General features: G+C 40.6%; 4 protein-coding genes and 2 long non-coding RNA genes across 8 annotated transcripts; 3 read left to right on the top strand and 3 right to left on the bottom strand.

Moving 5' to 3' along the window:
* Positions 1–22,328: 22,328 nt before the first annotated feature.
* LOC111569584 (uncharacterized) lies at positions 22,329–161,374 on the bottom strand. Its single transcript, XR_002746223.3, has 3 exons — positions 161,059–161,374; positions 151,660–151,875; positions 22,329–25,168 (listed from the first exon to the last, which is right to left on the bottom strand). It is a non-coding gene; the product is annotated as an uncharacterized LOC111569584 (long non-coding RNA).
* On the top strand, positions 61,169–65,572 carry zfp36l1a (zinc finger protein 36, C3H type-like 1a). The gene is made up of 2 exons (XM_023271784.3): positions 61,169–61,375; positions 62,284–65,572. The coding sequence occupies exons 1-2, from the start codon at positions 61,175–61,177 to the stop codon at positions 63,349–63,351; spliced, it is 1,269 nt and encodes a 422-aa protein (XP_023127552.2). The 5' UTR covers positions 61,169–61,174; the 3' UTR covers positions 63,352–65,572.
* Positions 161,375–162,022: 648 nt separating the features above from the next.
* tmem229b (transmembrane protein 229B) lies at positions 162,023–185,678 on the bottom strand. The gene is made up of 2 exons (XM_035949096.2): positions 185,539–185,678; positions 162,023–166,337 (listed from the first exon to the last, which is right to left on the bottom strand). The coding sequence occupies exon 2, from the start codon at positions 166,280–166,282 to the stop codon at positions 165,686–165,688; it is 597 nt and encodes a 198-aa protein (XP_035804989.1). The 5' UTR covers positions 166,283–166,337; positions 185,539–185,678; the 3' UTR covers positions 162,023–165,685.
* On the top strand, positions 181,879–187,018 carry LOC129347756 (uncharacterized). Its single transcript, XR_008600007.1, has 2 exons — positions 181,879–183,214; positions 185,545–187,018. It is a non-coding gene; the product is annotated as an uncharacterized LOC129347756 (long non-coding RNA).
* Positions 187,019–191,558: 4,540 nt separating this feature from the next.
* mta1 (metastasis associated 1) lies at positions 191,559–239,532 on the bottom strand. Of its 2 annotated transcripts, none has more exons than XM_035949084.2 (18): positions 239,376–239,532; positions 227,618–227,685; positions 224,344–224,437; positions 210,495–210,621; positions 208,265–208,328; positions 207,806–207,923; positions 206,420–206,522; positions 205,325–205,424; positions 204,674–204,862; positions 202,819–202,893; positions 202,477–202,535; positions 202,010–202,146; positions 200,788–200,939; positions 199,591–199,780; positions 199,292–199,381; positions 198,106–198,261; positions 195,512–195,661; positions 191,559–192,442 (listed from the first exon to the last, which is right to left on the bottom strand). In XM_035949084.2, exons 1-17 carry the CDS (start codon positions 239,401–239,403, stop codon positions 195,552–195,554), a joined length of 1,860 nt encoding a protein of 619 aa, XP_035804977.1. In that variant the 5' UTR covers positions 239,404–239,532; the 3' UTR covers positions 191,559–192,442; positions 195,512–195,551. The 2 variants fall into 2 exon arrangements, with proteins under 2 accessions (XP_035804977.1, XP_035804973.1); XM_035949080.2 differs by having other exon boundaries at positions 191,559–192,445.
* Positions 239,533–254,664: 15,132 nt separating this feature from the next.
* On the top strand, positions 254,665–282,494 carry crip2 (cysteine-rich protein 2). 2 transcript variants are annotated; one of them, XM_023271574.3, is made up of 8 exons: positions 254,665–254,825; positions 270,825–270,919; positions 276,315–276,372; positions 277,354–277,485; positions 278,084–278,155; positions 278,286–278,380; positions 280,671–280,728; positions 281,026–282,494. In XM_023271574.3, the coding sequence occupies exons 1-8, from the start codon at positions 254,783–254,785 to the stop codon at positions 281,091–281,093; spliced, it is 621 nt and encodes a 206-aa protein (XP_023127342.1). In that variant the 5' UTR covers positions 254,665–254,782; the 3' UTR covers positions 281,094–282,494. The 2 variants fall into 2 exon arrangements, with proteins under 2 accessions (XP_023127342.1, XP_023127351.1); XM_023271583.3 differs by having other exon boundaries at positions 254,666–254,825; positions 278,087–278,155.
* Positions 282,495–288,358: the final 5,864 nt, after the last annotated feature.

Genomic DNA, 288,358 nt, shown 5'->3' on the forward strand with positions numbered 1-288,358 from the left:
CATAAGTTTCTCACATGTTTTGTGTGGTAAAAATCCTGATTTGTAAAGTACATGTAGTGGAGTAAAAAGCACAGTATTGCCTATTTGTAGAGTACTTGAGTAAATATACTTAGTTAGATTCCACCATTGCTGCTTGGTGTACTGAACCAGGGTTAGCTTATAGCTAATTTTTCATGTGGCACACATTCGCACACACACTGCACTTACAAGTATATGAAAGACAAGTTAAGAGCAAAGCAAAACCAATAAAAAAAATCTTTCAACGTATCAAAGGAAAAAGTGAAAACTCTGTGTTTTATATGTGAACTGTAAATATGATCTACCATATGGTAATAAAAGTCATATGGACCATTGTTCATTTCTTAAATTTGTCTTTCAAGGTTTTATATATATATGAAGACAATAATAAACATCTGGTTGAAGTTAGACAATAACAAACAAAAGAACCTAACAGTAATCAAATCATTCTCTCATGGTAAAGTCAGATGTTTTGTTGACCCATCCAGCCTCTCTGACCTCCCTGCATTGAGTGTGACGTTTTATAACAACATCACACAAAGTCTTCTTTCTTCTGATCTTAAGTGCGATAATATCACTTTTTTTTTTGGGGGGGGGGGGGGGGCATTTAACCCTTCAAACTGTTTCAGATGCTTTAGATGATCCTGTTCCCTGGGACGTTTGTCATCTTCCTAAGCAATTTGTGTTAAATCAGTTACAAACTTAAAAGCAGAATTGTTTTCGCCTCCAGCCACACATAGCTGCACATTCAGTGGTGTTATGCTGCTGAGTTTGATGTTATTTTCGTCCTGCACCCAGAAAACCACTAATCATCTTAATCTGTCTGACTAATCAATGTCAGTATTATCAGCAAAGCACTGGAGGAACCTCATGTTTGAAAAACTGCCACAAATGGATTTCTTTCTTTTTGAAAATTGTCAATTGATAGCATGGCTATCTGACATTGCTCAGGACTTCTTGTGCATCTTATATAAACGTCTTTTGATGATTTATCGCTCAGGGCGGCACTTCCAAGAGAAAATATATCATCCAGCTGTCAAACACGGCAGCGCTGTTAATGACCAAATGTTCTGCTCCAGAGTCTTTGATGGATATAACAATAGAGTAAATAACTCCAGACTTGAAACAAACAGCTCTCCTTCTGCTGCACCCCTCCTCCAGTTCTCAGAAAACGCTTGCGGTTTTCTTCTGACAAAACTATCACCAACCTCCCAGCAACAGATGCCACCATCGCTGGAACACACTGACACAGTCGATTTGTCCAGTCTCGTTAGTTTTCCGTCTTCAATCTACTTTTAACTAGTTCCAAACCCCCCCAAGCCACCGCCTCATTCGCCACATCGCTGCATAGCACAATTAGAGTGGATCTGAAAAGGGGTTGTTGAACAGTCACACGTGACAGAAAGCGTCCTTCAAGAACGAGCTCCGGAAGGGAGTGGAAGGGGGGCACAAAGGTCGAGACCTCGGTATCGGCTTCTTGGTGGGGGTGAGCATCTCGAAAAAAGAAAGGGACGAGACAATTGAGCACTCTCTCCCTGCTCTCAGCCCCAGCAGCCTCCACCCGCTCTGCACCCCCAGCAACGCCACATCCCATTGACCAACGGACACTCTGATCAAAGGGGAATTCCAGCTCTCCGTCGCTTGCTGTCCCCCTATCTCGGCGAACTCAGTCAACTGGAGCGAAGGATGGAGGACACACTGGTTATTCAGTTCCCGGTGTACTGATTAGGACACAATGGAGCCCCATGCTGTGTCAGTTATGTGTCTGTGTGTTAAAGCATCCTCTACTGCCCTACACGCAGACACGCACTCCAGCGTTCATCGACACACACACAGCACACAACCAGAGCCACCTCACTCCGAGACCGTGACCCGATAGCAGGTGGTATGACGGCAACAATTGCTTGGGTCTGGCTGGAATCTGTCCTCGGCCGGCTGTGGAGACGCCGGCCAACGGCAAGGCTCGCCTCAAGACGTGGTGGCGAGGAGAAAAGAAGTCAAACTGGGAGAAGGACTGGTGGACTTTTGTGCATAGTCATGGGGACAAGAGAAAGAGACATCAAATGCATCAAGGAGTGAATCATAGAGATAAACATCTTAATAGTGTATAAAGTGACTTACAGACAGCACAGAGTTGAACAATTAGCACTTAAAAATGCTATTTACAATGCACTTTATCATCAAAAACTTCTGATGTGTTGAATTTCTTCGCTTTCAACTGCTATTCAGGGTACGTTTACCTGAAATTTTTGACATGAATGCATGAAAAAGTAGATATAATGCTGCAACTGAAGCTTTTGCTGTTGGTTTGTAGTATGTATTAGTAAAATATATGAACAAATGTTTCTATCGTGACTACCCTGCATGTTGAGGACAGGTATAGAGGCTTCAAAAAAAAGTTCAGTTTATATAAAGAATTTAAACAATTGGTGCCAGAAATGATCCTATTTTTCCCTTTGTGAAGAGCAAACTCCAAAAACACAATATCCTACATTTGATGCAACTTGACCGCACCTTTTAATGTTGTTCAGTGTCCGCAAGTCCAGTTTTTCCTTTAAGGTCTCCTTGGTTATTTTCCCAAACATGCCAAAACTCAAGAGCCACATTGTGCAACTGTTTCTCCAGTCAGATTGTTAGAAATTTTTGACATAAAGGTATGAAGATATGTTGCTGCAACTGGTGTTTTTGCAGTTGGTTCATAGTAAGTATTAGTAAAATGGATGCCTGAAAAAAGTTGATACTTTGATCAGTTTATAGAAAGAATATTAAAAACTGGTGCTAGGAACACCCAAGTTTATGTCCCATTGTAAATGTCAAACTCAAAAAATAGAAGATCCTACATTTGATGCAACTTGATTGTACCTTTTGACACTGTTCAGTGTCCACACCTCCAGTGTGCATCAAAAGTTTTTCCTTTAATGTCTCTTTGGTCATTTTCCCTATCATAATAAAACTGCAGAGCCACATTGTGCAAGTATTTTTCTGATCAGATTCATTTTTATTTGAAATTGTTATGCTTTTTATTGCTGTTGGCGTATAATAAATATTAGTAAAAATGGAAATATTTGGCATAACATTAAAATGAAAAATGACTAAAGTTTTAACTGTGACCACTCTGCATGTTGAGGGTAGGTATACACGTCTCAAAAAAAAAGTTGCGTGTCAGTTTGTAAAAAAAAATTTTAGTGCCAGAAAGGCACAACTTTTTGTCCACGTCTACAGATGAAACTCAAAAAAAAACCAAGATCCTGCATTTGATGCAGCTCGATTACAACTTTTGATATTGTCCACGTGCCCAGTTTGCATCGACAGTTTTCCCTTTAAGGTCCCCTTGGTTATTTTCCCGAACATGACAAAACTCAAGAGCCACATTGTGCAACTGTTTTTCCCATCAGATTCCCCATGACTAGAATTTAATGTGCAAAATCTGTGGAGTTCCCCGAGTGACAAGTTACTGGAAGAACAAGGAAGGAGAACAAGTATGGGTTCTGCTGGTGCTGTCACTGTCAGTGCTATGCACAGTAATATGAGCGTTGTGCCAAATTATGTCCGGTTATGATATTTATTGCAACTTAAAGCCCAAAAAGCTGTGATAAGTTTCATTTTTCTCCCCTGGATGGCTGTCATAATACACCACTTTGAACCATAAAAACTCTGAAACACATGTAGTCTCTTATCTGCCACTTCTTCGTTGTTACAAGTGCTGTTGTATCTGCCATGCTAACACATATCCCCCTCCAAGTTCCTCTGACTTCCTCTCTGGGATTTGCGCCATCTGAAGTGTGCCTGTACAGTTTTCGTGCTGCATTAACCGCACATTTTCCACACCGACCGAGACTAATGCAAAGAACAGGACAAGGTGGGGCTGTCGTGTGTGCTCCATGTTCACAGGGATTTGATGACACAATCTCGTATTTAGTCGTCATCTACTTTTCAGGCATGCCGATGAATTATTGGCTTGCAGACCTAAAGCATGATTGTTTTTGCTGTAAATACTAATTCTGTGTAATACATTTGGTTCATTAGTCCATTTCCAGTGTTGTTTTTGACTTTTTTTTTCTATCTAGTATCATGTTAGAATGTATATTACTTTAAAAAAAAATAATTTAAAATATGAAACAGCAATGAAACACATGCTGCATATTTGTTTTTTCTTTATGACTGATGTTTGATGATTCTACCAGTGCTCCTGTGCAGAATTATTGAGCATTTTAATCACGAAATGAGATCAATTGAGCCACATTGTATCCACCAACGTAGTTCCTCAGACCTGGGAGCAAAGCATCAGTACACTCACTGGAGTCCGATGAGGAAACACACAACACAAAAGGTCAGCTGATCAGATAGGAAGTTTCTAGACAACATTGTAGCCTCATTACCTAAAATAGCTTTATCTGAAATGGTGCATGTCCAAAACGCTGATAACAGTCCTTGATTTCACTGGAAAACTACAGTTGTGGTTGAAGTATGTGCCAGGAGTATTTTTGGTAAAAATATTAGGTGCAATTTCCTCCAAAGAAGTTTGGCTAACTTCTTGTTTCTTGCCCTGTTGATGCTGAGTAATGTCGCGAGGTTGCTAGTAATTAAGCCTCTGAACACAAAACAGTTTCTGGGCGCCTTCTGCTTCCTGTCACTCATTTTCCCTGCAGGATGAAACCTCTACGGAAACCTCACAACTATGACTAGAAGTACAGAGAACTCAAAAGTGTCTTCTGTGCAGCATGACGCATTTAAATGTCAGAAAACATTAAAGCACAATATTTTTCCATGTGCCCACAGGTGTTACCAGTACTGGACAAAAATTGGGTCTCCACATGCTCTAAATATTTTAACATTTACATTTTAACAACCCGTAAAAACAAAATGCTTTCCACACTACATTCAATTCCAATTCAATTTGGTTAATTTAAATAGCGCCAATTCATAACATATATCATGTTATAGCTTATATAGCTTATATAACTTAGCAAAGTGAAGACCTTACAAATTTTGAACAGGCAACCCAACAATGCAAAGTTTTCTTTGGATTCCATATGAGCAACTAGACCAACCCTAAAGAACATAATTGACCATGCTGAATGTACCTTCCAACAATCTGCTGAAAACTTGCCCTACTTTGTACTGTTTCTCAGCCATGCTTCAGTTAGTTTTGTTTGTTTTTTTATTCTCAGTCTCTCTAAGTTATTTCTCTCCTATCTGCTCAGTGTAAACACTGCCTGCAGTTCAGCCAAAAAGTCCCAGAATTTTTGTCACATGGTTGTTGGTCGCAGCAGAGTTAGTCATTGTTTCTCAGTTGCAACCAGGAGTGCAGAAGCTTTTCTTCTTTATAGGAATTTAGGCAAACGGTTAGTTTTTTGGCAAATTTGTATATGAAACACATAGAATAAAGTTATTTCAATGAAATATGCACTACCAGTGATAAGTTTGGACACACCTTCTCATTCAAGGCTATTTATTTATTTGTATTAGTTTCTACATTGTAGATAAAAAAACTGAAGATTAACACTTTTTTTGTTTACAATATAAGTCCAAATGCATTCTTTTATAGTTTTGATGTCTTCAGTATTAATCTACAATGTAGAAAATAATTAAATAAAAACCACTGAATGAGAAGGTGTGTCCAAACTTTTGACTGGTAGTGTAGGTTTATAATATAGCTTTAACTAGGTTTAAATGGTCAGTTTTCCTCACAGAAAAAGTACTGTCTGAAAGCAGAAAAATATAATGATTCTTTCATTTTTTATTGTTAAGTTTCTGGCTGTAAAATGGTGTGATTTGGGCGATTTTTGAAAAATGAAATCCCCGACTAAATGATTTTCAATGTGCAACGTTATTAACAGCAAAGAAAGTCAAAGTTTTTAAGATGAAAACCTACTTTAGATCATCCAAACTTTAACTATCATTTCAAGTTAACCTTCAACAGCAAACTTGTACTCAGTTAGCACAAACCTTAAAACAGAATGTCAGTTTGGGCCTTAGGGTGCACTCTTTTATTTTGTACTTAAATACAGATGAGAGTTGTCGAAAACGTCAGGTTTAGTGGTTTAGTTAATGGTGAGGTCAGTAGTGCTAAAAACCCCCACACTCATGTCAGTCATAGGAAAGATAAACGCTTCACTACGTGCTAGAACACCGATCTGCGCACCAGATGTGACGAACGCAGGAACAGGGAAGGTTCGGCTGGGAAGATTTAGTTATGCAAGGCCGGGCCGCCACACAGGGCAGCCAGTGTCTCCCTCCTGCTAGGGCCGGAGTTTCCTCTCACCACCTGATTCAGCATCCCACATCTGCCCTGAATTAGCATGCTAACGGACGTGCCCAAACCCCTGGAGCCAGCCAACGAGGGGCCGAGGCAAACAGATCCCCATGACACACAGACTAATGCAGCCAGACGGACGGCCCACAGGAACGCCTCACATGTTCCACAGAGGGAATGCAAAACATCCTGCGCTCAGCAGCACCTCAGCAGTACAGTGCACATCTGGGCGGCAGATGTGCCGTCAGCAGAAAAGAGATGCTGTACGGTTCTGCATGCCTGCTCGGATGCTTGTGTGTATGAGCGACTGTGTGTATCCATATTTACACAGAGCACACATTCGTTGTTTTTTTTCTTCACATTTTTATATACAGACTGTGCACACGTGTCTATGTATATAACCAAATGGGCCGTAGCAGCAGCAGCAGCAGCAGAGGCTTTGTGGGTGGAAAGAGAGAAAGATCAGAGGCGTAACGTCGCAGGAGTAAATACAATCAGCCATTGAGAGCCGGGTTCTGTTTAGAAAGGCGTGGAGGCTCGACATCTATGAAGGCAGAGGAGTTGCTTCAGGTCAGTGGAAGACAAACACACAGATGGACGCAGATGTTCTGACCACTACGTAAACTCTTTCTGAAAACAAAAAAGGAAGGGAAAAAAGGGAGGAGAAAGTCACAGAAACTTCTATAAATAAATACAAATGCCTAATAAAACGCAGGTCCACCGTGTGTCTTCACAAGCTTTGAAATATGCATGATGTAATACTGAGGGGAAGGAAAGGAAAGTCGCCCATTTGTGGAAATCTGGTGCCTGAGAAGGCCACAGAGGGCATCTTACTTCACTCAGGAGTTTGTTGTGTAACATTATGAAAGCAGATCAACATTTGCACCATCAGATTCAACTGCATGTCCAAAGAAAACAGCAGGATCTGATAAGTCATGACTCATCCCATGACAAAACATGGTTGTCAATGGCATCATTGTCAACATGGTCTGTTGTTGGCTGAAGAGTACGTTTGTTCTTCAAATGTACACTCATCAGTATGTAATACGGAGGCAGTGAGGACAAATCAGACCCTTTCATTTGCCCTTATTTGTGCTCCTTGCGTCATTTTTATGTGTACTTTTCCTGCACCGAATACTGGTTTTAAAAAGTAAGTAAGTAAGATTACATTTTTCTGTATAAGATGTCTGAGCATATTGCAGGGTAATTTGTGCTGTGCTAATGTTACTACTTTTGGTTTATGGTGCATTGAAATTACACATTTAACCATTTAGATGGCTTTCTATTTACAATTATTGCTACAACTTTGTCCGTTAACGCACAGAAAGGTTGACCTGTCTTTTGACACAGTAAAATGTGAAAATGAATCACTGATGTCAAACAAAATCCTGAACAAGTAGACCAATTTTATAAATATAAAATAACTGGACTATTACTAGGGTAAATTCAGGGTATTTGCAGGTCTGGAAAGTTCCTAAAAAGCAATGAATGTGGAGCAGAGTTAAAGTCCCCTCGCTAGTCATTGATTAAACTTCTAAATATTCATCTCTCTGTATCAAAGATACATATTTAGAAGCTTTCTTTCAAGAGAATAATCTCTTCCTGCCTTAAAATAGATGAATTAGATGTAAATCCATATTGTTGCGTCCTCGGGGATGTGTACATCTATGAAGTTGACGCCTTAATTTTTGAGACTTTGATACACTGTAGTTACACTGTCAAAAAAAAAAACCCAGCAATGCCATTGACTCCTTATTTCACACTTAATGTGTCTTCCAGCATGTATAGAACACCATATCTACATATTACCAAGGCAAAAAAAAAAAAAAAAAAAAATTCCATCTGAAGGGATCTTTAAGTTTCCTTTAAAGGTGTAATAGTTCATTAAAAGGTCTTAAAGTTAATCTTCAACCAAATATAGATCTCGTCATCCTTCCTTTAGGCAGAAATGTTGGTTATAAAATGTTTTGTATCCTAAAGTGGGCTGTCGGTAGATGGTATAGACTGAAAAACTAAAGCATGGTGGTTTTGGCAGTAGATTGTGCTGCAGAAATCTTTTTCAGCCTTGTATAAACGCTGTCACTACTGCTTGATAATCTCATAATGATGCAGTTGTTTTAATGAATGAATCATTAGTTAATCCCTATTTTCTCTCATGATTACTCAGGTCCAAGCTACGATAAGCTAACTAATTAGAGCATTAGTAATTAATGGTATATACGGCTGGCTTTCCATCCTACTGTCATACTTTGACCAGTAGCATTTTGAAGAAGGAAACAAACTATGTACTAAATGCTATATAAAAAGTGATTTAAAAGTTTTAAGTTTAACTTCATGGACCCAGCAGATATCCTGAATTAAAACATGCAGTAAATACATGATGGAATAAAAGATTTAGTTTCACATTCTGTTACTATGTGTCATGTGTTGTATTGTTCCACATGTAAAAACTCAATTAAAGCGTATCAAAATAGTTAAAGCTATATTTATACTGCATTTGAGTTAGCGGACAGGATCTGAAAGGGTAACAAGGGTCAACCAAGACGCATCGTATAATAGAACAATCATGTAAGGAGGTGATGTTCCAAGAGGTGAGACTTCTTGCTCAGGTCATGTGTTAGCACTCAGAAATAGCAAACAAGGCCTTCAACAGCCTTTCTGCTGTGATTTGCACTTCTCAGCCACGGTGCTGTATTGTTCCCGTCCACTAGGTGTCACTTGTGTTCTGCATCTGTGCAGGTTGAGAACTGAGATTCCCTCTGTTTAAATGACGTTTTCAGATCTCTGCTTGAGTCTGACTCTCATGACCTCAAACAAAACACATGTAATGGACAGAAAAAGCAACCAAGCTGTCTCCTTTGTGACTATATCAAACAATAAATGGAAATTTTACACTATAATGCGATGTTATCTGTCTCTAGCCTTTCCAGGAACAGATATAAGGACAACATATACAGCAAAAACCACACACAGCACAAAAAAGGCCTCATACACACCAACAAACATCCTCACAAGCATATACACGTATATGCTCAGTATCACACGCCTTAAGTGCTTTCCTATGCATTTACAGGATCATATTTCTCAATGAATGCTGTAAGATGCCTGAGGCTTATTTCCTGGCACGAATCAAACATCTGTAGGTCTCCTGAATGACTGGAAATAGCTTCAGCTGAAACCACAGCAGAATGCAGCTCGGCAGGTGAACTTTCCTGGCATTGTTGTTGTTGTTGTTGTCCTGAAGTCTCATCAGGCTACTGTTTCCCTTCCTCTATTTCCCCCAGAGGAAGACACTGGGCAGTGTTTAAGGAGTCCTGCGGGACACACCGATGAGGGCAAGGTAAACACATTGAGGGGAGGCAGTAAAAGAACAAGAGAGCCGTCACAAAGTGAGTCAGCTTATTCCACAAACAGAAGCAGGAACAGTTCAGAGGCTAAAAAGCAGTCACTTATGTAGTGGCATTTTAAATTCAAGGATACTGAAGAAGGTCATCGTGATCTAATATTCTGTATTTGACCAAGAAAAAGACCACTTTATAGATTAAACAAACAAGATGATGACAATAATAAACTTTAGAGGTGCTGGTACGCACATTTTGTCGGTCTTTGATAGAGCAAGCTTGCTATTTTTGTGCTAAGCTAATATAATCAGTTATGAGTGTAGCTTCCCAATTAACCTTCTTAACCCCCAAAGCTGCTGGCGGGTTTTAGAGGAATGTTTCAAAATCGAAAAAATTACACCATTTATCAGTGTCAGAAACTATAAAAACACAAGGAAATTCAACTTTTCGACTGCTCTTGCACTACTTACCTAGAACGTGCGTTTAATCGGAAAGCTTAGCCGAATTCAAGCAAATAATTCAATTTTTCTGTAAAAAACAAAAAAAGAAGAAAAAATTCTGCATTCCGAGCCACAACCGTGAAGCTATGATTGATCTAGCTATGATTAACGGTCACAAGAGGAAAATTCACCAACCTTTTAACAGTGCTCGGTTGAACTACAGGCTGTGTTTACTCAGAACAGAGCAGTAAACATGGAAACAAATAAAAAATGTAAGAAGTAATATGTATGTATTGAAATACAGACAGTATGTAAAGTTACCAAGTTTTTTTTTTGTTTGTTTTTTGTTTTTGTTTTTTACAGTTTTGGTAACAACTATGGGCCTTTGGAAAAATGTTGCACGTCGATTTCAGGCTTTTTCAAATTTCTTTTAACCAACTTTTCCTTCTTCTTTTTTTCTGATTTATGGCATTATACCTTTGTAATGTTTCAGAAGAGACATTTTTGAGTTCTCTTTAGTTCTAGTCATGGTTGTACTGTTTCCATAGAGGTGCAGAACTTTGTATTGCAGTACAAAATAGTTAGCAAAAATATGACTGGAGCCAAAAAAAGATCCACAAATAAAGCTGCAAACGACGACATGTCACTATTTGCAGTTGTGTTTTTGACCACCTGATGAATTTAAGTCCAACATTAACCAGTTTTTTAGCTCTGTTTTTGGTCTCCACCAGTTCCTGGAATAAATGTGTGGCCCTTCAGCTGCTAAATGCTCTACTATGTTAACAAGGAAATAACTTTGCCTGCCATTAGGTGCTGGTTAGGTACTGCTGCGGACCACAAAACCAAACCAAATGAGCTGAGCAATGCCTAAATGTTGGGTTTATAGTCATTAAATCCATTGTTATTATAAAAACACTGATAAATGTAGATTTCACAGAGAAGTCAGACAGCACTAGAATGTTGAACTATCCCTTTAAACAAACCGATGGACAAAAACAACACGGTGAAAAATGTTTATCTGCGAGTCAAACACCATTTTGCTTTAGAGGTTTAATGAGTAAAATGAGGTGGAGAAAGACAGCATGACTCAAAGCGGGGAGGGAAAATAAATGGTGTGATGAAGACACTCAGGCCTTTCATAGCTCGCTTCACTTACTGACCGCATCGCTCTAACTGATTAAGGAACCCCTGCAGAGTGTGTAGCGTGTGTTCTTGTCCCTTTATGTGTCTATGTAAGTGTGTTATGAGTGCTCATCACTTGAAGAAAGTAAAGTTATCTCCCAGTGTGTGGTTAACACCTCTATGGGCCGGTTTAATCTCTCCTCTCCCTCTTTTCTTCTCACCTCTCCTGCTGCTGAATGAAAGAGTAAGTGGGCTCAGGTTGTAATTACAGTAATGAATGATTTTGCTCTACCTTTCCGCCCATGTAACTTGTTTTTTGATCCCTCCTCTCCCCCCACCCACTTTCTTTCTTTTTTTTTCCCCCTCTCTGAAGCCCCTTTCACCCCTCCCTGTTCCACTGGATGTGGGCCGGCTGCTCAGGCCTCTTTGTTTTTGGTAAGGAGATCCCCTGTTTATGTGGAGGTGGGTGTCCCTGGGTGTTCTTTTTTAACCACATTTCTTTGATCTGCTCCTCCTACTCTAGCCTGGAGTGTGTTGGAGTGTGTGAGGTGGTGCGTGTAGTTATGATAAGTGCACCAGTCTGAAAAAAAAAAGAGAGCTAGACTGTCTTGAAATGTGCATTTGAGGGTCTTTATGCTTGTGTCCTGTAATGTAAGTGCAGCATGCAAGCGGTTTCAGTGGCTTCAGGAGTGAGTAATAATGTGTAGGTGTAATAATGTTTTATTATTATGTATACATTTCATGCTCTAAATCCTTAACATCAAATTTCCCTCTTTCTTTGCCTTTAGTTAGCTCCTATGTGGACAAAACAGACTAAAACTTAAAGCTGCATTATTCAGTATATTCATATCAACAATAGTTCACATATATAATGTCAAAGTTTATGCTAAAAGTCCACAGAAACTGACTAAAGGACCTAATGAAATCATGCATTACAAGTATATTTTAGCACATAGTGACCTATGCGACCTTTCTTACACTGTTCTTTCTACACATGCCATTTCTTTTCAACCTACTTTGCATATTCAGTATTGTTCACCTCAGTTTATATGAGCAGATCTTAACTTTTTTTGCACCAGAAATATACAGTTCTTTTTCTTGTGCAGTACGTTTTTGCAGTGTTGTTGTATATTCACATTTGTTACCTTGGTATATATGAGCAGATACAAGTTATGAATGCATCTGAATGGATGTATTCTGTAAATAATTGAATTACGACACAAGAAAGCGACACAGAAAACTAAGAATCTCTCTGCACTGATAGCTTGTTATTGCAACATGTGACAATAAATCCTCTAAATCCCTGAAAATTACTGTGCACTTCCTCTAACTTCTACACAGCAGATTTTCTTTTCTGTTTTCGGGCCTGCTAGTTGCATGTGTTGGTTTAGTCTCGCTAATCTCATCAGTGCGGTTTCCAGACGCAGCAACCAGCCACTAAACTTTAGTCAACTGATAATGTTAGCAACTAGCCGGTAACATGCTAGGGAGTAAAATATTTTCCTCACAGTCTGGGCTGGAGCAACACAGGAAGGCAAATATTGGACTTAGATTAATAAATTTGTTGGCTTAATGGGTGATAATAAAACTAATTTTGTGTTTACAGCTCGATGTGCTGTGGAAACGGGAACATATAGGTCTTCAGAATGAAGTTACATCTTATCATTGACTAATTTCCTCCCCAGCTTCCCTGTTTTCAAATTCATGTCAGATGCTGAAAATCACAGCTGTGCAAATCATCGTTTATTCAGCTGATTCAGCAAACTAAAGCGTTGCGATAAGCTGAGCGTTTGTGTACTTTGCATTTGGAGAAGTAAAACCGTACATTTAGCAAGTCTGCACCACGAATGCAATCAAAAGTCCCTCCGTGGAGGGAACTACCTGACATATTTGAAAACAGAAGTTGCACAAAAACATCTTGTGTTTTGTAGCAATAACTTCAGACTTTTATGTCTTCCTAAAACACTTTACTTAAAAAAAAGAAGAAGATGAGATCAGATTGAGTTAACAGGGTTGTGGTCTAATACTTTACACCGATGTCTTGTCTGGCCTTTCACCCTCACATCTCCTCACTCGCCGGGTCACAGCTGGACCGATCCTGCAGGCGTGTGGAGCGTTTGCCTGTCAGACGGAGCCAGTCCTGGGATCACAGGGCTGCAGATCCTTCCCTGCCTCCCCGGCCCTCCTAAAATTCACCCCGAGCGAAAACAGCGGAGAGGTGGGAGGGAAAAATGATACGAAACCCGGAGTCGCTGACCCCTGGTTCCACAGGCGGTTCACAGAGAGTTGAGTCAGAGGTGCAGGACAGCTAGTTAATTCCCCCCTTCCTCAGCGGGCTCCAGTGTGAGCTTGCATATGGTATTATCCTCTACAATTACAGTACATGAAATACAACTAGAAAAAAAGCGGAAATCCTTTTTAAATTAGGGTGAAGTCAACTTTCGATCCAAACTGGACAGCTGTTACTGTTCCAAGGCATTATATGTTAACTCTTTTGTTTGCCCTAAAGGGAAAATAATTCAATGCATTACATGGGTGTTGTTTTAAAGAGGCGTCGATAGTGTATTTATGCCTAAAAACCTTCTCAACTTCCCACATTGTGCACCTACTTCTGTTTGGAATTAAAAGTTGCCACCAGTTTCATAATAGCTATGGCTGTATGGCTTCTGGGTGAACGAGGTCTCACTTGCAAAACAAAACGATTCATTTTCTCAAGAAATTATAGGGTTTCAAACATTAATTTCACTTCCTCTAATGTGTGTTTTGACAGCATTTTCAAAATTCTCAAGTGGTTTATTGGCCTCAAACATTGGCGTGGGTTTCATGTGAAAATTGCAGGGGTTGGATACATCAAGCAGGGGTCTGGGGGTCTGTTCGAACACTACATCTCCTCCATTCTGGTGAGTTTTCTGCTTCAATTTATGCTGGAAATGTCTTTATTTATGTAAAGGAAAACACCATATTCAAGCACCAGGTGACATTTCCAAATATAATAGGGTATATATGGATAGGACTATGCTTTGCACGATGGATTCTGTGGTTGTAAGAGCTCATAATTCAAATCTGCAAGTATGAAAAAAACCTCAGAGCTGTCTGAGGCACTGTTTTGTCTATTTGCAAAATTATAGCTACACTTCTTTCGTGTTTTTATTCAACAAATGCATGTGTTGAGGGGGAGATGTCCCCTGCACTTCATTTAAATCTACACCTACTCTCACATACAAGCACAGCAGCAATCAAAGCACATCTTAGTCAGTTGTTGTTCCCTCAGCTTTACCCAGAATCCTTCCCACTGCCCTGATTTAGATTATCTGGTTCTAAAAAAAAAAAAAAACTGACCAAATATCGTGGGTGGTAAACCCACTAACGTATTATGAGAACTGGATACCAGACTTTAAGATGGCAGCCGTTCATTCAAACGAAAGCTGCTCCGCCACCGTATGAGCTAATAAAAGCTAGCATTACAGAGCTAGTAAATAAAGTTTTGGATGTATGGAAAACGTCTCTTATTAAACCTGTATTTTAAAAAGGGCACCTCAGCATGGTGTCACGATGTCTTTGCTTGGCCAAATATCAAAGAAAACGGGGCTTATAGACAACAAAATGTCAAAATTCCTTTACACTCTGGATTTCCTTCGTTTTTTACTGTAATATAATGCTGGGTCAGTTGAGACATCAGCCTAGAAGCACCTATATTTGTGCACATGTCTGCGCACGTCAGCACTTTTGTGTACAGAACATTCTGTTACTGCTTGGATGAGCCAGACCATGTCAAAAAAAATGACATAACCTTTATCTTAGGAGAGCAAAACACAAACATATGTCACTGCGGAGGATGGAGGGAGTGAACCGTGAGAGCAGGGATCCATCGGCCCACACCAGCCTTGTCAATACGAGTGACAGGGTTTTAAATGAAACACCCCAGTTAATGGAGGGAGTGTTTCTAAATAGGATGGCAAGCTGGTAAGCAGGAATGTGAAAACACAAGCGAAACTCAAGGGTGAGACTGTTAAACAGCAAATAACGGGACTCCCACCTCATGTCACCTCTGTAACCTTCGCAAAGCCTCCATCCTTCGTCCCCTCAGCCCACTTATCCCATCCTCAGCTCCCCCAGCCGAGCTTCACAGCAGCCCAGGGAGAGGCATGTAAATCTGGCCCCCTTTGAGCGAGCAACAGGCTCCGGAGAAAATAAATCTGCCAAGGTTCACGGCGAGTTCAGCCAAGCCACTGCTCGAGGCTTTTCTCTCTCTTCCTCCTTCTCTCTCTCTCTCTCTCACAAACTGTGGCTGTCTCTGTCAATGCATCTTTCTTTCCATCTCCATCATTCTCTTTCTGTCTAATTTCCCCCCTTCGTCGCCGCTCTGCTCTCTCTTCTGTGCCCAAACCTCATCACAGATTTGCGAATGTCACAGACAGACAAAACTACAGTGATGTCATTGTTCTGATAACAACCTTGGGGAGGAAGACGGACAGTCCCCTCACATGTGTTGTGTCTGCTCGGGTTTGGTCAAGTGTCTCATTCAATCTGGTTTCTGGTATAACGCATCGCTATAGGCCGCATTTCTGAACTGCAGATCGGAAACCAGTTGGTTCCCTATAGTGGGAGCCACATGACAAGAATGATCATGTTTCAGCAAGTTGCACCGAAAGGACATGATAATAAAAGTTTGCATTTAGTGGGTTAAGAGGACTGCTTTGATATTTCAGAAAACAGGATCTGTATTTGATCTTATTTCCACAGCAGCTGTTACACACTTATGCATGTATCAGTCAGGATTGGATGTCCAAAGTAACAGCGGAGCAGCTGCTAAAGCTGTCTGTGACACCTCTGTAGTAAAAAAAATAATTATGGATTATTCCTTAGCTATAAAATAGAACTTGTTCCTTAACAAAGAATGTAAAAATACTTCTGTCAATCTGTATAATATTTCATCCTTTGCATTTACAGCGTTAAAGTTCCAGTGTGCAGGATTTAGTGGCATCTAGCAGTAATGGTAAGTGTCCCCATAGGCATTTTTACATGCAAGGGATCATGCCTCGTTTTCCAACACTGAACACTTGAAGGGCGTACAATTTGGCAGAGTGCCGACTGACAACTGTTCTTTAACAGGAATCAACACAGGCCAGGCAAACACTGGCTACATCTGATTGGACGATGCTCTTGGATTTCAAACCGGATCAACACGTTGACTCACGTGGAAACCTTCTCTTTTATTACTAAAACAGTTTGGCAAATCTGTGAGACAAGCTACAAAGCTGCCGAATATGTTCTCATTTTAGATTAGCAACGGTTAGTTTGAAAGTATTTTGAACTTTTTTTGAGGCGTCAGATCACATTGGACGCTCCTTGTTTGTAGAAAGTAGCAACTTTATTTAAATGAGGAGCGAGAAATGCAATGTCCCGTCTCACAAAGCACAGACAAAGAATGGAAAGCACTGAAGTGACGTACCATAAAGCTGTGGATTGCAAGTAACTGAACATCCCTCCCTCAGTGCTCCCTTTCCAAACATGTAGGAAAACCTGTGGTGGCTGCCAATTTAATGTAAAAACATAAAAGGACTCCTCTAGAGCTAGTGTTTGGTTTGTCCATTCTGGACTGTAGAAACATGACCTCCCTGTGTAGATGTGAAAGGCTAAAGCTGGGCTCACATTACAGGACTTTCTGCTCGATTTACCCACATTTCACAGCTCCCAACAACTGACAAAGAAGCCCCTTTTGAATTGAAGTTCAGGCTGGATTATTTGATAATGTGAGGTGTTAACAGATCCAGTTTCTCTCCTACTAAACTACTCCCAGACCCATCAGGGCAACCCCAATAAAATTATACAGTCTGACATGCATGAGTAAAATCGGGATAGGCACAATTATTCTGGAAATGCCTGCCTGTTGCGAAACAGCGCTAAACATTCTGGCCCTTGAAGCTAACATTAGCTACACATATTTAAACTGACAGTCACCTATAACTCTTGCTGAAGAATGAAATGGAGTTCAAAATAGACTGCTGTGATAGGGCCTACAGCCCTGGTACATGTGATATGTACTCTAGCAGGTGAGATATCCAGGTGCCCAAACACATACAGTGCTTTTATACTCTGAATAATTATATAGGAGTTATTTTTTAACCTCTTTTTGGTTGTGCTTAAGCACAAAAGCAACTTAGATAAGTGAAAGATCAGGGCTTGGGTTGAAATAGAGGGCCGTCTTTGTCATTGTTACAATAACGAACACAAAATTAATGTTATGGAATGGTCATGGTACAAAGTAATGTGGACTATCAATTCTAAACGGATCTCTTGAGGTAAAGTTCAATGTTTTGTTGGCTCATCTATCCTCCCCGACCTCCTCCTTATTCACACTTAGTGGCTTCATAACAACATCACCTTGGTTCACCCTATTTTACTGTAACAATAACCATGATAAGGCAGTTGAACAAATGAGTATTAGGGTTATGACATCTTTTAGCAAAATATTACCCAGATTAGACAATGCGATCATCTTATCTTAACACTAAATGACAACACTGTTCGAGCTGAAACAAAAACTGAAGCACAAAATATACAGCTGTCAATAACATATAAAAAGCACTGATACAATTTGGTGTTGTACTGAAACACATTTTTTATAATTGCAAAGCAATGCAGACAGAGGTAAGGGGCAGTTTTAAAAGGTTTTTATACCTTTATGATGTCTTGTGTCTTCACTTCAGTCTGATATGGGAAAAAGTAGAAGATTTACTACTTACTACTTGTGATACAACTTGTGGTGATCACAAAGGGTTAAAATGTGTTGACTGTCTGTTTATGAACTCTTGGACAGCATTTCTTTCATGCTTAACAAAGCTAAATCACTCCGGTAAGCTAACAAATGCATCATCTAAATGTGCCTCAAGTCCAAAATTAACAAGTTGCAAATGAAAATCTGTGACTCATTTAACGATTTCAATCCTTTTGTCCTCACAGAGATATCATCTTTGAGCGAGTGGGTGCTGTTTACTGTAGTCAACGTCTCACTGGTGGATCATGTCAGGCAGCTCTGTGTTGACATTGCTGAAACCTCTCTTCTGATGCAGCTGTTTATCAGAAATGGACAGATAGTTTTTAAAAGAGAGAGGAGGAGGAGGTCTGGCCACTGAGTACTTCCAGACCTCTAATGAACGAAGATGGATGTGAGGACACAGTGTCCGCTCTGACCCTATAAACTTTGACCTCTGACACAACATAGCACCGGGGTCGACGTGCAGCTTAAAAAAAAAAAAACGGGAACTTCGTCCAGAGAAGACAGCTTTATTTTCATGGGGTAATTACATGACATAGTTCCGATGCATTTTGCAGTTTGCCACTGGAAGAAGTGTTTTCACACCATAAACCAGCTGAAATTGTGGAAAATATCAGCTTGAAGTAAACAAGCAGGAAAACAAAGGCCTCATTGTAGCTTCTAGGCTCTTTCCGATATATAACGAGAGACGCTAACCACGCATGCGCACCATATGTCCAAATAACACTGATATATAATACGCTTCATCACTTCAAATCACTGCTCCCCTGCTTATGTTTCCACGACAAATTGTGTGAGTAATAGTAGGTAACCCCTCTTTGTCTGTCATTAACCGACCCATCTCCTTATCTCCGGGTCTTAGACAAACCCCAATCCTCTGATATTATTGATGTCTCCCTTGACAAGTGTTAAGGACGCCTCAAAGTAATGTGCAGCTCATTCAGCAGGGCCTCGTCCTTAATCTCTGACCAAGAAGAGGGAGGACTCTCGGTTTATACAGGGAGTGGTGGGAGTATTAGATTACACTAAGACTGTAATTGTAAGGCCCCTTTTGGCTGATAAATAGAGGGGAATGCTAACAAATAGGAATGCATCTACGGTCATGCACACATATGCATGCGCCCATACTAATATACAGTGCTGCAGGTATAAAGGATGCAGGATTAGGAATATGAATGTTTAGGTGACTAAGATTCCTTAAGATTTTGCAGCTCTGTCCTCTTTTTGGCTGAAAGTATTGTTTAATTTTGGTTTATTTTCCCCAGTGGTACCATTAATTTGTCAAAACTGGACACAGGAATCACACACAGATCAAAACAAACACACCGAGACCCTTCAGAGGAAGTGGTCTGGACACATGGTGGGAACAAGATCCAACCTCACCTCTGCAAATATAAGCAAATGGCTCCTGTAGCCAGATGCACTTTGCACACTGGGATGCAGAAGAGTAAAATCAACAGCTGAGATGCATTAGCAGCGAAGTATTTTGCTCTCTTGAGATTTGGGCTGATCAGATCTGGTTAAAAACAACACTGTTCCTACTTTCTACTTTCACTTTTTACACATTGAATCAGTGAGAAGAGTTAACATTCTCATACAGCTGTTAATAATGGATTAGTTTTTGCAAAGAAACTGAACTAAGGGGAAAACACAGTGAGTTCACCAGGTCATTCCTGGATTAAGGAGAGTTTTTCTTCTTCTTTTTTTTTTTTTTTACAGATCATGACATATTTGCAGCTGAAACAGAGAGAAGTAGGACAACATTAGTTTAACACCCACACATTAAGCTCACTAATGTCAGAGATGATAAATGCTTGCTTTGATTAAGTGATTTGATTTTTATTAGCTGAACCATTAATGCTTCAGTTGTTCTCAAAAGGAACCTTTATTCATCCGTTGGTGCAGTTGTGCATTAAAGTGACAAAATGAACTATAACTGACAATTATCTTACACCTGAAATTTATACAAAAATCAGCTAACGCATAATTTTTTAGTTCTGGGATGATTTAAGCAGAAAGGCAAACTAAATCTGCACCTATTGTAGGTATGCATGAACACAAAACCCTCATGTAACCTTTTATGGTTGCAAAAGAAAAGATGTCTCACACATAATCAACTTGACAACGCAAAAGAACAAAATGAAAGGAGTCTATGATGTCCATTAGTGGAAATCAAAGAGAGTGCAGTCAGAGACAACACTGATCTGAGTGCTGCAGAATCACCAAAGCCACAGGGGTTGGACATGACATAACAAACACAACCAAACGGGCTTGATCCAATCCTCTTCAAACAACCACTAATTTCATGTTGCATATTTGAGCATGAATGCCCAACTGTGTTTGCACTGTGTGCACTCTGACCCCTGTCCCTCATCCCTATCACCCCCTCCTCATCCCTCCATGCTCAGCCCAGCTCAGGCCAGCCCACTCAACAGGACAAACTGCAGGTCTCCTAATCAGCTCATTTAGAGCAGATCAATGGCACTGATGACAAGAGCCTAAACGGAGACTGTGGACCAAATGAGGGTCGAACAAAACAGCCTTCTTAAACGATGGCCTCGGAGCAAATAACCCCCCGGGTGAGGGGGTCAGGAGGTTGGTGACCTGGGTGGGTGCAGTGGTGGAGGTGTCCGACCGGGCCTGAGAGGGGGGTTTTGAGTCCCTGGTGTCCCTGCTGGTGGGCCAGCTGAACAAACAGCTGGGAACAAGGCCCGACTTCAGCACGCAGAGACACAGAGCTCTAGCCATGCGAGCGCAGTTTCAGGCCAGACCAGGCCAGACTTTAGACCCAGGACATCATGAGGACAGTGAGTTGCTTTCTTCTCTGGAGAAAAGGCCACGTCTGATCAGTGCACACAGCAGAACACAACACATGCACATGCAAAGAAATGTATGCACATATCTTCACTCACGCATGCAGTGTTTACACATAGACATTCACACAGCATCTCTGCACAAACTGCACAAATTCACACAGGCTCACTCCGTCTCTAATCTGTAATACAAAAGGCCTGTGTCTGTTTGGCTTCTGCTCAAAATAACACTCCTCTATCTCCAAGCAATTGATCTACACTCGTCTGTTCCTCCACAGGACATCCACTGTTTCTCCTGATTTTTACTGCTCTCTGGCAAGTCCTAAAAATCTGACCCTGATGACACCCACCCCAGTGGTAGCTGCATTCCAGAAACTATTCCATATCTGCTCTGCGTGTTTCAAAATGCACGTTCTTTTGCAACACCGATTATGTAAAAGCTTGGAGCTCAGACAGCTGGAAATAGCTGAAAAGATGCTGGCTATGGTTATTACAGGCCTGGGAAAGCAAGAGTAAAACTACAGAAAGTGATAGAGGTTGTCCAGATAAAACCCTCCATCCTGCCCTTCTCTGATGCCAAACCAAACACAGATGAGCCTCGATCAGCTCTGCTCAACCTGAGTCGGATTCCCAATTGTACGCGCTCCAGTTCTGGCAAAACAGGGTCACCGCAAGATATAAAGAGGTTTGCCGGTAAAATACACACACACACACACACACACACACACACACACACACACACACACACACACACACACACACACATTTGTGCACACAGACAGCCTTGTTTGGGGCAGCAGGGGGCACAAGCTCTGATAATGAGTGGCACACATGAAAGGGTGGCTCCTCCCGAGAAAACAAACTTTACCAGTGGAGCCGTTGTTAGCAAGCTGACCTCTGAGCCTCTCAGTGGGCACACTGTCCCCCAATGAATCCCCTCTGACAGACTGTCACTCATCTCAACTGTCTCCGTCAGCCAATCGAGGCCCGGCGTAGGCCAACCTCTGGGAAAACCCCGCCCACTGAGGGGACTTGAAGAATTTGGTGAGAAGCCATGTTTAGACGGCAGAGGAAAAATGTTGCTCTGCGGTTATTACTGAAGTGCGAAGATAAGACTGATGACTCTTAGTAATAAATAACCCAAGATAAACATATTTAGTCAGCAAAGTAATTATTGGATTATATGATTTATACTCTGTAATTTAAAATAACTTTTCTCATTCCGACCTTAAAGGGACCGGTTTGTGCAAACTGCAAAAACAAAAATTTCTCAGTGACTATTTGTGGCCCTCAAGACAGTTTCAATTTGTTTACCAAAGTTTGGATCTTTTGACATATTCATCTGCTGAGAGATCTGTCACTGCGCAATACAAGTTTTGTTTGTGGCGCTCAAAGCATGGAACAAAAGTTCTGGATCATATACACAATCTTTGAGTAATTTTGGAAGGTTTTAGGAGGTTCAAAAAGTTGTCAACGTGGTATTCTGCCTTTCTTTGTCTTGTTATAACTTAGAATATTTTCTAGTAAAGCTGCTGCGATTAGTTGGTATAATCAACAACACTGATGCAGAAAATGTGTTGGCATGTTATATTTATATTATATTTTAAGCCGTTGCATATCTATTTTTAAAATGCTTCTGAAGTGCTTACATTTAGTGTATAGAATGTTATTCTTTCAGATCACATCATAATTGCTGCATCGGTGCATTCTCTCCTACTCTCTGTGCTCACATATGCTGCGTTTTACGCCAGTCAAATTCCAAATGAAGCTGTCCTCAATTACATATTTTTCTGTTTTTGTTGTCAGACAAGTGAACAAGTATGAAATAGTCACACAACACAGTCACTTAAGACTTCCTGTTAACCAGAGGCCATTTCCAAACAGCTGCATTGATAAAATCCTGATACAAAACACACAACAAAGTCAAAGACAACAGTTGTCCTGTGAATTCAGCTATACTTTCATAGGATTAGAAACTACAGCTGGTCAGACAAAAGGTTCACAATAAGGACAAGTGGAGTTGCTTCATGCATGTAAAATATCCATTGGTCCATGTTGCACTTTGTTTAATATACAGGCAGAACTTTTTCCCTTTATTAAAAGGGTTTAAAGAAGCTTTTTTTGGTGGCACACTACTGACAAATAATCAGCTCTGTTTTATATCTATTATTATGATGTTGGAGTTGCAGATATACTTTGTCAGGATAGAAGAAGTTTAAATGACAAGGTAATTTTTTTTGGATGAAAAATTAATCACTCTACGAACTAATAGAAAAATAGCTGCTAGTGGCAGCCCTAATTTAGGTATATTAAGTATATTCCAAAAACAAGTGGAATTGTTAATCAGTTCTCACGTTTTTATGCGTTTTAAACCTGCAGTAATTGTATTTGGGTGTTTTTTGCCCACACAGAAGCAGCAAAAACAAAGTGTAGCCCCAACACTGACCTATTATCACCTTGTAAAGATGACTAAGCAAACATGTTCACAAACAGTTGCCTAGCAAACATCTAGTGGACAGAAGCAACACCATTTTGGAACTTTGTTTCCAAGTCCAGTACCCACTTTTCCTTTAGTTCTATTTTGCCTTTTCACTTATTCTTACGGAAAATATGGGGCTCTTTAGCTGCTAAAGGATTCACTATGTTCACCAGCGAGTTTTGTTGTCTTCCATTTGATGCTTAAATCTGTGATCCAAAACAATAAGCTGAAAGATGAGTTCTCTATTGATTCTTCACCCCAAACAATGCGATGTTGACCAACTTTTTCAACACTCAACACTAACTGACGTAGTATTAATTAACCTCTACTAATGAAAGAGATGCAACTAAAACTAAGACAACTAAGTGGGTGAACTAATCATTTATGTCTTCACCTCATATAAAATTCAAGTGTGTCATTATCAATGTGTGTTAAACAAAAAGATGCAGGTAAAAACAAACACTATGAGGCACCAACTACGCCAGTGAAACACACACGTATAAACACTACAAAAACCAGAGATATTCCCCGAGGAGCTACGGGCAGGAATCTGTTCGGTGTCAGAGCTCTCTGTACCACTCCACATTGTGAGCAGACAAAGGACAGGGAGTGGGGATGACGGCATGGAGGTTCACTCCTGCTGACTGCGTCTCCAGTTTCAGGTCCTCTCAGGACGTCCGTGGGCGTGCTGCGTAGGAGGAGAAGGTGCTCGATTGTGAGCTAAGATGGGAGGAGGGTGTTCGCCCTGGGCACTGCATGCAGGGTTTTCACATGTCAGAAACACCAGTTTTGAACATCCGTGTGGATTTCAAGGCACGCGGCGCCAGCGTCCCTTTCCTCCCCAACACCACACTCGTCTTCTCTGTTGCCTGTCATCACCTCTGTGCCTCAGAGATGGATGACAGAATCCATGTGTCAGTAAGATTTCTGTCTTTGGTCACTAAAAAAAATCAGCTGTTATTTGACTGTGAGAGTTAAATGCCTGTACTAACATTAGCATATCTCATATAATTAATAATAAAGCACAAATTCAAGACATAGTGTCAGTGAGGCCTGAAAAGCAGAGCCACAGTGTGAAAGGCATTATCCAGATTTAAGTAGATAACAGCTTTATTTTCCTCCTGCTCTGTATACACTGTCTGCATATCAAAGCAGTTCATAGTTTCCAAACTATATGGTAAAGTAACTGGTTTTCATTTCTTGACCGTTAGTTTCTTCACCTCCCAAACACACCAACAAAAAAAGATGATCTGAGACCTTCAAGGAATTCATCTCAGAGTCTGTTTAATGCAAAGAGATGTAAGTTTTCCTGTCAAAACTACTGTATGTCGACGAGCTGCTGCAGACAACTGTCTGCTCCAACAGGTTCCGGCTGAGCTCTATATGACCTCTAATTTCCCTTTCCACGAGTGGGGACTTCCTTCATTTCACAACAAGTCCTCTTGTGCATGACTCCTCTGTCTTCAATCAGTGCACCAAAACATGCTCTATTGGTGAGCCACGGATCTCTGATTCAGTTGTGAGAGCGAGCACCTAATCTGTGCCGCATGGATGAGAAAACTGAGAGGATTAAAAGGGAAATCATTTTCTCCATGGCTGCTGAAACCAAAGCAGGTTTTGCTGCGGTGAAGAAGATCTCAGCACTGATGGTAGATAGGCTTTTTTTGTGTGTCTGCCTCCCATTGTCTTGTTACCTTATAAATCTTCTGTGCCGACACCTGATACCTGATATTGTGGCCCATTTGTCACCCATGTTTACGTCTGCGATGTGGAGTGCTATCGGGATGGGATACTCCCCGCCCCCGGGTGCTGCTGGGTTAGGTGACACTGTGAGCCAGCTGGGGGGTCAACATCAGGGTGGAGTAGTGCAGGGATAGGCCAGAGAAGTTACCCGTCTGAGCTGTCCTCAGGAAACACAGGTCTTGTCATGTCCCAGAGAGAAAAGAGAAAGATTTAGAGTGAGTTAATGAGTGACTAACATAGTGAATGAGCCACAATAAGTAAGGAAAATGCATTTTTAAAGGGACAGCTTGCCAAAAACATAGAAAAATAAAATCTTTTCTGGCATTTAGGCATGCCGATAGGTGTGGTTTTAATTCACTTAAATCTTTCTCTAAGATATCTGTCTTTACTTTAATACAATGCATGGGATTTTAATAGTGTTAGTGGACTCCATTAGTGGAGTTCTTGGTTTGCCAAACAACATCTGGGATTGTCAGTTGCTGAAATAATTGATATTGTCATTTTTCTTGGGAACACAGTCAGTCACCAGTATTTGTATGATTCAATGCACTAAGACTAACGAGTTTTCACAAAGCGGCCGAGGAGGCAGTGTGATGCAGCCAGGGGAAGTAACTTCAGGTGTGGTTAGGTGCAGTTATTCCAGCACAAGGTACGATCTAAAAGTTCAGGGACTGTGCCAACAAATTTTAAAAACTGTACCTAGTGTAAATTTGGCTGCCATCTTCATCAGGGTAGTCGTGTTGTGAAATGCAATGACTCCTCAAAGCCCCTTTATGTAAGCATGTCAATTACCATCTGTAATGGGCGCTGAGTCTTCTAAACTGTGCCAAAACAAAGACACATCAATCTGAATTGTGTTTGGGGGACCCGGAACAAGTCACAGGGAACCAAATATAGCAAGTAGGGCACAACGATTGTGTTGTCGGGGCACAAAAAGCAGCGCATTTTTACCACACTTCAAGTGGGTGCACAGCACATTGGCGCACCAACATGCCATCACACCACAATTCAGGCCATTTGTACCAAGTGTTCATCCTCAGATGTCCTCCTGGAGGTGCACAGTGTGCATGAATGTTGCAGAGAACCACAAGCATGCTCACTTGTGGCGCTCCTGATCTGATGTGCCATGTCCAGTTTAAGGAAATGTGTGGTCCTGAATTGTGAAAACTGCTGTTTCTTTTCTTGGCGGTCGCTGCCGACCCACCTCTCATCACCACCGTTAGTACTCGACATAAAGGTTGGTTCATTCAGGGTTGCCGACTGACACTAAATGTATTTTTTTCTTCTCTGTTCCAGTTTGTGGCCAATGGAGAAATCACAAACAGTGGTCACAAAAACATGAGTAACACAGGTCCAGTTTACAGCACGGTGTCACATTGTATCCTGACCAATATCACGTTGTCACCTCGTGAAAGCTGACGCTTGCACATGTTGCACATCCGTGACCATGACAACCGCTGTGCACATGCACCATGAACACTCCTGTATGAACTTTTAATTCTTAGCATATCAATATTATACATTTGATCAGCTAATGTCAGTCAAGAGGTTCCAAAGGAAAACTGTTCATTACCCCAAATATATGGACAAGTTTTAGGGAAGAAGTTGCAGCGCTATGACAACCATTTGTTGACTTGTGCCACCAAAAGTTGCACTTTGGGCACAGCATGCTAGGATGTATGTCCGTCTGGTCAATAGAATCGAAGCATCGTTGTTGTTGAGGCACGGGCAACAAACTGGTAACTTCTTGTCTGAAAATGATGAAGTAACGTCGTCCCGTGGGAATTTTTGAAAACTCCACCTATTTTAGTCTTTGCTCTATGACTCCACCCGAACAGTGCACATCACATCCTGTCTGAAAAAGTCTGAACAAGATCTTCTAGGATTTTTTTAATTGAGTGATGGATGTAGCGAACACTTAACTCACATGAATGACAATGACTTCTTTTCTTGTGTTTACCTTCAGACAGCATGAAACATGTCCAATATCAACCAAAGTGAAAGAATAATTGCAACTTCTTCGGGTGTAAACCATTTCTGAAGGCTTCCCTCCATTTTTCTCAGATGGATTGTTTATTTCTACTTCATGTGGTTGGCAAACAACTGGTTTTGTGTATGGATTCTTCTACTCTGTTTATTACAGTCATGCGTAACACAACCTGCTGAGGAGTTTATAGTTTATTCGCGCCAAAACAGTTTATTAGTTTTTGCTACAGTTTAAAAGTTTGTTTCATATTCGCTTGACAATTATGAGGGAACATGGCTACTGTGATTGACAAGCTACACAGTATTGCAAGTAAACTTTCCCAACAGGATCAGTGTAACAGTGCTTTCTATTCTTAGAAACAGATGGCAGTTTTACAATCAAGACTGTCCTTCATTTAGACCAATATGGTACATTTTCTTAGCACTTTGGATCAGTCAACCTGACTACAAAATAATGACCCTATCTCAGATTTGTAATGTACAATCTGCATATCCTTGTTTATTCAGCAGCCTCGACACCACCCCTCCACTCTGTCTTTTGCACTCCATCCAGTTCTGAACACAATGACTCTCAATGCCAGCGCATCGGTAAATAGTCGCAGCCTCTCTAGCATAAAGAAAATAGCCGAGCAGGGAGAAGAAAAGAAAGAATGGAGGAGGCAGGGGAGCAAGAAAAGAAGCGGAGCAAAGAAAAGATTAGGCTCTGGTGAAGTAAAACTTTTCCAAAGCTGCCTCGGATTTTGGCAGAGGGCCAGCGAGGGGAGACAATGCAACGCTGTGCAGATCCAGGGATCTATAGACGCTCACTGGAGCATTGGGCTATTGGGAAGAAGTGAAAACGAGGGGGGCCTAAGCCCAGAGGACGTGATGGGGCCAGTAGAGGAGCATGGTTGAATTGGTGCAGCGAGGACAACAGAGCAGTCACAATGTATAGAAAATATTGACCTGACATTCTCGATCAGGGCACATATAGGGGTCTTACTGCAATGTATGTCCCCCTGCCACACTCCCATTTCTCAACTCTTACAGCCGAGCAAACCCTCCCATCACTGACCCTCCATATCCCCCGTTCAAGCCTCGCTGTGGCAGCACCTGCTCTGTGTCAGAACGGAGATGAGGGGGCCAAACAATATACCACAAACAGTCTGTCAAAGGGTCCGTCTCAGGGCATCCCCCGGGCCTTTTAATAAGCAAGGACAAGAGAGAATAACAACTGATTTTCGTCCCCTGCCCCCCTCCACCCCACCCTCCTCACATTGTATTCTGTCCTGGAGCCCTCTCTTCACTTCATTACATTTTCATTCATTTCAATCAGTGTTTCATTTCCTTTCTCTCCTCTCTCTGCCCTCTTGGCGGTATGAGGAGGGTCAAGGCTGGTAGAACAAAAAAAGAAAAAGTGAAAGAAACAGAAGAGAAATGAGGAAGAGGAGGAGGAGAAGGATGAAGAGCGCGAGAGGAGAGGTGCACCGTACAAGATCAAAGCCTTGGTCCCATTGTGAGGACTGCACAATGACGTACAGCATAGAGAACACTCAGACAGAAACCCCCCATCACTGCCTAAGACCCCTCCTCATCTCCTGGAAGCCAACTGACAACATTACTCAGAGGAGGAATGAGTACGACTGTATACAGTAAAGTTATTTCAGATTCAGTTATAAGTACACACACAGTAGGTCCAAGAATTCCCTTCACTGACCCCATGATGAACTAGGAATCAATTTTAACAGCTTTCTTATTCTTTAAACTAGTATTTGTATAAGATATTGTTCCCTGAGGGCCGCTATAAATAACTCCCACTGCTAGTAGCCAAAACATGCTGTAGGCAATGTAAAGCCAGTCTAACAATAAGAACAAAAAACCTTTTCATGGATTTTATGAATGTATTGTATCCTCGTGACATCAAGGCAAACTGCACACACCGCTGTCAGATTCTTTATTATCATAATCCACTAATGGAAACTTAAATATAAGAAATATCCAAATAAAAAAAAGCTTAGACCTGCATTAATCAGTTTTCTTTTGGTCACTTGGTGGCAGCAGAACAAACACTGGTTTTAAAAAGTGTTGTCACAAACTTATTTCTGACTACCGTACAAATAAATATAAACCCAAATTTCGATTGTTAAGCTCTGTGTCATATTTTGCTCATCGCCACCAGCACCAAAGTTCAGCAACAAGCTGCTATCTTTCTTGGCCTGATGTTTGCTGTTTTTCTGCTGCAAAAGTTGCTTGCTGCAGCTGGACAAAAAAAAAAAGGTCAACAGCCGAAAGTCGGTCCACAACAAAAAGCTGACAAATGCTAAGATATTTGTAGCATTCTGTGACATCTATTTGTCAAGCACTTAGTATGATCCATTGTCACAATCAAATTATTGATTACTGCAGTTCTGAGGTCGGAGAAAGATCATGGTCTTGCTTAAATATTTAAAAAGCCTGTGCTGACATTAAGAACAACACAATGAGCTTTCGAATATTTATTCAAAATCATCATCTTCACCCTATTTTTGTAGTGTAAATATTTAAAGACTACAGTGTGGGGGAGTGTTCACAATGCACGCCCAACCATTCATATGACTGTCACATTGCCTAGATACAAAATAAAGTGAATCTGTTGTATAAATTTTTTTTTTTTTTTGGGGGGGGGACTTGCCAGGGGACAATTTCCAATGCTTCTTTAGTGAGAATAAACAAGCAGAAAACCATGAAGCAGGAAAAAAATATACCCAGCAGTCAGTTTGTTTATATAATTAACAGTAATATGAGTGCTATTAGTTTATTTCACCCAATAATAACAATAGATAAAGGAAAATTTTAATTGAAAAAGCCTAAAATCACATGAAAAAACACAACTTCCTCAAAAAACAGCTTTATTAGTACATTATGTAATTAAAAACGCTTGTCTAAGATGAGACCTTTACAGGGGTTCAGGTCTTTTTATTTCTCTCTCTCAGTCGCATGAGTTGTGGTGAAAGTGTAACCACAATGTAGAGCAAAGCACTAACGTGACATACAATATCCGGCTTCACACAAGCTGCATATGGGGCCGCCCCCTTGTATATCAGATGCTAAAACACATAAACCATAGTGTCGAGGCTTATATACGCTTAATATAAAAAAGTCCCCAAACATCCCCCGCAGAGGAGTTGTTGGTGGTCGGGGTTGTGCTCTTACCAGTGAATGACCGTGGGGCAGAGCTCTACATTCACAACATAAGAACAAACCACTTCTCAGTAACTTTTAAACATCTCGCACCTTTTAGGACACTAGTTTTTTGTATTTACTTTTCAGTGTTTCAAGTGTACTTGTGGTTATTGCCTCCTTCTTAGTTCCTCTTTTTCTGAGTGAACTCCTCTTCCTACCTTCCTCCTCCTGCCCATCTCCCCCCTTTCTTGCCCTCCCTCTCTAAGCCTGTGGGGCTTATCTGTGGGGATGAGGGAGAGAGGAGAATGGGGAAGACAAGCACTTTCATGGCTGAGTTGGAAGCTATTAGCCCCCTGTGTGCTCAGCCCTGTTCTACCTCCTCTCAGTATTAATCTGCAGTGACAGCTTCACTGTTTACCAAATCCACCCAGGATCCTGGGGGATGACTGGCTGCCGCCACTCTGCTCCATTAACCTCTGACCTCCAGCGTTACGGCACCAGAGCCAGGCCCAGGGCTCGGGGTTAGCCAGCCTGAGCAACCGGTTGGACACCTGTCTGATGTCCAAGACAGAACTCCTTTCAAACTGAGATAATCTGTGCACAAAAGATGGATCTCAGCTGTGCTTTAAAAAGGATGGTGTCAATTAGAGCTCATTTTTCTTGTGTCTACTCATAGGTTACTTTTGCATTAAGAAGCTAAAGAAAAGTTGCGAGGAGATTTTTATTACAGGTGATAAACAGTGAGAGGAGAACCACAAATTGCATACATTAAAGAAAAAAAAACACCTTGGCTGCAGGCTGCAACTTAAACTTTGAAATCTTCTGCTTGAAATCAAGTCCTGACCAACAAGCAGCACATAAACCCCCATAAAACTGCAAACTGTTTACACCTCCATTTTTGCCAGATTTTGTTACCTTTGTTCAGAGCCTAGCTAGGAATTTCCACTTGTTTCCAGTCTTTATGCTAAGCTAAGCTAGTCGTGCCTAGCTCCACTTTTGTTAGAATGGTATCAACGTTATCATGAATCTCTCTGCAAGAAAGCAAACAGTCTTATAAACAGTATGAGAAGAACTACAAAGTGCACAAACGAATGTGAAAATGCAGATTTCAGCTATTAAAAAGCTAAAACAGAACTCCAACTTAAACTCTGACTGGGGCCAGTAAGTTCTTGGAGTGTTCTGCCTGAAATCTGATTCTGGTCTAGAAGTACCACATAAACCTTACATAAAACTGCAAACTTCAGTTTTTGTCAGATTTTGTTGTCTTTGAACAGATCCTGCCTAGCAGTTTCCACCTGTTTCCAGCCTTTCTGCTAAGCTAAGCTAATCAGTGCCCAGCTCCACTTGTGATGGAGTGGTATCAATGTTCCAATGAATCTCTCTGCAAGAAAGAAAACAATATTTTAAACTAACAATGAGAGGGCAACCACAAAATGCTTACACTTATGTAAAAAAAACCCAATGTCTATTTTTAAAAAAAAAGCTAAAGTGAAACTGCAACTTAAACTCTGACTGGAACCAATAAGTTCGTGGAGTTTTCTGCTTGAAATTTGGGCCAAGCACATAAATCCCACATAAAACTGAAAATTGGCATTTTCACACTTCAGTTTTTGTCACATCTTTGTACACAGCCTGGCTAGGAGTTTCTACCTGTTTCTAGTCGTTATGCTAGGCTAAGCTAATCAGCTCCTAGCTCCACTTACATATTTACTCTACAAGCATTAGAGTTTTATCAATATTCTGATGAAACACTGCAAGAAGAAAGCAAACAATCTCCTAAACTATTGAAATGTTAATAATCAGTTAAAGTAACGGTTCAAATGATTTCCTCAAGTCTGAGAATGTTCTGCTGACCAAGAAGGAACTTTGTTAGATCCAACTTTGTTAGATGCTGAGTCTGCTGTGAAATAAAGATCATTTGAAAGACTTTGGCATCACTTGGCTACTGAGACCAACTAGAATCCCAAAAGAGCTGCAGTGAGGCTGCAGTGCTGCTCCTTCTTTTGATTATATCCATCCACGTGTCTTCTGATCCATTTCCCAGACTGACTGCTGCATGTGAGGAGTATTCCACTTTTTCTTTTGAAGTATCTGTTACAATCAATCTCTCCCTCGACATCAGTCTTCGGCGCTGCTAAAGTTGATCTTAAGAGTCTTTCATGTGCGTTACAACATGCACTAGATAGTAGCTAAAGTTAGCTAATGATAGCTGACTTCACAAAGATGTAGCTGACATTAACAAATCAAGACATTTTGACTGCTATAATTAAGCATGCCATTGTAAAAGTGAAACAAAAACACATTGTACTGCAACTGAAAACATTTGTTTCCAGCATGCGGGCCTTCCCCTTGTCTCTGACAGGTCTCCTAATGATAATGTCTGAAACGAAACGTTACTTTCCGAAAAAAATCTAGTGAAATTTCTTGAGGAATTGCCACTTGTCACTGTTTAGTCTAAAAAGGCACATCTCAGTTAGCTTCCTAAATGAGGAATGAGTTTCTACATGAGGGATTTCTGTGTTTAGTTGTACGATGTTGTGCTCTGCTGTTTGGTTTGAAGTGGAAATACAACAAATCAGGATTTAGGAACATTAGCAGCAGAAGTTAATGACAGTTGAAGGCTCGTTTTTCATGTTGCCAGACCTTGGTTAATCAAATTTGATTAAAAACTCACAGATGCATGTTTTGCTTTTGGGCGTTAAACCCTTTTGTTGCACATATTACCTAAAGGCATGAACATGAATATGAAATGTTACTGAGAAATAGTTCAGTCAAGTTAGTCAGGCTGGATTTGGGTTAAAAATCATTAGCAATAAAATCCTCCTGACTCGGACATTCTTACATTTGCCAGAAAATATATTCTGCCAAAAGCTAAATTTGAGGTTGTAGCTGTTTATTTTAGTAGCGCCGCAAACCTAACTTTACCAAAAGATCCCTGTGAAGCTGCTCCTTTTACTTGCAGGCAGATGGCATTTTAGAACAGATAACAGCACTGTGTTGTTCCTCACCGCAGGTTCTTGTAAAACACAAGAGCTCTGACTAAGTCGCCCTAGTAGACCTTATAGTGTTTACCTTGTGGTTTTGCACGAGTTCACTACGGACAAAACGGGGCCTCCGGACAACTGACTAAGCAGCAGTTCAACAGCGTCACACCACAGTGTTGATGCAAAGCTCTAGTGTTTGTGCTTGGGTGAATCTGGAGCACTTCTGCTCTCAGCAAAGTAAGTAAGTGTGTTAAGGTTCAGTTGAAGAAAAACAATTATGAAAATAGATGAGCAAGTGAAGTGTAAGTAAAGGATACAGTTATTCTTTCTATTGTTTATTATTCTCTGACAAGATTTGGTTTGCACAGAACAAGGACTGACGTAGATGACATTCAGAGTTGTGCTTTCATTGTGCTGTTTGAAATATACCAGATTTCTGAGAATTATTCATTCAGAAACGTTAAAAATAGCATGCGATCAACAGCTCAACTAATCTAAAGAAACTAGTTTCAGAGCTAACATGGAGGCACCACATGCTGATGTTGCAGATCTGTGAGTGTGCTCAAAGTCACGGCGTACAGTCATTCTGCACACAGACACACACAGACACACACAGACACACACAGACACACACACAGACACACAGACACACAGACACACACACACACACACACACACACACACACACACACACACACACACACACACACACACACACACACACACACATTTCCCAGCAGTGTGTCAACCTGTTGCACAGAAACACCACCGAGGAGACTCATATGCACTCGCATGTAGACAAAGACACACACACACACCCACACACACTCCTAAAGCCAAGCCAAACACACTCAGTCTTCTGACCAGACATGAGGAGTGACAAAGCACCAGGTCCTTCCATCAGCAGCCTGCAGACTGACTCCCCCTCCCCATGTGACCTCTGACCCTGATGACAACACACTGTCATCACCGTCACTCCTGGTAGGTAAACACTGCATCCTACAAAAACTAGCAGACACACAGGACCGGCGTACTGAAGCTGTGTGTCTTTGTGTTCATGTATGCTCACTTTTATGTGTTGGTTTGTCCTCTACCCTGCTTTTTTTTTTTTTTTTAAATCGCCATCCGGTTTTATCTCCTCTGCCCTTTAAATAACCGATCCCTAAATCCAGCCCACCTGCAGGCATGACCAAAACCAACGCGCTTCGATTTTTCTGCTGAATGTTCAGGAAAAAAAGCAAGGTTTAGGGCACACAAGTGTTGCCAAAAGGAGAAATATTTACCCAGAGTGACGCAAGCAGTGCCCTGCTATTGAACCGCTCTCAGCTATATTTAGAAGTTCCTCGCCACCAGACCAAAGTGCTGTACTCATCAAGATAACATGAAAGACATAAAATGAATCTTCTTAAGAGCCCCTGACCCGCTAGGAGTTAACCCTCCCGTAGCCTCATGAAGACCAGGCCGCTCCAAGCCAACAACGCTAACAGCACAGTCTCTTTTTTTTAACCTCATAAACTCACCTTATCATTAAAGGCACTGGATGTAATCGCTGCGCAAACGTACGACTACAAATCGCACACGCCATGTCAGCTGCTTTCCACAGATCATACACAAATGTTTATGGGTTTTTTCCACAAATTAAACAAATAAAGAGAGGGGGTTGGGGTGGGGTTTGGGTTGGGGAGAAGGGGGGGATTGTAGGGTTGGGGAGGTGGAGGGTTGAGCGAGGCTTTTTGGATGTTGTGCGAGCCAGAGCCTGGAGCCAGCCAAGGGCTCCTCCTCTCCCAGGAGAACCGCCACGCCACGGCCAGCTGGAAACCATTGACAGGAGTTTGGGGTTAGTGAGCAAGAGAGGAGAGGGGCTTGACGGAGGAGATCACGGGGCCTTTGCCTCGTCTTGATGAATCCCAAGTTTTCTTGCAACCAAAGTAAGACCAGAAACCGAGGCGGAGAAGTACAAGCATGTGTCATGTACAGTATTTTCATGCTGGGAGTATGTGTGACAGAAAGAAAGAGAAAGAAAAAAAAACAGCCGTGTTTAAACATCGTGAGTCATCAGCTGCGTTTCCCGAAAGAGGCCTAAAGAAATGAAAAAAATAACTGGATTTTTTCCCCACCTCCAGAAGGGATGTGTCGTTCATTCATGAAAATGTAAAGTTTATATCACGTCCAGTGAAAAGAAAGCGAAAAAAAAAAATCTGCTCAAGTGTTTATGACATTTATCATTAAACCACGAAAACAAACTCTGTAGACGAGTAGGATGCACATCTGATTCATCTCCTGCTTGACACTGGTGAAATATCTGCTTTATTGCCATTTCTGCAAAAAAAATCTAACAGGAAAGTTGTTTTTGAAACTTCTCAACACTCAATTCTTGATGGGTGTGTGGGCGTGCTCTTATGCTTTCAGTTTATCTTTGACATTTTTAAAGTTTGCATCACTGCTCGACCTTGCCTCAAACTTTGCAGAAGTGATGCGGAAACATGACATAACACAAGGCAAAAAGACAGAAAGAAAGAGACGAACCACCAGCCAGAGTATGAAGACATCGAGGTTTTACACAAAACATGACACAAACATCCTCCATCTGTACCACTTCAAACCAAACACCACAGCAGGACATAACACAGCGAACAGCACGCAGCTTTATCCAGTCAACTCTGTGATTACTACATAAACAAAAGAAAACTGCACAACATCTTCTCCCATGACATCACTCCGTTGCCTTTGCCATGTGCTTGAACAACACCAGTGAACAAATCATGCTAGTGAATCACCAGTTTTCTCGACTAGAACCAAACAGGCCTTTAAATGGAGAGAGCAGGACAGACATAAATACAAATGCAAAAGATAAGATTTCATTCAAACCGACTTGTTCCTTCCTCAAACGCCTCTTTTTATACGCCGGGTGTTAAAAGCGCAGACACGAATAAGTCAGCCATGATGAAACTTTGTGATATACCGAATTCTAAATTCAAGCATGAAGTATTTCATTTTCTCCTTGATCTCCCCTCCTCTGTGCGCACATGTGGAAAGTCTATTTTTATCGCTTTACCTGCAGCCGGGCCATGTGGACAGCTGGTTTCCATTTCCATTGGTTGAAAACAGAAGAAGAACATGGCAACCCTACCCCGAGATAATAGTCTGTTAAAGCCTCCAGCAGTAGCCGTATGTCTTGAGATTCTCATCAAGTTAAACTACCGAAGCTTTGAAACTTCATTCTGAACTGTGTTTTAATGTGGAGCATCCCAGTGAGCATTTGAACATAGGGAAAATGTTTTGACAAAGGGTCACTGGTGAAAATGGCGGGTTCAAAAGTGAGAGGGTTTTTTTTTTCTTTTTACAGACTATTTGTGGAGTTTCACATTTAGACCACATTTCACGAGGATTTGCAAAAGCGAAAATGTTCATCCCCCAAGATTTGAGCAGGGATTGTACCCACAACCTTGCTAATGCTAACCAGCTGTTGCAGAGAAGAATAAACACCATAGCCCTATAGTACTTCTATTGGAAAGGCCGAGGGCATGTTCTCCATTTGGAGTGGTTGACAGTGCAACACGTAAGTACCTGTTCATGCACATTGCACATTTTTGACATTTTATATGAAATATTAATTGAAATTGCATCTTCATGTAGACCACATTTCCCTTACCAGTGCATTATTGCTGCTAATTTGATTTGAAACACTGCTTCTTATGTCTTTAACATTTACTGCCTACTGACTGGCAGCACTTTTTTAATCTATATGTTGCTGTTTACTGATATGCACTAAAACAAGAAGTTCTTGAAAAACTTACTTCTGCTTCTATTATCGAAACAATTTAAGACCCACTAAAGCCAAGGTCAAGCCTTTTACCTTGTTAACATGTCCATAATTGTGGTGTTTTTATATTCTAGAAGATAGATAATTAACAAAATTAAGCAGTCAAAGCCATAGCTGGGCATTTCCCCCTTAATACTGCAGCTGAACAACAAACTCAAAAACACAGATTCATACTTCCTGGGTTTCATATGTCACTAATCTAAAGAACCAATCCTGGTGCAGTGTGGGGATTTCTGTAATATTGTTCTTCGGCAGAATCAATTTCAGGTTCAAACATGTGTGGCTGAATGATTATTGATATTATCGCTTTCCATTGTGTAGTGTAGAGTAGTTTTACGGTAATCAAACAGAGCTGTAGGTGAGCTGGTGTGCTCGAGCTGCTGTGAGAGGACAAAGAAGTAGGGACTACGTAAACCCACGACTTGTGGCACATTAAAGTTGTAACTGCACTTTAACTGGTTGAAAAGAGTTTTTAAAAAAGCCTCAGATGTTCAGCAACTTCACCAACTTGTCAACTAGAAATCCACATTGTAATCCCAATTGGTGCTCGCAAGAATGTATGACTTGGTGCACAACTGGTTCAAATAGTATGTGGCCCTTTATAAATACATTTACATATATAATACACAATTCTGTCTCCCAATAATTCCATTCTATAGCAATGAAACTGCATTCTTATTCACGTTTTGAAAGGAAAACTAAATGAATTTAGTATTCTCCCAGTGAAATGTAAGACTGTGATGTCTCCCAGGTTTCCGGTTTTAAAAGAGCCTCAAAGGAGGAAGGAGAAATAAGTCAGAAACAGAAATATGGCCAAGAAACTGGGTTTTGTGTTCTCTGTGGGACCATCATTCTCCGACTTAAGTTTCACTTTGATTCTGTGTTTGATTTCGGTTTTCGTTTGCTGTTTGGTCGGGTTAAAACACCAACAGTATATGGTTATGCTTAAGTAAATGTCACAGTTTGGATTGAAATGTGTTCCTTTTGCAGCATATTTGACAAGTTTCTCCTTCAATATGAGGGTTACCAGGGTGATGAGTTCCAACTTATTTAATATATGATTAATTGGCTGGAAAGGAACAGCAGTAAAGTATATTTCTGATACATCACAAACAGAAATGATGTGTGTGAACATATGCTTCCCTCAAAACATATTTGAAAATGCAGTTTACTTGTATAAGAATGTATTTTTTGGGAGGCAGGGCTGTAATACAATGAATAGGCTACACCTAACTTCAACATGTACATTCTAAATGAAGAAAAATCATAAAGATTTAATGCTTGCATTAGTCTTCAAGACAAATGTGAAAGTGTAACTATTTATTTAAATCACAATCAATGAAAATTAGCAATGTGTTGGTCAAGTTAAAGCCACTAACCGCTTTAAATTTCATTACATGTAGCAGCATGTGTTGCATTATTCATTAGTACTGCTTAGGTTTGCTCTTATTCCTTTCTCAAATTTGGCTGACAGTGAAAGATTACATCGCTTTAAGAAACTAATTCTCCTTTTTGTCGTCTACAAAATTATAACTGCATCTGTTTCTTAAGCCAACATGCAACACAATGAAATGTCTGTTGTTTCCATCCATCCTTGTTCTTTTTCAGGAAGACATTTAATTCCTGAGCTCTCAAGACACGCTAATCCCAAGCGGAGCACACACAGCTAGCAAATGATTACAAGAATATGATCACAGTGTTTGGGTTTCCTTCAGTCATGCCCCTGGGATGGTGGTCACAGCTTGGTGGGAGTCTAGTCATATTTTAATTCCAACTGGCTTCCTCTCGTAGAGCTGATTAGAAAGTCTGTTGTCCATTACAGATGTTTTTTTTGTTGTTTTTTTGAGGGGAAAACAAAGTGAGGTTCCATCTGACTATTTTTGGCTTGCGCATACACATAAATCATCTCTTCGTGTCAGACTACAATGTAGGTGCACGTGAGTAGGTTGTACGTGCACCTGAAACGAGACACTGCAAGTAGAAAAACACCCAACAGCAATGACATGGAAAGTAATGAGGAAGCTTGTCACGTTTTCCAGAGTTATTGAGTAAAGAAATTCAAACTGCTTCATCACCAGCATCTATTCAGAGCAGTGCACTCGGTTAGTAATGCTAGACGTCCAAAAAGCTCACCTGCATGACATCAGCAGTTATCACAACAGGCGATTACTTAAGGAGCTCAGAGGAACTGTGCTGCTTTTCTCTTTGATCTGTTCTTGGCAAAAGACTTAAGAAGACAAAGGGTGAGAGGATATCAGATGGACAGGCAAGAGGAGTTACTGTCACATCCTAAGTATCAAGGATATCCCCGGGATCAGAGGTGCAGTAATCATCATCTGCTGCCCTCCTCCGAGCGGCAGATGAAGACACCGGGGGAGTTTCCTCCTGGACTTTCGTTTTGCCTAACTTGGTCATGGAGGCCTACACCACCGGCACCCTTGAGAGATTTGAGGCTTAGCGAGGGATAAAGACAAAGAACACACCTCAGCGGTGAGGAAAACATCTGGGCCAGGGTGTCAGCTCCGTCAGGGGTCCTGCACCGCTTCACGTAAAACCCTCATTCCTTTATATAACCGTTAAATCACTGACGGATGTGAGAGGATAACAGCGGGAGGCTGGGAAAGAAAGGAGAGCAAGATGAAGTCAGGAAAGAGAAACAAACCGGAAGGTGCAAGGTGTTTTCTTTTCAGCATCACTAGTCGAAGCGCGGATAATGACGCAAGGTTTTATAAAAGGCAGATGTTGCCTTAAAATCACTAATATGCCCTGTTATGACGTACGTCTCCATGTGTTTGTGCTTCGTGATTATAACATGTACAGACTGTGAGAGCTTCTAATTCAGTGCCGTCCTCTTCCAAAAGTTACTCATCTAGCACTTTTTGAGTGCATGTGAAAAACATTTTAACACTCAAAGGTATCCAAGCTTGTGCAACATGCAAAAATGAGCTCCATATTTTGCTCACAGTCACGGATTCTGACTAAGAAAAGACCTTACACTTGTTTTTTTTTTTTTTTATCACCAGTCACACCATAAACCCACTCACACGAGATTAAATACCAATAAAGAAGGCTGAGAAATAACTATAAACTTTTTGAAAATGTGACATTTTTTTTTGACAGACTTGAGGTTATTTCAGTTGAACCGTAATGATAAATGCAGGAACTGACAAGAGAGAAAAGAGAAACAATGAACCTTTAATGAGACTAATATTCGGCTTCCTGTGTAGTCCCTGAACTCAGTCTACTGTCTTGAGTTTAACTCTGCATATCGTGACTTTGTTTCCTTGGCTGAGCCAATTCAGCCCTTTTAAAATCGAGCGAGTCATGAGCTGTGTCCAGAGGCGTGCAGCCCGCCGCTAGAACCTGAAGTGCAGCACGTATGGAGGAAACTGCTCCAGTTGGAGAAATCGGATCCATCTATGGGGAATATCCCAAAATAAACCCCTCTGTTCTCCCATATCAGGCCTTGTATAAATAAGATAGCACTGCAGGCACACTGCACCATGGGAATTAGCCAATCCAGTCCTGTAAACATCAGCCAATGACTTCTGGCAGGCTGGCCGGCTCTCAGGAGGGGAGGTTCTGCGCTGGAATTCATAAATAAATCACTTTTCTGGGAGGATTATGTGTCCACTGTTCCCGTCCTCCTTGCACTGCCCCCCTCAAAATAAACAGGGCCAAGCAGAAATAGCAGAGTTTAAGCACCACTACAGGAAATTATCTCGGCTTCGTGCTATAATTTGGGGACATTATTTTCATAGCATTTGCATTTTAGTAAGGCTTTTTTCAGACCATGTTACACAACCCCCCTCCACTCCCCTCGACGTCGGCTGACTGTACATTCCTACTAATGTGAGTATAAATAAATACCACAACAGAATAAAGAATCCTCTGACTTAAAATTTGATAAGAAGCACATTCACTTTCCCCAATTCTCCAAATAGTTTCCAGCTCAACACTGAGGTCAAGTGACCTTAAGCGATGCTGCTTGTTTTCCTATCCAGTGGTTGTTTTGGGGGACTGTTTGTGCCATTAACAGGTTCCCAGAGGAAGTAATGCAACACTATTTAAACCTACTTGGCCTGGCCCTGGCCCAGCTTTCATGTAATCACCTCCTTAGACAAACACGGGGCCAACTGACAGATGTAGTGGAAATGAAAGAGTTGGAATTCAGCCATGATCATGACCTTTTTGATAACATAAAGAATGTGTAAGAAAATAGTAGAAATAATCAATGGTTCAGGGCCAAAATACATTTCTGACCTGCTGCTGCTGCTACGTGATGAACCATCCCGACCTCTCAGGTCATCGGGACAGGTCTGCAAAGTTTAAACAAAGCACAAAGAGGCAGGTTTTTTAGTTTTTAAGCAGCTTAATATGTAACAAACTCCTGCTTTAACTCTCAGATCTTTTAAATCAAGACTAAAGACTTTATTGTTTGCATCTCTGCTTTTGTTTCAACCAAATCAGAGGCTTCTGAATATCTTAAACTGCAATGCAACTTTTACTTTTCATTTACAACTCTTTTAATTGTGTTGAAATGTCATTTTATGTCACTTCGTGTTCTCTTTACTCTTTGTGTCGATTCTTTTTCGGTTTCATGTCAAGCAATTGAATTGTTGTTAAAATGTGCTATACAAACCAACTTTATATTTTTTGTCCTAACAGGCCAAAATTTGGTTGAAGACAGAGTGTTTTTATTAGACTACATATAACTGATGTTAAATCAATATTTCTCTGATTAGATTTTACAAGTAGCTAGTATTTGAACTGCATAAAAAGATGGACATAGCCTCGGGGTCTGCAAAAAGAAGTTCTATTTTCAATTTATTTGGATTGGAAATACCTGTATGTCAAAATAAATGTTAGAAAAATTTTTTTGAAATCTAAAATGGAAAATGAAATGTACTTATACTGATGATTTGTGGCTGATTCTGACTTATCATCTTGCTTTAAGTTGACATGGTGACTTCGGTAGCAAGCAGTTGCCTGTTGACTCCTCCACAGCATTAATTTAGAGTCACGTTTGCCCAGTTTTCACCCTCCTTTTGCTCTAGTTTGGTCCATGCCAACTCCCAAGCAAAATATCTGGCTCTTCAGCTGCTGGAAGCCGACTAGCATGTTTTCCAGCTTGTCGCTAACATTGTCTGTCTGCTGTCTGGTGCTTCTTTAGACAACAACACTGATGAAAGCAGCGAGTGTGAATCAAAACAGTGAAGTTGCGGGCCAGAACATCATAGCTGAAACTCCCCATGGAAATGTTGATTACAGCTGATCTAAACTCTGGTCTTAGACAGAATAAAGTTTGGTTCCCAGTGCTGAGTCTTCCTGGTCTTATGGTAAACACAAGGGACACTCAGAGCTGCCACAGCTCTGACATGTTGCAGAACAAGAAACTCTCCAACTGAATTAACAAAGTTCAACTGAAGATACTAGGACATCATGGAAATGGTAATGAAGCATTAAAAGTGCTTCACTAACTAACAGTGGGGGGATTTTCCGAACAGAGGAGGCTGTTGTTGTTGTTGTTCTTTACTGCCGCTGACTTATTCTTGTGTGGGCATGAATGGGTTAAACAGCTAAGCGGCGAGACGCTTCATGACTTCAGATGTACACAGATGCATCAAAGAGTGGAGCGCTTCTCGCCTCCTCTGCATGTTCCATACAGTCGGTGGCGCAACTTTTATTCATACAGTACAAGGCGTAGAAAAGCCTTGTGAGTGGGACGGATGCCTGCAAAAGGAGACACACAGATCAACCCCCAACATCCTGTTCAATACAGTCTGCACAGGTGCTGCAACACCCAAAACGCAGCCTGACACACGTGTTAAACGTGACAGTTATGGGTCAGGAAATGAAGTTCAATTCTAACGTCTGTTCAGTGGTTGCTAAGTGAAAAAACTTGGATTATTATAGCTATGAAATAACATGACCACACTTTCTGTGGTCCTGTGACAAGTAGGTCTGGGGAAAGTAAGGGGGCTTCCTCTTTCCTACATCAATAAGATAAGAAGGAAATGACATAAGTTCCTGCGCAGCAGTGGCACGAGGCTGAGACGGAGCGCTGCATGTGTTATGTTCACAGAAAAAAACTGACACTTGGCTGACGTGAGCTCGTTCAAATATAAAATGATATCTGATCCTCATTTTTATCAGTCATTCCTTATCATGAACCTTAATTTAATGTACTTTCCCAATGCTTTGCTGAAAATTCTTGTACTTGGTGTAAAATTTTGGCTTTCATACTAAAACAAATGGCTTTAACTGTGTGAGAATGCAAACCAGGTCGTGTGGAGGCGACCATTTCTAACCTACAGTCTTGTAGTCAGAACGTGATGAATGCAGATAAAAAATATCCTACAGCAACCTCCGTGAACTTCAACTGTGGGTCCAGGGAGTTTTGGAAAGAGTTATTCACTTGAATTTTATCAGATCTGTCAATATTCCGAAACAACTGGAGAGTTTATCATGGGAGACAGCACTGGGTGACTCATAACCTGATTTTTAGCTTGATAGTATGAGTCCTTATTATTCATTCTGACAGTAACACAGGATCTCTCTCATTTTGGAATGAAACTCAACAGCATGACTTTTATTTTGTGGTTTTTGCCAGAACACAAATTTAAGAGCATACAGCCGGAGGAGATAACCATGAATAAAACGTGACCCGAGAAAGCACATCACAGCAACAAGTGTGACCATGGCCAAAGAGGACACATTGAGCAACACTGTTTGTAAACTGAACCCTGAACTGGCGACTGCCGGGTTCACGGCGTGAGTCACAGCCTGTGGTGTCGCCAGGGTTTAGCAGCTCGGTAAACATGGTAACCAACTGCCAAAAAGGAGAAAGTGCCCTGGAAAGTACCCAAGACGCTGCGCTGTGTGCATGCGGGGGGAAATCATCTTCGAGCCCAATCAGTTGATAAGACGTGACACTCTTCGGTTCACACTTAATCTGTGTACGATGAGGAAGGAATCAGAGATCAGAAAGTTATGGCAAGAAGCTGCATGCTGGTGGTTTTTTGTCTCGGTGTGTCACAAGACGACATACGAGACTGAAAGAAAAAGAGAAAATGTGCAGCAGTGAAAGGAAACAAATGAGAAACTCAGAAAAGAGACTGAAACTCCATGAAAAAGATCTATTTTGTCAGTCTGCGTTACATCACTAGTCAACAATATGACCTTTAATTCAGCATGAGCCTTCACCAATCGGAGGGGGATTTTAAAAACCCAGACATGGTCTCACCTTTTGTTCTGTGGGCGACACAGTAATGACTCATAGAGGGCATTTTCTTCTAAATCAAGCGAGACGAGGGTCATCATGCCATCCTAGTTCTAGATATTGGACCAGAGGGGCCGCATGAAGACAGAGTTGACGCACTATCAAAGTCAAAAGTCCACAGTTTGAACTCGTTCCACTTCGCACTTGGCTCCAATTCAGAGAGGCTACAGGCCACTTGCTCAGTCTGATAAACAAGTCCTGGATACAGAAACAGGCCGACTGAGAGCGAGCCGAGGTGAATGTGTTGGGCTCACACGCAGAAAAGTTCCATTTGAACAACATGATTTCTTAAACACTGACAAGTAAGTGCTTAATTTCTTCAGTTGGAGTTTATTTTTTTAATAACTGGAAAGTTGCAGGCCTTAAAAACGGAGCTGGCATCTCACTTTACTGTCCTTGCCAGTCCATTCATTTTCCACTTCTACCTCTAGGAAGGTTTCAAATTTTAAAAGGTGCGCTCACACAGGAAAAGTGATCAAATTTAGTGACACCAAAATGTCAAGTGTTGTTGATGAGAGTTGTACCTCTGCAGAACCTGCAGGTTCAAAACAAGCTGTGAATGATGGTGACATAGTTCTGCTACAAATTAAAGCACTGACTTTAAGCTGAATTTGAAAAGGCATTCTAAAGTCAGAGGACTTGATCTATAAAGCATATGACACCCTCAGTCTTTAGAACATTGTTAAGGATTAGGAAATGATCAACCCAAACTCTAACTGCAATTACTAACTTGGAAATGCAAGCATTTACCCGGGTTGCAAATAGCCTTAACATGTGCCATTTAATTTGTGCTAATTTAACAGCTTTCCCCTATAATTAGCTTCAAAGTTGGTAAAATGATCTTAATCTTCACTGTCTGATCGCACCAGGTTAAACTAAGAGAAAAACTCACATTCAAACTTTATAGAAAGTTTTCCTTTGATATATTTTTGCACCACATTTTCAGTCAAAAACATAAAAAGCCAAAGACTTTTTATGAAGAAGTTGAAGTATACTAGAGAGTCTAAATTCAGCCTGACATATTTGGGACTTTAAAGCTTCAATGTTTTCTGAAACTTTCTGTTCCTTGTTGTGTTTACAATCTATAGCTAGTGATTTTGGGGGTTATTCTCACCTGCAGGGGGTGCTGTCTCACAAAATTTATGTTCCTACATAACTAAATGGCATTCTGAAATACATTTTGAGGGCGATGTATTTTCTCCCAAATTATGTTTCTTCTGAACATGTCACATATGTGTTTCTAGCCCACACATCTTTGCGACTGATTACATTGCTTCCCAACTGTCGCTCCTTTTCACGAAACCAATTATAAAATAGATGGGGTGGCAATCGTCACCGTGGTAACCCAGAAAATGGAGAAAAAACTTCAAACATGGCATTTAAATTCAAACCATGATATTTTCCTAAACCTAACCACACAGTTTTGTTGCCTAAACCTAACCAAACAGTGAGAGAAAGCAAGACTTAAGAAAAATGGTCCCACACAGCACACAAATGAGACACCGCTCAACGTCTTCATGCACATTTTGTGGCTCCTATTTCAAACCGTCGCCTTACTGGAAGACAAAACACTTCTTTCAAAACACTGACAATGCAGTTTTTGCTGTATAGGTATGTAGTTTCTGTGAGACACCTGAGATACCTGAATACTTGAAATGACAGTAAGTACCTCATTACCACAGGCTTTTTACACCTCATCATTTCAAAAGCATCTTTAGGTTTGTGGGTATTTTAAAGCTTTCAAGGGCAGTTTATTGTTCTGCTGATTTCTGCGCCTGTCCTGATTGCACAACCTCGCATTTCAACAAGACGTGAGCGCAGGAAGTGGGCAGAAAGGGGAGTTCTGTTAGAGCTAAAATAGCTTGTCAAACACCAAGATGCATTGCTCTGAAGTTTTAGGCTTGGGTGCGTCCTCTATTGTGCTTCAGTACATGATATATTTTTAAAAACAAAACCAGGTGAGGAGAACCAGCTCTCCGGATAAAACTGGAGGCTACAGTGCAAGCGCAGCGCCTTATGCAACCGACGAGGTAATTATTCTAACCCACTTAGGAAAGAAAGAGATCAGTGTGGTGGCTGCAAAGTTCATTAGCCAGTGACACTATTTCTTGGAAGTCTCGAGGGTGCTGTCTGTGTCAGAGGCATGTTGGCTTTGACGTGAAAAGTCGGCACTCCAACTTCGAGGAGGTCACCTCTTTAACAGCCATGAATCACCAAAAAAATCAACAAGCCAAGTTGTTCCCACTGGAGCCTTTTTCCATCAAACCACACCGAGGGTCACATAAAGTATGTGGCATGTCATTGTGCGCCGTACGAGGGAGTGCGCGCTAAGAGATAGGTCATAAAAATACCTCACCTCAGTATATGAGCCTTAATACCTTAACCTACTTCAGGAAACGTCTGTGTAATAATTCACTTGGATTTATTTTTGTTTTCAAGCCACCGGTGTTTTATGATTGAAACTGTCGTCGTCGTCGTCATCATTGAGATTCGGAGTGTTTTATCTCCTTTTGGGTGCGACGAGTTCATGAATTTGACCTACAACTGGTGTTGACATTAGAGGATAATGGACGCACTTAGCATAGCAGAACCTCACATACAGTATAGTGGAAGGAAGATGTAGCGTATGACAGCAGACTAAACATAAACACACCAGGAGTTTACATTGAGAGACGAGGGGCTGCAGCAACACTGGCATGGCTGGTAGCAGCAGCGTTAGCATGGTTACACATGAGCTGCAAATCAGAAATAATACTTTTTCTGCTCTTTATATACATAGAAGGGATTGTGCACATTTTTTAGGGACAAAGTCTACTGAAGAGCTTCTGCTTTGTCATTCTTCACTGCAGAGGTCCCAGGAGCAGCAGGAAGACAGGAAGCTCCACCCTGGCCCCCTTCCATCCTTCTATAACCTGGCTCAGACAGCAGCCAGGCCAAGTCAAGGCCACTAATCAGCTCCCTCCTTTTAACTCTTATCATGCATGCAAGAAGACCTCATTACACAAACACACCTTCTTTTTTTTTAAACGCATGATCCTTCACAGATACTTTTTTTACACAACTATTCAGCCGTGGTGATGCATGCAGAGGAAATAAATTAGCTCCATGAAAACTCAATACCAGCTTCTCCTCTCTCTGCTTCTAACTTCTTCCAAAACCCAAGTACTCCCACTCCTTCCCCCCCTTCCCTATTCCCCCCCCCCCCCCCCCCCCCCCCCCCCCCCCATCCTCCTGACTCCCCCCTTCATCTTCTGGGCTCTCTCACTGACAGCTGGCTCTGATTATGGCTGTGAAAAATGGGGCAGTCACGCCAGCAATTCCCCCCCTCCAGCATTCCTACAGCATGACTCCGCACTTTCTCCCTACTGGTGCTAGGCCTTTCTTCGCCTCAGCCTTTCTTCGCCTCACCCTCCCTCTGCATCCCTCCGCTTCACTCTGTCTTTCTTCAGCTGTCTTTGTTTCTTTTCTCGTTGTTTTGCGCTTTAAATGCTGCATGCTAGCGAAAAAGAAGGAGGCGAAGTTTATGCAAGCAGCTGTTTTTGTGACGGGGAGGGGCATTTGAGTCCCGCGTAATGGATGTTTTAGAAAAGCGATGGTTCGATAATGGAGGAAAAAAATGATTGGGAGATTATATTTAAGTTAGCCGTACGACAAAGACAGATGGAAGAGATATTGAGGCAGCGCAGTCCACGGCTTCTTCACATATGGAGCACGGTTTAAAAAACACTACGAGCCCGCACAAGAGCAAACACACTCCATCACTGCCTCATGCTATGACGTTTATGGTACATTACATGACTATATAATGATTGCAGCATGTCCGAAAGCACATTGTTTTGTCAGATTTTTCCATATGTTCTTATTTGTCTAATCAGTAAAAGAGCAAAACCGCTCCGCTGTTGGCACGAGCATTCACTGTGAACGCCGGTTGGGTTTCGTTACACGATTTGGCTCCGCTGAAGCAATTCAGACAATAAAAGCTGCTGTTTTAGCACATCAGTCCACACCTGTGCGAGTCTGCCAAACTTTCCACCTTGGTTGCGTCCACTCGCTCCTGCCTGATATACTGGAAAATAGGAGACTTGCCCAGAATTCATAACAGAATCTTGACGCCATGAAACTTAAAATAGTTGGCCAGGAGTTCGCTTTCTTCAATATGAAAAATGATCAGGGGATTAGTAGAGTTTCACAATCAAACTATAAACCTAAATGCTGCAGCTGAATAGTAGAGTTCACTACAACATGCAATGAAACTTTTACCACATCTGCACGGTCCTCTGTATGAAGATCCCCGATACCATTGCCAGCAGGAGATGGGGATGTGATTACATGACAGATTGACTGGTGGTTGCGCAAGCTACTTCATCACTGCAAATGTCACGGTGTTAAGTGGAGCGTTTGTTTGCTTAGACGTGCGTTATGAGGACAGGTAATAAATTCAGGTCAGTCCTTTGTTGAAAGCTTCATCCTACTGTAAGCACAAGATCAGATATGAGCTGGCTACAGACAGTACAACAATGCCATTCCTAATTTTAGTCAGACAAGTTCTATTTGCCTCAAGTAACAACTTCAAGCTACAAGCCAAAAATATAGGTTCAGACAGCTTAGTGTGTCCACAAAATATATGAATGAAGAGCTAACAGTATTTTTTACAACCTCTACTGTATCTCTTGCATCTGAAACACAGACTATATATAAAAGATGGACTTAACTTGGTCTGAAAAGCAAAGCCAACGCAAAAATGACTTAAACCTGCATTCTTACTAACAGCCAGCAGGTGCAACTCATCTGGTTGCAACAACAAGGTCAGATTGTGTAGAAAAAAAAGAAAATATGACCTTACTTCTCACTTGATTTGCTTCCTCAGTTAACATTTTTCTAAGGAGTTTATGGTCTTAATAGCTTGTTTCAAGACTCTTTGAATACAAAATGATCTTCATTTTGTATATTGTGGTACTATTTGGAGTAAAATGGATGATAAAGCAGGGTGTTTTTTAGGTCTGGGCAAATGTATGATTAACAAGAAGCCAACATATGGGAGTGTGTAGTGTCCTCCAGTTCTCAGTCATCTAGTCTTTGCTTGTCACCTCTGGCTTCTAAAGACCAACATAACAACCAAGATGAAGACACTAGGCTTCAAATCGATAGTTTACAAACCAGTGAGTGACATGTGATGATTAAGACAACAAAAATCCATTCAGGTAAGTCTATTGTTGAAAGTTTTGCTTTAATGCAGCAAAATTAGATATTAACTTAAACTCTGTCTTTAAAGCTACCGTAGGCAGAAATCTGAAGGAGGCAAACCAAACAATAAAACCCCAACTAAACACAAAAAAATGCTAGAATTTAAAAAAAAAAACCAAAAAAAAAACGGTCCTTCCCCTGCAACCCATCATTGCAAAACTAGCCAAGCTAAAATTAGCATCGATTTCTGGCTTTAAATGGGGTTCAAACCACACTCTCCTCAATGAAAGTCGTCTGTCTATTTCATTGCACCACCACTACACCCAGTGCTGGCCAGTGCCAACTTTGTAGCTCTTTATGCGGTCACCTGATCTGGGTGAAAAGCCCTGTGATCGGGTATGATACTTTCTAAAGTCTGTAAATCAAACCAAAAGGTGGTGAAGAAGTCTGGTTTTCTCTCAGAACACCTGAATTACTGCTAAAAGGCAAGTATAGAACATCTGCCCAGTGATAACAAAAAAATTGCCTACCACAGCTTTAAACTATTCAATAATTACAACCATAAATGAATAAAGCAAACTTAAAATCCACCAAAAATGCTGACAGAAAGACCAACGAACTACAAACCCTTGTGCTGGAAGTTCATCCTAAACCAAATCTATCAGCAAATGCATTTTAAAAAACTTTACTGTCTCTGTTTTACTGTCTAACTCTGCCTTTAAAAAACTCAATCCACTGCTAATTTTAGCCAGATTAGATTAAAGCGAGCAAAGTAGGTTATTAGATTTAATCTAGGTATTGTTCAAAGCTTAGCCAAAAATCCACTAAGTGCAGACAAAGTTTTGAAAAACAGCAAGTGAATTAAATGTCCTTGAGCTAGCAGTAGTTTTCCTACACCATCCACCATATCGCCTCCATCTGAAATACCTTGATAATCCCTGTTTTGCTGTCTAAGAGGGAGTGGAGAGGGTTGTTACAGCATGATCAGAGCACTGCAGAGGCCAGCAGATGCCTTGTGTCAGGTTGCATAAACAAGATGGAACACTTTCATCCATCATGCTGCTGAACTGGGATCTTTAGGCCCTCTTATCCGGCTCAAGACATCTTGTTGAAGCAAAGACATTTTCAGGGCACCGACCTTGATGTTACCTTAGTGGATATAAATCACGGCTGAATACTGAGCTCTGCAAATACCCACTCTCTGTTTCTCTGCCTCTGACCCAAGGAAAGGATTTCAAAATTATTGTTTCACAACTGTTCATCCGCTAATCGTGTCAAAGTATTTAACTCTTATTAAGTCAGAGAATTCTGATGATAGCCGTGGACAGCTTTAAACTCAAATGTCAACAATGTGATGGTGATTCATAGCAGTGTCAAGCTCATATCCTGTGTTTGGGGGCTGTCAAATGAAAACAACAAATCGATTAAAGCACTCAGTCAAAATCAGACAGAAGTCACAGCCATAACAAGTCACACTTTTGAGCTTCATCTTCAGGTGCGTTATTAGTCTAATGTCACATTTTGGTAATGAAAGCATCAGAGGCGCAAATTATACGTCAATGTTGATGTCACTGCACAATATGAGAGTTTGTAGGTGCGAAATGTTAATGTGGATATGGTGATAATTTTCTGTGGTACTTTCATTGTGTGGCAATCTCTCGAGTGAGTCATGCAGTGAGAAAGTTACCCACAGTGGAAGCTCCAGTACTGTACTCCACCAAGGTCCCACCTACACTCTCTCCACAGCTGCACACTTACCTCTGCTCCTAACCTGCTAACTCTGCTCCGGCTGTCTTTCCATTCACACAGCAAGCCTAACAGACTACACTAAAGCCAGATTGTTTATAACTTCAGCGAGTGCAGATGATTAAAGCAAGTCAAGGTGAACTCCCAAGATGCCTGGAATCAGCTGTGCAGGCCAAGACTGTGGTTTTTATTGAAATAAGGAAAATGACTGAGGTCACCATATTAAAGATATTAACAGGTTTCCCCCCTGTAGGGACGCTGCTCATGTGGAAATCATTTCAATCTCCTCTTCATATTATCTTTGATTTTATTGGAACATGCCTTCTGCGAGTTGCTGTTGTCAGAAGATCTGAATTTGCGTTTCGGGTAGAAATTGACCGTTTCCTCATGTTAGGTAGGTGTGGACGAGCCAGCAATGACAGCAGAGTATAAATAAAAAATCTTGAAAAAAAAGACAGCATAATTAGCATCAAAAGCTCATTTTGTTACTGTAGAGTTTTATTAACCTTGGATCTAACCGACTGTAGCTGGTGTGACATGGTCTTTAATCAAACAGAAGAAAAGGGCAGCGCTCTGATGCATCTGTCTGCCTGGTAAAGTACTTACAGCTCTCTATTAAAATAAGTAAACTTAAAAATGAAGATTAGATTTTAATGGTGAAGTAGGTACATGCAGAGTGGAGAGTTTGGACTGTTTTCTCTCCGAACATTTGAGTAAGAGGGCTTCAGTGGAGTAGACGCTGTTAATAGACAGTTGGAAAGTTTCGATGAGGAGAAAGGGGGATTGTTTGGGTGTTCTTTGGCGGCGGTTTCGTCGTATAGTAGCACTGGTAATGGTATGAAGGTGGGGGCTGTCGGCTTGAGATTTTTGGTAAATGTGCCATTATTTACGAGAGGGGTGGGCTGAGGGGGACAATAAACTTTCATTTCTGGGAAAGCTATTCCATTTTACTAGACTTTGTAGGACCTATAAGAGTACGAGGCACGAAAAAAAGAGGCAAACCAGAAAGTATTTAACAAGGGCAAAAAGTATTTCCATATTCAGCTGTCACACAACACAGCAATAATGTGCGTACTCCCCCTGGGTTGACAGAGTCACGTGGGCTGCCATTTGGGTCTGATGCGACACTATTAGTGCTTACTGGAAACATACACAAGCAGGGCTGTGTGTGTTTCAGAGGGGATGCTAACGACATTAAACTGCTCACAAAAGCTAAAACCGAACTCGGTGCATAATTCATACCAGTTTGTACTCGTTAAAGCGCTGAATCACAAACAGGCAAACTTGCTGACACACATGTTACTGGTCAAACTACAATAAACATCTGTCTTGACAAGTAATTCAGCCGCATATTCGGGCTACGGAGCTCAGAGTTCATAAATCAAGAGAAAATCTAAGCCAATGGGGTGAAGTAATTCCACTTGTTCCCAATTATGTTTCTTTTGTTTGAGAAATTCTTCGAGAAATTAGTGTCTGTACCTTGAAATGAGATGTATAATCCGTCAGTAGCATGAACAATATGGCATTTGTTTTTCATTATTCTTGAAGAAAAGTGGATGTGACCATTTTTCGGGCCCAGAAATGGGAAAACTGTCAAGATAGTAGAGCTTAACATTAACTTCCCCCAGACCTGGACCTGTTGATGCCTCCACACTCTGACACACAGAGAGCTGGACCCCTATGCGGTGTATGGCGGCAGGACAATCCCCTTTGTCCTGTTGGATGAAAGTGGCTGGAGCCCAGGAACTGCTCTGGACTGCATGTTAGGCCCTGGCAGCAGAAAATTATAGCTTTGGCCAGGAAAGTCAACCAAATGGGCTGATTCTTCTCATTCAGCCCAAAGGACTCCACACAGCTGCACTTTCTTTCACTGCCAGGGAAGAAGACAGTCTGAAAGAGGGAGAGGAGAAAGAGAGGTGGAGAGGGGAACAGTTGGGGGCAGTTGGACTGGACAAGCCTCAAAGACCCAGAGGGTTGTTTTCTTTGCGAAAAAACAGGAGAAAAAAGCAGCAGTTTAGACTCATCTTGGACATCAAACTCTATTTTGAGGCTGTGTGGCGTTTGGACTGCGGACAATCACAAAATCCATCAGAGTTGTTTTCTTTGAGTGATTGGGAACGTTTTCTTTTTTTTTTTGCTAAATTACAATCAAAGAGGTAAGATGGTGATGTGTTCTGGCCCCTCTGAGAACATTAAATGCTGTTTGAGTCTATGTTCCTCTGAGGAAATCTCTCTGCCATAGGCTCCTTGATCTTTATCCACATAGCTTGAGTTGTGCTCATTTCCTCATCGTTTTCCATTAAAGTGAGAGCGGATATACTTCACAAACTCATGTGACTCCAAGAGTCACGGCAGGTCATGGAGAAGAAAAGAGCAGACGCTACAAGAACTTTTCATCTCAGGAGGACAGCCAAAGGTGCAGTTTAACAGATGAATAATCTGTTGAGCCTCAAACACCTGTGGATCTCCAGATAGCAACCTATTTACCAGCGCAGATTTCACCACTACTCCCACCTACGGTTTGTTGAGGTACACTATGATCTCCTCACAAAGCTATGGAGGCCCTGGGACCTGAAGATAATACAGCGAAAGAAAACACGTGAATAGTTAAAACACAAGCATACATAGAAAGCTTCTTCACCTGCTTCCATAACATTTTTATGTGCATTTTGAAGTACTGCTCTAAAAACTGTCAGTGGAACTGGAGAAATTTGAAAAAACATCCTCCTTTGTAGAACAATCTCTACGCCAGCTTGAGATGGTTTTTGAAATCATGCCTATAATAACAGACGGAAACAGGTTTTTTGAATAAATTCTGACTTAGAGAACATCTAAACTTTCATTGTCTTAACTTCCGGACAGCATGAAATATGTCAAATGCCAGCTAACATGACAGAATAATCACAACTTGTCTGACTCCTTGAAAAAACAATTCCTGAGAACTTTTCTCCATTTTTCACTCCTCAGTGCCCAGAGTTCAGTTAGTTTTTTCTTCAAAGGTTTGGCAAAATACTGGTTTTGTTTCCAGCTTCTTCTACTGTATTTATTATAGCTATGTAGACTATATCGCCACTGTCTGACAAAACTGCTCCATCTAGTTAATTCACTCCGAAGTAGCTAACAGAAATAACTCCCCTTTACTTGGCAACAGTTCAAACGTTTGCATCAATTTCACTTAGCAAATATATGGAAACACAGTTAATGACCGAGTGATTAATTCCTCAATGGATGCGGTTTCCAATGTGGGAACAAAAGTAAACATACACAATTAAACATACACAGTCAATAGTCCACGATATAGTAAAGACATGGCAGACATCCAATACCAGTGACAATAAATGTGTATAATGTCGTACAAAGCAGGTAGAAGGAACACAGTACAGCAATAACCAGCAAACACTTCTACACAGAACCAACCTGTGCTAAGAGTTATATATAAGAAATGACTGCATTCATAAACACATAAGAGCACACATAAAAAAAAAAAATGGCTGCAGATATAGAAAACACAAGTAAACACAGACATCACAACCAAATACAGAAACAAGCTACAAATATGGAAAACACAACCCATAAACAGGCTGATGGCAATGGGCCATTTATCCATTTGTGGCATGAGAAAGCTGAAATTGAAACGGTTAGCTCTTTTCATGGGTTGTTAGCTTTCTGTATTTGATATATTTGGAAGATTAGCTGGTGCTTTTCTCTTTCGGGAATCCATTATTTATTGTGTTATTTGTTGTTTTTTCCATTTGCATCTGCTTGCTGGTGTTGCGTGTTGAGCTCTCAAGCATTAACAAGACGTTTACTACCAACATGGAACATAATAACAGAAAAAACAAATCTCAACCCTTGAAACCCAATAGTCACGTCCTGCAGAGCACTCTGCATATAGCTATAATTTGTAGCATTCTACAGGCTCTAAAAAGGTTCAAATTAGAGTCACAGTAACAACAAAAGCGCAGTTTTTCACAATAAATCGTTGAACGCCTACAACAACAAGGAATGTGACATCGGCATATGCCCCGGGTCGACTGAGGACGGCTCACAATCAAGTGATCCTGTTCTCACAGCTCATCTAATGAAAACCACGCCGCCATGCAGTCACACGTAGCCAAAAGCTAAATTCCAAATGCCCATTTAGCGATAGGTGAACAGAGAGTGTCCTCGTCGGCAGCATCTGGACAAATATCAATAAGTGCCGAGAAAACACATCCAGTTCAATAAATCTTGGGTATAAAGTGTGAGAAAAGTGGGCAGGGTCGCACAGGCGGTTAGCTTTGTGTATTGTCCAGCGCTGGACACATGGACTGTGTAATTCTAGTCCAGGAGTGACCACACAGAGCCGGTTGTGAGGTCTGGGAGCGCCACAGAATCGAGACAGATGGGACAAGGGCAGGATTTTTTGGTGAGAGAATGCTTTCCACTGTTCCAACAGCTATACAAAGCCCATTGATTTTTTTTGCTCCGCGTTGAGTGAGGAGCTGAGGAATATCTTGTTTCAGCGTCCGCCGCATGGTCATGACACCTGGACCGGGGTCAGGTCTGTGCGGTCCCCAGCGGAGGCATCCTGAGCCTGGGGAACAACTGGACACAAGGACCAGATTCCTCTCTGGGTCTCTAAGTGTGTCTGCATATCATCTGGCATCTCTGCGGCATGATCGTGCAGCATTATGTACCATATAGCTGCGGTTTTCATCTCATTTCTACAGCTTGATGGCTTTGACCTCGGCTTCATCCACTGCGACCCCTGATGTGTGAATGGAAAACCAAATTGTCCTCAGGAAATGTGGGTCAGGAAGCTGCCCTCCGTCCTAAATACACTCCTGCTCTAGAGATTTTCATGTCAGTCGAGAATTGGACAGTAAATCTTCTTTAAACGCTGACCCCTCACTCGCTTGTTTTGTAGCTATTTTTGCGACCTCGCCTTTAACCAAGAGCGTCATTATTCTTCTTCTGCTCCGCTTGCAAACTGGCACCAAGGCAGCCGCAGACTCTCATTTCCAAGATGGTGTTTGTTTTGAACTTCAGTCATGATTGTAATGCTGTGACGTGTCGGAGCTATCCAAATGAGCCAAGGCTCACATTGATGCTGCATCCCACCCAGTGTGACACGAAGGGCAGTGGAAGTGGAGTGGATGGGCACATTGGACCGATCCATGGGAACAACATCAGCAAGAGCAGCTGGCGGTTCACCACTAACAATGCTGTGGCTACTCTTATGGACAATTAATCGCTGCTAGTTCTTATTTTCCTCCTTCCCTCAATCTTTCTCTCTCCCCAAACTCTCTTCGTCTGAGGCTAGTTTCGATGACCACAGCCCTCCCATATGAATTTGGCAAACATACCATGAGACATGAAAGGAAGCAATCATAGTGTCCTGGCTGTCAAAGCTTATACAGACGAGGAGCGGATCGCACAAATTGGGATGTGGGGAAGGGAATGTATACAGAGACGAGAAGCCCACGCGTTGTCACGGCGAACACGGGCTGACACATGACAACATATTCGAGAAATCAAACCCTTTCTGGCTCGAACTCGGCTATCCTTGGCCGCTGATTGCTCAACAATCAGCAGGCTGATTAGCTGACCTGTCAGTGTTTCGAAAGATGTGCTCACATGCTGGTAAAAAAAATAGGAAGTTATGGCAGTCTTAAGTAATCTATGGCTTTTAATAGGAGTTGAAACACCAGATTGTAATCCTGCAATACATCATGCTGGCAGTGGTGAAAAATACATTTACTCAAGTGTAAGTCTTGTAGTTGAGTACAAATTTGAAGTCATTTCAGTCTTTCCATTTGTATTTTGTATTTTTTGCTCCACTGCCCTTCTTTCACAGCGTAATATTAAAGATATACTAACTTATTAAACATAAAATAATGTGCAGGTTATAAACATATCTTATATTTAATAAGTTAGTATATCTTTAATATTGTGCAGTGAAACAAGGGCAGTGGAGCAAAAAGTATAAAATACAAATGGAAATACTGACACTTGAGTGAATGTACTTTTCACCACTGCCAGCATGATATATTCCAAGAATATGGATGCTGCGCTATAAGTAGCAGAAAGTACCTTCACTTAAATCCAGATTAAATGGTAAAATCTACTTCAAGTACATCCATTATCCATCCATTATCTATAAACCGCTTAATCCTCACTAGGGTCATGGGGGGGGCTGGAGTCTATCCCAGCTGACTCAGGTGAAGGCAGGGGACACCCTAGACAGGTCACCAGTCTGTCGCAGGGCTACATATACAGACAAACAAGCACTCTCACATTCACACCTACGGGCAATTTAGAATAATCAATTAACCTCAGCATATTTTTGGACTGTGGGAGGAAGCCGGAGTACCCGGAGAAAACCCACGCATGCACAGGGAGAACATGCAAACTCCATGCAGAAAGATCCCAGGAAAGCCGGGACACGAACCAGGGATCTTCTCGCTGCAAGGCGAAAGTGCTAACCACTACACCACTGTGCAGCCCTACTTCAAGTACATTTAGTCAAATGTGATTCAGATTTGTTTTTCCTGGCAGCAAAGTTTTTGTGTCCGTAATTGCAATGCTACTGGCATTTATCAAAGTTTCCATTCCAATAATTGACACTAATATTCATATTTTCACTGCAGCATTCAAGGTTCAGAAGGAATTTCTACTGAAGAGGAGATGTTCCACTTGCAGCTGGTTGTACAGTAACAGCCTTCAGTGCTAAAGAATTGAAAATGTGTGGGGAGGAACCGTTTCTTCCAAAACAGATACTTGCACTGGAAAATTAACTTTAAAAGTCAGAAATCTCACTAAGTGGAAACCCTCTCAGCGACTGGTATTCATCAACAACACTATCAATCCCCCAGAATACACATTATGTACCAGGCGGCAGTAAAAAATACTACTTATTCCTCCTTTAAGACGTCGTTTAATGAGCTTGTGGTCACCCTAAGTGGGATGTGGTACAGCACAGCTTGAGATTTCCACACCAACAGTGTGAGCAATTGTGTGTTTGTAGCTGATAAGTCTCTTTGCTTCATATAAGGCCAGTAAGTTAGTGTGTCAGTGGAAAGGCTGATTACACAATACGCAGGCTTGTGCTGAGTCCTAATTCACCTCAAAGCCACACAGGGAAGGAGCTGTGTTTGACTGTGCTGACCTGCTTGTCTAATCTTAGAAGTTCTCACTTGAGGTGTAACCATTCTGTTAATCTAAAGTTATGCTTTAGGCAAATAATGTAGACACTAATACTGCACAAGGAGGGGAGTAAATAAGGAAACACTGCAACTAGAGGACAGAGAACAGGAAGAACTCTGCCCTCCATTGGTCAGAAGAAGGAACTACAGCAAACTGTTGCTCTTGCACATCCAATTTGTTGTGTTTCTCCACAATTTCTTTCATCTCCTGTTCAGACAGATAAAAAATTTGACATCCTGTCATCCCGCTTAAGCTTTATCAGTGACCTCAAGCTCCATCCTCATCCTCCCTTCTGAGGAGGGGGTCATCGGAGATGACAGCGCAGGAGGCAGAAATCAAACCGAGCAGCTGAGGCTGACCGACCGCAGCTCCGACACAGGCCAAAAAAAAAAAACTGAAAAAAAAGAGGACAGCCTTGACCTCGAGCAGCACAAATCCTCAGAAATCAACTCTCATGAGAAGCAGCTCAACTCTGTCAGCAGTGAAAAGAAAATACTGCCAGAGGAGCTAATATCAAGTTTGTTCCTTTCGTGGGTTTCTGCAGAAAAACAGAAGAAGCTTTTTTGATAATCGATTAATGATTCAAGGTAAATTTTCAAACAAAAATAGAAACCTTTCTCTATTCTGACCTCATTTTTCTCCATATTTTGTCATATGTGATAGTAAATTGAAAATATTTAGAATGAAAAATGATAATCAGACAAAATAAGAGTTTAGATGGTCATTTTTCACTATTTTCTGACATCTAATAGGCCAAATCAAGAAAAAAAAATCTATATTACTGTCAAATATCACCTTTTACTGAACAGTGGATATCCTTTATTTGCAAGCTTGCAATTTGCACCCTAGAATCATGCCTCAAAAACACATTTTTCTGTAAAAGTGAGCATTACTGAAGAACCTAAAGCTTGTGTTTGAAGTGAAGTTAACTGAATGCAGAAGAATTCAGTGTATAAATGTCAGCAAATGCATTTCAAAACATGCAGGCAAGTTATAAAGTTATGTCAGGAGTTGCTGACTTTCACTGTCTGCATCTTTAAAGCTGAGACACATCTGACTTTATCCCCTGAGAGAGCAGAGGCTGATTTTTTTCTTTTCTATATATTTTCATCTTGGCAGGAAACAGGTGCCTCCTCCTCAACCTGAAAGAACAACCGAATCGCACAATTTCGAGCCGGCGCGATACATCTGAGAGTATTAAAGTAAACAACCACAGAAGTCTCTTGAGGCTGAAGGAGACATCTCCATCAGAGTCAGCGGTGACCTTGTAAAGTACAAACCCGGAGGAGTGAAATTTCCAGCTCTAACATCGCAGCTACAAGAATGTTGTCTGTACTTACTTAAACTCTGGCTGTGATCCTGCTTAATGTGTGACATATTATGAGTTCTTTAGGTCATTTCACACCAGCCATAGTTTTTTTTCATATATATTCTTAGGGGGACAAAAAGAAAGAAGAAGCTGTGATTCCCCTCCTACTTCCCTGCTGTATTTAGTCCTCAGAGGGAGACAATCGATCTGATCCACTTAATCAATCAGTGACAGGGCCTTTGAACTGCAGACATGATTTCCAGCAAGTCTGTCATTCCACCCTGCCGTCTGTGAAAACACTCCAGGGGGAGATTATTCTGCACAGCCCCGGCTCGTAAAACTCTTTTTATGTTAAAACACACACCCTCGCCGCTCGCTGACGGAGTCCAGGACAACTTGAAGTGTTTGCATGAAGTTACTCTTCCCAGTGCACATGGTGGAAGATAACATCCAGCTTTTGGAATAACACACAGATTTTTTCTATTCCAACATTTCAAAAACAACCTCCCCTTGCCTCCTCCTCGGCTGAGACAAAGCTCTCCAGCCCCCTGTGTGGCTCATGTATAGGCAAAGAAGAGGAAGGGGAAAGGGAATGTTTTGCCTCTCCTATCCCCACCCCTCTTCCCTCACCTCCCTGGGGCAATGCTGTGTAGTAATAAACGCCCCCCCATAAATCTCCCCCTCACGCCATCATCCCCTCCTCCGACTCCAACCTTTTTTTTTTTTTTTGTCAACAGCTTCTTTTCTTCTCTCTCCCCCCCTTGCCTTTCTTTTCTCCCCCCTCTTCTTCTGCTTTCTATTGCAACCCAACCCTGGCATTAACTCCTCGCACATGGCCGATGGCTGCTCTGTCATGGATTTAGAGAGGCGGGAGGAAGGAAGAAGAAGAAGATGGGACCACAATAGACTTTGTATGGGTTTCACTCTCTGTGCAGCTTTTCATACATGTGGCTGCGAGCGTCACCGTGACCGGCTGTGGTTGAGATCACTCAGTCGTGTATCAGGTTATCGCCCACCTGATGAAATGGCATGCAGGCACACTGAGCTTCAGGAGGGTTTCAGGGTAAAACGGCTGCGGTTGGGAAAGAGTTAAAAGCCCTGAATTCGCCGGAAAGTCCCACAAGTGACGTTACAGTCCGGCAATTAGGAGTAAATTAATTACAGAGTAGTGGATGGCAGCAGAAAAGCCTGGGGATAATGCAGCGCCTCACAGTAAACAACTCCAGAGTGGCGATAAAGGAAAATAAAGTCACTCTCAAGCCACTTGGGAGTTAAAATCTGCTTTATTTTAAACACATCTGCACTGTTTAGTCATGCATTTTTCCTCTAACAACTTTTTTTTCAAATCCATATTTTCAATGTAGAGTATTCAGAGCTTGTCCCTGCAGTGTAGTGATCTCAAACAAACTAAAGCAAGTTTAGAGGAAGGAGAAGAAGAAGAAGAAGAAGAAGAAGAAGAAGAAGGGGGGAGTTACTGAAAGTTCACGCCCAGTGCTTGAGGCTCCTCCTGCAAAAGGATTATAAAGCAAATGTCGGGGCTGATGCAGGGCAGAGGGGGAGTCTGCAGGGTCCAAAATACACAGGAGCTGCGAATCAGACACTCAGCAGACCTGCGCAACTTTTCTTGTTTTTTTTTTTTTTCCTTTTGGATTTTTTTTTTTAAAACTACTTTTGACTTGGTCGCTGCAAAGATGACCACAGCCGTGGTGTCGCCTTTCTTCGACTTCGAAGTAATGAACAAGGTAGCTTTCTTTAAAACTTTTCAATCCTTGCTTTTTTCCACTACTTTTAAAACTCTTCTCCGGCTCCAGTTAGCTTGTTAGCGGTTAGCCGCTGTGGAGGAATGATGAAGCTGCATGTCCGCGGGGCCTCCGCTTGTTTTTCCCCGTGTTTACTTGTTTTCCCTCTACGTTTTAAAGTTTGTTTTCGCCTCTTGTTTCCTGTGTGACACTGTTAAAACACCCGCCACCGCTAACTTTATTTAGAAATCGTGTGCCACATCAGCTAACTTTTTACGATTACTGCGCAGTTTTAAAAGCTCGTTAAAGTTAGCTCCGGTTAATTCATGTGATCTTCGCTTTATTGAGAGCAGCTTTTTTTGCGCCACTTTTAATACAAAGCAGCAGCCACATGCTCGCTAATCATTCACCAGATTTGCCTGGCTTTAGCTGTGCTCCTATTAAACGATTAACCGCGTTTAACCTTAATATTTGTTGGGTAATAATTCCCGTTTTGCAGACTATTTCTTCCGAAAGCGCCTTTTTTTCTCTCTTTGGTTTACACTCATGTAAATCAGTGACTAACCGGCCACCTCCACTAGTGTGTATTGAAAGGCAGATCAGGTTTCTCTTGGATGCTTGGGCACTTTCATTATCTTTCAAATGATGCAGCCTCTTTGTAGCCACTAGCAGCCCACAGGCCTCTCATGTGCTGCTGCTGCTCCATTTACTAAACAGCCACACATTCCTCTCCAGGGCAACTTGCCAAACCAGCTGCTGTTCTATAGGCCTGTATCCGCTTATGTAGTCGGAGCCAAAAAGAACACAGTCATGCAAGAGGAGGTGTGGATTTTTTTGCCTCCCTTTCCCACCAGTTGCTGCCTGTCAGATTTGTTCTAACGGTGTGTTTTTCTGTTTCTTTTTCCCTGCAGAACAACAAGCTGCTCAGCTACAACAACAACCTGGGTGCCCCTCATCCCATGTCTGTCCCTTGCACTGGCACCAATGTGCCCATCTCCAGCCCCGCCGGAGCCCTGCTGGACAGGAAGGCGGTGGGATCTCCCTCAGTGGGAGGTGTATACCAGCGGCGGCACTCTGTCAGCAGCACAAAGTTCAGCCAGAACCAGTTTCTGAACAGCCTGAAGGCAGCGGACCACTCCTCACTCATCTCAGGGGTTGGCAATGCCAGCAACAACAAGGAGAACCGCCTGCGAGACCGCTCCTTCTCTGAGACGGGTGAGAGGCTCATCAACAAGTGCCTGGGGCCCGCCAGCCCCACCAGCGGCAGCAGCCAAGTGAACTCCAGCCGTTACAAGACGGAGCTTTGCAGGCCCTTCGAGGAGAATGGTTCCTGCAAATACGGTGACAAGTGCCAGTTTGCTCATGGAATCCATGAACTGCGCAGCCTGAGCCGCCATCCCAAATACAAAACTGAGCTGTGCCGCACCTTCCACACCATTGGTTTCTGCCCATACGGGCCTCGCTGCCATTTCATCCACAATGCTGAGGAGCGCCGTGGACCCCCCCAGCAGTGCTCCCCTCTAAACTCTTCCAACAAGATGGAGAGGCCTCGACTGCAGCACAGCTACAGCTTTGCAGGCTTCTCCAGCTCAGCTGGGCTGAGAGACAGCCCCACCTCTGTCACGCCTCCACCCATGTTCTTCCCTGATGAGGTCCCAGACTGGCCCAGCAGTAACCCCTTCACCTACTCCAGCCAGGAGCTGGCCAACCTGTTTGTGCCCAGCCTCAGTGCTGGTCCTGTAGGCACAGAGCCCAACACCCCTGCACCTCCCTCTCCAACAAGCACGCCTTACTATTTCAGACCCATGTTGGAGTCCCCTCAGATGTTCGAGTCCCCATCCAGCCCTCCAGACTCGCTGTCAGACCAAGAGGGCTACCAGAGCAGCTCTGGTGGCAGCCTCAGTGGCTCCGAGTCCCCCACGCTGGACACCACCCGCCGCCTTCCCATCTTCAGCCGCCTCTCCATCTCTGATGACTAGACTACACGCATCCACCAGTGACTAAGTTTGATGACACAAAGAGAACATGGCACTCCCCTCTACCTCTGCCCCTTCTACAGCTTCCCTGTCCTCCTCTACACAAGATACTGTTTGTTCCTCATTAGAATTCTAAGGATGTAATCAATTAAGGGAACTCGACTCAAATTATCATTTCATCACGGCTAATCTGCACAGCAAGTTTTAAAAAGTACCCTGCCATGTGTCATAGTGCCAAAAAGGAGAGGAAATTGAACAATGAAAATCATGAGAACAAGAATTGACTGTTTTCCCAGGTGCCACTTGTTTTTTTTTTTCTTTCTTCTTCATTTGTTCTTGAATGTGTAGCAGCACAAGTGGCCTTGGAAAGGGGAGTGCATTGCACTAGCCCCCTGCCCCCCGCCCTCCCTCCGTTTCTCCCGCCCCCCTCCCTTCCTGACGATGCCACTTCCCCTGAGCTAGCTAGAGGGTGCTCACTAATGTAACTGTAGCTTACCGCAGACGTTTTTACAGACTGAGTTAAGACAAAAAGGAAAAAAAAAAATAAGACCCTGAAAATATATGAATAGTTTTTTTAAAAAAAATAAGAAAAAAGTGCCTGGGGCGGTTTCTGCATGTGTTTAGGGTGAATGGACTACTGTTTGTTTATGATTCTTTCTCATTTGCCCCCCCTCACCCCCTTTTACCGTCATGGTTCTTCTCAAACCCCGGCTTATGTAATTGTGATCTGGGTGAGTCTGCAGGAAGGACTTTGAACTGGAAGTTGGTTATGTCCCCCTCCTCCTCCTGAGTTTTCTCCTCCTGTTGCTGGTCACTGGCTCTTTTTTTTTGGTTGTTTGGGAAGGAAGTCTCGATATCAAACTGATCATTAAACCTGTAAGACTTTGTCCTGCCCCCCGCCTCCCTTCCACACACACCTCCCTCTTCATCCTCACCGATCTGGGGAATTCCAGCATTCCCATGGTGCAGTTGTACATCCTACAACTTGACAAGATCGGATCTCCAAGCTATTTTACTTTTACTTTCTCCCCCCCTCCAACTTTAGAACTTGCTCCAAGGAGCATTCTGTACTCATTACATCCCTCTTTTTGCTTTCTTTATTTGATAATTATTTTTTATTAATGTTATTATTATGGTTATTATTATTTGAAAAACTTTCCAGACAGAAGGTTTGCGTGTCACTGCTTATTTAACTTATCAGAACATATTTATTGGTGATCATATGCATTTTTTGTTAATTTTGTTTTTGTATTTATCTGGATAATGAACAATAGAATATATTTTCTTTTATGTTAAATTATGATCTTCCATATTAATCTAAAGATTGTGAAGACGTTTTTGTCAGTTTTCCTTTTTTCACAGTTTAATATATTGTACTTCAATGACTTTTGTTCTGCAACTACACTTTGTCAAAATGAAACTTAATTTAAAGCAAAAAAAGATGCAAAAAAAGATGTTTTGCGTTTTGATTATTTATTGTACTTTTTTTTCTTACTCCCTCTTATTGGACTGCAATTCCATCTAAACTAGATTTGCTTGTATTCATTCCTGATATCTCCCCCTGCACATTTTACAATAATCTGACAGTAACAGTAGCTAACTGTTATTCCATTAATTCAACTCTTCTGTTTTTTTTTTTTTGTCTCAGATCTTGTCCCCACTTCGAAGAGAAGTATTCTCACAGTACTTTTGGGTTTGATAGTAGACGTGAAGGGGTGCTAAAAGAAATAAAATAAACTCTCACATCACTGGTTTAGCAGTCTCCAAGTTAGAAGACTGGTTTTGTTGACATGTCTTCTGTCGGTAATGTTCTTATACCCAGTCTGTTTATTACAAGCAATAGCTGTGACCAAATGGGTTGAGGAAAGTTTATTTTCTTTTAATTCTATTGGATGCTTGATGCACTTGCTTGGCCCCCTCTTGACCAGCAGAAGTGCCTCGTTGAATACATTCCAGGTAGCTAAGGCCTCTCTGCCTTTTATATTTGATAATGGAGGACTTAATTATTTTTTTTTTAGTCACTTGTTCTGTGTTGCCTTCACGTGTTTGGAACAGGTGAACAGAATTTTGACACAAAGAAAGTAAAACAGTTGAATGTATTTTTTCAGCCATGTTTTTTCACTACAGTAATTTCTGTGAGTTTATATGAAAACCTGTTTTTTTCTCTTTTGTAAGTATTGATTGCAGTTAAGTCAATAAACCCCATATTTTTGGAAAAGTTAAACTGTGTAATGAGTTGTGTATTGGGGTTTTTTTGGGGAGTGGGTGGGAATGTTCCTACACCTGAAGCAGCTGTGGAAACATCTGTCTAGTTCGCACATATATGATGCAAAATCTATTATACTCTGCAATAAAGATCTCAAATGCCTGTTATACAAATAAAAGGTGAATTGCTTCATATTATAGCCTCTTTTTGAACTTCTCATAAGACCTGGCAATAGAAACTGGCCATGTTAGCAACTACATAATACAGGCTTTTAGGGAATTTAATTGTTTTGGAAGGCATTTGGTCAGACTGTGAGGCGCAGCTTATTAATGTGAAATCAGAAAGAACTCCAGAGCTTGCCCAAGAATCCCCATCATTTTAGGATTCCATCAGTATCAAAGTATAAGTATGGTAATAACTGTCTGTGCACACACTGCAAACATGAACATCTAATAGCTCATTTAGCATACTTTTAATGATGCCATTTTGCCAAAAGTTTAAGAAATACAGGCTGAGTTTCCAGCTCACAGCAAACTGACTGACTCCATGACAACATAATAATAGTAAAGTGTGAGACTTAGAAAAGTCCTGCTTCACATAAAGTGGAAAAAATCTGTTTAGAAATGCTACATCTGAAGGCAAAATCAAACGGAAGAGACGTGCTGGCTCTGCTTCTCTGTGCATAATGCAGAACTAAAGGGAGTTTCACTGTGGTGGAAGTTGATTGGTGAGCTGCACAGACAGCAGTCAGGGGGTATTGACCTGGGGATAATCAAAGTCTGATGGAGCAGGTTTGGTTACACAAAGACTCAACACAAATCCAGGTTTCAGCAGAAATATCGATCAGTGGCTGCTGTAACCATAACGTTTCCGAGAATAATGAAAAAAAAAAGTGATTTGCTGAGGCTGTGACCTGATCGGTGATCCCGAGGTTAGATGTGTGCAGATCGATACGTGTTCGTGGATATCCGTGGTAAAGGTGGGGTAAACAGTTGAGTCATGGAGTGTTGGACCGAATATCTGTATTATCAAAATATATAAACCGCACTACCCCATGTGGCCGATTTTAATATATTTTTCCGTAGAGAATAAACGCAGATAACAATCTCCATTTGACAGTTCATACAAGCAGAGCGGTATTTGATTTCAGTAACATCATACTGTAGCTTCCCCTTCATATGCTCGGCTCGACATCCGCAGTGCTTCTGCTTTTCCTCGCTCTCTGGACACTTCCGTCTGTCCATGTTTATATTCTCTCAGATTGCAAAAAAGGGAGCTGGGACAGGAACTTCCTTCTCTCCATACAATGGTGGGTGCTGACCCGTCACAGCTGACCCATGGAGGCCTCCTTGTTGCTTTATTCCAGAGAACCTGGGCCGTGTAGATTCTTGTCTTGTTCCTTTGCTCCCTCCCTCAACACCCACCCTACACCTATCTCTGGACAAGCCCGCTGAGAATCTGATTTTTCTTCATCTCACATCATACTGCTTATAAACTAAAGCCAGAATCAACAACAAGCAGAGGCCAGAATGTTTACAAGTGGGTTACACATATGCACCCTTAAGGAGTCACTTAAAAAGGAAAGGCAGTAAAATGATATGTAGCTTCCAAATGCTATTGAAGTAATTGCGAATGCAGGGCACTTCTTTAGTGGTTCATGTTTAACCACAGCAGAGATGGATGTTTTGTTTGGGGTCCTGGTAATCACAGCCTGTTGTTTTTATAGCTCAGAAACTTAATGAATATTGTTTTCATCGTCCTTGTACTTTATGGCTTTTATGAGAATTGCTTATAAGCGTGATTTTGAAGAACATAACATTTGGGTAAGTGCTATATTTGTGATTGGAGTTGACAGTTTTTACGTACCATTACCCTTCCCAGAAACTTAAATAAGTCTCTCAGGATTTATGTTACTGGAACTTTACAGCAGTTTGGTCTTAAGAAGTCCAACAGTGAGTGACCTCAAGTATAATCAGCATCACTACCTAGAATATATAAGACAAAATATTATAGAATTCTCTGGTGCAAATGATTCTTTGGCGAAAATGAAAACATAAAAGCAAAGGGGAAGAGTTACCACTTCAAAACTGTTCTATATTTTGGATTTTAATAAGATCAGAGGGGAAGAAAAACATACTTAAGGGAAAGCTTTCTCAAGTTAAACCAGGTGAGCACGGCGCATGTACACCTTTCCTTTTTCGCTACAACCTTTTAGAAGAACTTAAAGTGCGTGTAGTCTGAGGCAGATGAAAGAGGGCTGTTTCCTGTTTGTGTGGTGTGTGCATAGAGGCACCTTGAGACAAGAGTACCAGGAAGTGGGTTTCTGAACCTCTGAAGGTGGCGGATGGAGGGGGTCGTCGGTTCTTTGATATGTGTTGAGAAAAAAAAGAGAACGAAAACTTCCATTACTTCATCGCATTTTAAACAGCAGGTTTAACTTTCCAACATGGAGACGGTGCAGTGATACAGATCATTCATTGCTTCCTGCACCACAGGATAAAGAGAGTAGTGTTGTGCTCTCGGTGCCCAATCTGCATCCACCTTTAACCCTGCCAGGTTGAGCAACAGTGCGTCGCTGCGTGTACACTTTGTAATTGTGTTATCAGAGGAAGGTTTGCCTCCTTGTTTGAGAAAGAGGTGAGCAAATAGTGCTGATGTCCTAACTGTCCCTTATCTATGCTCACAGCTGAGAGCGGGGTAGCTGCAGCCCTCTGTGCATGCATGTGTTGCATGTGTTGCATGTGTGTGTGTGTGTGTGTGTGTGTGTGTGTGTGTGTGTGTGTGTGTGTGTGTGTGTGTGTGTGTGTGTGTGTGTGTGTGTGTGTGTGTATGACAGGTATTGTGAGAAGGATAATTAATCACCAAACAAGGGCTGAGGTCAACGCTGTGGGAGGAGGTTAGGTCAGGGGCGATTCAGAGGTGGCTTTGTCTGCAGAGAACAGAGGCACAATCAGCCTCTTTCAGACACACTTAGTGGAGCTCAGAAACCTGCATTAGAAACATCCACTGAAGTAGAAACTGCACTTTTGATGTGAGTGGAGGAATCTTCAGAAAACACTGAGCCGTGGTGGGATTATTATTAAGTCCACGAGGAGCAGAAGTGCATGGTGGTCCGTCTGTGTAGGTTCTCTGTCATCTAGGTCATGTTAATCCCAAGAGCTGATCATTTTTGGGAAAAAGGTTTCTTGCAAGCGAAGATTAAATCTACAGCTAGTTAAGTTAGCTTAGTTTAGCATTCATGCTGGAAACGGGAAGAAAGAACTTTCTGTACTGGGACAAAATGTTTACCGGTGCCTCTAAAGCTCCAATTAACACATCACATGTTGTTTGTTTATCCACATTAAACCCAAAGCGTAAAAATAGTATTAAGGGCATATTTGTTTGTTTTGCAGCAAACCAGCATGGCGAGTCAAACTGACAAACGAACCACGACAGTAAAGGATGAAGTCATATTTTTGCCATTTACCTTGATTTAAGGTTCTCTAAATGACAACAACATATGATCACTATGCAGGTTGAAACGTCAAGCAGCTAGACTTGTCTTTCACAGAGCTCCAACCTTTGACCTTGCTGCCATAGGACAGACTCATAACCCATAACTGCTGCTAAAGGTCCCTTTTGCAGTGAAAATATGCCGTCATCCTCTCTGTCTGCACTCACTTTTAACTCTGATTTGTCCGTGGCTTCAAAAGGGCGGTTGTGGGGAGTTGAAGTCTTGTTTTCCTAAATATTGAAATTCTTAACTTAATTATGGGGATGTGTTTCATAATTTGTGTTAACAAGGGGCCTCCTCATCCCACCTCTAATCCCTTCCTGACTATTATCAGCCTGTGGCCTATGTATTTCACTGTTTGGGAAGTTTACCGTCTGAATACAAAACAATACAGATTACTGACATTGAGTGACAGAGAAAGTGGAACACCCAATAGTTAAGTGTATGAAAAGAAACTTTACAGGAAAGAACACCGTAGTCGTTTACAGTAGCTTTCTCATCAGCATTTTCAAAGTCACATGTTTCTGGTTATTTGCATATTTCAGTGCAAGATCTGATAATCATGCTTCAGCAGTCAGGCTTTCTAGTTAGCATTTTAGCAATTATGCTGCTCTAATCTCAGTATATGTAACACCTCATGCACTTATTTCTGCTGCCTTCAGCAAACGACAGGCTTTATCTTTGTAGGTCTATTGCCGTATGTGTCACAGTCACACTGATTGCAGATCAGCAAAGACAACAAAGTCACAAACACTCCCTGATCTCGCTGCGGGTTTAATACAGGCAACTGCGGCCATGACACACTGCTCACCGAGTAATGACCATTAGCCCTGACTGGATCCAGTGTCACATGTGCTTTTCTTCCCCCGGGCTAAGTGGCAACCCTTGACCTGTAAGAAAAAAAGGAAGAGAAAACACATATGTGTTGGGCAGAGGAGCAGAGAGCTGAGGAGGCTTCACTGCTGATGGCCGTCTGACAGGTTGTGGAAACACACCCTTCCACTCCTTAGTGTGACAGAAAAACAAACACAAAGCCACTAAACTCTCTCTGAGCCCCGCGCTAATGGACAAGTGATGACTTTTTCCTAAGGAGACACAGTGGCCTGGTGGAAACAGAGGCTGAGGACCGGCCAATGGGAGAGCTCGTCCCGAACCTGACACTGTTGTGCTTTAGGTTTCTGGTCCACTGGGCCGAGTGAGTCACTCCGTCACAGTGCTGAACCACTTAACTCTTCCTGTCTCATGACTTCCAACAGCATCGATGGGACAAAAAGTGGCCTCCATTAGCAAAACGATACCTGATCTGCATTTTGACTTTCTGCGCTAACTTAGATCACGCTGAATAGCTCCCTGGTTTTACAACTTTGGTCTTTGGTCATTGTTTAAATGAGCTAAAACAACACTGCGTTCATAGGAGTCGTTTTAGAGATCTGGGAACAGGGCGACATCATTGCAACATAAGTCATCAGGCATGTTGTAAACAAGCCTACAGCTTAGCCTGATTATCTAAACCAGTGGTTCCCGGGATTCTCTGGTCGTTAACCCTGAATATAAAGCCGTTTCTACTTGCTGCCTTTTGTCACAGCTCAAGGTCTATTAAGCCTGGCTAAGAAGACAGGAGTTTGAGGCTAATTTATCCCTGTTTCAGCCCAAAAAAACTTGTTCCAGGATCTTTGTCTGAATGGATGTTCAGCCCAGATTATTTAGTAATCTTAGGTGTTTACAGATCCAGCCTTAACTGCACCTGAATTGCACAAAGACTCATCTGGAACCACAGATAATATCAAACAGATTTAATATTAATGACTGCATCTCCCCAACCATTTTCTCATCAAACTTCTCCTTTTGTGTTATCACTGCAAAGTATTATTAGCATTACAGCAGGTTGTTTGACCCCAGTCTCCATTTTATCTACATTTGTTTCCCCACGAGATCACATGATTTCTCCCTCAAGCACCATTATCGTAATAGTGTCCTGTAGTGTGTGATGCACCACTATTTTCTAATCCAGTGATGTTTGCATATCTAATATTAGACAGAAGAATATCTGTGTGGTTTCTTTTTATGTGTGTGATGCAAGACAGATTCAAAATGTGCTAAGATTTTGAAACTACAGCAGTGTGGAGATTGATGTTCCATCTCTGAATAATATTTAGACACCCAAAGAGATAAACCACATTATTTCTAAAGGAAAAGGCAAATATTAGATAAACTGTGTTGTTAGATCACACCTTATTGGAGTCCACACTCTTTATTTGGAGACAAAGCCAATAAGTTTGACTGAAATCATGTACAAGTAACCTGAGAGAGGACAAATACTGCAAGTACCGTAGGTCAAAGTTATACCCAAAGTTTCTATGTATTTTTGCATGGATATCTAGACATTATCTCTTTGAACCCTCCCGCCAGATTTGTTTGTTTGTTTTTACAGATTCTATGTAGTGCAAACAGATCATTTTCAGTTAATTTTTTACATGAGTCACGTAGACTAAAGTGAATTCAATGAAAAATCACTATTTCCAGCTTAGATGCAGCTAAGTTTTCAGACCAGTTCAAAAATTTAAAAATCTTTCTATTTTTACAGTCTCTGGCACAGATAAATGGGGATTTTAAAAAAAAACAAAAAAAAAAAATAGAACTTTTTTGAGGGGTCTTAAGGTTAAATTATTTTGGCTGACCTTTAGATTGACCATTTCGTGCTTTTCTTTTAATCTAATGTCTTTTATGTTACTAGACTGAGTAAATAAAACATGATTATCCATGGATATGGTGGAGAATATCAAAATAAAAAACAGCTGTGTGACTTTTCTTTGTATTTCCAAGCCTTTCACAAACACAAGTGAAACATTAGCTGCTTTACAGCGTACGTCACGCGGAGATGAGACGACGCAGCCTGCTACCTCTTCACTTACGCATCTCTCAGAATGTATTGCACGACAGTGAATGTGGTTAGCTGTAAGCCACTGAGCTTTGCTGAAGCTAAAAACAGCACGTTTCCTCGCGCGTGATTCTCAGTTTTGTTTTGCAGCATCTGTTTCCTCTGGTGGCGCTGGAAAACAATCTCATTCTCACTTCTTAAACGCAGCTTCTCACCAGATCGATACTGATTAAAATGAAGTCACGCACATACAAATAAACACCTAGACTGCCAACAGATATTCACTGGGCCATGATAGACCTGCAAGGTTGACAAACCAGCTGCTCTGAGTCACTCAGGCCTCTTGGAGGTAAAAAAAGCAGACAGAAGATGACATCAGTGATAGCTATACAGGAAGTCCTTGCTCAGTTTTGTACCGAGGCCAAGTTTTGCACAGACGATCACCGCGTATCTGCGATCTTAAAACGCGCTCACATGATGTTGGTGGACTAAATAAAAATTACGAAATAGTGGCGAGATAAGGTACAAGGCCATTAAAGTTGAAAAAAAAAGAGCAACAGAGACAGACAAAGAAAGTGGAGAGAAAGAGTGACACAGCGAGTGGACTTAAGTCACCCTTCCACTAATATAACCATGGCTGTATCATTTTTCTGTTTGAGTTGTAAACAAGCCCTAGATATCTGGCCTTGGGAGGTTAGGGAATAGTTAAAAGTGAACTCTGTATCTCTGTCTGTCTCTTTCAGTGTGTGAGCGTATTTCACAATGATCTGCTGGCTGAGGCTCAGAGAGACAAAGATAAGAACTGACTGTGAGAAACCACAGATCTCACACCCACTCACCAGCACACAGGAACACACACGTACGCACACACACCAGGCCTACATGCACGCCTGCTGCAGCACATATGTAATATCTAACACGGCTGACAGTGGGTTCCCTCAGGAGGCGTGTGTGGGGCTTCTCATGATTGAGGAATTTTCGCTGTGAAAACACGACAGATTGTTTAGAAGTTGTCTGACTGCCGCTCAGATTTCTGCAGGCGGTTCTTCCATCGAGATAAGGCCCCGACCTGAAAACCTGTCAAGCTCGCTCCTGTCCTGTGCTCACCCTCGAGCCTCACCTGCTAACCTGCTGCGACATGTGCTCGCACAGGTAGAGAGGAAAAAAGGATTAAAGAGTAACTTTACACGAAGGCCTTGAGTAATGGCGCTGTCAGGATATTACTACATCAACTCTGACAGTGTGCCCACAGTGCGCCGTTTCTGTCTGAGACTTTCTATAAACTTTATCCGAAGGTGATAGAAAGCCGAGTCGAAGTGAGATTGGTATTCCTTTTGAATGGGCTCAGAGGTGGGGATTTGGTTGGTGAAACTAAGATTTGAGTCAGACTTCAACCACAATAATGAGCCTTTAAACTGTTCTGTGAATTTACTTGACTCAACAACTACAGAGACGAATGTTAGGTAACTTTTTAAAGATGAAATATCACAATCTTTCAATTGAAAAGCTGAATTTACAAGCAATAAAACATGCACACAGTAGGTTTTTCCTGCTACTGTCTTACTTAGCATGACTGCTGTATGACTGTTATCTTAGGCATTACCTAAGTCTAGATGGCTATTGCTGTAGAAGTGACATTACTGAGTGATTTTGATAACTTTATTGTTCTTATACTTATACTTTGATACTCTGACACCAAGTTTACCATGCTACAGATTAACATCTCCATGTGTTTCTCTCTATAAATCTCTCTCTTTTGACTAAGCCTGAACACACAGACATACAATAATCCAGTTGAGTGTGATTTGGAGAGGCTGGCATTGCATAATCACAGAAACCCTTTCTATACTGCTTGCTAAAGGGCTGTAGCAGCAAGCAGAGCAATTTAATGGGTCGGAGGTGTGTGTTTTGGCACCTGAATGAGGCTGAGTTCTCTGGAGCTCCATATTGCACTGTGTTTTTAGGCCATGTCCTCTTTGACATGATTGTGGCAAGATTAAGATGAAGATTTTACACACAAATCTTTACAAATACAACACATTGTTAAAGATTAAAGCAGTGATTTCCAAACTTTTCAGGTTTTCTGACGTCTTACAAAAAGCAGCATGTAATCCTGGTCGTATTTCAGATGTTTATGAGTTGTTAATAGGGAATTTTTCCCTTTAAAAATGGTCAAATGATATATTTCACAAAAAAATCAAAGGTTTAGAGAACATCTATAAACTGAAAATAAACTTGTGTATCAGAACTCTGTTTTTTTCATTGCTCTCCCATTAATTATACAATGAGAGAATGAAATTATCCGTACATAAAAGTGGACGTAAAATAGTTCAAACTTGCAGCAGCTACAGCAGTAATACGCTGCTGACACACTGATGCGTCAGTATGAATAATCTACTGATGTCATATATAATAATGTATCAGTCAGAGGGGCCAAACCAGTATTTTCGGTTTGATACATTTACCGCATTTTGCTGCTAATGCTTACGTAATTTCACTTAGGTAGGATTGCTTTTATGCAGGAGTGTTTTTACATCATTGTATTGGTATTTTTATTTAAGCAAAAGATGTGAATACTTCTTCCATCACATCCACATGCTCCATTGCAGAAGTCAAAAAACATCTCCAACTGCATTTTCAATGTTACTTTAAAGCAAGAAATTTCTCGTACAATTCAAAACAAACATACAAATGCATCCTCGAGGATTACAGATTTGAACTGTGACTCGTTTTGACAGAAAACATCTTCGCCTGGGTCCGCAAGAAAAAAAAAAACCTAAACCACCTACACAATAGTTCTGTGCCGGGAAACAACAAATTGGTTCTCTGAGGGGAACTTAACTGGGGTTTCCACTCTGAGAGTCAGGCATCATTGTTATCAGAGACAGGGAATAACAGGCAAGAAGAGGGAACATGATGTGTGAGAGCAGGCTGAGGCCCAGAGGAAGGCCGCAAGCACAATGCGAGGCGAAGGAGCTCTCGATAAATCACAGGCCCTTAACCGATTCCCCACCTGTGTCCGCTGTCTTCCCAGAAACACCGAGTCACACAAGCAGCTGGAAAACCATCATGCTCGGAGTCACACAATCCAGAGATTTGGATATCAGAGTACAAAAAACAAGTCCTTCAAGGTAGAAATTGTTTTGGATTTTGGTAAGCTGTTCCACATTGACATCAAATACCACAGCCATTAATTTGATCAGAAGGCTATTTGGCAATTTTCAGTCTTGAAAGGGCACCGTGGTCTCGGCGAAACCAAAGAAGCCTGACATAAATTAAGGTCATCCATAAACCATCATGATATTAACGGTAAGACAGTGGCGTTCATTTTCTGGAGGTGACGCATCAAGAGTGTGTGTGTGTGTTTACGTAAACCCATCTGAATGTGCATGAGCTTATAAAGACATACAAATGTGTATGAGCATGTGTGCTGAAGGGGGGAGGGTTGTTTACTTGGGCAGCCTCTCAGAAAGTGTCTCCTGGCCAGCTCCCACTTCCTGCCCCTGCGCCTGGAGCAGCAGCCTGTCTAGTCAGCCACCTCGGGCTGACAGCGAGACCACATGCTAAAAGACTTATTGGCCTACTTTAGAAGGCCTATGGGGGGAGCGAGGCCTGCTCCAGGTGGGGCTGGAACTATTTTGAAGGGAGATTGGGGGGTCTTTGGGGTGTCTGATTTTTTTCCCCTTTTTTTAATAAAGCTCCCAGCCTGCCTCCCCTCTCTCTCACTGCTTTTCCTCTGAGTGCTTACAGCTGCGAGGATGGAGAAGGAGGCGGAGGGGTGGCGGAGCGGGGGGGCATAGCGGAACAGAGCGAACAGGCTCGGCATAGAGAGGGCCCTTCATGAAGTCACATCTGGACCTTTCCCAGAGAACTCAATGGAGCAGAGAGGCTAATGAAAGTCTTAAGTTATGTAATTGAGCTCTTCCATGTATACCAGACGGTAATGTTGGCTTGATCCGCAGCACAGGATGTTAGAGAAAATCCTATGGACGTCTATGCCCCCCCTCGCAAAGGCCTGACAAATTCAGTCATGTTGCTACTGTCATGCCTATAGCGGCTCACTAACACAGATTCTGGATGCGGTGGAGTTGCAGGCCCATACATGGAGTCGCTGCAGTGAGAGACTTGGCCTGTGAGGCATAACAAACAGGGTTTTGGCATTTACTGCTGCTAAAAGGCCTACTTAGGCTGATTGGCCCGTGTTGTTCTGCCGTAGTTAGGCTTCCACTGTCCGGCAGCAGTGGAAAGTCACTAGAGACTTATGAACATTTAGTACAACGCATAATTAAATGTGGTGTACAATGATTCCTTCTGAACCCTATTCAAAGTGTAAACGATTGTAATGTAATTTCGAGCCTTCCAGTTTATGACAAACATATGTCTGCTGGTGTATTGTTATGTTTAGCAGCGACTTGAGCAGAAAGCCTGTAAAATAAGCCGCCTGGCTGGTTATGAGTGGGACGAGGGGGAAAAGAAAGACCTGCACTGTAGGATCACATGGTGAGAGGTGGAGTGATGAATGTAAGAGAACACACATACTGTATACAGTGTGTGGATGCAAACAAGCATGTATGTATGTGTGTGTGTGTGTGTGTGTGTGTGTGTGTGTGTGTGTGTGTGTGTGTGTTTGTTTCCGTATGTATGGGACAACTGTCTGATGGGTGTAGGTTGTAACAGTCAGATTGAATGAGGTTTCCAGTGTCAGCCACAGCTTTGATTTACCTTCCACAGCCGAAGGGAAAAGAAAGAGAAGCAGCCGAAGCAGAGGAGACGCTCCTGAAATGAACACCTTGGTAAAACCTGCCGGTGTATAAAGTGTCAGCGTTGGGCCTCTCCGTGGCGCGATGCCAAATCCAGAGCCGCTACCACCTCCAGCAACCATCTACCACCACACCACTGGCCCTTTCATTAATAAAGGAGAGGAATAACAGTGACGGAGAGAAGATAGGCCAGAGCGACGATACATTACCTGCCAATTAGACGAAGGGCGGCGGCAATGAGGGGAAATGCAGACCATATGGGAGGCTATGTGAGAGGCCACCTGACCCAAGGGGCCCACAACTCTCACATCAACACTCCTCGCCAGACTGGACCTGTTTGAAGTCTTACATAATGCTCTGAATACCACCCTCTTCTCCTTCTCTCTCTGCAGTCTTTCCAACCTCTCCTCCTCCTCCTCCTCCCCTCTTGCCCTCTGCTTTCCACTCTGAGACCACAACCACAAAGGCAGACCCGAGCCAAGATAAACACAGCCCAGAATCAAATCAATTTTCAAAAGTTATGGTGCAACTATTACAGCTTAACACGCTGCCGACAAGCCGCATGAGACCGTCCCCCTCTTGAGAGTGCAAAGAATGAAGACCGTCACATCTGCGACTCAAGCGATTGGCCGTGCAAGAGACATGACGGCGGCTGCCACTGGCAAAGTCCCTCTTCGTGCTTCCTTTATATAACATGCATTAGTAATCCTGGTGATTATTCCTTGGAAGTTTCTCAGTGGAATCAGGCATACCACGACACAGATCTCTTACGCTGAGTTATTACAGGGCGCTCCCTTGTGTTTTCCAGCGGTTTAAAAAGAAAAATGTCCAAACATTTCCTCTGTGAAGGAGCCCATATTCAGCATTATTTCAGCAAACATGCAATAAAAAGCTTCAGAGGATAGTTTTTCAGGAAATGCTACAGCCTGCAGTTGGTTAGCCTAGCAGTTAGCGCACCTCTGCTCAAAAGTAACAAAATTCACCTTACCAGCACTTCTAACGCTAATTTTAATCACCTTATTACATCTACAAACAATGTAGAAATACTGCCATGAATTTAGATTATATAAGAACATTAAAACAAAACTGACTCTTGGCTGTTTTCAAGGTACTAGGATACTACCTTTACTTTTAAACCATCATATCATGATATATAATCATTACATATTTGCAGATTTTTTATGTTTGCATTTAAATAAAGGAAAAAAATTTAGGTTTTTATGTGTATCTCACTGTAAAATGCTCAAAGTAAAGATATGTTGTCATAATTGTGTGGAGAAGACTGTCTGGAGATATCAGATATTAAAAATAGGAAAATACGTGCTTAGTGCCTAACTGAAATAAACATCATACTTTCATATCTTTTTTTATTGAAACATTTCCATGCAGTGTCCTACTTAGAGAGGTGACGAATCGGGCAAATATTTATCACACTGACAGGCAGCTAGTATTGTTGGAAAGTTCGAGTGATGTGGTTTCATTTGATATGCGCTAGACCTCAGTGCAATAAATACTTCCAGGTAGATTCAACTGAGAAGAAGCTATTTAAAATGCATTTGTCAGGTTCTAAGGGTTAAAAAAACAAAGGTAAAATGATTTATTACTATGCAGAATGGCATATGAATCATCCATCCATCCATCCATCATCTATACACCACTTAATCCTCATAAGGTTCATGAGGGTGGCTAGAGTCTATCCCAGCTGACTTAGGGTGAAGGCAGGGGACACCCTGGACAGGTCACCAGTCTATCGCAGGGATACACAGAGACAAACAAGCATATTAACACCTATAGACATTTAGAATTATTAGTTAACCTCAGCATGTTTTCGGACTGTCGGAGGAAGCTGGAGAACCCGGAGAAAACCCAGGCATACTTTAAACCCACAGGGGAGAACATGCAAACACCATGCGGAAAGATTCCAGGCCCAGGCCGGGACGCGAACCAGGGACCTTCTAGCTGCAAGGTGATGGTGCTAACCACCAATCCACTGTGCAGCCCACATATGAATCAATGTACAACAAATATATGTGAATATATATGACAAGACTGTAACTATTGATGCATTAATGTGTTAATCACGTTAAGGCTGGAGGTGGGAAAGGTGATTTAATTACTATATATCTGCTGGGTAGATTGTGAATTTCCCCTCTGAAATCAATAATGTTTTGTCTTAATCAATAATATTACACCATAATGTATTTTTAATCTGCAAAGTAACTCAAATAGAGTAAAAATAACTATTTGCCTCTGTATTTTGTATTGGAGTGACTGCTTAAGTAAAGCAGAAAATAAAAACAATGAAGTAGAAGTAACTCAAAACTGTATTAATGCACTAAGTTACCTCCCATTGCTACAGTACATCATATAGATGATGGAGTTATTGAGAAAAATTGACATTTTGGGAATTATTTCCATCTTTTTGGTGAGAGTTACAACACAAAATTCAAGACTGAACACTGAAGAGCATGTGACACATTAAAACTCTTGAATCTTCTCATGTAACTCTCACCAAAAGACAAAAATAGTTCTGAAAATGTCAATTTTTTTTCACCCGGTATACACATATGCTCAGTGTACAATGCCTCGTCCACTCGACTAGTGTATAAGAGCGGCTCGTGGCCAGGTCTAGTCGATCCAGAAGGACCGGCAGCAGCTCTGTGGAAACACTGACTCACCAGCCAGGGGCCTAAACTCAAGTGTTCCTCCTCACAGCTGGCTGATGTAGCGGGGGAAAAAAAAGAGATTTTTATTTCTGAAACACCTTTATTGTAACACAAAACATAAACGAGTTTAAACAAACTTGCAAGAAACACCAAACCGCAGTCCAGATGAATAAATCTCACACCTCGCACAAGCAAGCCCCAGAAAGTAACTCGCACTAAAAGCCGAGCAGCGCTGTACGGCTGCACCCACGTCTCCATAAAAGAGAGAAGCAGCGAGACAAAGAGAAACACAAAGCTGTATCATTAGCGTGGTTGGACCCCTGGGAGACTGCTGGCCCATCATAAGCCTCTTATTAGACGACTCTCCTCAGAGAACTTGTGGTCTAATCTTATAAAACTTTGAACACCCGCTCCCTGCATGCTCCACCGCTGGCTTATTAGGCACAGTTCTGTTTCTGGTGGTAAATGGACTTGTGCTTCAGACTCACTTAGAAAAACGCTGCTTTGACGGAGCCCCCTCCTGAATTATGGTAGCAAAGCAGAGGGCGAAGAGGTGTTGAGGTGTTGTTAGAGTGACACAGGTTTTTTTCACACCATTCTGTGCCGTTGCTGAAAGCTGAATCTTTCATCAGTCCAACCTTCCTCAAAAGGCTGTAAAAGCTCATATGCACCTAAAGTGAAGTCATACCTCCTCAAAATATACAGTGTGTGTGAAGTTTAGGTCTCAAACTTAGTGCAATGCTACATAAAGGGTCTGCAAATTAGTATTCAAACCAGGTAATTATACTTTCAACCAGAAAAGAGGAATTAATAACTGAAGCATCATCATGCATGTCGAACTAATTTTCGCCTAACCCAGGGAAACAGGAAATAGCAGTGATAAAGGAAGTCGGTGAACAACAACAACAGCAACAGTTGTGGTGAAAGAGGCAGCTACAAAAATAAGATAATTTAACTGTTTGATTACCCAGAACTTTCAGATCCTCTAGAAATATCAAACAAACAATTTAAAAGTGTTGATGTTAGCAATGAGAAGTAAATGAAGGCGAAGGAGCACGGAAGGGAATGTTACCATGTTTCCCTATAATCATATGATACATTAGACCTTTCGCAGACAGTTTGCAGTGGTTCTATTTTATTGCCTCAGCATAAACATCAACTTAGTCTTCATGTATTTGCATTACTCTTGTGCGATTGCCTTGCATACTGTTGCGGTAAAAAGACGAGCTATGTTGCTTTTTAACTCACTGTGGGATCATTTTTCACAGCTATATAAAGTTCTGCACCTTTATGGAAACAGCACAACCATGACACAAATCAGAATGAACTAAAAAATGTCTTCTATGCAGTGCAAGGTTGAAAATCATACAAAAAGAAAACACAGAAGTTGAATTTCTTTGGATGTTTATGTTACAAAAATGTCAACACCTGGAATAAACATGTACAGCATTTCATCAAGTGCCCACAAAACTGGATAAGATGATGGCTCTACATGCTGTGGATTTTTTACTACTTACATTTTTAATTTGTTCCCACGCTTGTCTTCTCTCTGCTCTGCGGAAACACTGCCTGCAGTTCAACCCAGTTCGGCTGCAGAATCTGTCAATTTTTGTCACGATGGAGCACTGAATTTTTTAGCTTTTTTTTAAAAAATTGGGTTAGTACCAATGGTATACTTACAATACAATACATACATTTTTTTAAATGAGATGTGGAAATTAAAGTGAGTCTTGACCTCAAAAAAGTTCAAAAAATGACAATTTTCGCCATTTTTACAGTTTCTGGTTCTAATATATTTTGGAATTTTGTCAATTTTTTAAAAGAGAAAAACATACTTTTCAAATAAGTTTACATGTTTAAGGATTAAAGTATTAATAAACTGAAACATGACTTGCATCTTGGTGACAGTCAGGTTTGCACTCAACCAACAGAGAAGCTGTGCAGAAATACTGAATAAACCTTACAGCGCACAGTTCTCTCTAAAATCCCAAACTTTAACTCACAGTTCAGATGCAACATATTTATTAATGAGTTTTAGAGGCCCTTTTAGTCATGTTGTTGAACTTTTGACAGAGCAAAGCCAGCTATTCCCCATCTGCTGCCAGTCTAAATGCTAAAATAAGCTAACTGTGCAGCAGTTCTAGCTGCACACTGAACACACAGACATGACAATGGTTGCAATCTTCATATCTACTCTTAGAAAAACAATGAATATGCAAATTAATGCAAATGTTTAACTGTTCTTTTAACAGGAAAAGATCATATGAGCTGTTTTGTGTTAATTTCACTATCAAAAACTCACTCACAGATTCAGTATTTTCAGTGAGCCACTCTGAGATGCTGCACATAAAGAAGCCTCCATACGCAGAAAACAAACACTTAATACAGTACATCCAAACATCAGCAGTGTTTATGGGGACATGTCCAGTATGAAATGACTCTAATGAAAACAGGTTCTAGAGAGACTTATGTATTATTCAGACTGACTTGAGCGAGTTTCTGGAGGGAATTATTGGAAAAATAGTCTTTGATTCACCTCCACTGATCTCACAACTTGAGCAAACAAAAACAAAACTACTCCCCCACCCCGAGGCTTTAGACCAGAAACTGTACGTCAAACTAGGGAAAGTAAGCATCAGATCTTATAATAAAATCTCAAGCCAGTGTCCTTCCACCACCTACACCCCCTGTGTTCGCTTTCCAGTCGAGGATTTGGTGTGAATCTGAGTTCCAGCAGCTGTGGCCAACTGCAGAGACCTCTTGGTCTGCAGGCCAAGTTCCATGTCCGCTCTGATTATAGCACCAGAACAATGCAAGCCATTGTGGCGCAGCGAGTGTGGAGTCTCTGCAGTTTTCTCCATCATCTCTCTCAAACACTCATTCAGCGCTTACAAGTGCTGCAATGGACTCCAGCACTCGGAGAGAACTGCATAAAGGTAAAAAAAAGAAAAAAAATGTATGGTGTTTTTTTTTTTGAGTGAGCTTGAAATATGGTTGACTGGGTCTCTGGTGCTCCGGCAGCCTGCCAAGACTTGAAGCAGGCAGTTGAAATTCATCACAGTTAGACGCACACATGTTGCAGTCACACAACCACACACACATCGCTGCTGCAGGAGACCTCAGGCCACAGGGGAAGAACAATCTGACATGCCACACAGCGAGGCTCTCTGCAATTAGACAGTCACTTTATCACACGACAAACCTCTCTCTCCATCTCCTTCTCTCACACACACATGCGCACCCCCCCCCAAACAAACACACAAAGGTGTAATCACTCACAAACACACTGCCAAACTCAAAACTGCTATTATCTGTCATTAGGGACACACACAGAAACACATTTCGCAGCAGCACATTCTCCACAAGCCTCGTGCTGCCAGCGAGCCTCTTCCACAGAAGTGCAGGAACAGGATTCTTGCAAAGACGGTTATAAATAGTTATAAACAGAGACGCGTTATGTTGTGTCTGTCCCTCCAGGGGGAAGATGGAGAAGATCACTCATAACCTCTGTGACCCGTGGCCTCTGACCTCTCCCCCTGAGGGGTTCGGTGGACATGCTGAGAGTCAATGATGTCCAGAGGGCTACACAGGAGTATTACCTTTTATATTCTCGATGCTCATTGCCCCCCCCCCCTTCAGCCTCGCTTTCTGGAACACATCTTGAGTTCCACTATTATGCATATGTACCCATTTGAACATGCAAACTGATACGCATACGTAGATTTTAACGTATGCTTACAGGCGTGCAGCGTGTACGCATGTATGTATAGAAACACACACCGTGTCCTTCACGTTCGGCGTAACCTTCCAATGCGAGGTGCCCCATTCAGTAAATCTCTGGAAGGCTGTTTAAGGCCGAGAGAGCAAAAACCAAGACAGCGATTAAATTGTTTTCATGAGTTGTTTACAACTTTACTTCACAGACTGCAGCAAATATGCATGGAGACTTGTCGCAAGTAATTTTACAGATATGTTCTGATGATTTTTTTAATATCTATTTGCCTAATCTGCATTTGTTGCTTAGCTACAGTTTATTATTTAGCAAAATAGGCTTCATTTTCCTCTAATTCCTTCCGTTTTTATATGTTTTTAGGAGATATTTATAGATTAAAATTTCAAATAATGCACTCTATATGGTAAGCATGGTAATATTAAGCACTAAAGCAGCAAAAATAACCACATTTCCTTTCAAAACGTTGTTAAGCCCCATGATAGAAATATTGTGACTTCTCCTAAACAATCCACATGTGGTCACAAGCCATCAACTTAGAGGCTCACAGTGTGAACACAGGGTCAGAGGTCACACAGTGATTGGCCAATAAAGGGAATGTAAATCGCAGGGCAAAGCTTTGCTGAAGATTTGTCACCCTTGATTTCACAACACCCCCTACAAAAGACATCTTGTTTCTGCAGTATGGTTACCATAACATAAAAGGAGTTAAACTCAGGCTCAGAGGATGTTTTTAGTTGCACTGATGGCACAGGAAGGCAGAGCCAGACACCATGGACTGGCACGGAAAACACAGAATTAAGATAGCGGATTCAGTGGAAATGAATCACATCAGTGACTGGATGTTGAGCGATGATTTACGATTAGCTATACCATATGTCATATTTGGCGTGGCTAATTGTGTTTGGTGTGCCATCATGAGACAGCATGACATCGCTGTAGTAATGGTGGAAAACTGAGGCAGGGGTCATGGCCGGGTATTAAACAAGAGCCAACGTTCAGGACAGAAAAATGAGGCCAACGCAGACGTGTCAACAGTTGCAGTTCCTCGAATGATCACTTGAGGTTAAACCACAGACTCCCATGCTGAAACGTCCGGTTTTACAGCACATATATACACACTTACAGAGTGGTACATAAAACAGTTTTGGTCTATAGAGCTGATGACAAATGTACAAATGAAAACTTTTACATCACTAACCTATTTAAAAATATACTACGGCTTAAAACTGCTCTTCAGGACACCATCTTTAGACCGTCTTTACATACAATCCATGGCATTCAATGGTCGGCTAACCTGCCTTACAGTGAAGATCAAGTAACTTTACTTTAAAATTTGATACAGCAAGTTAAGGTTTTACTGTATCATCAATCAATCCTTGTATTATAGATCAGTGACTCCCAACCTTGCTATCAGGACCCCCAAAGGGATCCCTTGATAGATCTTATGAGTGGCAAGTAGAAAAATAAAACAAACTATTTGTTTCTGTTAAACAAAATGACATTTTTAGGGTTTTTTGGTGAATATTTTCACTTTGAGAAGTCTCCAAAAAGTCTTGAATAAAGCAGTCTAAAAGAAATACAGTTATGCTGCCTTTAAAGACGCCACATACTGGGTTAAACGATACGTCAAAAAATCGTATTACAATTATTTTAACAGATGTTGCAATATGAGTCATGATGTTAGTGGGAGAATTCATTTGTTTGATTTCTTTCCAATAGAAAAATAAAAAAATATTGTTATTGTTGCTCTGATCTCTGAAAAACAATAATGTTCCCTTATGTTTGGAAATTATGGTTTGGTTAATTTATTAATTTACACCAAATTTTGTGACACACTTTACCTTTATCAATTTGCAATTTGGATATTGCACTTTTTTGCACATTTAACTGATTATTTGGCTACTTTCTCTATTTGCTCTATAGCCTAAATGAGTCAACTATAGTATTATCATAACTTGCATCTCAACTCTACGTGGTTGTACAGTATAACAGTTAATCAAAGTGAGAACACCACATTTAAACACTGCTTTGGCTTACTCTTTGTATTCCTCCTCTGACTGCAAACAATTTCTCATTTTCGCCTGGAGAATTATAAATTACAACTGAATTAATGCGGCCATCGTAAAGTTGTACGCCAGTAAAGGCGGCAGATGTTTTGCTCATCTGGTTCTTTCTCACTTGTCAGCTTGCCTCAAAACAAATCCTCTGGGTAGAACATAAGCAAACCAAGGGAGACTGAAGTCAGAAGAAGACGCCAGAAAAGATAAACAAATGCAATTCAACTTGACATGGGTTCTTATGTAGTGGGAGGTGTAAACATGAAGACACAAACAGCTCCAAGACGAGACAATCTGACTTGAAGAGAGGACAAGGCGTGGACTCCCTAAATGTAAGATTTAAGAGCGTGTGTCTATATGTGTGTTTAAGCTAGAAAGAGTAAAACTGTGTCCAGGATTTGCAGCCAGGCAGCGAATCAAGGCTGCAATCAGGCAGTGTGTGTTTGTGTTTCAGACCTACACACTACTGATGCTGATGTTTTGCGTGACTCCTTCCAACCATGTTTTCTATATAAATTCGTCAAAGCTCTCCACTCTGAAACAGTATAACAGGAAGTGACTGTGGGTTGAACGTGCCTGTGGGGTGTTCTCGGTGACAACACCTCATATCAGTGTCTCCTTTCATTCTTCTGATCTGTGTAGCTGCTATCAAAGACACCAGAGCTGCCTGGCTGAGGCTGGGATGGGCCCGGCCCTGCCTGCAGTGCATTTACACCCTGAGCTATTTCTCTTGCCCTGTAAAGGTGGTTTGGTTTCAGACAGGCTGCTACAGGTCTGCATCTGGGTTCAGGATGGTGAGACTTGGAGCGACTCTTGCCTGTGAGCTCTCCTGTGTGTTTTTGTGCGCGAGTGTGTGTGTGTGTGTGTGTGTGTGTGTGTGTGTGTGTGTGTCATTGTATGTTTGCAGAGAGTGAAACAGATTTGCCACAAAGGTCAGACGTGTTGCTGCACGCCGCGGGGATCTGCTGTCTTCTTTTCGGTGTGTAATACTGTAAAATAATCTTTATATAACTCCTTCTGAAATAGAACGGTGCTTTACATAGAGGAAGAATGCAGCTGTATATTTAGATGAAAAAAAAAAAGTAAAAATAACAGCATACTGATACATAAACAAGATAATAAATGCATCTTCAACACACAAATGTATTAACACAACCACAAACCACCTCCAAAAGACTATATTCTGAGTGAAGAATATGAAATCTTGTGAAAATTGTGACTCTGAAGGCAACTGAAAGGGACTACTTAGTTAGTTGGTAAACTACTGTAACCAGTGAGCTAACAGCAAACACACTAACCAGCCAGGCAGTCACAATAAACCGTTTTTTGTGTGTTTTTTAAACTATTTTCTAACTCCCTGGCGTTAAAATTTCCTAAGATTATACACACTTGTACTTTGTAATGACAAGAAGAATAATGACGCCTTCCAAACTTGAGTGCAAAGTGCTCCGTAAGTTAAAGGACTGATAAAATAAAAATCAAAAACCAGAGCCCCATGTGCACCCCTCATCACAAAGCTTGGGAACATGAAAGCATAAATGTCATTGTGCCAATAAATAATCCAACAGTAGTAGCTGCAAGAGCACAACAACTAAGGTCATTTCAGATGTCACTTTTATGTAAAAGAGTCTAGCTCACATACTATTTAAATTAAGCCTCTGAAACCCAAAACCCATCAGTGGATTTGAAAGGCATGTTATAAGACTTACCAAAATTACCCATTTATCACAGCCAGAAACAGTAAAAACAAAAAAGAGTTATTAGAATTTCAACTTTCTGACAGTTCCTGAACTATTCATGTGTAGGTTCATTGAGGAAATTACCCAAATCTAAGCTTCAAACTGTAGCATTTCATCAAAATCACTTTATTTTTCATGATCTCTTTGAAAAAAATGTTTAAAAAAATCAACAGTTTGCCCCAGATTTCATAAAAAACAAGAAATTCTATGCTCCCTTGCACAACTGTGAAGTCAATTGTGACTCAGCCACAACCAACAGTTGTGATAAAAAAAATATCAGGGACTTTTTGGCTAAACTGCAGTCTGTGTTTACACATAATAGATAGGGAACAAGTATGGAGAGAAATTAAAAATACAAGTAGTAAAAAATACTGTAGTATGTAGAGCCAGCATTCATATCACATTTTTTTAAGAAAAGAAACAGAATGAGAGAGAAAGAAAGGTAAAAAGTGCAAAGGTTGCAAAATCAGTGTGGGCTGATTTTGCACTACCTGAAGTCTTACAGTTTTCACGGCTAAAACAGGAATGCAGCAAATCTCTGCAGTCAAGAGGAAGATGATTTACATTTGGGTTTCTGGAGAAAATTCAGTCAGTAGCCCTCCAAAGAATGCAAGGGCGTGTTTTTAGCTACACACACCTTATCAGTAAAGTTATCAAGCACTTGCTGAGAACTTCACCAGGATGACTCACTAGTGTGACGCATAATTACCTCCGTTTAATATCATTTGTGGAACTTTCGAATGCCACACAACCTTCCTCGGCACTTGGAGGTTTCCCAGTCGCCACTGAATTGTGGATATTCGAGTTTCCATGTTTCTGACCACTTTAAAGACTTCATTCATGTGGGCCCAAATGCTGAGTGAAAGTTGATCCTTGACCTTGGAAACACCAATTGACAAAACAAACTCACCACAAAGTCCAATTAGGAGCTGCGCTGGAGCTTTCAATCATATCAGACAATTAAGATAAAACTTAAAAATAAAAAAAGAACAGCTAGAATGCCAATAACAGTTGGTAAATGGCAGATGACTGACAATATTTTTCCCTTTATGATCTGGATTATTAAAATATGCAACCTGCATTTGAACGTGAAGATAAATTGCCTCATAAAATCACATTTTAATGCCAGTGTTGATTTAGCCTTTTTCTTTGGGTGGCATAACCTTTCAGTTAACCATGGCTGAAACATTTTTTTTAGGCTTCCTCTTGCTGCAAAGAGTAATTTATACAAGTATTTCTGCGTTCAGAAAGTCCAACATTGGTACATTATTAAGTGGTAAACCATGAGTGGAAACAGGATCTTAACTGTGGCCTTTAATATGTGTGGTGCAAAGATTGATTGTGAGATTAACAAAAAATAGAAGTTTTAAGACCAACTCGCATGAATCTTCGTAAACAACTTAATAATAATATACAGTTGGAGTTAAACCTTCATACCACAGCTGGTATTCATATGTCAAGAGGTGATTGTGCAAGGCAGCCTTGCTTCAGACACCCTGTGACAGGTCTGATAAGAGCTGATGGACGTGATGCACTTCATGCCTCAGGTCCTCTCAGTGCGGCAAGGCTGCGGGACCAGACACGCCGCAGCTCATGAAAAAGAACACGATGAGTACTTTATTGGCTTTCATACACACAGGATCGGATTAGCTAAAACATACAATGCAGATACCGCTTATAGAATGGCCTAAAAAAACAGAGCTAGGTTATCTAACTGAGCAGCTGCCTTAGACTAAGTGCATAGTGGTAGCGATAAACCTATTTGCCACAGGTGCATTACCTCAACCAAACAAAAAAAGAATTGTAGACACTGTGCATCAAGTTTGATACGGTTACTTGTAGAAGTACATGTAGTGTGCTTGAAATATAAATGAACATTATGAGCAATTGGGAGTGTCTTTGTTATTTTGCTCTTATAAAAACATCTCTAACATTTAGATACAATCAAGTTTCAGGTATCTGCATTTGTTGCCAAGTTTGTGTCACTGTTGCCTTAATGTGTAGAGCCCAAAAATAAGAACATAATTTTTCAAACTGCACCCCATTCAGTGATGACATGTAAAATTACAAACAAGACAAGATAATGAAACTCTACTTAAAGACGAGCAGATGATTAAGAGGAAGTGTTTGTGTAGGATACATAACTGTCAGTGTTGGGCAAACTACTTGGAAAATGAACTACTCCCAGACACATATAGCAAGCATCAAGCAAGTGCTTCTGTCAGCTATGCATATATGTTCTGGCATGGCGGTGGCATCATCATCAACATACAAGCTTTAGTGCACCTTGTATGTGTTCACATACTTGTTGAGTAGAGCTGATTCTGATTCTGAAAATGCAGTTTGTGTGATTGCTACTGCATTTTGCTACCTAAAAGCTATTTGATTTACCAAACACCACTGTTACCACGACGCTATTGGCAAATGTGATTAAACTAGTACTGCTGCAACTTGTAGCAATGCTATTGCCCAACCCCGATAACTGTCATTACAAGACTGCATTAACTACATCATTACCAGGTTCATAATCCCCCTATTCATCGCGGTTTAATAGTTCAAAGTACAAAAGGGACAACTCTAGGTCATGATGTAAAAACCGGAAAAGATCTACCACCTGAAATTGTCCTTTTGTTTAAGATCGCAGTAAACAAAAACAGGCTTTCCAATTTCCGACTACCGTTTTTATCCGCTGAAATGACAGTTTTGCTGGCAGATTTTATCAGCTGTAATTAGTTCACAAATAAAGCTGACGTTTTGTGTTTTGTATGTTAGTTCAAAACTGTATTCAAACCTAATTTTAAAACAAGCAGCCTTTAATAGGTCCTTGATGACTACATACATGATATGCTAAAATCTACAGTGTTAATGACAAGCTAAAATTTAGCATCAGGATCCAGATTAACCACTGTGTTTGACAAACACAACCCATTGTTGGAAAAGCACATTTGACGAGGGTTGCAAGCCCAGACTGTATATAGAGATGGACAAACCCTCTGTGGCATCACCTGCAGGGTTGCAGAAGAGCATTTTTTAAGTTCAGTACGGTTCTTCTGTCTCCCAAAAATAATCCAAAAATGGTCAAAGAGGTGGAATGGGAGCGGAGCTGAGGTCAGCCATCAACTGGTTTGTGTCGGTATCCATCTGTCACTCAATGCCACACCCTTAACGCCCTGAACCGTCTTCATGAATGTTCAAACTAGCTATAAAGACCAAAACTGTATTTTGCACCAGGCCATAAACATGTTTACTTCTGCTGCAAAGTTGGATATTTTACCATCACTCTCTTTTGGAGTTAGCCTCAAGTGGCTATTAGAGGAACTACACTTTTAGGCACTACAACATGGATTTTAGCACTGGAGGTTTTGGAGTCAAAATGTCAGAACACAGTTGTTACAGTTAGCCTAATCGCAACAACTCCATCCACCACTACTACAATGTAGATGTAGCGACATACCCTTGGACTGACAAGTAGCAATGGGTTCGATTCCTGTTATCAGTAATCAGCCAATTACTCTTACGTGCTTAAGTTATATTAGACCAAATGGACACGATTTACTTCAAACTAAATTAAAAACAACAACACAAACACTTCATATGGCAAGTAAATCTTTAACATCATAACAAAAAAAACGTTATTTATGGTTGCTAAGCTATGATTAGACAATCAGTGTTTGAGGGAAAGGTTTAGCAAATAGTTGATTAGATTAAGAACAGATAAATTAAAGGAAAATATGAAAAAATGTCTCTTTGAGCCAGTGATACCCAGGAAGTATTTACACAAAAGTTTGGAAAGATGTATGAGCATGTGCATTAATATATGCATCATTATAGACACATGAATACAGGCCTCTATGGATGCACACATATATATAAAAATATATACACAACTCCACCATTAGCCTCGAGATTTCACAGTGCAGTACAACTATTTAGCCTTTAACCTGTTTCAAAACAGTCAATATTGTCATGATTTGAAATATTTTCCACTGATAAAGTAGATTCTTACTGTGTGAAAATATGACCTTAAAAGATAAAATTAAATAAATAACCCCTCCCAAGCCATCAGCTGTCATTTTCTCTTATTTATTCACAGATAAAGTCGACCTGAGTGATTCAGTCATCTGTGTTACGGTTTACAGCCCCAAGACAGTTATAGTAGGCGATCTTTGTTTTATTTTTGCGAGGGCGTTGCTCGCTTCAAAGAAAAGATAACTCGGGACCATTACAAAGGTGTGCAGAAAGTGCAGAAACATGCCTGTGTGCGCTTCCTTTATTTTGACATAATAGAAAAATCAATCAACAGGTGAAGGCCGCGAGGTTTAAGGGGAGGAGGAGCCTGCGAGGGTTTCTCCCAGGAAAACGTGTCTCGGCAGGGAGATTTTATAAGCTTGTCACATATGACCTGATTGCTAAACAAAATAACAGTTTCCACGCCCAAAGGCTCCCATTCTACCAGGTGTGCGTGCTGTATCTGGTCAGCTAAGTGTGTGCTGTGTATCTGTGTGAATGTTTTGAGCAGGGTCTGAGGGCTACAACCAGAGAGAAAGCCCAGGACCCCCACCTCAGCCCTTCTCCACACCCCATTCCAGTTTCTTACCGTAAATGTGTGATTAACCAGAAAAAGCTGTCGGTGGGGGTTGAGCAAATCTTGAGGGAAGTGCTTTTTGAGAAATCCCGTTTTCGGTGAGGGCATTGCGGATTTGTTTAGCCTGTGACTAGCGGATGGGATGATTATTAGGACTGAATTTTGTGCTGGAATAACCCGCGTATGTTGTATCTCTTTTACCTCCACGAGCTCAGATAACTCAGCTAAAAGTCAACAACTGTGTGAAGGTATAGAGATAAAGTGGGAGGGAAAATTTGAAGGCCAAAAACAAGTCTGTGAATGAAAGAAACAGATAGCGAGAGGAGTGAGAATGACAGAAACAGCACGAGAGAGCAGAAACGGGGGGAAAAGGAGAGGGAGGAGGGAGTGACTGAGCATTGCTTTTCAAGAGCTGGGAGAACAAAGACTCTTTTGTGTGCAGTGCTGAGAGAGTGAAGTGGAGCCAGGGCTTAGGGAGTGTTTAACAGTGTACACCGACTGCATTCCTGCAATGTGATTACAAGACGCTTTTAATTTATACTCAGGAAATGGACTTAACTCTTCCCTCTCCTTGCATTCCCGTACACTCTACCTGTCTCTCTTTCCCTTCTCGTAGTGCTGATTTGAGTGTTTTAATGAGCTCAGTCATACCAAGAATGTGTGCTTTTCGTTTGTTTTTTTGTTTTTTGCGAGTCTCTACAGTGTGTACAATTTAGTTGACGGGAACCATACCGATATGGAATATTTACTACATTCCACATTAATACAGGGTGAAATGAGGTGATTTTTCTAAGCAGAAAGTACTTAAAGGTGCCCTGTGGAGTTTTCCTCTAATCACACAAATGCAATCGCGACATTCAGTCTTACTCATGAAAACACAATGCATGTATTATTTAAACCCGACAAACATATTGAAGGCATTTGAAAAGCAAGTTTTTCTTTAACATTTGAAACCTGTTAGCATCAAGCTAACCCTTGGTGCAGTGTAAAGAGGAATAAACTGAGTACCAGCACCCACATTAACAGATTAGCGCAATATAGAGTTGATATGGCTAATGTATTAGCAAACAGTTAACCTCTTCACACACCCAGCATGCACAAAGCAACATTAGCATTCAATCGTAGATTCTGGGTCACCTAAAGAATGCAGGTTTAACAAACAAATTACTTTTGTCTGTATCTGCACAAACTCCTGCAAGACTCCTGTGAAAAAATCTGACTGTTTGGCTGCTAAATGCTTCACTATCTTCACCAGCTAGTTGCTAACTTTATCTATCTGGTGCAGAAAAAGGTTGTGTGGATTTGTTTAACCTTTTTAACTGAAAACAGTCAAAACAAGCATGATGATCAGTTGCAGTATTTCCCAATAACTGTCAAGCAAATTTGAACCAAACTGTTGAAATATCACAAACTAGGCTGCATAGTGTTGTTATAAGGTGGTGAAATAGCATACGTTAGCTGTAATAACAGAGTTGAAGAAGCCAGAAACAAAACCAGTTGTTCGTCACCAGTCGAAAAAAACATAAAGAAGAAAAAGAAACAGACAAAACTTTGGCCAACTCTGAGAGGAAAAATGGAAAGAAGTCTTCACGAGTTGTTTTCAATTGGGCAAGTTGCAATTAATTTTTCATGTCAGCTGGTTTCGGGCACGTTACATGCTGTCTGGAGGCGAAGACGACGAAAGAAGCAGAAACAGCTGATCTGTCACGGGAGTTAAATGTTTGAAACGTCAGAATTTACTCGAAAAAGATGTTTCCATTAAAACTCTATTTCGAAAAATAGTTGAAAATCTGCTAAAGTGTCAACATTTTTCCATTCACTTTTTCTAATTCAATATTATGAAAATGTGCCTTAAGATATGTTTTTGACTAAACCCATCCACTGAAGCTAATGTTGGTTAGTGCTGTTGTAAAGGGATAGATAGATAGATAGATAGATAGATAGACAGACAGACAGACAGACAGACAGAGACAGACAGACAGACAGACAGACAGACAGACAGACAGACAGACAGACAGACAGACAGACAGACAGACAGACAGACAGACAGACAGACAGACAGACAGACAGATAATTTTTGGTTAAATGGCTGAAAAACAACAGTTTCTGCTGTGGCCCTAAAAATACCACAGCATTGTTTACAACCACTGTGCCATAACATATTGTGGACGACGTCCATTATCCAATTTAACAAATTGCATTTGGGCCTCGCAGTCTCCTGACTTGGCTTGTCGAGTCAGATAGGCCTGCTGAAAAGGTGGAACCACAAGGGGGAAATCAGAGAAGCAGAAATCTGGAGGATCTGGAGGCCAGGGTCAGGGCACGTGGACGTCAACCTCTGGCCTCGCTGCTGAAAAAAAAACAGTCTGTGTCTGGAAGTGATCATCACAGCTGCTTGTTATCAGGAGGAAACATCTGATCTCAGATCATTGACTCCCCTCCTCCCTACCTCTCCTCCTCTGTCGACTTGGGATGAAGACAAAAGTGCAGTCTCAGTGTGTCCTCCTTAAATGAGACTGGCCACTAACTGCTTCTTTTACAGCACACTTCCTCTCCTTTTTTTTTGTTATTCCACCCCTCACCCGACTCCCTCACACCCGCCACCCACTGTATTCATACATTCAAATGTAAGATAAAACTCCCGCAATTCTCCCTGCTCTAAATCCTCCTCCTTGCTGTGTGATTTACTTCTTTCCCTTCCCTTTTCTCTCTCTCTCTCGACATCTTTCCTCAGCGCTCGCTCCGGTAATGAGGCTCTGCATTGTCCACCTCGCTCTCAATCTTCCATCAAACGCAATGAGAAAAAAAAAAAACATTTCACTGAGGGTAAAGAAAACCAGGAGTGGGCTTAGAAATAGAATGCATGAAACAAGAAAAGAAAAGTTTTTTTGAGAACTCCTTTAAAAGCAGGACAGGCCAGCTCCCACCCACCGCAAGATTAGCTTCTCCTCAGAAAGACGGTATGAAGATTTAATTGGCCAACCGTTTCTGCATGGCTCACTATTCGCTCTCCTTTTTTTTCTTTTATCTGTATTTCAACATGCCCAGTCTGTATTTTTCAGACCACCTCAAAACCGTAACTCCTCTGTTTTTGTGTGAGTGTTCTTTTCTTTTCCCTAATCAGAAATGCGGGTCTTTAGTGAAAGGAAGGGCTCGAGGGTGAGATGGGTGAGGAGGGAAAACGTTACGAGTTAGAAAGGAGGGTGAGGAATGTTACAGTATATTGTTCATCAAAAACAATACAAGGTTTTATATTCAACAGGGATTAAGCACCCTATCCACAGGTCTGGAGTACATAAGGAAACACATGAGGAGCTTATGTTTGTATAGTGAGGCGCGTGAGTAGTTTTATATGTCTGTTTGTGTAGCAAACAAACGTGTAGCTTCTGTACTTATATTAGAAAATGCATCTGTTTCTCTAAGTTTTTCTTAATCCATTCAACCCCAATGATTTTACACATCAAAGATTGTTTCTAGAAGAAAAATGTGGATAAAATCTTGATAAACTGCCACAAATTATGTAATTTAAGTTTGCATTGGATTGGACTAAAGACTGCAAGTCTGAAAATGAACAAATCTATTAGTTTGCAGTTAGAAAAAAGTAGTTTGCTCCTCATCTCGGCTTAGGGCTAGCGGGTCAATGCTACATTTTGCTACTAGCATGCCAGCAGCTGGATTCTCACAAGGTTCACAAGAGTCCATCTTCCAGGTCTTAAGCTTTGTGGCCGATCCATCGATTGATTGAATCAATCAGCGTCCTATGAAGAACTACTGGCAGCTACAGGCATGTTTTAGGTATGTCAAGTACTTTTCCAAAGGGTTTCCAATGGTGACTTCTCAGATGACTCTCTGTTAGAATAGTACTGCACCCAAACTGTCAACTGAACTGACAGCTGTCAAGCTAAATTGCAGGTCATGTATGCACAAGATAGAAATTTGGACTAGATTGAAGAAGGCGTGGAATTAAACAAACAAACATAAAGAAAAATTTGATTCTGTTGTACGTGTATGTCAGTGCAATACTAAACCAGGGGAGAACTCCTTTAAGAAACCTGACCTTTTTCAAAAACCTGATGATGCATGATTACCATCTGATTTGCTGTGAGTCAAGCAGTTTGTACATCACAAAAAAAAGATTTAGCAGTTGTAGATGGATGATGACATTTAGGAACTCACTGGAGTGTTTTCTTTATCTTTCATCTCACTAGTTGAGGTTTAGTTAAGTTTAAACAACTGGTTAAGGACTGACCATGGCTAAAAGACACACTGAATATTAGTAGGCAGTTGGATGTGATTTGAGTCCAACTCAGATGCTACTTTCACCAAAAGGTCACGGTCAGACCAACTTTACCGCTATGTGGAAACACCCACACTTCTCATATATTAATATAGCAATCTGTCACAAGGCAACATCATTTTGCAAGAGGCAGCTGTGGCCGAATGTGCACATTTCTGGTAGACTATTTGTTGGCTGACTCCTTTTTACCCTGCTATGATCATGACAAATAATAAAGTAATTGCCACTTTGAACAAATGCCGTGTGTCCATAACGCATTTCAGGTGAATTTTGAAGTATCACATTAAATAACTTTAACAAAAACAGCAATATCCAAAAACTATGCCTCAATTTTGCAACACTCTAAGCTGTATGTGTACTGCAGATTTGCTTAACAGTTCGCAAATGCTATACATTCACTGTAGCCACAGCCTTAGATAGAAAAACAACTTGGTTAGGGTTTGTGAGAGATCAGGATTGATGTTGTCATGGTTACAATAATGTACACAAGGTTAAGGGATGGGAATGGCTGGAGATAAAAATGACTATTGGTTTGAAAAGGGAAAGAAACAGCAAGTTCCAATGTTAAATGTTTTTAGACCCATCCATCCACTCCAACCTCCTCCCTATATCAACTTAGCTCTTTAACTTGTTTAAAATTACAAATTAATGTTCAGTGTTTTGGCATCTGGAATTGGCACAAGATTTTCTTAATTCTTTAGCATAATTCAGATGCATATTGAATTTTTAATATGAGGCAAGATTGAAAAACTTCCTCAATTTTGCAGCACTTTTAAGCTCACTTGGTGGTTTTTGACTTCATGGGAGATGGAAATACCTTTTTTAAACACGTTCTGGTGTAGTGAACATTTAACTCACATGACTGATCAGCTGTTTCCACTTGCGACAGAATGAAATATGTCCAGTACTTATGGATATGATGGAAAACCCACGACTTGCCAGATCAAAAACAATCCCTGAAAACTTCACTTCAGTTTTGTTTGTTCTTCTTCTTCCAGGTTTTGTAGCACTTGCCAAACAATTAGTTTTGTTTCTAGCTTTTTCTACTCTGTTTATTACAGCCATGCTTAACATAGTCTATACCACCACCCTCAGATGACACGACTATTTTCTCAACTGCACCTTAAACAAATGAATCGTACCAACACATTTACTAAGAGGTTTTGTGGTGCTAACACAACAGCATGTTACCTTCCTATAAATAGTGTACTTTTTATTCTAGATTTATTTCTAAAATCAAACTACCAATGTTTTTCTGGTGAGGCAAGTCTCTGAAAACCCATTAATATATGCGTCAGATCGCATTTTAATCGTCTTAGGTCTTAGTTGTTTTGCCAAATGGGCAGCTCGCAACTTCCAAGCAAAATCTGCAATCCTGCTGGGGTTAGAGGTGATGGAGAAGAAAAGAGCGGAGGACTGCAAAAACAGTGAAGAGTAAAAAAAAAAAGAGAGAGAGAGAGCTGGATAAATTTGGAGGAGACAGCTCAGTGTGCCTGAGGGTCTGTTTTGTCAGTTGAAGAGGGACCGAGTGAGGCAGAGAGAAGAGCGAAGCAGTGGGGGACTAAAGGCGGGAGGATGGAGGGGAGGAGAGATGGGAGGTCTGGTGAAAGTTAGCCCGTATGAAATCCTTTTTTTTTCACTTTACATCAAAGCCGCGCCTGGCAATAGAATTAAAAAAGAGGCAATCTGCATTTCCATAGGCTCCTCCTGACCCTGCCACCTCCCCTCGCCACCTCCTCCTCCTCAACCCCACCTTCATTATCCTCCCATACCTCTCCACCAACCACCAACCACCCTCCCATCCCACCCACACCTTTCTCCTCCACTCACACAGCAGGACCATTGTCACCCACTGGCATTACTCTGCCCGACTGTAACCCCGTCCTGATCCACTTCTCCCTCGACCTTCACCTCCACTGACATCCATTCAGAGTCTGAGCGCTTCGACCCTGAGCCTGCTTTGGGTGGTTTTGAGCCCAAAAAAATCTTACATGGGGGACAACTAAGGTGATATCAAAGAAAAATCAAGAAATAAATCAATGTATGATCGAATCAAGTATGAGGCTGTGTGTGATTATGTCGGTATCACTGTTCATTAGTTCCCTTCTTTTTTGCTTGATGCCTTCAGAAAGGTCAGAGGTCAAGTTCAGCCTTAGATCAAAATCCCTGCAGCTGGAAGTGCTTTGCACACAAGGCCGCATCACATAATATGCATTAATGTCATTCTCCAACTAACCACCATGCTGTGGATGAGTGTGTTTACTGGAACTTGATTACAGGAAATACATTTCAGAAGTGTTTTCTCTCTTGTTCTGGTACGGAAGTCAACATTTTTGCAAGATAGAGAAGTCTGATGATCTGTGCATGCCCGCATCTGAATCACTACTTCATCAGCTTTATCCTACTATTTATCTCCACAGGTCTAGGGATAGTCTCGTCCCCCACTGTGGTCCAGACTGAATTATCTAAACAAGTGGATGGATTACAGTGAAACTCAGAGCGGATAATAATGTTCGACTAATTTTAATGTCTTTGACAGTTGTTGACATCTTAATTCATCAAATTCTAAACTAATGACATCCCAATCAAACTCAGCTACACTTTGTATATAGTGCTAATTAAAAATGATACTCAAAGAAGATTCATACACGCATAACACTGCATGATAGCTTTGTCAGTGTCAGCATGTTAGCATGATAACTCTCAGTGCTGCAACAAGTCCTCCAAGCGGAACAACATTAGTTGTTTGTCTCTGCCCTCTGAATTCAACATATGGGAGCGTTACATTGCGCAGATATGTTTTTTACCAGCTTTTCGGTAGGGTAACCTCCGCAGTTACACAGGAAATGTAATGTATACTGGCCATTTGTGGTGTGGCTGCTGCATCATTATGCGTTCACTGTTGTCAATGAAACCAGCAACACCAGGAGCGTGAGCAGCACATAAGTGGTGCATATGTGCCCAGAGATCTGCACTGCAAATGTAAATATAGTCCAGCATTGTATTTACACATTTTAGGTGACACCTGTACAGCCTTTTTATACAGAAATGAGTCATACAGTGTCTATATTTTTGTAAATGAATATACAGGAAATGACAATTTCCACTTTGGGGTGTTGATTACCATTGTGAGGTTTATTTGCCACTACCAGCTGATGGGTGCTAAGTAACTTTACCCCTGACAGAGTCTACCATATCCTGTTGATGTCAACTTACCCAGATTAAAAGGAAAAATTTAAGACATTAAAGTGAGAACACAACAATCCCAAAAACAAAGCTCATCTTCTTGTTTTCCAGCCCTAAGCAGTCTGCATATGCTACACAATCAGTGTAGCCATGGTACAAAAATTACTTGAGGATTTGGATTAAAATGCAGGCGCATCACTGTCATGGTAACAATATTAAATACCAGGTTAACGCAAGAGAATGGTGCGAGTTAAAGTGAGTTGATTATTGGTTGGAAAAGGGAACAACACAGCAGCCTCCTATGTTGAATTCCAATGTTTTACAGACTCATCCATCAACTCCATCCTCCTCCCTATGTTAATTTGGGTCTACAACTATGTCACCTCACTAACTTTGTCGCTACTGTCATTATTTTTTTATGGCTACTAGAAACCGTTGCCACAACAAAACATAACTATAGTTTATAATCTGGTGATAGTACAAGTGCATACTCTCAGTATGCACAAGCCTGCAAGGGTCCACTAGGGTGTAAATGACCTAAAGTTTATCATTAGCAGGTGAGCATGAGGCTCTGTGCAGACACAGATACATACCCTGCAATGTTTGTGGCCACTATGTTATAAACGCACCAACTGTTCATGTGTCAAATACAAAGATGCCATTCTCTGTATGTATGGAAAATAACCTTCAAGCAGAATAGACAGTAGTATAATAACAAAAAAAACTACACATCCGTGGTGTCCACAGCTGTCAGGCCCTTATTTTTCACCAATGTACTTTCTCCGAGCATTTTTGAAATCAATAAAAAATCCTCTCTGAATGTCAAAATCACATATTTTTCCATGAAAATGATCCCTTCCTGCCTTTAAATAGTGACCACTTCTCTCTCCACTCACCCTTCTCCCACTCACTGCAGCTCAAGCACACCAGCTCACCTACAACTCTGCACAAACACTGTACGTCCGTGCAATGGCAAACTGTAAAATTAGAGCAATTCAGCAATACACAGTTGAAGCAAAACCATTTCTGAAGAACAATAATGATACAAAAAGCCACATTCATGCTCAGCCAAGGCCTCGACTGCTTATTCCGTTTGAGTTTTGTCTTCCAGAACATAAAAAACACCATATGTACATGTTAACAAGGTAAACAAACTTGATTTCTAGCAGAATGAAAGTGAGTCAACTTTTATGTACCATTTTAATCATTTACCATTATTTGGAAACCTATTTCTGTACTTTCTCATTGATCACACCAGACTATCATCTGAATAGATCATCTTTAATGTTCTCATCTAAACTTGAATTTTCTAGTTTTGAAAGATTTACAGATTAAGATAGAGTTCAGTTGGAATCGCTGCAGTCATATCTGGCATTCAAACACTAGAATTTAACTGTCAAGCTATCTATTTGCGCTACATGTAAATGTTAAATGGTTTCTTTGTTGTGAGATGGCACATGACTTACGAATTATTATACAGGTGTAACTCGACAAACCTGATCAACACTCTTTAAAGACACCTATACGGGTAGATTTAATAACGATAACATAGCCATCTAAATACAAGGCCGATTTCAGCTTCATGGGGGAGTTTTGTTGCTTTTTGAGGGGAAGATACCTCTCTATGAAGTTCCATTTTTTCTTGTTTACTGGCAGATAGATGCTGCATTCATTTGTTTTGATTACTGCCGAAAAGTATTGGTTTCATATGTTTTATTTAGGTTTTTGTTGATGCAGTGGTTTTGTTTTCCTGTCAGCTCTACAATGCCACAGAGTTTAGTTGCATGTTAGTGGTTTTCTGATCAAAATCTGCTCCACTTTTCTGGGTCAGAAAGCTCTGAGAGGAATTTCTTGGCTACAGATTGACCTACAGTGGCCAATGAGACATCTACAGCCTTGAAGTAAATTTGACAGCAAAATATTTTAACGCTATGTCAGCCGTCTATGATTGTAACTTCACACAGACATAATGTGGCGCATGATTTAAAAAAAAAACAAAAAACAGTTACTAACTTGGTCTACTGTTGTTCCGGTTTACTGGGCCTCCCACGCATCATCTCTTTTAAAGTCTAGTCTTTCAGTGTCTGTAGGTGAAGAAGACGTGTAGGTAAATCTGAAAAGGTCAAACCACAAATGGAGAACACCTCGAAGAGTCCGATGGTCATGGCCAAAGTGTAGGTTTCCATACCCACCACTGGAGAATGAAACCTGCAAAGGACTTCCTCTGGAAGACTTTAAAAAGGGGCCAAAGTAGCCATGATGCGTCGGGTAGTATGTGCTGTGGTTGGCTAGTGTGATGTGGTCGGAAAAAAACGCACACAGGAGATGACAAGCGACAGTAGAGAATGTGTGAAAGACAAATAAATGCAGAAAGCCATGAGAAGAGTGACATTCAAGTCAAAACCACATCATCATTGTTTACTGAGAGATAAGTGTTATAAAATCAACCATGCAGGTTTCATATCAACAAGGTGAATTAGCCGCCACCGTGCTGCTGAAAACACTGATGACAAGCAAGCATTAGGTTTTATAGTACGCTGTAGCCTTAACAGAATTATATCATCAAAACAAGCATTATTCAGTCACATATTCATTTCTTTCTGAATCAGGAAGTCTTAATAGAATACAGCCTTCATAGTTAACCATTGAGATTTATTCTCATTTTTACCAAACATACTGTATTTGTGATAAAATATTATAAAGTTATTAGCTTTACACAGACGAGCAATTTTCCTAGCTTCATTATGGAAAATCACAAGAAGGAGGTTGGAGTCTAACATTGTGGCATGTTATTTGTCCTGGTGAGCAGGTTAGTTACAGAAACAAAGTTTTCAAGCTGTTTTGGCCCAGAATATGGCATTTGGAACAGCTAACATTTAGAAAGTAATTTAGAAAGCAAATTAATGTGGATATATAGTACTGCTTGTTTACACTGCAGTGAGTAAACGTTCTGTTCATCCTGACTATTTCATGGCTCTAAAGTAAAGCTGTATAAGCAGAACTATGTACCACCAGAAACTAAATCTCAGTCACATTATTTGATTTTGAATTGCTCGACTATTCTGAAATACACCATTTGAATTTTAATTCATTAGAATGACAATGAGTACAATTCAATTCTGGTAATTCTGATTCAGTTTACACATAACTGAGTCACTGAGGAAGCACAATCAAGTGCAGATACACATAACTCCTTTATGGTAAATCAACACTTTTCACCAGGGTCACTGCAGCGGATAAAGATGGATGACCTACAACCACTGAAATTGAACGGAGAAAACTGAATATGGAACGGAATTCAGCTTCAGTATAATGATGATCATTTTGAATGATGGGATTCAAATTCAGCTTCTAGAGTCTTTTTTTCTTCAGTTTTACAGTTAAGTTTAGCAATTCAAATTCAAACCATGTGATTTAAATTCAGTTTCTAGTTGCGCATATTTATGCATCAGAGTTCTCATGGGAGTTCACATGAAGTCCTGGGAAAATACCTGATTCTCATTTTAGATTTGTTTTTGTTTTCCACCAACTCCTGATAGAAATAGCTGGCTCTGTAGCTGCTAATTATTCCACTAAAGGTTAACCCATTACTTGCTAACTTTGCCTGTTGCCATTTCATTCCTAGAATATTATGCATCGTGTTTTTATGGAGTTTCTTCACCGAGAACAACAAAAAACTAAAGATAATCAGGTGATATACTGCAATAAAATGACCGGTGAGATGTAATTGGTAAAGCTGCAAGCCTTAAAACCAAAACAAACAAAATGCTAAAAAGCCCCATACAGATGAGGGAAACTGCAGAGGATTTATCAGTCTGAGCATCACCTTTTGCGATATAAATTAGAACAGTGTGCTGTAAATATAGACTGACAACTTCTCTGCAGCTACATTGCATCGGATGCTGAGTGGATGTGTTGACATGAAAGATCCTTGAAATAAAACCAGCAAGTCCAGTTTATATGTTTACTGCATGTGACAATACAACGGTTTATGACCTGATTCTACACCTCATGGTCCAATGATTTTGTCCTCCACCTTGATGCTAGAAGGTAAGCAGTTAATTAGCACAAGGCTGGTGTAGAGGATAATTTACATGGTATGTGAGCATTTGCTTTTTAATTAAGCGCTGTTGGCAGATCATGGCGTTAACTATAACAACTTATTTATCATGCCATACTGCATTGTTTTTGTTTTTCCACAGTCTGATACACAGTCTCCTCGTGTCTATATAATTAACTAAATATTACCACAACCCTTTTTAACAGCATCTGTGTTTTTTAAAATCATGTGCTCTTTTATGCTTTGTTCTTAATCTTAAATTAATTGGCCTTTAAAAGACATACTATGCAGCACAACCAAAGGCAATTTTCCAGGTTCCTAGCCAACTAACGTACTAGGAATTACAGGAGGGTATGGAAAATCCAAGTGAACATCCCTTCCATTATATTTTGGTTTTCAGCATTACATTTTAAATCTTGCATGTCCTCTTTTGAAAATCAGAGAAACGTAGCTTATGCACATTAAAACAGCCCCGCAACCACCTCTGTGTTTAGACAACAGCAGGATTTGGAAGATGTGGGTGCACTCGTCCAGATTTTACTCTCCCTCGGTCACAGCAGAGAGGCTTTGACCTCGGTTCTGCTGCGCTAGCACTCAAGATATTGTGCTCAATTCAACAAGGCCCTAAAATATGAAGCACCGTGCTGTGTACAAGACTTCTCTTTGTCCTCCTCTTCCTCTGGGTTTCTTTTCTTTCCTTTCTCCCTATCTTTATGGTGTATTCAGTTTTCAGCCATCACTCATGCTGCTGACACTTTAATGTGCTGGTTGGCATCGTTCGGACTTCCCTCCAGGGAGCACTTCAGGTGAAAAACTCTCATAATGAAACTGGGTGCAGCTTTGTGTTGGCCCTGATATAATGCGGTGGTTATTAACCATAAAACGTGATCAACAGATGTATTTTTTTACTTGCGTGTAATCACAAATTAGATATATCTACTTTATATGTTTTCACCAGAGCAGTTAACCACCACAAGAGACGTAAAGGACACTCAAAATGACTTGAAATTACACGCAACTCTCGTGCTTTCAATAAAACCACTGTAGTTGTTTAGCTGCCTTATGGTGATTCAGCAGCTGGAGCCTTTGTTTACCACAACACTGATCACAGCGCTAATGATAAAAGAAATCAAGAGGTTTTACCAGCAGAGCAAAACAAGGATTGCCAATGCTCAGATAAACCAGAGGGCTTTGTAACATAAGACTCAAAGCACTTGTTTACTTCTTCGTCACAGCTATAGCCCAAATTATCCCATTCCAAAAACGACAAAAGAGCCACATGCATTTTATTTAGAAAAAGCTGAGTGAAATAGAAATGAATAATGGATTAGTCTAAGCTATCCCTGCGTGACCCCGACGAAGGAAACAAGACATTTTGGCTAAAAGAAGACAACATGTCAACAACGAGAATACCTGGAAGTTAGCTCAGAAGCAATGTAAGCTCTAATAATAGATGCTCGTCTTAATAAATACTCAAGGGCATTTTGGGTGCGCCGCAATTCACCTTGGCATCAATTCCATTGGCTGAGGTGTGCCAATCCCATGCATCGTACGAGCCCAGACAGGGACAGGAAGTCAAAGGGTGGATTCAACATTCAGATCAAAACAAGGCTGAGCTTTGAGTTAAATTTTCTCCTCCCTCACTGCACCACAAATGTTTATTGTTTCTCTCAAGAAGAGAGAATGTCAAAATGTCATCTATGTGGATTTCTCAACGCAGACAAGACAAGACTGAGTACAATAAGTAGTGATAGCAATTTGGTGAATGTCGACTGGGCGATAGCTGGGACTGTATTTGCTGAAATTAAAAATAAACTGAAAAAATACCTAAAATATGCTTGCAAAAATTTAAACTGTAAGCTATAGAAAGGAAGTGACAATGTGACAATGTGATGCTTCATCACTTTAAACATATTTCAAAGGTTCTGAGACAGTGCCTTCAAAGATCAAAAATGGTATTGATTTCAATTTGACTGCCATCCCCGTCAAAGTAATCCCCTGATATAGTGATATAGCGCTCCTGTAACACTTGTAACGCTAACTGTTGGCCACGTCATGTAAACACATCGAGCACTAATTGTGATAGGATCCAGGAAACTGTGTCAAAACTGCAACCAATCAACTTGAATTTCATTTTGAGGAAGCGGAGGACGTCACAAGGAGCCATCATGTTCGTTTACCAAATGTACCAAATGTGCTCCCTAAGACACTAAGGATGTTACAGTAGAACTCTGTCTTGATAGTCCGACTCTGGGAGACAGCTTCCCAATGCACAACCATGTGAAAGTTGAAAAAGTTGCATTGCTAAACTGATACAACTTGCTAAGTTTTGGAAACTGCAGATTCTTCCACTGTTCAAACTATTGTTTCTTGACTCGACTGTAAACCTAGACTCACTTCTAAAAACCAGTGATGATCCTTGACATGAAAGTTGGCTCATCCCAGGCTGCTGACTGACAAATAATGTGATGTTTGCTCAGCACCATCAAGAACCAGCCTGCAGTTCATGGAGACATCGTAAATTACACATGATACACACTGTGCAAGTGCACCAGGAACAGCCCCAGAACTTTTTAATCTCACCAAGAATCTCAAAAATGGATCAAATGACTATGCATAATGTGAATGATACTCATACAGTTTCTTCCAGAGATCTACACAGTGTTTTATCCTCTATTAGCTTCTTGTGTTTCAGCTTTTAGGTCCGTAACTTCACTATAACGGCGCTAAAGTTCCAGATAATACAGGATCTACATGCAAAGCAGAACCAGAAACATGACACCACATCAGTTCTTTATGTTGCTCTGGGTCTGCAACTTACTAAAAACTCTGACGTTAACAACTGGTTCGAGAACATGGGGGAACAATTAGAGCTACAGAGCCAGATATTTGCCTCAGGAGATGATGAAGTCCAAAAACAAGTCAAAAGAGAATGAATATTGAGTTTACATTCATCAGTTGGCCAGAAACATGAGTCTAAATGCTAATATTGCTAACAGTCAAGTAATTTCTACATTGTAACCCTGTAAAGAATTTTTTTTTTTTGCTGCAACCAAGTGCTTAATAGAATCTGTTAATGCATACAGTAAAGTCAGAAAAAATTTTGAATTTAGTCTGGCTTCTAAAAGTTAATCAAAGGTCAAGGAGCAAATATCGACTCCCACAGCATTTATAGAAAGTGCTGAAACTGCTCCTACTTGTTTGCACTTGGCTGTGGCTTCGACCTTTACCTTTTTCTCAGTTTCACAAGTAAACTTTTCACCAAAAGGCCAAACCACAGCAAACTATGCTACAGCAGTAACACCAGCACTATCAGAATGCCCTCAAATACTGTCACCTTTTCAGGTGCTCAAAAAACAGGCATGGCATCAGGCTGACAGAAACCTGGCTGATATTAATTATTTGTGGTACGATTTCAGCTCATCTAAAAGTTTTAACAACCTCAACTCAACCCAGAATCTTTCTATATCCACCAGAAAAAAAAAATCATCAAACTGGAGTGACGTTAGTTTCTCCCGCAAGCAACACTTTGTAAATCAATGTCCTCTGCACACCTGGGAGTAATTTGTGAGCAATGTGGTCTCTGATGAATCCGGAACACAGATTTAGATTTAATAATCCAAATTGGAGGGATTACATGAGTGGAAAGACAAGTGCGCCTCCTCGCCTGGCTTCACCCCATCTTTGTCCAACCGCCCCTCCGCTACCACCTTCATCATCATCATCCCTCTGCTCCCCTTCCTCCGCCACATTCAGCTGACCCCGTGACCCCACCCCCACATCACTCACGGGTCATCAGTAAGAAGAAAGAGGGATTTAACGGCTAACTTGGCCCGCGAAGGCCCATGGAGGTGGGGGCCGAGCACATCTCAGAGAATTCCAACCTTCAGCTGACTCCCACCGCCTTCCCCTCCCACTGTGCTTTTCTGTTCCCACTGAGCGGCGGAGAGAAAACATCTCCCCTCGTTTTTTTGGGTTGATTATTGGGGCTGGAGAGCATGTCTGTCAGGAGTCCACTGATGAGGAACAGAGACGCCAGCTCTCTCAACGCACGATCTTGTAGAGCATGGCAAATGATCTGTGGGGGGAAAAAATAACTTCAAAGAATAGTTTGACATTTTGGGAAATGTGCTTTTTCATTTTCTTGCTGAGATTTAGATGAGAAGATTGATATCACTCATGTCTTTATGGTAGACTTGGAACTAGAGCCGGCAGCTGGTTAGCTTAACAAAAAGACTAGAATCAGGGGGAAACAGCTAGCCTGGCTCTGTCTGATGGTAACAAAGCCCTACCCAAACTCCTAAAGCTCAGTAATTAAGATGGTATATCTTGTTCCTATGAAACAAAGCTGTGGACATCAGACACGTTGATCAATATGGCTTCTTTTGACCAAATTGTCATTGGTTATACATTCACTGGTAAAATTTTTATGAGGTAAAAAGTGTTAAATGACTAGCCTACCTGGAGTAATTCAGTATTTTTGAGGAATAGGTTGTGAACATTGGCAAGTTTGAACTTAGCCAACCTAATGAAGACTGCCAGGTCTAACTTTTTTAACATTTACTGAATGTTTAGTCAGAGTTGGCTTCAAAATAATTGACAACTGGATTCTAAATATAGGAGTCAAGATGTGACTGAAGTGAAGACTTTGACCTCAACAGAATTGACAAAAAACTGCATTAAATACTTAGTCATGCAGCCATTTTTTAAAATATAGTTCCTCCATTGTCAGAGGCTCCAAAGTAGTTGGACAGTTCACTGATAAGACTTTTCATGGCCAGCTATGGCAAATTAGGGAAAGGGTTTGGGGTTGGTTCCATGGCTTGAATATGTATTTGGTAGCTGTTCATGGGACCTATCAATAAATGATTTAAAAAGGAGTACATTCTTAAAAACACTGCAACACCAAAAGGCCTTGAGGACTGCGGTAGACAACTAAAGTGATCACAGCATTCTCTCCTTGGTGAATAAAAACCCTTTCACAACATCTAGCCAAGTCAACAGGACTCCCTGAGAGTCTCTCTTTGGATAATGAAATGAAGATTAAGCTGTAGCAGCATGATGGGAAGAGAAGAGTATGGAGCGGGAAAGAAATCACAATCCAAAACACATAATCTGTCAAAGATGTAGGAGGTAGCATTTTGGCATGGGCATGTATGGCTGCCAATTAAACTGGCTTACTGGTGTTTCTTGATGAAGTGACTGCTGACAGAAGCAGCAGGATATAAGCTGATGTGTATGGAGCTGTACTTTCTGCTCCAACTCAGTGAAATCTGCAGGTGCTTCCCAGTGCACATGGATAATGACCCAAAACACAACACAAAGAGCTTCTTAACAAACTGAACATTTTTAAATGGTAGAATCAGTTACCTAATCTCAACCCAGCTGAGCAGCTTTTTCCTTACTGAGGACAAAATTGTAGGCAGAAAGACTCAAAACACAAACAACTGAAGGCCTGGCCAAGTATCTCATGAGAGGAAACTCAATATTTGCTGATGTCAATGGATTCTAGACAGTCATTGACATTTATAATCATGTTAGTTTGTCCAATTACTTCTAAGCCTGTGAAAAAGGAGAGGACAAATAAAAATGGCTGTAATTCCCAAATGGTAAATGCAATAGTTTTGGTAAACCCCTTGAATTAAAGCTGAAAGTCTATACTTCAGATACATATAAAATGCTACATTTCAAATCAGTTGTGGGGTTTGTACAGGGAAGCAGCAGGTTTAGCAGTTTCCCCTGTTACATTTACCACATAGACATCAGAGTGGTACCAATTTACTCATCTAACTCTCGGCAAGAAAGCAGATAAACGTATGTCACACTGCTCCTTTCTGCAAATCAACAAGTGACTTTACAACACTGGCTGTGCCAAAAAAGGATTTGAGGAGGGAAATTACGTTTTGTTGTCTAAGAAAAGGGACCAAAAGCTTAAAGGATCAAGCAGGAAATCACAAATGCAATCCCGTCTTCTCTCTAAAGGGCTTCATATCACCCATTGAGAGGGAAAGTCATTGGAGGGTATTTGGACTCCTCAACTCACTGCTTCACTTCTGAAGCAGTGCTGGCAAGTTCGAGGTGGGGGGTTTAGCCTCGAGGCAGGGAGCAATTCAGAGAGGGGTTTGTAGAATTATTCCAGCTTGATCAATAACGCTATTAAACACTAATGCATTCGGTGAAGGCAGACTCAATTTGATTGTGAGGCTTTATTTGAACATGGCAGGAAGCAGCAGCAGCAGAATCACATCAAAGGGAGGCTTTGTGAGGAGAGGACCAGATTAGGGCCTCTGACGCAAGGATGGACCCAGCCAAGAGGAGGCCATGAATACACAGACACACATCAAGGAAAACTGCTTCAGCACACAAGCCAACACACTGCAAAGGCATTCAATCTAATTCCACATTTTCCGTTCGCTTTCATTGGATGTCTACACGAACGGCTATGCAGAAGCATATGTGCACGCACAGTCAGTTGCACACAAACACACAAATACGCCACAAGATTCATGTTTGCACGAACCATCTAAAGTTAAAGAGAGTGGTATCAATCTTTGTATCTCACTCATCCCAGACTATTGCTTTATTTTCTCTAAGGCTGCAACCAACAATTACTTTAATTTACGGTGTGATTCATGATTATGATTAATCCACCAATTAATCATTTTGACAATAAAATGTCAGAAAAGACTGAAAAACGCAATGTGTAATTCTCCAGTGCCCGAAGGGACATCTAGAAATGTCTTGTCATGTCGTTCAGCATGAAACAAGCAAATGTTTGGCTTTTAAACTTTCACTAAAACTATTATTGCATTATTAAAATAGCTGCCACGTATGCAACTTTCGTGTTGAATCAACTAATTGCTGCATGTCTGATCATATCCCTGTTTTTTTTTCTTTTGCACAACATTTTCTCCATTTTTGATGAGCAAGTATGAAACTCAGAGTTACTTTCGGTCATGGCAACCACGTGCGAGAAGTGACGAAGACCACTTGGAATTCAGAGTCAGAAAGAAACACTTCATAAATCCCATCAAAAGACGAAGACCAACAATGCATTCGTCTGTCTCTCAATAGTTTTCGAACTCTGTCACCATGTCTGTGCACTGAGCTCCAGCTCCATTTCTGTCAACTGAAGACACAAAACTTTTAACAAAAGGTTACAAATATATCGTTTATAGAGTTTCTTATATGTAGTTTCTTTTTCTGTTTGTTTCTTACAAAAGCTAAGTAATTTTCTAGAGCAAATGGGCACTGTAACTTCCAGCTAACCTCGACCAAACAACAAATAATGCATTTGATGGGAAATACTTTCAGCTGTACATTAATATGCATTTGGTGGTTTAGTGGCTGTTTTCTAGCCTGAGAACCACATGAATCTGAGAGCTCCTGTTTCATTTGCTCTGGCAGAATGTGTCCTCCTCTCATTCAGACCCATTTCCACCCGGTCATTCCCGTGCTAGTTCAATCCAAAATGATGTACACAATGGAGGAATTTGAATAAACACCTAAGATGGCTGCCACTGATGTGGAATACCTATTGTGTTAGTATTAAAAGAACTAGATGATTTTTTTTTTTCGAAAGAGGGAAGAAAAAACCAACAGCACTTCTCGCCTGTTTACATATTTCCTGTGATTGGTTGTAGGTTGTTATTCAGTCCAGAAGTTCCCGTGTATTTTTTTTTCATTTGTGCACGTTTCTCAGCTTTTTGTGCAATGATAAAACTTTTTGGCACAGAGGAATAACATTTATAGGCTTTTATTACGGATTTTGGTTTTCTAAAGAGATTTGTTGACCATAACAATAATAAAAACCACTGATAGGTAAAACTAATGACACTGATCATCTTGGTACAATACAATGGAACAGCTCGGGGACATGACCAAGAGCCAAAGGCATAGACATGTCTTTCAGACTTCCCAGATCCAAATCTAATTAAGCATCTGTGGAAGTACTTGTACAAATTTGATCAATGGAGGTCCCACCTCACAACTCACAAGATCCCAAGGATCCCTTACCAAAGTCCTATTGCCAGACACCTCAGAACACCAGCATAAGCTTAGCGATTCCTCAACAATTCAGTTTTTGTAGCATGAAGGGAACTTACACAATATTAGCCAGGCAGTTTTAATGTTGATTGGTTTCCTTGGATTCTCAAAGTACAGTTCAATAACTGTACACTAGACACAAACAGTTGCACACTTTCCTTTATTCCAAGAACCACAACAGTGAAGCAACATGAGTGAAATACACTTTAACAAATATGTAGGAGATGGAAATTCTGTTTTACCATTGTAATATTTTTAATCCAAGACATTGCGCCACTATGTGGTCTATGAAACAGCACCTATGTCCGGTCTGTTAGTGACTAGTGGAGCCTGACAGAGGTTACATTCATGCATCATCAGGCAGATGTCATTTGATTTGCATCCGTTACACCAGTAAAACTGTAAGAAACAACAAAAAAAAGCAAAAGCTGATGTGAGAAGTCTCAAAAGCACCTGGCTGGGCTAAAAATATAGTGTGAGTAATTTGCACAAAGTGGGTTAATGTGACAAAAAATAAATATTCGACAAAAACAAAACAGAAACTATCCACGCTCCCACCCCTGCTTTTCTTCCCACTCGCCCTCCACCCCCACCTCCTCCTTTTACGATGCCCTGCTTCCTAATAAACTTTTGTGGTGTTTGGAATCCATTAGGAGCAATATCCCACTTTTCAAAACATCCTGGCTCATTCTGGGGGAGTGGAGTAAGGAGACGGGGAGCCGCGGGAGGGGAGGGCCTCAAATTTCCATTTCTATTGAAGGCAGACTGAGAGGATTTGAGTAGCGAGAGCAGGGCTGCAGAGCATACAGTCTGATAGTAAAGAGAAAGAATGTCATAAGAGAGGATCTCGGGAGGTAAGGGGGGTACACTGCTAGCAAGAAATGTTCGTTGAAAAGAAGTATTTTGCACAACAAAATCGTTTTTGAGCAAAGTAATACCACATTACCCATATTCCTTTCAGTATTTGGATAGTTTTTGGATTAAAAACACTAAATTAGAAAAAACTAGACTGGCCTAAACTATTAGAGGGTCATGTTGAGGTTTTAAGATCACTGCAAAGACAGACACTTGGATCACACCAACACCAAACTGTTAAAAGTCCTTTGGAGTTAAGAAGTCAAGATCAAACTAACAGGTGCCACATGGAACAATGAAATGTTCCTCAAATAAAACAGATGAACCATGTAGGTGTTGAACCAGTCGTTCAGTCAGTGGCCATAAATCTGTTTAACACTAGTTAGCTGGGGAACTCTTGTTGCTTAAGCGTTGTTGTGTTCCTTGGAAAAGGACATTGAAAAGTGTCTGATTTCTCTCCTCAAGCAACGATTGGTTTTATCAGAACAAAAACAACACATAAGCAGAACTCAATGCCAAGGTCACGCCACTAAAAGCCGCTTTAAAGGATCTGAGAACTCACGCTTGAAAGAACTTTTACTTTCCATTCTTTCCCTTTATTATCTGCTTTTCTTCCCCCCGTTTCCCCCCCATTTAAATGCACAGGTATTATTGTGAGGTACCGTCTTACTCATATGTATTCCCACCATATCAGTTGTAGTGGGTGTTATCCAGCTCCAAACAAACCTTTAATCCAATTCAGATACCAGGCACTCAAGTGTCGCAACGATTGTTCCCACTGTGTGAAAGTAAGCCACTATCTAAAAAACACAAGGGCTGCAAGACAAATGTGTGGCGGCGTGCCAGCGGTGGGAGGTACAGGAGCGACGGGCCTGAGATTACAGACAAAGCAGGAGTAAACAGTGCCTTCAGATAAAAAACACGGTCGGGTACTTTTAACAATAGTTCTTTCCTGGCAGGGAGCAACAACAAAGCGCCTTCCTGTATGCGCGCCCCCTTGCATGCGCTCTTGCTTCCTCTGGATGCTCAGACATGTGGCTCGCCACAGACGCATCAGCACCGGCCGACCCTACATGCCATCAACCTCTGACCTCTGCGCCGCTTTCTCACACACAAGGGTGGAAACAGTGGAAGTGGAAGTATTCCTGAGTTAGAAGCAGCAATACAATACAGAAAACAGAAGTATTACGAGCAAAACACACTCAAAAGTCACCTCCTGGGACTCAGAGATCTAGTATTTTGTGAACCAGTCTCATAGAAGTTACGTTTTTAAATTACTTAACTAACCAGTTTCGAGAAACGCTTTATGTGATGCATTTTTTGTTTGTTGTTCAAGTTTAAAAGACTGATCTTGGATCTCGGTTTCCAGCTGCTGGTTGCGATGGTGAATCTGTAGCTGGATATTTGCTGGTTATTGTTTAGATTTCTGCGGCTGTGGTTCAATGTGTGGTGCTGATACTATTTGAACCTGATTGTAAAAATGAACACAACATACTACAGTGAATCACTGCACGATTTGCTATGTTACCACGTTTAACAGGAGACTCATTTAGTCTCCTAGAAATGAATGCACTTTGGTTACAGTTTTGAACCAAAGCAACCTGGTGGCAGCTTCATCTATCAGAATAAAAGCATATTTGATGAAAAAACAGTCTAAGATACCACTTCCTGCATCAGAATGAAGGAAATGACACTTAACTGTGTCCAAATTTTGCAGAGGTGACTAAGTTTACAAGAAACATTTTAAAGTAAATGCAGTATTACATTTATGTGTGTTTAAGTGACTCCAAATATGAGTCTACTGTGTGGTTAGTTTTAACTTTTTTTAGTTTTCCCTGTGTCAAACTAAGATCAGTCAGTAACGCAGCAGTTACAATGACAAAATGCTGTTGTCAGATTGAATATTTCTGTGCATAACAAGTGAAATCCATTTTTTTATTGATCAGCTGAACTTGCCAGCCCTCATAATTAGCAACAGTTCTGTTACGTTTCTTCAAAGCACACATGCTGTTGCAAATTATCTTTGTTTTTTTCTGTGAAATATTGCAGTGGTAAACTCTTTTGGCCTCAAGCAGGTAAAATAAAATCATCTGTGAATCATCTTTCTTTGGTGGAGTTCATCTCAAATGTGATCGGAGCCCTCAAATGCGCAGCTGTTTTTAAAGGTTTAATCTTCAATGGTGTGCATTTTTAAAGTAAATTCTTCATTAATAATGCAAAAGTAGTGAAGTGTAGTTGTCAGATAACTACAGTGGAGTTAAAAGTATTATATTTGCCTCTGAAATGTAGTGGAGGAAGAGTACAAAGCAGCATTAAATAGATATATTCAAGTAAAGTAAGTGCGTCAGAGCTCTACTGGAGTAAACGTGCTTAATTTGCAGTGCTGGAAAAAGCACACAAGGTCCCGTAAGACATCTATATCATCAGAAATTGTACTCCTTCCCACTCCCACTCATTGAACCCCGCTAAACTGGGCTGCCTTCAAAACAGCCTAAATGTCTCGAGGGGCAAACGGCTATCTAGAGGAGAAATTACAGTTCAAACTGCTTAACTGATTCATCATGTTTGTCTTGCTTTCATAAGTCCTGGCAACGTGCGGTCGGCTGAAGAAAAAGCATATTTCTGGATGGCACATCTCTACGGACACCAGAAAGCCTCTTTCCTGCAAAATCTTGACTATAAATGACGTTTTGTGTGCTGCATGCTTTTATGATTTGTGCCGAGGAGGGGGCTGAGGATCATAAAAAGAAAAGAGAAAAGGAGAACACAGGACTTGTGGGTAATTGCGGCGCAGAGCGGTGGGAGAGGGAGCGTATGGGAAAGACTCGGGGGCCAGATGTGTGAGGAATGTTCTGGCTGCTGCAGTGTGCCGAGAGGTGGGTGGATGGATGGATGGATGGGTGGGTTGGAGGAGCGGGGGGAGCAAAGACCAGTCGAATTACACAGCCTGCAGATCGTTAAAGAGCTGTCAAGCCTCCAGCGCTCTACTGTGTATTTCACATCATCTCCCAGGCAACTACAGCCTCACCTCTCTGCCTGGCAGCAGTGGAAAGTATTTACTCAGGTACTGTACTCGCACTATACTTCAGTAATTCCATTTTGCATTATTTCGGACTTCATTAGAGGGAAATACAGTATGTTTCAATTATACTTGAACTGTGGTAGTAGGTAAAGTAATTTCATTTAGTCCCTGCTGTATGAATTACACTGTAACTTTTCCCTGACATTCAATGACGTTGGTAATTCTCTGGCTTTTATTCAAGCGCCACTGTGTGCTTGACATGGCAGTTCCCCTCAGGATGAATGGCCACATCTGTACTGTGTTTTGTGTTTATTTGCACATGTTAACACACTAAACTAAACCAAAGACCACGGTAAAAATTATACCTAAGCAGATTAGTTTGGCTAGTGTTAGTATTTTAGCATGCTGATGTTAGTATTCAGCTGTGTTTACACATATTTGTCAAGCGAATTTGAACCGAATGGCTGTAATGAATTATAGAAGAAGCTGACAGCGAAACTACTGGCCACGAAAACATGAAGAAGGAATTGTTTTTAATCGGCTAAACCATGGTATATGCTGTCTGGAGATGAAGACAACAAAACAAAAAAGCAGAAGCAGGGGTTTTCATCTCTTATTATGCACATAAACACTTTCGAGAAAGTCAAAAAACACCTCAAGCTAGCGTTACAAACATTTCTGCATTAAACTTTTGCCCTTACCAGTAACTTGTACTGATACCATACTTCAAAATAAGCATAAAAACATGGCTACTGTGAAAGTACAGCCTCACAGAGCTGCTAACATGACTGCAGACTCATAGTTTTGTTACTCTACTATATTTATCTGACAGGCTCCGCAGACATTACATATGCAGTGGTCATGATTAAACTAGTGGTTTCCAATGACAGTGACTTCAATTTTTACAAAAAAAGGCCCACTTATGGTTTCCTTTCCCCTTTTCAGATGTCTGAGCTGTTAGCAGTTCTACAAAATAGATATTTCCTCTCTAAATTTCTCAAATAGATTCATTTAAAAAATAGTTCAGTCTCAAAAAGGTCAAATTGTGCAGTACTTTGAGCGCTTAATGTCACTGTTTTGCCCTTCCTTTCCACATAAACATTTCATGATCCCTCATATTCGAGGGACAACCCAGAGTCTTTGGACTGAACAACACAACTAGCAACAACTGGAGGATTTTTCTGCAGAAAGAGCGCTTTTTTTTTGATACTTTTAGTAATTTTGTTGGTAACATATCTGTAGCTCTCCTACAGCAGGATTCTGGTACGTTTACTAAGCACATGATTCCTTCCACTGCTGCAGACAGCTGCATCACCGCAGGTAGTCCACCATGATCAATGCAGAGCCACAAGAAGCTGGGCATGTACTCACACAGGCTACCCACAATGCACCTGGAGAGCTCAACCTGCGTCACAGGCTAGATAGTCTCTTAAAAAAAAAAAACAAAATAAAAAACACGCCCTCCATCTGCTTCTCATCATCGTCATCCATCTCCTCTTCCTCCCCCCACCCCTGTCATCCAGACCTCTTTCTCCCTGTCTGTTTCATGCTCTGCCTCACCAGCTCATCCAACCCTCTGCTACCACAACCTCTGGAGCTGTGGCGTGGATAAATAGGCCACAACAGCTGCGCCTGACTCCTGACCAGGACCACCCCTCCAGACTTGACCAACAACTCCCTCTTTCCTTCCCCGCAGTGACCACCACCGCCTCTATGGGTCTGTGCCCACATGTTTGAAAGACTGAAACGACTCAAGTCTCCCTATTACCGGCTTTGTTTACATAATGATTTATTTGGGTGTGGATAGTTTTTTATTCATTAAAATTCATTTTGATAAATGAGCATGTGACTGCTTAGTCTGAGCTCGTAAAGGGTTTGTTTATAGTTGCAGCATTCGTAAGAAAAAAAGAAAAAAGATCCGGGTTTTGAGTTATGATGGCTTTACAAAAATCTATTTTCCATGTTTCGTCTCGAGCGCTTCAGGACCATACACAAATATACCCAAAACGTACATGGTTCCAATAAATTCCTGATTGCGCCTTTAAGTTGAGAGCGTGTTGTTTGTTCAGCTGCTGAGGGCCTCAGAGAGAAACCTGGGGAGGCCGCGGAGAATTCATACCTTCCATTCATCACAGAGGAGAGGGGAGGAAGGGGGTGAGGTGGAGGGAGGAGGTGCAGGGTAAAGAAAGAGCGAGGAAATGAAGAGACAAGAGTGTGTGTTTTTTTCTGCTCTGCTGAGTAAGGAGAGAGGTAAGCTCAGCTTTCTGACAGCTGGGCTGTGAAACCTCTGCTCGAATGATCGACTGCTCCTGCCTCCTTCATGTCACTGTTTTGCTACCTTAGATTTGCAGCAGCCAATGATTTTAGAATCAAAAGAAGTGCTGTTTTTGAATTTTAGCTACACCAGTTACTACAACAATTTGGCTTCAACAAGTCTTTAAAGGAACATGTCCACATTTTGAAAATATACCCATTCAACCTTTTTTAAACATCAGATGAGTAAATGCTGTAAACACCAATACCTTCCAGTGAGTTTAAAGGACATGTTGTCTTAACAAAACCATCAAAATTACGCTGTTTATTATTATCCGGAATCTGTAAAAACAGAATCGCTACATTCCCATCAGTACTTGAACTACTCATTTGTGAGTAAAAGCTATCCAAATCCAACCTTAAAATCATGATGTTTCATTAAAATCACTTTATCCTAGGTTTAATTTTAGAAATTGTAAAAAAAATAAAAGCTTGCTTTATTCAGAATTTCTTAAAAAAAAAAAAAAAAATTAAAATTAAAATCTGCGCTATTAAACACAACTGTGTGGTGACTTTGTTGGGATCACCAGTTATGTGAAAAAACTTGTGGCACTTTTCAGCTGAACTAGGCTGAACTGCAGGATGTGTTTTCTCACAGTTTCCTCTTTGTGCTAAGCTAACAGCCCTACAGTTGGTGATAGACTTTATGTATTTACGAGTACATGAGGGTCCACATGATGTAAATGCCATCATCGAATATGAAACTCTGTGTGCACGTCCCTCGAATCTCAACCAAAATGGGCCATTTTTATTAGATTTGTAGAGTATTTAACAGTACATGTATGGAACGCAGACTCCAAGTAAGCAGTAAAAGTAGGCGCCAACTGATTTTCAGTCTAGCCAATTATTGTAGCTGATTTTCAAAATTTTCCTTAATTTCCTGATATAATTACATAAAAAACATGCTACTTTGACGGTGATTCAGCCACTTCTCTCAGTCTGTAGCCACTAATCTGTGGCCTTGAGCAACGTCCAGCTCACAGGACTATCTATTGGTTACACTTTACAAGTAATAGCCAATCAAAATTGAGGGATAAACCTTGAAAAGTTAATTTTTATTGCAAATGTACACTACCATTCAAAAGTTTGGGGTCACCCAGACAATTTCATGTTTTCCATGAAAACTCACACTTTTATTCAATGCTAACATAATTGCACAAGGGTTTTCTAATCATCAATTAGCCTTTCAGCATGATTAGCTAACACAATGTAGCATTAGAACACAGGAGTAATGGTTGCTGGAAATGGGCCTCTGCACCCCTATGTAGATATTTCCAGCTAGAATAGTCATTTACCACATCAACACTATCTACACTGTATTTCTGATTAATTTAATGCTACCTTCATTGAAAAAAAAACAGTTTTTCTTACATAAATAAGGGCATTTCGAAGTGACCCCAGCTTTTGAACAGTAGTGTATATCCAACCCAAATATTACTAATAATCAGTATCTGTATCAGACTCGAAAAATCCTATTTGTTAAGTGTGCATGTGAAATTTTATAAAACTAATGCTTATCACTAAGTAGAAGCTGCTGCAGAGCGGTCAGTCATACCACATGATCTTCTTCAGTAAAGTAATTTTGCCCAGTTGTTTTGGCATTACAGATGTTTAAATCTTTCCACTTTTCTAAATGGACACTGTGGTGAAACAGTGGTGTGATCTACAGGAACAAACAATCTAACCTCAGCAATACACACTGCTGACTGATGTTCTGTCAACTATATGATTAACCGGCTAATTTGTTCCCCACTAGCTGAAGCTTATACGTTAAATAAAATGTCCTCAATTTCTCCTGACAGATTGTGCATGAACTGACAAGAAACAGAAACCGGTGAGGCCTGAGTAACGTCTGGCTGTGCAGTCATACTGAAGTGAAGACATACATGGACCGTCTGGATATTCACTGGAAAACATGTAGTCACCTTTACAGTCTGTCTTACAGCTGTTATCATCTCAGAGTAGCAGTGAAAGCAAAACCTGTCGAATATGGAAGCGATTAAAAAATACTAAATGAGTTGAAAACACACAAGGGATGGGTGACTAAACCCGGATGGTGTGTTCATCTTTAACCTCAAGTAACTGTATTTTTACTGTCACCATGATTCACCCTGAGATGCATCTTCACTCAGCTCCCACTTCCTCTGTCATGTCCAAGCCTTGCTTCATCCTGTTGTTACTCACTCCAGTTGCACCAGTGCTGCTACACAACTGTCTCATCAGCACTTCTCACTTCCTCAAACCCTTCAGTGGCTGAAAAACACGGCGGGATGGCAAACTTCAGATCAGGAAGAACACGGCCACTGTGGTCAAGGAATAATCCCAACCACGTGAACCACGCTGTGCCCAGAACAGCTGTGAGGCCTGCTGATTCAACATAATAATAACGCTGTGGTGCTGTTTTTTTTACCATCTGACCATGTTTGGAGTAAAATATTTTGACATAATCACATTTTCTATCATACCAACGCCGGTCGGAGCCGAGCCCAGGCTGGGGTGAAGGAACTGGAACAGGAAAAATAAGGAAAGGGCGGAAAAAAAAAACCCACGGAGAGGTTGTTTTGAGAGCCCCAATCGTTTATTACCCTCGATTTTCAGGGGCTGAAATTTCAGCCTCGCTGTGAGGAGAAACTCGAACCTGTGGTCCAGCTGTCCACAGCCTGCCAGAGTCAAGAAAACCTCCACCGCACACGCTCTCCCGGACCCGCTCTCCCACCCTTCCCCTCCTCCCCCGGCCAGGTAATCAATGGGCAGCGCTCACCCAAACACAGCATGGCTGCGAGAGGGATCAGGATGAGCTGTTGTGACATGTAGGCCCTACAAACAAATCTGTCGCTAGGCTCGGTGACCATGTTCTTGGCTGTATGTTTTATGTTCCCTCTCTTGTTCTCACTCTGCAGCGAAAAACACACACAGGAGGTTTCGAACATTTGCTTTCATTTTCTTTCTCTTTTCAAAAAGAGGAAATACTAACCTAAACTGTAGCCATTAGGCCTGCAGTCAACCAAAGAAAATCTCAGTTGACTGAAATCGTTCAACCAATCTATTGTCACAGGAAAAAAAATGTCTTATTGTTTTACCTGAATTAGGACAAATGCAACAAATGCCTTACTAGCTTAGGTTTATTATGAATAAATATAAAAAGCTGGCACATGAAATCATTGTAGCCTGGTTGTTTTATATTAAATTTCTAATAACAAACCTTGAGCAGACCAGCGTGTATCTGCCCAGATTCATTAGTTTTTCCAAAAATAGAACTATATCAAGCATAAGAACTAGTTAGAATAATAAAGCAGAAGATAAGCCTACTGTTTTTAAGATGTTTTGGATGTTGAACTCTGATATGCTAGCTGCTGTTTGCAAAGTTTACGCTGGACTTTTTGGCCACTGGTTTAACAAAAGGCAGCCACACCCATGGGTTCTTTGACATGGTGTTAATTAGTTTAAGGTCAACTCAGAGTAAATGTTCTGTACATGTTAAAGCAAGACCTTGCAGTCTCGCTTACAAATTAACAGTTGTGAAAACAAGGGTGTGTTCGCAGTTAGTTTGTTTATCTGTCTGCTATAAATAATGGATTAATGTTCGACTAATTAGAATCAGTCGATTTTGAGACTACAGCCGTGGTAACTTTTATCATCAAATTAATGTGAAAGAAAATCTAATGTTATTGACCATCTGAAACCATGCAACCACATTAGATGATAAACTACAGAATAAAGTTTTCCTCTACAGGGTCAGAAACTTCTTTTTTCTTGACTGCTTTCTGAACTCTGTGGAAACTGCTCTTCACAAAGCTGAAAATGGACTCCCTCTTTGTCCCACAACTCAACCTCTCTCAGCTTCCATACAGTGCAAAAAAACTGCCAAATGGTGTCACCTTTTCAACTACATATATCTGAAACTTTATGGTTTATAAAACACACCGGAAAACAAGTCAGGACAAGGAAGCTCCAGGTCACAGACTGTTAATTATCTGTAGTGGAAAAGAGTTCTGGCTGGAAACAACTTTGTTTAATAGCTGATCACGATCTTTTGCCCAGAAACTCTCTCCTCTCTTGTGTATCTACCAGGGAGTGAAGGAAGGCCACTCCGACCGCACAGTGACTCATTATCTCTGTCACACACAGGGAATTAGTGACCTTGGGCACCGGACAATGAGGAGCTGTCTAAACTGCTCGTCTTATCAGTCTCCTCTGGCAGTCAGTCTGTATCTGGGAAACTTATCAGCAGGTCTTTTTTCGAGCTAAAGTCTCCCACAGCTCAGACACAGGAAAAAGATATGTTACCATGGCAACGAGGAGCTTAGCTCTGATCTGGGATCTTAAATTTGCAGAACAGTAAATCAAATCAGCTACACACCTTCTTGAGCTACTTTCTATCTATCCATCTTCCAACTCTTTCCAACAATAGTTTTCTACTCAGCGGTAAAAGTTGCTCGAACCTGCACCTGTACGCGCTCAGTCTTTTTAATTTACAGATGAATTCTGTCACACAGGTGGTGTTTTGGTCTTGCCGAGTACAGCCAGCACTTTTCTTCAAACCAAAAATAACAAGACATGAAGGACGGACACATACGCAACTGGCTTATTAATGTGAATATGACTGAGTTTAAACCTGCCTTTGCGGCCTTTTTCGGGCCGCTTGGGGACAGCACAGCAACGTAACTCATTAGGTTTGAAAGTGGTGGCGAACAAATTATCAAGGTATCGTGGCCCCTTGCTGTAGGTTCTGAATGTTCCACTGTGTTCACTTTGTGTTGCGCTGGGCTGGTAGGAGACAAGTGCTGAAAAAAAACTGAGAGCTGCAGCTTGAAAATATGTGCTGATGGGAGTGATGAGAGTCAAACAAAACACTAAAGGTGTAGGCTGTAAAAGCAAAAACAATGAACTCTAAGACGCTCTGTTAAACGTTGTGCAGAGGCTAAGGGAACTGAGTCCATCGATGCATCTCTGTGGATTTGTCTTTAAGCCATTTTCCACTGCAGGAACTTGCAGGCTGATTTAGGTCAGTAGGTACTTCCACAAGGTACCAGGGTAAGCCCAGAGAGGACAACAACAAATCCTATTCTTATGCCTTCTCAATGTCTTTTTTGAGCAGCAATCTTCTTATATCATTGCCATCAACAACATAAAGTTCACCATATATTCTAACACAACAAACCCTCCATTGTTCTATTCATTCTGAACTCATAGAACTGGAGTTGAATGCAGTAACTACCATTTGTCGTTGTTTTGGTGCAGTCACAGTTAACATTGCGGCCAAAGCTGCCAGATTCTGCACCGCAATGGAAACAAAACGGCAGAAAGGACCAATTACGGGGCCGTTCTTGTAAACTGCCTCGAGTTCCTGCAGTGGAAAGCCTCCTTCTGCGAACCACTGCTTTCAAATTACACAAAGTCACTGGATCCACTGCAATTGTAAAAATATTAATTTGTGTAAGTACAGCAGGCAGCTGCCAGGGTGGAAGGAACTGGACAACAGCGTAGCAGCGAGGATGCTGAGAGCAGGGTTGCTGTGTGCAGACTGAATCACCACCAAATGTTTACATCGACCTGCTATTGCAAAAGACGAGTCATGGACATGTGTGTTTGGAGGGTGCGTGAAACATGTGACTATAAAATGACAGTCTGAGCCGCCCCGAGGCCCCATTTGATGACGGTAATGTGCCAAGTAATGTGGCAGTTTGCTAGAAAAAAAGGCAAAGGAGACTACAAGCAGAAGTAAACATGCAATTGAAGTTTCACAATATTCAACAAACCCAATCCCAAATGTTTTATGAGTAAGAAAATGCATTCAAGAGCTTCGTCAGACGTCCAGGATACACAATTTTAAATGAGAAACATATGTAAACATAACTGTGAAACATTACTGTATGCTTTCCCACAGAGTGTCATAAAAGAATACAGTGAAGCTGTCCTCTATCATGATGTATGGATTCATGAACTTCACTTGATACTTCTTTTATATTTACATTTTTAATAAAGTAGCTACTGATTCCAAAGCGCTAACTTGCTGCATGTGGTATATTACTCAAAATATGTCACTGTAAGCGCATTGTTCTGTCCTCCAGGGTACATTTCCTGGATGATGTTGCTGTTGTGACAGATGCTGGTTCAGAGGGATCAACAAGTGCCAGAGCAGAATGAAGGGCGGAAGGAGGCTACGGGGAAGGAGGAACAGGGTTCATGGGCCAGCAGATGTTTCAGCTTTTGGGTTTTGGCTAGAAAAGGGCAATTAAGAGCTGCTCTTAATGAGGCTGGCAGCCACCCCATAAACTGTCTGGTTCAGTGAAAGAGTTGCTCATTAGACGGAACTGCCCAGAAAAACGCCCACCTCCCCCCATCGCTTCTACCTACGCTGGGACAGGAAAGGATGGATCAGACATTTGAAAAATTGTATGCCAGCGTCGGACAAAGCTACTTTATGTTATGTCTGGCTTCACTGACACTAAGCCTTGTGTGTGTGTTTGTGTGTATGTGTATGTACGTGCTTGAATGTGTGTCCTTGTGTTGCCGGCATGTTTGTTGTGCGTCAGGCCAAGTGTGGTAATGATGCACATTTTCCATGAGGTAGCTAACTGTGCACCTCCAGTGCTAAAAGCACAGAACAGCCGACTGAACTGAACATCGCCGATGAGAATGGCAACAGTAAAATACCAAACGACCCAAAATTAGAATCCCGCCGTGATTCCTCAGATCTTGTTTTGCCACCCTCAATTTCTGTGCACCATAAATTTCTAATTTAACTAATAAAGAGCAAGAACCAGAGCAAGGACTCCTGGGAGCTGGCCTTCAGCTGGTTATCGCAGTCAGACACAAATGCAGACACTGATTTTGTTCCCTCCGGTCACCCCCACACTTTTTAAAATCAGGATTCCACTGACGGAAAGTACATTTACTACTGAATACAAACCTGAGGTGCTTTAGTTGAGATCGTTTCATGCCAATTTATACTTCTACTGCATCATAATCAGTGGAAAATATTGCACAGTTCTAGTTAGCTTACCAATTAGGATTATGAAGCGCTTATAAATGCTTATTTTCAAGTATGATCTACTGTATAAAAACAGAGATGCACTAACTAATCAAAAGATAACTGACATGATTGACTGTTTAAATTTTAATGGTTCCAGCTTCTTAAAAGTGAGGATTTTCTACTTCTCCTTTTCCAAAATTGCAGTTAACTGAATAATTTTGAGGGCTGGTCAGACAAAACACACTTCACTTTGTGCATTTCGATTCTCTGAGGCTCCACAAACCAAACAAATATCTGATTATTTGAGAAAATAACCAGTATAGACGAATCTTCCTCCACCAACTCAATAATTTTGAGTATTAGGCAGACAAAACAACCCAGGAAGGTGTCCCTTTGTGCATTTCAATTCTCTGAGGCTCTACAAACCAAACAAACTTCTGATTAATTGAGAAAATAACCAGTATAGACGAATATTCCTCCACCACCGGGGGATGCTTCACTCTCACGCTATCTGCCGTGGCCTGTCCCCGGACCTGTCTGGCATCGGGAGCATTTGGAACAACGCTCCCTATTGAGTCTTGACAAAAACTAGGTCATTTGCAAAGCTCTCACTGGACACGCGCAGTGGAAAGAAAACAAACGGTGAGATGAATGGAGCTTGACTGGAGGTGGGCGAGCTTCCTGCAAGGGCCACAGAGGGATGCTGAGCGCGAGGTTAAGATAATGCAAAGCTGTGATAATGTATTGGCGTTTCTGCTATTCGCTATAGCTGTGGAGAATGTCATCCCCCTCTGATATCTCAGTCTTCCTTTCATTGTTCCATATTTTGCGTGTGATGTGGCCGTCCAAGTTTCCTCCCGCGGAGTTCGATAACATTTATCTCGTCTTATAAATCATGCAGGAATTCCAAATACCATATCTCTTTCATAACGCACCCCTCCTTTATCTGTACCGTCATTGCAAACAGGCCCGAGTTAATGTCTGAAAGCAATTAAACCTCGGAGAACTTCATAAACAAACAAAGTCACAACACATATGACCTATTGTTCACATCACTCTAAAGCCTACAACAAGTTTGCAGCACACATGTTGTTGTCATCACCGCTAAGACGAGGCTTCTAGAAATATCTGGTGGAAACCAGCCGTGCAGGAAGTGAGAAGAAAAACACTCAGATGAGAGACAGGAAATCAGGTGACTCCAGTTTAATTGTTTTTTTTCCCCCCTCATAGTGTTACAGTAGAAACAGGTTCATTAGTGCCAAACAAAACGGCTTTAAAACACTCACACCTGAAGGAGACATAATTCCCTCTCAGTAAAAAACATAGTGAAGTTCTCAGACAAGAGTCCATGGAGTTATGGAATCGATCCCTGCCCCCACATCCTCCCTTCACCGTGAGCCTGAAGCGTATGTCTGCCAGATGTCCAAAGCAAAGAGGAGGGATATGAAAGAAGCTCAAGACTGCAAGAGGTGTCTTATATCGGAGGAATTATTATCCTAACGATATAACATAACACATGCCGTCAGTCCCTCCAGGAGTAACAACCTCCCCGATCTATATTAGAGCCTCGTCCCTTTCATGGAGTTGACCTTCAGGAAAAGCAGAAGCAGAAAGAGGACGACAAGGATTTTTTTTTTTTCACCCAGGATTCACATTTACCTTTAGGCTGAGATATACTGCAATGGATTAGTGTAATAATACAGCCATATTCGAAATAGTAGTGTAACTTTTTTCCAGAATTCTGCAAAATCTGATGCTTTTTTCAAGTCAAAATTGAGAATGAATGTTAACAGCAGGCAACTATAAAAAACAATAGTGTGAATTGAACAAAACATTTATGCACAACAGTTCACAAAGCTCTGTTTAGATTAGTAACCTGGTTCAAAGCAGTGAAAATATGATTTATGCACTTTATTGATGTCTTGAGAGGTCATTTTTCCTTAGGGTAGACAGCACCTGACATAAACTTCAATTATTTTTCCTTGGCTTATAAAATATATTTAATAGATTTCATTTTTTCATACATTGTTGCCTTCGGATAAAAGTTCCTAATCCATACACATGTAACTTGACTTATCCTTTATCCTTTAATGCTAAGGTATTTTCGTGCTATATACGTTATTAAATGTAAAACAGATTTGGTAGATCTCAGTTCTGGATCACAAATATTAGAAAGCTTGTTATGTATGGTACATAGATGCAAATCCAAACAGTGTGTATCTGTTTTCAAAGTATAAAATGTAGTTTTTAGGTAACTACAGTTGTCGTTAATGTTGATTACTGTGACAACACTATAAATATATTACATTTCAGACAAGTCTAATCACAGTATTAAACAGTAAACCTCTGATTCTAGTGTAGAATACTTTAATAAATTATACAGTAATTAACTGTTTTGGTAAACTACAATAGCAAGAATGTAAAAACACAGTAAAATACCGACAGCTACAGCTACTAGTATCAAAAACCTCCTAAAATGAAACTCTCAAATTTCTCCATTAATTTTTCCTAATGCAAGACTAATATGTGCATAAATGCATGTTGGTGGAAACATGGCTTGTAAACCAGTACCCATCGAAGGAAATGGTTAGTAATGTTTTAAAGGTTTTAATATATAAACATGGCTAGATAGCTAGATAGCTAGCTAGCTAGCTAGCTAGATAGATAGATAGATAGATAGATAGATAGATAGATAGATAGATAGATAGATAGATAGATAGATAGATAGATAGATAGATAGATAGATAGATAGATAGATAGATAGATGCTACATTGACCTAATACAAGCAGGTAAAATCAACTAAAAAACAGCTGAAATCTGCAGCTGAACTTGTGTAAGTTCTTGTAAACTATATACATGCAGGGAAACTCGATCCAGTGACTTGACTGGAGTCGTACCATGTAGCACACATGTATACAGACCCTGCTAGATGGATATCTAGCCCTGAGCCCCCAGAGCATTTCAGTGAATAGATGAGGAGGAGGGTAGACAGTACCTGACATTTACTTAGTACTGCAGGATAGACAGGCCATTGTCTTTGCTGAAATGAGAAACTCTGCTGCAGAAGGGCGAACGAGGGAGAAAGAGGGCAGTGTCAGACAACTTGATATCAATCTAATGAAATAATAGCAAGCGCTCTGATGTGGGTATCTGGTATATCTAGACTTTATACCCCATTGTCAAACTCTTTCTCGACGGGTAGCGACACAAAGAGGGTGAACTCACTTTCACTGCCTCAAAAGGAGATGACACATATCGAACTAAAACATAACTCTCCCGAACCTGAAACTCCTATAGAAGAAATCACAGAGAGAGATTTCAAAGGCCTGCCTGAGATGGTACCGATGAACTTAAATGAACTGAAATGTCACCCTGCCTCTGAGCTGCTTGTCTGATTCTCTGCTGATAACTAATAAAGAGGTACACAACCAGACAGCGGGAGGAGAAGGAGAGACAAATAGTGCATATGGTAGGCAGAAGTAAACATACAAGGTGAAGCCAAAGCCAAAAGCACAAGCTGTCTCCTGATCTGGATTACTTTCCCGCGTCTGTGCAGTCAGGCCAGACCAACGGGCTTCCACAAAAACAGCACGAACCACTCGGCATCCATCAGAGAAAAAGAGGAAGGGAAAGAAGAAGTCGAGAGCTGGTGAAAGGAAGTGAGACCGAGGCCAGCGAAACATCTGCTCTAGATCCTTTTTAGTGGAGTCCGTCCCCTTCTCGCTGAGCATTTTGTTTGTCCATGGGTCAGGAACACAAGCCAAACGCACACACAGACGCACAAAGAGACACTCAGAGATGTGTGCACACTGAGGGAGAAGTTAGTAAGTCAATAGGATACGGTTCCATATCTTATTGGGCCTTGTTTTAGCGGCGAGTCCGGGAGAATAATAAACGGGAGTGACACAAATCAGTGTTATCTTTTCACTCATGAGGGTGGAAGGAGCGACGCCAAAGAAGCTAGAAAGAACAAAAAAGGAACATGGGGACAAAAAGGAGGAGAGAGGAAAAAAAAGGAGGGAAGAGGAGAATGAAAAGACCCCTTCTGACTCGCAGTGACCCACATACATTTGCCCAGCTTTTCTGGGGCTCGCTCTCTCTTGGCAACCGGCAGCCTCTGTGAAAGAATCCCAGCGTTCAGCCAAAGGCAAAGCCCATGTGAGGGGAGGGAGGGATGAGAGGGAGGGAGGGGAGGATGGCAGAGAGAGGGAGATGTGGACGGGTGGACACCAGACCCCTCCTCCTCCTCTTCCTCCTCCTCCTCCTCCTCCCGAAGGCCTGTTGCTCCTGGCGACCGGCGCTCAATAGATTCCTCCAGATCCAACAGGCTGAACACGCACAGTCTGCAGCAGTGGAAGACAGAAGTTTAAAAAAATGCAAAAAATACCTGAAAATTCCAAGTAAACTCAGAATTAGCATTAATACAAAGTAAAGAAAGCTTAGGTAATGTGATTAGGTGATACCCAACTAGTTGAGAGTGGTTGTCCGATAAATAATGGGGTAAGAAAGTGAAAAAATCATAAGTTATAGTTAAAAAATTTACGTTGAGGTACAAACACTGCAAAACACATCACATGGTAAAGCTGCTACTGATTGATCAGTATGTTTAACTCAGAATATAGTGGACCGAAAACTATATTTTAGTTAGTGATCCACATAATTGTTCAGTATTTGTTACTTTTAATATTATTTTTTATCCGCTAGTTTGATAGAGTAAATGTAGCCGTCATGTCTTGTTTAATGTGATATTTTATATTTCAATAAATTTGTATTAATCTTTCAAACTTTTCTGTAGTCTTTGGTAATAGTAAATTTAACTATTTTTTCATTTTATTATATGAAACCTTATTCATTTATTGTGTATGTATCTTTAATCACTGTGACTTTTAATTTTATTTTTTTGTCTGGTAAGGTGATGGGAGGTTAATTGTGTTATTTTCCTTTAAATTCAGTAAGTTTATATTGATTTTTAAACTTTGATTTCGAGTTTTCAGTTTCTTTGTGAAATCCTGGAAAAAATCTACAGTTAACCTTTGGCAATGTGTATGTTATGAGAGTATCTTCTTCATATACATTACATCTTTCTTTATTTAACATCTAAATATTTTTCTCTGTTAGTGTTATGGGGGATAATTGTTTTTGTCATGTGCCTGTAATTGTGTTATTTTATTTTAAATTCGACAAGTTTATATTCATTTTTTTAAAACTTTTTTTCTCTAGTCTTTGGTTTCCTTATGAAATTCCAAATAATTGTACATGTTCAGTTTTTGTCAGTGCAGTATATTTTATGAGATTAACCTTAGTTTTTTTCATATTAAATCTCAATATGCAAAGTAAATACAGCTGTCAGACATATGTAGTGAAGGAAAATGTTATTTCTCTCTGAGTAGAAGTAAAAAGTGGCATACAGCCTAAATACTCAAGTACTTTAAAATAGATACTTCAGTTACTCACAATTGGACTACATTTAGCAAACTGAGCTCTGTCATTCAGTAAGTTATAGTTTCATCACTGATAATGGCAGATTTCTACGTGTGCATCAATCTTTCGTCACCTTTATTAGATCTGAAGAGCGCAAAAAGAGACGTAACCGAATTATTTTGGCACACTGGTTTTCTTGGTACAGAGCAGCAGCTGCAATCAGTGAACAAACTGAAAAGAGACCAATAGAAGGTTTTAATAGGGCGTTTGATTGGGGTGTCCAGACTTGTAGCCTAATGATGGATGAATGCGGAGCCTTCTAAGCAACAGTGACATAATCAGAGAGCTGTAGGTCAGCTAGTGACAGCTGAGTGGCTGTGACTGAGCAGGAGAAAGAGCCCTTTCAGCCCCAACGCTCACGGACGCCGATCCAAGTTCATTAGCAGTCAGACTGGCTGCAGGGCCTGCTGCAGGTTTCTCCCAGCTACGCATGACACACACACACACGTATCAGCGAGCACTGACACACAGAACATCACATAACAAGCAGCTTTTTCTTCCTAAAAGTGAATCCGTTTTTGTTCTTAATGGTCCGAGGCTGTGATTTTTCTCCCCTCCGCTTGCCTTTTAATGGCTCTGGCAAAGCGTTTTATCTATAAACAATAAAAGGTTGAGGCTAAAACATTTTTCTCTGGTTTGGCCCCTTCACTACTAATCATCTATACACTCTCCTCTCTTTTCCTGCCATTAAGCTACGAGGGAGCCAAACCCGCAGCCCAGCCAACGAACCTGATAGTCGTGGAACCCATGCAGCTCTACCCCCACCTTGGAATGCATTTCTGCTGCGCTGCACTTTTCACCATCCAGCAGGGAATGGATGCAAACCCCCCCAAAAACACTCCACCCGCACCCACCCACTCAGACACAAACACACCACCACTAGCGTTTTGAGCGACTGCCCTACAAACCTCTGCTGGGCCTACAGTACATACCTAGAAGGAAAGTAACTGAGTACTTTTGACTCAACTACTATCTGACAGCTGTAATTACACTGTACTTCATTCTATTCATATTAGGATTAATTCAGTAATTTCCAGCCTTTTTGGTTTGTAATCCTTTGATATTATATAACTGTGGCTAGTTGGGACTAGAGCCGCAACGATTAGTCTGTTAAATCGACTTCTAAATCAATCCACAACTATTCTGATAATGGTTTATGTAGTCTGAGGTATCTTTTAACAGAACAGCTTCTTAAATTTGAATATTTTCTTGTTCCTTTCCTCCTCTAGGCTTTGTTTGTTTGTGACCCTTTACAGTATACAGTTGAGTCTAGCTGGGACTAGAGCTGCAATGATTAGTCAATTAAATCGATTATTTGCCAACTTTTAAATCAATCCGTACCTATTCTGATCATGTCTTATGTAGTTTGAGTAAACATTTAAGAAAACAAGCTTCTTAGGTTTGAATATTTTCTTGTTTCTTTCCTCTTCTATCTTTGTTTGTTTGTAACCTTTGATATTATGTAGTTATGGCTACTCCCCAAGTATAATGGCAAATTTTTGTGTGTTTGAGTGAACTTTTAACAAGAAAAGCTTCTTAAATTTGAATATTTTCTTCTTTCTTTGCTCCTCCATGACACTAAACTGAATATTTTTGGTGTGTCGACAAATAAAAAGCCATTTGAGGATGTCATCTTGGACTTAAGGAGCAGCCAGTCAAAATGTTTGCACCATTTTCTGTCATTTAAAGACCAAACAACTAATCATTTAAACATGAAAACTATCAAAAGACTACCGGTAATAAACACGGCTTGTAAATGGTAGTGTCGGTACTAGCAGGGACTTTCGTTTCAGATATTATGCATGCAAAGAGAAATTTTTAACTTCCCAGATGGCTGGATTCAAATAGCTGTCCAAATTATGTAATACTTTAAAAGAAACATACATCGCAAGAGAAAACAAACACACATTTTGGCAGCATTACTTTGATTTCTCACCTTTTGTCTCCCACAAATCATTTTCTGACCCCAATAGATTGGACTAAACTGCTTATTCTCACATTATTATATTGTACTCAAGGACCTGAGTGCTTCTCCCACTCTTGGTGGCTCTAAATATCAGGGTTTAATAGCTTACATTTCACATCAACAGGCTCACACAAACACTCGCAATGAGCCGCAAACACTCACACCCTTCTCCTCATAAATGACCACAACTGAACACAGACAAATTCCTCCCCCATCGCACTTTTCAGCTTCTCTAAACCACGGCAGCAGAAATCATGGAAGAAAACGACAGATTTTGGCCCAAAACTCTCGTCCTGGCCGTCTCTACCTCAGCGGGTGATCTTGTGTTTCAAAGTCAACACGATGCTGGGCCCACTTCATTTCACCTACAGCCCCGCGGACAACTGATCGCTCCCACCGAAGGCAGCACATCCTTTTCTGGTGCATCTTTCACCCACTCGTTTGATTCATCCTTCCTACATACTGTACTCGACTCACTTCTTCCATCACGCCCCCCTGAAAAAACATACGACGACCTCACACATCTCATGAGTGGGCTTACTAACACGTACAGTAATATGGTCAAAGTGGGGGAGTTTGTGCTTAAAAATAATTCAGCTGTTCGATCTGTCTGTGTCTTTGAAAAGCATTGAGTGAAGACATGCATCCCAACAGTGAAGCCCCCCAGTTCCTGTGGGAACTATTCTACTGCCCCCTGGTGGTGTAAAAACACACACAATCCTCTACTTACTGACACACACCTCTTTCCCACATCAGACAGTAACACCATACCCTCGTACGCAGTTCATTCATTCTCCCTGTGATGACTCAAATTATACACCTGGCTCATTCTGTAATTACACAGACCCTAATGTGTATACTTGACATAAAAAGACAACTCGAAGCCCACACTCAGGTTTGAGGAGCTGCAGTGTCCTCGTGCGACAGAGGCTTTTCCACACCCTGCCTGCCACACTGTGCTCTTCACACGTACTCGCCTGCAGTGTGTCGGATTATTTCATAAAGCATCAACTGGGTTATGACCTGATTATAGCCATAATGAATGTGGAGGCAGAGAAAATTGACACCTGAGAGTGTTCCCCCACCCTGAGGCCGGCCATTGTGCTGTGGGTGTGTGTGCTGCACAGTCATTTGAGTGTGTGCTTTGATGCAAATATGTGAATAATCCCTCTAAGCAAAATGCAAAACGATTTTTCATGAAATATTACTTGTACTTCACATTGTTTTATATTGGTTGGAGGTAAGATGAAGACCTCTGATCAATCTAAACCAACAAGGCCTGACCTGAACTATACTATGTTCACTATCTTCTATGTTCAGAAAATTTTGCATATTGATAACTATAAGATTTACTAGCAATACATTCCAGCAATGGAAACCTAATCAATGGAAAAGAGACAGATTGTTTCAATTAAATGCATGAGGTGCAAACCCCCATGAAAGTACATAATGAAAACATTAAGTTTGATTGTGTGACAAATTCCAACTATCCTTCTGAGGTGCACTGGTCAACACATGCTTGAGCCTCTCGTCACCCCCCATCTGACGCAGCAATTAGCAGGGTCTGGTGGTTCCCCATGCGGCTTGGTCGAAAACCACCCACAACCTTTTGTCCACCACCACCTCTTCCTAAGTGTTACACTGCTAGTGGCCTGCTCTGAGGCTCTGAGGTCTGACAGACTTGATGTCTGGGTATCTAAGGAAGCTAAGGTCGCTATGAGCGTCCTGTCTGGTGATACTCAGTCCTGGCCACCAACTCGGACCCTTAACCTCAGCGCAGTACAGGAGCTACAATCTGCTTTCTATGCAACTACAGGTTTTGATTGGTTTCTTTAATTAATGTATATGAAGATGAGGATTCCTTTATGTTTATTTATGTCATTTGATTTTTAGATTTACGTGTACATATATCTTTGTGTGTCTTTGCTGGATTTCCTTAAAGTAAAATTTCATATGTAAATTTCTTATCCATATGTAAATCATTCATATGTGTACATGTCCATCCATCCATCCATCCATCCATCCATCCATCCATCCATCCATCTATTATCTAACTCCATCTAAGAAAATTCCATGCAGAAAGATCCCGGGTAGGCCGGGACGCGAACCGGGGGATCTCCTAGCTGCAAGGCACAAGTGCTAACCACTACGCAACTTGCAGCCAATATGTACATGTCCATATGTAAATTCATCATGCCTTGGACACTGTCTTCAGCAGACCTTCATTACATCTTTCTTTTTAGCATTATTGTAATTTTTAGTCCTGCTTCTTCCATCCAAGCTTATCTTATCTTATCTTATCTTATCTTATCTTATCTTATCATGTGTGTATCTTGACAAATACAAGCTAAATTCAAACCAAATCCTTTGTCTGCTGGTCTTAACAGGTCACTAAAAATGATTCACATTTTGCAAAATTAGCTGAAATGAAACTAAATTTGTTCTATGTCGTGCAGCGTATTCAGGCTCAAAAAGCAAACCACTCATTTGCCTTAATAGGCTTTACAATCTGCGCAGTATATGACCCTTTTCATTATGATACCATTAATTTGGAAAAGTAAGAACCCAAAAGAAACCTCAGAATGAACAGACATGCAGTAGATGTGTGCACAGAGCAGACAGGCAGACAGAATGTAAACATATATAAGTCATATAGATCTAGGATGACGTTGAGGAACAACCTCCTCTCCACCACCAAGCTTTTCATCCACCGTGTTGTAGACAGGCCCAAATAAGGTTAATCTGAGACTGACAGCATCTAGCTTACATTGTGTTCACACATATGGAAACAAGAAGTTGGCAGTATTTGTTGTGTTTCCACACAAGCTACATATTGATTTAATTTGTTTGGGCTGCCACTTGGAATAGAAAGTTATCTCACTACTTTTTCATCCATCCAACCTTTTTTTCTGGTTTCTAACTACCAATGCAGCCTTACAGGACCTCCAGCATCAATACATAATTTTTGGCATAACCAACAGAACCCTTAAGGTTAGTGGGTAAACGTTAGTGCCTAATGCACAGTGTGTCTGCATATGTAAGCTACATCTGTACATGTGCCAATGCTGGCAAGCTTAAACAATGCTAAAAAGAGTGTATGTGTGTGTGTGTGCTTCTCTGCTGATTTTCCTATGGGCCCATAAGCACTGTGGGGTCTTTTCCCTGGCCTGCAGTAGAGCAGGTTATGGGCTCTGGCTGCAGTAGAGGGAACATAATAGTCTCATTGACTCAATCACAAGCTCTGACCTGCCAGCCTGCCAGCTTTGTGAGCAAGCTGCGGAGTGAGCATTATTGTAAAAAGGCTTTTAAAACTGCTATTAAGCCACATTAGGTGTGTGTGTGTGTGAGAGAGAGAGAGAGGAGGTGGTAATACAGGAGGGATGTTGTTTTCACACATTGGAAAAAACTGTGCTGTATTTCAGTTGTTTTATAAAGGCAAGACAAAAGAGCAATTTTGCTGACAGACTTAATGGAAAAAGAAATCATGATTAACAGTTTTTTTAATGCTTCTTTTTCCTGTGTGGTCGTTTGGGTGGCTGTTGATGTATCTCATGAGAAATGTGTAGGATCAGCGAAACACACATTCACTGCAATGGAAATCAATAATTGTGACGTATTTTGACATATATGTGTGATATAAAAAGATTGACAAGCAAATATGTACACTCCGGTTTGTGCATCTGAAGCTGCTGATATTTGCTCATCTCCGTCCAGTTGACAAGTTTGATTAAAAGAACTACAATGAAAGAAAGAAAAGAGATAAAGCAAGTAATGTAGCTACAAAATGAGTTTAAAGGAGGATGAGGTTACACAACCAAACCAAAAGCAAAGAGCTGGTCTGGTCAAATGGTTTTTCATGTTTACTATTAAACAGCATTATCCACAAAAAGTGGTGATCAAATTCATTTCCAACAAACTAAATTGTTGGTAAAGCCATCACATGTCTTATTTTGTGCTGACTTACAATACTCTGATGTGAAGTAATGGTCATTTACAGGAATGAAGTGTATGACCAATAGCTATACCGTAAGTTGTTCAATTTTCAGAGTGACACTGGATGAACAGAAGATAATAAGCCAGTTTTCTGCCGTATTTTTAACTATGCTGTTAAAAAAAAAAAATCTGTAAAAATGCAGTGAAAATGTGGCAGTAAGGGTGCCAGAAAAAAAAACAGCTTAAGAAAAGGTGGAATAGTATAACTAAAATGGTGAAAAGACTGATAATAATGGGAAATATTTGCATAAAAATGTATATATTTTTTCTAATTACAGAGTAATTTTCTTGCCAAAAAAACAAGAGATTTTTGATGTGCACGTGTGATTGTAACACGTAAATTAGCACAAATTTTTAAGATTTTACTACAAATCATCTGCAATTTCACAAAACATGAAAAATGTGTAAAATAACAGTTTAAATACATAAATTATCTATCCTTAATATGCATATTTTTGCTTTCAAATAACAACAAATATTTGCCAGGAAAAAAAAGATATTTTAATAAAGTACACTATTGAAGCGCTGTAAAAATCCCCAAAATACACAACTCCATAAGTGGAGCTGAACAATATGCAAAATAAACAAATAAATAAAATAATTGTGTTGTCATTACTTCAACAGATATTGTGATTACAGCTTAATGTGCAGAGGTTTTTAGTGGGTTGGTCCTTAAGTCAGTGTTTTTCCACTGGAACAAATAAAAATGATGATGACTTTTTGACTTTTGCTGTGGCTTGTACCAAACAAGAATGTTCCCTCCCATCTGGAGAACATGATTTGTAATCTCTGTAGCACCACATGCTTCATTTATAATGGTAAATAGCACCACATTTGAACGACTCTTGCCATTTGGATTTTATCCATAATGGAATTTTGATGAACAAAAGGACATAAGAAGCATCTCAACGGTCTTTATTGTTAGTTAGCACAAGTCTACAAAAACCGCAAAGCTAAATTTAAAAGCTGATAGCTAAGGGAGAGCCATTTAGTAAAAATGCAATTCATAAACCTAACAGTCAATTATTCGTTTCAGTAACTAATAGATGATTAAAGGCTTTCGATCACATTTTAAAGGCTACAGATGATAGCTGATGTGTATGAGTGGACATAGTCAGTCAGTAATCGGTAATGCTGATGAATAAGTGAAATCAGGTGCATATTATCACTCCTCCCTGCACGTTTTTGCTTCAGTAACCCATCAGGATAATACATACTACAGGACAAGAACATATGTAGGTAAAAATGAGGGGAGAAATGTCTGAAATCCATGATTTTTTCCACTAAACAACCACAGTTTTTTCTGCTCAGTAGGTGAGGAGCCACCGATAAGATCATAGTCAAACAGACATCAGCACTGTGTGAAATGAAAGGATCTTTAAGAAATTCTACTTCCACGATGCAATCCAGTAACACTACTTTGTCAAACATATATGCACGTGTAGAATCTCCCTGATAAAATACATCATGGTGCAGTATTCACCATGGATCTGAAAAACACAGCTGCTTATCAAACCTGTTTTGAGTCACCTGCTAAAAGCCAACAAACAGCGATGATGCCACCAAAAAAAAAAAAAAATTCACAAGCCTGTTACACATACTGTTTATTGGCTTGACTTTTATTGGCTGTCGGCCCAGATGCTTACAAAATATGATTAAATTATTTGCTAATAATACCTCTGCATGTACTTCTTGTGGGTGTCAGAGTCTGGGAAATAGATAAGACAATCCGTCACACACTTTATGACTCAAATAGCACGGCCACAACAAAACAATAAGGACAAGTCAGACTTTTCGCAGGTAATCTGAGCAAATGACCTCTGACTCATATCATCAAACACTCATAAACTGTCTAGCAGTTAAGGTGAATGAGAAACCACGCTCGTATTTATTGCTCTGCACAGAATTGCTGCTGCTTTCTGAAAAGAAAAACATGGGAACATCTATAAAGACAGACCAAAAGTAAAAGTTAGAATTTAGAAGAATTTTGCAACCACATTTAGTGTATCTAATATGTATTTTTGCTGCATTTAAAGAAAGAGAAGATCGGAATGACAAAGATAGACTGAAATTCATGAAGCAGAGATAGAAATGGCGAAGCAGTTTGAGATGTTGAGAGTATATTGTGACATGTTTTTACACCATAGCCAAGGAAAATATTTGTTTCTGATTGTATGGCAGGTCATTTCAAATTGTGCAACTGTTAGCACGCATAAAACAGTACCACAATTTAACACATTGCCCTTTTTACCTTTTTTTTTTTTGTTAACTTACGGTATTTGGCCTTTATTTTACCAGGCAAAAATGTTTGAGAACCAGTTCTCATTCGCAAACATGACCTGGACTTCTTTACATGACGTAAGTTGTTGATTTATTAGTGATTAATCAATCATTTACTAGTACCTTACAGAACAGTTTTACACCATTTACTGTAGCTATAGATAGTCCAAGTGATGGTTTTGTCTTTCTGACCTCATGAATTGACTTTATAAGTATGTCTAACTGCAAATATCCTCGTTTTAACCTTTATTAGTGAGTTTTTAACATGTCTAAGTACAGAATCTGGACTTCTTGTGAAGTGAAAGACCCTTTCCCAACCTGGCAAATCAAATCTTATTGTAATCAATGGGTTGGAAATAATCAATAAAGCATTTAGTCATTAGGTAAAAGGACTAAATAGAACACATGCAGTTCAACAATCACGATAACAATAGTATCTCTGATTAACATGAGGCTAAGTTAACATTTAACTACCAATTGGTTTAGTGCTACAAATCTATTAATTAGAGGATAAACCACATAATAATCAATCAGTTTTTATGATAGCATGTTATTAACCATAGGAAAAAGCCAAATATTCACTGTTTCCAACTTCGAAACGTGAGGATCTGCTGCTTTTTTCTGTTTCTATCACGATAAAGTGAATATGCTTCAGTTCTAAACTGCTGGTTGGACAAATCAAGACATCACCATAAGTTTCAGAAATATGTGAACTCTTGTATGATCAGCAAATTTGCAACTCAAACCATATCCAAAATTAAATGGGTTTTTCCTTTACCCATTTTTCACCTCTCCACCACCTTTCATGCAAATCAGAACAGTATTTTTTGTATAATCCTGCTGATAGACAGACTGATAATCAGTAATAGGACCACAACATATTTGGCAAATGTTATTTAATTGCAAACCTGAGGACAGAAAGAATAAAGAGAAAAAAGTAAAGAAATTATTGTGGAAACTGACTGCAAGGGGCCACAAGCAAAAAACAAGATGTGTTTCCATGTATAACACAACCTTAGTTTTTACAGTTTTACTTTCATGATTAAAAAATATTGGGATGTATATCTGTAATGTACTCAGTAATAGCACAGTGATACCTAAATTAGCTAACATTAGCCAGCATAAGCTACAGCAACAAAACACCTTAGCATATTGAAATGATTAACAGTGTGCGATACTGTTTATGAATTCAACTTTCCACTTACAAGAGAATGGAAGTGAATTTGACCACAAATACACTAAGAAAATATAGTTAAATCCATTATTTGATAACATCAGGAAACCTCACTCTGAATTTAATATTTTCTTCATCTATAATTTAAAATTTATCAGACAATAAAATATGAAGCCAAAAGTCTCATTGACGCAGAGCCAAGCGCTTCCTTCCCCCAACAACCTGGCAGTCAGTGAACTTCCCAGAAACTGTTGTGTCACTTCACACCACTGATTTCTCTCCCACACAGCCCACTGACACAGACAGGTGCAGCTTTCTTCCACACAACCAAACAGTCAGGTCGGTTGGGTCGGACAACCGTCTTCTCTCCCTCCTTTTTTTTTGCTTTATCTGCTCAAACAAGCACTTTGGTTTTTATCTGCATCTTTAACAGCCCTTAACATTTCACATCTGCTCCGACAAACTCCCATAAACATTATCAAATGCTTTCCGTATCAAAGTCAATCGCCTGCCGTTGGTCTGAATAAACAGCGCAGGAAGACTTTGACCAGAATGAGTAACAGTGAACTGGGGTTAAAGTGCTCCAAACCACCAGAGGAAAGTACCTTTAACCTGTTGAAATGAATCTATCATCAATGCAGTCTTTGTTGTAAGCATGCATGTGTGCTCCTGATACGAAACAAGGAAACAAATCCTTTATTTTAAGCGAACCTGCATGAGAGAGCTGAAGTTGCATCAGTTCTACAAAAATGTAACTTGACCCCTGAGTTATCTATTGACTTTATATAGCATAGCACAAGTGATCACATGAATTTCTTTAGATGATATTGAGACGATGGAGTTAATTTACAAAGGCTCTCCCCAATGACGAGGCCACACACTCAGTGAGCCACACACCAAACACACAGGCTGCCATCATCGCAGGTTTTCCCAGGTTAAGAGGGGTCCAGATGGGCCGGGGGATGCTCAGATGGGCCGCATTCTTGAGAAAATTTAAACCTGCCAGGACATTTTTTCAGATATGGGTGGTCTGCTGGAGTTATGCAGAGCAGGCGAGGACACAGAGAAGCACCAACTGTCGGCAGGCTGCGATGAGCAGACATCAAAGGAGTCGGGCGTCCAGTGGAAAGTGACCCGCGGTCCCAGTCCGGCTCAGTCTGTCACCTTCAGCAGCGCCGGCCCACCGAGATCACAGCGGCGCCGTCACAGATCGGCTTCACATCGTCCCAGAGGACAAGCATTCGAACACTCACATTCCCAGAATCCCAGACTACCAGTCAAGGTGTCATTGTGACACCTGCTGGACAGGACCGATAGGAACCCCAAACCCAGTGACCCTGTGACCTTTGATACACCAGTCTGGTTTTTATATTGCGGCAGGGGACCATTTACATGGTCCTCTAAAGTCTAACAAGTCCTAACATGGAATAATTAATAATTAAATGAATAAAAATCCTTAAAAGATAAGTTCATGTATTTTCAAGTATACCTTAAAACAATACTTATTACCCATTTGTGCACTTAAACAGCTTTGTGTTGCTGTTGCAAAGTTGCCAACTAGCTTTGAAAACATGAAGACATTCAGTCCTCCATGAAAAAAATGTTTGACTAAATCCACAGTTCTTGTTCGAAAGCAAAAATTAATTTTCAAGTTAAAGCTAACACTGAAACTAACATGAGCCCTTGGTGGACTGAGTTCAGCTGGATTGGGAGTTTTGCTCCAAAAGGTTACAGCACAGATTCTGTGCATGTAGTCACTTTAGCAACATCACAGCTAATCTGTTCCTCCTTAAAATGTAAATACTCAAAGCTGCGGCAGCTACATCTAGAGATACCATGTCACTGATCAACTTGAATTTGTGTTCCCTTTCAGATTTTCTATACAGAGATTGCTGAGAGTGAAGGCAACATGAAGCAACATGAAGAAAAGCTGAGGACATTTTCTGCTAATCATTTCCCTATCTACAAAAGGCATTAACACAGCAACTTTGCGGCCATAGTCAATCAAATGAAAAAGTAAATGAAAGACTGTAAACACAGAAATTAGCAGCCTGATAACAGACACCAGTCACCACTTTGGCAAATACTTTGATTTATGACCAAATACCTGCAAAACTAATGACATTCTCATTAGCGCAAGCTTGTCGTAGCTCGTATTTAGTGCTTATTATCAACTGTTAGCATGGTAACACGCTAAACTAAGACGGTGAATATGATAAATATGCCCACTAATATGCACTCTGTCAATGCACGGCCTCAAGACTCTTAAGCATAGATTATACCACCTTGCAAACGCACCCACTGACAGATGCAAGGCACCACAAACGCATTTATTGTCATCATACTACTCTCTAGTCTGCTTGAAGTTTCGTCGGAGTAGTCTATTCTATGCATGTGCAGCAGATTGGCGTCTACATATTTCATGTATCCACTCAACTCTCAAACATGCACACTGCTGACAAACTTTTTTGCTGCACAAGAACATCTGCAGAGGCGTCCTTACAGACTCTCACAGACAGGACAAATTTTGCACCACACAGACCCAAATGGACCCTCATGGATGCCGAAAGTATAAGACTGGCCTTCAACTCCCTTGTAGACACACATACAGACGCTCTTGCTTCAACTATACTACTTTCTATTGCATTTGGAGGACTCCTTTCAATACATGTATACAATTTAGACAAATATCTATATATCCTCAGCAGGTGCACTACCGACCTTGTCATACAGTGGCCATGCAGCTACAAATTTTCACACAAATTTGTATAACAAATTTGGGGCTGCAGATGGAAAAATTGACACCCCTTGTACACTGGCAGACCCTGACACATTCCCAGACACAGAAAGTACAGCTCCAGCCAAAGTCCTGCTACTAATCTTTTTAAAAAAAAATCAACTGATCAAAATGGATGTTTATAAAATATATTGAATTGTCTTGTATCACCACAGCAAAAACTAATTCATTTTTTAAAAAAGTTGGGTGATTTTATAGAAACAACAGCCCCATCATTTTTTATAATTGGGAGAAGGATTGGAACACAATAACAAATGAATAGGGGATATTACTGGTAGCCATAAATTTCACTGGAATTTTGTTTTTCCACTGTGACTCCACTGACTTTTCATTTTCTTTGGATCAAAATTTGAGGCTGACACAAGAACAGGATTCCCCTGCAATCAGCATTACCGCTTGGTCCTGCTGGTTTGACAGTCATTGTCTAGACCTGGTAATCTTGGCTCCATGTGAGCCTGACCAAGTTGTTTTCCAGGGAAATTAAAGAATGAGGTCAGTGATGAACTCACAGACAATGAGACAGACCTGCTTACTCATCCAGCCCTCGGAAAGCCATTCACACAACTCACCACTGCTGCTATAAGCCCCAAACCTGCAATTCCAGTTTGCACAACCTATTTTCCAACCCCTTGTCACTTGAAAAGTCTGCATGCGTTGGCTGTTTGTCTGTGCATTCATGCCTGCCTGCGTGCGTGATTGACATGTCAGAACAGCCTGAGCAAACATGAAAGGATCCTTGTGAGCGCTAATGAAAGGTTGAAGGGTGTGTGTTTGTGTGTTCACAGACGATATCAATCACTAACGTAAAGCAATGCTGACTAACAGAGGTCAAAAGCTACTCAGCGGAGACAAAAGGGGAGCCCTCAGGTGGAGTTCTCACTGTTACATCACAATGGTTGTGAACTCCCAGTACTGTCTGACCACTGGCTCTCAGCCAATAGGTGAGCTGCATGGAAGGAAGGGCCTGCCAAGGTGATGGATGAGGATTAAAGACTATTAGGAACTGGCATTGATTTAGGTGAAAAAAAAACACCTCAAGCTCATCTAACAGGTAACATCATGCCTCTGCTATTTCTGTCTCCTGTGAGCTCAGTGATTTAGTGGCATTTCCCAGTTGTCCTGTGCGGTACATGACAGATAAAATGTGTAATGAACTAAATGTTTCCATCGGCTAATATAATCTGTAATGTCTTTTTGTGGTATTATACCTTAGAGGCCTTTAATGATTTACTGGGAGCAGCAGCAGTAAAGAGAGTCCTTGTATTTTAGTATGTTTTATGTTTATAATGTCACCATAACAGCAGCAATAGTAAAAGAACTCTTATACAGGAAAGTTTGACTGTTGTGTTGCCTCTTTATGCCTGAGTATAAAATGAGTAGAAGATAAAAAAACGTCTTGTTTTGTTAACCAACAACCCAGAACCCAAAGATGTCCTGCTTACATTTATAGAAGCAACCTGGAGACATCAGAGAAGCCAAAAAATTACCAGATTTTTTTAAACAAAAAAAAGCCAGCAGCAATTAATCGATAGTCAAAGCAGTTTTTACAAGTTTCGATTATGACTTTTTGAGCACTTTTGTCATCACAGAAGTGCACAATATTTTGACAGGATGAGCTGGTGGTTCAGCAAATTAAGCTTTATCATCCTTCCAAAAATATTAGCCCTTAATGAACTATATTAAGTTGATAACTTCTTGTTTATGATAATTGTGCTGATGCTACATGTCCATTGCATTTGCAGTAAACAGAAATCTGTAAATTTAAGTTTTGGCAAAACAACCAGGAACCACTAAAAACCAATAAATGCCAACAAGTTCCAAGTGTACTGTTGGACTGGGTATATGAACACATTTACAGTTACAGTTTTAGTTAATGGCAGCTGCATCAGAGTCCTTCTCAGGTTCAGTGTAAACGTTTCCTAAGATCCACGCCTTTAAAAGAATGGGAGCACTTCACCTTATCACAAAACAAATAAGTGGTTTGTACACTGAACAGAGTTTCAATGGCATAAAACAGCAGAGCAATGCACAAACATCTGAAGAGAAAACACACGGCCGCTGTTATGTAAGAAAATGCAAAACCACCACAGATGTTGTCCATTCATTGGTAAGGAGAGTATTTTAATATATTTGGTCCTTGTAGCTGCTAAATACATTCATCTAGCTCAAAACCCAAATATAAAATGAGCAGAAAAGAAATGGGTAGTTCGATTTCTTGAGGGAAAATTCACAATCTATATCAATCAACATGAAAGTAGCAACTTTAGCTTGTAGCCACATACCTGCAAAACTAAAGCCATTCCAACGAGCCTTGCTAAAACTTTGAATGCGTTGCTAATTAACACATGCTATCATGCTAAGCATAAACATACCCTTGTTTTTTTCACTGTCTACATCAGAACAGAATATTGCTATTTTACATATATTTGCCATAATTTTAAAGAAAAAATATGTATATCAAGGTTTTAAAAAATTATAAATATTTAAAGCTGTGATTTTTTTTTTTAAATCTTTTTTTAAATTGCAGATAATGATTAGCAATGCTAACAATGTTTGACTGCAAAATTACACCATGCCATTCAAATCAGCAAAACATAATGGTATTTCACAGCTATATACATTTTTAAGCTGTTATTTTACAGATTTTCACTGTTTTGCTAAATTATAGGTAATATCTGGTAAAATCCTAGAAAAAAGTCCTAACTTATGTGTTGATTGTAAAAAAAAAACAGACCCAAACTGAATATAACATCTACCAAGAAGCTGTTTTTTCTTATTTTATATATTTTTCTTACAATGTATGACAGTAAAAATGCACTGTAATTACTGTATTTGAATCTGTTAGATATATATACATGTAGATACTTGCCATTATTTTCAGCATTGTTTAGTGTATGCAAATGTAACAGTATTCCATCGTTTTATAACACACTTTCTCTCTCACCCTTGCTGCCAGATGTTCTCCTGGGATCCTTTCTGTACAGTGCAGATGTGATCTGAGGCCTGTGTGACGTCTGTGCTCTGATTCCTTAATGCTGAACGCTCCCATTTCGGGGCTTTTTACAAGGACACCTGAGCTATGGCCTCGGCCATTTGTCATAATTACACCTGACGTTGGAAACTTCTCCTGTCACACTGAAAATGGCTCCTATCAAGCAGCTCGTGCAGCAGTCACCTGCGAGCAATCACTCATCCACCTTCTCCTGTTCCCTGAAACACACACTTTTAAGCTTACAGTGCCCAGGTCCTCGTCCACAGAGGGGCCATTCTACCACCAGATGCTGGCGTGCAAAGCTGCAGCCGAGGACTATTTTCATAATGACAAGAGAGATTTGTAGAAGGGGGGCAGAGTTGTTGTGGAGAGCAGACATGATGTAAAATAACTTAACTGCTTCATAAAATGCACTGGGGGAGGAGGGAAGGGTAAGAGGAAGGAGAAGCCCCCATGAGGGGAACAGCCTAGCTGAGGACCACAGTCGGACTACACAAACCACCATGGAGCTCTGAGCCAAAATCAACACGAGCGGACCGAGCAGATGCTGTTTTTGTTGCTGCCAAATTACGCTTTTTTTGCTACTTGACCCTTTTGGTGGGTAGGTAAACGTGCCTGACCGTGCATTTTTCACCCTTTACTTTAGCCCCCCATTTTGTATTTTACAGTGAGTGTAAAAAAAAATTAGGAAACGGTTTATTGTAAGACATTAAATAGTGGTTAGGAACACAAATGTTTATAATTAAAATCTGAAACTATGAAGTCATTATGATTATTAAATCCATGATACATACATTACTGGTACATAAACAGTAACTGAATAATTGCGACCACAGCATATCATGGGTTTAATCATACTTAATGAGATATAAATGTCTGTTAACAATTTCATGTCCTTATTTCTTGTTACAATAACATTATTGTATATAATAAAACCTTCTTAACTCGTCCAAACAGCACCATGTACCAGAGCCAGGAACTGCAAAAACAGAAATAATCCTCAGATATTCAATTTTTGGCTAATCTTTTATCTAATTATAAGTGGCTAGGTTGGGAAACTAACAAAATCTGAGCTTAAAATCATGATTCCACATGTACACATTAAAACATTCACCAAAAGTAAGCAGCTTGAAGTCACTACATTTTAAAAAAAAAACACATAAAATTTTGCGCTTTTCAATGCAGCCAAGGAGTCATTAGTGACTTAGCTGTGACCAACAGTCGTGTGACAAAAATTCAGGAACTTTACTGCTGACCTGGGATGAACTGCAGGCAGTGTTTACACAGAGCAGACAGGAGACAAGCATGGAAATGAGTTTGAAATGCAAATATTTCAATATCTATTGTCTGTGTATTGGTAAAACCTGTTGATACTTGTTGAGAACAAGTGTTTTTTAGTTTTGTAAAATAAATTTTCACAGAAATTCAACTTTCATTTTTGGGGGGTGTTTTTTTCATGATATATGGCATTTTAACTGTGTCATACTGTATGGAAGATATTTTTTGAGTTCTCAGTACTTCTGGTCTTGGTTGTGCTGTTTCCATAGAGGTGCAGGACTTTATATTGTAGTGAAATATGAGCCCATGGTGAGTAAAAATGTGGCAGGACAAATGAACACACTGAAACTGCTTGGAGTTCAGTGGGTTAAATTATAGATGCTGATAAAGGTTTGAAGGTTAAAATGAAGGGTTACCCAACTCCAGCTACGTTTGGGTTCCTACAGGGGGGTAATTACATAAAACATTAGGCTCCACGGTGCTACAAGGTGCGTGTCAAATAAAGTCGTGTGCCATTGTGATGAGCATTTATGCTGACAGCTCAGCATTGGCCTGATGCCAGCTACAGTACAAGCTTCCTCTGTACATCTCCATGGCTGTGAGAGGAGGAATAATGAGGCAGCGGTGCTCACAGGTGGCTCTCCGCAGAGTTCAGAGGGTCGGACCACAGCTTAACGTTGCACCTTGGAAATATCAGCTGTCAGTCCACACATCAAAGCAGCTCTATAAATATACGCTGACTGTGCCCCTCTGCTCTCAGCTTCACCAACCTGAGTGGGTAAAAGGGGGTACGGGGTGGTTCAGGGGGCTGCACCACAAAATCGACCCAAGCCGGAAATCACACTGTTTTCCTTGACTCTCAAACGGGGGGCTTTTTTCGAACAGAGCAAATGGTTGAAAAAACATAAGCTATGAATGTCCAGCATATTTCATAATCAGACGTCATACTGCAGCACACCTGCACAAACAGCAGCCGCACTGTAGCCTCCTGTAGATCGGCCCTAATTCACATGGCAACAAGCCCCTTGGCGGCTCTCGGGCCATTTTTGGGCCAACGTACGTTTGCATATAAAACACAAGTTTCAGCACTGAGAGAAAACTGAAGAAAGCAGTTGATCTTAGAGCTGCAGTGCACATACATAAAGGCATGCACTGAAGATACCTGCAAGAGTGTCCATTCTCAAGCTCCTGTAAGGCCTTGCAGGATTAATTTTTTGTTTAAAACCTTATAGTAGTTGAAATAGTTGGGTAGTTATTTTTTAACAGTTTTACTTTGGGGGTTATTCTTCTTTTGCTCAACCAGCTCTGATTAGGTTGAAACTTTTTTTGATCATAGTCTTTTTGATATCTAAAATGGTATCTGTGAAAATTTGGCTTGATATATATATATATATATATATGTATATATATGTGTGTGTTGGTGTGTATACATATATCATATATGTGAATCAAGCAAAAATTTAAATATTAAAGTGAAATCACATGTAGATACTGCAAAAATACTCGATTAGTGTACGATAGTGGAGAAAACCAACTTAAATAACTGCATTTGGAAAAAATAGAAATCATTCTAGAAAGATTTTAGGGGAGGGCGTCTGCATCCAAAATCAATTAAAATTTAAAAAAAAAAAAAAATGCCTTATTCATGTGGTGCAACTGTTACAAATGCATCTACAATAGTTTATTAGTTTTTAAACTTGACTGACTTGAACTGTTAAATAAATTAGTGCCTCATGTGGTGGCAGAAATGACAAGATGCTGCCAACAGAGTACCTGTTTTTGGTCAACATTATCCTTTTCGCAACTGAAATATATCCAATTTTTCCGTATAATTGGCTGCTTTTTGCAGCCAAATCTTCCTTTTCAATGTTTCCGTGCTCACTTGAGTGAGTTTGTTGATGTCAACAAACTCTGTGTCATCTAAATAAAGTTCTAAACAAAAAAATTGTGTATTAAGAAGCCCTATATCGCAATAAATCATGCTTTTTCAGATTTTTCTTGCAGATTTGTCACAGAAAATGAGAATAGAGTGAAGTTTTCTTTTTATAATAAACCATAAAAAACCTGTAGCGTGATGTGCCTTATTTGACGTCACAATTTTGATGATAAAATGACATATTATGCATATATATCAAGCCAAATTTTCACAAATACCAGATAAAAGGTTTTAAGAAAGGGCTGTCAACCCACCTACATGCTACCACGGGCATATTTTTTTTGCACATTGAAATTTGTGGCTGTATTTGGATGACAATATGTCATAATTTAAGATAAAAACCCAAAATTTCAGTTATTTCTCACCATGTCATCAATAAAATCTGCAATATTGGACAAGAAAATCAAATAATTCCTGATTATATATGGGTTGAGACTGAAAAAAAATGGGATCTATTATGAAAAGTCCCATTTTTAAGCTCATATTGACAAAAAAAATGGCAATGCAGAAGTCAACTTGTGATATTTTCTGAAACACATGCAGTGGTTTGTCACAATAATACAAACAAAACCAGTAGAATACATTAAATTTGGAAATACTTGGTCACAAAAAAGAAAAAAAACTGTCATAAGAACATAAAAATACTGGTATATAGCCTAATCAAAGTAGAAAGCAGAGAGAGTTCTGGAGTTTCAAAGTGATTTTCAAAATATAACTAACAAAACTTTTTCTCAATTTCAGCAGATTCATCAATTCTTAGTTTATTAATTTTTTACTTTATAATAATTTGATATAGCATGATAAAATTTCACAAATATCTTCATAAATACAATATTTTTATGATTAAAATGTTTAGGCAAATTGTCAAGCAGAAATTGATTTGTGTCATTTCTCACCATTTAGGATGAAATATCCATGTTTTTATGGTCAAATAAACCAAAATTTAAGCCTTGTACCTTGATCTGAAATGAACCACAGTTGTCAAATAAATGCAGTTCAATAAAGAAGTTCCACATTTCCCTCTAAAATGTAGTGGAGGTGAGCCATAAAGTAGCATGAAATTCAAAGTTCAAGTACCTCAGCATGAAACTTAAGTACTTCAATAGCTGCCTTCCTATAATGTGTCTATGCAGCTGTAGTTTTATATCAAAAGCTTAATCAGGTGTTGTTAGACTTGGATAAAAACACACACCATGGCTGCTCAGAATGGTAGGTACAGAGGCAACAAGCCAACAAGAGCAAACAGAAAACCAAACACACACTCAGCCACAGTCACTCAACCTAATGGCATCCTGGAGTTCCTCAAGAGGCCCATGTCAGACTCAGCCACCGCCACTACTGTCGGCGGCTTGGAAGCTCCACATGGAAAACACAAACACTTCCCTCTACAGGCGAGTCATTCTCCCACAGTCGGAAAACATGACGGCCGGATTACGACCAGAGATGCTTATGCAACAAGAAGCCCCTGCAGCTCTGCCCAGGGAGGAGGGGGATGTGTAATACTGTTTAATTCTTATCTGAGCTTGTCTGAATTCTAAAACACTGTGTGTGCCTGAAGCACACGTGAGTGTTTGCTGTGACCAGTACAAACACACAGGTGATATGACAGTAATGCTGTTAAATACAGTTAAGTCATAAGTAGGAGGTGACAGTTTGTTTGTGCCAGGAGTTAATTTGTTTCTGATGCTACTGCAGGACCTTCATCACTCACAGAGAGACAGGAAGGAGCGGGAAGGTTGTGCAAGTGACTCTACACCTCTTACATCACTTTATTCTACTACTGAAAGCATTTTTTTAAGGCAACACTGGTGCATATGATGTTGAAATGAAATGGTCCACATTCAGAATATGCAACTTTATCATCCAGGAGTAAAGATTCTCATACAATGATGGAGAGGTTTGCTTCCTTAATTACAACAAATGACAAGAATTCAGCAGCCTGAAGTCATAGCAGCAGTTCTGTGAGGCTAAAAGGCTGACATGAACATCCTTATGTTTAGCAGCTCTACCATGTTCAGCATCTTAGGCTTTCTTTTGTTCTAGACTGATATCTTCCTCTCTGTAAAACAAAAAAAGTGTCCACACAAACATAATTTTACAAATACCCTCCTATGCACAAGAATGTAACAATGAATACAAGCACTTCTAAAAGTACACCAGGTCTACATCAAGAAATACCAGAGAAGACTGTCCTTAAGTCTTTTCTAGAGACTTTAAATCACAGATGCAGTAGACCAAGAAGTACTGGGAACAGCAGATACATCACCAGTAACATGGGGCAGCAATGCCAAGTTAAAAACTTCTAATTGTTAGTAGTCAGTAAACGTAAAGAAATTTGTGTATATTTTCACCATTGTTGTTGTTTCATACTCATGCTTATTAGATATAGCAACAATGTGCAGTTAAGAGTTTATATGGGATGTTATTGTTTCCCAAATCTCCAAAGCATTTCAATAAATTACAATCTGAGTGACCTAAAATGCCATGTGGATGTGGATGAAAATATTCATATTAGCGCAGACAAGGCCTTAGTTTGCTATGTTGACTTTTAAAATTTGCTAATTAACACAAAGTACAATTGAGGCTAACCGGGTATTGCACAAATTAAATGTTTGGCCTCTTGGTAGTGCTTTAGTGGATTCTTTTCCTGGCAACCCATTTAATAGTTGGCAAGATATTTCCTATTAAACAAAAATTATCAATCTCATGGATGGCACTTGAGGAAAAGTTAGTAGTAGGATTCCTCTTAATTGAACTATGACCCAAATTTTGTGCAAGTCCACCAAGTAAATATTGAAATATTTCACTCAATTAACAATATTCCAACACATCCAACTACATTTAAAGGTACGCAACGACTTCAGAGGCCAAACATACAAAAAATTATATAAAAAAAGACTGAACATGAACACTGATAATTAAGTTTGTCCTATTATTTGGTGGATTTTCATTTCCTAAAAGTAAATAGAAAATGCCACTGCTATAGAACTGATAGCATACGGTTGATCACAGTTAAAAGCACCTAAGACAGCCGATAATTAAATGGACTCAGTGCTATGTTTTGATGCAAACAGCTGTAAAGAGACCTTGGCAGCATTAGCGGTCAGATATTGCATCTTAACTCACCAAGTGAGTGTCTAAGGTCATGTTTGGTGGGGAGAAAAAGCAGGAATTAAATGTGTAGTTCAGAAGAAGACTGTAGCAGAGCCAACCCCTCCAGTAGGATCCCATCAACCCCAACTATGATGACGTTAGAATGTGCTAAGTGCAAGGATTCCCACTTCAAAGTGGAAAACGAAGACGGACCCGAGCTCCAGTACAGTGTGGCGTCTGTTTGAACCGTGTTAAGACAGAACACAGACTGGGGCCCTTGGGCCCGCTGTACTGAGGGGAAGCTGGCATCGGTTATGTTGGACAAGTAAGACACTCTGATCAGTGCCCAAAAACATGAGTCTGAAAAGGCTGAATGGAAACGGAGCTGGACTTGAGATTAAGCAGTGGTGACACGTGCAAACAAAAAAAATTGGAGAAGCATACGCACCAACGGCCTCAGAAGGAGAAGATAGACAGATGCTGAATGTGCACCCAAAGGAAGTTCGCGCTCCTCCTGCAGCAGCCACATCCTCGGACCACATGGGAAGCAGCAGCATCCATTTTAATAACTGCTCTTATTTTCTGTCTTGCCAGCAGCTGTGACTGTAATTCATACTCTGTCATGTACGTGGAGAGCTGAGCTGTGGCTAACTGTCCTAGACACCTGGAACAGAGAAACAACACGGGAGAAAGGGACAGGAAGGGTCAGGGATAGTTTGCAGTGAAAGTGTCATTACAACAATGTAAAATTACTCTGCTAAATCTCCATTCAGCATTCCGAACAAGTAAGCATTACCAGCACAATTTACTGAAACAGTTCTCATTCTGCTGGAAAAGTATTACATTTTGCATATTGAGATTTTAATATGAATGCATCAATGTGGAATGAGCATTTTAATGTTGTTACTGTGGCTCTAATGATTATAGATAGAGCTTTGTAACTTTGTGAAGTAGTCCCCAACCCGTGGTAAAGGAAATATTCAGAAATATGAGGGAACCAAAATGGGTTTTTTTCAGCAGCAGTATTGATTACTAGTATTTAAGGAGACCGATAACAGATATTTGGAACCAATTAACATCCATCCATCCATCCATCCATTATCTATACACCGCTTAATCCTCACTAGGGTCGCGGGGTGGGGCTGGAGTCTATCCCAGCTGACTCTGGCGAAGGCAGGGGACACCCTAGACAGGTCGCCAGTCTGTCGCAGGGCCACATACAAAGACAAACAAGCACTCACACATTCACACCTACGGGCAATTTAGAATAATCAATTAACCTCAGCATATTTTTGGACTGTGGGAGGAAGCCGGAGTACCCGGAGAAAACCCACGCATGCACAGGGAGAACACGCAAACTCCATGCAGAAAGATCCCGGGAAAGCCGGGACGCGAACCAGGGACCTTCTTGCTGCAAGGCGAAAGTGCTAACCACTACACCACTGTGCAGCCCACCAATTAACATTTGAAGTAAAAATTAAAATATTTCCATTAAATTCAACCAATACAAACTCCAAAAGAGATATTTTCAGCAAGACATTATAGGTGAAATGGATCTATCAAACAGTGCTGTAAACACAGTATAACTACAGATAGATACAGTTTAAATTCATATATTATTCAAGTAGTTGGTTACAAAATAATGAGACCAATAGTCAGAAAAATGCTCAGTATCTGGTGCCATAATCGGCCAGGCGTACCACTATTCAAACACCACAGGGTACACAGAATATTACAAGGTAAAGTACTGGATTCAACATGGTACACGAGTAAAATTACAAAAGTGTTATGATCAAAAATCACTTCAGTTATCAAAAGTGAAAGTACTAGATTGTAACAAATAACACATTGTACCATGGCATATTATTATTTAATTTGTCTATATATTTTATGACTGGGGTACTCAAATACTCAAAAAATACCTCAAAACTACACTTAAGTAAAGTACTGTAAAGTACTGTACATTTAAGTGAAGTACTGTACACTTATGATCCCAACATGAGGCCTGGTTTCCCTTCAAAAGGTCACAATACAAAAGCAAGGGAGGCTGGAGTAAGTCCCACTGATCTCCCATTGATCTCTCCATTTGTTGTGAGTTATGAAATAATCTTTGAACTTTCAATGATTCCTTGAAACCCATTGAGAAGTTTTGAAATCACTCAACACTTAACATCATCCTGTGTTTTTGTAAAAGGATTACGACCACAAAAGACCGGAAACCGCTGGTTTAATAAATAACAATGTTTTATATCCTGTAAGATTGTCATAGTTTTTTTATGTGACATTTGATATGAAAAGTTTGATAAGACGTGTAACTATAATAAATAAAAAGTACAGTATGTCCCTTCAAAATATAGGACAGGAGCATAAAACTAGCATAAAGTAGCAGATAATAGAGAGATTAAAGAAAAGCAGAAGTAAAGATAAACAGTTCTATCTGCTTTCCAGGTCTAACAACAAGAAGATAAAAGGAGGGGTTGAATACAGATGCAAACATTTGCCTATTATCTGATATACTGAAACGCAGGATGTCATAAATTAATTATAGTGCAAATAATGTGAGTTTGAATATGGAAAACAGTTTGCACAAACGTAGGCAGGGCGGTGGAACATTTCTTCTTCTTCTTGGCAGCTTCTCCTTTGACCTCAGGCCCAGATCCGTTGTGCTTGAATGTTGCCTGGTTATGAAAGCACTTCTCAACACGGCTCTGCACTGATGTGTTGCGTAAAGCGGATTGCCTGCGACAAGTTCAAGAAAAAGGCTTTGCGGCCGTGGAGTTGTTTGTGTTGTTGTATCTGCTCTGAATCACTCAGTAATACCTCATTTAAGGGTTCGGTAATAACACTTTATCTACAGCGGTTAACTCTGCAGATTTCTACCACATTAGAGGCAGCCACGATGGCTCCTCCTCAACACACTTCGATTTCAAACAATTACGCCTGATATAAAATACATGTAAAGCAGCGTAGGAAAGCGCAGTTCCCTCTCATTATGCAAAGCCTTGCAGGAGATAAGCCGTGACCGTTGACAAAAACGGCAGGTTTGGAGAGCGCTGCAGATGGCCACAGGTTCAAACTGTCAACATGGAATATGCACAAACCTGCTGCCTGTTGTGGCTTTACACAGGAGCTCTGCCAGATACGGAGTGTAATTTTACTAACTGGCGGGCTGAGAGAGACGAGAGCGAGGACTGTACCCAACATGGCCGGTTTTCATCCAGGATCTGTCACCTCATAGCTCTCTGAAGCCCGTCTCCAGGACTCAGAGTGTCTAATTTCACATGCCTTAAGACAGGAAATGGATAGCGAGGAGCTGAGTTTTAAAAGTGACCTCAGGGAGCACACCTGGGAAGAGGGAAGGGTTTGCTTTCTGAATTTCCACAAATCAGTACAACTCAGTTAATAAAGAACCTACACAGAGAGCACTGTTTAGGCGACCTTCATGGATGAAGGCCTGCTAGTTGAAAATATTCAGGCTCCACAAAAAATTGTGTCATGTATGACGACTGTCGCACCATTTGTCCATGGGGAGGAATCTGCAGCTTGGCTTGTTTGTTTTACTAATCTGTACAAGCAGATAAATGATTTATGAATGACTCATTATAAAAAGTGTGTCACACGAAGGTCTTATTGCCAAATAAAAGGTAAACAGCTCTGTTATATAAGTCCTACAATGACAGCACTGTACTACGTCAGCAAACATTCGCTAAAAGTAGCATTAAAAACAAGCCACAACAGATAAGAACGTCGTTCATTTTGCAGGGAGGTGGGTTTAAATATCAAAATAATGTTGACCAGCTGGTGACACTACAAAAGCAGGAATTGGAAAAATCATCATCATACTCTGAGCACCATGAATGCTTCGGTCGATTGTTTATAGCAGCCCATTTAATCATTGTGGAGATATCACTCTGGACTAAAGTGGTGACCCAACCCATTATTATATTGTACTGAGTCATTTTTTATTGCAAAATAAATATCATTTGAGAGACAATGTTTTGAAAACATCATAAAAGATCTTTCCAGACATAAAAATTTAAGCCAAACTACTACTGGATTTTTAGGGCCGATGCCAAAACTGACTTTAAGGGAGTTGAAAATAAATAAATAAATAAAATAAATACAGATTTTATGGTCTGTAAGTATGTACATACAGCATATACAAACTGCATGTTAAACTTGTATTGAAAAGGGTCATTGTTTAACTTTCCATTAACGTATTTCATGAAATAGCAACTTTGCGTGACGACAGCGCTTGGCTCTGCGCCGTTCTCTGCTACATGTGCTGCAGACAGTGCTAAGGGTAGCACAAGCAATGTGGCTGGAGCATACCTGCTGTCTAAATTACTCAAAGCATATTTTTCTGCACCATATTCCGCCAAAACAAAAAGGTTTTATATTGACAAATATCGGACAATACATATGCTGATACGGATATCTGCATCAGGCCATTATCAGCCCACAATACCAGCTGACCGATATATCAGTCAGACTCCAATAAAAATACACTGACTAGGATTGCATTTTGCCAATATTGCTCATTTCAGAGGTTTGGTTATGGGTGTAGGCATCTCGTACTTTAGTGAAAAGTCCATTCTCAGTGTATGTGCACTGAAGTTTTGAGGTTTCCATTTGTAAGCTGCATATTGAACCTTGGTTGGCCTCATTCATTGCAACTGGACATCTCTTTATGGTTCTTAATGGTTCCCCATGTATCCAAGAGGCTTCTTTAATAGACCTGAAGGATTAGCATGACGTGAGTGACCGAGAATCCACACAGACATATACTGTAAAAGTCATATTTGTTTCAAGCTGCTAACTCTGATGTTGTCCTGATATTAATAGACCAGGCAAAAAAGCAAGCAAACTGCAGTCTGGAAAAAAAAAAGAAAGAAGTGACACTGTGTAGGGTTGCTGATTTAGTAATCTGCTACCTTTAAAACGGCGTAAGGACAAACAGTACAGTAAGGTCAAGAAGAAGAATGAGCGATCAACGAGCCGCTCTCCATCCCTGCTGGTCTAACCCTGACTGCAGGAGGGCCTGACTGCCAAGCAGCCTACATGGGAGGAAAAAGTGACTAAAAACGGCCCTGAGTTTTCCAGCAGGATCTGAGCAAAAAGACCCAGACTCTGTCCAAAGCTGTGAAGGCATCAATGTGTCTCGGCAAAGGCCTGACGCATTCGCTCATTCACACGTCAAGCAAGTTTCCCCTCAATGGAGACCTCTTTCTTCGCTGGCCCTGATTCAGTGGAAATGCAAATGTTAAGGCCTTGCCCTGATTTGATGGAACTATTCATTTTGTCGGCTTGCCCTGCCGACCAAACCTCTGTGCCCCCCACGCCCTCAGTGACGCTCAATAAATGCACCATGACGCTATCATTCGTCCCACCGCTGTCCACTGCCAACCTGACATTCAGCAGTCCAGCAGACTTTAAATACATCACTATCATCTCCACACATGTGCACACACATGGTCATTTTAGTGAATTCAATACATGACAATACAAAGATATGAAACAACTCATCGTGAACAATAGAGTGGGACATACTGAACAGGTTTCAGACCTAAAATATCTTACTTTATATTGCCATCTACAATTTGAGAGATATGAAAAAATGGAGAGCAAAGTTGTAAAAGCAAACTTTCACATATTTAGAATAAAAATTTCTATTATAAATCCTCTTGGGCATAATGTCAATAAGCTCACATCACTGTAATATTCTTAGGAAAGTTAATATTTCATCATTTCATTTCATTTACTAATATCAAAGTGACATAGAAATGCCTATATAACCAGGCCTTCAATGAACTGTTGGTTCCTCTTATGGTTTCCACTTTAAGGGGAACTGTTAATTTTAGATATAGAAATATCACTGTAACATCTATAATAGTACCTTTCTAAAAATTAATTTAGATAGACTGCCTTTTCTGTTTCAGCGTACTCCATTTTCCCAGAACTTACAGCTATTTATGACAGAAATTATATCATCAAACTGTTTGAAAATTGTTTTATATGTATCTCTGTGTTCAGTTTTGTGTATTTTAAAGACCTATCTGGCTGTAAATACTGTGCTTTATGGAATGATACAAATAAGAAATAAAGCAACTATGCAAAGCGCTCACCCTAACACCCAAGTTAAGCTTTACATTCACACAAAATAGAACAGAAGGAAGCCTTAAACACCTCCTTTTTATGTTAAATAGGCGGGGTTTTCTTGCATAAGGAATATATTGCACAGTCCAAAGACATTTTAACCAGCATCCACATGATAACTGATTAAAAACCAGTTTTGCTGTAGGTGGGGATTCATTTCCTCAAACAGAACAGATATTATTTTTGTTTATCAAATGGTCACAAAATGCACAGACCTCAGTCAAATGAAGTAACAGACTCAATGCCTTCGCTGTTGCGTTCATGCAGACTGTTGTGTGTAAACACTGCCCCAAAGGCCCAGTCTCAGCCAGGAAAAACTGTGTTAGGACATCATAATTTGCATCTAAAACATTATTAGTCTGTTCTAGTGTTTTTGTTTCTCCTCTGTGGTTTCAGTGAGGTCAAGGCACACACAAACACACACTTGATGCTGTTGAGGATATTCTACATTAATCCCTGGACTTTAATCCATTCATACTTCCTGTTAAGCAAACTCTAACCCGACCACAGAGAACAATGAAGTCACACACAAAAAGGCCGCTGAAACTCAAGCTTAAAATCACAGTACGGCATGCACACGTGAGCGATGCAACACTCTCACAAAACAGGCCTTACAATTTGCCTCAGGGACAAGACACTTGTCATCTGCGGCGCACAGATTACAGGTTGCGAATCTCCATATTTGGAGTGCGAGTGACTGATTGGAGGAAGCATGATGAAGCCACATGCTGACACTGCCAAACGAGGCCGGGCCACCGCAGCTTCATGCCATTAGTGCAACAGAGTGTGTGAAGTGGACACACCCTCCCACAGGTAGGCAGGCATTGCTTTGGTTGAGGGCCCCAGGGTGGCAGGGGACTCGCAGCCAATTTAAGGATTTGACAAGACACGTTAATGACCCAGATTCCCACTATCTGGTACAAGGTGTGGCAGCCAGAGAGGGAGGTGGAAAATTTTTTCATGAGTTCGCTTTTACAGGCGAATAGAAATCTGTCATTGCAGCATTATATGCATAAACAAACTCAATTTTTTTATAATGCTTATATAATGCTGAAGTCACAGGCAGTAAAAAGTGCATGACAGGTTAAAAACAAAGAGTGAAGTCTTCGTATTCACTGGAATGACAGGCAAACTGGTTCATAAAAAAATAAAAATTACAACTGCACAGCTTACAGAGTTATATTTTAAGCCAATCTTTGTCCTGTAGCTTGGAAGGCCCAGTCACAAAAACAACCTGCTCGGCAAACTAATCTTTAAATGCAGACTGATGACTCAGGATCAACCTGTGTTCTCAAGCCACACAGCCAAGACTGGTTGTCTTTACTGGTGAAAAAGAGCCATCATGTGGTCGAGTCAATGCACTGCAGCTTAGGACAGGCGCTGAGGATGATTATGTCAATTTTACATACAAATAATTGAAAAATACTTCAGTATATCCCCAGCTCATCGGTTATGTCTTCATATAAGTACCAAAAAAGAAGAGGCAGCTGCTGCATTATTGAAACTTCCATATGATTGAATGAAAAAAACAAAAACACTTCCATGACAGAGATACACACTGCTTGGCCAAAAAAAGAGAGTCACCGCCTGGATTTAACTAAGCAAATAGGTAAGAGCCTTCCATTGGAATATGTTTCAGCTGCAACAACTTATTCAATCCTAGCTGATGCAGTGAGAAGCATTTCTTCAACAATTACGTCGGACGACATATCCTGTGGTGATGGAAAGGATGTTTATCTGTCTCAGAGGGGTCAAATTCTTGGCCTGCTTCAGGCAAAGAAAACAACTAAGGAGATTGCTGAAACTACAAATATCGGGTTAAGAACCATCCAATGCATTATTAAAACCTAGTAGGATAGCAGTGAAACATCACCTTCAAGGAAGAATTGTGGTCGGAACAAACTCTTGGATGGTCGTGATCCGAGATCACAAACGTTTGGTGAAATAAGAAATCAACAGGAGGACTCACAGCTACGTTTAACAGTGCAAGTAAGAGTATTTCCACATCCACAATGAGAAGGAAACTCCAAGGATTGGGACTAAACAGCTGTGTAGCGCTAAGAAAACCACTGATCAGTGAGGCTAATCAGAAAACAGGCTTCAACTTGCTAAGGAGAATAAAGATTGGACTCTGGAGCAATGGAAGAAGGTCATGTGGTCTGATGAGTCCAGATTTACACTGTTCCATAGTGATGGGGGCATCAGGGTAAGAAGAGAGGCAGATGAAGTGATGCACTCATCGTGTCTAGTGCCAACAGGCCTGTGGGGGTTAGGGTTATGATCTGGGGTTGGTCAGGTTCAGCAACGTTATGTTCCCAAAGAATGAGGTCAGCTGACTACCTGAATATACTGAATGACCAGGTCTTTCCATCAATGGAGTTATTCTTCCCTGATGGCACGGGTATGTTCCCAGAGGACAATGCCAGGATTCATGGGGTTCACATTGTGAATGAGGTGATCAGGGAGCATGATGTGTCAGAGAAGACTTTGCGCAGCGGTCCGACTACTTATCGGCCCTGAAAGGGGTACAGACAGAATAAAGATTTGTTTGTTTCATATGTAAATGAGTCATAATCTGTCTGCATGTGCCTTTACTAGTTAAAGTGTGTGTGATTTAGGTTTAGCTGTGGATTTATTTAAAGCTCTAATACAGACTCTGTGGGCATGAAACCTATTTTGAACAGATCTGCAAACAAGTGGTGCAAACTGCTGAACACTACAAGAGTGACTCAGAACCTGCAGCCACAAAAAAGAAACAAAAGACCAGATGGATGTAGGGTAATGTCTCAACTAGGTGGGTGTTCACAGAGTCTGATGTGTACTGAGCTTATGTAATTTCAATTGTACTTAACTTTGAGCTTTATGAACAATTAAAAAGCAAAACTCTATCAACTGTTCCGGATTTTAAACCAATTAAGAGTTACATAAAAAAGCTTATAATAGTATATTGGTTCTTGCATACTTCTACATAGCAAAAATGCTTGTAGAAGCAAATGGTAAGTGTGAGAGACCACATACAAAAAGTAAAATAAACTAATGTAAACCTCTAATGTGTGCAATGGTCTCTGCCTGGCCACCACTGTAAAAACTGTTTCCTTCACTATCATTCTCACGTTAACATTATTCAAAAGTTATTTAAAGCCAGGAAACTATTAAATTTTAGCATCTTTAAAACTATGAACATCTCCAGCAGCCGCAGTTGTGCATGCTTTTATTGCTAATTAGCACTTGCTAAAACTAAATTGCGTCACTGTGAGCATATTAGCATGCTAACGGTAGCATTTAGCTCAAAGTAACGATGTGCCTCACGAAGACGCTACCGTTGCTAACACTGTACTTACCCTTCAGTCATTTTTAGCGTCCGTCTGTCGTATTTTTTATTTTTAAATGCTGTCACTTTTCTTAACATAATGAAACGACGCAGTTATGGTGATAGTTGAACTCAAACGGAGGAACTACAGTTAGCGTGAGCCAGCTTTGTAGCTAATGAGTAGCTACTACGGTAACAGTTGCTATACAGCTACAGTTAGCTGGAATGCTAGTGATAGCTAACGTTAGCTGCTGTGTAGCCAGTTTAAACCTGATATTGGCTTCAACAAAACAGTCTTTTACACTCTACAAATATATTTATCCTCTCTATTTAATGAACCACGATGTTTTAAAATGCACAGAGTCATTCAACAATACTCACTGTTGTTTTCACCATTATTACGGTCCTTACAGACTTTAAATCACCTGCGTAACAGGTGAATTTGTTGACAAGCTACATCGGAGGCAGGCAGCTCGGACTATTTCATTATAAAAGCAGATACACTTTCCAAATAAAAATCAAGGTGTAATTTTGTGATATAAAGCAGCTATCAATTCAGTGAGGTATTTCTTTGCTGGGATAAAACTAAGAATTATTACTTGTGTCAGGTATAAAACTGTCTCCCTTTAAAAAAAAAATAACGTAGGTAAGTTGGAGTGTAAATTGCAATTGAAGTGCTGCTTCCTGTAGTGATATATTGTGCATAACACAGAAAAAGATGGTATTATTTTAACCCTCCTGTCGTCCTACGGGTCAAATTGAGTCGTTTTAAAGTTTGAAAATGGGGGGGGGGGATTCACAGTGAAAACTTCCACATTTTGGGAAGTTTTTGAACACTTTTTGGTGGGGAAAAAAGGAAACGTTTAAAAAAAAATTCTTTTAGAACATTCAGGGAAAAAAATCAACCAAAATCCAGCGAAATTCATGGGATTTTGGTTGATTTTTTTCTGAATGTTCTTAAAGAAAATATTAGAAGTTTTACTGATAAATATGGAATCACTTTAGATACTTTTAGGATTTTTTAAAAAGATTTTTATTCATTTTTTTGAAAATATTTACATTTTTTTATTTTTTAAATTTTTATTTCTTATCAAATTTGGGGATTTTTTTTGAAAATAAAACTTTTAAGGGAAACTTTTATGGAATTTTTTGAATTTTCTTACTGAAGATTTTGCAAATTTTCATAATTTTGGGGAATTTTCTTGCTGAATTTTTGGATTTTTTTTCAGAGAAAGGAACAATATTTTTTGGTTCCTGTAAATGAGGACAACAGGAGGCTTAAAACCTCGAAGAGTCAGTGTCGACGTTGAAGTGAGGAAAAAAAAGGCTTCCAAACACACCCATATTTTACGATCAAATAAATACATTTAATCCCAAAGATTGATAAATCATACATGAACATAATCAAAGTGAGTGATATACAGTACAGTCATTTCACTAAAAACCTGTACATTTTTATTTTTTCTAAAAATTAAACAACCATTACAGTACCTGGGGGGCTAACAATCATTGGGATAAAATCAGACTTTGAGGGAGGGAGAAAGTTTTGGACATGCACACTCAAGGTAAAAATACCAGAGAATCAGTTCAGTTTTAACATACTATACATGCACATACACATACAGAGAGCGTGTCTCTGTACAACACTCTATACACACTCATCTAATGCTCCTTCACTCACATATTGCAGAGAATACACTTAGTTTTGCATGTTCTTGTGATTTGTTCCATCAAAGAAGAGAACTGATAAAGACATTAGCTGCATACCAGTTCTGGATTTTTAAAATGTAATCATTGCGGGGTCCAAAGCCTCTATTGCTTTTAAGCCTGTTGGTTCATGTATGAAAAAAAATCAGATACATACTAGAATCTAATTCAACCGAAACATGTTAGGGGAAAAAACACACAAATGTTCAGTTTTCTTGATCTTTATGAGTTTGTGTGACTTCATATTTCTTGTCCCAGCTTAACCTCCGTGTCGTCCTGTGGATCAAATTGACCAGTTTTAAAGTTTGAAAATGTGAAAAATATATATATTTTCACAGTGAAACTTCTGATGTCCACATTTTCAACATTTTTGGGAAATTTCAGAAAATCTTTTAGGTGTAAAAAAAGAAATGTTAAAAATGTTTCTTAAGAACATTCACCAAAAAAAAAAAAATCAACCAAAATCCAGCAAAATTCGCTAGATTTTGGTTGATTTCTTTTGTGAATGTTCTTAAAGAAAACATTAAAAGTTTTAATGATATATATGTAATCACTTTTGATATTTTTAGGTTTTTTTGTAAGATTTTTACTCATGTTTTGAAAATATTTACAAGAATTCTCTTGCCACATTTGGGGATTTTTTAAAATAAAATTTTTGAATGAATTATTGGAATTTTACTCCTGAAGTTTTTGCAAATTTTCAGAAATTTGGGGAATTTTTTTGCTGAATTTTTGGGTTTTTTTTCAGACAAGGAAGCAATATTTTGTAGTGCCTGTAAATGAGGACATCAGGAGGGTTAATAAAACATGTTTTGAATTTCTAAAATCATCCACTTGGGGGCGCCACTTCCTCTGAGATGTTGACCAGCTTTCTGCCGTCAACCCTCTGAACTTGCAGGGAGATGTTTGAGGGAAACACTAACCGCCCCGATGAAGGTCATACATTTACTCAATCTGGCGGCATTATGGAAAAATGGGGAAAGATGTGGGTGCATTTTTTTTTTGTTGCAGCTATCTATTAATTGTGAGAGATCATCTATTGTAAACAAAACATGTTATGATGAGTCGACCGCACAAACAGTCCTCCTGGGGAATCCAGCATACATATTTCCATTTCAAGCACCCTCCCAATCCTCTTGGAGCCAATGTAGAGACAGATGTGTCCAGGCTTTTTTGTACTAACTAGCAGCACCGCATCCTCCGACTCAGGCTGAAAACATTCCCTCCTTTATGCATATGGAGGCAAGTGTATAGTCCTTGATTTTTCTACCTCCGGAACAGAATTGCAAACAATACCAGAATGTGCATTGGTAGCGTAGAGTACCGGATATCTGGATGTTCCCATGTAAGACAAGAGTGCTGTCAAGTTATAGTTAACCTAACACTACCTGAAATGTTGAAATTTCTGAGTTTGAGTATTTTACACCACTTAGCATCCTATCATGTTACTTCTGCAGTCTGCCTGACATGACAAAACCCACTGTAACACCGCAGAGATCATTATTCACCGAGCAACACAAATCATTTATAACTCACAGACCATTAGTGTAGGGGAGAGAGAAAAAAAAGAGAGCAGCAAACTCCATTTCAGCTGAAATGTGACAGATTCTTCAATAAATTATCACCAAAATCTGCTGCACATTCCCTCCCCTTCACTTCACATACTTGTCAAAACCAAACACAAAAGAGAAGGGTGAAGGGAGAGGGTCAATAACCTTCTGAAAATATGCTCTGGTGGACAAAATGTGCCTCGTGAATGTGACGTTTTGTTCGTGTAAAACGCGTTTTTCAAGTCAAAAAACCCCTGATCTGCAAGCCTTGGCTACTTTTCATCCAGCTGTCACTCATAAATGGCTACTGCTGTCAGACACTTTTTTTTTGTTATTGTGTAGCAACACTTTCACAGCCAAAGGGGAAAAAAAATAAGAAAAAAGCACAGACACCATTTGCTGAAGAAAAAAAAAACATGTTCCATAAATTGTGTGAATCGACAGGAATGACTATTGACTTCCAGTGAATGAGACTTCAGAAACGAGGCTTATGCGACCTTGGCATATCTGACACGACATTACAGCACGCTAAATGGACATGCAGACGGTGAGTCATGAACAGGCTTTTTTGAAAAACTGCAGAAAGGAAATTACTAAGAGGTTTGGTGCTTTATGCCGATGGTCATGACTCATAATCATGACCATCAACAGAAAGGCGTCCCTGCTATTATGGTGAATGGACTGGATTTATTTAGAGCTCTCACATTAGCCTGCCCACACACACAGACACACACACACATACACACATCCATTCACACACAGATGGCGGAGAAGCTGCCATGCAAGGCCATGACCTGCTCGACCGGGAGCAGTTTGGGGTTTCGATGTCTTGCTCAAGGACACTTCGACATGCTGTTTCGGCAGGAGGAGAACCGATCAACCCTGATAACTGGCGGACCGACTCGACGTCCGGAGCTTCTCTACACACAAGCAGCAGGCTGATTCAAGAGACGTACGGCATGGCTGCTGAATGAGCTCCGTAAACATGTCGATTATATTGGAAGACAATTTTTTTTTCATGCATTTTTTTCCAGGCATTGCGGGTATTCACTAAATGCAGAAAACATTCTTGATGACGTAAGCTGACACATGGCGCATTGCTTCTGGGTGGACAGTATGCTCCTTTTGTAGCTACATTACTACAGTACTTTGAATAATACTAAAGGACAATATGTACATTTTAAAAAGGACATCTCACTAATGCAGCTACTTTTTATTATGATTTCTATGCAGCAAGCTTTCTGCTTTCATATAGACTGATGTGCCCTTGACAGACAGATACTGTACTTGTTCTTGAATTAGTTCCTTCACAGGAGAATAATGTTAATCTTTGCAACAGTAGTTTTTTTCTTTTTTTTTTTTTTTTAATCCCAAGTTCTTGTCCTGTGGGACAGGAGAAATTGAGAAAGTGTAATCCTGGTCATTTAAGACCCTGATCTCCTTAAGGTCAACCCCACATGGAAATGGGTGGGTGCGTTATGAAATGCAGCAAACACAGCAGCATGGAGTTACTGCGCCCCTGTGTTAACGGTAGAGGACACAGTGAGTGATTTGGGCATTTAAAGGCCCGTTTAGTTGTTCATTTTCTGGCTGTTCTGATACTCTTTACACCTCTGCACACCAGCCCAGTCTACATAGCTGTCTGTCCTCTCCCCATACAGTTAAAGGGGAGGACTGCTTATGGAAAGTGGCTGAGGAGGGTCGAAGAGGTGTAGCAGAGCGATAGGGCTGGTTTCAGACTGTGTCCTGATTCATTCCACTTTAAGGTAGCCGTTAGCATCATTTCCCATCCCTCTGCTCCTCTCTCTTCTCCTCCCACCCCCCAAAGTCCCCGCTGCCCCTCCTCCGCCTCCAGCATCCGACCGGTGGTTTGACCAGCCGTCCTCGGGACCCTCGTGGAAGCGCAGCCGCAGCGTTTTGCGGATGACCAAGTGCTCCACGATGAAGGAAGCACAGAACCAGGGCACAGCGTACTCGGCTGTGATGAGTCCCATGAAGTTGTAGCGAAACTCGGAGTAGTCCCAGGGGCAGGCGTTGAACTGGCGCAGCAGCAGCCCCGTGCCGAACTCCCACAGGTATGTCCATAGCGTGTAGATGATGCAGCGCAGCAGCACGGGGCAGCAGCCGCGCAGCTTCAGGTACATCCGCTCCACGATGAGGATGCAGGTGCCGTAGATGAAGAGCGCCCACACGCTGGTCACACCGGGGAACTTCCAGTTGCAGTTGACCACAAACTCCCAGGCTGCGGTGAACATCACCTCACAGAAGTAGCCGTGGATGGCGTAGAGGTACCAGCGCGACAACGCCGTCAGAGGAACAGGAGCCTCTGGGGTTTCCATGGTCACCATCCTGGCTCCTCTAGCTTTTACACAGGTTTTATGTCTTTAGTAATAAGATGCAGATCTGAAGAAAAAAGCAGAGAAAGGAAGATTTAAGAATGTGCCACACAGGCCACACAGTACACCATGTCAACTTTTAGAACTTTAATCCTTAGGATTCAGTTAAACCCCATGTTTTCTGCTACAGTTATTAAGTTTAGAGACTGCCACTTACAAACGAGGGATTGTCAGTATGTAATCCAGATCAGTTTTATTGCACTGATATCAGCTTTGCCATACTGTTGAGCTTTTTAAGCCCCATCAAAATTACTGTTAATGCACACTGAACATGTCCCATCACTCCTGCTTCACCTTTAAATCATTCAAATGGAAAAACACAGGGTATCTTTCCACTATAAAGAAGCTGCAGGAAACTAAATGTATTTGTCACAGCTACTGATAACCACAACTATCGTATTTATCAGTCATTTTTTAGGATTTGGCCAAAAAATCAGTTTTCAATATGGCAAGGAGTGTTAAATTTAAGAAGCTGAGTCAGAGTGAGATATTTTTGCAGATATTGCAGTGCTGCTCTGTGTGGAAAATGATTCACACGTTGTGCAGCATGAAATCAGTTTCTGGTTGCAGTTAATATTAAAGGTGGAGCATGTGATTCTAAGTCAAGACGCTTTTTGCCAAATGTATCGATTATGTCCTCAGAGTTTGTATGTGCACTGGAAAGAAAACTGGTGTTTGTACACAGCTCCGGCTCTGTAAGTTGGAACCAAACACAGTGGCTTCAACCAATCTCCACAACACTAATCCAGCAGGTTGTGTGCACGTTTACGTATGGTCATGCAAAGGAAATGGGAAAAACAAAGGGGAGGGGAGATGGAGGAAAAGGGGGCAGCTGAAGCAAGAAAGTTGGTAAACCCTGCAAACTATCTAAATCTGCTAACCAGCAAAATATCATTCTTTCTCCAGAATCACTGATTCCACATTTTACTGACACGTTTGTTAAGACAACATTCAATAAAACTCCTCTGTTGAAATTGATGTTTTTGAAGGAGAATATTCCTACACTTGCGTCGTATTTTGTTCTTTAGTTTGAAGTAGTGAATAACTTTATATATAATTAAAAATGCATTGATTGGATGTCTCCAAGTTCAAAATTAGGTTATGCATTTTGTAGTAACCCTACAAGTCATGGGAAAATGCCAATTTGTCACATGTAGTTTTCAGAAACACTCGGTTTTTTGGCTGCATTGTAAATAAATACATCAGTTAAATAGACTTTATGCTCTGTCCAAACTGCATGTATGATGCTGGGATAACATCAGAAGCCTCTTCCCCTACACAAATCAAATGTTAGGTAGGTAGCATCTCTATCACACATTATTTGTAACTTTCTAAGTCGCATATTTGCACAGAAAAGCTTCTTTTTTTAGGTTCTTAAATATGTTTCACCAGGTTTCTTGAGGATACGAGGTGAAATTTTGTCATTTACATAAAAAAGAAAGAAGTCCAGTTGCTTTTTTCACTGAAGCTCCTAGGATTATCATAACCTGGATGACTGAGAATCTACACAGACACATTTGCACCTACTTTACGCTGTGACTGATGTGTGGAGGTGAGAGGAGGCGGGCATTATACCTCTCTTTCTAGGTCTGGCTACTCCATGTGTACAACTCAGTGTAACACTATTACTATCTCCTTGGAGAAACAGCGTAAACATGTGCATCATCATCCCTGGTTTTGAACATACTGCTTTAAAAGTTCCGAGGTCTACAGCATTAAACCGCATGTGCCATCCAGTAACAGTTTAGCCAAAACAACCAGGACTGAAATGTTGAGGATTACAACTTTAATTGCAAATGCTGCCAAGTCGTAGTTCAATTAAGGACAAGGCGATGAAACACTCCACTGACATCAGAAAGATTAAATTAGAGGCTGGAGGGCTACGGCGCACTTAAACTCTATGGCCTTCCCTCGGTTGATGCTATTTACTGACTGAGGGGGTTTTCTTATGTAAGGTATAGCTTTATCATCTGACTGCCTACATCATGTGTTCTTTTTCCAAATCCTGCAGCTTGACACACACAGCCTTTGGTATCAGGTATCAAGAAGGCCCACGCTGGGTTGGATCCCTCCTCTACTCTATTTATGACACTGCTGGTCCAATAAAAAAACAAAGAAAACACCCAAGGCAAACAGTATTAAACCTACAAGTTGAAGGGCTATATAGTTGATAAGGCCACTGAGTATATATCGTTTACTATACGATGGCTCCGGAGGAAACCGTGTCACACCAGCAACGATTATACAATGGATCATAACCGCTCTGTAAAACACAAGCTCTGAGAGAGGTTAGGAGTACAAAAGCCTGTTTGAAGAACAAAAGCCGATTTTTTTTGGGCTCTTTTTGTCTTCAAAGCCTGGCTGGGGCCCAAAGTGAGTCCATGGGGATTAGCACATTTCTCCCAAACAAGGAACAAGGGTTTCATGTGAGGAACTGGGCCACAGCGATGGACCAACTGACCTCCCTAAACCCCTTATACCATCTTTTCACGGGCTCCCTGGGAAACATTTTCCTTCTCATCTATCCAAGCAGGACTGGGTCAACCAGTATTTTCCGAATACTGAGCATCACGCTTTGACCTGGTAAGAGAGCTGGATGCTGTAAATAGGTTGACTAGATCAGAACATCAAAGATAAGTAGCTTATGCTAAACTGACACTTTCAGTGATTTCCATGGAAAAACAAAGGAAGAAATTGATCCCTTTTCATTTTAGCGCTTCACCCTCTGAACCCCAGGTAGTTTCTGGGTGGTGTTGTTTGCTCCTGTCACATTTTTAGTCACTGTGGGCTCATTTTTTATTGCAATGTGAAGCCCTGCACCTCTATGGAAACAGCACAACGATGACAACACATAGAGAGAAAAGTAGAATTTCTTTAATTATATATTTTACAAAAAACAACAAACCTGCAATCAACATATTTAGTATTTTTCCAAATGTCCACAAGTGTTACTAATACAGGAAAGATAGATGATTTTCGACTGTTTAAAATTTGAATTGGTTTCTATACCTGTCCCCTTTCTGCTTTGTGTAAACACAGCCTGCAATTCAGTCATAAAGTCCCTGATTTTTTTGTCACATTATAATTGGTCAAAACCAAGTCATTAATAGCTTTTCAGTTCTGCTAGGAAGTGCATAATTTTTTGTTTTTTACAGAATCTGGTTGGTTTAGTGATTTTTTTAATGAGACATGGAGAATAAAGTGATTTTACTGTTAGGATCCTGCTCTAGCCCCTGCCCTTCTTTCCCTTTTTCCTCTTTTTTTCCTCCTTTCTCCCCTGTCATGATTTGTTTCTGTGTTGACCTGTCTCTCTTTGGCTCCCTCTGTCTGTCTGTCACTTCTCCCTCATGTGTCTCTCTCTCTCCCTGTCTCTCACCCTTCTGCTTCACCTGCTTCACCTGCCCGCATTCTGTCTTGCTGATTGCTTCAATGAGTTCCAGCTGCAGCAATCAGTTCACACCATTCACCTGTTCTCCACCTCACCTCCACCTATTTAAGCTCTGCCCGTTCATTCACTCCCTGCCGGATCATCGACCCACATGCCCTCTGTTTTTGGACTCTGTTTTCGCACTCTGTTTTGCACTCTGTTTTTGGACTCTTTTTCCCCTCCTCTGGATTTCCCTCATTTGGACTCAGCAGTTCTTTTGGATTCTCGCTAGCCCTGTTTTGTCCCCAGCCAGTAGCTCCAGTCTCATCTCCGTTCACCCCAGATTCCCCGAGCCTGCTTCCCTACCCCTTCTGTTCAGTTCCCCCATTTTTGTGAGTATCCCTCCTTCGCTTAGTTTTGTTTGTTCTAGTTTCGTGATCTTCTGTTCTCAAATTCATAGTGTTTGTTAGTGGTTTAGTTTAGTCTGTTTTCCCCTCGGTTATCAGTTTCCCCATTTTGTGAGTATCCCTCTTTAGCTTAGTTTTGTTTAGTCGGTTCAGTTTGTAGATTTCCGTTTTTATAGTCATAGAGTTTGTTGTTAGAGTTTAGTAGTTTTGGTTTGGTTCTCCCCCCCAGTTCAGTTCTGTGTTCCTGTATTGATTAGTTATTTTGTGAAATAAATCTCTTTCAGTTATTCATTCGTCTGTCAGTTTCTGTGAGTCTGCGCTTGGGTTCCCCAGCTCCCCCCCGTAACAGTATGATCCGGCCAAAATTGAACCCAGCAGGCTCACAGACTGGCTCTGACCCTACACCATATCCCCTAGGCATTTTCTTTTCAAGTAAGGAATACAATGAATATTTCGACCTCCAGCTCCAGTTGTGGGGTTTGTGGACGAAGGCTGAGGATCAGGGGCTCAAAGACGAGGTGGTGTCTTTGGGTCACAGGGCGGCCGCCAAGATGCCCTGGCTAACGAGCCACCTGCCTGATTACGTTTTAGAGTTCCTGAACTCTCCCTTGCCTTTTGTGAACCAGCCTACCTCAGCCACATATTCAACCTGCACTCCACCTGCTAGCCCCCAGCCCACTAGTTTCCCCGCAGATCCTGTTTCACCAAGCCCCCTGGACGATGTTAGCAGCAAGTCGTCTTTCGAGGGGACCCGTCTCGCTTTCAAGCCTAGCTCTGGTCGAAAGCGGGGTCCCCGACACCGGAGTTCCCAGTCACCTCCCATCTCCATCTCCTCTAGCGACCTGTGCTCTTTCCTGCTCGATAGAGCACTTGGACTAGACAATTTCCACCCCAGCCAGATCAGTTCCCCACCTGAACCCGGACCCCAGTACCCTGACGAGCCACCCTCCAGAAGGTCTTCCAGAAGGAAGAGAGGTTCCCGGAGACCCCAGACCTCGCCGCCGCCGAGCGCCGCAGAGGTCCTGCCGCCACCGCCGAGCACCGCAGAGGTCCTGCCGAGCGCCGCAGAGGTCCTGCCGCCGCGCGCCGCAGAGTTCCTGCCGCCGAACGCCGCAGAGGTCCTGCCGCCGCCGCCGAGCGCCACAGAGGTCCCGCCGCTGCCGCCGAGCGCTGCAGAGGCCTCGCTGCTCCCCAGCGCCCAGACCTCGCCACTCCGCAGCAGCCACCGAGGTTCCACTGCCACGCCCCGTCTCCTGACCATCACCGAGGGGGTCGACGACGCCGCCTCACCCGTCTCCGAGGGGGTCGACGACGCCGCCTCACCCGTCTCCGAGGGGGTCGACGACGCCGCCTCACCCGTCTCCGAGGGGGTCGACGACGCCGCCTCACCCGTCTCCGAGGGGGTCGACGACGTCGCCACACCCGTCTCCGAGGGGGTCGACGCTGTCGACGCCGCCTCACTCGCCTCCGTCTCCGAGGGGGTCGACGCTGTCGACGCCGCCTCACTCGCCTCCGTCTCCGAGGGGGTCGACGCTGTCGACGCCGCCTCACTCGCCTCCGTCTCCGAGGGGGTCGACGCTGTCGACGCCGCCTCACTCGCCTCCGTCTCCGAGGGGGTCGACGCTGTCCACGCCGCCTCACTCGCCTCCGTCTCCGAGGGGGTCGACGCTGTCGACGCCGCCTCACTCGCCTCCGTCTCCGAGGGGGTCGACGCTGTCGACGCCGCCTCACTCGCCTCCGTCGCCGAGGGGGTCGACGCTGTCGACGCCGCCTCACTCGCCTCCGTCTCCGAGCGGGTCGACGCTGTCGACGCCGCCTCACTCTCCTTCGTCTCCGAGGGGGTCGACGCTGTCGATGCCGCCTCACTCGCCTCCGTCTCCGAGCGGGTCGACGCTGTCGACGCCGCCTCCACCTCAGTTCCCGAGCGGGTCGACGCTGTCGACGCCGCCTCAGTTCCCGAGCGGGTCGACGCTGTCGACGCCGCCTCAGTTCCCGAGCGGGTCGACGCTGTCGACGCCGCCTCAGTTCCCGAGCGGGTCGACGCTGTCGACGCCGCCTCAGTTCCCGAGCGGGTCGATGCCGCCTCACTCGCCTCCGTCTCCGAGCGGGTCGACGCTGTCGACGCCGCCTCAGTTCCCGAGCGGGTCGACGCCGCCTCACTCACCTCCGTCTCCGAGCGGGTCGACGCCGCCTCACTCGCCTCCGTCTCCGAGCGGGTCGACGCTGTCGACGCCGCCTCCGCCTCAGTTCCCGAGCGGGTCGACGCTGTCGACGCCGCCTCAGTTCCCGAGCGGGTCGACGCTGTCGACGCCGCCTCAGTTCCCGAGCGGGTCGACGCTGTCGACGCCGCCTCAGTTCCCGAGCGGGTCGACGCTGTCGACGCCGCCTCAGTTCCCGAGCGGGTCGACGCTGTCGACGCCGCCTCAGTTCCCGAGCGGGTCGACGCTGTCGACGCCGCCTCAGTTCCCGAGCGGGTCGACGCTGTCGACGCCGCCTCAGTTCCCGAGCGGGTCGACGCTGTCGACGCCGCCTCCGCCTCAGTTCCCGAGTGGGTCGACGCTGTCGACGCCGTCTCCGCCTCAAAACAGCCCGGGTCAGCTGACCAATCCCCTGGCCGGGAGACTGTAGAGCCCGGGTCAGCTGACCAATCCCCTGGCCGAGAGACTGTAGAGCCCGGGTCAGCTGACCAATCCCCTGGCCGAGAGACTGTAGAGCCCGGGTCAGCTGACCAATCCCCTGGCCGAGAGACTGTTGAGCCCGGGTCAGCTGACCAATCCCCTGGCCGAGAGACTTTAGAGTCCGGGTCAGCTGACCAATCCCCTGGCCGAGAGACTTTAGAGTCCGGGTCAGCTGACCAATCCCCTGGCCGAGAGACTGTTGAGCCCATGTCAGCCAACGGATCCTCCAGTCAAGAGACTGTTCAGCCTCAGTCTGCTGACCAATCCTCCGGCCAAAAGACTGTGCCTGTGTCCACTGACAAACCTCCTGCTTCTGAGTCTCCGTCTGCAGTGGCCACCCCCGCTCCCAAGTCTCCAGAGGGGTCCCGCCTTCGTCGGTCCCCAGCCCGGCCTCCAGAGGGGTCCCGCCTTCGTCGGTCCCCAGCCCGGCCTCCAGAGGGGTCCCGCCTTCGTCGGTCCCCAGCCCGGCCTCCAGAGGGGTTCCGCCTTCGTCTTGTCCGCCGCTGCCGGCCTCCCGAGGGTCCCCGTCTCGTCCGCCGCTGCCGGCCTCCCGAGGGTCCCCGTCTCGTCCGCCGCTGCCTGCCTCCCGAGGGTCCCCGTCTCGTCCGCCGCTGCCGGCCTCCCGAGGGTCCCCGTCTCGTCCGCCGCTGCCGGCCTCCCGAGGGTCCCCGTCTCGTCCGCCGCTGCCGGCCTCCCGAGGGTCCCCGTCTCGTCCGCCGCTGCCGGCCTCCCGAGGGTCCCCGTCTCGTCCGCCGCTGCCGGCCTCCCGAGGGTCCCCGTCTCGTCCGCCGCTGGCCTCCCGAGGGGTTCCGCCTCCTCCGTCGTCGGCCTCCAGAGTGGTTTCGTTGCCGGCCTCCAGAGTGGTTCCGTGTCCTTCGTCGCCGGTCTCCAGAGTGGTTTCGCCTCCTCTGTCGCCGGATTACAGAGTGGTTTCATCGCCGGCCTCCAGAGTGGTTCCGTGTCCTCCGTCGCCGGCCTCCAGAGTGGCTCCGCCGTCGGCCTCCAGAGTGGCTCCGCCGTCGGCCTCCAGAGTGGCTCCGCCGTCGGCCTCCAGAGTGGCTCCGCCGTCGGCCTCCAGAGTGGCTCCGCCGTCGGCCTCCAGAGTGGCTCCGTCGCCGGCCTCCAGAGTGGCTCCGTCGCCGGCCTCCAGAGTGGCTCCGTCGCCGGCCTCCAGAGTGGCTCCGTCGCCGGCCTCCAGAGTGGCTCCGTCGCCGGCCTCCAGAGCGGCTCCGTCGCCTCCGTCGCCGGCCTCCAGAGCGGCTTCGCCGCCTCCGTCGCCGGCCTCCCGAGCGGCTTCGCCGCCTCCGTCGCCGGCCTCCAGAGTGGCTCCGTCGCCGGCCTCCAGAGCGGCTCCGTCGCCTCCGTCGCTGGCCTCCAGAGCGGCTTCGCCGCCTCCGTCGCCGGCCACCCGAGCGGCTTCGCCGCCTCCGTCGCCGGCCACCCGAGCGGCTTCGCCGCCTCCGTCGCCGGCCACCCGAGCGGCTTCGCCGCCTCCGTCGCCGGCCACCCGAGCGGCTTCACCGCCTCCGGCCTCCCGAGCGGCTTCGCCGCCTCCGTCGCCGGCCTCCCGAGCGGCTTCGCCGCCTCCGTCGCCGGCCTCCCGAGCGGCTTCGCCGCCTCCGTCGCCGGCCTCCAGAGCGGCTTCGCCGCCTCCGTCGCCGGCCTCCAGAGCGGCTTCGCCGCCTCCGTCGCCGGCCTCCAGAGCGGCTTCGCCGCCTCCGTCGCCGGCCTCCGGAACGGCCTCGTCTGCCCGCCCAGCACCCAGGCCGTCCTCCAGAACAGCCTCGTCTGCCCGTCCAGCACCCGGCCTGTCCTCCAGAACAGCCTCGTCTGCCCGTCCAGCACCCGGGCCGTCCTTCAGCCTTTGAATTTTTTGTTTTGTGTTTGACCAGCCTTTGAACTATTCTCTGGTCTGTTTTTGTTTTTGAACTTTGTTTTGCAGCCTCAGTGCTGCCCCAGACTGATCTGGACACTTTGTTTTGTCCCTCCGTCCTGACCCCCTCCGCCCACCCAGCTCCTCTTGGACTTCCGTCTCTGTCCCTCCGTCCTGTTCCCCCTCCACCCACCCGACTCCTCTTGGATTTTTGTTTCTGTCCCTCCGTCCAGACCCCCTCCGCACGCCCTGTGCTTCTTGGATTTTGTTTCTGGACCCCCTCCTCTTCAGTGACCAGCTCCTTGTTCGGTTTTTCGTGCGCCAGGAGGCGCACGTAGAGGGGGGGGTACTGTTAGGATCCTGCTCTAGCCCCTGCCCTTCTTTCCCTTTTTCCTCTTTTTTTCCTCCTTTCTCCCCTGTCATGATTTGTTTCTGTGTTGACCTGTCTCTCTTTGGCTCCCTCTGTCTGTCTGTCTGTCACTTCTCCCTCATGTGTCTCTCTCTCTCCCTGTCTCTCACCCTTCTGCTTCACCTGCTTCACCTGCCCGCATTCTGTCTTGCTGATTGCTTCAATGAGTTCCAGCTGCAGCAATCAGTTCACACCATTCACCTGTTCTCCACCTCACCTCCACCTATTTAAGCTCTGCCCGTTCATTCACTCCCTGCCGGATCATCGACCCACATGCCCTCTGTTTTTGGACTCTGTTTTCGCACTCTGTTTTGCACTCTGTTTTTGGACTCTTTTTCCCCTCCTCTGGATTTCCCTCATTTGGACTCAGCAGTTCTTTTGGATTCTCGCTAGCCCTGTTTTGTCCCCAGCCAGTAGCTCCAGTCTCATCTCCGTTCACCCCAGATTCCCCGAGCCTGCTTCCCTACCCCTTCTGTTCAGTTCCCCCATTTTTGTGAGTATCCCTCCTTCGCTTAGTTTTGTTTGTTCTAGTTTCGTGATCTTCTGTTCTCAAATTCATAGTGTTTGTTAGTGGTTTAGTTTAGTCTGTTTTCCCCTCGGTTATCAGTTTCCCCATTTTGTGAGTATCCCTCTTTAGCTTAGTTTTGTTTAGTCGGTTCAGTTTGTAGATTTCCGTTTTTATAGTCATAGAGTTTGTTGTTAGAGTTTAGTAGTTTTGGTTTGGTTCTCCCCCCCAGTTCAGTTCTGTGTTCCTGTATTGATTAGTTATTTTGTGAAATAAATCTCTTTCAGTTATTCATTCGTCTGTCAGTTTCTGTGAGTCTGCGCTTGGGTTCCCCAGCTCCCCCCCGTAACATTTAATGAGATATCACAATTTTAAGCCTAGATTTGTGTAAGTTTCTGACAGAAAAGCAGTAAAACGACTGTTGTAAAGTTGATAACCTGGTAATTTTATTTGTTTGAACAGTTTGCAGCTGTGACAAATGATGCCATTTTGGCAGTTATTTAAAGACAACATACTCTTCATATCTGCTGGCAGGTTTTGTGGCTCAGAGGTTTAAAAGGGTTGAAAAATCTATTAGTTAATAAACAATAGCATAATGTAAGACTATGTTCCTACTTGGTTACTCATTGTAATCATTCCTTAACACAAAAAAGTGAAAAATCTAGACAGTCTTCAGTTCCAGCTTCTTAAATGGCAATGAACTACTGAGACATAATGTGTGAATTTAGAGATGCTGGTAGATGAATCCTCTTTGGATAGTCAGGTTAGTAGTTTTTTCCCCCGTTTCTATTCTTTGTGCTAAGAGGCTACAACCTTATATTTAGCGTTCAAACATGACAGTGAAATCAACTCTTTCATTTGACACATGACCGTGAATTTACAAAAACATCAAACTGTATCTTTAAACTAACAGCTAAATAATATTTGGACTTTATCAAAGTTCTCCTATGATAGATCCTAACACTTTTCCCCACTCTGCCTCCGACCTGGTTTCCCCCCTCCATCTCTCACAGGATCACATCACATGCCTTCATTCTCTCCCTACACTTTTTCCTTTCACAGTTCAATTCCCCCCCTTCTCTCTTTCCCTTCACGGACACTATTTGTACAGCGCTCACATGCCCACTAAGCCGCTAATGATGAAAAATTTGGAATGCAATATTCAGCCGTCTAACGGTCGACCTCCTGCCAAAGGAGCCCTATAGATACACTCAGGGGTGGAAGAAGAGGTTTAACATGATTATCGGTGTGCTACAATAAACACCAATCTTAATGTTCTTACTGGATTTTTATCTTTGATATTTAACCACAATGAAAGGTTATCTGAGGACAGGAGAGGGTAAGTCCACTTGAAATTTAGGCAGCTCTATATAACAAAAATCATTGTTAATTCCAAGTATTGACAAAATGTAGAGGATTTCTATCTCTCTAATCACCAGTTTTTAGGCACTATAAAGAGTCCTGTTTTTACTAAAGGTTCAATATTCCTAAACGTGTATATCATGTCCTCTCTGTGTCTTGTCTGTATATCAGAGGTATCTGGATTATCATAATGAAACAAACTTGGCAGCCTCTCCTGGTCTTTACACTGCATTTTACATATTCAAAACGCAGGTCAGATTACACTGGAAATCCCTGTTACTGTTGATGTGCAAAGTATCTGCACATAAACTAAATATGTTTGTAGAGCATTGTTGTAGCAGAACAAACAGGGTTTCTGGGACTCTGATACTTCTACTACATTTACTTCTTACTGAAGTGAACACAGGAACTCAAACCAAAAGGCAGAAATGAACAAAGTCTGAAGTGTAACATTAAAGCACAGGAACAAACAGTGAAACTAGGGTGAACCACAACCTATAAATAACCTTAACCATCTATGGTACTTCCACATTGCTGTCAGATTTAATGTGACTATGATAAGATCCAGTGTTTATGTTCCCCAGCTTAACAACTGAGATTTACTTCAGTCAACCACAAATTTGCCATAAATAGAGCAAATTTCAAATATTACTAGAGTTAGCTCTCTTAATTAATAACCCTGTCAAACAAATTCACACAGCTGCTAATTGCTAGGACAGTCATAATGGCTTCTACATCCTAGCTGCTAACTCCTTATGAGAGTCAGTAAAAGTCATTTTCAGTGTCTATAGATTTTCCATTTATTTTCAGGAACAATCAGATAATTCTTTGGACTGTAAAATGCCCAGTTTGCCCGTATATTGACACTTGAGTTTTATCCACCAAGTGAAAGAGATTGTGTTGAAATTACAACTAGGAGTTAACGCTGGACACTCCATGCATGGTTACCTGACCTTTTTTTTGCTGCTTACTCTCTCCTTTTTTGCACATTTTTAGACAGCAGTGGAGAGATATTGGTGATGACATTACAAAGGTCCCTGGACTCAAACAGGGGTTGCTGTGATTACATGGTCAGCATCGTAAAGCCCTGAGCTGACTGGACACCTCTGCCTAACCTTTAGATGTGTGTATTTAGGAATAGCTATTGACTTGTTGCCTCAGCATGACACAATTCACACGCTGAGTGCTATTTGATTCTGCTGTTGTTGCAGCTGTTGTAGGATATCACCCACCAACGCACCACCCCACCAGCTCTCTCATCGGGCCCGAGTATTGATCAGCGGCGCTCCTGCCAGCTCCTGCTGTGGTGACCCGCTTCGCCATTGCACTCTATTGAACCTCGCGACGGGGCATCACAGTTTGATGGTGATCAGGATGGCAGATGTGATGAAGCCGCCTGCTTTGTAAACCTCAGGATGACCACGGGGAGACACAGTGCAGGCAGGGTGCACGTTGAACTGAAAGAGGAGAAAGTCTAACCGTGGAGCACCGGGGGTTTGTCTGAGGACACAGTAGGTAGACACCAACTGTGTGTGTGAAAGGGAAAGAGCAAGTCAGAAACAGGGGGTGTGCAAAAAGCAAAAAAAAAAAAAAAAAAAAAAAAAAAAAAAAAACCTTTTCACTGAGGGCTCTGGTTGGAAACAAGGGTGACAGGTCTGTAAGACAATCCTCTGACAGCAGGTAAACAAAGAAAAGCATGAAGAAAACACACCAATGTAGGAGTCAGCCAAGGCGGAGACAAAACAAAGAGGTGCCTTTACTGTGCTGAAACTACGCTGACAGCTGTGAACTCCAACACTGTGATTATATCAGAAACCTTACACGTCGCAGACTAGCCTAATCCCTCTTCATGTACTGTATCTCCATGGCTCTGGCTGTGGCATGGATCCCAGGCCTATGCAGACTTTTTAGAAGGTCACTTTGGGAGGCTGCGGTGTAGCGTATAGAAACCAGCAGTATCCGATGCAGCTAAGTGCCAGTGACCAAGGTGACCCGACCACCGCTTCATCTCCGGTGACGGAAACAGCATCAGCAAGAAATGTGCCCTTGTAATTCTCATCATGAAAATACTATAGATTTAAGGCTGATGTTTGTTTTTTGTACCTTGTTGTCCTGAAATATGCAAACCATGATAGTGATCTACTTGCGGAATTAGCCACTGGTGCTAAAATCAAAAGAATTTATGCAGAAATTAAGCGAAACATTTGCAGGTTCCATGTTCTAAAATATCTTCTCTGCTTTACACCATAATAAATTAAGCACTTTTAGATTTGGACTACTGGATGGACAAAACATCCAATAAGTTCAAATCCGTAATAATTCAACTGGAAATTCTGCTGACGTTAAAAGAAGTCAGATCAATGAGACTTCCAGTCACCTCTAATTGATCCCGATCAAATTTGCTTCTTTGTGCGCCTGATGAGCAAGTGATCGAGTGAGACAGAAGAGGTGTGTCAAGTGAAAAAAGATGGACAAGGGTTGGAAGTGGATGGAAGGTGGAGTGGGAAAACCTTCCGAGGCAGCACAAAATAAACTGATCCCAATCGATAGCACAGACAGCTTGATTACCCCCTGAAACAGCGAGCTGGCACTCACCCTAAAGAGCATCACATCTCGCTTCTCCCCCTGGAGCAGGTCTGGGGCAAATAGGAGATGCAATGCACCTTAAGGCAGAAATATGCCTGAAATGAATGAGCGGTGTCATCAAGGCACATCTAAGTGGACCAAATTGTTCGTAGCTGCACTTGAGGGCAGGGTAAAAAGCCTGGAGTCACAGAGACCGAGGAGATGCGGTAAACACTGAAATGTGAGGATGCACTCTTTCTTCCAGTCTCGTCTTGAAGACATTCATCATGTTGCACTTTGCGCTTGTCAGCCGAAGCCCCTTGACTTTTATGTCAGAACAGTGTGTAGGGATGTTGGGTGAAATGAAAAACACACTGAGGTCTCAAAGTCTTAATCCTGGATCCCTGTGTTAAGTATTTATTTTAGTCTTACATCTTTTCAGTATTCCTATGTCAAAATTTATCATGTAAACATGTCTCTGATGACCCTTCTTAAAGTCAGAAAATATCACCTAAGCTGACATCACCTATCATTGTACTAAAGCATGTATTGTCACAGCAAACGCAATGTATTTTCTAAATGACGCCCTCTTTCTTTGAAATCCAATCTAGTTTCAGGGGATTGATTTAAATTCCTCTCGCAACTAAACCCAACTTACAAACCCCATTTAATCCTCTGAATCCCAAAACCTTCTGGTGGGTTTAAAACACATGTAATTAAAAAAAAGAAAGAATCATTAATCAGAGCCACGCTCCCTGACCTAATCATCACTGCAGGTTCGTGTGGGAAATTATCCAAATCTAAGCAAAAACCGTGACATTTAATCAAAATCACTTTACTCTACATGCCTCATTAAAGAATTCACCAAAAACACACCATTTACACGAACTAAAGTCTGTAAAACACAAAGTTCCCAGTTCTTGGGACAGCTGTGAAACCAGGGGGGACTCAGTGGCAACCAACAGTGAGTGAAAATGTGACAGGAGCAAAAATGCCCAAAATCCACTTGGGGTTAGAGGTTTCACTTGAAAGTACATCACATTAGAGTGAATAAAGATGCTCTACCTGCAGCTACACGGTGACTTTCAGGAATTCAGCAAGCACTTTGAAGCACAGTGATACATTTGAAGCGCTTTTTATTTGCACTAGTTTGTGGGTTTATATTGTCTTTAAAACAATTTATTTAGACTGCTACAACACCTACAACATCAATTATATCTTTGTAAGAAGGACAAAAGCACATTAACATTTCCTGTGTAGTCTAAATAAAGCTTTCTTTGTCATTTCCATTCCAGTTAGGCATGCACAACATACTAATCCATCCATAACATGCCTATAGTTCCACAGCAGCTCGGTCCGCCACATTAGGCACATAGAGCAACATACAGTTTTTTCCACTGGCCCAGTATAGCATCGTGTAGCATCTGCGCGGCACACAAGGCTGGGCAATATAATCATATGTGTTTCCATTGCAGGCCCACAGCAGGCGATAACCACTTTAACGTATCATATCATGCTCATTCTTGCGAGAACAGCCAAACCTTGTGAGCCGTGAGCTGTGCTTTATTGCTCACTGTACAACACTGGCGTGAATGGTATGTACATGAGTGAAAATGTGTCACACGAGAGCTGCAATTAGTGATTGTTTATCTTGATTGCTTTTTTGTTTGCTCTAAAAAAATGCCTTACCAAAGAAAAACTGTAAATTTTCTTAATTTAGAGGCTATGTGAGGAGAATATTCGGCATTTTTGCTTGAAAAATAGAAAAATAATCACTTGTTTTTATGCAGATTGATCCAAACAATTAAGCAGCTAATCTTTTCAGCTATATCCACTAGTTCCAATACAACCTAAAAAGCTCAGAACAAACAAAGTTATTTTACTATGCGTGATAGACAGAGAAGTACGGAACTAGAGTTATAAGAAATGCTGCACTTGATGACACCTTAATACTAAAGAAGAAGACGACTACCTATTACATTCCCTAACTGCGATCTCGGCACACTTCTCTCTTCTTCCTACGGAGCATCCCCCCTCTAAATGCAGAGATTCCCCCCGAGGCGTGTAAGATATCTGAATATCACAAACAAGTGGAGCTTCTGAAGGAGCTGGAGACACGCCATAAGGACTGACACTAAAAGCCTGGACGCAGCAATGTCCACAGAGGCTCATATAACTTCATAGTGGGCATCCTTTCTATATCTGCAAGGTGAGAGCCTGAACAAAATGAGCGGAGTGGTGGGGGAGGAGGGCTCTATGTAAACAGAGTGGTAGGAGGTGCACTCCGAAGGGTTCACATCCAAAAGGCTGTATTGATTTGGAGGAAATAAAATCAGTGGTCATAAGAGGTTTCTATCTCTGTCTCTTATGCAGTAGAAGATCCACCTGCAAAACTTGATATATTACTTGAGAACCTATTAGATAAACTGTAATGTTATTTTTTTGATATACAGCATTTATTTGTATACTGGATCATTTATTTCGGATATTAACTTTAATAAACACTTCGGGCAACAGACAGATATTTTCTTTAGTGTGAAAAACTCAGTTGCTGTCGTGTTGCAATATGTCTTAAATGTGAAATAACTTTCTAAATTTATTTAAGCGTTCTTGCTTGATTAAATGGTCAGTGAATAATACTGGACAATATATTTACAATACAAGCAAAAAATTAAAAACAAAAAAGTCATCTTTTAAGCATCAGATTGCTGTATATTAAGAAATTTTTTTTTTTTTTTTTTAAAGATTAGAATATTTGAATGCTCAGTATTGTGAGTTGACAGAGCCTGACTCCTCCGAACTCCCAGCTAATGTAAAAATGAACAACAGGATAGTAGGAGTGAGGCCGAGACAAACTAAGCACAAATCTTTGCCATGCATTGTTCTGCAAAGGCACCCAGATGTCATGCTAAGCAACCACGCTTGTAACTGTTTATAACTTTAAGCCTTAACGCAACTTAAAATAATTAGTTATGTAAACATTCATCCCCGTACAGTTGTGATGAACATGCAAATTAGCTATGGAGACCAAAACTATTTCTTGTAGCAGGCTGTGAGCATGTTTATTTCTGCTGTGAAGTTGGGTATTTTAACATGTTAATCTATGGGGACTGGCTGGCTTTTTGAGTCAGCCTCAAGTGGCCATTTGAGGAACTGCACTAGCTTAATTTCTCAGCTCCTCATGTGGCCACTTGGCAATATATCATTACACATACCAAGATAAATGACATGTTTCACAATCTATTTGTATAATTTATATACATAACAAGCCACAACCTGAAAAGGTTCTTTTACTTTGATTTTTGGCTATTTAACCTCAAGAAACACAAGTATATTTGAATATTATTTTGCTCAAGGCAAAAAGGGTGTGTAAGTTTCTTGGAAAATAAATTATAGATATGGAAAAAGTTTCCTATTCCTGTGTGAGCCCAATCACTCAACATGTTGTGCGATTAAAGTGTATACAGTTACTCTAAATGGCCACATAGTGCGCAGCAGTCTCTCCTGGAAAACCATTCATAGTGCTGCACTCAGTTGTACTCATGAAAAGAGACAGAAATAGCTGAGGAGTGTCAAGATTGAAATAGGAGAACCTGAGCTCAAACTTTAGCTCCTTTCTCCCTTCCGCTCAGCTGGCCAGTGACACGGTGAAGTGGGATTTCCAAACCTATTCAACCATCCAGCAAACCATCCTGATGAAGTACACTCTCTGCTATTGGTAGGAACAACATTTTGAAACTAAACATCTCCTGGTCACTTTAATCAGGGGCACGTGGTGGTATAATATACCCTGACTTTTAATCTTTTCTGTTGAGTTAAGCCGGCGGGGGAGAATCTTATATGTTTAATGAAAGACCCTAAGCCCTCTGTCCTGAATAGCATGTAGGTCATGCCCCATAGATTAGAAATCTTGGAGCAGCTACAGAGGAATCAGGAGATTTACTGACATGGTCATCATGGTGCCGAGTAGCACAATGTCTCCAATGGAAGGATGCATGTTAATCTGCTGTCAGACAAAGAAGCTTTATTACCAATCACTGTCGATGCATAATTGATGCAGGCTGCTCTCCGAAGGTCCCAAAGCAAAAGATCTTTAAAAAAAAGCTAAAGAGCTTCAGAGCTGAGCTGTCATTGGCTTGGACAAAAAGTGAAATATTGAGCACGACATTTGCAGGTTTTAGTTTGTCAGTACGGTATTTGATATTTGAACATTAAATCATTCAGATTTGGACAACAATAGCTTACATTTGATTATAAAAAAAAAGAATTGTAAGCAAGCCATTTACATTTTACAGTTGAAAAACAAACTTGTTTTTTTTCCTCCGGTGGACAATTTAAGGGCAACACTGTTTACAAATGATCTCAAACGTATCTTTGCACTTCTGTATTGAAGATGCTTGGCCAACACACATGCCAAAACTGATGCTACTGTCTGATATAAAAGCACTATTAACAAAACTTCAAAGTTTTGTGTATCTTGTAAACGTCATCATTCATGATTGTAATACATCAGCTTCAAAGTCAAACGTTCAGTGTCTCAAGTGTCTGAAAATCTACTGAAGGGAAATAAAACATATTCTTTTCTAAAGATATGTTATGTTTCATCATAAGATAAAGGTGATCAGTCAGAACATGTTTGCACTGTATTGCAGGGACAATTCCTTCTGATGGGACTGAAATGAACTGGAACAATGGCAGAAAAACAGCATAGCAGAGCCACCTCACTGTCAATAGAGTGTATTTTTCCTTTAATTTGTCACCCATTTGTATGAATTTATGGTTGCTCTTATTCTTCTAATTGTGGAGCATTTTACAGCTTCACACAAGCAGCACAAGTGTTGTCTGTGTTGTGACTTGTATATTATTTTTAATCCAAAAAAGTCAGTCCAGCAAGTTAACTTTTCTCACTTAAGGATAAATTTACAGTGCTTTAACCATAAGACAAAGGAGCTGGAACACCTGCACAGATGCATCATGACAGCTATCAGCCCCATTTGTATCACTACAATAATTCACACTCAGCGTCCACACAGCTGAGGAATGTCATTACTTTTTAGCTGTGTTTCTATTATGGGGTCATTGTGGGACTCCTTGCTGTGAAGGCTGCTGCCTGGGTTATAAATAGGTCCAAAATGTCAATACAGTCAGAGTAAGGCTGAGGGGGAATATAGGCTACAGAGGCGGCAGCAGGGATTATCTCATCCCAAATGATAGTGAACTGCGGGCCTTCTATGGAATAAATCAATGAGGGGTTTTGGAAATCCAAACCTCCAGCCTCCATGTAGCACCATTTCTCATTTGCAGAACAGCACCCGTAGATGCGAGCATGTTGCAGGGGAGAACTCATGACAGGGATGAATAGACTCTCTAGATGAACTCCGCGGGTTGTAATTACGCTAGATGGCCAAAGTCATCAGATTTTGTCCCTGGAAACTACGGGCCAGTGCGCAGGCCCGGGTGCTGGGACTCCGCAGCAGCATCACGCCTCCTTCCCACTGAGCAGTGCGGTACGGTTATCCATGGCAATAAATGGTAAGAAAATCTCACCTGAATTTCAAGCCAGGAGGGGAATGAAACCACTTTTACACCCCTTTCAAAGCATCAGTGTAGTGAGAATGGCACATTTAAGCACGCAGGTTGCTGCCATAATGCCCTGATCTAAGCTCACATCGCCAGTTATCCATATTTTAACAGGTGCAACAGCTCCACTGTGCGCAAAACACGCCGAATAAAGAGGGAATGGAGCTGTTCTCTAACATAATGTCCAGCTGTTTACTGTGCATAAATTACACTGTGCTGAATTTGGGACAATTAAAAGAAACACGCTGGTACAACTGCCAACTTGCAGGCAAACACTCGTTCTGAATAACCAGATCAATCTGCAAATCGAGGGTAAGGTAAAATAAAAACCTCACGAACGTGTAGTTGTTATCCTGAGCAGTCCTCCTTCCTAAATCCTAACATGTTGCCTACATGTCGGCTCCAACAGACCGACATGAATCATCCTCAGTGCAGTTTTCTTTTTTTTTTTTTTTTTTTTACCTCCAGACTGCCGCGTCTCCTTCAGCTCACAGGCCGACGGATCAAACCCATCCCCCGGTGAGGCTGTCCTGGATGTCTCGGTGTCCGTCCGCCGCTGGTGCGCTGTCCCCGGCTTCTTGTCGTCCTCCTCCTCCTCGGTGTCTCCGCTCTACGAAGGAAATTGACACATTTTACTTCACTGCAGCAGCGGCTCCAGCGGCACATGCTCAGACAGACTCACGCAGTTCTTGCATCTTTTGGTTAACCGTTTGTTCACCTCGGCTCAGTGCAGACATCCAGCCTGCCTGTTACCGGGATACTAGTTGCTGAAGTCCTCTCTCATCCGGTCTGCCCGGATCCGCAGGACGGGCGGCTGGATTATATAATAAACACACACCCTCAGCGGATAAAAACTGACTCACAGTAGCAATTTAGCCACTCTGGCCCCATAATATACCAAGCTATAAACAAATTTAAGGATTTTTTATGAAGGAATAGTTTAGAAATTTGGAGAAAAAACGTTAATTTGATGTTGTCAAGCTAGCTAGACGAATATGTTAGTTACTGACAAGCTAGCTGACAGTTAGCTTAATTTAGCATTAAAACTGTAAACAGATAAATATAGCCTGTCTCTGTCAACAAGTTACAAACTACAGGAAAAAAAAGAAACACAAAAACTGACTAAATAAAGCCTATTCAGACCAGTCAATTACCCAAATTCGAAATTTGAAGAATGAAAGGTTGTGCTAATTTGTTGTTGCCAGACGCTAGCTGTCAGTTAGCTTAGTTTAGCATAATAACTGTACAGATACAACTACCCTGGCTTTGTCCACAAATTGCATACTCCAAAAGCCAACCACAAAAGACGCATCAATTAAACCACTTTCTCCCCTGTTTATAATCTAAATTTTAAGTCTGAAGAAATAGTTTGTTCTTTAATCACCATCACGGCCAGTTGGTCAGTTGCCAGCAACAAAGTGTTTTCAGGGAAGGTAACTGCAAAGCTAAGCCAACTGAAATGTAAGTTTTCTTGTTTTTCTTTTTTTAAAAAGCTAACCCTTGTTTTTACAGCCATAAATTTGTTATTTGTATTTTGTTTTACCTTAAGCATATTTTTTTGTGTCACTAGGATGTTTATTTTGAAAGATGTCTCAGGTAGGAACTGTTGTTCAGGTACTTGGTTCCGCCCGTGCGCTAATTAGTGATGTACGCCCTCAGCTCAGAGAAGCGTGACATTTTTTTACAGCCAGAAAAATAAGCTGTTAAGAAAGGTTAAGACCTCATTTCTACCTCAAGTTGTGGTCAACCAGCGAGGTATGTTTTCTATACTGTGTTTGTGCAGTTTTATGTTTATTTGCCTTGCCTTATTGCTTCTTTATGTTGCTTTTAGTTCGACGGTGGTTCAATGTAGCAGACGGTGGTCAAAGGTGCCTCAAGTATCCCATTGTGGCATCTGCAACTCCGTGGTGTCATTAAAAGAATGAATCCATCAGTGAAAGAACTCTTTATTGACTTTTAAGACTTTAAGAAGAGGTAGAAGTGATACTTGTAATACAAGTTACATGCATGATATTTTTGTTTGTTTTATACAGTTACTGCAAAATTCATTGCTGCTAAAAACTAAATGATTGTGCATGAAATAGCCACAGCTAGCTTTGGCAATAGCTAAATACTTCTGAAGTTAGCAGTTAGCCTTATTTAGCATAAACACTGGAAATGGAAACAGAAACAGCTAGTCTGGCTATGTCCACAAACTGCAGACTCCAAAAGCTTTAAGACATCAGTGTCCTCTATTTATCATCTAAATCTGAAGTAAGAAGAAGACCATTTGCTTTAATCACCGTTGTGCCGCAGTTGGTCTGTTGCCAGGTAACCAGTGATATTCAGGGAAGCTAAATGCTTAGCTATGCTAAGTGAAAAAAGAAGAGTATTAATTTTCTATGCTAGCTCTTGTTATGCATGTGTCAGTGCTAGGAAAAAATGGCATGTTTTATTTGCAGTAGCTGCAAAACTCAGCTAAAATTGAAGCAGCCAACGAAGAGAGCCAAATCCAGCTAAAGCATGTATATAGGATAGTCACAGCTACCTTTGGCAAGAGCTATTTTTAGCAGTAGTTAGCTTAGTTTAGCATAATGACTGGAAACTGACACATACCCTGGCTCTGTCCACAAGTTGCATACTCCAAGAGCTCTATAACTACAAAAACTCACCAGCTGAACTGTCATCTCCCGTATATGTTAACTAAATTTGAAGTTTGAAGAACCACAGTTTGTCCTTTAACCACCCAATGCCCAACTGGTCATGTTGCCAGGCAACCACCAGTTTTCAGGGAAGCTAACTACTAAGCAAACTGAAATGAGTGTTGTTACTTCTCCTCATCTAACTCTCGCTATACACAGTCTCATTGCTAAAATAAATAAAAACATAAAAAATGCACGTTTGATTTGTAGTTGCTCAGCTAAAAACAAGAACTGAGAGCCAAATAGCAACTGCCAGCTTTGGCTAAAGCTAAATACTATTTCTACAGGGCTTTGCCCTGTAATTTCAAAATACAAATAAATAACGATGAGCTAACATTTTGGTATTTAAATTTATTAACCCACATAATAATGTGGTGGATACAGTTTGTCTTCTAACTTTAGCAAAGGCAAATGAAAACAGGCATGTTTGTCTGGCTAAAAGTTAGCAGAGCTTAGCCGCACTGTACAAATGTAAACTTAGCATCCATTAGCTACTTTTAAGTCCCGTATTTCTCTAAAAATAAATTATACATTATATCAATTCCAAGCTATTTGTAAACAAATGGCAGATTAAAATGGCTATTTTTTTGTGCTTTGTTTTCTGCTCATATTCGCTAAAGTTTTCACATTACATTGTAGGATCTTAATTGCAATATTTAACTTATTTTTAAAAATGATAACACTAATGCTGTAGGGATTTCACCTTAGATAAGATCAATTAGGAACACCAGTCATATTTCTCATGTTTAAAGCGTTCTGGCATGATGGCTGTTGCTGTAAATGTGCTATATAAGTAACATTGAACTTACATTGCAAATATTGCATTTCTGAGTCTGTAGTTTTTTTTTTAAAACTTAATATTGTTATGTTGCCTCCTGGATATCCTGCTCTTTTGTCTGTGAAAACACCTTGTTTTAAGCAGTGCTATGTAAATTATCATTATTATTATCATCCAAGTACAGAAGCAGAAGCATGATGTTAAAAGCAGGTAATGTTGGAGGTACATCTCAACAACTCCATGTATTTTTTTTCCTGTTTTAGACACATTTTCCTTTGAAAACTCTTAAAACCAAATAATTAGTAGTAATAATGAGTAATTACTATCCTGGTGCACTTAATATGATGCAAATGTGTAGATCCAGTCATCCTGTACAGCATTTTGCACTCTAAAGGCCTCGACTTCTGTTTGTAGCTAAAATACATTTAATTCTCAGAAAACATACAGAGCACACAATCATCCATTGTTTCTCATTCCGGTAGAGGTTTTTGAACTTTCAGGACCTATGAGAACATTTTGCATGTTGTTTTCCCACATTTTTGTAGACCTTTGTATTAACCCTGTTTGTTCTGTCTAGTCTCCCGTGAGCTAAGTATTTCAGGATTTTGAAGAGGTGTGAACCCTCACACATATCCAGTGACACCTGCACCAACAACACGTTCTCTTTTGCTATGTATGGTTGTTTTTTAAAAGAGCTGATACTCACATCGCTATAATTCACTGTCAAACTATTTCCTTGAGCAGAATAAGACCAGGTGCTGTTGTGTCACGTGCTGTTGCTGCTGTAATCAGCTACAAGGAAGAGATTTAGTTAAGTGTGTACTCGCAGAACAGTGTCAGAGGGCTAATTTAATGCATGCAAAGCCTAGTTTTTCCATTTTATGTACTTCCCAATAAACAGGTGTGTTTTAAGTGGGATTTTCAGTAACAGCTGCACTGGTCAGCATGATAAAGTACACAATAACAAAAGAAATATTGTGTATAATCATTAAATACGATGATATAACGTAGTAATAGCTGCAACTGAAATATTGACATCCATTCTAAGTGGTTCTTAAAATCCTCGATGGTCACTTAGCGATTTAAAAAAAAAAAAAAAACATTATTAGAGTAATTTTATCTGTTTGTTCGGGCACATCACAGAGCAGATGTGATTTTAACTGGACGTTAATGGTATATGCTAAAATATCAAATGGACCACGCAAGGCCTCATAAAGATCAAAATCATTACATTGGCGACTAGCATCGATTGGAACAGATATGTTAAGTAGGAGTTGTACCTGCTGCTGCTGCTTCAGATATGGAGTTGCTCCGATACAGAAATGACCCCAACAAGACGAGCTGGGAGGATTCAAAACAGCCCTGACAGCTTGATGGGATCTGAAAGTAAAACTGAGAGAAAAGGACCAAACACTTTCAAAAGGCTGACAGTAAGACATCTGCAGTGCACTAAAAATGTGTCAGAACTTCACGGACATTTAGTTTCTTGGCACAGAGCTCACTTTACTGAGTAGTTCTTCTTTTTTTTACCTTATTATTGTCATTGCTAGCAAATAAAATGTTCTTCTCAACCTTTATTCTTCTTCTCACCTTAGACATATTCAGCTAGAAATCTGCTCAGTGTAGTAATTCAGTATCAGGGATAGATGTTTCTTAAAATGTATGAAACTCACAGGGACCATTTCACAGTTTGAAATTCAGGAAATACTGTAGCTATGTTTGATAGGGAAACACCGGATTTAACAACCGACACAAAAAGTGATCACTTTGTGGCTGATAGCTGCACTTAATTAGGCCAGCAAGACTCTGGTGAGTAGGATTTTACAGGGTTTCAGTCTAAATAACGGTTGCATGTGTGTCTCAGTTAAAGCTGTAATCAATATGGAGCCCCTTTAAGGATCCTGCTATTCTTACTGAAGGCTAAGCTGTTGTTGCCATACTTTGTCAAACTTTTATCAACATGTTCAATGCTCAAAATTAAGATTTTTTTTCTTTTAAATGAGGTATTTCTTCTTTTAAAGTCTTCTTTTTCTACAGCCACTGGAAACCAGCATTCAAGGTTCTACTGATCGTCCATCACTTCTATTCATATTCTGCTTTTCTCCCAAGATTTAACACATTATTGCCAAGTGTACAAGCTTTTGCACCATCATGACATTTGATTCAAGAGAGTTTTCTGCTTTGACAGGAGAAGAAAATGTTGGTAATGTCATGAAAGGGAAAACTGAATTGAGACTTTTAAGCCTGAATTTTGTTTTCCAGTTTTTGTGTAATACTTTAACCCTCCTGTTGTCTTCATTTACGGGCACCAAAAAATATAGTTTCCTTGTCTGAAAAAAATCCAAAAATTCAGCAATAAAATTCTCCAAATTTCTGAAAATCTACAAAACCTTCAGGAAGAAAATTCAAATAATTTCTTTAAAAATTCCCTTAAAAGTTTTATTTAAAAAAAAAAAAAATCCCCCAAATGTGGCAAGAAAATTCTTGTAAATATTTTTCAAAAGATGAGTAAAAATCTTGCAAAAAAATCCTAAAAATATCTAAAGTGATTAAATATATATCAGTAAAACTTCTAATATTTTCTTTAAGAACATTCACAAAAAAACCCAACCAAAATCCAGCGAATTTTGCTGGATTTTGGTAGATTTTTTTGTGAATGTTCGTAAGAAACATTTTTAACATTTCTTTTTTCCCACCAAAAAAAGTTCAAAGATTTCCCAAAAATGTTGACAATGTGGACATCAGAAGTTTCACTGTGAATTTTTTTTTCTCCACATTTTCAAACTTTAAAACGGGTCAATTTTGACCCGCAGGACGACACGAGGGTTAACATAACTAAAAATGTTGTCAGTACAGGTTTGATACATTAAGTGTGAATCAATATGACAAAAATGGCTGTCAGCAAATGTCTTTGGTGTTGGTATTATACAGTGTTTTCCTATAGCAGCTGATAAAACGTGGTATATCCGTCATGCAGAAGACAAATCTACTGACAAACGTAAAATAAACACACTGACAAGCGATTGGACATGAAAGCAGAGGGCATTCCTGCTTTTTAGTTATTTTCAGATGTTTGCTTACAAAACATGTTTCTGTTTTAGGAATGAAAAGTTTCCGTCATTTTGCATATACCCCGTTTTGCATACCTGTGGGAGTAAGAAAAACAGGTAAACACCAGCTTGAAAATAGAACATTCAGTGCAAGTTTGGACACCTTTCACCTCCGTGCACAGACTCCAAAAAGAAGAGGGGAAAAATCAATTCTCTTTTTTAATTACATTATCGAAGCGTAGATGCATTACTTGTGAAAAAGGTAGAAAAAACACCCAAGTCTTTCTCAATAAGTTAAACCTCTCTGGCCGAGGAACAGGGGGCCGGCTCACGCAACAGAAATTTTCCTGTAAAGCATCCAAATTCAGTGAAACAAAAGACAAGTTGAACTCATGTCGCTGAAATAAAAGTGCGTCTCCTTTTGACTTTAACTTGTTTTAAAAAAGGAAAAAAAAACACAGAAAATGCAAGTGGCTTATGTTACTTTCCTTCCACCCTTTTCCACAGGGTTTTTGCAAGCATTTTTCATGAAACTTCACAAGTTCCATCGTTTGATCGACAAACAATAAGCTGAGTTATAGTTGGTAAAAAAAAAAATTATAATAACAATAACAATAATTACAAAGACAGTAATAACGAGAAATGTAAGTAATAAACACAGTCCTGTACAGTCAGGCTCATCTTCTGATTGACCACAGCCAAACTGATCGATTATCGATTGGTCTTCAGCAGTCTGACAGACCCGTACTGACTGAAGAAAGGTGGCCAATGCTGTCATCTCCTTTCAGCTTCAACTTCCCTCAGCTGCCCTCAGTTATGGTTTAGTGGAAAAAGCCTTTTCCATTTCGTGTCCCCCTCTGCTGTAAAAAGAAAAAGTTATGAACAGTTGTCTTGACAACAAATGACAGTTAAATGCATCATACTCAAGATGATTAATGTAACAGCGTCCTCTTTCTACCTCAGCAGCTGCTATACATCTGATATCTGCTTTAAATCCAAATAAAAGCTGTAATAAATGATTTTCTGCTACTTGGCATTAGCAGAAACAAGCTGTAACCACAATATTTACACATTATCATCTAATACGTTGATTTGGTGAACTTGTTAGCAAACAGTTGCTCATTTACACATTAAGAAGTCACAGAAAAACATCATCATTCCCCAAGAGTCGAGTCCCGAAGAGTCGAGGTTTACTGCCTCTTTTTCAGCCATGTTTCTAAGAGTGATGTCTCTTCAGCTGCTAAATGCTCCATTAGCTAGTTGCTAACTATGTCTGGTATTTTGGTCCTGAATAGTTCATGTACAGTGAGCTGTGGCAGAAACAACACTACAAGTGCAGCGAACCAACAATTAAGTTGCAGGACCAAGAGTTAAACAATGAGCTGAAAGTTGCTATAAAGTTGTGTAAAGCAGAAGGGAGAAGTAAGCAGTTTCTCATCACTGTCATTTCATCCATGATTACGGTTACCATAAAAATACTGATTGCAGTCCTTTTACAACTAGCATGTTTAGTGTTAAAATCTTCTGTCTTTGCACACTGAATGCAGTTTTTTAAGCCTTGCGGATGTTTCACACTATGGACATGTAGTTGTGATCACACCATTTCATACATGTGCAGTACGTTGTATGTACGTTTTCCATGTATTCAAATATTTCATGGTCTAATGGAGGAGTTTGCAGGGACTCTTGCAGGACTGAGAACATGACAGGAAAGGGCTGCATTGATACTGGGATCCTGCAGAACCCAACACAGATTTCGTGATCGTGGGCGATTTTAACTTTGCTGTAGGTGGGAGCGGGTGGGCAAAAAGTAAACTGTGATTGGTGTTATTTACTGCAACCAGAAGGATGGAGTCAACAAATGAAGTTGAGAATAAGATTAAATCATGTATTTACAAAACAAAAGCAAAGCAAGTCTGACGTGTGAATAAATTTCCCAGCCTTACTGACAAAAATGGAAAGAAATCAAAGTTGGCTCATCATCAAAGACAAAGTACTTTTTCCTCACACATAAGAAATGTTTGAAATGTACAATACCTGCTCCAGAGTATGAATTTCTCTTGAAAGTAATTGTAATTTTGCCACATTTTCATTGACAGGGATGCATGTCTTTTTTAATACCATACAGTAAAATAATGTGTTGTAATGCAGGAAGGGAGAAGACACAAAATCAGGCGTGAATGTTTGTGGGTGTGGGCAGTAGTGACCACACAGACTGCAGTGGGATTTAGAAAACAGTCCCATACAGACTCTCACATATGTGGAACTCCGACCACTGGCCTTAGGCAAGAGTGAAACGTGTCTGTTGAATCCTGCAAAGGAGTAAACAACTATAGAGGATCTTAGTCCACTTCCAGGAAAATGGGAATGAAAAGTTCATCCCGACAAGCGAAACAGAGATGAGCGTGGTGTGTTTTAATCTTTTCTTGACCAGTTCCCCTTACTAAGATGAAACTCTCACATTGCAATTATCCTCCTCTAATATTAAGGCACAAAATCCTGAGCTTCTGCACCATCTGTCCATCATCATTTATAATAATATTTACTCAAACAGTGACCGGGGCATTTATCCCAGCTGTGAAAGGTAACAGACATTATGATGAATGAGGCTTGTATTATAGGTGGGCCTGAATTTTTAATTCCTTGTTTGATAAACAGAATGAAGCCATATTTGGATCTACTCCTGCTTGTTCCGATTAAACTCCATTTGCTGCAACTGCTTTAAGTTAAAAGTCCTGTGGCGTTTCAGCAGACACTTTTATTGTAAAACAATTCAAGATCATATGCAACAACAGTCTGACAGGATTAAGAAGCGAGAAAGCAAAGTGGATGAGAAAGAATCAATCAAACACCACCACTGGACAGTAATACTTAAATGAGCAATGCAGAAAAAAGAGTGTTGAAAGTGTTGAAAATAACATGTTCATATAATTGAATTAAAATAATTAAAAGAAAGCAACACAAATGAACATTACTGGATGGAGTCCAGGAGTTGGTTCACCCTTGTTTTTCCCTGCCTGTGTTTGGTGGGGTGGCCTTTATTTGTATATCTCTCATCCATCAGAGATCCAGCTTTGTATCGACTACCAGTTTTTCCTTGAGGAAATCCGGTATACTGTGCAGCTGCAGTCTTTACTAATACTGACTGTAATCGATTATTGCTTTTAGAGCACTTTGTGACACGAGAGAAGGCAAATAAACACAACAAGTTCTCCAGAATTTACCCACATGGGTCCATGTGACACAGGCTATCATTAGTTAGTTACTGACCTTCAAGCTTACAGCTCTTGGTTTGTTTTTAAAAAACAAATCACAGTGCATGTGAAGCACACTTCGGAAGCACGAGTGTAAACGCAACTGAAATCCCACCACTTCTGTAGGAGATATTTATTAGTTAGTGGGTTTGACTTGAGACATTTACTTGATTCATACTAGATTTAAATGGTATTTTCTTTCATTAGCCATTTGTCTAGTTTAATTATTTGATTTTGCATAATTTGTTATATTTTATTGGTACTTATACGGGTGAGTAGGTAGCAATAGGAGTGAGGTGCACTTGAGTGGGTCTTTGTTGTTATTTTATTCCCACCAGCACAAGAGAGGCAGCAAGAGTCGTGACTTCTCTTGTTTTTCTTGTCTGCTCTTAACGAATGAACGAACCTGAAGGAAATGAAAAACCTTGGATTGGCCAACGGACTTCTTTTGCTGCACACATCACATCCCTGTGGTGCAGCAGTGGCCATGTGAGTTTAACTTTTACTCAAGTATGATTTAGATTCTTGACAAATGGCCGCTACGGTTTTTGAAACTTTGCAGCACACCTTACAGGCAATCTTAGAGAACACAGCAGAAAAAGGAATCTTCTACCAAAAAGGCAAATAAACCTAAACAAACATACACTTTTAGAGAAACCCAGCATGTCTCACCTCACTGGGGTTTGCAGTAGAGGTGGTTCCCACGGAGCGTTCAGTCCAGTTCGTGTACCTCATCCTGCAGGGAGGCTGAGGGCCGCCCTGATTCACTCACCCGTTTGGCCATAATGTCCCACTGTGGAGTCAGGGCTTTGGATTTGGTTCCTACAGATAAAGAGGAGACTGAAGTCAGTCTGCTGCTACTACTAGACATACTGATGGACAATTTTCTTCTGCCCCCTGGTGGCTCCATACAGAACTAATTTCTTCAGTATATTTACAGAACAGAAAGACACATGACCAAAGCTCATGTAAAGAAAAATACATCAAGAACATCTTCTTTCACAGCACAATTGCACACAATCAGGGTTCCATATTTCACTTATTTTTAGATCTTTCCATCAGACCACTAACGATCAGATTATTTAATCAACATCTGATAAGCTGAAATTAGTAAATAGTTAGGTCACGTGGAAGCTACTTTTGAATCTTTCACCTAATTTTCTAAATGCATTCTCGCTTTGTACAGAAACAAACATCAGCCTGTATTTCTCAAATAGCAGTTATTCAGCAAATAATTCATTTTCAGTATTCATTATCATATTTATATGACTCGTATCATCTGACAGTGTTTTTTTAATTTTTTTTTCTGTGTAGTACTCAGTTGCTATACATAAAGTAGTATTTCTATTAATACACTTCTATGAGGTCTATCACAACAACCCCGATGTGCTTTGCTACACTGATGAGTTTGATATGGTGAATAACAGCTACATAAATAGATAGTAGTACCAAAACTACAGCAAAACAGAGCCCACACTACAGACTGATCCACTGCCAAAATCTGCAACCTAAGTTTAAAGTAAAAGTATAACAAAAAAACTGTCACAGCACCAAATTCACCATAAAAAAACACTTACTGTTGTTGTGTAGAGAATAAACAAACGACAGAAAATACTGGAGCTATGAGTTGGGGGATTTTCAAACTGAGAAGTTTCTTTTACCACTTGGGGGCAGCAAACACAACACTGACATACTACCACCCTGTATGTTAATATGGGAAACCTGTAATGTCATATAGAAAGCCAGAAGATGGAGAGCAACTTTACCCTTCATCTGTATAACAGTTCATTATTCAGTCTGTTTCAGCTCGGTTTTTGGTCTCTACTGACTCCTGCAGGACATATCTGGTTCCTAAGCTGCTTAAAGCTCCTCCATGTTCACTAGCTGGCTGTGCTAACTGTGTTTGTTGACAACCAAAAATGATGAAACAAAGGGGTGAAACTGACTATGAAGCTCCATAAATCTGGGGAAAGCAGAAGGTTCAAGTGCTAATCACCACAAACAACCCCTCTGGCATTGTTATTTGATGTATTGTCATTCAGTTACAGCTTCTTTTAGCAGCTGTCTATCAGAGTTCTTTTTTTTTTTTTTTTTTAAATCACCTAAATGAATAAGGAGGAGTCGGATTTTGACAAAGATGGCTGCAGGACATATGTTGATCTATAAATGTACTGTTCTAATTACACAGCACACCTTCCATTCAATGACTAAGACAAGAAAAGACAATAAACATGCTTACAGAAACCTTCTCCCATCCTCCGATAAATTACCATGATCTCAAAAACTAAGTCGGTAAGTTGGTAGGCGAAACAAAAAAAAGAAAAAAACTAATCCTTAATCCTTGAGCCTGGCTGATTTCCAACCCAAATCTCCTCCGGGTGTGTTTTTCCCAGCCTGGGCCTGAGGTGGGCTCACAGACCAGTGGAGATGCTCTCCCTCAGGATACACTTACCGAGCCCTCCTCGTCCTCCTCCTCTCTGCTGTTACCATGACAACATAGACCGTAGCCTCCAGCTAAAGCAGCAAGGCCGATCCGATCCTCTCGCAATCTCTCTCCCTCTTCTCTCCATCTTTCTCTGGCATATTCTCACTCTCTTGATCTCCCAGTCTGTCTCTACCCCTCTCTCATTTCACAGGGGAGAGGGAAAGTGGGACATAACCCAAAAAAATAACAGCCCCACACAAACTCCTAACCCTTTGGCAGTGGATCTTAACTATGCGTTGTAGCCATGAAGTGAGTTACAGACCTCAGACGTGCCTTTATGCTCTTAAATATTCAAACACTATTTAGCAGAGATATTAAAGTTTTAACATTTCTGCATACTGTGATACATTTCAGTGTGTGCTGATGCAGTTAAAATAATTAAAATTATACTGCAACGATTATAAAAAGCAACAAAGAAAATTTTAATGAGATAAAAGCTAAGAAAATCAGCAATATCTAATTTGAAAACATAAGAACAAACACTTTTTTTGGACCAATTAACACACAAACCAACACAAAATAACTAAACTAAAATCTGACATGTCAAAAAATAGCTATATATTAGAAGTAATTAACAAAATAAAATTAGATTTCACGATTTGATATCATGCCCATTGCCAGCTACAAAATGGATTTTATTCAGATTATATGATGATGGAATAAGATAAAAACAACAGAAAAGCAAGGAAAAAATTCTAGTATTCAACAAACTGAGTTCAGTGAAACAACAATACAAACAGACTTAACATGCACTTAGAGCTCTCTAGTCTGTCTCGCTTACCATCCAGTCCGTTGTGCTGCTCATAGGTGCGTTTGCCCAGGATGGTGGGTGAGCCATTGTTGAGGATGGGAGTGGATTTTATGGGCGTCAGACTGCCTGTAGAGATGGACCCTCCACGGATCGGTGGGTCGGGCTTGATTGGACGGGGATGTGCTTCTGCAACATGCACAAGAGTGGGGTGGAAAACAGGTTAACCAGCAGAAATAACAACACAGAGGAAGAAGCAAACAGACTTTACTCTTCAAGAGTGACACAGTGGCCGTGTTTCCATATGATTGTGAATTGAATTTGAAGCAAACATTAGAATTGCTGCTAAAAATGGCAAAAAAGAAAATGCTAATTATGTTTTGGAGCGAATAATCATGGCTGTGTAGTGTCGTCATAGGGAGGCAGTACAGAATATGCAATACATGTCATATGTCAGAACGTATTCAAAATAAGTGTTTCCAGCACCCACTATGTGCATTAACTCTTTTACAAAAAAGTAAACAAGAAGAAAGTGTATTCAAATTGTTCCCTTTACATTAACTTTTTCTAATATGACGTTTCAAAATGTGGCGGGGAAAAAAAATTAAAAACGTTATGGAAACATAGCTCAAATTTGCAATGCTGGACAAGAACACATTTGTGCTGCTGCCATACCAAGTCCCATTGTCAACAAATTTTGAAACACAAATTTATGACAATGAAGTAATTTCCTCACAGATTTCACACCGATTTTATTTAATCAAAGCAAATGCCATATTTGGGGCCATCCATGAACATCCGAGAGCCCTGCAGGACGTAGAACCTCATTTGCAATTTTCATTAATTTTTCATTTGTGAAATTTGGCGTTGCCCCTATTTGTTGTCTCTCTGTATGCAATTCTACAAAATAATCATTGTACAACTGGCCCCAAGTCTTTACTCTGAAAAACCTGAGCAGTTTTACCCAAAAAAAGAAAAAAAGGAGAAGATTTCAACATGAACAGAAGATTTCAAGATGAACAGAAGATTGTTACACATGCCTACAAAAGAAATACATTTCTTTTCAATCAGAAATAATGCAAATTCATTTTACAAAGTCTAACAACAGGTGAGCAGCCAAAATGATCCATATGCACCAAATTCAGTTAACAGTGACTTAAAACAGAGACTCAAATGTGAATCCAGTCCCAGATTTATTGAGCGATCAGCTGCTTCTTACCTAAATACCGCACCACAGACTCCAGAGGTTTACGTTCCACAGGCTTCAATGGCAAAGGCTTTGTTGGCCTATCTGGTAACCGCAGGGCGCCTGTTGAAATTCAGGGAAGGAATACAGTCATTAATAATGTAACGGAAGAAAAAAATAGTTCAGTTACAACACAAAATCTTTAAAATTCAAAATATGAGCGTCGTACAACTTCAGCGCAGTGTTCAAACAAGCAGATGCCCTGTATTGATCGTGTGATTTTGTTGTAAAGAGTACTCAAAAGTTGTGCAGGTATGAAATCATGTCCTTACATTCTGCTTTGATGGCTGCTGTGTTGACAGGGAGGTAGGGATGCCTGGCCAGATATCGAGGCCTGATGATGTCATGGCAGAGGCGACGTGCCATCCGCGTCAGGCCGGTGGTCTGCAGGTAAAAAGCCTGTCGGGTCTTTACAGCAAACTTGGGGCTGCCGCTGTGTCGCAAGGGCAGACCGTGGGGGCTCTGGGGGTCCAAACAGAGGAACATCTTTATGTGATGCAGAGTGATCTGTGCTGATAGACTGTATATTACCAGCAGAATGGTCACAGGCAGGTCAAATAAGCACATGGCTGATGGCAAAAAAAACAGCAGCAGGAAATCTGAAACAGCATTATTAATATTGGTTGGACATATAGAGCTGCCTGGAATGCTTCCTAAAATGCACCATCCATTTAACACACTGGCTAATGTGGAATACCCAAGTCATTTAATAGCTCGCAATTTACTTGCTTTCAATGCTGAACAATATGCACTCTTCATCAGGCTGGAAAACATTCAGACTTTTTGACACAGCACATGAATGGTAAAGATCAGATTTACAGTACTTCATTGTTACCATACTGAATGGGTACTTGTGAGGACTGTTTTATCAACATTAAACATCAAAATTAATTCAAGGTTATGCAGATGAATTAGAATGTTTAACTTAATTAATTATGGAATTGGCACAAAGAATGGTTGTTTGTTTAAGAAACATTCAATTTTCCTATTTGAATTAAATATTATTGGGGTTTTTTTTGCTTCCTTTTTTAATATTACAACAAAAAATTGCAACACTATGGTAACTGTTTGTAAAAAAAAAAAAATGCGAATTTGCTGCTTTTTGTCGCTATATTTAAAATCACAATTAATACCTTTAGTTTTAGGACTATTGATTAGGTCTTAAAAGCAATTTCTAAACATCACCTTAGACTCTGGGACATTGTAATGGACATTTTGAGCATTTTAAATTATGTAAAATTAATAATTTGTTAACTAAGGAAAAAATTTGTGGATTAAATAGTAATATAAATATGTGATAGTTGCAGTTAAACTTAACAATGGTTTTCTCTGGAAGATGAACTATTCCTGAACTATTAAGGATAACATAAGGCTTTAGGTAAACAGTAAGGCTTTTGTTTGGGGTTTACAGAATAAGTAAACTCAGCGTCCGGTGAAGCGCTCGTGTGTTTCAGAGTGCTGGCTGGTACCATGTTGCTGCGGTTGGGTCCAGGTCTCTCGCCATCCAGTCTTGTGGGCATCTTCAGGCCTCCATACTTCTTCCAGTAGGTCCAGCATGAAGCACACAGGCGACACTGCATGTTGGGAGGTCCCCACGAGTACCACTGGTAGGAGCTGCTGGCTGCACACACATCACAAAGGGAAACACAGATGTATAAAAAAGAAAGTGAGTGTGTTAGACCAATAAACACACTCACACATACAACGATGAACAACGTGAGGGCAAAAACTTTAATCATTCATCAGGAAATTAAGTAGAGCCACTGAAATAATTCAAAAAATACACTGCTGCAGGGCACTATGCTATTTCCTCTCCTCTCCATTATGTAAATCCACTATCGAATGTGTACCACATACAGCGAGTATGGAGTGGATCTGTGCACCTTAAATGATCTATATTAGAATGAAAATATACCTCACTTGAAGACAAAGATGACCATTTTGAAGGTTTACTGAACAACAGTAGGTAGACAACAACAACAATAATTCAGTGTTGGTAGATAGAATATTTTACTGGATGTTAGTGGAGGTAAGATCAGCAAAATCAGTACAAAAGAACGCTGTCTTTGTGTATCCTAAATCACAAATAGAATCGAAAACTTTATTGAGCCCCAAGTGGAAATTATGTATATAATATAATATAATATAATATAATATAATATAATATAATATAATATAATATAATATAATATAATATAATATAATATAATATATCCACTCTAAATTTTCTTTCTTATCAAACTTTTCTATAATATGAAACTGACAGTATTTGTATGAGGACAACCTTGCTGCGTCTCTCTTTCTCTGACATTTTAAATGTCAATATAGCCCATTATATAGCACTACCATTGTCATTAGGCTGTATTTGTTATGTTTGTTTCGTCTGACGTATTATAAGATCTTAGATCGCATCTTTGAGCAAAAGGAGGCTTGTGAATTAATAAAATAGCCTGTATTCCAGTTCTTAAAAGGGCATTTATATGTTTAACTTCTTAAAGCTCTGCTATTTATTGAAGTATTTACAGTATATTCAACATGCGACAGCCTCTTTTATGTATGATTTCACCAAAGTTATTATTCTAGATTCATTGTTGAATCAAGTCTTTTCTTGTGAATTCTTATTTCAAGACACAAAGAAGCAGGAGTGATTGCTGTTACATGACAGCAGTGGTACACCAGTGAATAACTTACTGTAGCAGCTTTCACAGGCTCTGCCCAGGCCGGGGGTCGGCACCGAGCCTGGAGGTCCTGGGATCCCTGCACCCGCTGCTCCATTTACAAGAGCCGGCTTTACATTGTTACTCAGCTGGTTGGGGTTTGGCTTGTTACTGGAAGGACACACGAACAGAGGGAGGGTCAGACCAGCAGAGATAAGACAGGCCAACTCAGTGTACATTCACTAAGAGAATAGATAACATTCATCAGCCTGCTGCCAGAGACAGCAGTTATACTGATACTGTACTGAGAGCTGCCGTGAATACTAATACAGTGAAAGAAGGGTTTGTGCTGTACAAACAGTGACAAATGTCCAACTTGAGATGTTGCCGTAACCTTTTCCGCACATTAACTATTTAATATTTCAGAACATGTAATGAAAGGAAAGAGGGCTGACGAATTACACAATAATTCACATAAAAAACCTGCATTGATATACTCACTAGTTGGGGATGTAGACCTGCTTCAACTTGCTTTCTGCCTCAGCTGCTTTTAATCGTTTCTGGAGCAGAGTCAGAGGTGGAAAAGGAGGTGGAAACAAGAGGAAAAACACTGTGTAAGATTTAGTTAGTTCATAACCCTCATACAGCACCAATGTGAAAAAAAACAAACATGGTCTCTTTGATTTGCAGTCAAGTTCTTTAAATAAAAATAATAAATTGATGTGTGACACCATTTTCAGTCGGATGGAAATTTTTTTAAAAAACAACGTAAGTTACTGAGCTATAAAACATAAATAAAAGAAAGTTTTTCCTAAATTGTTGACGTATGATGGAAGTTGTTACCTGCTGTACGTATCTATCTGTGGTTTTCCACATGTAGTAATACTCAATAATACTCGTCAGGGACTTCCAGGGCAACTACAGAGGGAGAGAAAAGTCAAAATTAGCATTGTTTTAGTGTTGTTAAAGTCGTGGGAGCAGATTTCTGACTAACAGGCTGTCGATCACAATCACCAGGTGGTGAGGAAAATCTTGATGAAGGCCAGGGACATGAAATCAGAGCTGAAAATATTTGCTGCTTATTCATTTGATGGAATAATAATTTGTTTAATTCATGTGATATTTGATTACCTGTAAATATATAAGGTCAGGTTACAAGTTGTCAAATGGAATGATGTGCTTCATTTCTCTGTTGTGACTGGAAACTGTTTGGTTTGTTTTGCTATTTTTTTTGTCATTTTAAAGGCTAAACACTCGTTCAAGTAAAAAAAATAATAGACACACTGATCCACAAGGAAAGTAATTGTTCTACATTAAATGTTGTTTGCACACTCTTGGGTGTCATGGTGCCGTTGTAGGAACATTTTCAGTGCAGCTGCTATGGTAGGATTTTTTGTGACTTAACTAGATGAAGCACTCTGATATGCAAAGGTAAACATATTAAATAAAGCCGCTAAAGTAGGATTGTTAAGCTCCCTGTGAGAAGTTTGAAAGGAAAATCAGCTGTCAAGCGGTGGCCCCACCCATAATGGTGGTGTAGTCCTGTTGTTTGAGAAAAGGCCTGAGTGGAAACGGGAATGAGCAGCACTGACAGCAGCCAGCCACCAGGTGGTGGAGTGATGCACACAGTGAGAGCTGAGCACAATGTGAGGCAGGAAAGGTCCACTAACGGCAGCAGCATTCTTCAGGCTGACAGCACCAGAGGACCGTGAGGAGCTACAGCAGAGAGGCAGCTTAAATAAATAACCCTGTTCCTTAAAAATGCTTCATGAGTTAATGTTCAGTGTACCTTGCGTTCACAGTTTGACTCTTCATCACAAGACTGACTGTAGTTGTGGTTTACAAAACTATTACTGTGCTGGTAAGTTGTAGAAAAGCTAAATCAGCTAAAAGCCAAAATTAAGTCTACTACACATGTTCAGCTCTAATTCTGTTGTACCTGATGTCAGAAGCAGAAATTTTGAGTGCACTGAACACCTCAACTGAACACTTCTCTAAGTAAAACACTGGGCATCCCTTATTCTAAACAATGTTTTCCTTTCATAACTACACTATATGATTACAGAGAAAGCCATTTGATGGCGTATTTTAAGCTAACCAAAATAAAGCTCTAATGTCTTAAAGGAACAGTCTCACATTATAAAATATACAACTATTCACTTTTGTAGTGAGATTGACACCCCTCTTATGACTCTTGGCACATATAAAAAGCAGCAAATAAATCCAATTCTTTTTTCTCCATTTTTTTGTTCAATTCGTCTAGCTCGATAATCATGATCACCTTATAAAGCAACTAAATAATTAATAGGCAGCACTGAAATTAGATTTTTAATGACTTTTTCAGATATTGTTAAAAAAATTCCTTGAACTAGCCCTGTCTGTATTGTGTACTCTCTAGAAATGCACCTCTCATCAGTGTCACTTACTAAGAAATTGTAGTAAAAACGGCAGGTGATTTCTTGAAATTAGTGAACTCCTTGTGACCGTGAGCTTATCAGGCATGCAAGTTTGCCAGTGTCCAGTCTGCTGCTGGCCAAGTTAACCATGCATTGGCTGTAATTTGATATATAATGAACATTTGTAAATGTGTCATTTATTTCTAATCTAATTGCAGTAAGAAAGCAAACAGGCATTCTTTCCACACTGTCAAATTACTTCTTTAAATGCACTTTTTATAATTTTTTTTTTTTTTACTCACAAAATCCTGCTGGATGTCAGTGAAGTCTTTGCCGTATTTCTCGAGCGCCTCCTCAAACAGGTTGGCCTCTGAAGCGCTCCACTCCTCCATTTCATCCCTGCAAAGGACGGGCCCACCCTGAGGCACCAGCGCTGCGATGGCTCGAGTCATGTCATAGCCTGTAGCATGGAGTGTGTCCATGGCATGAAACTAAACACAAGACAGAAATCCAGGTTAGTGTGTTACTTAGGATGCTCTTTGAACCAATTATGCAATTAATTTGAACAATATTCAGCTGAAATCTTCAGATAAGTATGACAATATTGTATTTGTTCAGTCCATGGTGTTTAGATGCAACCCCTTGTGCGAGGCTTTGGGCTGTGTTTGTGTGTACGCATGTGGGTAGCTAGAAGGCCTCTCATCTATGTTTTATATATGAGGATAAGATCTAGGGCAGAATAGACCCGCACCAGGCTTCTGGGGCCACGAGCTTGTTAAGGATAACCAGACACAGGCCTCAACAATCACTAACAGACTCACAAGCGTACACACATAAACACACATGTGCACTACAGGCATTTTCTTTGATTAACAGCCTTGCTTCTCTACTCGGCTTTTCACATAGGGTGTGATGCTGATTTAACCCAAAGCCTGCTTTCATGTATAACTCACCAAGGTGATGTCTCTGGAGGCTGCAGCAGCACTCATATGGAGGCTGGGCTGCCGGACAGAACTACTGCAGTCCAAAGCTCTGGCGAATGTACCTACGGACCTATGGGATACAGACATGGTGTGAAAGACGAAGAATAAACATGTACAAAACAAACTTTGAGTTCGACCTGCAGTTACTTCTCAGACCAATTTCTGCAGGAAAAATTGAAATCAGCAAAGTCATAACTCTAGTGCTTCCTGATAAAATATTCAATTATGTAGTGTGGCCAGGCAAATAATAGACGTCTTGCAAATTAGCACTGAGCGGGCTAAAACTGCTACGCAGCCATATCTGGCTCCAAAAACTAGAAAGCAGCAGATGCTAAAAAAAAGTCTGACATGCTTTAAAAGGAACTGTTTTGGTGAATCACATATTCTCTCTGATGATGATCTGATTTTCATTAGACAAGAAAATAGATATTGCTGTGATAACTGTCCAGTATGTATAAGACTAATTAGCTTAGTTTAGCATAAAAGTGTAATTCTGTGTATCCAGGCTTGAATTTTTAGGAAAGTTTTTTTTTTTTTTTTTTTTTTTTACAAAAACTTTTAACTTCCTACCTCTACTGAATAAGCTCTTGCTAACCTTGAATTCATGAATATTAAAAGTGTGTGTAACTTTCATAACAATCGTTTTTTTTTATTATGCCAATACACAATAAAATCTGATATGTCTGATCCATTTAAGAGCCAGAGTGTAGTGGTTGGAGGTTTTACAAGAGGGGCTTTTCAGAAGCAGTCTTGTTATCACCCTGACACTGTAAGACTTAACTCCAGGGAGTTACTGCTCCCAGATTGTATGGATCAGTCACAAAATGCATAGTGTTAATCAGTGAGTCAGGCTAGTGGTTTTCACCTGCTTCTACTAGTAGCACTAAGCTATGGTAAAATTCTCCTTGCTAAAGGCTCAAATTTAGAATTACATTAAGGAATGGCATCAATCTATTTCATTTAACTTTCTAAATGTGTATTCCCAAAACAAGAGGCAACATACTTAATGTAACAATTTTCTTTTTCATCATTTTTTTATTGTTTTGCATGGCTGTGTTGACTTACCGAGCTACTACTAAAAACTGATCAATCTGTTTCTCTGTCAGTGAGCTGCTGGGATCCCAGATCTTCTCCTCTAGTTTCTCCAGGTCCCTGCCATCATCCTCATCTAAACAGAACCAGAAGACACACAGATACTTATGCACAGGTATTTCTCTGAGACCACCAAGGTTCCTCATGGCCCACGTGTGTCCAACAAGAGTTTGTAAAAACCACAATCAAATCTGGTTTTCTTCCTGATTTTCCTGTTTTAAAATCACTGCGTTGTGTAAAGCCTTAATGAATCCCAGAGCTGAAGAGGTGGGGTCTGTCAAGCTGCCAGCCTGCAACCATCCAGCCAACCTGCCTGAGCTTCTAACACATGTAGAAGAATTTCATTAACATGGGTTTAATTAGGGAGCTTAGTGTCCCACAGTGCTTTAATTGCAATTTCAGAGGTTTTCCCACCTGCTAAGAATAAAATTCTGGCAAAACACAGAAACCCTAAATCTGGCAGAAAAATAGTCACATTTGAAAATAATTATCTGCACAAACTATTGGCACAGAATGTCTGGAAAATATCTTTCAGACTGTTTGAATGAGAATAATTTCTACATTACATACAAGGTGCAAGGTCACAAAACTTTGTGCAAGATATAATGACAAAACTGATTAGGAGGAACATTTTTGTTCTGCTTTGAATACAGCTTACAGTTTGGCTAGAAACTAAACAACTGTCATGTGGGAAGTTCCAGGTACTAATGCAATTATATGCTTAGAATTTTTTTTTGTAATGTAACAGGTACGATTATATCCAGTTGTGAGTGTATAACTTATCCTGTATCAGGAGGAAACGGGAGCTCTTGTTGTCTAGAAACAGGAAACTTTGTTGATGTTGGGCATGGAACATGTTATGAACGAACATCGCTGCTGCCAACAAAGCAGTTGTCCTCTTGCTAAGTAACATATTGGCCCCTTTCTTTCCACACTCTGTGGGTGACTGTAAAGTCATCACTTGTGCAGCACACAGGCAATAGTCTGTTATTTTAAATGCTCTGATTATGTATAATTATGCAGCCACACTGTGATTGCCATGGAAACCCAGGTTAGTTGTTCTTTTATAACTTTACTTGTTAAGAAAAAAAAAAAAACTAAAGTAAATGGTGGCTTGGGGCACAATATTCACAAAAGTTCATGAAATGTTCCTGAGATTTGAGCAGTTACAAAAACATAAAAAGTTTCAACGCTACAGCTCAGGCTGCTCTATTAATACAGAAATATTGCTAAAAAATAATCAGTACACAGCAGGGTAAAAAAGGTTCCCTGCAGTAAGACGATAATGTTCTTTTCTGTGAATATGCTGTTCTCAAAAACTAAGTCGATCAAACCAGTCAAAATTTCAGCGTGATGTACCTTCTTTCAGGAGGTCGGTGATGTCGGCCTGGTACTTGTTCCCGACGCGGATCTCCCCCTTATCAGCCAGCAGGGTTTTTTGCTGAGGGTCATACACCAGCGAGTAGAAGAAGGCATCCTGGGAAATAGAGGTGGCAGGAAGGCGTGAGGATGGAATGAAAGGAACAGGAAGCAAGATGGGCAAGTGGAGAAGCAAAAGAGTGAGGTTGATTTGTGTGCGTTTGTGTGTGCGTATTTTCCCCTCTACTAGTCTCTCGTCTCCTCATTACTGTACGTGAAAAGAACATTCTGGGTCAACACGTTGAATAATTCATCTGGAAACAAGAATCTTTAAACTCATAAGGCTCTCTAACACACACACACAGACTGTTGGATAAGTCCTGAAATCTAACACACCTAATCACAGTTTAGTAGACCTCACTATGTCACTGGGCAAAAACACCTGGTATGCTCACGTACCTCTCTGTCCAAGTAGGACTTCAGGGCTTCTGTCTCATTCAGCAGTGTCACACAGCACTTTCCTCTGCAATCCAGCAAGAACGCAAGAAAAGGAAGGGAGGAAGGAGTGAAAGAAAGGAGAGGGTCAAGGGAGGAAGGACAATAGATGGGAGGAAGAAGACATAAAGGAGGCAAGAATGAGTGAATATTTATCATCAGAAACACAGAACAACAGACACGTCTATGGGATAACTGGTTACATAAGCGTGAGATGAAAGCTGCTATCCTGGCCCAAACTCCTCTGCAAGACAAGATATTTGTTGTAGGATGCAGCTCAGAATCTGAAACGATGATATTGATTTAGTTCCAGTTGGCTCGGCCTGTTATTTGACAAATCATGGTCCAGTGTATTGACACTGACAGCACTCATCTCCGTACCCTAACTGCTACTGTCTGAATTTAGATTATTTACTGGCTAATTAGTCTTACCTCTCTAGCCTGAAGCAAATACGATCTGGCAGGGTGATAAACTCAGACGCTTTGTGTACAAGCGCTGCACATTGGTGTAAGGTTAGAAAACTTAATCAAGCTTGAATTCTCATTCAACAAACTGCTCATCAGTGTATTTTTATTCGAGCAGATGTCAGTTTGTGCTTCTTGCGACACATCAGAAATGTCAAGTAATAATGTGGTAATGATTAGGTGGGTTTGCCTGGAGCTTGCTGATGAGCAAAGGCAGGTCCATATGTAGAAACAGCTTTGTGGTGACATTTAGTACTCAGTGTGCACACTGCATATGAGTGGATTATGTTGTGCCTGCTTTTGTTAGACTTACTTTCTAGCATCTTTTAGTCATCAGCATGTTGTGTGTGGCAGACAATGTGAGTGAAGGAATCAATAAATGATCACGCCATCTTCATTTTCCAAATTAGTCAGAAAGCACAATCACATGCACAAAAGGAAGATATTTGCCTAATATACATTATATCCAATACAACTATATACATCAGTTAATGCAAAGTATGCAATACTGAAGGTAAAAATAGTCTAGGCAGAATCCACCATTCCTGTTCTGGATTCAGACTGCCTACCTAAGCACGAGGGATTCACAGGCACCGAAGCAGTAATCCAGCTTAATTGATCTCACTGATATCATCCGCACAGTTTACTTTCTTTCCACACTGCTTTGTTAAGTCGCTGCTGATCCAAACCAAACCACTGTTCCCATTAAAAGCAAAACTTGGAATGGACTTCACTTTGACGTCGCCAGTTTGTTCTGACTACAATCATGCAACTGTATAACATTTTTGTCACTTACACCAAAGCTGCAAGTTCATATTTCATCTTAACAGTCAGGAAATCGCAACCTATTTTTTAAAACCCGTGAACAAGAACATTGCTAGCTACTTTGTTCGGCCTTGTTATGACTTTACTGACCCCTTACTTTCTTAGAAAATTCTATCAGAAATGTTCTTTTAATCTTGAAAAAATGGGATTTGATTAACTCAACTGCAACAAAAAGACTTAAGATGAAAACGTTTGGTGAATGGAGCTTTAACCACAGTCCATGACAGGTATTGATATGGATTCAGAATCATGTATTAAGGGGATGTAACTCCCTGAAAACCCAAAACCTGCTGGTAGGTTTTAAAGGTATGCTATCATCAAAAAAACAAACAGAAAACATCATATTTATGTCACTTATCATAGCCATAAATTGTAAAATTTGTGCCCCTCAACACAATCAAGAAACCAGTAATGACTCAGCCACAACTAACAGTCACATAACAAGTATTAAGGGATTTTTTGGCTAAATGTTAGTCCACAGAGCACACAGGTATGGACACAAACTAAAGATGTAAGTCACTATTTTTTCTAGTATTTGTAAGTTCTGTGGGTACTTGGAAAATGTCGAAAATGCGGATTACAGATTTTTTTTCAGTTATGGTAAAAGAAATAATCATGACGTTCACTTTCACTTTTTTGCTTGTGGTCACTGCACAAAAGATATTCTTGATTTCTCTGTCTCCATAGACTTGCAGGACATTATAATGCAGTTTAAAAAGATAAGCCCATGGAGAGTAAAAATGTGACAGGAGCTAAAAAGAAAAAGAAACTGCTAGCAGTTCAGCAGGTGAACACACGAAACAAAATAATGTTCCACGAGAAGGCCAAACAGTTGAAACAAAAAGAAAGCAAGTAGAAAGATAATTCAGTGCTGTGGTACCAGTGAAGTTGATCTGCAGTGTACCTGATGTGTGTGGCTGGTAAGGACTCCAGCTGGCGGGAAAGGAACAGCTCTCTGTGTCTGAGCTGGTGTTTCTGTTTCTCAGGAAGATCCGCCATCTCTGGGTTCTCCATCTCCTCCTCCAGCTCCCCTAGGTGGTAAAAAGGGGTAAAAGGTCAAACATACGCACATCAGATGAGGTAAAACGATGGGGGAAACGGTGGGAATGCAAATGTAACTGCTGTAGCCACACAGTCTCAGGTGCACAACAAGCCGGCATAAAACAAAAGGATGCCTACTTGATGAGCCGGAACAATGAAGTCCCCAAGGAGAAGGCGAGTTGTATACATACACAGGTATTTTACATACAATCTCACTGATTTTGTCAACCTGAGACACATTTTATAAATCGAACAAGATCTGCTAAGGTCTTCAATGGAAATTCTGTATTTCCACCCTTGTTACTTCAGCAACACCTGCAATATCACTGTTTCACATTCCTCTAAGTCCCATTAGGATTTCCATCTTTTTAATGCCCTCCCATTGGGTTTTCATTATTTCTGTACCATCCCCTGCATTTTGAGAACTGAAACTACAATAAGGTTGTTTTATACAGCCTTAATAGGATGTAAAAAACAAAAAAATACATCAGTGTGGAGTATTCTTTGATGTTATCAATATGGGATAGCAAAAGGACACACAGCAGGAAGCTCAAATACCAACATTTGTGAAAACTCACTGTCTTGAAATATGAAGTCATCCATAAATGAATAAAAACAACAATCTACTAACTTCTCCCACCAGACTTCACTCCTTGTAGAGGACAAAAATTCCACATAAATCAGTGTTTGTACCTTTATCATGCAGAGAAACTCTGGGAGCTTCAACTGACAGATCTAGCTGTCAAACATTTGTATTCAAACTACTTTGTATTAACTCTCCTGTGTATCATCTCAAGAGTAAAATGGACATTGTGTTAGAAAGAGATGTCGCTCTTATTTTGTTTACATTGCACATTTTTAATTCTGTGAACACGACAAAAACCGGTTTGTTTCTACTGACGTGATGGTGACAGAAATGTCCGAGTGGCATCTCAATGCTTGTGAAAAGTGTACAGCAGGGCAGAAACTAATGATTATTTTTATTGTTGATTAAAATGTTGAACATTTTCTCAAACAATTAGTTGTTTGGTCTATGAAATGCCAGAACATGGTGAAAAATATTGATCAATACTTCCCAAAGCCCAAGATAACGTTTTCAAATGTCTTGTTTTGTCCAAAAACCAAAGATGTCAGTTTACTGTTGTAGAGGAGAAAAGGAACCAGAGAATACTCAAATTTAAAAAGCTGGAATCAGAGAATTTCAAGGTTTTTGTAGACACAAACCAATTAATCGACAAACAAAACAGTTGACGATTAATGTAATAGCTGACAATTAATAAATTAAATTGTTGCAGGTCTAGTGAACAGAAAGATATAATTAAATGTGATGAACCTTGTGTTTAAAGGACCAGTGTGTACGATTTAGGGAAAGCTGTTGTCGAAATTATCGAAATCGAAATTAGTGTGTTTTTGTTAACTTAGAATAAGCGCTTTATATCTACATACAAAGCAGGTCCTCTTTAACAAAGTAAGAATCAGAATCAGAATAAGAGTAGACAAACCAAACACTTTTTTTTGCATTTTTCAGTACCACTGTAGGTCCTCCTACTCACTTGGAATAGGAGGGCGAGGCAATAGCTAGTCAGTTGACTGCAATCTGCCAACCATACCACTAGTTGCCACAAAATCCTACACACAAGACAAAAAAAAAAACTGGGTGGGGCGAAGGGAAACACCAAGGAATTCTAAGCAAATGTTGGATTAACGTTGTCATAAAAATGTCTTCATAAGAACAAAAGTAAAGAGTTGGTGTTTGTTTGTGCTGAACACTCAATTTCAAATCAAAATCGCAATCTGAAACAATGCAAATACCAAATTACAAAGGCTGCAATTTAAGATACGCAAGGCATGGCCATTAAATAATGAAACTAATGTTGCAGTTTTAAATTATTTAATCTGAGATGATCACAACTTTCAGGGGTTGTTTGCTTGGCTGCTGATCAACAGCTCCAGCATTCACGCTGTGTTTTGACTAACATAACAAAAGTCTCATCATGTAATAGCCAGATCTTGTATTTTGCAGGACATATGATTTAAAACTTCAAATGTTACGTCAGTGGTTTTACTACTCCTTGCATTCCCCTTTCTGCGACGGTCATACTTTTGATGGTGTTTTCCGTGGTAATGCTCCATAAGGTTTAAAATGTATTGCACAGTGAATGCTAAACTGATGCTAGACTTTAAAAAAAAAAGCACTATACCGCAAATCAATAAATGTCATAAATATCGCAACTAGATAGGTTTCAAAGGCCTAGTGTTTGTGTTACAGGGTCACTACTGTGATTTTGTACTTCACTGTATTGTATTAAACATGGAGAATTCAAGAAAGTCAAATTTTGGTTGAAAATCAGTGCGTTTAGTTTCGGACTATCACAATTTTTAAATTCTTGGAATAGTCAAGCCAAAAAAGGACACTATGTTTCATATAGAACAACCAATAAGAAGAGTGACAACACCATCAGTGTTATTTTCTCAGACTTGACAGAACTCCTCAAGCGCTGCAAAGACATTATACAAGTGTTTTCGAAGCAGAGTAGTACATCGATTGAATAGTAAAGTGACCTTTATGTGTAAAACTGATGGAGTTTGTCTTTGATCTTGAGTTGTTGATTGAGCTAATTTCTCTAAGTCAGAAGCTGATTTTAAATATTTTTCTTCTGTTACAGTATAGTAACGGTTCCTGTCTGGTGCCTTGAATGAGAAAAAAAATCATGGAGAATCACTACATGGTTTAGGTCTAGAAAAGGCAAGAATGGAAGGGTGAAAAACAGCCCTTGAGAAGGAGTCCAAGAATGAATGGACAGAGCAACTGTCAAAGGGATTTCAGCCCATTTGAGTAGGTCATGGTGTCTGAGTCATTCTATAAGAACAGATTTAGCTGCTGCTGGTAGGCAACATCTTTACCGCCAAGTCTTTTCCTCATCTATGGATGAGAAGGAGAGTGGAGGAAATGAAAGTGGGGGACACAGGGGGAGAGGAAGAAAGAGGAGGTGATGTGGACGGGAAAACAGATAAACAGGGAGACACACGAAGGCTGGAAAGTGTGACAAAAGTGATAAAGAGAAAGGGAGCATGAGATGAAGACAGAGAGGCATAAAGACAGCGAGAAAGAGAGAGGGTGAGGAGGAAGGGGAGCAATAGAGAAATCAGCATGGAGAGGGAGAAGGAGAGACAAAGACAGGCAGGGAGAGAGAGCGGAAGGAGGCCGGCGAGAGAGCAGAAGTGAAACGAAGAGCGAGAGAGAGCAGTCAGTACGTGCTCCAATTCATTTGGAGTTTCATTAGAGGAAGCGAGACAGAAAGAGGGAGACGGGGAGCTGAACAAAAGCAATCAAGGGATTTTCAGGAGAAGAGATGTGTGGCCAAAATCAATAAGTACTCCTTCACTCCTTCACTCTGCCCAGCACTCAGCACCCAGCAGACACACTATCAATGCCCAGGCAGAGTAGCGCACACACACAGTAAGGGCCTCAATCCATCTTCTTCCATGTTGCAAAATATGAAAGATCCATCCAAGAAAAACACAACATTAAACGGAGACAGGCATTAAATGTACAACACATCTGGAACATGACTAGAAGATTTGTTCTGTGTAGATAATTCTACCACTTTGTGCATGTACACGTTGTGCATTTTAGGTATTTACTGTACTGATCTTCCCAGCAGGTAGCCAGCCAAGTGGCTCACAAGGAGCTCAGGACTGGAAATGCACGTGGGTTATTCCAACTCACCCATTATCAGACACGATTTGGATATACCTGTCCAATATTTTAGACTCTAAATCAAAGTATGGTGAGAGAGAACAGGGTGGTATCTTTATTAGCTCCTGAGATATTGTCCTTAAGACATAGACTCAAATTTCAGTGCAGAAAAACAAGTGCTGAAAGTGGGACGACTGGTAATTTTAAGAAGAAATTGATCTCAGAAATTCCTTGAGATAAAATTTCACTAATATCTTTATAAATATCTATATGCTATGCTGCAAAAATCTGAAACAGTCAAGCAGCAATTGTTCTAAAACTTTTATGATTTGAACTCGACATGGCACTGCATTTGTTATTAAAATTACTAGATCAAATTCAAATTGTACAAGGTGTGTTAAATATTGGCAAAACTGGCTTCAACAGCGAAAGAGAGGACTTGTGTGCTAGTAAACAAAATTAGTTCCAGAATGTAATACTTTTTGGACAAGACATGAGTTGAAATGTTATAAGAAACAAAAAAATTTCGAGAAAAATTAATGACAGAGATCGCTATCATTAAAGTCATCCACAGTTTCCAGCAGGAAAACTGGTTCTGACAGGCAGACGGCACTGACCTTTATGTTTCTACATGTGAAGTGAACATACAATGTGACGGATCAGTCATTCATCTGTTGAGTTGACCCAGACAGACCTTGACACATGGCTATTCACCTATTTACTGGACTATTATGTTGGGTTTTAGTCTTCAGTAGTCTGCAAATATTACACATTAGAGAGAAAATAACTGCAGAGGAGAGACATGCAGCAAAGATCGCAAACTAGAGATGCTGCAGTCAATGATCAGTGCCTTCACCCTTGACCCACCAGGATACCCAACTCGATAACAGCTCAATCAAAGTCAGCCTGAAGATGTATATGCAAACCTCTGAATGATCATATAAGAGACGCGTTCTGAAATGGAAGCATAAATGGGGTCAACAGGATATTATTTTAATGCCAACAAAAGGCCTTAATAATGTCAGCAGAAGTAAGACATAGGAAAGGAGATAAGATGGTGTATCAGCTGCTCTTTCCTCATGAAAGAGTGTGAAGCCCAAACAAAAGCAAAACAAAAAAAAAAAAGAGGAGGAACTGTTCTGTTGGAGGATGAAAAACGTGTATCTATCATATGCCTGTCTGTTCTGTATTTTAAGAAGTTGTTCTTAGTCAGTGAATAAAGATAGACGGTATCATGTTGTACAGGCTGTAAAACCCTTTGAGGCAGATTTCTGATTTGTGATTTTGTGCTATATAAATAATATCGACTTGACTCCGGAGCTGAGACTCAGTATGTGGGCGCTTGAAAGTGTGTTACTGTGCTCTTCTATGCACATATCCTTAAGTTAACGCACACATGCGCATGCACACACACACGAGCACTCTAGCAGGATTATGTAGTGGTCCATCAGCAGGCTAGCCCTTCCAGCTGGCCTCTGGCTGTGAGTCCTTGAGTAGCAACTCAACTCCCCAACCTCAGTCCTTCTCCTCCTCCAAGCCAATCTCCTGGCAGTGCACCCACACCCATACTCTCTACAAATTGCCTCTCCATCTCACCTGTCCCAGCCAATTATCAATTATTGATGAATGGGTCGCCTTACTGAGTTGAGAGACGGCGAGGGGAGGGAAAGGAGAGGAAAGAGCAGGCCTGAGGGCGAGACGAGAGGGTGAGGAGAGCATAGCCGACTGTTATTACCTTAACAAACTGACTATACCTCTATGATATGGCATGTGTTTACGTGCAGACAGAAGCAGACAGCTACAGAGTGACTCATGCCTTTCCTCAGATATCATTAGTGTGAGGGAAAATGACAGTTTAGTAACTACTCCTACTAAATCTGTCAATATAAAATCAATACTATGATGTGAAGCTCTGTATTACAGGGAATCAATGCAATTTTCTGAAGTTACACAACTGCCCTGCCCTTCGTTAACGGTTTTCCTTCTGAACGAAACAATTTACTCTCCCATACAGAAAATAAAGTGTACAAAAACAACAATAATCATACTCAAACCATCACCACATAATCAATGTTGAGATAACAGCTTTGCAAATACTGCCTTGCCCTAACTCTCACGCTAAATAAATCCTCAGATCCATAAAGCAAGACACACCAGACAATATGTGTGCTCGATCAAGGACACGTTAAACAAAAAAATTTTAAAAATAGAAAGAATTTCGATTTGAAATGTAATTTTCTCAATGGCATTTGTGAATATATTTTTCTTCCATTCACAGCACATTCCAAGCAAGAGGAAGAACAACAACAGCACAGTCAGTAGAAACAAAACAAGACACCATAGTGCTGATCATGTCTTGTGTCAGTAGCATTACGGTTACAATGGGACTTCATGTCTGCTCTGCATTCACTCGAGTTTTGCTGGTGGGTTTGTCCTTGAGTTTGAACTGGGGAATCAGGCTGTATGTTGGACAGTTGTTAGAGCAGACAACAGTGTCTCCCTAGAGGTACAACTCCATGAACAAAGTGTAGAGTGAACAGCACAGTAAGAGTCCTAAAGTACGCTAAGTCTCCTGTACCAATTTTGGCATTTTTGAGCGCAAAGAAATAAAGAGAGGCTAAACAAGCTAAGCTCATCATGTATTGCTACCATATCAGTTTTACATTTTTTGGATTAAGTGCTTGTTTGACTGCTTTGCTTTTATGTGGTTCTTCAAGTTAGCAAAAATATCCCCAAAAAGTGCATTTACGTTAAGGTTCGGCAATTTGGGGAAAATATTTTTCTGACAGATAACTGTTTGTTCAAAGTCAAATCACAGTTCAGTATTCACAGAGTAACAGATTTAAAACATGTGATGGCACATTACTACATGAAACACTATCAAAACATGAATTTGTACAACTATCAACTAGGACTGAATGAGGTGCAAAAAAAAAAAAAAATCATATTGGAATTATTTTGACAGGTGTTGCAATTGCTGCCTTAGTAGCTATTTCAGTGGGGATAGCAACTTTTGCATTTCCTTTCCAAAAATATATTGAAAGAATGATGTGGTATTTTGCTACAGTCTCTACCAAACAAGGATGTTCACTTGCATCTGGAGAATTTCTCTACCACCCCTTTCCTTTGCAATGGTATGTTATGACATATTTTACATTTACCAAAAAATTGTAGCCCCTACAATTTGCATATTGCACAGGAAACTGTGATTTTGAAAACATTTCAGTTAATTGTTGAGCTCTACCACTGACAAAACAGTGTAAACCTTGGGTCAGACAGTGCATAATGTATATCTTCAACTGGAGCATTTGCAATTTGCTTTGTTGAAAAAATGCAATTTTAAATCATTAAATCATTTAGACAGACTTTAAACTCACAAAATTGTGAATTATTATCAATAATAGAGTCTAGCCATCATTGAAATGTGTAGGGCTACACCCTTTTCAAATACATAAACCTATGAATATGTTCATGTTAGCATAGGATGAGCCATTTGAATACGGCGTATAGTGTTTCTCGTGGACTAAACTTTCCTCCACGCAGATTAATTATTATTGAGGGGTTGTTGTTATGGTCAGAGTGCATACTGATTATTCATAATCAAGGATACTGATAACTGATATTCAGAACCAGCTAGCATTTGCAATAAAGATGAAAGTTTGGTTTCAAAATTTAGAGTAACACAACCTACCACACAGAACTTCAGCTGCAACAAAGGCAAAACTGCCCATTTTTCAATTCATCCATTTCATGTGGAACAAAAATAAACAAATAGACAACAATACCAATAACCGTAAGAATGTAGAATAGCAGATCTGATAATCAACCTACTCAGCCCCTAATTATTTGACTCACAGAAGTAGTGCTGTCCAAACGTTGTGGGCCACTTTAGATGTTCAGAATTTTTTACAACATCTAAAAATCAGATGTCCACCATCAAGGAGGCATCTCATTTTCTAAGGACCCAGAGCCACATTTCTTTAATGTCATATTAACAGGAAACAAAACATGTCTATAATGTGGGGTGAGGATTTTTCTTCATGTGTACATATAACCAGCTTTCTAACAGGAGCTCTACAACAGTGCATGCACATGACAAAGACACAGAAGAGGGTTTTTCAGACTGCAATGCCATATCACTAACATACCTAATTGATGCCAGTGCCAGCCTTTGTTGAAAAATGTGTTAGAAATTAAAGGAGAAACCTGCTTCCCAGCCAACTGTGTGTAAGCATAAGTTGTAGAACAATCAGGTTGTTGTAGTTCAATGTGTGATTTCCAAGTAATCTGTTTGTTGAGTGCATGTAATCATAGTCAAAACATATGCAAGGCCATTAAAAACAGTAGCGGTTAAGTTTACCAACAGAGGTTCAAATGAAAGCCCCAAAACTGCAGCATTTACTCTTATTTTCTCTTTGTTTTTAAATAAAACACTCAGCACATACCTTTGGCATTAATTCACCTATTCTACTTTAACAAACAGTACGTGTAATTATATTTTCATAACATTAAAATTAATAGAATTAAATAAGCTCCTTATATTCTTATCATCTACATGTGCTGTTTAACAGGGACTACTGTTTTGACACAAAGCAAGGATGCTGCCCTCACTCTGATCATTATCGCTAAAAAGACCTCAGTTCATAAAACTCTACAGCCTGAGAAGCTAAATGGCAAATTTATCTTCTCACTGTAGGACCTTGTCACACATAGCATAACATATCATGACTATGTCTAATAGAGAGCCGCCGTATTAGTGGTACAACATCGCATGAGTGCTGGCAGGTTGTGTGGGCTGTTTCCACGTAGAGACTCCCATGCTGGTACTTTATTCAACAGTAGAACAGTTTTAATAAAACCATCCAAAAGGGCACAAAAGAAATGTGACATAGGTCTATGACCCTTTCTGTAGTCTAAGCAAAAGGAAACCACATACTGTACTTAGCCAACAATCAGTGTGACTTCAGTCAGACTGGTTCTACTTTTGCAGTTCACTTGGAACATTGTTGTCTATTGTTTATGGGAGCAAGGACCCAAATCTCAAAAATAGAAAGGGGTTTGAGTCATGGCAAATTCAAATGTCTGGAAGGAGGTGCAAGGGAGGTAAAATGCCAAGTCCACCACAAAGCTGACCACTCAGGAGCCTGCTTCGCTCACAGGGGAGGGGCTAATGCTGGAGTTGGAGGCCCCATTGAGGGAGTGCTCCGAATCTCTGAAAGCAAAATATTTGATCAATGACTCACAGCAGACACACAAGACATGCAGGCTCGTATGCAACCACACACACACACACACACACACACACACACACACACACACACACACACACACGCCTGCCATTCTCCACTGATCCATAACGAAACTGAATTAAATATACCCCTCCAGCAATCCCTCTGACATAACCCAGAGCTAAGAAGTCCAGTCCATCATGCAAGAACACATGTACACACACACAAGCATGCATATGCTCACATACGCTCGGAGAAAGTGAGGCTGCAGCTACAGAAATGCAGACAGGATGCAGCCCACACCCATGCGGTGCACAGCCATTCCTGCCATGCATTTTTTTACATATTGCAAATGTCTAGAAGCCCCTCATCCAACTGCAGCTGACAGAACAGAGCAAAATCTAAAAGGCCTGCACATCGAAGATACAGCACCCTGCAACATCTTTCATTGTTTCATAACTTTCAGATGATGCTGTATCTGCATTTCTTTCACAAGCAATGCAACCTTGATAATAAATGAAATATTCATGTTTACTTACCAAACCACAAGAAAGACGACGCACATGAAATTAATAAAAATATCCAAATATCTTTGCTCTAGAGTCATTATACTTAATCACTCTATTAGACACCACATAAGAATTCATCTCCCCCTCAATCAACAGCAAAGTGACCAAAAATCCTGCAAAAGAACAACGCTTTGCAGATAAAACAGTGCATGTTGCACACACAAACGCTGCTCAAAAATAAACACAGACCTTCTTAAATGGACGCACACTCTGACAAGCTGATGCTGTGTGGTCCAGCAGAACAAACAATCCTGTGCTGCCATGGGTACACCCCCCCAGGCCTCCTCTGTGGACTCTGCGGTTAGGAGTCATACTATACACATGTACGTGCGCTCATTCAAACAGGACACTCGGTAGCTCTCGAACACGCACACAAAGACACACATACACTTTCACGCCCCAAGACCCAGCGTTTAGCCTGCCACACCCAGTCAAAGTCTAGAGGCTGGTTTTGCAAGCCTCGACTACAGGATGGCAGTTCTTTTCTACCAGCACAACTGTGATGAACAGAGGACTGAGTTAAACCAAACTGTGTTCTTTTCTTTCAAACAATGATGTAGTTAGCCTCTGATTTGTGGGTATGCTTAATGTAAAAATTTACCCTCTGAACCCCAAAACAGGTTTGCGAGTTTGAAACGCATGCTTTTTTTTTTAAAATCACCAAAATGACACTGTCATTACAAGAAACGGTAACTCTAGGCTAAAAATGTAGCCATTTTATTTAAAGCTACTTTATTCTACATGTTTCATATACGTTTTGCAGTCACCAGATTCTGTAAAAAACTAAAAAATCTGCACTCCTCTGTGCAACAAGACAAGCCATTAGTGACTCACATGCAACCAACAGTCACATGACCAAAAATCTGTGACTTTTCATTTGAACTGGACTCAGTTGGGCTGAACTGCAGACTGTTTACAAAAACTAGAGAGACAAGTATGAAAACAATTAAAGATGATGAAGAAGGGTGCCCATATAGCTCAACAGGTTAAGCAGGCGACCCATGTACAGGGGCTGGTCCCTGATGCAGCTGGCCCGGGTTCAATTCCCGCTTGCGGCCCTTTGCTGCATGGCTTCCCCCGACTTTTCTCCCATGTTTCCTGTCTCTCTCTCACTGCGCCTATCTAATAAAGCTGACAAAAAAGGCCAAAAAAATAACTTTAAAAAAAAAAAAAAAAAAAAAAGATGATGAAGAAGTTGTAAAATACCTTACTATAAGGACTTACCATTTTTTTCAGTGTTGGTAACACTTGTGGGCACTTGCAAAACTTTTCTATATTTTAAAAAAATAATAATAATAATCAAAAAATGCACAGAAGAGATTTCTAAGTTGTCTCTGCTTCTAGACACGCTCGTGCTCTTTCCATAGAGGTACAGGATTTATATTGCAGTGAAAAATGAGCCCACAGTGAGTAAAAATGTGACACAAGCTTGGGATTCAGAGGGTTAAGTCAGAGTGAGTGTACTTGATGTAAGTGTGTGCATGAGCAGCAGCACAGACGACCAAACCATCAGTTCATGAAAAGAACTTCAGTTTTGATTAACTGATTTAAAAAAAAAGCTCAAATTCCACAAGAGGTGGCAACAGTCAGTCAGTCACGAGCAGGCAAGGTAAAAGATGACCCCAAGTTCATGACATACAAACTCTGGAGAGAAACATTTGCTTATCATCTGTCAACCTCTAGTCTGACTCACCAAATGTACGCTGCAGTTAACAAGCAGCACCTGCTAGTTTGTTCTAGGGGATTATCCATTTTAATGACAGTGCTCGTCTTGCTAAATGCAAATGCTCGACCAAAACAATTCCAACCGTCACTTTTTTGAGTGAAGACGCATCATTTGTTTAGCTCCAGCCAAGACAATTGTGATTGGTTAAAAGAAACATTAACAAGTCAGAGTATTTTTCCCCCTATAGTAGAATATTAGAGAGGTGCAGCCAAATCATTATGTGCTACAGAATAGGCTTGCTAAGCGAGACTAGTCGACCTCAAACATGGCTTATGACCTGAAAGAATTAAGTGGCCACTTTGCATCGCTGCTTTCTCTACCATTAGATAGCTTACATGAATATTTAAACTTACACTATTTAAACGTGCAAAAACTGGTCGACTAATGGCTTGAACTAAGGACTACTAGTTGACTCGCATAGTCCTTTGTGTTTTTTAACCTTGTATACTGTAACTGCCGCTTGTTTTTGTCAGTACTGTTAGCATGCAGCACTACATTACACAGAGATAGCGCCATACAAGCCATCTCTGATCACATGCAAAATACAGTCACAGCCCACTCAAGCACTTAACTATGTCTCCATATTATGAGTTTGTACTCAACTACACTGATCTTCCCTGTTTTAATCAGACACAGCAGACATTCACCAAAACTGGCTCACATATGTTGCATTTGGTCATCTCAGTAGCTACTGTAGTCGTCGCTCCCCATCTCCCAGGAATGTGCTCGGTTAAACCTTGTGATACTGAGCTGAAAGTACTTCATTCAGTTTCAAAAGGCTCCTGCACACTTCTAACTTGCTAAATCACATTTAATAGTGGCATCAGTGGTAGACCTTGATGAAGGTCAGACACCAAAATGTCGCTAACAAATAAGAGCAGTCTTATTGAAAGTTTAAAGAATGCTCTATCCTCTTTTACACACCTGCCTCATGAAATAAATGTGTGAAGAGATCCTTTGTCTGGCTTCATACAGTTATCAGGAGGTACATTAGGTAGATTCTTGAGCAAACAGAAGTTACGGTGGCTTACAGAAATTATGACCTGCTAAAATATTCAGAATATATCCACATGATGGAGATCAGCCCAAACATGGTTACAAACTTCTGGGACACTGAGTAATAGCTTCTATTATATAGGATTTTTAGTTTTATGTATGCACAAATAAGAGTTTGAGAAGATTTTGAGAAAAACAAACACAGATTTAAAAAAGAATGTGACTAGTAAGGATGACTAACTTCACAATTTCTGCAAATATCTTTTAACATGTGGGTAGTGGGTGGCAGTATTTTCCCTCCAGGATGGATATGGACAACCAAGAGTTATCACAGAAAGCAAATGCTGCACACGGTCAGGTCAAATCAAATGAATAACATCAAATGATAAGTCGATACAAACCTTCATTTCAAACAAATATCATATCATCTTTCAAGGCAAGGTGGGCTCACAGACAAGGTTTACAATCTAGCTACCTAAAAAATCAAACCACCACATGCTGGCAAACAAACATCAGATGATAAGATCAGAGAAGTCAGTGGCACCATGCAGTGTTAAAACAGACACTTTTTTACACGGTCAAAAGAGGTGATGTGAGAGCAGCGGCCATGCCATAAAAAAGCAACTGCCTGAAGTATGAATAAATTCTGCATCCCTCTTTGCCTCTTTACTCTTTGAATTCAGGCACTCTAGAGCAGTGCCCTGAAGGCATCATTTCCAACTGACCACTAGGGAGGTGACCCAACAGCCTGAATGGCTCTGGCTTTTAAGCGACACACTTCCGTTACCTGTGACTCAGTCTTCTTCCACAAATCCTTCTTTTACAACTAAACCATCCCAGACTTACCACATCAGTCCCTCTGAGCTTTCTGTGTTCCCCTTGACCATTTTTTAATTCATAGTTTGACAGCCCCTCTGTCTGAAAAACATCCCAGTACCCGGAACATTAAAAGGCCACACAATGCTGCTTGAGGTAGAGTCCATTCAAAGGGTGCCAGCTGTTCCAGATATTGCAGAGCTTGCTCCAAGCTGTGGAGGACAGCAACACATTCAAGCGCGTGCTGCACACCCACGCTTTAACACACACACACACACACACACACACACACACACACACACACACACACACACGCACACACACACACAGGTGTCGCCATATTGATATACGACTGCAGATCGAACGCTGTCTGCAATCCAGTCTATCAGAGGAGGGGCTGCAGTCTGGACCGGCTCAGTAAAAGCACACAAACTTCAATTTTGTATCAAACCCTGATAAAAGCTGGAGTGCAGACAAGCCTTACAATCAAGCCAAATAACAAGTTAGAGCTCTATTTTTTCAGTTTCGGGGAAAGGTTTGGATTTGATTGGATTTGATGTGAAGGCACAACTTTGCAGTGGAAAAATAACTGCAGAGGCTTGTCAAAAAGAACAATATTATGTCCTGGATAGCATGATATTTGACGTTTTCTGGCTGGGTTATGGTCGGTCACTCACTTGCATGTTTGTCTGCCAGAGCGATGAGCGTGCTGGAGATGTCCCTGCGCCGGTAAAAACACACCACTTTGGCCTCCACATTCCCATTGGCTGTCTGCAAACCAGAGACAATCGGCGTTACCAAGGCAACAAGTGGTACCGCACACAGAGCACCAACACATGCACACACACACACACACACACACAGATGAAAAACCAATAGCTGAGGGTAGTTTTTTAACTTTGCCTGAAAACAAAGTGTGAGGCCACAGCAATCCACCAAAATCATGTGCTGCAGTGATCAGGACACGGTGGTGTGTTAGAGAATGTCTGTGCAGCTCTAAGATTTGTTTCTCCCTGATAATACTACACGAGTGGGAAAAATGATTTAAAATCTAAAAAGGCAATGCTTCGTTTAGGAATTGATTTGCAGCCTTTACCTCTTTTCAAGTTCACACACATAAATAAGTATAACCTCAAATAGTAATTCACTTGTTTTAAGTGTTCCTAATCACTGACAATCATGTTTGTACACTGTTATAAGTCATGCATACTAGAGAGGGAACTCTCTCATGAATGTAACCAGTGAGGTCTAATCTGAGAGAGAGATGGATGGAGATATGACAAAGAATAAGCAAACAAATCTTTAAATTCTGTGGACACTTCAACACTGCAGACTTTCTAGTTCATCAAATAATTAAAATCCAATATTCCAGTTCCATGTTTGAAAAAAGGCTGCAGAACAGAGAGATGATAATTGGCTCATTTCTAACTGTTTTAGAAAGCAAACTAAAACACTTTTCTTTACAAATGAACAAAGTTTTTAATGAAGTGCAGAGGACCTCCACAGAGACGAGTGCTCCCATATTTTGTTTAAGTTTTACTCTTTCATTGTGCATAAGACATGATGCATTTTTTTGGCAATGGCACAAACACAGTTAATCTTAGCATTTGCAACATCAATTCGTAGATTTAGAAGTATGTCAAAGTTTAAATTGAACCTTAAGTAGGTTTACAGGGAAAGTGAAGTGGAAAATATCAAGAGAGTAAAAAAAAGTAGTGAAAAAGGTGAACACATTTACAGTCAGCAATACACCTATTTATGATTATAAATGTTTAATTTTAACATGTGGGAGCCAAGTAGCAAATCTGTGGGCTGATTTTAATTACATTTAGAGTAACCTAACGTCATGCATTTACATTACAACAAAATTATAAAGCAAGTTCACAAGTACAACAGAATTAAGAGTATGATTCCCTTTGACATTCCCATTATAAAGCCATGAATATTAATAGGTGCATGCAAGTTACATGCAAGCTAATACTGTATGTGCAGCCCAACAGAGGGAGAACATGAGAACATTGAGATCAAATAGAAATGCAGGCAGGTAGATGGCAGGACTGTACAAAAAGAAAATGTAAAAGCGCATCCAGTGAGATATTATCAATATATAATTTAAGCATGTGGCTAAAATAATTGCAGAATTTTTTTTTATAAGCATTTCTCTGGATGATTTTAAGTAAGATAATGCCACACTATTACACTAAAAGCTCTTGTAGTCACTTAAATCATTGGTCTATTCAAAAATAATTTCATAACCAAATAATCCTTTAGGTAAATTTCTTTTACGTAAAATGCTTAATATTGTCTATATAATAAACATAATATCCTAAGTCTCAATTGGTCAGACAAAACAAGCAATGTCATACCATTCTTTGCAATTTAGGACACTGTGATGTAGATTTTCCACAGTTTTTGATGAAATAGGAACTGCCATTTTCTGTCTTTAAAGAAAATAATTCCTCAAGCAAAAAAACATTGATTTGCACGTTGCAGGTGAACACTTCAGACTACACTTAGGTGTTATGCACAAAAGCTTTCACACTCAGTTGTTATATTTCTGTGTTTTTATGTTTTGAGCAGTTGGGAGTTGTCGAGATTTTTTTCCTCACACCCTTCTATCTCTTCTAAACCTGCATCTGAGACCTCATGGAGGAGAAACCCAGAGATCCCTGAGGAGCAGAGAGACTGACAGTGACAGGCAGAATAGACGGCCGACTCTGAGCTCTGTGTCAATCACATTAAACAGCCTCCATATTATCCAGCACAGGCCTGGAACAGGGGACAGACAGCGGGCACCTGTAACTAGTCTACAGAGACAGGACTCTTTTTCTGCTTCTTTGACTGAACAATGTACGAAACAGCGAGCTGGGATTTAACCAGCACCTTTGGAAGCAGTATCATCATCATCCTTGTGACATGTTAATATAGTACTGTTCCTACTGCTTTCAGCACAATAAAGACGCATATGATATTCAAACCACATATTTCATATATTTATAATGATATATTGGGCTTTTATTTTACACCATAGTAGCTATTATTAACGTTATTGGTTACACTGTCAGTTATGAATTTATTTTATGAAATATAAGCTGATATGCAAAAAAGCTATTGTTATCCTCAGCAAATAATTATGAACAATCGTGCCAACATCCCATAAAATATCCAATGATATATGATCCAACGATTTCCATTTAACAGTGGTCTAAAAATCTGTTCCAAGACTTGAGCTGATGTGCTGATTATTTTCTTTATTTCTCAATGAATCATTTGGTCTATAAAATGTCTGAAAATAGTGAAAAATAAATAAATAAATAAAGCTTTAAAAAGACCAAGGCCATATCTTTAAATTGGTTGTTTTGTCAGATCAACCATCAACCCAAGGATATCCCATTTACAGTGATATGACAAGAAAATCTCCATGTCCTAACATTTCAGAAGCCTGACTGTTGATGTTTTTGGGAGAATGCTAAATTGCCAAAATAGCTGGAAGATTTTGTTTCTGTCAAAAAAAAAACAAATCTGTTCATCATTTGAGGTCTACACAGTATTTTCAGCATTCACAGACCAGAATCTGTATTTTAATCCAAATATTTTGACAAAATGTCAAAATACGTGATATGTGTAAAATGGAAAATAATAAGAACGCTACCAAGTTTTCCTATTTTCTCCTCTTAAGTGTTTGTACTGAACACTCCAGTGTGTACAAAGTAAAAAGTACTCTCCAGTTATCACAAAACCTAACTCAAAAATTTAACAAAATCAAATTTGACAAAGAGTTATTTCACAGAAAAGAGGGAATTATTCTACAATACAAGCTCAATTTAGATTTTTACTTTATGACTGCAAAAAAGACACAAGGGCAGTAAAAAGTAGACAAAATTAAACTTAATTGTGCATTTGTACTGTATTCAAGTGCACAAATTCAACCTCAGACACCCACTCACTCACCTTATTCAACTCCTCTATCCTCCTGATCAGCAGTGGGTTACTGGACGAGTTCTCAAAATAAACATAATCTGCAGAGAGACAGCAACAAGGAGAAGAAGGCACGGAAAGAGAGAGTGGAGAATGGAAAGAAAAAGAAAGAAAAACGTCAGTCAGCATCACAAGGTCATCCAAATATATACAGGGCAATTTCTAGTTGGACCACACTCTGACAGCTTAATTAGTCAACCAGGAAAGTGCATCAGAGACATCCACAAAATGTTGATTTAACTCGATTAGGCTAATTTCATACACAGCAGATCCTCTTGTAGTTGGGAGGCCTGACTGAATGAGATGTTGACGGGCTAATGCACGCTCACACACACACAACAAATCTGGCTCTCCAAACCCTCCATTCAGGCTGCAAACCTTGTATTTCCTCAGCCCTCACGCTTTCTTTGTCTTATTGCTCCATTCATCCGCCCCATGTGTGGTGCTGTTTGCATGCACAGTGTGTATGCATTTGTGTGTGGGTGTGTATGAGACGCTGGCCAAGCTCTACCACGTGTATATGACTTTACTATGCATCCGCATGTGTGTGTGTGTGTGTGTGTGTGTGTGTGTGTGTGTGTGTGTGTGTGTGTGTGTGTGTGTGTGTGTGTGTGTGTGTGTGTGTGTGTGGCTCCTGGCACCACTCCAGGCCCATTGGAGGCTTAGCTCTCACCAGGATGTCCCCACAGGCCCCAGTCTTGGTAGGGAGCCTGGTCTTAGCCCTGCATGTGTCTTGGCTGAGTGCTGTCAGATTATACCCCACACTTGGTAGGTTGCCTGGAGCTGGAGCTATCCTCCCTTCACCCTGAATCTGCTCCTTCCCATCCCCCACACTCCCGCAGGACCCGTCTTCTTGACCGACTAGGCCAGAGATCGCCCGAAATTCCACCAGCATAACCACAACATACACCGAGTCTTGCTTTCATTTCCTGCTCCTCCTGCGTCCAACACTAACTGGTTTAGGCATGCACCCATCCTGTTAGCACACCCAGGATTTGCACCGACATCCAGATCTATCCTGCATGACTCCTAATGCCAAAGTTAAATGAAGAATCCACATGCAAAAGCTTCAACACTGGTAAAACAACTATCTATAATGTATAGTATCTTGTTGTTTGCTTTTTTACCATAACTCCGGAAAACAGATATTGTGAACTATTAGAAAATTAACCAGTTATTATACAAAATTTAACAACAGATATTTTAATCACTATGAAATTGTCATTTATTGAGCAAAAATGCAACCTTTTCTTCCCGATATACTATACATACAAGCAGCATTCTAGCACATGCACAAACACACAGATCTATTTTATTGTTTTATTATATGCATAGGTATTTATGAAAATTTTGTCCTTGTGCTGCTGTCGATTTCAGTTTCCTCTCCAGAGGAATAAGGGTACATTTTATCATGTGTTTTTTTAATTTTATTTTGAATCTAAAGTGTTATAAAATAGTACAAAAATGACAATTATCATTTCTGAGAGTCAAAGATGACATACTGGAATGTCTCGTTTTGCCTTACCAACAGTCAAAAATTCAAATATATATCCTTTTTCTGATCATATAAAAGAAAAAGGCCTCACACTGGAGACCTAGAGATGTTTGGTCTCATTTTTGAAAACCAACTGAAATTAATAAATCAGTTGTTAATAATGCTGTGATCAGTTCTAGTCTCAATACACTTTTTCAGCTACCTCAGCCTCCCCAGTGTAGCTTCTGATCTCAACTCAGTCCAGATCACTTTTCTGGCCTTTTTTGTCTTTTTGCAGCCAAATGATTGCAAAGACATTTCATCTGGCAACACTGCACACTTACTTTATGTTTTTCTCAATTATAAGCACGATCTTGAGGGGAAAAATCACCTCTACATGGAGACCACCACACACATTACCTAAACAGGAACGGCTGCATTCATTACTGGATATGGGAACACTTGAAAGTACAAAAAAATCAAGGTGCTAAAACCAACTGATTTCTGGCAGGTTGCATTGATGAGGATTAGACCATATGTGTAACTGCTATTTGTGATAGTGGGGAGCAGGGTCAACTGCAAACATTAGCTTTACAGAATAACTGTTCTCCGTCGCACTGCCTTTGTATTCTATGTTTTTTAACTTTGCATTGAGTTATTTTCCTGCTTGCTATTGGAAAGGATTATAAGCATATTATGCATCTGTATTTGTTTATATTCTTGGCATATGTAATATCTATGTAATGGGCAGCATGTCTAAGAAGTATGGCTATGTTTTATCTATGTATGAATTACAGTGTCCCAACAGGAGACATGTAATTTACCCATGCTCTCTTTTTCTCTTTTAATATATGAAACATGAAAAAAAATCTAACTTTTCAAAAATTTACAAACATTTAGGCTAATTTAAGTTGTTGATTGTTACCAGAGGATCATACTGAGTAATTATCACTATAAACAGCAGTAGGACTAAAGCATGAAGATGGCTCTATGGTCATTTTTGTAGTCTTAACCTGCTTCTCAAGTAAACTTGGACTCAATGCTTGGACTTGTCTGTGACTTGAACTTAGACTTGGAGTTCTTACTGCATTCCTGGTATGTGACAGTTGGTCAAGCAAAACAAGCAATCTGAAGACATAATCTTGGGCTCTGCTAAACTGTAATAGCCATTTTTATCGATTTATAAAGTCAAACATTTATTTAAGAAAATTAAAAGTAAAAAAGTAAAAGTATGAAATCAAAAAGAGTTTTATGGCAGAAATATGTTGACATCTGACGTATAAATAGTAAGCATCATGCCTGCTGACCTCAACATTTTAACACTAAAACAATGAGAAATTTAGTATCTCAGAGACAGAAGAGGCAGATATACCAACTGTTCTGCCCACGCTGATCTTCAACAGACTATAATGCAAAGCAGCCACTGCATCTGTGTAAGGGGCACACCTTGACTTCTCCACTGGAAAACCTTTTGCTCCACTATCCCAATTGGTATTCCTCTCTCCACCCACGCACACATAAACCGAACAAAAGAGGTGCACACCCAATCTCTGATGATTTCCAAAAGCATCACAATGTAAGATAACTGAGTGAAGAGCTGACAGTGGTTAGGTAAAGTATAAATTCAACAAAATACATCCTAAAATGTGTGCTACGCATTGAGCCACTGAATGATTATCATTTGTGTAAAGATGTAAGAGTTTAACACGTCCTCTTGTGGGTTAATCAAAGCAGCAGGAGTAGTTCAGAAGACATGTATAGTGTAATTTCTATGACAGCTTCTCCTGGCATCCACAGACAGTCATTCACTGCTGAACATCGCTACTAGATGGGGAGAGATCGTCACATCGTGCCTGTCTTCTCTTCACCCTGTAACAGCTTGTTACTAGACTCCACTGCCACTGTGACAACTTCGTCCCGCTGCTGAATATCAAATAGACCAAGTTGAAACTGAGCAGCGCTGAGACAGAAAATGAAGACAAGATATCTGACTTGCTCGTTTTCAGACACACAGGCGAGGCAGCAGCCCGGAGGTCAGGGGTCTAAGAAACTGGCTTGAGACTAGTTGTGATCACCAGACTGGCTGTGAAAGTGTGGGAAAGTGATCAAGACTCTATTCTTTTATTAAGCATGGTCGAGGCGGCCTTGAGCAACAAATTTGTTAAGCGCTACCACAGTGAACTAATCGATTTGATTCATCTGGAATTGTTTTGATGAATTATTAATCATTTGTCATATTTCACGCTAAAATGCCAAATATTTGATGGGTCCAGCATCTTAAATGTGACAATTGGATGTGAAACCATAGCAAATTAAATCTTTGTGTTGGTCTGGCAGAAGAAGCAATCTGAAGATATCAATTTGGCCTTGAAATAGTCACCATGGGAAATTATGGTGGCTATTTTTCACTATTTTCTTATGTTTTATAGATCAAACTGAATTTAATAGTCAAAGAAAGAATCAGTACATTAAACCATAATGAAAGTAATCCACAGATGCAGTTTTAAACTTTAATTCCTACCTGTTACTGGAGAAAAACACTGTACTGTAAAGCTGCAATGACAAGCTGATAAATCAGTTAGTTTCTTGATGCACCTTGATCAGAAGTTATTTAGATAATCACAAAAACTGTAGATCATTTGTAAGGTAAACTTCCTTGTTTCTCAAATGTAAAATTTTGTTGCTTATTCTTGAATTTGATTGGATAAAGCTGAAATGTTTGGATTTTGGATTGTTGGACCTACAACACAAACTGTAAACTGTACTGTATACACATCTGTAGAAATTAGGGAAAACAATTATTGTCATCATCAATTTATTTGTCAATTTCTTTTGAAGAAATTGCAATGACGGTGTGTAAAAAAAACTGCAAAAAAATTTCTTTCAAATGTCCCAGGGCCCAAGGTGGTGTCTTCAAGTTAATAAGTATTTTTCAATTTACAAAAAGGAATGGCACAAAGAGAGAATGAAATCCTCAAATTAGATTATTTGGAATCATCACATTTTTGGCTTGGTTAAACTGATCATTAACTAACTGACAAAATAATTGATGACTTTTTTTCCTTCTATCGATCAACAAATCAATTAATTTACCAGTCAGTTCATTATTTCTGCACTAATGTGAGGATGCATCCTTTAACCGGATATATGCCTAACGGTTTCATCCTGACTACTAAAATAGAGAAAACTCCCTGGATGCACAAAAGGTAAAACAAAACTGTCAGTGTTCAAAAGAACCCAGATCAAAAAGTGGTTTCATGCTCAAAAACAGGGATGGGTCTCATGACAAACAGTGGGGAAAAATGTTGACGTTTAGCTGTGGCCTTCAAATATTCACCAGCTCTGAGGGACCCATTAATCGCGAGCCAAAATGCGTCATGACCATTTTAAAATGAAACAGAACCACATGTCGAACATTCAGTTTTGATGTGGTGTTGGGTGTGAATCGCCGCCACACACTAAGACGTTTGCTTGGTTGGTGACAGCACGTCTCCCACTACATTTAGAGAAGGTGGGACATTGGGCACAGCTCGCCGCCTTCCTTTTTCCTGGCTCGGGAACTTATGTTACCCAGAATGGAATCACTTTTAAGTTCAGCCCGTGTCCCCTCCTGCCGCCTCCAGCAAGAAAAAATAACGAATATGGGAAGAAAATGGTTAAGTGACAGTGAAGAGTGAACTGTTTGAGTGTTGGAGTTTCCACCATGTGAGAAGCTGAAGTCTGGTGGAGAGCAAGCTGGAGAGGAACTCAAAATGAGAGCAACAGAGAGAGAGAGGGCCTGTAGGCACTGAGCAGCGTCACTCAGTCTCTCCATTTCCCATCAGCCCTCCTGCCGCCTCAACCCGCGTATAACCACCCCACTCTCCATCCCCCACTCTTAGCGTCAGCCAATCAGCGGGCTCCGGCGGCCATGATGTCACAGTGCAGTCAAATTTTGTGTGAGCCAATCAAGGCATGTTACTGAGCCCCTAAAGAGAGAGTCTGCTGGGCTGATTCAAACCAGGCCAGAGAAAGACAGACGGGCAGAGAGACGCAATGATGAGAGAGGGAAAACATGAGATAACTGGTAAGTACTCAGCCAGAAAGAGATGCAACTGGCTGCACGAATTGGTTAGACAATTAAAATAGGGACAAATCTGAAATGCAAGTGAAAAAGGTAAATAAATTAACGTAGAAGAGGATGACGAACTGCAAAATCATACCAACCATATACAGTGAAGTGGCTGAGATGGTATACACTCTAACCCCATCATATCAGAGTCGATGTATATGTGTGTCTCAAAATGTGTATGTGTTGATGAGGATCATCACTGCAGCGAACAGGCCAGAGATTTCAAAAACGGTGTGATTTCAAAAACCCAAACATTACCGTTTCTAAAGTACTAAAATTCTGCACGTAAAGAAGTACATGCCCCTGTTAAAAAAGGCAAAGCACCTGAAGTGAACAACAGCTGAGGCCATTAAAAAACATATGGATATGGAACATGTAGTGTGTTATCAATTGTAACACTTGCAAGTTGTCTAAAGATTAATTTAAAGCCTGGTCTGAATGACACACTGCCAGACAGAATGATGATTTAACATGTTCATTGTGCTGCCATAACTGATATTTACATTTTTCTACAACACTTAAGTGCAGCTGTTCACACTCCTAGTAGTCCCACAAGGAGTGGCAAGACACATACTATCAGGTGGTAACTTTTCTTTTTCTCACTTTATTCAAATGTTTAGGAGTTGTATCCCGGTGGACCTACAAAGCTATTAAAATGAAGCAATTTCAGTTGGAACATCACTTTTGGCTGTTAAGCAGTGCACAGGCTATAGACAGAGAAGGGTTTTTAAGTAGGCACTGCCAAGAGTCAAAAACTTTTGGAACCTGTGCATTAATGTGTCATATCGCAATGGACTGTATTAGAGTTGCATTAATGTGTCATATCGCAATGGACTGTATTAGAGTTGTGAGAATTTGCTATTTGGATTGATAAAGGTAAACAAAGGTAAATTCATAGCTAAATATTTTGATAATTAGTGGTAAAAACCTCTGATTGCTGCTTCTCCAGACATAATCTTGAAAACATGATGGGCATTTTTCGCTGTTGTCTGACCTTCTTCAGACCAAACGATTAATCAAGAAGGTCGTCAACAGATTAATCGATAGTTTAAACAATACCTGGTGCCCCACTTGTACATCCTGTGCTTGTGAAGCAGCTCTGCAACAGCATCTGTCGCACAATTTGCCAACATTTGGTGGTCACCTGACAGACGATCAACACAACACTCCCTGTGACTAGCAAGCCAATTAAGCAGTTGTCTCCATCCTTGCTGCTACGCAATATGAAATATGCCAGCAGCAAAGCCTAATGGATGTGCACCCAGTGAGACTGGTAGTGTCCCTAGCACTGTCAGACCTACTCAGTAAGTAATCAACAAGAAAAGGTATGGTTTGAAAAATTCTAATTTGATGAAGGGATGTAAATCATTTGGGATTCAAAGACCACACACATCTCCAGAGAACACAGTGTCTATATGCAGTGCCGTATGCTACCACCGTAATGAAAAGGGCTGGGCTAGAGCTAGGAAAGGAGATGGAGAAGCAGGAATCGAAGAGCATGAACATCTGCCCACGCTTGTCCATGCACACATACCCCCTCCACAGCCCACACCCCATCCAATGCTTAGTCACACACACTCTCACTGAGAGGTGTGTCTGTTGTCGTGAGCAGCAACCGTGGAAGAGACTATGGCACAAGCTGTCATAGTATGGAAGGAGGTTTCTATGGTAATAGCAGGTAATTTCATATTCTGAAATCAAATTCACACCTTATTTTGACACTTTTATATTACTCGCGTTTACACTAAAGGCATGATCATCAAAGACACTGCTGCATACATATGTATAGCGTGAGACTTAAGCATACCTACCTAACCGGCCTACAGATATCTCACGTGGTTGCTGGCTGAAGAATGAGAAAAAAGCATCTATTGACAGGAAAAAGAACACATAAACTCTATCTCTCTTTTGACCTTTGGTACATTCAATAGCAAAATATAAAAGTGCTAATTTAACATAAATGTTAGTCATGGCGTTTAAGCAGAGATGGACTAGATATTATATAAAGTAGTAGCAACTCCCATCACGCACCTGCCTTGCACACACACGTGCTGCAGAAATTACTGCAGCGTGTGTGCAAACCTGGGCAGCTTTTACACAAAACTCTATCTACGTCAGAGCAGTTGAGACCAATGGATCTTAAACTCCAAATACCTGCAGTCCTACCAAGACACCACTAGGCAGCAAGTTCTTAGCACTGTTTACCGTGATGGATGTATATGCTGTTTGGCCTCTTAAGAAATGCGATGATGGGGACACTTTGCTGAATGGATGTAAAAGCTGTCATGCAACTGGCAGTCCTAAACTTGGCAGGATGGCAGCAAAAAAGCCTCAGATCTTCACTCTGTGAGTACACCCACCAGACCTGCCAGAGAGACAACTGCCAGCGTGGGAAATTAAGACCAGCCATCAGCCAAACAAAGTGTGGGCACTGTCAAAGTTTGCAAGTTAGTCAGTTTGTAGATTAGTAAACAGTGCAACACCTTTAAGCACGTTCTGAATCATAGCTGGCAGCATGGAAAGAATCCTCGCCAGCCAAAAGAAATAAATGTGGGAACTGACACCCAAGTTTGTCACTTTTAAGTTAGTAAACACTACAACACATCTAGCACATTCTGTACAAGAGTTGTCACCTTTCAACAGTCTCAGTAATTGGCCCAACTATTTATTTAAAGGAGAGCTCCACAATTTTTCTAATTTGTCTTCACATAATAGTCATGCACCTATGTGAAAATTGAAACAGCTTTTGTGTACAGTAATCATTCCACATGTCCTTACTAGCCTAAGAGATGTCCTCTTAGTGCACTTCAGTGGAATTGATGAGCAACAAAAACTGAGTCTTTATTTTGTGTACAAATACACTACAAAGTTTATTGAACTAATCAACCTTTAGCAGTTTTAGTCTCACATGCATTTTATTTGTCAATCTAAGACTGAACAACATTAGCAGTCTTCTACGATAAAAACACATCCTTCTCCATTCTTTGAAAGGGTGCAGTCCAGTTGTGTAGCACTGAGGACTCCAGTAAAAAAAAAACACAACACAGGGTTGTCCTGCAAAAAAGCAGAACCCCGCTGAAACTCTGTCGTAGTCTATCTCAGATCTAGACATCTATAATCCTGCTGTTTCCACCACGCATTTTACACGCTTTTTTCCTTCTCGTCTGCTATCTGTATAGAACCGTTTTTAAATTCCCTTAACTAAAAGAAGCAACAACCTTTGAGGATCAGCCTACATGTTGAAAATGTCATTTTTAAAGAAGATTTTTATTGTGTAATGAAGCAAAACTGCTGTTTTTTTTTCTAAGAACTAGCAATTTTAGTAACGGTGCTCGCATACCTGCATGCACATCTTCCACCAAAACAATTTGTACCGTCTCCATTTTGCAGAGGCACTATTGCTGCATCCTTAAGTCTAGCACCGCCCAAGACAACTATGACTGGTTTAAAAGAAATACAAACAAACCAGACCATTTTTACCCTGTTATAAAATGATAACAAGGTGCATCCAGACCATTCTCCAGCACTGTCACAGTACCAATGAGATAGGTATGGCTACGCAAGACTACTTCTATCACAATGCAACATCTAGCAACTAAGCACTGCATTGGCCAATCATGCAAGCACAAATTGATGCATTACAGTGCTATGTAGCCATACTTCTACCATTTAACTTGCAATCATATTTCCACAGATGTGAAATCATGTCTCCTGTTTTAACACAAGGCTGCAGTTGACCTGAGGACAAACTACAATGGCTATATACAAACTTAAGAAAAAAATTTTACACCAGAAAAGCATCATCAAGCAATCTGTTAATGGCCAGTCTAAACATGAGGAATGAAAACAGAAACTCAAACCTGTTGTAATCTTCATATGGACACCTGACCACTGCTCTGAGACAGATTTCAAAAATTGCGAATCTGTCCTTTAAAGCATTCACATCAAGATTGTCTCCTGACAGTCATTTTCATCAGAGCAATAAATCTGCAGCATGTCTCTGTGAGTGTATTAAACTTCCCTGTCCAGTTCATCAAAACCCTGGACTAGCTTCCTTTCCCTTCTGTCAAAACTTATGGTACAACCTTTACTTTTTCAGCAACACCAACATCCCTGCATATGAGGGGAAAACACTAGGAAGAAGGACTGCAGGCGGCGGAAGAGTGGCTTGTGGCCTGCATGGTAAAAACAAAGACATCAAGGCCTACAGAGCCAGCTTTTGTCCACTGTTCATCCAAGGGAAGTCATTGCTTTTCCAAGATGATCCTGCATTGTCTTGCAAAGTAGCAGCCATCTTTTCAAGGGCTCTGCTTTGTTCTGGCGTTGGGCTGAATTGGTCTCAGGAGAAGCTTCAGTCAATTATTAAGCGTATTTTTGGCCTAAATTGCGATTGTTTTCAATTTAAATTATTGCTATGACTGTGGAAGTACCATTTAATTGTATGTTTATTTAGTAATGTGATTTATATGATTTTTGGTTTCACATCCATTTAGATCAAATAGGCCAATTAGGACAATTTGTAATGTTTATGTTTTTTCTACAAATGGCAAACAGTATACGGAAAGAACAACTTCATGGTATTAGGGTAATCATTTAATCCATTTTGATTCATTATATTTCATTTGTTCGAGTGGTATAGAAAGTGGGCCTAAATACACCTTAAAGGTAGACAGATTGGGAAATAAATTAATCTTTAATACAAATGAGTTTGCTAAGGACCAGGCATACAGACTGAACGAGTTGGTATATTAGTGTAATAGGTTAACAAAGTAAAGAAACGTACCAAATCAAGCAACATTTGGCTAGTAAAGTGTTAACTCTCTGCCCTGCTCTGAACATAATCCTATTCACACTCAGGTAGGCCTTGTTTCATTTGACTAAATCAGAGGGCTATGACGTTCACCACAGGCTATTTTTGACGCACACACCAAGTCAAGGACAGTCATCACATTCCTGTTTCACCAAACAACTGTCACTCATCACATGTAAATAAATCATAAAGACATAATTAATCACTCTTGCTTTCCCCTCCCTCTTCCTTAGACAATAGAGGAATGCAATTAGGTTACTCAACCACTACAAGAATAACAACAAATCACCATTACCTCAAAAAAACCTGAATGAAAAAAATCTGCTTAATGGAAAAGCAGACGGGCCAGTTTACAAAAGATTAAGGAGCCTTTCTATAAATCGCTACACCTGGTTTCACAGCACACCTTTATGTGGTTACACATTTTGACAGCTAAATTTGAAAGGACTTTATTATGAAGCTATAGAGCATTTAACCATCTATATCCTTGTTCGTAACTAGTGATCAAGGTAAGTAAGTCTCCCCAAAAAAGTAACTACTAGCATATTTAAACCACCCTAGAGAAACTTTTATGGGACTATTTTTACACAGTACTTACAGGATGTGAATCAGGGCAACATAAGCAGAAAATAAGTGGGAGGGGAAATCAGGAATCTTGATTAGGTATTAACTGGAGCTGCCTGTATGCAAAAGAGGAAATGCACCCTTGTTATAAACATTTAAAATGCGTCTTTTTAAGCATGCTATGGGTTTTTTTTAATAATAGTTTTCCCATTTCAGTTGTAGGTAAGTGCAGCCTTAAAGTTTTTGTCCCAGTTCCTTTCTGTGCACTGTAAAAGCATGCACTCCTTGCTGCTTTCCCGTGAGTCTTAAGCTGTTTCTGCAGGTCAGTCCAAGTACTTATAATGTCACTTATTGTTATGAACGAGGAGTCGGGACAATAGTTGAATGGCACACAAAACTTTTCAGAATATGTCCGCCGCGTTACCTTAAACACACACAAACACAATGCATGTTACTTTAGGTGCATCCTTACACTTAAGTAGTTGTTTGGGTTCGTGCTAAGTGAGAGGAAAAAGAGCAAAGAAAACGCGAAGAAAACCCGGGAGCAGTTTTTTGTACGAGAACCACTACTCTTCATCACCATCCTCCTCTTCACACAGTCACCATCATCATCATCTGTGAAGCACAAGGCTCTTTAGCTTTAGGGAAATAAAAGAAGGGAAGGAAAGACGGACCACGCTCTGTAAATACATAAAAGACCCGCCGTGAATCATGGCGAGTCCGCCATAAAAATTCACGGGAAGCTTCTAAAATGTTATCCCCGCCACCTTACCTCCAACCCGGTACATGTTCGCTGCCATGACTGCCCCCGGTCCCTGGCTTCCTCTCCAGGTAGAGGGGTAGCTCTCTTCTCTGTGTGCCGCTGCCGGAGCTGTGTTAGCACTGCCGCCGCTGTGTGTTGGAAAATGGTGGATTGATCAATACGAAACAGACTGGCCGAGAGACCTTAAAGAGACAGTGCACTTCTTTCCAAACCCCAACTTTGGCGGCAGTATACATAACAAGTAATATAGAAAACAGCCGAGTTAAGTACGCTAATTTCCTTTATTTTAATTGCTAGCATTTTTAAACTGTAACGACGCCATTTTTTATGCAACGTACCACTAAATATCCGTCTGAGTGAGGTCACTGGCTGCTCCAAAACTAGCCGTTAATTTTATCACTTAATTAACGTTATTGTGTTGTTAATTAGCTATTTTCTCGTGTAAACACTAATTTTGTTGGAAAAAGACGAAGGAAGCGCAATTTTAGCGAAGAAATTGCCCCGTTTTGATTAAAAACTGATACCATCTTAAAAGTTTGCGCAATTATCGTTTAACCTTAACGGCTCGAACGATGAAATATCGCGAGATTTTGGAGCACTTGACGTAAAGTTGTATTCAAAACAGTGAGGGCCTTGTCTTAACTGTGTAATTTGCCAGCTCCTGCAGTCATAAAAAGTGGACAGGCTCCAGAGGTTGGTATTAAAAATAAGCCATTTACCTGGAACTTACTTGGAAATGTATCATCCTTTAAAAAAAGCCAATGCAGTGCTTTTAAATCCCTGAGCTCAGTGGTGCCAAAGGAGGTCCATGGACCAGCAGGGGAGGACCCCATGGGGTTAGCTGCAATGAGGCTCTTTTGAATTTAATTAATGCATGCATGAGAATGGTGCAGGTTCTTTCCTCCCGCTGTAATTATTACTGCAGCACATGTAGCTGACATTTAATTCTGTGTTTGCTTTAAGGCTATGCAGATAATGTTGGATATATTATGGCTGTATACGTCAAGTACCTACTTTTCATTTTATAGCTGCTTATTTTCAAGTTTAGTAGCTTTGTTTCATCTGTTATTAACATGTGCGCAAATGCTTCTGATCAGATATGATGGAAGCAAGCCGGAGATGCATTCATTAGCTCATCTTCACTGTGCAGCACTGAATGCACAGAGTATGCAGAGAAGGCGTGTAGGGGATGATGTTATGGAATATACAGGGTTGTGACAACACGATAGAGATTTAGGACTATTACGCTTATCACCACCACCTTTATAGATCTACATATATGTAGTAAAACAGTAAGAAGGCAGGAATTTGTAGTGTAGCTGAACCTGCTGTAGAAATGTGATATTTGTTTTGAAATTAAGACTAGTAACACTGTTTTTTTCTCTACAGTCTACAACAAACACAGCTTTTCTCGTTGATTATTGTACTCTTACTGTATATTACCAGTTTATCATAATCAGAATGCTTCAAAAACCCATAGGAGAATAGACCTGGTTGGGCCTTTTGTTAGAGGTATGTGTGACGCTGTGTGATGGGAGAGGAGAGTATATATGGTGCAGTCTCCCACAGACAGTTGTTTGATTAGCTCAGTTTTCATTGTGGATCCAAGTGTAGAGCTTCTATACTGGAGGAATGCTGTGGTGAAAGGCTACATCTGATCTATACCATATGGAAGCCTCAATTACTGTGGCCTAACACAGGGGACTACAGTCTGCAGTCACATGACTTTTACAGGCCAATCGCGTGTTCTTACAGCACGCACTCCTACTCAAGTGTGCAGACTTAATGTTGGAACTGTGCTGCATTGGAGGGATCTCGTATTATGTCCTGGGGGCTCTTTTATGGAAAAGAACAAGAGATAGATAGTGTGCGTTTGTGTGTTTATGCATGGGTGTGTACAACCATTTACATGTGCACTATGTCATTCAGAATAAATTATAGTGAATTTAAGAATGTTTCTCAGTGCCACCACATAGTTCCAATGATACAGCATTTTGATGTGGACTGTAATTGTGTGTTAAACAGTGAGAGAGCATTTTAATCCAATGGATGTTGTTGCATAATATATTTATATCTTGATATACACTGCTACATACAGTGCATTTTTGTGTAAAACACAGCCATTATCCAAATGAATATTGCTGCCTATTGTTGTAAACTTTGCTCACTACAGTTCATATGCTTACCTTGCCAACTGAATGTCCTGGGGAGCTGTAGAAATGTGTAGTTTTGCAGTATCTTCCAGCATATCCCTGCACAAAGTGTGTTTTTTGTCATGCATATACTGACACAAGTGAGGCGTCTTTTATCTCATTGTGATGTTCCTTAAAAAAGCTGGAAAGGAAACACTGCCAACAATTAATGTGGTATTAATTAAAGGAAAATAGGTGGTCAACAACGTAGCTTTGTATTTGGGAACTGTTACGACTTTCATTAGGACTGTTTGTTTACTTGGCTGCTTGCTGCTGTGCAGATGTTCTTTTTGAATCCACTTGCTCCTCTGCCAGATGTTGCTGCAGTGAGAAAGACAAGCAGGCCAGCATGCAGGCAGAACTCCGTACAGAGCAGTGCGGTGCAGGTGTTCTCCCTGATGAATCTCGCTCTGTGGAGATAGATTGGCTCAACACACAGAGCATCTGCAGAAACTCCCCTCGGTTTGGTTGCACTCCTGGAGGATGACCTCTGATGGCCTCTTTCTTTCTTCCACTTTCTCCTCCTCTCATGTCCTCTTTCTTTTCTCCTCTCCTCCATGTTGCAGATAAATGCACTGGAGAGACAAAGACACAGAGGAAATCAATTAGGGCCTTTTTCCTGGCAGAAACCATTCCATATCTTTGATTGTGCTTCCACATTTGTTCTCTCACGGGGGGCTGTGCATGGATCCAGAGACACTATGGGAGGTACAGCAGTAAAGAGACTATTGTTAGAGCACTTTCTACCTACACACCTCACCGAATATAGGTGTATTATCTATTAACAGTGGAAAAATTCAATTACTTGTGTAAAGGTACAACCTGTGACAGGGTTCTCTGGAGGATGCTTGAGCACCGCTTGTAAAGGGGTGATGGCTTCACCCTACATATTCACTGTCAGGCAGGTTAATGACAGCGATTTTCAAGCCACACAGCAGTCAGTCTGACAACAAAAAAACACAAACCTTCTGCTCTGAGTCATGCAATGGATATAAAGCATAGTGACACTGAAATAAACATCACTAGAGCTAATGGTGTTAGCTATCGTACACCATCATGAATCTCCACATTCTTGTACTCTTTACATAAAAATTCTAACCCCTACTTCTCAGATGAAGCACAATCAAGATTAAATTAAATGCTCATAAATAATCTATGAAGTCATATGCATTTAATTTAGCTTTATATGATGGTATGCATGTTCTACAGTTCGTTGTTGCAGATTTCAGTGATGATTAGCCATGTTTTCACTCCTCTGAGAGCTTCAGGGCAAGACAGCAGTGATGCTTTTAATTGGGAATCTCTGGTGTGGTGGATCTGACAGACACATTAAACAGCTAAAAACAAGAGCTTGTACTTACATACATTCAGCAACAGGGGGGGCTATTGTCTTTATTTTGAGAAAATGGCCAGTTAACACAAAGGGACAGCTGCTTTAACACGATGTACAGTTGGATGCATATGCACTGTTATGCATACTCTTTAGCACAAGTAAAACACATTTTTAAGCTCCCAAATCATTTTAAATCAAATCTGTTGCTAATGTTTAGCTGAAAAAGAATGGCTCTGGTGTGCCCTGACCTAAGTCCTCCAGCAGGTGTCGTCATCCCCACAGCTTTTTTTGTCCTCAGTTGCTCCCTGAGAAACTGTCATGCAAAAGGAGAAAAAAAAAGGCGAGTGATGCGGCCATCCCTAACGGCGGAAATGACACTTCAATGAGTATTCTGGGATGATGTCAAGCAGCAGCATCACGGCTATCGCACAGAATTGCACATCTCAAGCGTAACATTATCAAACTTTCCAATTAAGTCCTCATTTTTTCTCTGCTGTATGTGTGAGTGTGTGTGTTGCTACTGGAGGATGTCTTTCATTGTGTCATCTGTTACATGGATTTGATTGAAACACTGAGCCTCACAAGAAATCGTGGCCCTAATCCAAAGAGATTAGGCATATCACACTTGTGGGTTACTGATACTATGACCTTCACAGAATGAAAGGGGAGTAAGTATGAGGCAGAGAAGAAAGACTGTGCCAGACATGGATGCAGACAGTGGAATATGTGGCACCCTTTGTAGATCCCAGGCCCCACCTTGCAAGGGAATCCTGTCGCCAAGTGTCCGCCCTCGACCACAGGACTCTGTGCCAAAATACCAGGAGCTGCCAAAGGAGAGCAACACATTTTTTTTTTTGAGAAACAGCTGGTGAACTGCCAAATGTGTCTCCATCTTGAGAGAGGCGCTGGCAGTTGGCGAGAAGACTGCGCTGTGTGGGGAAAACCCACAAGACATGGAAAAAGGAATTACTGGAATGGCAAATGGCATCTAAATGTCACGTACTGGATTTCAGTTTCTTTCAAGAATGCTTGTCATTTAATTGGACGAGACCTTCAAGCTGGAGCTGCACCAGCTGATTTCAAGACGCTTGTTCTGCAAGTTATGATACAGGAGACACACATGCACATTTCTACACTTGCCCTTGAAGTGGCAGCGCACCAGTTGGATCACTGGATTTTGTGCAACTTTATTCAAAACTCAAGGCATGTATCACTTATTTATTATCTTTGCCAGACAAACTGACAGCCACAAACAAACATGTGTCCTCACTTGTTGATAAAACACTGAAAAAGGTTCTCAAGTGATGCGTCACTTGGATTTTGGATAATGCGAAGGTTAGAATACCCATCAGGAGAGCATTACTGGCTTGTTAGTGCAAAACTGTAGTAGCACTTCAGCTTGGTGGGTGTTTTAAATAGATAGAAACTTGATGATCCTTGAGTTTCTGCTGCATTTTTTTTAGAATCCAAGATACACTTTAAAGCAGTCGTACTGAAGCAACACAGCTATTAGCATTTACAGCTTGTCGTCCACTTGAACACCGCTTGATAGACACCTATATGTAGTTACTTGGTTATTCACTTGTTTCCTATTTACAGAGCATCTGGCCTGTTGATTCTATTATAATTATCTTTTGAGACATCCCAAAAATAGACTATAACCACTGAAAGCACTAAAAGCATCTCTTCCTTCTTCATGCCTGAATATCTACGAGCTGTTATCCCGTCTATTAGTTATCTCTGCGCACAGATATTCCTAGAGTGGACTCCATGACAGCAGGATTTGTGACACACCTGGAAAATCTCTTCAGTGGAATCAGTAACCCTATAATGCATTAGGGCTTTATGATGTGAGTGCAACTGCCTGGGAGCCTGGCACATCCTGTAATATAGTATGACTGATTGGTGTGAAAGTCCATTAAACACGGAGTATATGCACGGTGGACGGTGAACAACACCTGGCGAGAAAAATATCAACGTTTGTCTCTTAAAGGCTTCATACAAGCACCTAAAACCAGGGTGGGACCTGTTGGAGCATTGCTTTGTTTTCCATTACACCACCACCCACGTCGATAGGGGTCTAATTATACGCCACAAAAGCTCAACTCAGAGAACACAGCAGGTTTCTTTACATCAAGTGGAACAAAATTTTTGCGACCAGTCAGTTTGACTTGGACCAAAGCTGCGCAGTGCGACTACATCCCAAATGCTCGAATGGAAGAAACAGACAGGCTTTGTTAAATACTGAAGTAAAGCAAATTTTCCAAGATTTTTACTATGAAGTTTGGGCTCATGAGGGCCAAGCAGGCAAACCTTCGTCACAATGACTGATACTGTTTGTAGGGAGACTTAGCATTGGGAGTGGCTGTCAGATGACAGACATGTGAACAGACAAATTCTCTAGGGGATTTCAAACAAGCTATCACTTCAAAGATCTCCGACTTTGTGTTCGTAATAACTTTGAAGAGCGCATCGTGGAAAAATAATGATCCTCAAACTGTTTTCAGTACCATGAATCTAAATATTATTCCTTAAAAGAACCACAACATGTTAGAAATCGGTGCCAAAATAATTATTGTGTATACTTGATGCTATTCTCTGACAGAAACTTTGACAAACACAGCAGTAAATTAAAAGAACAGGCTGGGATTTTTGGGAAATGAGCATATAGATCAGTAGATTGATACCACTTTTACTGCATGTCTGTGTAGTGGAAAGAAAAGACAGCACTTCAATCCAGTTATGGCTCATTTTAATTGGTTACCAGTGAAACACAGAGTTGAGTTTAAAATTTTACTGTTTCTTTTAAAGTCCTCAATGGTTTAGCTCCACAATACATTACACTAATTACCTGTAGGCCACTTTGATCATCATCACAGTTACACCTCAAAGGTGACAGGACTTTTGCAGTTTTTGCACCAAGGCTCTGGAACACTCTCCTGTTCTACAATAAAGCAAGTCCTACGATTGGCAATTTCATGTCAAAGTTAAAGTCTCACCTCTTTACTGTTGCATATAGTTCTTCCTAAAGCTGCCCTTCATGTCCACTCGTAGTTTCTTTTTATAACTTTGCTGTTTTTTATTGATCAGTTGCTTGATTTTACGCAGTTTTACTCATTTGCTTTTCTGGTTCCACTCTTTTTTAATTTAGCAAATATGCCTTACTTTGGCTATCTTGTTCATATGGTCTTCACATGTGTTTATACTTGAGTTTCTCACTGCCTGCATGTGTTCATATGTACCATTGCATGCCATTAACCTCTCTGAAATTATCCTGTAGTTTGTGCTTTGTCCCCTCTCTCTCTGTGTGTGTACATCTCTGCAGGTATTTCTGGCCCTGGAGCTCCATGTTTGTCTCTGCTACCTTGTTATTTCCCCCCTTTACCCTCACCCTAACCAGTTGAGGCAGATAGTTGTCCTCCCTGAGCCTGGTTCTGCTGGAGGTCTCACTGTTAGATGGGAGTTCTTTCTCTCTACTGTCACCAATGTCCTTGTTCATAGAGAATTTTTGTGTAATTTTGTAGCATCTTAAGCTAAATTATTAAATTAGTCAATTAATTTGCACAGTAGGCTACATGATATTGTAAGCTCTTAGCCTTAAAATTAAAGTTTGTAAAGTTAATTTGTATTATATATAATATTGCAGGGTCTTAAACTTAATAGGGCTGTATACTTTTAACCGTATTATGTAGATTATTGAGGAAAATGATATAATAAATAATATTGTAGGGTGTTAACCTTAATATTTAAACTACAAAGCTACATAACCGTGGCTTATATTCATGAACACATTATCATATCAGCATATATCTTCTTTATACAAAATATACAGACAAAAAGATGTGTTTTTTGTTTGTCTGTTTCTTTGTTTAACCTCAGACAAATCTGTCCCCCCCGCTTTTCATCTTTATGCTAATTTCAGTCTAATTATCTGCTGCCTGCAGCCTTATATTCAGTGTACAGACATCAGAGTGGTATTGATCTTCTCATCCAACTGTCTGCAAGACAGCACATGAACCCACTTCCCAAAATGTCAAACGATTGCTGCTATGTTGGTGTCAATATGTTTATACATGCAAACTGCATGATTAATACAGCTGTCTAGTATGTGGCCACGCTGAAGGACTCCTCTGCTGACTGATGCTTGATGAATGAAACTCACGCGGCACATTCATCACCGATACATCCGCTGAGTAAGATGGAGTCTTCAGGAACAATCAGTCACTTATTCGACTGTATTGATCTGTAACACTTTAACAACATGCCGCCGCACAAACAGAAAAGCCTTGATTTGATTAGTCAGACGTTTAGGAGCTTTAGTGTGATTAAAAAGTGTAGGCAGGAAAGGGGCAGAAGGCAATACATGTAAAAGGTGTCTTATCTGGTAATTATTCTACTTATAATAGTATTAATTTACATAGCTTGTCTGTATTCAGTCTAACTAAGATGTTCTTCGCTTCAGTGATTCCCATAGTAATGATAGGGAGCTCTGAGAGGGAGGATCACAGAACACGTAGATAGAGAGATCAAAACCTCCAAGAACTTCTGCCAGCTGCCTCCACCACACCCTCCCTCCACAGGGGCCCCTCACTGGGATTCAGCCTGAGTGCCACGCCTCTATTACTGAGACAACGCCGTACATGTGCTCCTGAAAACCTTTCATTTCTACTGTAAACAAACACATGGAGCAGAAAATGACGTGACAGATTTATTGAATATATACTGGCTGAAAATAGTCTTTTAGATTAGAAGAGGGAGTGGTGAGAGTGCATACAGTTGGAGCCTCGACCAGCGGCGGCCGGTGAAGATGTTTGCCAAATAAAACAATACGCCCACACCGCTAAAAATGGCATTCAGTGGAATGTAAACCCCTCACAGTCCCAGTGGGAGTAAAATAGTTTAGAATTGACTGTCCACAGCTAAAGACACAGGAGCGCTCTCCTGTCTGCACTGTAACGTAGCTACAAACAGTTTGTAAGCGGCGCCCCAGGGCTCAGTCAGCAGTCCCACAGTGCATGTATGTGATGGGTCAGGGTGAAAGAGGTCACAAGCATGACTAAGATTTGAGAATATGAGCAGCCCTGAGGGGAGAATTAAACAAACAGGAGCATCTATTTAGTCAAACAGCTGATGAATATTAGTGTAAATCATGTGGAAAGTAATGGTCTCCACTGATATAGCTGAGAGACGATCATAAGAAGCATAGGAATATAGGGATATTTAATTCAGCATATGCACTGGCAATCAGTCGAAATACTGTTTTTGATTGTGTTTTCATAATTATATATATCATTTATCATTGTATCTATCTAATATATATTTGCTGTAATTGTTCCATGTTATGGGTAATGCCATTGTGTTTACTCATATAAATATCCTTCAATAAACATTAAAAGTCTAAGAAATACACATGATTTCATAAAAAGTTTAGGATACAACATGTATTTTAATTGTAGAAAATTACCTTATTTTAATGAGCTGGTTATTTTTTGCTATTTTAGAGTATTTTGTTGCAAAAATTTTTTTACAGTTTTTTTTCCACAGTGTACTTTATGCCCATGACCAAAACTCTAAATAACACTGACATCAAAAATCTGTATTCTTTTAAACGGTGATTCTTTTTTTTTAGGTGTGAAATTATGTATGTTTTCCAGTGTTTAAATAAGCAAAAAAATACTGGTATTTTACAGATTTTTGTCATTATTTGAAAAAAAAATGTATGCACAGAAAAGATTGAAATATGGTAAATCATTTTTAACTGGCAATTTAAAGATTTTCACTGTTAAATTACAGATTTTGTCCAGTAAAATCACAGAAGAAAGTGCTCATTTACATGTTGACTGTATTAAAAAATCTGCCCATAATGTCAACATCAAATAGCAACTTGTTCTTTTACAATGTGTACAGTTTTGCTGTAGTTAAACTGGCTAAGGAAAACATTATTTTACAGAGTATTGACCTTATTTTACTGTTTTTTACAGTTGTTGAATGTTACAGTGTTTCACAGTTTTTGTTTCAGTGTTGTTTTGTTTTTTAAGTGTAGTCTCTGAGGCCTATGAACTAAAAAAGTGAGTTCTGACCAGCAGTGTGGGACTAGTTTATATCTAATTATTAAAATCACAGATTATTTAGTGTGTGGCTTAAACTGATGAATGGTATGTGTGATGTTGTTTGTATAGTCTCTCAGCAACAGAGCAACAGGACAGGAACCTTTTAGGAGTAGAGGTAAATCACATTTTAGGACCCAGAGAAAGATTGCAGATAAAACGCCCCTACTTGTCTTCTGAGTGTTATCCAGAAGATAAAGTATCTTTCTATTAAAACCTCACCGACCACTCAGTCTCCTCAACGTATAGCTTATCGTCTGCTGACAATGCTCAGTCTTACCGCTGTCTGCTGGCAGAGCTAAACATAGGCGACTGTTTCTAAAATAATCGCCCCTGTAGAGTGTGTGCTGTGGGAACATTTCAATAATTAATTCAGCCTCTCTTTTTTTCTCCCGCTTACTCAAAGACGTGCACATGCTCACCTAACAGAGCACGTGCTGTCCATACAAACACTTACATTTTCAGAAAATCCACAGCTGCCTGAGGTCTTTTAAATGATGCGCTTGTACATTTTAAACAGAGGCCCCAGAGCCGTTCTAATCATTCCGTTGCCTCGTTCTTGCACTTGTGCCCGTTCGCCCTGAGAAAACCGGTCCGCTGTGGGCTTGGGTTGGTTGTTCCGTTCTGTTCTGCTCCTCAAAGCAAGCGACTTGTCACGTGGCTCATGTGGATCGTGTGTGCATTTGCATCTGTGGAGCTTTAATGTGAATGTGTGGGGGGTGGGATAGACAGGAAGGAAGAAGGAAGGAACTGAAGGCAGGAACGCTGGATTTTCACTGTCTGGGGCCCAACGGGCACCTGTTTGGCTTCGGGGCTCAGGGTTTTTATAATGTGCTCTGGGGTGAGTAGTGTTTAGGACAGGTGTTCTGCTGGAATTCATTAACACCCTCCTGCTGCTGGTTGGGTCACAACTCAGCCTCTGAGTCCAGAGGAGGGTAAAGGGTCAAACACTGCCAGGGGAGTTGGTTTCCCACTGAAACTATGTACGCTATCTCACTGTGAACAAAGAGTTCCACATAGAAACACAGCATTTCCTTCTGAATTCGGAAGTCTTTTAGTGATTATACACAATTTCCATCCTTCCATTGTTCACAAATTTGAATAATATAGAAAAAAGTGACTGACCTGCTTCAGAATTACCTGCATCTGAGTGAAAATGTGGTAACAGCTGTGTGTTGTTTGCTTTTGTTGTCACTCTAATCTAAATTAAATCACACCCACACAGTGTTAATAAAGCAGATTAGCTGAGTTTTTGAGTTAAACTCCCTATAAATAATACACAAGGATGACTTTTTTCAACTTTTAATTTGACTTTTGCAGATTTAGTCTAGGAGATTTAGTGTTAATATTTGAAATTAATGCCTTAAACCGCACCACGTAAACTGGATTCATATTTTATTTTTTTAAAGAGCATCTAGTTGGTAGTAGTTATTGCTGTATTTTACTTAGGTTTAATCTTTTTTTGACTGGATTTTCATGTAGATTTTTAGAAGAAGCACTGTATTCAAGTAACGTTCTTAAGGGCAAGGAATCACTTAACTTTTAAGTTTAATTGGTAACGCCACCATCTTGTTGATTCAGGCCAACAAGTAAGACTCTTTAGCAATACAAGATTCTCCCACAGATATTTATATCCAGGATTTTTGAGGTACCAAGTCTCTCCCATATAATGTATCTGAATCAATCACCTCTAAAATGGCAAGACAGTTAGGCCATACACTCATAAGTTGCAAACATAATTTTGGGTTGGGGTTGGGTTGACAAAATGATGGTAATTATATCAACTCAGCTAATGGACTTCGCTTGATAACTTCATTTTTCTTCAACTTGTGTTCAAGATTTCAAGTCCCCTACCCTATCTTAACATCCATCCATTATCTATTCACTGCTTTATCCTCTGTAGGGTCATGGGCCACTGTTCTGGAGCCTATCCCAGCTGACTTAGGGCAAAGGCAGGGTACATCTTGGAAAATTCCACCGCCTGCTACCTTAGCATGCATAGTTTCTTTAAAAACAAACTACAGTACAGAAATGAATTTGGGAACATTTTCATTTGTGATATGACAAGTTGTGAACAAAGGTAAGTTGCTGCTCCTTTATGCCAAAAGGAGCCAGTTGGGGTTGTTGGTTCAGGCATCTCATTAGGATGTCTGGGGCAACTGGGAGGATACTCAGGGTAACACCAAGAAATCCCTGGAGGGATTACATATCTCAACTGGCCTGGGGACGCCTTGGGATCGCCTAGGAGGAGCTGGAAGGTGCAGTTGGACAAAGTAACATATGGAATGACCTGCATACAATGCAGCCTCCAATGGTAGGTGGAAGGAAATGGATGGATGGATGGATGGATGGATGGATGGATGGATGGATGGATGGATGGATGATTTTAAAGCAGTCATTTCAACTCAATGCTTTATTTTGAATGAATATCCTGAATTCTAGTCTTAAATGTGCATCAAACTCCAAACACACTGGATCTTACCATTCTGCATCTCAGGAGGATCTTTCATTAGATATGCACTCCTTGTAAATACCAACAATTTTCAAGCTCTGTACCCCAGTGTCCTAAATTTAGACTTGCAAGGCAAATTCAAGATATATTCTCTAACTCGACATCTCCCAGAGCCACACAAGACATTATGCAACTGTTTTCACAAGCCAAGCTCATGTTCAGTAAACCGATCTTCATGTTTAAAATCAATGCTCTCCCCTTAAGGATGCTTTTTGTAGTACAAAAGATTAGAATGTGTCACACTGTGGTTCAATTTTTCATCCTTCATTCCAAGCCTCTGACAGTAAAGTACCAACATGCCTCAAGGCCCTGAGGACCACCTCAGCCTTCCCCCTCCTCTGTCTATTCCTGTCTGTCCCCGTGGGGCTGGATGCCTGATCTGCTCTGGAGTAACAATCTGAAGCAAAGCACCGGATCAGAAACAAGTTTAAAGTAAAGCTAGTGGCCTGGATATGTCCACTCCAGTCTCCCTGGCATCTCCCCCTCCTCAAAAGCATCAAACCACACCGCCTCAAAGCACAAACCTGTCAAAGGCATCCTTCCCTTCAGTCATCATTCATATTGGCTCCACGTTTCCAACCTTAGAAACGCTAAAAATTAAGTTTTTATTTTTCTGGGGTAGGTTTTCTTATTGTGCATTCTCTTTTTCAGCCACACATAAATACTTCATATGACAGAAAGTGGCACTAACATATTTTTGGTTTATCTTATGATGTGTTCAGCGATCCGAGGATTTCGGAGAACGCTGGCCCTTCACTTTCAGACTCCTCTTTGTCTCCATTTCACTCCCGAGTATGTTTGACCTCCTCTCCTCTCAGCAGATTGGAGTCTGATTGCGCGCTGCAGCTGAACCGGCAACAAACCTGCAACCGCAGCAAACAGCTGGAGGTGAACGGTAATGAACTCACGTCCTCTGTGAAAAAACACACGGGACTGTCTGCTCTGACAGCCCAGTGCTGCCTATAAGAGCCCGTTGAGCCCCCAGCTGTCCGTTAGTCTGGGTTTCTTTTTAAAACAGTGAACTCAGAGATAAGGAGGAAACTGATTACAGGCCTGCTGACGGGTGCAAATCAGCCGGGACAGATGGGGGAAATATCAAAGTGTCTGTTCCTGGGCCAGGTCCTGGACTGTGTCAGAAAGCAGACAGACCAGACAGCACCAATGTGTGAAAAAGATGATCTCAGTCCCCTCTCGAGAGGCCCAGTGGAAAGAGGCAGGCACTGATAATCTGGTGTCAATGGGTGTTTTAATTAGTCATCATAAGTGAATGCAGCAGCTAAATGCGCTGCCGGACTGTGAGAAATTCAGAAGCTGCTTTTCTCCAGCTCCGCCTGCCTTTCTCTCAGAGGGTTTTATTTGTCATGAAGCCAGCAAGCCTTCTCAGGGGAAAGCTGATCCACCCGAGCCACGTTTCAGCGTCTTCCTTTGCCTAACAAATTCCTACGAGTCACTCGCTCTGAAAGGGGGCATTGTGATTCCACTAAACTCTGCCTACTCCTCTTGTGGAAAAGGGAAAAAGGAAATGGGAGAGCATTTGCCCCAGTAGACTGCCCCACCACTTGCCCATGAGCTTTCCCGCCTGGCCCAGCTATGACAGAGTACAGGAAGGCCCACAGAGGAGGACATGCTGCATTCAAGTGCTGCTCGTAACATTTACAGCTTCACATTCAGCTGTAAAGATTCTGAAGGCTGGGGTGTGCTTGAAACACAAGTCTGTTAACCACATGTAGTGTTGATATTGTAGTCCTATATTGTATTTGAGCATGGAATTAAAATACAGGGCAAAACAGAGTAATACTTTTGTTTGTACGATATTTTTGCAAAATCACAATTTAAATGTGCTTTAACAACAAAACATGAATATAACTTTTCATGCAAAAACCCACAATTTCAGAAAAAAAAGAAAATAGAGATTAAATTTGTAACCCTAATCATCACATAAGCAGGAACTCAATAAATACTTACTTTGCTAACAGGCTATATGTTGTTGCTAGGAGCTATTTGCTAGTTGCTTGGGGAATAGTGTTAACGCAAAAAGAAGAGAGCAAAAGCAGTTTCAATTGAGAACAAAAAAATCTACACATTTTTAAATAAATTATCTAATCCCAGATATTATCAAATCAAGACAGCGTTATTTATATAGCACTTTTCTAAAACTGATGTCAACCAAAGTGCTTTCCAGGAGGGAAACTGACAGATTGTTATAAATGCATCTAACAACTTTGAATACTGAGGTTATGGCTTTATCATATTGTTAATTATGCAAATTTATCTGACTAATGGAAATATTACGGATTTTTTAAAAATCTAAATGTTAAAATGATTAAGTTAAATAAAGAGATTAAGACCCACAATATTAACTGTTTATATAAATTTACCTGACTTTATAAAATAATAACATTAAAACCCTACAATATCATACAGACTACAACATCACCTTATAAGCTTAAATGTTGGGGTTCAAAAATATTTATTTGCCTTATAAATGTACTTGACAAAGTTAAATATTAAGGCTACAACCTTAGAATACTATGTTACACCAATTTACGCAACTAATTCAAATATAATATGCCCTACAATAATTACCAGATTATAATATAAACAATATCACCAATCGACGCCTGCAACTACTTAAAGGCATGCCTCCCCTTTATGCACACAAAACAATTTTAAAAAAGAGCAAAAGATTAAAAACCCAGCTCTTCACTGAACATCTTTGCACTTGACAGACCGCAGAAAAAAAAAAATCCCAAAAAACAAAACGAAAGAAAAAATTCCTATTACGTCCGCAAGGGTTACTACTCTCAGATGTAGATCACTTTGGAGAAAAGCGTCTGCTGAATGAAATTGTAGAATTTAACTAATTAAAATATTGAAATTAAGCCCCTGCAAAGTTGTTTATTATACACATTAACGTGAATAGTTTAAATATTAAGCTTGCGAGCCCTGTAATATTACATGCTCCACAACTTTGTATGACTAATTTAAATATTAAGATTAGGACTATGCTCTGTCTATACAGTCTTTGTCTCGGTGTGTTATGCAGTCGCCACGTTTCCGACAGCCCTTAAAGGCAGCGCCGGGGCTTGTATCGTGGCGGAGGGGGCGGGGCTATGCAAATGAGCGTCCGTTGGCAGAATAGATGCTCCGGCTGCGGTGAGCGGAGCGGGACACTTGCTGTAGAGAGAAGAGCTAGAGGAACGAAGAGAGGGTGTGAAGCCGCTCCGGACGAACACAACACATCACTTTCACTCGACCCACGACATCACAGCATGGCTTCAAAGTGCCCCAAGTGCGACAAGACGGTGTACTTCGGTAAGTGATGCCCCGTTAACGGACTCCCGGCTGTTTTGGGTTACTTTTTGGCTAGTGATGGTGATCCTGCTCGTTAGCCAAAACACATTCCTGACAGGGGGGATCGATCTGTATTTGGGGGGGCAATTTCTTTCACTTTTGTCGCAGTGTTTTAATTTTTGGATTAAGAAATTCTACGAATTTTATGTTCATTCATTGAACATAAAATACGTTTTAGCTGAAGTTAAATTGAAGAGTTTACACATTTTTTGCTAAAAATGCCCGTTTTTTGAATGGAGTTCTGAATGTAAACATAAACTTCTGCTGCTTACATGTATTTGGAGCAATATTCCAATACAAAATAGTATTATACTGAAAGTATTTTGTGCAGTCTGTTAAAAGTAGCCTGCCATACCCTGTAGCTCAATATTCTATATGGATTTTCCTCCATTGGTGTGTCAAATGTAAAGCCTTCCTACACTACATTCCCCAAAGGACGCATAACCACAGTTCTCAGCATTCCTCAGACGAGGCATTTTTTTAGGCTAAAAGTTGCTGGCAAAGTAAATGATTCACAGACACAAACTTTAGGAAACCCAAAAGCTTGAGAGCGAAAGGGTCAGTGTAAACAAAACACTCAATAGCAAATATTTCAAACAATGTTTACTTTTTATGACATAAAAAGCTTCTAACTTATGTGAGAGAAAACATGCTTTGTCTGCACTGTTTTCTCAAGACTGGATGAATGATTTATCTCATTTTGACACTGATCTGTGCCGTTTTTTCTTTTTAATTTGTTGTCTTTGGTAAACATCCAAAGCTTGGCAGTTGGCTTTGGAGGGTTGCTGATGGAGGCCCTTGCCAAGAGTGCAGAAAAGCCATATGCTGAGATTGCCCAGTCACAGAAGAAGCGCGGCAACATCATGCTGCGTCAGTGGGATGAAAACCTGTAAACACACGCATCCCTTGCATCCTTGTAAACAAAGATGAGAAAACAAAACACCCACTCCTGCGAAGAGCTTTGACTCACACTTGGAGGAAGGCTGCACTGTATATTTACTGTAAAAGGTGTTTACAGTGCGAGAAATGCACAGAGTTCGGTACAAAGCAGGGGATTAAAAAGAGCTTAGATCATGGAGATAAACAAAAATTTACATCTGAAGGCTGCACTTGATGTGCGCCCTGCTCGGTTTATTTTTAAAGCTACATGCTGCCGCTGCTTCTGCTGTCCTGTTGAACCTTGAGTGATTCTGTGTTTGTGTTTGGCCGCACACTGGGAACAAAAACATGCCTGTTCTTTGGTCCTGATCTTTTCTCCACTTCACAGCACAAATCAGAGCTGTCATGGGGGTCAAAACCAATTATATGAGTGGATGGAAGTCCTCTTACGTAACGGGAGTGCCAGTGAACGTTACAGCTGCTGCTCATCCTATGGGTCCCGAGAGTCATTGGCGTGGAATAATATCTGTACAAATGAGATTTATTTTTCTCCTCAATACAGATTTTTATGCCAGTCTGAGTATTCATTTGCACCGTAGCCTTAATTCGCTGCAGCGGGTGAGTCACAGCTCCTCTGTGATGTATGTTATTTTTTTTATGTAACATGCTGAGATCCAGCTCGAGCGGACTTATTTTTGGTTGGGGTGTGTCTTGTTGGGTGGACAGCGCTCAAGGTTGATGATGATGATGATGAGGACAGCGGCGAACGGCTACTGGAAGGCAGCATATGTTAAATTAGCTGTCTTAGTCAAACCAGGGGAGGACAGAGAAAGTGAAGGGAGGCACTAATGACAGTATTAAAGTCACTGCAAGGGAGGCTGTAAAAGCCATGACAAGGCATGGGTGAGGTCAGGGAGGGCCTGTGCTGCTGCCTACAGCCCGAAGCATCAACATGATGTGATGGATGAATTTTAGATATTGTATAATGACTTCAGCAGCTCCACCTACACACACACCTTCTTTTCAGCCGTTCGACTCTACAAAAATGCAAGAAATCCCAGAGCTGAGGTGAACGTTAAGGTCTGCAGGACTGTTAAAGTCAGAAACCAGGCTTGAATGGGGGTGTAAAGTTGGAGAAAAAAAATCCCTCTGCTTCAGATCTACACCAGGACATGTGTTATTGATGGAGAAAATTGTCTATTTCCCATCTCTTTTTCTTCTTGCGGTGGTGGTTCTGGGTGTGCTATATAGAGCAGTGATTGGCCCACCCTGCAGTTACCCACCTGGTCCTCCAGCTGGTCGCCCAATATTGGAGTTACAGTGTCGCACGCAAGCTTTTTAGCACTTGACTCTCACTATTAAGTGTGCAAAAAAAAACCCCCAAAAAGTTATTTGAAATGGCGGCGGTGAGCCACAGTCTTGGTTGGAAATTCCTTTGGTTTTGGGGACATGTTTTTTTATTTTAGTTTTTTTCCATTTGGTACTTTAATAGACAGCTGTTATACACCGGTGACAGTTCAGTTTCATTGCCACTGAAGGCAAATGTTACAGCCTCTGCTTCTAAAGTTTCCACAACTTCAAGTACAGATTTATTTTCAGAAACCCAAATAAACAGTAGCAGAAAAAAGGAAATTCTATGCTGGTATTAAAAGAATGCGAACATCTCAAGGATCGTTGCTTTTTAATTGTAGGGTTAGCCGAATTCAGCTCCTCAGTGTCCACATTGCGGCCTCGCATCTGTTAGTTCCTGTGGTACGGAGACGCTCGTAATACACCGGGGAATATTGGCTGACATGTGACCAGACCCAGTGGAAATACATTGTTAGCGTGCGAGAGAGGCCATGCAGAACACAGCACAGCATGGCTCACTAAATCTCCCAACACCAGACCCAAATTCAGCTGCGTGATCCAACTCTTGTGCATGACAAATGGGAGCAATGCATCTTTGTGCAGCTAAGTGAATAAATGAGAACTTAATGGGAACTAATGGTGCTCCGCTGTGAGTTTCCTCTTTTCTCTCTCTCTTTCATTCAACAACTCTTCTCTCTCTGGCTCTCTTTCCTCCTCTTCGGTCACTTGGTGATGCCTCAGGCCCAGAATTCCTCTAACCCCTGATTTTTTTTTTTTTTCTAAATGCAAGGACTGGGTGAAAAGGGGGTGAGATGACTCGCCTTTATTTAAACCCAGGGTCTCAAAGTGCCTCATGCATTATAATGAGAAACGACATCTCTATTCACACAAGGCTCTTACTGTCTCTGTGCACATTTGTCCTTCCAGCTAGATGGAATACCTTCGTCCCGTCAGCCTGATGATATGGACCACTGCACTGTTTCCCACACACCTCTTCTTTTATCCCGCTTTTACCCCAAAACATCCACACAATGCCCCCTTTTTTTGTCTCCCATCCCTCTTTTCTGTCAATGCTAGAGTACCCTGTTTTCCACTCGGCTGCCCAGTGGGCTGTGTGAATGTGCCTTGTCAGTTATATAACATCATTTCTTGAGTTGTTGCCTCCTGCTCAGTGCCATTGCATAACCTACCCGCTCCTGTGTGCCACTCAATGAGGGTCCTTTTTCTCTGCCTTTTTGAAGCACAAATATGATCCCCTAATGGAGATGGCATTAAGCTAGGTGCTGAAAGTCAGACTTCCCCTCCTCCCCAAACACAGGTGATACCTTGAATCACTGTGGCCTGTTACATAACGGCACAGAGGAACAAAGTAGCTTGTTCATCCAGAAGATTTAGACATTACACGCTATGATTATTAGCGTTTGCATTATTCAAACCTTGTTTTTAAGTATTATTTATAAACTTCTTTTTCAGCAGTAGCAATTCAATGTGTTTGCATTACATAAACTCTCATGGTGAAGTCCTCTGACCTCCCTATGAGGGTTTAGTTCATATTTATCCAGAGCATCAGGAGTGGAACTGTACAGCAATTTCAGTAATAGATAAAATGTGAGACATAATTAGATCAAAAGGTTTCGGTTGCCTGAGAAAAGTAGGTGCATTCAACGTGCAACAGAATCAAGCTTAGTGAATAAATCATGACATGCAACTGGCTGAATGATACGGGAAAAATATCCAAGTGTGATTTTTTTTTCCTGACAGTGTGATTTGATTTGCGGTCTAATTTTTCATAGTCAAGCTCCAGTTCAATACTCGCTATGTGATAGATGTGAAGCATGTGATCTTTCCTTATCACATGAGATATCAAAAGCGTGACTGTCACATAAGGAATTCGGCATGAATTTATAAAATCAAATGCTGAGTCAGAAACGTTACATAATGTCTATCCTTATCTATTGCAGTTTGATAATAGCATGGTTCCAAATTGTGGTTATTGATTTGTAATTGACTAATTGTTCAGCCCTATTTGTCAGTGATGCTTAGCGTAACAGAAATGCCATGATTCCATCACATTATTCTATTTGAGTTTTGACCAGAGCTCTATTAATAGCTGTTTTAATATAATCTTCTGGTTCCCTCATTCCTCAGCCAAGGCGAGAGATGAGGCAGAGCTGTGGTTTTTGTGTTTGTTTTTGTTTGTCAGTGGGATTACGCACAAACTACCAGGCTGAATTTCATGAAAATTGTCAGATAGGGCATTGACCTTGGCAGATGACTGCACTCTCCACGTGGCTGTAGAGATTTAATGGCACTCAGCTGGAAACTTAGTACCACCAACTGTTTAACAACTCTCACTGTTGGTGTATCAGCAGTGGATGGAAAGGTTTTAAGGCTGTCATTGAGTCAGCATCGCGAACTGATGCAGTGCACTTTTTAGAAGCTAGTAGTTCCTGCGTAATGTAGCCTGGTTCATGGTTGTTTTCTCGTAGATTTCATCCATCCATAATCTATATACCGCTTAATCCTCATTAGGGTCGCGGGGGGGATGGAGTCTATCCCAGCTGACTTAGGGTGAAGGCAGGGGACAGGTCGCCAGTCTGTCGCAGGGCTACACAGACAGACAACCAAGCACTCTCACATTCACACCTATGGACAATTTAGAATCACCAATTAACCTCAGCATGTTCTTGGACTGTGGGAAGAAGCCGGAGCACCCAGATAAAGCCCACACATGCACATGGAGTCTCATAGATTTTTTTTCAAGTTAGCCTTTTGCAGTGAATAAAGCTGCAGTAGCCATATTTGCATATAATTGTCAACTGAATTTGAAGTGAATTTTTGTGAAAAAAAAATCTAACACAAAAATGCAAATTGGGCTTGTTTACATTAAATGCTTTTAACTGAATAAACTAGGCTTGATACTGTTGTCATAAGATGGCTGTACAGGCTATGTTATTCATGGCTGTTAAAAACAACAAACAAAACTTTAAAAAAAAAAACTTGAAGAAAGAAACAAAAGTTTGTCCATCTACAGGAGAAAAATGGAGACAAATGTTTGGGAACTGTTTTCATTCAGGAAAGTTGTGATGATTCTTACATATCAGTTTATATTAGCCATATTTCATGTTATTCGCAGGCGAAGACAATGGAAAAAAAAAACCACCCATCAATCGTGTACATTAAATGTTCGCTACATAACTTATTGGAAAAAAGTGTGTCCATTAACTCATTTCAAAAAAGTCAAGAACCATCTTAAGCTCGCATAAAACTCTTTTGGGGAAGATGCAGCGTCAAATGTCAAATATCTAGGCTTACTCCCCTGTCAATTTGTCCAGCTCGTTAGCTAGCTAGCATTAAATATACTCGCTTAAGGCATTATTTTGAGTCATGTTATGCAGACAGCGGCAGAGTATGCAAAAGGTCAGACGAAACATGCTGCGCTCCAGACTTTTGAATTTTGACAGATTACATTTCTAGCATTTCATTTGTGAACAGTTGCTAAACTTTCTAATAAAAAGTGTCAGCTGTTAGATATATAGATGATGAAAAGCCAGTACATGCATGCAATTCAGTTGATGTGGCAGACGACATTCATTAGTTCATTACTGCTGCTTAGTCTCACTGTGTCAGACCGTGTCTTCATCAGTCATCTTCTTCTTCTTTCCTGTAAAGCAATGGGTTGTTTGGGTGTGCTAAAACAGGAACACAAGTTTCTCTTCCTCTGTTGTGTTTCAAGGAGTTTTGGCTCAAAGCGAATTTGTTTCCCCATGTGGTCAAACACACGTGTCATTTTTAACGCTACTCTTGGATCCTTGTTACTCCAAATCACTTCCCACCAGTGGCCACGGCCGATGTGAAATCAACAGGACTGAAATCTGAAGATTATAACTTCACCTCTTTCACTTTGAAGCTGCTTCATTTTACAACACTCTGTGAGGGAGTTACCCAAAGGCACCATGCTGTCATGTAGACACGGTGAATTTTATTCCGCCACTCTACAAGATTCAGATGATTTCACTCAAACCACTACGTTTTCTGCCTCCGTCATATGATGCCATCCCCCTCGAGGGCTCATTATCCAATTACCACAGGCTGGATCTGAAGGTACAATCCCAATGATAGTGAGAGGCCTGCTTCTCCTTTTGAAGATATGGTCCACTACTCTGTAAGCTAGTCATGCAGACTAGATCTTTTTGAAGCCGGTGGCTGGGACACAGTGTCCTGACTGGTTAGAGAGGAGATGTGGTGTAGGGTGAGCAGGCTGAGGGGTTCAGGGAGGGCGAACAAGCTACTGAGACGGATTGTGGAGAGGGCGCTTTGCCTGGGGCTCCTCTGACCAGCGCAGACAGGATGCGAGTTAACTGCAGTCCATTTACGTCAGCTGGCAGGATTCACGAGGTCGGCCTCTTTTTATACGCAGAGGGAGGAGGGAGAAAGCCTGAGGAGGAAACCTCGCCTCGGCTCAGGCGACAGAAGACCTCCAGAGTAAAGTTTTGCTACTAGGTTGCATCAGCCACAGGGAGAGACGGATGTAAGGACGTGTTTCCTAAAGGCTGTTAAGTGTGGGTCTGCACCGTCACCGAGAGAGCTGCATGCACACATTGACCCTGAACAAATCAATTCTCATGTTCAACACACCACCACTGGGTCAACTCACTGTTAGATTACACAGATCCAGCAGAGAATGGTCTTTTAAAATTCTTTTTCTCATTGCCATTGTACAATCTTTCAAGACTCTAACTACTGTTTGTTAATGGCACTTTATACAGTTACTGTACAATGGTGCTGCAATCAGTTCAATTTATTATTTTTTTCCAGAATTGCTCCTTTTGTCATTTTTGTATGTTTGTAAATGCGGTTTCTGTAAGTTTTGGAAAATTTGATTAACTCAGTTAGGGCTAAAGAAAATTATGATGTATATTCTTGACAACATTCTGACAAACTGTTGGGCCTTGACCCTAATATTTAAATTGCTTTGGGAAATTCAATCAAGTCGTTATGGTAATCTTATTTCTGTCTGGGAAAGTACTTTGGCTCAATGTGTAGTCCAGTTAAATGTGCTATAAAATTAGAGTGACTTGACTTTACCTAATTGTCTAGTGAAAACAATCCCCTCATGAAGAAGATGATCAAGTTTAAGCTACTTTATCAAGTTAAAATGCCATAATTCTCACAGCAAGTTTCTCTAAATTGAGACTTTGTTCCTTTTCAGTTATTATGCCATTAAAAACTGAGTCCCATTGAGTTTTGTAACTGTTAGATTAGGCATATTACCTATAAACATTAATCAAATGTAAAACTAGATTAGTCCTATTTAGATTTTTTGTGTACAAAGTGTGCAGTCCTTTCACATAGAAATTGATCATAAAGTGTCACTTTTTTTTAAATTAAACTGCTGGTATAAATGAAATACCAACTTTGCATCTAAAAGGCCTTCCTGGTGTCTTCAACACACTGTCAGCATTTATTTTACTAGTGACAGCTAAAGGTTGTTTAACTTTATCCATTACATAATATTCTGCAGTCTGCAGAGGGTAGGTTGCCCGTATTACACAATCTCAGTAAAAACTTTATGCTTTACATTGCTGCTGAGTCCAAAAACTGAAGACACACCAGTCCAAAAATAAAAGCTTACAGTCTTTTTGCCTGCATCCACTCCACAAACGGTCCACTTATGTCACACGCTCAATGTAGCCAAACTGCTACTGTCTTGCTTGGTCATTTTAATCCCAATTTTTATCAAAATCAACAGGATGGTGACTAAAAACTGTTAGACGTGTGTCAATCGAATCCTGTTTTTGCATTTTCAGTTCAGCACAAGCTGACCCCACCTCACCCGACAATAAAAATACCACAAATGAACGAGTGTGTCAAAAGCTCAGCTTATCTCTCGGATGAAAACTCTTCAAAGTCACTTCCCCTGTGGAGGTTGAATGCCCCTGTGTGTCCGAATGAATGCCCATTGTCTTTAAGTTAAGTAAAAGGTCACAAGTCCTTGAGGGTGTTTGTACTCCAGAGAGCAGAATAGTAAGAGGATGCAGAGAAGGAAACACAGGCTGCTCATTTTTTCCACTCTTACATTTCTCAAGAGATACATTTGTGTTTTTTTTTTTTTTCTTTTTAACTAAATGTACGTTCCATGTTTGGGTCCTGTTTTTCCTTTGGGGGCCTCCGAGCAGGCAGTCAGGTGTGTGGTGTTTATTAGGACATGCAGTTACCACATTGCTGTGACAAAAGCCAGAGAAACGAAACACCCGCGTGGACTCAGCTGTCACTGATGGATGAAGGGAAAGAGGACAGAGTGAGGGGAGTGTGTATGTGTGTGTGTGTGTGTGTGTGTGTGTGTTTTGGTTTATGAGTGTGTTTCTGGACGGGTTTGTTGTAGGAAAAGCTGAACAGATGGGTCCACATTACCAGAGGGTGCAACAGAACAGAACCCAGCCAACCGTGATTCAGAGATATTTACAATAACACTGGTTACATCATGAACATTATGACACGCTGGAGCTTAATTTACACATGTTAATGAGCTCGTCATTTTATAGTTATAAGCTGTAGCTTTTTATATAGCACTGATGATTTCTATTTACCCTTGTGCATCATTTAAAGTGTGTCAAATTCATGTAGCCTTCTCCTAAACATTCAGAAACAGCAGCCTCTGCAGCGGTTTGTGATTTTATCTTGTTGTGGAGACGAGCGCACAGTCACGGCCGAGTTGTCCTCCTCTTTGTCAAACGCATTAGATTTCCCCCCGTTGCACCCTGATCGAATTATTGAGTGATAAGAGAGCACCCATATGAGATTTCAGAGGCCAACCCTCCCTTGGTGGACTTTCCTGCCGCATTGCATGCTGGGAGTTTATCTGTGTAAATGTTGCTCATTGGTCTGTGCTTGTTTATCTGTTTTGACTTGGAGGACTAATTTCCTCCTGACCCGGGGTGAGTCTCAGTCCACCGGCGGCTCCAGTGTCTGGGTGCAGCTGCTCTGTCACTGTTGACAATCAAGCAGCCGTAATTAAGTCATTTGGAGAAATGGGGCCTTAATGTTTTCCCTCTGAAGAGTCCTCGTTAAAGTTGTGTTGCCTAATGTTCTGTCCAATTACAGTGTGTGTTTGTTGACCATTTGCTCGCAGGTCTGCTCCCAGCCGCTCCCTTTACAGGCCGAGGAATAAACTCCTAATGCAATCCAAACCATAAGTGCATTTTGTAACAGAACAAACTAGATAAATCAAATTATAAACTGCTGCTCGAAGTCTTCTTATGCACCTCGATGTTTAAAAGCCAGTCAGATACTCTTACCAACTGAAACTCAATCACAGGAGTAATTCATTTTCAAAGATCTATTTAATGTCGAGCTGCTGTTTTTACCTTCTGCATCAGACGTCTTATGACTAGAACTTCCCAGGAAAAAGTGAAACCCAATTAATGAATGATGATGCTGTGACTTATAATATAATATAATAATCTTGAGGGTAGATATCATGAATAACGCGTCATTGAAACAGTAGAAAAAGCTAAATTTTTCTAAATATAACAGGGCTGAATGAGTAAACTCTGCTTTCTCATCAGTTACTGTTACAGATGTTTGAAGTACTGCATTTTATTGCAGCCATGAAATGCATTACAGTGGAACACAAGACTTTTTTACTACGTAGGGAAGTAAATGCACGCATAATCACTTACTCGGTCTTAGTTTCATGCTGCTGCAAAGCTGGAGGTAGCAGTAACCATGTCAGCACCAAGTACATTTTTTTGCACTTGAGCAATTTGGTAATTTCCTGACTTCCAAATCAACCTGGATGTGCTGAGTTGGGTGGAGTGCCGTGGCTGAGGTTGTGTTGGCACGGTCGTTTCTGCATGAAATTGCACTCAGGTTTCTGTTTTTCTTGTCAAGTTTCTCTGAGTTTTGCCTCCTTTACTTTGATTATCAGCTAAATCAGCGAGGAGAGGAATCAGCAGCAGGCTGTCTCAGTGATTTAAACCATATTGACAATGCAATCAGAGAGACCGACTGTACACTGGAGAGCTTAGACCAGGAATTTACAAATTAAGGTATCATATGTTTATGGTGATGACCTCTGTTCAGGACGCTTTCTCCCACAGCAGCATCCTCTGTCAGACGGGATTTCACACGAATCATGGTGTTTATTTTTATTTCACCTCTTTTAAGACATAGGAATAGCATAATTATGTCCGTGTTGTGTTTTTTTTTCGACACCTTGGCAGCAAGGAAATCCAAATCATCCGTCACAGGCTCACGTATTTTAACATGACTTCCCAAGCAGCAAGCTCCACAGTAACTCAAATAATCTATACTTATCCCAAATATCTTCAGCTGTTTAAATCTATTTAGCAAAAGATCAATATTCTCCTTTAAAACACAAACAATATGATAAAGGGTATATCCATAATAATACGTGGGCATTTTAGATCAAATACCATTTCTATCCAGATACATACAACACACCTGAACATGCATATCACATGACTATTTACGCACATTTGGCGTGTGGAAGCCGATGTAAACATGAAGCAGGGAGTTAGTTCATTGCTTAGTTGTAGAAATTACTACGGAGGAATAACAGCAACAAGAAGAACAAAAATTTCATAAGCTGCTCAACTAATTGATTACCCATGTTGAATTAACCACAAGGCACAAAATACTAATCAAAAAGCAAATATATCAAAACAAACTGAAACGGAGTCAGCAGCCTTTCCATAAATCTCCACTTTAGGGGTCCTAAAACGAGTAGTGTGGATGCTGGGTGTAGACATAGCAGAAGTCATGCATTTTGAAATGACAACAAATAGCGTAGCTGCTGCCAACGTCTACCATTTTCAAAAAGTGCCAGATTTATACCTGTGATCAGTCCCCTAAGTCTACCGCTTACTGCAGACTCAAGCAAGTCTGGCAAAAGTTGCAGGTCGTAGCAGTAACATTAGCTTGGCAGTAGAAAAAAAAAGCCCATACAGTAGTGTTGCATCTCTTGACCTTAGACATGTTTGTTTACTATTTATCTATTGATACCACTGGGATCGAGACAACAAGAATGGCTGTTAATACCAAGTGTCAATGCAGAAACACAGATCAGATGCTAGTATTCAGGCAGATAGAGTATTGCATGTTAATACTAGGTGTAAATGGGGTGCAGGTGTCAGCCAGTCAGGCTTTAGCACCCTTTACCAAAACATATCATTCAGTCATTTCATCCACGGACGACAGAAGCAATATTTTACTGCTCCATATGCTGTATTTTAGTAGTTTATATCAGCTAAGATAAAACATTTTCCCAGGACATTGTGTCCCAGAGGTGGTAAGCCACCCACATCCTCACGTATCTCATGTTATAATCACTGTAGTTAGTGTATTATGGGTTAAACAGCATTGACACTCATTAAAATATGCAATTTACTGTGTGACAAAGTGGTATTTTCCCTGAAGGTTTTAGTCCACCTCCGCTATTTAACACAGCGGGTGACTGTGAAATACTGAAACTACCTCATTCTAGATATCTCTTAGAAGATTTACAGCAGAATCAGGAATGTCTGGTGAGATGTATCGCCACTCTTCAGCAGGGATTTTCTTAAGTTTACATTAAATCACGGGGGAGTCCTTTTTCATGTGCTCTTGGGTGTTGCAAATCTCATGTTGTCATGAGAGAAAACCAGACTGGCTCAAAGGATTTGGCACATCCTCATCCGTGTTGACAGTGTAAATGAGAATATGTGGAGACTTCCCTGCAAACAGGAGCTTGTTTGTTTGCTGCGTTTACCCTCACGTTGTCACCGTAATGAGGCAGAGGAAGATGTGGCATTTCATTTGCCTCATTTGTGCCCACATGGTTGCTATTCTGGGATACTGTCTATCGGCACAGTCATTACATAAGTTTTATTTTTTTAATTTTGATTTTTTTCCCTTCTTATTGGCATCCATGTAAAGCATCAACCCAGATGCATATTTTGTTTGGCTTTTTTGCAGTAGTCGCGGCTATATGAAAGATAATAAGGATTTAGGGTTGGCTGGGAGCTGAGGGTATAAACATCTGGGCCAGATGCAGATCCCCTCTACCTCCCCCACTCTATAACTCCCACAACACATAATAAAGACAGGCAGGCTCACCCCTCTTACAATAACAGCTGCCCTTTAAAACAGGGAGCTGTTAAACAGTGGACAGTCACATCCAGAGAAACGAGGACGTACTAGTGAGGCTCTGACGTCTGTTTCCATTCATTCGCTGACTTTTTAAATCTCTCTAGAGGTGTGTCTGCGTTCATGCATTAGTTAGTGACAGATAGACTCTATATACACAGCGTTGAGGACACACTGGCAGGGTTCCCGTAGGCCATTCATGCAGTCTAATTTTACCACTGCATAGGTGTCAAGAGGTATATATGTATCCTCAGATTTAAAGGGAAATAAATCACAGACACTCAGAGTCAGAGCAGACAGGGTAAGCCCTTATTATCTATTTGTATTCTCTTTAAACATCACCTGAAGGTGTTGTACAGGTTTGTAAATATTCTCTAAAAGACACTAGGATAGGCTACATGTTCTTTTAAATGTGCAAACAGGTTCAAAGATCTTGAAATGCCTTTGAAGTAAGAGTTGTTAAAGCTGAAGCACTCAGACTGAGCTGAAAGCATATGAAGTCAACGGAATTGTTGAGGGTAAGGACTAAAAGATGAAAGCAGTTGAACTGTCACCCGAGGTGCAACAGTAAGGTAAAAGTAGCTTCAAAGGTTTGTGAAATCGTAAATTATAAAAGTAATTGAAATTTAAGTCGTAGCTGATGTTGAAGTGCCAGAAAGCTGAGCTGTGTACAGTGATAGTAGACGAAGTGTCAGTTGAAACTGAGGTGCTGAAAGAGTGTGAAGTGTGGGCAGAGTGCATAAACACATACATTCCATATGCACATTTTGAAGTTTCAAATCAGTTAAAGTTAATGGAAATGGAACATTTTGAAAAATCTTCCCCAATTTTGCAAAAAAGTTTTTACGCTCACTTCATATGTTGTTTTTTTACCTTTTTGTAAAAGATGTGAATAGTTGACTCACTTGACTGATCAGCCTTCTTTTATGTCTCTATCTTCTGACAGCATGAAACATGACCAGTACCTGCTGACATGAAAAACTAATTACAACTTGCCAATTGAAACAATTCTTGAAGACTTCTCTCCATTTTTATTTGCAGATTGTCAAAATTTACTTTGTTTCTGACAACACCATGCACCCTCGTTTATTTACTCCAAAGCAGTTAATGGAAACAAGCCTAACTCAATTTTTTAAAAAAACATTTTCTTTTTTTAAAAATTTTTTTGCAAAAGTTCACTTTAAATTTGTTTGACGTTTATAAGGAAACATGGCTACTGTGGCTATATTCACTGTAGATGGCTAACTTTTCACAATTATGCCTGGCCTAAGTGCACCCGTCTCCAAGGGTGGAGAATGATTTAATCAACACAGTACGATCAACAAACAAAAAATCATTATCTAGGCTATATTACACGGGAACTATCAGCATATAAAAGTGATGCGTCACTCCAAAGCAATAATTTGAAACGAGCCTAATTCACATTTTCTGATTTTAAATTTGTTTGCAACATTTCAAGTTTGCTGCAACTTCACCAGCTTGCGTAACCACTGAAATCAGGTTAACTGTCAGCCTTAGAGTGAAAAGCCAGTAGATGTCTTAAAAGCATTTGAGCTGTCAGTTGGATGGAAAATAAAAAGTAGCCGCCTGCCATTCCAAACGTAAGAGGTGAAAGCAGTTGAAGTGACAGCTGAAGGTCAAGGAGGAGAGCTTAAAACAGAGGAAATATCAGCAGACATCTGAGCTGTAACACTTGAACTGTTAATTAAAGTAGTTGAAGTGCCAGAGAGTGTTTAACTGTGTTTACACTTTCGATAGTTGAGGTTGGAGTGTAAATCCAGACAGCAGTTAAACAAATAAAGCAAGACACATCAGTGATAGACATCCACAAAGTACTGATTCTGTTCATGCATCTCCGTTTAACTCTAGTGGTGTCTGGAGCTTTTGCAGTGTTCCTTTGATTTAGAAGCAGATTATTGATTTACAGTGGTTTATTGTAGGCTTTTTAATCAGAACAACATCTTTAAGGGTGAGTGAACGTTTCCGGCAGTTTGTTTTATCCAACTCAGCATTCCCCTGCTTTTATGTATTAATAGGACCTCCCCCTCTCTTCACCCTGCTCCTCCATCCTCAGCTATTGTCCAGGGCCTTGTTGTTGCCCATTTGTCACAGTGTTATAATCAACAGGAAGAGCTGACAGTGAAACTGATTGGAGAGTAAACAGAAATCTCAGCAGGTAGCAGTCTGATCTCCACCAGCAGTCGTGAGAGAAATTTTCCACGTTATTCGCAGCATAATTTTTGTCACTCGCATCAAATCAAATTTAACTCGATTTTCCAAAGGAGAAAGTTAATTTGATCAGATGTGTGCAAACATAAATAGACAGAAGGGGAAAAAAAATCACAAAATAGAGCCCATACAAAGCGGTGCATTGTCTTGCTGTGATGTGTGCTCTCACTCTATTATCTCCTGGCTTCTTCCAAAGTACCAATTTCTCCTCAATAAGGAAGTCTGTGTGGAGCCTGTTTAGATTTGTTAGGTGTTGATCACGCAAGGCTGGCCTTCTGTGACGCTTGCTTTTGTCAAGTTATGTGATAACGAACCTGAAATTTGTGTCAATTTGGAGAAGTTTGGGTGCATCCGCATATTGTAGACCAGAAAAACTGCTTTCCCTTAATGTAATTCTTCACTTATAATAAAAAAAAAGTTAGATTTTTATTCTAATAAGCTATGAAAATCATATTATCATTTGTTTTTCTCTTTTTTATTGACAAAATGTGTCGGTAAGGCATTTTTGTTTGGAAATCCAGCCTCTCAAATGTCTGAATGAATTTGCTCTCTGACACAGGAATTTGACCGGACGTCTACAAGGGCGGAAGAGAGGAAGAACATGAGGAAACAATCGTCTTTATGTCTGCATACATGCCGGTTGTGTGTTGCGCTTATGTTTGCGTGTGTTTTTGAGTTAAGGTATGTAGGAAACAGACTCCTGTATCCGGCTATTTGTGCCCTGCCTTGATAAGAGAAGGTGTTTCCTCTGCTGTCTGCACGACTCCTTAGGGCCCATTGTATGGAAGCAGTAGAGATTTATTATTGGAAAGCGTGTAATAAGGGTGCCTTACTCGTCTGGAGGGGCGGTCGGTCTGGGAGAAAATCGCAACGGAAATGGGGTTAAAGGGGCCGACTGCAGCAGGATGGGTATACTGTAAGCCGGGTGGGGGGGGATGGGTGTTTGTGTGTATGTTTGGAGGGGTAATACAAAGGATCTGGGTTAGATGTGGGAACCCCCCACTGCTCCAGCTGCTGCACTGGGACTCACGCCACTGTCTGTCTGTCCCATAATGACATCATCACGGCATCCTGTGTGGCACAAAACAATCCCTCAGTTGGTACGACAACAGGATTCTCATCAGGGCACAGTAATACAGTACAAGGTAATCGTTATTGCGGAGAGTGAGGCAATGAGGGGACGTCATTCCTCGCGGCGGTGGCTGATTGAACGGCACATTATAACGCGTACAAAGCCAATTGATGCAGAAAATAATGCCTTTTGTTCAGAGTAATCTATAAATGTGGCTTTTTGTGAATGTTTGCATTCATCCCCCTGTTCTTCTTTCTCTGTCTTTTGTCTCTCATGTGCAGCTGAAAAGGTGTCATCGCTGGGGAAGGACTGGCACAAACTGTGTCTCAAATGCGACCGCTGCAACAAGCTCCTGAATGCCGGAGGCCACGCTGAGGTCAGGAGCAGTACAAGGAAACTTTCTACTGATCTTACCTAGTTCTCACCAGTTTTTTTCCACCATTCATTCATCTTTCTAATTGTTTTCAGTTAATTGAGAATGTGATTTGTCCTATTGAGCCTAAAAAACCCAAAGAAACTCTTGATGTATCACAGTAAAGTGACAGTTTTTATGGCACAGAATAGTTGAAATAAGAAGCAATTTTTGTTATGAATAACAAACCTGGAGGTTATGATTATCAAAGTGGCTGCAAGATAGCAGATCAACAAAGTGAAAAACACATAAATGCCACTCATAATTCTGCTTCATCCTCACTTTTTTGTTGTGTTTGCATTTACTAGATCACTTTATATCTTTTGGGCCATCGTGAAATTCAAATAATAAAATTTAGTATCTTTAACAGAACTGGCTGCACCATATAAGTACAGCCTAGAAAGCAGCTTCCTGTATTAATTGATCAGTTATTGACTAGTTTTTGCATATTTGTGTCAGGGCTGCACAATGTTGGGGAAAAAAATTACATTGTTTTCTAAGATATATTGGGATAAAAATACAGGATTTTTTACCAAATAACTTGAATAACTCAATTCACTGTCTAATTCAATAATTGAATTTACATTAAAACTATGAAATGTGGGTTTTTCCCTGCAGGACAGTGATATTGACCTACTGAGGCCCTTTCATTCTAGCACATGTATTCACTCAATTGTGCACTTTGAAGCACTACAACTAAAAACATCTTCCTAATAGCTTCGGAATTGAATTGCAGGGCTTTACTCTGTTATTGCTAGTTCTGTTTTAGGTAGTTATGTTGTTTTCTGCAGAAAATATCGATACAATTGAGTTGTTCACTCAGGGGCAAAGGTCTACAACCCCAGAGCTGTAGTTCCTCTGCAGTTCATTGACTGTTACTGCGAAATCTAACAAAAGGAACCCAGTGCTGCCTGGTTATGTATTGACTTACTGTGAGAAATTCCCAGTTAAGTAGATGTTTTGGCCTTTTGAACCTTAAGTATTCGTACACTCTCTTGGGTATAACTTTGGGAAATGATAGACAGTGGGTAGGTTAAAAATTTCATGACATTTAGGGTTTTTTTTCTAAATTTATTTCACAGATGGTGTGAATGTGGTTCAGGAAATTGCTGAGTGCACAGCCTTTTCCTGCCTATTTTAGTGTGTCTGGTTGCGTCTGTCAATATGTGTTGTCCTCATGGGAATTTTAACCCCTTGGCCCTGCAGGATGAGTTTGCTTTCAGATCCTTCCTCTCCGTCTTACATAATCGCACTGCAGGAACACAGCTCAACATGGGTTGCTCCTACTGTGCACTGCTCACTATCTGCTCCCTTCCCTTTGGGGATTTTCTTATCTTGCCCTTTTTATTTTCCCTTTCATGACCCCTGCCAACAATTCAATTTCACCCTCTGTACATGGCTGAATATCACACGCACTCACTCCCGCTCTTTTCTCTACTGGAGGAGGACGTGATCTCAGCCTCTTTGTACACAAAAGCAAGTTCCCTGCAGACCCCAGAGGATGCTGCTGTGCTGTTTAATCTCTGCGTGATTACAGTAATGTAGTGACACAGTCTCTCTGAAGCCTGCGCTCTCTCGGCCCACCTTCCTTTTCTCCCCCTCAGTTTTCTCTCTCTCTCTCTCCGCGGACGGCATCCAAATCCCACCTCGGGCTGCAGCGCCATGCCACGAGCCTGACTTCAGTCGGAAAAAACTCTACGCTTGATCATCGTCATGGAAACAGAAGGAGGCTGAGAGACATGTCGTAAGAAAAAAAATATATAAAGGGACTGTGTTTGATGTCATCTCGAGGCTGGTATGCGGAGGGTTATGAACCTCGGAGCAGCACTGTCTGCTTCTTTAAAAGGAGTCAGGGGGACGGGATGAAGCCCAGTGTGGCCTCGTGTCTGTGGGCTAAAGGAGGGCAGCAGCTCCCTGAGGCTGGTGGCAGAGAGCCACAAGGTGACAGGTCTCCACCGCTGACCCTAAAAGATCACAGCTGTATTTACCACTGCACAGTTTTCACAACTCCCTGACTCACTTTTTCAAATTACTACACACAGCTGAAACATCCGGACTTGATAAACATCTGTAAATGCTAATGGTCGTGAAATTGTAAATGTTCAAATTTAAATATTTGTTTTGGTCTTTGGTCCATTTCCACAAAATAATAAATGGATTTTGCTTGTAGCTTCCAAAGTCAAGAATCCACTTAATGAAGGTCAATTTATAAATCCACTACAAAATCATAGAAAATGTGCTCCTTCCTGCCTCTGAGCATTTTATTTAACTATTTCTTAGTATGAAACGTGATCTAGTTGGTTTACGGTGTCTCTGTGGTTGACAGTAGGAACAGAAACTGCCAGTGGCTAATGCAGAATGACATCTCTGGTTGCAGACTTGTCAAAGAGTAAACGGTTTCTAGAAAAAAGAAGAAAAACAAGAAAAGAGGACTGTTTAACCTATCGCTCACTCTGTGTCTCCATAGCAACTTCACATTAATGGGAACTTAATGTTCAAACATTAAAAAGATTAATTATAAATAGAAATAAGAAAAACAATGCAGTCTTCGGCTGACCTGGCAAATTCCATATACTAATGAAGATTGTGAGATTTCGTTACAAGTTCTGCAAAAAAGCTATTAAGTGGAACTTGTGTAAAATGTCTTTACACAAGTAGTCAGAAAAAATAGGTTTTGTGTATTTATTTGACATTTTGAATACTCCTTTGGCTCTAGTAATGCATGAAATATGGCCTCTGTTCATCCATGTATTGAAATTGTTTTGAAAGCAATATAATGAGTAAAATAAATGTATTATTAGTATTAATTATATTATTACTATTATTCATATAAATCTAGTGTTTTTAATTACAGATAAGGAGACAATGGTAATATTCATCATTCAGTATTCACTCTAAACTCTGCTGGTCCTTAATATGTAAACACTGCTCCCCATCACACTTTAGTAACACAATTTTTTTTTAAATTAAGGAAATCCTGGTTAAAACAAGAATAAGGAAAGTTGTCTGTTTACTGCATCAAATATCTATGTTTTTCTGAAGGTTTTGTACAGCCATGAGTGAATTATTTCATACTGCTACTCAAATACACACACTTACAAACCTAAATAAAAGTTTGGCAAAAAAGCATTGTTTATGCAATTATTTTCTATATTATTAATGTTAATAATAGTATTAATAAATCCAATTTCTATTTGTGAATAATCCATCCATCCATTCATTATCTATGCACCATCATTTCGGTAGCCGGGGGCTGGAGTCTATTCCAACTGACTTAGGGTGAAGGCAGGGGACACTGTGGACAGGTCACCAGTCTGTCACAGGGCTACATATAGAGTCAAACAGTCACACTCACATTCACACCTACTGACAATTTACACTCACCAATTAACCTCAGCATGTTTTTGGACTGTGGGAGGAAGCCGGAGAACCTGGAGAAAACCCACACATGTACAGGAGAACATGGAAACTCCATGCAGAAAGACCCTAGGAAGGCCGGAACGTGAACCAGGGATCATTTGTCATTTGATTATTTGAATAATTATTTTTATTTTTTATTTAAAGCCTGAAAATATTGATATCTAGCCAGTTCAGACTTGACCCGATCCTCAGACTTGACAGATCAGGTCAATACACAACAGCTTTTCACACTTACTAGTCTAACAATGACAGAATCCTGTTTGACAGTTTTAAAATCGATCAAAACTGATTCAGCAGAGCCATAGATGTTTGCTTTTTTATTCTATTCTTTTTCTTTATTCTCTCCAACCCCATCAAAGCTTCCCATTGAAAATTTCAGTTAAAGATTGGAATTATACCAGTAAGTAGCACCTGACGAATCCTGGAGTTGCTAGCCTCATGCGAGAGGTCCCCCTTCCTTCTAGTCTTCAGCTTCATCCGACACTGACCATATCATCCGAAGCAATTTATCTGCCTTTTATAGAACCTTTTCACACATGCAGCAGCACTACTCAACTACTGCCTGTTAACAGACTTGGATAGGAAATACCACACACTTTCACTTCTTCTTGTTATACAATCTGAACAGGAAAAACTATCCAGCCTGTATCCATTAACTGTGACGAGGGAATGGATCACAAACCAGAAAGGTCGAGAACCAGTAAAGCAGCTAAACACATGGACTAAATGAGTCCATCTTTGAATAGCATAAACCATACTGGAATGTTTTACAACATATAGTGACTCTTTCATAAATAAAGGAAGCAAAAATAAATGAATCCACCTTCATTCTTGTGAGTCACGCAGCATCTTTGGTAGTGAGTAGTGGTTGAAGCAGTGGGATGAGGATGAAGAAAGTCAGGAAAGAAAGAAGAATAGATGGAGCTGACAGATTTAAATTTCAGGACGTGGGAGGTTAACTTCTGGGAACAGAGTGGGCTGAACTGAGATGGATAATCCATTTTTAGGGTTCTTTTGCCTCTTGACGATTCACATCCGCAGCGATACTATGTGGCCAACTGTTAACACGAAACTTGTGACAGTGAAGACCTCTGTGCCACGGCCTGAGAAAGTCATCAGTGCTTAGTCATGGCCTGCCATCGGCGGCCAAAACTTCACTGATCTCATAAATGTTGAACAGGAAGCGTTAATGAGTGCGTGGCTGCTTTAACAGTAGCTGATCTTGTCATGGTTAATGCATTATTAAAGGTGAGAGAACAATCCTTTTTTTTTTCTGCTGCACTGTCTTCTGAGGAAAAAGGAGCTCAAGTGGCCAAAACAGAGGGGATTGTGGGTAGCTTGTGCCTTGTTTAATGCCAGGTTTACCACCCAGGGCTTGGCATCTGGCCTGCTCCATTTGCTTGATTCTTCTCATCTATGGGCATCGGGATCTGGACCAGTGGCCACCCTGGCTCTCAGCCCTGATCCCCTACCCGAGGTGATCACACGCTCCTGCGATGACCGCCACGTTCCCAGCATGCATCAGCGACAAGCCATCTATGTCTTGGACTGGGCTGGTTTTTTTTTTTTTTTTTCCCCTCCCTTTCAGTGGAAACATGGGCAGTCACGCATGTGCAGACACGTAGCTCGCATTGAAGTGTGGCGCTGAATTCATCAACAGAGACCTGTTCCTTGGATACAGCCGCCGTCATTATTATGTGTTAAAGCACCCTGTGACAATGACATCATTAGGTAGCCATGAGGTGGGGAAAAAAAAGATGTCTCTGTTTTTGGACACAGTCACTCCATCTCTTCTTCTTCCCACAAAACATAAGACTGACTCTGTCAGAAAAATGTGTGAAAAATACGATTTGCCATTTGCATCAGTAGGGTTTTTTTTCGCCTGTTGAATCTGTTCATTTAGCTTATATTTCATGGTGTTATTCTGTCTCCCCCACAGCACGATGGAAGACCCTACTGCCACAAACCATGCTATGCTGCCCTCTTTGGGCCAAAAGGTAAAGTGCAAGTAATTCCACTCATTCTTATTGTTTAATATATTGTACAAAAATACATGTTTATGAACCTTAACCTTATGGACCCCCTGCTCCAGACACATTTTTACACACTGTGGGCTCATTTTTTCACTGCAGTATAAAGTTCTGCACCTATGTGAAAACAGCACAACCATGTCGAGAAGTCAACAGAACTGAAAAATTGGTTTTGTGCAGAATAACAAAGTTTAAATGCCACACTTCATTAAAAGAATTATTAAAAAACGGCACCTCTACATACTATAGATATTGCACTTCTTTGGTCTGTGTAAGCACGGCCTGCAGTTCAGCCTAAAAGCCCCTGAATATTTGTCACGTCTATGTTGGTTGGAGCTGTGTTGCTTATGGTTTTATGATTGTATTGTGGAGTGCAAAATTTTCTCATTTTTACAGAATGTGGTTAGAGGAAATTGTTGCTTGTTTTCTGGCCATTGAGACATGTAGAATAAAATGATTTTGATGAAATACCACAATTTTAAGCTTAGGTTTGGGTAATTTTCCTCAAGGACCATTGATTTTTACAGAATCTGTCAGTTAGAGTTTTATTCATTTTTCCAATAAATGGTGTAATTTTTGCCATTTTGTAAAAACAACATGCCTTTCAAACCTGCGTGATTTAGGGTTTTGAGGATTGAAGTGAATTTTGTTTACATATATGTTGTGTACTCTTTTGTAGACTGTATGTAAATGTCTTTAATTTATTTTTACACTTCTATAAATACATATGTATACATTTCTTTATTTCTCATTTAGTTGTGTATATATTAATTGCCTAGTTAGTATAACTGTCACTGATGTTAGCGAGCTGCAATATCTTTCATTTTTGACCAAAATGATCTATGTATTTCTGGTCCTACATGAAGTTAAAGAGTTTTCAGACTATTGATGTCTATTTGAAAGTTACAGATTTTTTATGCCTACACATCCTCTCTTAAACATTTGTAGGTGTGAACATTGGCGGTGCAGGTTCTTACGTGTACGATACTCCGGCCAACAACAACCCGTCTGCCACTAGTGTGGATTCGGCCTCTAAAGCTGAAGAGAAGCGAGTTTACGCACCCAAGGCACCATCGAAAGGTAAACAAGAAACATGCATTTATGCTGTATGTGCTGTAAATAGTGGCTCCTGTAGGACACTCCTATTGACATTTATTTCCCTGAAGATTTGTATGTTTCGCTCAGAGTAAAAGAAGATGACTATAGTAAATTGGTACACAAAGTCTTTTGAGACTCGATGGGGATTTTCTGAGACGTGTTCGATAGGGTGTGTGTCCTGGGAAACCCCTCACAGCAAGAACAAATTTAACTTTTTTTCCCCACTGTGCAGTTTTCAGTTTCCACCTACTTGACTGTTGAAGTCAGCAGTGAATTTGGACTGAATGACCTTTCTAGGTTGACATTTCTTCAATGAATGGAGGCTACATTTTTTCAAATATATGTATTAAACTAAACTGTAGAAGCGAGTGAGAGAAGTGTTTTAACCTGGCAACCTGAATATCTTAATTGGCAAGATTAGCCTATTTAAACAACAATTACCTCTTGAAACATACAAAAGCTGTTTAGTACTCAGCTCAATTTTATTTTTATACCCCTACGTTATTAGCCCGCTGGATATTGCACCTCACTGGAAAGACTAGTGGCCATTCATTGAACCGTTGTGTCTGTAATGTGTTAGCAGCTGGCAGCATCACCACTTTTTCCGGGGAGGCCAACCTGTGCCCTCGGTGCAACAAGAAGGTGTACTTTGGTAAGTGGCTCCACACTTCCAGGAAACAAGGGGTGAGGGATAGATTTGGAGCAAAAGGTGCGAAGCTACGAAGTGGTTGCCACGGTGTCTAACAATGTGTGTGTGTACGTGTGTGTGTTTGTCATGGCAGCTGAGAAGGTGACATCACTGGGTAAAGACTGGCATCGACCCTGCCTGCGCTGTGAGCGATGCAGCAAGACTCTGTCTGCTGGCAGCCACGCAGAGGTGAGAAAATGAGGCATTTCAGAGGGAGAATAAAGGAGAGAAAGGTGAAAAAATGAATTGGAAATACTAAATAGAAGTAGAAAAATGTGCAGGATGAAATATGAGGAGAAATTAATGTAAAAACTGTCAAAAAAAGTGCAAAAACACTGCAGTTTGTCTCCTTGTTTGTCCCCTAAAAATGTCGTATAAGGTTACTTGTGCTCATTTCTCAGCAAATCTCCTTCACAGAAATGTCATACCATGTTAAAAAGAAGAATTTCACATTGTGCAGCTGTAAGTCAGCACAAAAACACAGCAGAGGCATTTTCCCAATGTATTTAATGATATTAGAGGATCTAAAGCGGTTTGATGCAGTAATGAAAGTGTGTACTGTGACAGAAATAAAGAGGAACTGGTTTGACATGAAGTAAGACGCGAAATAAAGTCTTCAAAAGCAAAGTAGTTAATGACTAATGTGAGACTCAGACATTATATTCAGAGATATTAGATGAGTAAATGCTATAGTTTATGGTAGGTTACGCTGCCGCTTGACATTTAATTGATTTGACACAATTTGCAAATCACAAAGGCTGCAATTCATGATGTATGATGTTCTGCAGTGTATCTGAACCCCTGCATCAGTTCATGCTATCCTGCTTGTGAGAACGTCATGTTTGTGGAGTTTCATGTGATAATACTCAATCACATGTTTTCAGTCTAAACTAGAGTGTGTATTGAACCGAAGCTTGGCTTTAAAGAAACCATATCATAAATCCCAATATCTGTCAAAAAAATCACAATTAGATATTTTAAACCAGTTGTTCCCCCTATGTTACACTGTTAGATGTTAGAGGACAGTGCTTTTTCAGAATAAGGCCTTGTACTTCCTCATTTTTTCAAGTCTTTTTTATTTATTTTTGCTGTGGTAAGAATTTCTGATACTTGGGAGCAAATTGGAGATTTCTGCAAGTTCAGTCCAAAGAATAAATCTCTTCATACAAGTCGTTCTTAGAGGAATTAATTCCAAGGCCAGGGCACTGTTCTTGTCAAGGTACAAAAGTTTAAGTCTTTAATCCTGTTTTTTTATAGTGGCTACATGGCTAAAAGCAAGACCAAAGCACATCGACCAAACACGGGCCTGCTTCAAGCTTAAAGTCCACACATTTACACAGCCACATCCTGCATGTTCATTACATCTATAATCATCTGCAGGTCTTTAAAAGTCTTGAAAACTTTTGAATTTAGTCTCCTCCCCTAAAAAAGACCTGGAAATAGCATTAAAAAGTCTCAATAATGTAGTTTACATAAGTTTATTCTTCCTTGTGTGCTGATGATTATCATGAGAATAAATTTACCACTCAAGTCTTGCTCACATAAATACATAAAATTAACATTAAATGAATTTCAAGGCAATAAAATTTACCACTATTCCAACAGATTTATATATTGGTCATATTTATATTATACTGGTCATCCTGATCTAATGCAGTGATAAGTCACAAAGAAATTAGACCACATTACATGACAAATCTCCTCCAAACCAAGGTTTAAGCCTAGAAAAGGCAGTCCAAAAATCAAAAATATGTCCATATTTAAAATAAATGTTTTATTTCTACAGCTACCTACCAGTATTTTTGTTTATGTGATGTAGTTTTGGGTTTTTTTTCATTTCTGTGACCAAGTATTTGACATTAAAGCATTCTATATGTTTAGTTTGTAATATACTATATGTGGTTCAGAAAATATCACTTGCTTAGCTCTGCAGTATCAATTTCTTTATTAAATGTAGCTCAAAGATGGGACTTTCACTACGACTTACATTTCTTGTCCTTCTTTCAACTCACGAATAATCAGAGAATATTTGATCTACTTGTCCAATATTTCAGATTCTGGTTCAATGACATGGTGAGAAATAAGTGTGAAAATGTCAGGCTTGTATCTTTAATAGTTCCTGAGATATTGTGCGTCAAACGTAGCTTCAAATTTAAATGTGCGAAAAAAACATGCTCAAATTGTGTGATATGTCAAGCTAAAATTTCACAAAAATCCGCATTTTATGCTATGAAACAATGAGGCAAATCAGAGAGCGTTAATGATAGAAATTGTTCTAAAAATGTGATGATTTGCGATGTACTGACTCAACAGGCGGCATTACACACTTCAGTCAGCACTATTATAGTGTAGTATCTGCATTTTTTTTAAGGATTATGTAGCTTTGATGGCCAAAAGACTGAAACCTTTCTAATATTTGCTGTTTTATAGTTGTGGAGTCTGCTTTTCCAGGACTAATATTTGTATTTTCTCGTTACAGCATGACGGCCAGCCCTACTGCCACAAACCCTGCTACGCTGTTCTCTTCGGGCCCAAAGGTAACCGCTAGGGGGTGCTGTCAACCCACCAGTTATAAGCTACACTTGAAATGTCTGAGCACTTGATCCATGCTGCACACGTTGCACACACACACACACACACACACACACACACACACACACACACACACACACACAAAGTGTCATTTCATCACAACTTTGTATGCAGCTTCTTCAGCCGGAGGTTAACCACACAGGAAATGTTTCTGCAACCTTTTTCCTGCTCATGTTGTACCTCCTTCTTGTCCTCTGTATTAACCCCTCTGACACCCACTGCTGTCCCTGTGGTCTCTCCAGGCGTGAACACTGGTGGTGTGGGCAGCTACATCTATGACAAGGAGCCCAGTGCAGTGACCCAGCCTTGAACCTCTGTTACCCTCAGCTTCACCCCCTCTTCTCTACACAACACTGACCATCAGCCACAGTATTATTTGTAGCCTTTTTTTCCTCTATTCCTCACCTGTGCGGTTAAAACCCGAGACAACCAGATCCTCTCCTGAGTCCCCGCTCTCCTCCTTTGCTCTGCCCCAGATCGGATTTAGCACCAGGAATGATTCATTGATTACGACTGCTGGCTAGATATATGTTATGTATATTCAGGAGCACAAACACATCCGGCGTTTCCCCCATCAGTGCTGTTCTTTACTGCACTTGAACGACATTTTTTGCCATGTTTACACATTACTAAGTGTATGTGAACACACCTAGCGTCACTACGGTAAAATGTAAAGGTCTTAATAAACAAATCTTTCACCCACAAAACGGTGTTAATAAGGATGTCTGCAAGGATTTTAGATGCATTGTGGGTAGAAAGAGGTGCAGTTGCATCGACTGTGATGTGCTGACAGCTTGAGGAATTTCAACTCGGAGGCTGCTGCACGCACAGGTGGTGCACAGGAGCGCGTTGCCAATAAATCTGTATTTTACAAATGCCATATTTACAGTTTGGCTGCCTGATAACATTCCTTATGTGTGAGGAGAAAAAAAGGAGATTTTTTAAAGAAGCAACATATTGTAAAAAGGTGGGAAAGTGGATCTCTGAGGCAACTGATTTTCAACACATCATGAGGCTGTATTTAAACATGAATTTTTGAGAAAACGACCTGTTGTATGTCGGAATCTGGATGATAAGAGACGCTGTGCTAATAAATAACACAAACATGTTGTACCAGTTGTTATACATAATACTTGTTTTTAAAGTCTTTCTAAAAAGACAGAATGTGGGTGAAGTTTTGGGAAGTTTAGGCTGTGGATGAAACATGTATTTATTGCTTTAATTCAAGTCCTATAAAGTTCATCAGCCATTGTACTGCTACCCCAGATTATGAAGGAGGTAAAACGAGGCAATGTAAGCTGTATAAATCTCTATGATCAAGATTTTTATTGTTATTTTTGAACAAGTAACCCTGCTGTTATTTTCCGAGACGACGCGCTATTTGAGGTATTATATTTTTTTTTTTGCCATTAGTAGATACAGTAGTTTAGCTTGTAGAATGAAAGGCACTGCAGACAAGTCATTCTGTAAGAATGTGCATTATTCTAGTATTATTGTGTTTGTTTATTACCTGTTGTACATCGTAGGGCTTGACTGACACTGCAGGGCTCGTTGTTTGTAGAGTTCTGCCCTGTTGCATTCGTCTTTTTAATCCCTTCAATAAATATTTCAGAAACTCTTCGTCCGTGTTACTACGATTACTGTTTGACAGATTTTGAATACCTTTTTTCCGGTTATGAATTGAAATAAAGAAACACTACATGTGGTGTGAGTTTGAGGCCTTTTTTTGTTGTCATTTGTTAAAAAGAATTAACAGAACTACACTGATGACTGAATCGCTTTCCTGCAGGAAGAGGGTTAACCAATGTGTTACTCCCCTTCCCAATATGACCCGATTAGTCATTTTGAAACGGGTTAGGTCAACGGTACATGATAATAAATGCAAAACATCTTTCCTCTTATAAACGACTGCACAGTTGGGGCCCCACTATGTTTTATTCAGCCGAAAAGAAAATTACCAGCGTCGAAATGCTAAAACTTGTTAAAAAAAATAATTTAATTAACCTGTTTTGTTAACAAATAGACACTTTTTTAATCAGTTGGGTCAAAACAACAGCAAAATACACAGATTCTTTGCAGAAAGTAAAGCTTTAAAGCAGTTTCAAGTGTGTCAGTCTTGTATGCAGGCGTGAACTCCTCGCTTTGCATAACAGGATGTAGTCTATTTGTGACTGTTGCGAGATCCAAGTTGAAGAAACTGCACATGACGGCATATCTACAGTGGTTAAACAAACTAACTACAACCCCACATTAGCTGCTGTTGATTTTGGTGACACTTTATTTTACAGTTCATGTATATAAGCCATTGCTCACATGGTAACATTTAAAAGCAGTATATAAACATTTCATGCATGTCATATCATGCAGTAAAGTGTATTTTTTAAACACATATAAGCATATTTTATGTGTTTATTAATGTACAGCATTCGTCAGCAGACTTGTGAAGACATATCTTAATTTATTACGACTGTTTTACTATGTTTACATGTGTAAACATAGTAAACCAGACTCCCGGGTGGGAGTCTGGTGGCAAAGGTGGTTAAAAAGTTTAAAGAAACAGGCAGTGTCATGGACAAACCCACTTCTGGACCACCAAATGTATCAGCCAAAACTAAAGGACTGGTCATGACTAAAATTGATGCTAGCCCCAAAAAATCACTTTCCTAACCCCAACCCATCGTTCACAACCTAACCTTGTCACTCTTGAAGCTCAAAGCTACTCTGTCAGTATTTTCAAGCCTGAAGGAAGAATAACAGCGTGTTTGAAATGGCTGGAAGGTGTCAGCTGCTTTGTCAGTCCGCACAAACTTATCCAAACATAATGACTGACACCAGCAAATGGCCTCAGTCTGCTGTGTGGTTTCAGTCTTACATCACCTTTAAAAAAGTTTCACTGTAAACGCAGGTGTGGTTGCATTGCTGCTGATCACACACACACACACACACGGCTGCATGGTTGCAGCTCATGTCATCATTTCAGTTGCAAAATCAAAATATGAACTGCCAATCTCCCCCACATTCAGTCACTTTCAATTACCCTGTGGAAACATGTTGGTACCGCGCTGGCGGGCCGCACCCTCATAATGGCATAAACGGTTTGGTTGCCTGGATACCAAACAGATATCAGTATATGTGTGGAGTCAGTCAGCCGCCTACCAGTGGATTCTTTATTGTTTCACATCAAACTCACACGTACTTTGGAACGACTGCGACCGTGTGATGGAGTCGGCCAAATAAAACCATCTGTTGCAGGCAAAATTAGACACGCAGGACTTCCAGGGAATACAGTTGTCACCACCTGTGGGATGTTTTGGCCTCAGACAAAGAGTCGTATGGAGTTTCTAGAACATGCCTAATGTGAAAAGATTCATAGTGTGATAGCTCTAAGTCCTGTGTGTGTCTTTTCTGTATATCACTAAATATAATTCATGAACGAACATAGCTGCCAAAGATCCATTCCACTCCCAGCTAGCCTTTAGCCTTTAGCTTAAACTCAGCTGGTTTTGGTATAGATGGTTTTGTTTGTCCTTCTAAAAATGTGAAACTGATTCCTAGATAGATTCCTAGCTAAATTGGTAATTAGTTCTGCAAAACATACAGCTTGAGCGCATTTCAGAAAACATGAAGTAGATTGTTTTATTAGCCTGCAACAATTAGATTACCTTCAATAGAGGTGGTGGGGGGCTGGAGCCTATCCCAGCTGATGTTGGGTAAGAGGTTGGGTACATTTTTGCCAGTCCATTACAGGGCAACCACAAAGAAACAAACAGTACACACTCATGTTCACACCTTTGGACAATCTGAAATCGCCAGTTAACCATGGAAGCCATATCAAACTCCACAAAGAAAGGCCACTGTTGACCAGCAAGTTCAAACCTGATCATCTTGCTATGACAGTGCTAACCACTGCACCTTCATGCCACATTATCTTTCTTGGTTGATATGTTGGCAAAGTGTTCAGATTGTTTCATCCATTCAATTAAGCTTAGATCCTGAACAGAACAGAAAAATCCAGTATGTCTCAGGTGAGTTACAGGAGTTAAAGGCTAGTCAGAAGAAAAAGTAAAACTGAAACTTTGTAGGAAAGAAAATCTCATTCAAAATCCCCCTAACATTAGTTTAAAAAAAACAGTTTGGCTACCAAAAATGTCACACAGAAGGAAAGGGAACTCATATGTGTGAACCACAGATCGTTGAAAAAAGATGGACGTTGGTTTATGCACTACCATTCTGAAGCCTCAATTTTGGTGACTTGTCGATTACTAGGTAACATACTCTGTTTTATCTTCTGTTTAACTCTAAATGGGACCATAACTTACCATATTACTACCATGTTATATACAAGAACTCTTCAAACTACCAATTAAGACTTTAAACTCATTAGGAAAATATTTATCAAGTACAACATGAAGGTAGAAGTAGGGTAGTTTTCTCATAAGCTTCTATAGAATTGAACTATTCTGTGGAGCCGGAGGAGTCGCCACCTGCTGGCTGTTAGAATGATTGGAGGTTTAAGGTGCTACTGGCCTCATTTCCATCTTTGATATACTGTGCAGACTTATTCCAACATTTGACCTCAATATAGTGGAAAAGTAATTTTACATTTTTGTGCAACATGTCAAAAAAAAAAATCTTGTTTTTTTGGTGCAAGATTAGCACCAGCACTATTTTGGAAACATTCACCATTCCACAAAATTGGCTCATGAAAATAAAGGCGACAACATTCTGACGTCAAACGAAGACGATAACAGTGCATACTTTGATGGCACCAGACAAAAGCTGAGTTTACCCACTTGTCAACACTGAAAACAAAGCTTCTGTAAATCTTCTCTCTAGAAGGAATTTTCCTAAAGGTCAGTTTTCAGTGGAGCCAAAATGCACAGAAACAGCTTTGTTTTATAGAATATATCTGCAGACAAGGCTTGAATTGCCATTGAACAGCTTGTAAATAGCATGTCAACATCCACTTTGTAATACTGACTGGGACAGTCGATATCCGATACCTTTGCATTGCAAAGAATCGAAGGGCCGGCATAGTAAGGAAACATGGATGTCCCATTTCAGTCAAAGTCCACTGTTAAAGGTAATTAAAGCTCTATACTAAACAAACACAGTACTTTTAACTATTGTGTGCCAATCTGGAGTAAAACAACCATTACTTACTTTTATTACAGTGTTAAGCAGTTTGTCTGTTTATGCTGCTCATGTTTTTGCTTTTCTATTTTGTTTTATTACTGTTGTTAGCATCTCCAGTAATGAGTGACAAGCAGCAATGTAGACAGCAGCAGCCATCTTGAGCTGTTTAATGATATGAATGATTGAATGTTGTAAGTTAGAAACATGAATCTCTCCTATTAGCAGCACTGCCTTGCAAAACTGCTAGCATAGCTGTGGATTTTTCGTCTCATTTTCTTGTGCAACACGTGAAACAATCTGAGAAGGAAAATTCTCTAAACTTCTCCGAGACTAGGGCCAAAGTTCACAGCAGACGTATCTTCATTGAAGGATAAAGATAAATTGATTAAAATGCCATCCTATGAACATGTTTTAGGTGCAGAAAGACCAATGCATTCTCTACGACGTAACTGAAATTCAAAGGGATTCAGCAAGTAAAGGCATTCTGCATCAGAGGTGTCAGATATGGGAATATCTGCTTTTAAAGTAATGTCTTTCATAACTGCTTTTTTCCAATGAGTGGCCATCAATTCCTCCCTGTCTCTTTTTTTCCCTTTGCACCATTTCCTCTTCATTGAGGGGAGCGGGACTTTGTCTCACATCATAAATCAATATTTCCACCATCTACCGTTATTTCCTAAATAGATCCTGCATACTTCCATTGACTCAACCCATCTACCAGATGTCCAGAAACTTCAGTAAAGTCACCCAAGCAGACATGCTGAAGAGGAGTGAGGTCTCTCTTATGGAACTGGGACAAATCTCTGGGGATCTCTTTGTCACTTTCCCATTCAGGCCATTGTAAAAGCATAAAACAGACGCTTCCCATGACTAAAAGTGGCTTGCTTTTAAATATGGGTTTGTTGCTAAGAGAAGCAATACTAAATTTATTTTCAGACTTAACCAGAGATGACGTGATACCTTGAAGAGTGTGTCATCAATATTTTGACAGTAGCGGTGTAGGTGTGCAACTTTACTGTTTCTGACTCAGTTTTCAGTAAAGAAAAAACAAGAAGCTCAGTACAAAACAGGAAAGAGATGCAGTTAGCAACTAGATAGTGGTCCATTTCGCTGCAAAAGAAAATATGTTTCTTTTGGATGTTGGTAGAGACCAAAAATGGAGACAAAAGACAGTAAATATTGGACAAAAATTCAGCAGGTGACCAAAAACACAACTCCAGCTAAATGATCATTTTGCAACTGTTCTAACAATTTTAATATATCAGATTAAAAAGTGAAGATATATCAGTGTTTTGTTCACTGCCTCTAAGTGTACTGCAGGTTTTCAGCTTAATATTTTATTTTTGGTGATAAAAATATCCTTGTTAGAGTATTATTTCCTCACAGAATTGATTACACAGAAAAAATAGGACCGATATGCTCTTTTTTGGTACATTTTGTCTTAGTATATAAAGAAACTAATATTTTCTTCAAGATTTTTAGTTGGCTGAGGTAAAAAACTTGGTATATCAATAAAAAAAATTAGTAATCTGTAATGGAAACAAACGTGAATGCTGATTAACATCACACATGTGACTTTAATGTTTCTTAGGCTTTGACTGCATAGAAAAAGGCAGCAGAAAAAAACATCCCATCCGTGTTAAGCAACAAGGAAAATCTATAATTTCTCTGATAAATACATACACTAAACACAACTGCAACATTTCAGCCATGTTTTCCACATCTTGCAGTTTGTTTGTTTGTGGTTCTAACTTGATAAACATGGGAAAGATCAGGAAAGTTGGTGTTTCACATTTTTCATAAGAATTAAAGACGCTTAGGTAGAAATTCCACAGAAGAAATAAACAAACTATTTGTATTTATGTAGACTCAAATGTCTCATAATAAGGAGACTGCGAAGAAAAAAGTTTTCAGGGCCTTTAAATAAAGTGTTTTTTCCAATTCTTCCAAGTGACTGTTTGACTCTGATGCTTTGAAACAGCTGTACAGAGCTTTCTGTTGTCTGGATCTCACCCACGTTAGATTAACTTCAGTCCCAGTCAGGTGTCAGACTGCCTGGGAGTCACAGTTTTATTTCCCAGTCCATTACTCAGGCTGAATAAATCATTGAGGCGCCTTTTTGGTAATTAGATTCCACATTTCAAAATGCTAACTGATCCGCCGTGATTATAAAGACCCGCTAATGATAAGAAATTTACTTTGCAATTATTGTTAGGATTTTACCAGCCAGGAAGGAAGGCACTCTGGCTAACAAGATAAACAACACATGCGCTGTCACGAGCCTGGCTTTTGCATAAGAACTCAATCTGGTTTAGCAGTCCAGTTACATCAGATCCTGCGCATTAGTAAAAGGCGTCAGGGTCTTTATAGCATTGTTCTGCTCGTCACAGTGACAGTGCCATCTGCATCCACATCCTTCCACTCGCCCTGATGGTTTTC

This window comes from Amphiprion ocellaris, chromosome 20 (genome assembly GCF_022539595.1).
Source record: "Amphiprion ocellaris isolate individual 3 ecotype Okinawa chromosome 20, ASM2253959v1, whole genome shotgun sequence".
Lineage (NCBI taxonomy): Eukaryota > Metazoa > Chordata > Actinopteri > Pomacentridae > Amphiprion > Amphiprion ocellaris.

Excerpts from the sequence above, each read along its gene's own strand:
- mta1 (XM_035949084.2), bottom strand. The coding sequence starts at position 239,403 with ATGGCAGCGAACATGTACCGGGTTGGAG. Across the intron at positions 208,329-210,494 it reads TTACCAGCCACACACATCAG|AGGAAAGTGCTGTGTGACAC; the intron begins GTACACTGCAGA and ends GCTGGATTGCAG. Across the intron at positions 202,147-202,476 it reads CAGGTCTACATCCCCAACTA|TAACAAGCCAAACCCCAACC; the intron begins GTGAGTATATCA and ends GTGTCCTTCCAG.
- crip2 (XM_023271574.3), top strand. The coding sequence starts at position 254,783 with ATGGCTTCAAAGTGCCCCAAGTGCGACAAGACGGTGTACTTCG. Across the intron at positions 277,486-278,083 it reads ACCCAAGGCACCATCGAAAG|CAGCTGGCAGCATCACCACT; the intron begins GTAAACAAGAAA and ends GTAATGTGTTAG. Across the intron at positions 278,381-280,670 it reads CTGCTGGCAGCCACGCAGAG|CATGACGGCCAGCCCTACTG; the intron begins GTGAGAAAATGA and ends TTCTCGTTACAG.
- zfp36l1a (XM_023271784.3), top strand. The coding sequence starts at position 61,175 with ATGCAGGGCAGAGGGGGAGTCTGCAGGGTCCAAAATACACAGGAGCTG. Across the intron at positions 61,376-62,283 it reads ACTTCGAAGTAATGAACAAG|AACAACAAGCTGCTCAGCTA; the intron begins GTAGCTTTCTTT and ends TTTTCCCTGCAG.
- tmem229b (XM_035949096.2), bottom strand. The coding sequence starts at position 166,282 with ATGGTGACCATGGAAACCCCAGAGGCTCCTGTTCCTCTGACGGCGTTG.